This window comes from Falco biarmicus, chromosome 1, assembly GCF_023638135.1.
Source record: "Falco biarmicus isolate bFalBia1 chromosome 1, bFalBia1.pri, whole genome shotgun sequence".
Lineage (NCBI taxonomy): Eukaryota > Metazoa > Chordata > Aves > Falconiformes > Falconidae > Falco > Falco biarmicus.
This window is the reverse complement of record NC_079288.1, coordinates 20244593-20509025: the sequence shown is the minus strand read 5'-3', so window position 1 is coordinate 20509025 and position 264433 is coordinate 20244593. Positions and strand designations below refer to the sequence as shown.

Sequence of the window (264433 nt, the reverse complement as noted above, 5' to 3'; positions counted from 1 at the left end):
CGAGCAGGAGGGATTCATTTGATAACACTGTAATCAGGCTGTTTGCTCATAACGATGATGTTTGTTAACAAACTGAAATAAGGGCAATGAAAAATTATGTAAAGCTTGCTCATCTGGAAAAAATGCACGTGCTGTGTTTGCAATCAGATTACATCTAACATTAGCAGGCTGCTACAGATTGGGATGAGAAGTACCATCTGCTGTCAGCGATGGCATTTCTTTAATCAGGTGCTTTGTGCCAAATATTTTGGTTTTACGTGAAAGTATTGCTGAAAATTAGGAACAGCATCTGTCTTCTCACAGCAGCGCCTTCTTTCTGCAAGCAAATTGCTTTAGCTTTTTTGAAACAGCATTTCAAAGAAATGTTGTTCTCAAAAGTTCATATGAATGAGTATGCTGGCAGCTGCTGAAATTTGGATTGTAAATTCTCCTTTTCGCTTCCCTCCAGCACTAATCAGAACTTTGGTAGTGATGAATTGCCTGCTAGAGTGAGAAAATAAATCTGTAGCTGAAGGTAGAAACCCATGTTTCTATTAAACTCTTGCCACTTGTTTATCTGCTGTTAACCAGCTAACTCACTGACTTCCACACTCCTGATTCTGAGCCCCACAGCTGTCCTGGAGGATCCCTGAGGACTTGCACACACAAAGGTTCCTTTGTGGTATCTCCATTAACTGGGTATCCTTTCTGTTGGCCTTTGCCAACTTTTCAGATGTAGTCTGTTAACCCCACGTTGAAAACAACTTGGCTAAATAAATAGCAAGGCTGAGAAGCAAGGTGTGAGCTTGCTGGAGTTGGATCTTCCTTCAGCACCGATGCTGAGCGGCGTCCCTGTCCCTCGGTGCTCTGCACCGGCTCTTGGGAGATCAAGATTCCTTGCTGGGTGACTTGGGCAGCTTGTTTTGTGTTTGCAGATCTCAGTTTCATTTTGTAAAGGGCTTTTACAGCTCTGCTATGACCTTTACTGATAGAAGTAACTTATCCTTGGCAAGAAAATGCATCCGACTGACTATGCTGCTGCAGGGATGAGAAGGCTGTGTCATAGCCTGCAAGGCTTCCTAGCAGAACCGGTACTCTCTACTTACCTTTTGAAGGTGTTTCTTTACAGGATGTTAAAGAAACAGTTGAGACCCAAGCATAGATTTTTTTCCTTCTGCTTTTTCTGTTGTTAGCTCCTTGCAACATGATTCTTGCACCTTGAGGAAATAAAGCATAAGATTTAATCTGTAGCTACAAGAAAAAAAAAAGTTGGGCAATCCATAGACCAGCTTTTACATAGACCTTGTTAATGTTTGTGAATAAAATATTTCACAACATATTATCATTTATCCTTTGAAAAGATCCCTTCTGGTGATGATCTCTTATCTTCTTGGAGGAGAGGGCTTTACAGCAAGGAGGACGCCAATATCCTCTCTATGGTCTTGGTGTAAATCACACCATGGAGTAGTTTTTGAGCTCAGGTAAAGCAGGTGACTGAAAAACGTGGGTAAATCCATTATGTCTTGTACCTGTTTCACCCCAGGGCCCTGTAGGAACAATATTGTCATCTTCTAGCAGGCACAACTGGGTAAGAAATGTGATTTTGTAGCCCATAGATGGGACCACGGCTGCATGCATCTCCCAGCAGTGCTCACCGTGGCTCAACACCCCAGGCAGGATTTTGACCCTGGAGTTGTAATTCTGTTTCTGGACTCTTACCCTCTTCTTCCCTCGCAGAAGCAGCATTTGCTGGGCAGCTGGGGCCGGGCTGGTGCTGCTTTGTTGCGGGGGGTCCCAGGTGGGTGGACGCACTATTTTGCAGAGTAACGAGGACCAGCAGGCTCACACATGCCACCGAGGTGGCCAGGTTTTGCTCTGGCACTTAGCTGGAGCCAGGTGGGCTGTGAGCACAGCTGGGGGGAGGTGTGGGGTGGCTCCTGGCTGTTACTCACAGGTGGTGCCCATCACCCTGATTGCCCCTCAGCCGGGGTGGGAGGCTGAGGGGGCAGCTGCCCCTGACCAGAGGGTAACGGGGCACCCTGGGGAGGTGTTCCAAGCAGTAAGTGGGTGTTTTGGGTGCTGTGGCTCAGCGTGGTACCAGGCACCGCTTGGAAGCGAACAGGCTGCACTGGAGCTACTGGATTCCTCTGGCCTTGGTGAGTCCCTGCCAGTGGGGAGAGTCGGGGGGACTGCGGGAGTGTCTCCAGCGGGGCCTTCGCCGCTGTGGGGCAAAACTGGGCTTCAGGCTGGTCCCAGAGGGCTTCGGGGGATGGTGGTCGGTGGGTTAGGGGCGGCTGGACGTGCCCCCAGCCTTGGGGTTAACCCTGCTGAGAACCCGGTTGCGCTCGTGAAGGCTCGGGAGGGAGCAAACGGCTGGAAAATGAACTTTTCCACGGAAATCCTTCGTGAGCTGATGCGGGTGACCTGAAAGAGACCAGGAGACCCGGAGCGCTGGCCCGGGACGGGGAGAGGTCTGGAACTCCTGCGAGGAAACCACTTGTAGCGCTGAGGCAAACTGGAAACTGTCCGCTGGGGAGGGGGGCTGCGCCCTGAGGGGGGGCTGCAGCGCGGCCCGGAGGCTGGGAGCGGGGGGCAGCTCCGCCGGGAGCGGGGGCCCGGAGGCTGGGAGCGGGGGAGACGCTGTATTCGGACGGGGCTCGGGCTCGGCTCGGGCTGGACTCGCGTTGTGCTCGGCTGCGCTCGGCTCTCCCCGTGGGGCACCGCTAGGTGGTGGCAGGAGCTCAGCCTTCGGGCCGCCGGGCCGGGAGCCGAGCTGGGCCGGGCCGAGCCGTCTCCCGTGCGGGGCTGGGGGTGTTTGCCCTGCCCGGGCGCGGGGTGTCGGCTCCCTCCGCCTGTGAGGGGACGGTGTGAGGTGGCCGAGCGCCGCTCTGGGCCCCGTCTCCCTCCGTGGTGCCGCCCAGCCGGGCCCGCGGGGCAGCAGCCGGTGCCCCGGCCCTGCCCGGGCTCCAGGGGCCCTCTCCCCAGTGACACGCTCCAGGGGTGCCCCCGGGGTGTCGGGGGAGCCGGGGGCTGCGTGTGTCGCGGCTGCACCCCTGAAGGGGCGTGAGGGCCAGGGCGAGCAGCTTCCTCCCTTCCCCTGGTACATCCTTGTCGCACGTCGTGGACCCCCTAAAATTCATTTAGGGGTTCATTTAGGAAGGGAGGACAAACGGTTTGAGCAGCAGCAGTTTTCCAGCCCTTTCCCCGGTGTTCCCGGGTGGTCTCCCAGTTCAGGTGCTCGCTTGGCCTGGGCCGGTGCCCGGGTGCTGTGCTGCGAGCTCGGCCGTGGGACCCAAGACAGGGATTTTCAGGGGGGTTGACTTTATCTATAGCTTCCATGGAGCCCGTGCCCCTTGGCATCTCCTGTGGCGCCAACGGGGAAAGGGAGAGCAGCGGGATCTCCCCGTGAGGCTTTCCCGGTGTTGGGGGCCCAGGGTGCCAGCCCCCCCGCGTCCCTGGCTCCCACCGGAGCAGGAGGTCACGCTGGGCCAGAACACCTTCCCCCCGACAAAATGCCTTGTGTCCATCTGTATTTCCGATAAGCAACACACCCACCCTCAGCATTCGCTTCTCAGTAGGCACGTAGTATCCCCTGAGTAACACCCAAGGCCGCAGATGCGCTCTTTTAATTAGAAACAAATCTTTCATGGGACAGAGGCCCTGTAGCATTCCCAAGGCTGCTTTGTAGGGTTTCTAGGCTGACTCGGAGCTGGTCCTGCAAACTGGTGCCCGTTCCAGGTGGCTGCTGGAGAGAAGTAGCTCCTTGATGCATTTGGCGTAGCAGGGATAGCCTGATGCCTCAGCTCGGTTCTGTTCCCACAGGTCCTTCCACATCTGTGGTTGCCTGGTGAAAGTCTAGAGAATTAGTTCATTTTTCCTGGGTCTTGCTCCCAGGCAGGAAAGGGAACAGCAGGAAATTTGTAAGGGATAAACTGGGCTGGTGGATCTCCCCCACGGAAGCCCAGCCTGGTGAGCAGAAGGCTTACCAAGCAAAGGTCAAAGCAATTAGACAAGCCTGTTCCTGCTATTGATTATTGCCAAGGATTTGCCTTTCTCCTTATGTGAGAGTCATACACCTCAGTCTGATCTTGGTGCTGGCTAACAAGCACAGGGGTCTGTCTTAATTCAGAATTAATATCAACAGCAATACTGGGAGGAGAGAGGTGTTGTTTCTAGGAAGACAGCTCAAATCCCTGCTGGCAGCAAGACTTAAGTATCTCTTGGCCAGGACCCAGCTCCTGTGCCTAACTGCCCTGAAGGCAATGGAAATTAGGAACCAAGTTGTTTTTTGGAAGATTTGAGCTTTCCCCGGTCTCCTATTTTAAATAAAGCCCCAGTCCCTGTGTTTGCTGGCTGTTACGGGTGAGGGACCTCTTCTTTCTCCCCTTGCTTTGGACCTTGCTGTGTGCAAGGTTCGTGCTGGCTGTTAGTGAGGCAGACTCCTGGCAAACTGTGCTGCACCAGTGCCCCAAGAGCACAGCCCCCTTATAATTATTTATGACACTCCATTGTGCGTGAATAAAATGGTTTGTAGGAATACAGGAAGCCTTCATCTGCGGGAGATGTCCCAGCAGTGTCTGCCCTGGGCACGCCGCTCGCATGAGGATGCTCTGCCATTGCCAGAGATCTGCCTGGTGTCAACGCAGCCCTTTGGCAGGGGTTACTGCCTCCCCAGTGTTTTGTGTGCAGAGGGATATAGACCAATACAAAGCAGTTTTTCAGCAGAAAAACTCTCTCCACCAAGCCATTGCCTGGGCATGACTGCAGATGCATAAAACAACCGAGTGACTGTAGCACAGGGGGAAGCCTGTAACCTGGCACATAAGGTGGCCGTCATCTTCTCAAAGCCCAGGCACAGCTGGAGGCCGGCATGGACCCTGGTGTCAATTAGAGCAGCTTGAAAGCTGCTGTGTTTGAGCTGACTGGCTGGAGGAAGGAGTCCCCCAGCATCCAGGGCTTGTTGGAGCCCAGCACTGCCGGGTCTTGCCTGCTTTTGCTTGGCTGGGGTAGCTGAATACGCTGGCAGATAATGGCCCCCTGGAACGGTCGCCCTGATGAAGTCAAAAATACTTAGAGAAGCACTTCCCTGTAGTTGAGAACTGGGATCTGAGCAGATCTGCTGAAAATTGGAGGGCGAAGCGTGAGCATGCACCGAATAACACAACCTCGGGTCGACGTGCCAGCTACTGCAGCATGGTACCTCCCCTGGAGTCACTCATGGCATCACAGCAGCAGATGGAGCTAAGTTTGAGCTGCAGTTCATAGCTGCCCAATGATGGAGTGCAGGCTATTCCTGGATGGGGTGGAGAAGACATGGTGCCTAGCCCTGGGAGAAGGAGCATGCCGTGCAGGGGGAGTGCTTGCAGCCCTGCTGCCGAGGGCGAGGGGCTTCTCCCGTTACCTGCCATCTGGTGCTGGCATCTCCGCTAAACTCTCACAAGCCCTAAGTCCCTCGAGGCCACCTGGTGCTGTGCTGATCTGATTGTGGCACGAATATCTTAACCATCAGATTAGAGCTGAGTGGTCACCCAGGCGTGGGGAGCGTGAGCCTTGGGGGCTGGCTGGGCTGGGAACAGGTCTGGTGAAGGTTTGCTCACTGCCATGAGCTGCCGCGTAAGAACAGGGTTGGTGTTTTAAGATCATGGCCAACACAAGCTGGCTGAAACCAACGTTTCTGGTAGTGTTGAATCCTTCCCTGTGTGGCTTCAAACTTACTTTGAGCAGCAGGTGTGCGATGTGCACTGACCTGCAGGTCAGAAACCTCAGTGACTCGGGAGCTGCTGTGTGCTGGTGAGACTCAGATGCACTTGTGCCTCCAGGTTTTTGTCTGCTGCCAAGCTTCGGGCAAGGCAGTAGCACGTTTTCTGCTGAGAGCATCTCTTGGAGGGTTTTCAAAAGTGAAGAGCATCTCTCTTTGTCTGCAGGCATGCGTAGGAGCTTTTAGACCGAGACAGCTCTGCTGTGGAGTGCAGGAGAGGCTGGTAAATGGAGCAGAAGCTGCTACGGGTGCTCCATGAGTCCCATGGTGTGACCTCAGGAGGGCTGTTGTGACTCTTGAGGGTAACACAACATGTCTGCTATTTTTGGCCAAATTTCCCAAGAGCAGCTTGTAGATGTTCATGTCGTTGGAAGCAGGATGTCTCCAGGAGCTGCCATATCTGCATGGGACAGCCCAGGAGGGCCACTGGCTGCCTGCTGGAGAGGTCTCATCTGTCTCTTCCGGGGTTTCTTAGCAATGCTGGTAACGCTGCTGCCTCTTCCAGCCTTATTTCATGCGAGACACAGCTTTGCCCATAAGTGTGCCATTGATTGCAAGACCAGATGGTACCTTGCTGCCAAGAGATTTTGGGAAACATCCCTCCCTGCTGCCTTCTCCGCAGGGAGAGGGTGCTCTGGGCATTGTTCTGCTCCTTCCCTCAAAATCGGTCACTTCCAGCCGCTAGCCTCTGGGGTTTCTGCTGTTGCAGAAAGCTGCCAGTAAGACTGCAACCTTTGGCATGCCTGTGAGCGAGCCTGTTCCTGGAAATGGGAAACCCTCCACTGAATGTCCATCCATCTCACCACCCAGGCTTCTCCATGCCAAGTGTTAGTACGGGGCTGTTGCTATTCCTTCTGGCAGCTGAAAGTGTTTGGGTTGGTTTGTTTGTTTGTTTGAACTTTCTGGGAGAAGATGCCAAAGATGTGTTAGAGGACTTTAATTTCTTGGGCTTGCAGGGGTGCTGAAACCAGAGGGTGAATCACTAATCCATCCCATGTGGGAAGGCAGGGATCTGCGTCATGCCAGCGCAGATGTCTGTAAACGGCTGGGGGGGCATTTTTGAGGCTGACGTAGAGTGAAAGCAAAGCGATGGATTTATTTGCTACCAAAGCCACAGTGGAGAGCCCCCCACCCCGCCCCGCCTCAGCAGAGCCAGAAAGATCATTTAAGCCAGAAATCTCTTTGACATCTCTGGATTGGTTTGGGGTCTGTGTTTGAGGCCTTTGCCTCGCTTATCCAGGGCGGGTGTTACCAGCAGGGAGGGCTGCTGGCGTGGGGTCACCTCCTGTGCGTGGGGGGATGAACAGATGGGGTGGGAAGTGCTGCGTGTCGCATGGGAGCGGGCAGGTTCACTGGTTTCTTTGGGGTGGTTTTTGGGGTGGTTTGGGGGGCTGTCATAGCTTTGACAAATGCTGATACAGAGCACTCAAGTCAGGATACCCTGCAGTGATGTAGGACCTGACTGAGGTGGTTTCTAAGTTGCAGGCAGCTCCACGCTCTTCACGGGTGGATGTAGCTCCCCTGGTCTCTCCCTCACCTGCCACAACCGTTCACTGTGACTATGTTAAAAAACGAGTAACGCCTCTCACCTTGTGCAAACCTTGCCTGTCTCGATGCTGAGGGATTGGCGTTTGCCTAAATTTCTATTAAAATTCATGATGCATAATAAAAATTGTGGCAAGGCTAACCGCTGTTCATGAAGAATGGAAGACTGCTGGTTTTGATTGGGAAATGCTTTACAGACCTAGGAGTGTGTCAAGAGAAAGCAGGCTCAAATACAAAGCATAGCTGTACCTCTCAAGTTTAGGGTTTTAAATAAAAAATAATCAACTCTCCTGTTCTGCCAGAGATATGAGCTCAGGTCAGTCTGAGGGAGAGCCCAGCCTTGGTTTCTGGAGACCACCTCATGCTCCTGCTCCAGTTTGCCTCTTGCTTCAGGTCCTCACCTGCAGAACAGGAATAAAACCTCTCTGTCCTGACGGCTGAGAAAATAGAAGGAGCCCCAGACTGGGACAGGATCGATACTCTTAGCAGGGAAGAGCATCAACCTGAAGCTGCTGTAGTCATAGGTGGCAGTCTTGCATCTCTGTATCGACGTTTGTTCCGTGAGAGGTTGTGTTTCGGAAGGGTTTTGGGGGGGGTGGCAAGGTCTGTAAGCATCCCTGGGATGATGGGGAAGGCAGGCAGGGCTCCATGCTTTCTGCCGGGCTCTGGTTAACGCTGCTGGTTCTCGCCGCTCTGCGCCTTGAATCCCAAATCAGCCGTTCAGAGCCTTCTCTGCAGGAATTCAAAGCACTCCTGGATTATTTCAACGCTGAAGGCTGTAGCGAGAGGGAGAGCAGCAGCATTTAACTTTGATTTGATTTCTCTTTCTTCTTGTGCCTTTTAAGACTTTCAGACCCACAACTTTCCTTCGTACTCCCCCAGGATCCAACCTGCCTGGTCCATCTGCTCATCACTTCTCTGCAGCTGGCAGCCAGCTTCGCTCCCGTCCTCAGCAGCATAAACGGGGCTGGTTATGTTGACAGCCACCTTGACTGAGGTCTAGAAGGTGCCTGGGAGTGGAGGTCTCCCTGTGCTTTCATGAGTTTTTCCTCCTACTTATGGCCAGGGCATTCCCACACAACAGCAGGGGGAAACTTGGAACCTGGGTGGTGGTGGTGGTGCCCATCCGTGGGTTGATGTTCCAATGCAGATGTGCTGCTGGGGTGACGTGTCCGAGCACAGGTTTCCTTGTGAAGGCGTCACAGGGAAATCCAGGCTCCATCCCCTGCAGAGAGCCTCCGGAGTGATCCAGAGACACGGGCTTGGCTGTTCCCCAGGGACGTGCTTACGGGTGGGCTCTCTCCAGCATTTGGGAACCTTTATATACACACACACACACATACATATATATATATATGTGTATAGCCTTACAAACGTGGCTCTAAAATGTCTGAAAATGTGAACACACATTGGCAAAATTGTTGGTTTGGGGGTCTGAGCTATGGTCACAACCAAGCGAAGTCACTTTGAAGAGCTTTGACTTTTTTTCCTGGTGGGGTGTAGGCTACCCCAGGTCACTCAGTGATGTGCCCCCACTTACAAAGAAGGGTGAAATTGGGAATATTTAGCGCAAGATCCGAAACAATTGGGTCTTGGGATGTCTCATCTCCTCCTGTAAATAGCAATACACCCCTGGCTTTCCAAGACTTAACACCCTCATCTTCTTACTGTGGAAAATAAGCTCTTTGCTCAAGAAGTGAGGGCTTTTATCTAGATTAGGGCTGAGAAGACTAAGCAGGGAAGAGGCCTTTGAATTTAGTCAGCACTGCTACCATCTGGTACTTGGATGAGCTTTGTCTATTCTTTGCTGAATCTTTTTGTGGCTTCGGGTTAATTTGTGCTTGTTATGCTGAAAAAAAAAAAAGTCAAAATCACTGTGTGTCTGAACTAGTTGTCCCAGGGCAAGAGCTTCTCAGCATCCCTGCTCTGCCCCTCTGATGGCAGCTGGTAATAGCAGAGGCTCTGGGTGGTTGAAGAGCTGTGAAGTGATTGCTGTTAGGGTTGTGCTGATGATGGAGAGCGCTAAAAATGTTGCTCTGGGCATGGCAGGCAGTGTGTTGGCTCTGCAGAGGAGCTGCACCACATAGGGGGTTGGAGGATGGCCTCTGCAGAGGCGTGATGCAGGTCTGGTCCATTGGTGGTTCATCTCCGTGATGGCTTTTAATGTTAATTTTGCTAAGTGATGGTGGCTATTGCTTTTAATTGCTCTGAGATTAAGCGCAGTGACTGCATTTTAAAATGTTGCTCTTTTAATCCTACAATACTTTCATGCCTGCTTGCCTCTTGCATGCAGTACCACTGAGATGCTGAGCGATGCCATGAAGGGAGACTACTGCAAGGGGAAAGTAGATCCACACTTCTCAACACTGTTCCAAATTTCCCCCAGATTTTAGGTCTAAATTTTGGTGTGTGGCTCATCGGCACAGCTCGTCTTTTCTTTCTGAAGTGCCCTAAACTTTTGGTGCTCCATTTGTGTCTGCATCCTACTCCTTTAACCTATTTTTCTTTTTCCTTAAGAAAGCTGCGGTTTCTTTCCTTCTATTTACCTTCATCAAATGGTTTGTGCTGTTATTTGCTTGTTGTACCTCCGCTTGTTGCGATGAGAAAAATAATCCTGTTTGTGCTGCTGGGGGGAAAAAAAATAAAAATTGAGAGGAGCAGATTCTGGCTTCCAAGAGAGTGGGTATCACCTGCAGCAAGAAGGCTGGGAGTTGTGCTGCCCCGGCTGTTTCCCTTCCATTCCTGCCCTTCTCCATTCCCCCACAGTTGTTTTGTGTTTAACATCTTCCTTTTATGAACACATTTTCCATCTGGGCTGGATTATTTAGGCATCCCAAGGAATGTTTTAAGCCACATCTCCCCTCCCCCCTCTTCCTGGGAAACAAATATTTTATGCAAAAGACTTCACTGGCCCCTGGTATAGTGCTGGGTAATTAATTGCCTGGCAGTAATGGGGCTGTTGGGTGCAGACAAGCCCCGGAGCTGGAGCTGAGTGAGCTCTGGTGGCTGAGCACCCAGGTCTGGGCTTCTCTGCCAGCTTGGAAGAGGGAAAATCCTCGGTTCTGTCAACTCTTGTAACTCCTTGGGGGTGACCAGAGGGAGAGGAGTGTTTGCCAGTGAGGTTAAAATCTGAGCTGTGCCCGCTGCTGTGCTGATGGGGAGGTCTGGGGTGATTTGGCTGCAAATTGGGGCTGCTTACCTGGGGATATGCTCGGAGACCAGAGCGAGGAAGTGTTGGGATTTTAATGCCTGAACAAATCCTTTTGATATAATCTAAAATCAGCCTTGGTTTTGCAAAGCCCTTGGCCGCTTTGCTCCCCCGCTGCGGTGGGAGGGGATGGGGGGCTGTGACCCTGTGAGCTCTTGGGATTGCTCAGCAAATTCCCCGTTAAACACAGCTGTGTGTTCTGCCAGGGGAGTGCTGGGTGAGTATATCACGCTGGATCAGGTCAGCCTGACTCTCATCACTGTGTTTTGCTGAAATAACCCCAAAACATTTAATTATTTCAATGAAATGAAATTGAATCTTGCTGCTGGTGAGTTGCATGACGTAAGCTACTTTTTACTGCCTTTTTTATCCCATGGGCAAAGCTTCCCAGCAAGGTGTACCCCTGCATCCCCAGGCAGGTACCTTGTTAGGTCATTCTGGAAGAAGGCATCATCCCAGGTTTGTCCCTGGAGCCCAGCTGGGCCAGTGACCCTTCCCGAGGGAGAGGGCGAATCGCTTAACTGGAGCTACACGGTGTAACGCTGATGCCAGCTGCCTTGCTTCTAGTCACTTCGTCACAGTAAACTGATAAGAAAATTAGTGTTTCCAAAATCAGAGAGTTTTCCTTGCACAAGTGAATGGAAACTTTAATTCATAATTGTTATTTCTGAAATACCAACTTTTTGTTCCAGGTCGGAAAGAAACCTGTGGTTTAAGCCTCTCTGTGGCCAGGAAGTCTTGGATTTAGGTCAGTTTTACTCCACGCTTGAGAGATTTGAACTGCAAACACAAAAGACTTGACTTATTCCCTCTCAAAAGAAGTGTCTTTTCTGTTTTATGAATAGAGAATGTGCCTGAGCTGGATTGCAGCATCACTTTGGACCTTGAGAAGGTCCAGATCTTGGTGCAGTCCATGCTGGGGGTCTTACTCCTGCTTGGAAAGACACGCCATGCCACTCTTTCCTCTAAATAGAATATAGCTCTTTTCGGCTTTAACAAAGTTAAAATGAGGTGGGTAAAACTTAATTTTGCAATTAAACTAAGCCTAGGCTGTTGTGCTGTGCATGGTGGAGTCTGCCTCTCATAACGGAGAGTTTAAACCTAAATTTTGTGCTCTTTTGAGTGCCATTTTATTCATCCCAGATAAAGCCCATGATGACAGCACAGCTTGCCGAGGACACATCCAGTCAATGAACGTAAGCATTCCAAAAGGGAGATGAAATTATGAGGATTTATTTGTTGCCCGCCCCCTCCCATCTGTATTTATTTTCCTTTCAGGCTCTGTTGAGCAGCAGGTAACAGAGTTTAGAAATGATAATTTATTTATTATTTCAATCCTGGAGAGCTGCAAATTTCTAGCCTGCCTGCAACTCAGCCCCCAGGTGCTGAGGCTGACAGCAAACCCAGGCTCTAAACTTGCTTTTCCCTGATTCTGACCAGCAAACATGCCCAACCCCTGCACCAGGCGAAACGAAAAGACTCTGAACAAGAGGGTTTAAGCAGCTTTGCACAAATAGGATTTGCACCGGTTTTGTTTCTGATAAACAAGCCCTGAGCTGAGCTCCTCCTACTCAGCCCCAACAGCTCGAGTGGATAGAGGTTATTTTGTTCCTCCTGTAGACGAAAGGCACGGTGGGCTCGGCTGGCTGTTCACTGTGCACACTTGTAAGGGTAACCGGGCTGGCATTGCTCTTCCTCTGTGCTTGGCGCTGAGATTTGGTGGGGCTGAGGCTGCCAGGTAGCAGCAACTTGATGTCAGGTGCTGAACTTGGGGGGGTCCTGGGGCAGCAGGTGATGCAGGAGGGGTGGGGGGGTGTGTGTGTGTGGAGGAGCCTGGGGGCACACATGGCTGGGGATGTTGGTGCTCACCATATGTGAAATCTTTCCCCTTTGGAAGCCACCGATTCAAATTGGGAATGGGAGTAATGGCTGGAAAGGCAGCGTCTGCAGTGTGAAATGGACCGGTGAGCTTGGCTGATGTCCTTGTGCCCCATGTTGTCCCCAAAGCCCCAGCCTGGTGCTCACACAGCAGCACATCCAGCACCCCAGGCCAGCTCCACCAAACAGGCGTTAATCCCCAGCAGAAATTAGAGAGCAAATAACCAAATGCTTAATCCGGTGACAGTGGCACGTGCAGAACGGACTGGATAAACTCCCGTAGTAACTAGTGACCCCTGGTCCCGAGGCCAAACGCACTCGGAGTTGGGCTGTGGCAGGGATGGATGGGGTCAGCCCCTCCAAAACATTCATCTTCGCATCACGGCTGGATGCTGGGAAACATTTGGAAACCATCAGGAGCGTGAGTCAAACAGACTCGTGGCTCTTGGCTCCGTTGGGGCACTGGGCTCGCCTCTCCCTCACCGCAGCGGTGGTGTGGAGCGGCCGGCTCCCCCGGGAGGGCTGGGTGCCATCCCAGCAAAGCGCTCCCCAAGTGCCGGGCTGGTCCCGGTGAGGGTCCCCCCTTCTCGGTGCACCAGCCCTTTGGTTTAGGCTGTTTGCAACAGCCCTTTGCTCCCTCCATCGCGCTGGGCTGGGGATGGATTAACCCCTCTGGCGCTGCTGGGTGTTTGCACTCCGTTACGGACAGGGTACCACAACCCAGGAGGGGATGCAGCTCTGCGGCACGCAGCTATCTTCAGGAAAAATTCACGAACACGCTCCCAGAGCTTTGAATGCCCGATCCACATTTGAATTGGCTGTTTTTCTTACAGCACAAAGAGATCATTTTCCATAAAAATGCTCACTGATCTTTTTTACTGCTAAAGCATCTCAAGGCAATAATTTTCCCTGCAGACCGAAGTGCAGAAAATTGTCCGAGCCTTTTTAATCCTGCTGGAGGCAAAGCAAAGGGTAGTTTTCAAGACAACTCCAGGAAAACATTTGGCAGCTCTAACCTCTTGCTAAACAACTTTTGGACAATGTGTAAACAGTCTTTTTCATTTTATAAACACAGCATCCAGATTGTTGAGTGGAGGAAAAAAAAGCTGAAGCCATCACGTGAAGGAAAGATGTATTGCTTCCGGCAGCTTAAGTATTTTTATATTTGCTCATGGTTAAGGGTTTGAGTCTGGACTTATTTTGCATGGGAAATCTGGGAGAGGGGAGAGGTGCCACTGGAGGGGGTAAGCACCTGAATCTGGAAAAATAGGAGGTTATAGAAGCGTCTCTTGACAGCAATCCCCGTGCATATTTGATACCTAAGCGTGGGGTGGAGGAGGGTCATCCCTGCTCCAGAGGGATCAGTTTGCGTGCAGGGGGGGCCATCCCCCCAGCACCCATGGTCATAATGCAGGCAAGCCTCTCTACAGGCTATCCCTTTTTATTGAGGACATGCTTCTGGTATTTAACAAATATTTTTTTTCTTTTATAATTAGGCTAAATTATTAAACACTTGCCAGTGGCAAAAAACACCCACCCCAAAACCTCCCTCAAACTCTAAACCAAGAAAAATCCCAACATCCCCCCTACCCCCTGCATTCTCTGGGAGATTAATATAGCCTTTCTGGATTTTTTTTTTTTTTTTAAATATTAAAACCCCCAAGGGTGAGCACCAGAGGGACCTTCCCTCATGCTCCCCCCGGGCGATGGAGGAAAGGCAGCGGCTGTGAGTGGGATGGCAGGATGATGGCAAGTTTTGGTAGCTCCTCAGGGAGCCCGGCTTTGCGAGGTGGATGGGGCATCTGGAGGTGAAATGGCTTGGCCAAGGGTGTTGCATGAAAAATCCCAATTTCTTTTTGCCACGGCAGAAGTGCCTGGGAGAGCGCCGGTGTTCGATGTGAATGCCAGCGCTTTTCTTCTAAAAATGATTGTGCATGTACAGGGATTGCAGTGTCATAAAAGTGAAGGTGCAGCAAATTAATAATTAAGGAAAAAGCTTTCCACATCGTGGTTTGGGGATTTTGGCAGGTGTGTGCTTTTGCCTGTAGGAAGTTTTTTCACCGCCGGTGCCCAGGTTTGTTGAACACATCCCTCCCACATCCCTCCTTTCCTCACCTCCAGCCCTGCTCTGAGCATCTCCCGCAGGCTGTGCTGGAAATGGGCGCCAGAGCTCAGGGCAGGTTTTGAGCAGGAGGGAGATGCTTCCCTCTGTGCTGCACCCCTATTTCTCTGGCTGCCTGGGCTGTGTTCTCCCTTACTTTTGGGGGATAAAGACAGGGAATTTTTATTTATTTATCTATTTTTTAAAATAATTTTCACTTGCCTTTTCTAATTCAGGACAAATGTGGAGAGTTAATTCAAAGGTGAATATGGGAAGACTTCATTCATTGCCTGGACGAAACATAAGTGCTTCTACATGAGATTCTTTCATTTCTCCTTAAAAACATCTCTCAGTACATGTAATGTTTCTCATCATTATATTGCCCCTTTTATCCTTGAGTTTAGTTCATCTGCAATTACATCTCGCAGCGTTTCACAAGGCCCTTCAACCCTGTCTTGCTGCTGTGCCTTGTCAAAGCCGAATTGAATCAAGCTTAGGATACGGATAGCCTTTTGCTCTTTTAAAATCACATTTTTCAATTTGGCCGCCTTCCCCAGAGATTGTCTGTCGAGACTGACTGCTCTCCTCTTGCTGGATTTGGTGGTGTCTTACAGTAAGGCTGTTTTTTTGGATTTTTTTGGTGGTGTTTTTTTTTTTAAGAGACAAAAATCACATTAACTCTTGGATTCCTTTAAATGCCATCTCAAAAGCAGTATTTCTTATGGTCAGCTTAGTCCTTTCCACATAGTGAGTACCACCATCCTGAAGCTGATGCTGACATTTAACGTTAATCCTAATCATTCCAGTCCTATCCAGAAAAATCAGCAAGTCCTGCGCTGCCCTCCAAAGCAAGGGAGTTTGATGAGAAGCAGAGCTTGGTCCCAGCTCAGGTTTTGGTTTGAACCCCTTGAACATCTGGGGAAGGGCCAGGAGTAGGTGAGATGGTGCGTGCTCCAAGGGTCCTGCCAAGATCTGGATTGTGGGAAGGGTTTTTGGGGTGATAAAAGGGTTAAATGCTGGTGTGGTGCCCTGGCAAACAAAATTAACAACTCTCCTTGAATTTGGAGGTGTTTCTTCTCTTGCTTAGAGAAATGTTAACCGTGGGGTTTAGAGCAAGAGCTGAGCTGCCAAGAAGCTCCCCCTAGACCTGGCAGGTGAGGAAGGACTCGTAAACTCCGAGGTTCCAGGTGGGTGGGTGCCTCAGGTGGAGCGTGAGAGCTCTCAAATACAGAAGTGATGGTGGGGACGCCTTGCAAAACACCCGTTCATGGAGGTCTACAAGTGTTTTGAGCAATAACCCTTTTATGAATATCCAACGTTGGACCATACTCATCCAGAGTGGATTTTCCAGATAAGGATGGGCATCCTGGGCGACAGCTGGGATCAGAAAGGGGTTGCCTACCTTGGGCAAGCTGTGGAATTAATCTCCCCCATCTAAGCCTGCGAGTACGTGGGTAGAGGGGTTAGCTGCAGCACTTTGAAAAGCACGTTGCAAAGGACAACACGAGTGGGCAGGCAAGAGAGAAGTGTAACTAGATTGTGATCTTCCAGTAAAACCAGTCAGTCCTTCCTGGAAACAGGAAGTTCGTTTTATCTGCGACTAACCTGAAACCACAAGTGTGTCCGTATACACGTGGGAAGTGGTTTGGTGGTGGGTACCCACACGTGGGACGTCAGGGAGCTGAAGGCAAGTGTCTGTGTTTTCAGGTATTTGATGCTGGATCTCCTGCATGGCACTTACTCCATCGGTTACTGACTTATGTGGTGTGGCTGTTCCCAAGCTTCTGCATAATGCATTGAAAAGCTTTCGTTTCTTTTTGATGTAAAAATAAGAATATTCTTAAATCTGAGTTTTGTGGGAGAGGAGAAATCACCTTCTTTCGCAGTCTCATGATCTGAAGTTATTTCCCTTTGAAGCAGTGGACTTTTCTAACACACCCTTAATATTCGATATCTTTATAAAGAGTATGAACAGAGTGGTTTTTTTTTTTTAAAAAAAGCAAAGTCCCTCAGACAAACATCTAACTAATTTGCAGTTTGCACACATCTGCACTAAGGAAAAAATGCATATTGGCTGCGGCTCCACTAATGAGTTTAGCAGAATATTTCATCGGTCAGAGAGCGGCAGAGTGAGCTCCAGCCCGCGGAGAGCTGCAGGGCAGAGCTGGTTCGTGCTGGGGTCAGGTTTTTCAGTGCTGGGGGGGCTTGGTTTGTGGGTGGGTGTTTGTAGCGTGTACAGAGAATTGTGTGTGTGCGTGACAGCTGAGCGTCACCACGAGGTTGGGTCTGTAGCTGGATGAGACCCTTTTGAGGGGGTAGAAGTGAATAATGCTCTGGATGGAGCATTGCTGAGGGATCTGCATGTCTTGTGCCATCAAGCCACCGGTGCTGAGCCTGGAGGTTGCTCTCGTGCTGCCCTGAGCGGTCATGGTGCCTTTGCATCTGCTCATGGGGAGCGTAAATCTGACCCCTCCAACCTGGCAGCACTTGGTGCTTGCTCTGCGCTGCCGTAAACAAGGGTATGCACCACACTCTTGTCTTTTTCTTCTTTTATTTTTTTTTTTCTGGTTTTGTCCTGTGCTATAAATAAGCCTGATCAGGGGAAGTCGATGCACTCACTGCCCTGCTGACAGCAGTGTCAGAAGTGCAAAGGTTGGGGTTTATTTATTTACTCGGGGCCGTGGTTGCTGTGCAAAACCACCTCCTCAGCCCTGCTGGGCTCCCTGCAGGCAGAGCTCCCCCCTCATCCGGGGCAGCGGGTGCTGAAGAGAAGGGGTTCGTAGCTTTAGTCCAGATGGGAACGTGTGGCCCATTACATTGGGATCCCCAGGGAACAGGTATGGTGTTCTTCCATGGAAGTGAAGTGGCCCACTGGATGGACGTGAAGAGGTGGAGGGACGTCAGCGTCTTCCTCGCGGTCAGCCCTGCAGCCTGTGCTGACAAAGCTGCCCCACCTCATGGGGCTTGGCACAAAGCGCCTTTTTTAGAGGGAAAAAATCCGTGATGGGTTGGATTTGGTCCTCCATGTGCCTGTAGAAACAAAATGCTTAGCCTGATACCATCTTAAAAGATCAATCCTGGACTACTGAAAGTAGTATGTTTTATCCAGTGGCTTCTCTCTTCAGACCAGGCTGTACACCCCAGTTTTGCAGGGGTAAGCAGTTCCCATCGGTGTTTCTCAGTATGAGCAAGGATGCTGCAAACTGTCCCTGCGGTGCTGCTGCAGCCCCTGGGTCTCCAGTGAGCACAGGAGCATGCTCCTGGGTGGGATCACTCAGCCGACCCGGAATGAGCATCCTCCTCCCAGCCCAGCTGGGACGGTCATGTCCAAATCCTTTTTCCTGCAGGATGAGCATCTGCGCTGCAATGCTGCTAGAGCTGGTATGGACTAGCATGGAGATTGTAATGGGCACAGGACCCGCACTGCCCGCTCCCAGCAGACACAAGGGTTCATGTGATTTTTGGGGTTGGCTGGATGGGTCAAGGTAACTGGACAGGCTGCAGGTAACTGGTTCTCAGGGCTAGTGGCATAAGAACTTGGCTCCTGGCATAAGGGAGGTGCGTGCTTTTCCCTTCATCCTGGGTGAGATGCTCCGTTCGTATGGCGATGTCTCTTTGAAGAAGGCCCCGTGGCTTCAAATTCTGCAGGAGCGAGGGATCCCAGCTCTGGCAGGGGTTTCTCTTTCTGCTTCTTTTCCATTATTTAATATTTTTATTGGAGAGGTGAACCAACCCAGTCTTGCTGGCTTCTTGCTGTACAACAGACTTACAGGTGTACGTCAAGAACAGCCTCAGAGGTGAAACTTGGGGATGGGCAGAGGGTTTTAGGGCTGGAAGCACCTTGCCTGCCAGCTCCTGTTAGGCAGCGAGGTCGTGCATGTCGGCAGGACTGAGGGCGCAGCCACTGCCCAGGAACGCACTGACGATGCTCAGTCAATTCAGGTGGGGAAACCACCTTAAGCAGAATGAATGCGCGAGGTGACCGGTCCCATTCCCATGGACTTTGGGGCACAGCATCAGGCTCCGGCTCTGAAATGGTGCTCCTTCAAGTGAGTTTTCAGCCACGGGCCTCTTGCAGGGTCATGACAGTTTAATGTTGTTATGCGTTATTACCCTGCTAATAGCATGAAGAGGACTGATCCTTCTAAAGGGAGGAGGCTGTACCCAGAATGGAGTCTGCAGGGGGAAATGCTGCTGGGGGGGTCAGGCATCGCTTCCCACTGCCTCCTGTTGACATTGGCAAATTGGTTGCCTTTCCCTGAATTTTCTGGGGAGGTTTACCGCCAGGTGAAGCTTCTGGTTAACACAAACTGGTGGTTTCTGCAAACAATGTGACTGCGTGTTTCCTCATGTGACTGTACTCGATATGGCTGAACCAGTGAAATGTGGTTTTTAGCTCATGACAGCAGTCATGAGCTGTCTTCCTGGGGGAAGACACTGGTGCCTGGTCCTGTTATGGATCTTGTGCAGCCTGGCTCTGTAAACCAGAGCCAAACCCTACTGAGGTCACTGGGGGTCTGTGCTGTTCTCGTGGTCCGTGCACAAAAATGCATAACATCAGCTGGCCTTTGGAGTTGTAGAAACCGTTATGTGGGCCTCCAGCCGTTTGGCTGTTGAGGAGAGCTGCCTTTTATTCAGCAACATAACATGGCATTTGTGTGTTTGTGGATGTGCAGTTGTGCAGGATGCAGAGGAGGCAAACATTTCCTATGTGTTGGTTTGGGATTATTTCTAACATAGTTGCAAAATGCAGGAGGTGATGCTTTCCCAGCCTGGGCACTGCGCAGCAGTGGGACATCTCCTGCCCTGGCCAAGCAGAGGCATGGGGGCGGATGGAGAGTTTGGTGCACATTGGTGTGGGAAAACAGCCCCTTGCAGCAGGAGAGGGTCTGAGGCTGCTGCTGGGGCCTCGTCAGTCCAAAGCTGATTCCTTCCAGGCATTTCTTGAGCAATCAGTCTCCTGCAGCAGGTGAGCAGTCCCTGTCTGGAAGAGTTGTTCGTGATGATCTTTATCCAAGAGCTGTAATCTGTGCCCTGAGCCCTGCCAGCCGGGTGCCTGGAAGATAAGGAATGATTGAATATTGGATGGGGAGCTGCTGGAAGGAGCAGTGCTCCAGGGGCAGCTGCCAGCACTGGATGAGGGGGCCAGGTGGGGAGGCTTTGGCGGGGGGGGGGGGGGGGGCGGGTCAGGGCACAAGAGGTGACTTGCAGATGGGCACCCGAGCGGCTGCTGCCAGGGCTGGGGGGGGGGGCAGGAGGTGCGGTGGCAGCCCCGGGGAGGTGCGGGAGGGCGCAGCCGGGCTGTGCCCCCCAGGGGGGCTCGGGTGGGGGGACACCCGAGGGGACAGCCCGGGCTGCGTGCGCGGCACGGCCACGGCCAAGCGCCCGCAGGTCCCCTGGGGTGAGGCTGCAGCGGGAAAGCCCTCCGTGCTCCTCCTGGGAACCACCAGCGGGGATGCCCCACGCCGCCTCCCGGGGGCTGCCCGCAGCCCAGCCCCGCTGCCCGCCCCCCCCCCGGGGCGAACACAAGCCCAGTGCCGCTCCCCTCCATGCAACTCCGCCGTTCCGCCCCCCCCCCCGGTGCACCCCCCCGGTGCAATCCCCAGCCCGGCGGGGCTGCAGGAGGCGGTGGAGGAAGGAAGAGCCCCGTCCGGCTCCAGCTTCCTCCGCAAGCCCAGCCTCGGTGCACCGTGCCCGCCCCCGGCCCTCCCCCGGCGCTCCCCGCTGCACACCCCGCCGCCGGCCGGGCCGAGCCGCGCCGCCTCCCGGGGCAGCCCCGCCGCCCCCCGCCGCGCAACAGTTGCCCCCAAGTCGTGGCCGCCCCCACCGCCCACCCCGGGAGCCCCCTCGGCGCCGGGAGGAGGAGGCGAGGGTTGCGGGGGGGCTCGGGGGCTGCGCGGAGCCGCTGCCGCTCTCCGCCGCCGCCCGGCGCCGGGGAAGGAGCCGCCGGGATCCCCGCAGCCATGGAGTGGGGCGGCGGGGCCGCCGCAAGGCTCCGCTCCGCCGGGCGCAGCCATCCTCTCCTCCGCCTGCCGGAGCGGAGCGGCCCCGCCGCCAGCCACCCGCCCCCCTGCTAGGCTCCCGGGGCCGCCGAGCCCCCGCCCGCACCCCCTGAACCCCTTCGTGCATCCCCCCTCGTGCATCCCCCTGTGCATCCCTAAATCCCTCGTGCGTCCTCTCGTGCACCCCCCTGTGCACCCCCAAACCCCTCGTGCATCCCTCTGTGCCCCCCCCCCCCCCCCCCGCCTTGTCCCTCCCCCGTGGCTTCCAGCCCCGAGCCCCCACCCCCCACCCCCTTTGCATGCAGCCCCAGGGCTGCAGAAGCCGGGGCCGCACGCGATGGGCACCAAGCAGACCAAGGGCTGCCAGCCGGGCACCGGGGAGAGCCCCCCGGCCCACCACCGCAAAAAAGTGCCCCCCAGGGAAAGGGGGGACTTCCTCGCATCCCTCGTGGTGAAGTCCGGCGAGAAGTTTGGGAAGGGTGGTGGCAGCAGCTTGCCCCCTTACCACCGGCGGATCTGCATGATCCAGGACATGCTGGTGCTGGTGAAGCAGGGGAAGCAGGAGGAGGCCACCGAGCTGCTGAGGCACCTGCGGCAGGTGAGGATGGGCAGGTTTCTCCTGGGGGGGGTGGGGGGTGGGGGTGCGCTGCCTGCTTGCGGTGGGGAAGAGGCAGTCTAGGTGCAAAACACATCCCGGTTTCCAACGCCTGCTAGCGAGAAGGGGGGTACGCTCCGTTTTTGCGGGTCTACGTTTCGTGGCGTAATTTTGGGGAAGCTGCTGAGGAGCTGCAGGGTGGGCACGGTGTTGGAGATGGGAAAAGAACCCCGGGGAGGTGGCTCTGCATTGTCTGCAGCGAGGAACCCTGCCGGGTACATTTTTCTCTTCACTGCTTGTGCTGATAGCTCTGGGGTTTGCAGTATGCGCAGCCCACTCAAGGAGGTTCCCACTCAACTTTCAAAAAGTTCGGTGTTTTAAAGCAAGATCTGTGGAAACGCTGAGGCAATTTGAGCTGGCAGCTTTTGAGAAGCAGCTCTTTTTCTTCTCGGCTCTGAAATACCAAGAGTTGGCAGCTTTGCTTTTTATCTTGTTCTCTTTGACGCGCAGTCGCTTGGTGGAGTTTTGCTGGTGGTGACTGGGGCTGGCAGCAACGAGCGTGCGAGATGCCGCGCGGGGAATTAATTGTGCAGAGCCCAAGACCTTTCCCCTTGAAAGTCTTGTTTGAGCTGGGCATGAGCTGGGAAGCAACACGACTGAAAGTTGCTGTGAGCAAACAGGCAGCCGAGGAGCACTGCTCTGTCTCCAGCAAATTAGCATTTAACCTTTTCTGCTGATAGATGGTGATAAAAAAGCTGAAGCGCTGGGTATTCTCAAGGCTCTGGGGTACACAGGGCTTGGAAAACCAGCAAGTTTTCCATGCAAACTGAAAACAGACCCGTCTTCAAGCTCGGTTTTCTTCCCGAGGAGCCTGCAAGGCACCTAGCTGTTCAGCGTAACCAGTTCTACAACCTGGGGAAAAGTTGCTCAGATCTTTGCTGGGCATCGGGAGCAGCTCCCTGGCCCGGTGGATCTGCTCGGTGTCAGTCTGCCTGTGTGAAAACGCAGCTCCTCCAGGCTCTGCTGGTTTTCTTCTTGGTTTTTGTGGTGGGTTTTGCTTTTTGCGTTTTTCCTCCTCCATTTTCTGGTCCTGGTAACTTTTTAGCAAGTGGAAGTGTTGTCTGGGCATGTCCCCGAGCCCTGCAGCCCACCCAGAGGCACGCTTCCATCTACCCCCGTCAGCCAGGGTCCCTTTACGGGGTTTAGGACTGTCTTTGGGGCAGTCCGGCTGAGAAATCTGAGCAATTCCACGCGTGTTTGCGTTCCTTTATAGAAAGCTCTCGAGGCTTGAGATACGGTGCTTTGAGATGAACGTGCCCCCCTCCCTGGGAGCTGGGGGTATGATTCTTTGGGACAACCCCCTCTCCATGCGGGATCTGTGTGGCGGTGTGGGTCAAGAGGTTGCCGTGAGTTGGGTGGCGGATCTGTGCCCAAATGTCGCACCCTCTCAGCCACGCCAAAGCTTTATCGGTGCACAGCAGCCCATTCATTGGAGCTGGCAGGAAGGCAGGGGCTAATTTTAGAAGGTGTTTATGTCAAACACCCCCACCAAAAAAAAAAATAATCTCGGTGCCTGTGAAGTACCATGAGTTGCTCCCAAGTTCTCTCTGGCTTCAGATACTATTTTTTCTCAGTGATGCTCTGGACCATCCTCTCCCTCCCTGCAGGTTGGCTGTGAGGGAGCTGGGATGTGTCGCAGCAGCTGCCCTAATGACAAATCTGACCGTGGGGGCATCCCATCATCTGACTGGGGGGTGGTGGTGGTGTAGAAATTAATTTTAAAATGCTGGGGGAAGCAAGGAACCTGTTACAGTCAGATAGGTCTTCATGAGCGTGTTTCTGAAGAGCTTGCTCTGATAAAATTTGTCTTAAGAGTGTCAAAATAGGGAACACTTTGTCCTAGATACTATAATAGACTCAAAGCACATTTTTAATGACATGGTATTATTCCTTGCCTTCGAGTAGCGAATGTGGGATGCCCCACTGAACAAATCCTGATTGTCGTGGTTTTCCCCAGGCTGGCTTTCCGGAGGTGGCAGTTGAGGGGTGCATTGGTGGTTACAAGGGATGCTCAGTTTGCTCCCAGGGAGCTGGGGCTGCCAGGCAGCGGGAGTCTTTGAGAGCTGAGCTCCTGCCACATTCCCAGCCTGAAAGGGAGGATCTAGGGGAGGAAGGACGAGCTTTTTCTCCTGCAGAGGCGGGTGGATGGGTGAACCTGGTGGAGCAGAGACCTTTCCCCATGAGCCATTTATACGGTGGCCACTACAGAGGGGCCGTGGTGTGGGTTGGTCATGTGCGATGCTGCTGCAAAACTGGGTTTTCGAGCAAACCAAGTGACCTGGTGCCCAGCTCTCAGTTGCATGTAGGCTTTTTTTATTAAATCCCAGCCGTTTAGGTCACTGGGAGCCTTTCCACTGACTCCATCAAGCTCTGAAGCCAGCCCAGCATGCTAGCAAGGGGGTAGGTGACAGCATCCCTGTGTTTGAACATGCTCCATGCTTTTTTTGAGCAGGATGAGCATGTAGCCAGACCTGAGGCAGACCAGCTTTTCAGCTTTCCTTGACATAATGTCCTGCCCTACCTGCCAGCTGCAAGGTGAGGGTTGGGGGGCTTCTCTTCCTGCCTGCTAGGGCTCCCACAAAAGCTGTGTTTGATAATCAGCCAAAGGGCAGGGCAGCAAAATCATATTTTAAACATGCAGGTCCTGCCCTTCCAGCCTCACCACTGGCACCAATGTCCAGCGTGGCCCTCTGCATTTCACCAAATTTATCCACCCTGCTCCCTCCCCTAATGGGGAGCAACGCTGTTTTCTTTACAGGCTCTTGTAAGGATTAATTAATATTTTCAAGAATGCTTGAAGGTTGCAAACAACTATAAAAGCGCTAAGATACAAAGCGGACTTAATTTTGTTTAAAAAGATGAAAAATGTGAACAGCAGACAGATTTCTTTGCTTCGAGACTGCTCCTTGGAGAGGTCAGAAGCGGTCTCCGGTGTGGAGGAATTTGATCCCACTGCCTGCCCTCGGAATAACACTTATGTTATTTATCACTGCGTGCAGGAGCTGGCAGCGGCTGTTCGCAAGGGTACGTGCTCCTTTGGCACAGCCAGGCTCATTTTCACGACAGGCTCTTTAGCTGGAGATACCGGTTGCTCTTTCCGTCTGCTCCAGGAACACCGTCAACTGCCTGGAGCCCAAACCCCATGCTACAAAATTAAAATCCCCCCTCCAAAAAGTGCCGTCCGCTGCTCTCTTTAGATGAGGTGTGTTTTCCCATAGGGCATCCCTGCCATGCTGCACGTGGGATGCTTTTAGCAGTTAAATGCATCGGAGAATAGGTGGAAATACTGTTTATTATTTATTATATTTTATATATAATATATATAGTGTGTGTATATATATATATTATACTTTACCATTTTATTGAGGCTGGAGTTTGGGGTTGCAAGAAGCTTGCTAGTGACCTGGATGGAGCTGGTTGCCTTTCGTGGAAATAATTCTTGCACTGATTAAACTCTGAATCCAGTTTCTCTGCTATAAAGCGACTTCTTAGATTTACCTGTCAGCATCCTCCCTGTTTTCCCACAAGGAGCTGCTGCAGGGCCTCACCCTGAGAGTGAAAAGTGAATTAATTAATTGTGTCCAGCACTTGGAGAAAGCTGGGAACCCCCACTCAGACCCTGCTGGCTGCTGTCATGAGTGGCAGAATTGCAGCTCTTCTGCGCCGATGAACTGCTGTGCCCAATACCACCAGTTGCAGAACAGGATAGGCTTTAATATTATATAGACTATCACTTATTTCTTTTTTTTAAATTTTTTTTTTTTTTTTTTAATGCACTCTTGAGTTTCAGTGGTTAAAGCAGCCAAGCGCTGTCAGTATATTAAATTCTGGGAGTGTCTCTCCTGCTGGGGAGAGAATTTGTAAAACAAAGCATGTTTCCTCCTCTCTGCTGCCAAACGGATCGTTTTCCCAAGTGAAATGGTGAAGCGCTTCCCAGCACATTACGTTTCACTCGAAGAATTTGCCATTGGTTATGGCTCGACGTGGAGCTTTTGCTGGGCTGTCGCTGCTGCTTGGGCAGAGCTGGGCTGGTGGGAGAAGGGAGGAGGAGGCATCCGCCGGCTCTGGGCATCACCTGCGTGGGGCAGGAGGTGTACAGCAGTTCCAGGAATTAAAAGCAAAAAATAAAAGGGGGAGGGGAAAGAAGGTGAAGTATTGTAATAAGCACCAAGCACTGAAGATGGCCAGAAGCTAAATGGCAAGGTCAAGGTGTGGCAAAGCTGCAGGACTTGCAAAGTGGCTTCTCGGCTCGTGCCAGCCTCGCTGGGTGGTGGTGGGACCCCAGGTGGGCAAAGACACCATGATAACCCCAATTTGCAAGAAGGGGCTAGGGGCAAACATGCTTTGATGCCCAGCGAGCCATGCAGACCCCGTGCCCACGGCGCAGGCAGCTGCCTCCGCTGTGGGCAGCCTGCGGTCCCCGTGGTCTGTCCCTGAAATGCATCCCCGCTGCGGGTGCGGGCACCTCCGGCCCTGTCCCACCCTGATCCTGGGTTTGCAGGAACAAGGTGCCACGTATCCCGGTGTCTGCCCCACCGTGTCCCGATGTCTGCCCCATCAGGTTGGGGATTAAATGCCTGCTACTTCTGAGCAGCTGCCTGGTGCCACGGGGACTGTGTGGTGCAGGGATGCTTTATTAATTAAATGATTAATATCTTCATTGTAAGAGGGGGCTTGGCCAGGGGAATAGTAAAACAAAAAATGTCTAATGTAGAGAGAGTTCGTTTTGGGCTCCTGTGTCCTTCTCCCTGCTACACCAGGGCAAAGGGCTGTGTGGTAAAATTAAAAAGCAATTCTTAGGGGCGGTCCTTCTGCTTAATTAACATTGGTAAGTGCATTAAATGGCAGCTGATGTAGATGGAGAGCTATTTATCCCCATTGCCCCTGTGATGTGTATCTTACCTGTCCCTCTTTTCTGCCGCCAGTGCTCAGGTTTCTGCGCTTGCCAGGGAGGCAGGAGCTGCGGGGGGTCTGGGGGCTGTGAAGGCAGCGAGCCCCGGCCACGTGGCAGCAGGGAAGGGAGAGCACTGCTCCTGGAGCAGTCAAAGGGAGAGATGTGGGTGTTCCTGGACCTTCCTGGGAAGTCAGCTCTAGCATCTCGTGGGTGCATGGAGATGCTGAGGTGGGGAGGGGAAGGCTTGCGGGGCGGTGTTATCCCCGGGCAGGCTCGAAAAGCAGTCACCCATAAAGACGCAATTTGGCCCCTTGTTGTAAATTTGTGTGCTCGGTAACAGCTCCTGAAGCACTTCATGGCCCGGTATCAGCCTGGTCTCTGTTACACAGTGTGCCCCTGCCATGGTACAGGCTGTGGGTCAGGAGTGCTTCCAGGGTTATTTATTTCCCCTAACTACGACGAAGAGAGAGAGATGCTGTTGCACAGCAGATCCCCATGCAGGTAGATGTGTTGTCAGGTGAGTTTGCAAGGTTTGCAGTGTCTCTGGCAGCTCGTCAGGATGAAAGGGATGTTTTTCAGTGCTGCCTTGCCTCAGATTCCAGCCTTCTCCCCGAAGGATGCTGGCCCCTGGCGTTGCACCAGCCTTGAAGCACGTTCTCCAGCCCTGCCGATGCCAAAACTGCTTAAACATTCCTCCTCAGCCTTGGACGTGCTTATGGATGTCTAGAGCAGACCTTGGGGAGTGCTGTGGTCTGGCTGATATGATGCATCTTAGCGGCAGCCTGTGAGTGCCTCGTAGCTGGACCGTGCCGCTCTGTGCTTGCTCTTGGCCCCGTGCGCACCAGCTGCGGGGCATCATCCTGATGGAGACCGTCCTGTGGTCCCCGGGATGCTGGAGGAGCTCGGCAGCATTGTTTCTGCCCCGTGAAGTATCAGAGGTGACTGAGGCTGGGTTTCCCAGCTCCTCACCAGCCGTGGGGTATCATCCCTGTGGAGATCATTCTGTGGTCCCCGGGGATGCTGGAGGACCTCGGCTGCTGGAGGACCTCAGCAGCATTGTTTCTGCCACATGAAGCATCAGAGGTGACGGAGGCTGGGATTTCCCAGCTCCTCGCAGCCTGCGAGCTGCCGGGAGGAGGGCAGGGATGAAGAGGGTTGTGGCATGGGATTGTTTTTGCGAGGGGGGGTCGACAGGAGCCAAGGCCGGGTGCCGTGTAGGGCACCGCAGGTGGAAGTTGGGTAACCCATCTTGCCAGCCTCAGTGGGGCGGCTTTGGGATTAGCCTCATTTCCTCTGGTTTGGGTTGCTGACGAAACCCGCAGCACTCCCCACAGTTATTTTTAACCCTTAGGCTGCTGGAGGCATTGACAACAAATGACTGTGCATGGCAGTGGGGGGGTGTTTCTGCCCCAAACGGGGTCTCTGGTCTCGCTGTGCTCCCTAATCCTGCCTTGCTGCAAGCTGCTCTCTTGCAGCGTACTTTCCCTGCTTGCTCCCCATCCTGGCTCCTTCTGCTCTTTTTCCTTCCCTATGGGATTCACAGGTGGATGCATCCTGCATCTGCTTGGCATCTGAGCAGCCTGGTTTTAATTAACCCCCTGGAAGATGGCTGCCGCTGCTTCTCCTGAGGAAGATGTGTCCCTGGGAGATGCTGAGATGCAGGGAGGGAGGGGAAGGCCAGGCGGTGCTGGGGAGGGCAGAGGTGGTAGCGCTCAGCAATGCGGGCTCCATCCCTGGAGGCCCCCCCTCCCCGGTGCGGCAGCGATGCTCACCCTACTGCTTGCACGGAGCAGGGAAGGTTTTCTCTTCTAGCAGGGATGTCCCCGCTGGGATTGGGGAATCACACGCATAAGAAATCAGCGTTGCTAGTGGATGCGTTAAAACAACACATGCAACACAGCCAGGCAGGCTGTGCTTGCTGTAAGGACAGCAGTGAGAGCTCCCGAGCAGGAGCAAGATCCGTGTCCCTGTATCCACTTGCATCTGAGGAGCATGTCCTGGATGCGCTCCCTGCATGGCCAGCTCTCCAGGGGTCCCCAGCTCAGCCTTTCTGGGAGCGCTGCTGGCTCAGGGGGCTGCATGCCTGGGGAGGTGGTGGCTCCCACATGTGCCAGAGCTGGGGATCCAGGAGGTGATGCAGCACGGGGACTTAATCTGAAAGGGGTCAGAGATGAAACTGCTGAGTCACATCTTGGTTTCCTTCTGCTGGACCTGCTGGGCTGGGTGAGGAGGTCCTGCCTGCACCCTCACTGGAGCCAGAAATCTCCAAACTGGGAGAGGTTAATGGTCGCAGTTGGCAAGCTAACGCCTATTCAGCACTTCATCTGTTTATATAATAGCAGGAATGAGGAATGTGTCCTTTTTTTTTTTCTCCTCCCCCCCCCCCCCCCCCCCCCCCCCCCCCCCAGGCTGCTGCTGCTTTCACATCTGATGCGAAATGCAGGCAGCTCGGGGCTCCAGCCCTCAGACAGGCTGGCATGCAGGTTTTTTTGTTTTTTCTTTCTTCCTTTTCCTTTTTATCTTGCTTCAGACTGCAAAACCACTGTGTCTGAGGATGTCTCCCCTCTCCTGCCAGTGCGTGGGTGTGACGGCTGTGTGGGAAGGGAACTCCCTGCAGGTCCCCACGCTGGGACCTGTGCTGGGATGGGGTGCCTGGCTGTGCAGGGGGTCTCGGGGCACTGTGGTATGGGACCATGCGCTTGAAATCCAGTGTATTATAGCTTCTTGATAGCTTGAGATCAATAATAGCATGCCATGTGTTGGGGGGGGAGGGGTCGGTGACTGTGACCTCCTCTTAGGTAAATGCGATAGTTATGTATTAATACTAATTTGATTCTCGTACAGAGAGATGGGATTTTTTTTAGCATTTAACTACCGCAGGTCCTAGCCAAATGCCCAGTGTGATTTCATGCCTGATTCCCTTTCTGTCTTCTGTGTATCCCAGCCTCTTTGTCCTCCATATTTTGGAGAGAAGACCACTGGATGGTAAATTTAATCTTGCCTCTGAAAGCAGAAAGCCAATTGTGCCTAGCCTCCCTCCCTGGGCAGAAGGTTTTAACTGCAATTACTCCTGGCTCTCTGAGCGGGAGCTGCTTCCAGCTTTCCAGCTTTCTCAGACCTTTTCAAGCCTCTCCACCTTTCAGACTTTTTGTCTTTCAAAGGCAGCAACATGTTCTTTGTGTGAGGGTTTGAGCTTGTGGCATGACCAGCTCGAGGGACAGCCTCGGACACGCACCGGAGCCGACGGGAGCGAGCTGCCTCCTTCCTTGTGCCTTTGGGTATCTTCATGGACATCTCATTCCTTAGGGCCTCTTGCTGTTATAATACAACCTTCCCAGAGGCCTGGCTGTCCTGCCGTTGCAGAGCAGGACTCGGGTTTGGTGTTGGGGGAGGAATTTCTTTACAAGACTTTTTTTGGGGGGTTTTGCCTAGGTTCCAACAGCCTGCACATCCTTGAGCTCAGCTGACCCCAGGCAGTGGATCAGGCTGCTGCCTGCTGCTTTCAGCCCTCTAACGTCCCTTTGCCTTTTGAGGTTGGTTTCTGGAAATAGCAGCAGCGTTTCCAGGGCTGCTTTGCTGCAGACCTGCTCCCGCTTCCCACCGGTGCTGCTCCGCCTGCCCATCCCTGCGGGGTTTTGTAACGTCTGTGGGTGCGCTCGCGGGGGGCAGGAGGTTGCGTTCTTGTGTTGCACAAGAGATTGTGAGGCGATGTCCCTAAACTTCTTAATAGTAACTTGAGTTGAAATGAACGTTAATTAATTAAAGGAGAGCCCAACCAACCAGCCTGCACTTTGAGCACGACCCTCAAGTGCAGGGGGTGGGGGTTTCTTTGGAGGGTGGGGAAGGTCTGCTGGATTTCTTAGCTCCTTGCTTTATGTTTAGCTTCAGAAGATGAAAAAATGAATGCTAGCTGGGAAAGCAAAAGTGAGCCAGGTTAGAAAAGGTGAGCCACCAGCATGGCCCGTAGGGTGCGGAGCAGCTTGGCCAAGCCGGGGGGCATGGGGCAGATGCTGGCCCCTGCCTTCACCCAGCTGGGGGGATGCTGTGGTACCCACCAGGGGCAGGACATCCAGCTACGTGGCATGTGAAGCACCATTTTCTAAACCTCAGCATGTAAAACACACCAAGGGTGAGTGCGCTCTGTCTCTTCCTCCCCCTCCAAAGCGTGATGAGCTGAGACAACACAATTCTAAAACCCAGCAGTAATGCCGTTAGTGGTTCCATATCTCCGTCTCTCATGGGCAGCAATCTTCTTCGTGCACAGGCTGAGATTCCCCATATTTGCACGACCGAAGGGCACTGGGCTTGAAGCAAATCTGTGCCTGGGAGCCCCTGGTCCCATGGCTGGGTACCACGCTGGGAAACACTCCCAGAGCTGACTGTCTCTGGGGATGCTTAAACTGAGCCCACTGAGGGGGTGGCTGGGATCTGGCAAGCAATTAATTACTGTCTTGCTCTGCAGAGCTGTTCCTTTGCCCCCACCTTCCCCAAGGCCAGGCAGATCTTGGCACGACAATTAAATCCCAGTAGGGGAAAGCAGAATCTGCTAAGGAAGGAGAGCAGACGTGCCCTCAGCCTTTTGCAGTCTATGGTGGGAAATGGTTATTTTAGCTGGAGATATGCTCAGGGGTTTTGCAGGGACACCCCTGCCCCATTCCCACCCTGCCAGTCCCATGGAGCACAGTGCTTGGGGTGGGGACCAGTGTGGGGTCCCCCAAATGATTTGGGGCACCCCCACCTCCAGTGGGAAGCGGGAGGTTGGGGACATCTCATGAGATGGCAAGTGTGGGGGTGAGGGCCTCAGTTGGACCTGAGGGTTCAAACCCCAAAAAGTGAAAGGGCACGCTGGGGCAGAGCCCCAGCTCCCGTGCATGAGGGATGCATCGCGCCCGCTGCAGCGTCTACTGCGGGTTTTGCTTGTGTTGAATAAGCCCCAGGCCCTGGTCCAGCCTGAGCTCACCAAAATTAGGGTAGTGTAGCACAAATCTCTGCAGAAACGGGATGCGAACCTGTCCAAACAGCCCATCCTTGATGGCCCCTTCTCTGAAGGTCGCTGTTGACCCGTGGTGGCATGCAGGCAGAGCCAGCAGAGCTTCGGTTCGTTCTGGCAGTCCTTCATCCATTTCCATATGCACCATCTATCTGGATACAACTCTTCCCACTCCGGAGTGGGAAGAAGAAGGATTTGGGGGAAACCTTGCTCCTGATGGCTGCTGTGGGCTTCCTGCGTGAAGGCGGAAAGCGTGAAGCAATTGGGATGCAAGTGTGAATGATCTACGTCCATGGCAGTGACGGCAGCCAAAGTCAGCAAGGAGGGAATCTTGATTTAAGCAGCCTATTATTTTTTTTTATTATTTTTTTTTTGTGGGTAGGATTTTTTTTCCTCTGGTCATTCCATAAGAAAGAGGATGTTTTCCTGTTTGGTTGTAAAAAGCTGCTTCTGCTGGTGTAATCAGATACTTCCTTTTCCAAGCAAGGAGCCTGGTGTATCTGGGGCGTTTATTTAGGCAGCTGTTTGGCTGGGTGATTAATTTTGTATGTGTTCATTCTGGTGGGAAATGGTGAATTTTGGGTTTACATGATTGATTATTTTTTTTTTATTATTATTTCTGACTCAAGTTACACGGAGATGAAAACAAAGTTTAAATGCAGAAAACTAAAATTTTAATGTTATTTGGTCAGTTGATGAACTCATAATATGCTGGATATGTAGGGCAGACAAAGTAAACCTCTCCAAACACAGTTTACGTTTAAAATTAGATGGTGCATTAACCAGAGTATTAATTGTACATAATGAATTACACTTCTGGTCACCATAATTAGCGATCTTGGCCTCTCAGGTTGTGGTTTTACTTGCAGATTGCAGAAAACGTGTTTCTCCTTTGTACTCCTAGTTTGTTCATTGACTTGTTGAAGTTAGGTGTTTAGCTGGACTAGGTGAATTAACTGAAATGGAGAATTTTGCTTTGTCCTGGTGAGAGAGCCAGACTCCCCAAAAGCTGTGTTTGTCCCTCTGTCGCTTCTGGTTGGGTTTTCATCAGTGACTTTCCTTAAAACTTTGGCAGGCGGCACATCCTGCTTACCTAGGCTAACATAAGCTGTTTAATATTAAAGCATGACCGTAGGTTAGCGTCATTTTAAATGGCTTGTTGGAAATGAATGTTTTAAAGTAAACATACTTAATGTTTAAAGCTATTTTAAATAGCAGTATTAATTGAATTTTGATGTTGTTGAATTGAATCCTCCTGCAACCCATTCCATAATTCTTCCTTAGCAAGGCTGAGCATTCACTAATCTCTTTGCTGAGCCAAATGCCTTTACCTTTGGGTTTCACGGAGGAGACTGAGGATCTGGGAGGATCCCACCCCTGCAGCTGCAGTACCTTGCTTACCCCCAGTTTGGAGGCATCTGCCAAGGTGGATCCTCAGTGGAGCATCCAAATTCCCTTTCCGAGCTTCTTCCCTCTGAGCCAAGTACCAAACACCCAACCCAGAACAGCCTCCGTTCCACCTAATGATTAAAACCCTTATGCTGGAAATAAAACCACAGAAGCATGGGGTGAAACATGGGAAAGACTTAATTTCTTCCCGTAACCCCCAAAACCTCCTGACTCTCCTTCAGTGGTGTATTCCTATAAGATAGGGGCAAGTTGCCCAGTTCCCCGTGGCATAAATTGCAGTGCTCACTGAGTCTTGGGCTGGGAAGGTGGGAGACTTTTGAAACACCCTGCAAAAACTGGACTTAATTTGCCCCAGCTGATGGTCCCCTCTGTTACCTTCCCAATCAGCATCCCGTTTTGGTGCAGGTGTTTGGAGGGGAAGCCCTCATCTCAGCAATTCCCTCCCTCGGGCTGCCTGGCAGCCTCTCGTACACCAGAAAAAAATCAAGATATTATTTTGTGTGCCGTTACCCACCTGCCGGGCTGTATAATGGGAATTACAGGCTGCGCTTGAGAGGTTTTGGGAATTAAGAGCATTGTGCTTGAGAGCTTTTGGGAATTAAGAGCATTCAGCGTGGCCCTGTTGGTGGCGGGTATGGAGCTGAGCATCAGGCTCTGCTTTCCATCCTCTCCTCACATTGGAAGTGTAGATTTAACTGTAACTTAAGTGCCCTTAAAAACACTGAGCATCACCAGCATGGGTGATGCTGACAGGCTCCTTTCACGTCTGTGTGGCGTCGTTGTGGCAGGGATGCGATGTCCGTGTTACAAGGGGCTTGGGAAAGACCCCGACCCAGACGAGCGCTCGATGGCCGTAGCTGAAAGCCCAGCATGGGCCGGCGGCGTGGTGGAGCACCGTGGCTGGTGCTGTTGGTGGCAGGGTGGTGTGGCCCCAGGCGATGCTGCTGGGGACTCTGTGTTGGGCAAGTTCCTTTGCGTCTCAGTCTCCCCCGTGTGTCAAGGAGCGTGCTGTGGAGCGGCATCATCTGCGTGCGCGGGGACTCACCTGAGGGAAAGCTTTTCCTCCCTGGGACTGGCTGGTGTTAACCAAGTTCTATCACCGAATTGGCTTAAGCAAGGGAGAAAGGTGTCTTGGAACCATTTGTGCACAACATCTGCTTTCTGACATCTCCTTTTTGAGTATAAAAATCCAGTCCTTTCCGTGGGTGAATGCCAGAAGAAGCATTTCTTCTCTCTTGCCTTGTTGCTGTAGGATGAGGGTGGCAGCAGCTCCGAGAGCTGCGAGGGCTTTGGGCTGTCCTGGCTTTTTGGATGCATGCATCCCTATTAACCTCCTGGGCGCATTGTAAGCAACGTGGGACTGTGTGTGCGCAGCACCTGCCCAGCAGGTCCCTGCTCCCAGCTGGGGACCAGCTGCTGTCACTGCACCATGAGCTGATTTTCCAGTATGTGGCACTGGTCATTAAGCAGGCTGAACTGCAGAAAGGAAACAGCATCGGTGCTCAGCCTGAGCTCCTGCGTACTCTCCATGCGTGGCTTGGGGCTGGGCGATCTTCCTCCCCCCACGTTTTCTTTCCCACCCTGCTGCTGCCCAGGGCAGGAGGGTGGGGGATTTGGCACCGTGCAGGTGACAGGGTCAGCCTGTCTGCACCAGCACAAGATTTGGCTCCAGCCAACCTCTCCCTCCATCTCTGTTCAAACAGATGTAAAGCAGTTCTCTGATGGGATTAGCTCCCTGAAATGTGGTAAGAAATCTCTGCTTGGGACGCTTTCATCTCTTGCCCGTCGGCTGCTATCCTCCACCAACACAAAGAAAATAAATAAGCTAAACTCCTCTCTTGCAAGTCATTTTTAAAAAAAATTCTTTTTAGTGGTGCCGCATCGTGTAAATCAACTGTATTTTCTAGAAGGACTTGTGTTTGCTTATGTGCCCTCCCTTCAGAGGATAATGTGCCGGAGCGAAAATATGGAAGCCTGAAATTAATCCCAAAGGCAGGAATAAAGTGCTGTTCCTGCAGGTTGAGGTCATTTTACAGTGCTGCTGCTGTTGATTGCAGAGGGATGAGCACAACGTCTCACTGCTGAGCACCACCTGCAAAGCCCTGGTGGGACCCAGCACTGACCAAGCTCCATCTCTGGACACTTCATCTCCTGCCTGACCCCTCCACGAGCCGGCAGGATGCCGCAGGGCAGATTTGCAGCTCGGGCACTCCAGGCTGTGTTGCTAATTAAACAGAACGAATTGCACAAAGCAGCTCCCCTTCTCAGGAGAAGGAGAAGCTGGTTTTGTGGTTGGGTTCTGCAACAGGACGTGGGGGTTATGAGCTTCTGCTGTGTGTGTGTGCATGCAATACACACGTGGAGACATGGTTTTTTTGTCTGACCCAGCCCTTACTGTTAGGGCAGCTGCATGTGGAACAGGTGGCCAGGTGGAGGGAGCAGGCGGCAGCAGCAGGTTGCACCAGGACAGTGGGGACGGTGGGGAGGGACGTGGCCTCGCTGCCTGCCGCTGGCGGGCTGCAGGAGAGGTCAGGAGAAAGGCCCTGGCAAACCGAAAGGGGCTGGTCTGTGGGTGAGGTCAGCTTGGCCAAAAGGTTTTGCAAGGGCTGAGCTCTGACAGAGGAAGAGCGGAGGTGTGCCACCCTTGGGAAGCGGGCAGAGGGGTCTCGCAGCCCCCCTCCTGCAGCCCCCTGCTGCCTTGCAGGCTTTGCCATCATCACCCCTCCAACCCCCCCCCCCCCCCATGCAACGGGGGAAAGGATCGGTCCTGCTCACTTTGCAGAGGGAATGGAGGGGCAGAAGGGCTGAGCATCCACCTGGTAAAAGGGAAGGGGAGCGTATGCTGGAGCGGGGAGCTCCCAGGAACAGGGACGGCAGTGTCCAGAGGTGGCAGAGCCAGGACGGGTGCTCGGAGCAGCTGCACCTTATCTCTCTCTGAGCAGGCACGTCAGGAAAGATGAAGTAAAAAAGGGAAACAGTAACACGTCGAGTCTGCTTGTCAGCCTGCCGGCTCTCAGAAGTAGGTTTTTCCAGCCTATTTACTTGTCAGTGGTGATTTTGGATCAGCCTGTGGCACCTTCAGAGAGAAACAAGTTTTTTCCTTCTCGTTTCATGTCTTGCAAAAGGAGTCTTTCCTTCAAGCATGAACTCCTGGTATTTCTTGGGGGGAGAAGAAGGTCCCAAGACTCGTGTGGTGTTACCCTGTGTTAAGTGCCCCCCCCAGCCCATTGCAAACGCCGCGGTTTACCCCCATCTCTTGTGTGTGAGGCTGTAGGTGTCCGATTCACCATGGGCCACTTGCTTCTCCACTTGGAAACCAGCCCAATGACTGTGTTAGTCATGTCTGAGCGCTGCCTTGATACTGACATCGGCTGTTTCATGGCCAGTTGAAGAATTTCAGCCCAAGGTTGTGGATATCTTGGTGGGACCATAGCAGGGAAGGGAAAGCTCGACGTGCCGGCAGACGGGGCTGCGCAGTGAGCTCATCCTGGCTTTGCCCTTGCTCAGCTCATCGTCCTGCATCAGGTTTCAGCAGTTATTGAGCCCCGCAGTTGGATCTGGAAAACAATATTAAGAAGTTGGTCCCGTGTCCTGAAGGCTTCTAGGGTTCTTCTTTCTCTGCTGTTAACTTCAGGAGAAACCAGTGGTCAAAAATATTAGTGTTGGCTAGTTTGAAGTTGGAAAATAAATGTTCCGGGCTTGTAATGCCAGAGCTGTGGTGGGAGTTTCAAGCCAAAGACTTTGTTCTAGCACCTGTGGAAATACTCTTTGGCCATAGCATTTCATGGGGTCTGGTTTAGTTTTCCCAGGAAGGCTCAACCACCCGCGGAGAAGGACGAGGGATTAACAGGGTACTCTGTTACTGCCGGCATTTCAGACCTCTGCTCCTGGCTGGGGATGCTTCCTGAGGTGGTGTCACTTTGTAAGGAAACAGGGAAATAGCCCAGGGCATGGAGACAGAGGCTTTTCTTGCTGGGTGCTTTGCTGATGTTCCTCCAAAGTTTGTGTAAGGGGAATTTTTGGCTGTCCCTGCAGGCTGCATGAGGAGAACTCACAGGCAAGTTTCCCAGGCACAAAAACCGCTCCAGGAATTGGCTGCTTGTAGCGAACGAGCCAAACCCAGCGTGAGCCATGGGGACACCTGCCCCAGAGGCTGGGGTGTGTCGGACCCCCCTGGAGTCAGAGGCAATGGTGGGGCTCAACGGTTTGGGGGATGAAATTCAAAAGGACTCCATGAATTGCTGGAGGAGGAAGGATCTGCAGGAGGGTAAATGAAGGAAAAGCTATGAGCGTGTACGGATAACAACCTAGAGCCGATAGTGCTGGGATGGAGGGGCTGATCTGACTTGCCAGCTGGTGCTGAAGAGAGAGATCAGCCCATGCTTGTGCTGCATCACATTGGTGGAGGATGTGGTTTCTTCGACACAGTGCCTGGAGATGCCAGTGTGCAGCTGACAGCCCGGACCTTGACAGGGCTGGAGGTGACGTGTGCCTTCGTGTAGATGTGCAGGCTGCAGGTCCTGGGCCACTAGTCAGCCTTTTGGAGCTGGGGTGGCTGCTCTAGTTCAGGAGATGCAGCTGGAGGGTTTGTCTAGGGCACAGCTGAAGAGAAACCTGGAAAGATGCGCTTGAAATAACGCTTCTGCTTAGTGCCCATTGGCTTCAGGGAGACCTCAGCACCTGAGTCCGGTTCAGTGTGGTTCTGGGGGCTTTGCTGGGTTGGGACAAGGTAGGGGAGAAGGCTGGGTGGGCAATGTGTTAACTGAGAAACTGCTTGGCTTCTCTGTGGGTGAAGGCTGCAGAGTGTTAAGATGAAGGACCTGAGGGGTGCCCTGGCCAGCTGATGTGTTGGATGCTCCGAGCCTTCATACCAGAGCCATCTCTGTGGAGGTTTGTCAGTGTTTCCACTGGAAGCACAAGTTCTTCTATCTGAAAGAAAACCAGTGCCAAAAATCACAGAGTGAAGCACAGCCATCCTTTCATCTTTTCACCCCTCGCTGTCATTCTCCAAGAAGGAAACCCCTGGAGCCTGTTGGGCACCTCCATCCCTCAGTGGAAACTCCTGCCTTGGCTGGTTCCAGGCTGGGTACCTGACGGTTGAGCCAGCAGTGCCTGTTCTGTGCAAACAGGGACTCTTTGCTGACGCAGAGGCTCTGCCTTCCTAACGAGGGAACCCGCCTGTGTGGAGCTGGGTGTCTGGGAGATGCGGATGGGCCCGAGGAGGAGGAGGCATGGTGCTGTGGACCTCACTCAATGGAGTGCTGGGAGCCACAGCTCACTGCCAGCACCACGTTCTTCTTGCAGCTTGGCCTCTTACCATGCTAAACCTGTGAGAACCGATCGTGCAGGTCCAGGCTTTCATCCTTGGTGCCAGGGCGTGGACCTCAGCCGTGCTCCCGTGGGTGTGAAAACATGGAATAGGAGCTGACACGATCTTCAGTGTAAACAGCTTGTAGACAAGCCTCCTGCCTCGTCACTGGGACTGGTGATCCTTCTGGTCCTCATCTCGCACCCAACAGTGGAGGGTTGGGTGGAAGGAAACTCCTAATCAGGTTGGGAGCTATAAGAAGCAAAAGTGTGTACCGAAATCTGCATTGCATCACTCGGAGCACGGAGCTCTGGCATGACTCAGCAGTGGAAGCAGCAGGTTTTGGATGAAGCAGTCTCCTGCAAAGTGGCCTGAAGGTGTGGTTCTTATCACACACGAGTGTCAGCTCACAGCCTGCTATCATCTGCTGGGCATTGCACCACCACGAACCCATCACGTGCTGGATTTCCTTCGCAGAAGCTTCCTGGGCAAAGGTAGGTTTCTGTCTAGGTCATCCTGAGTTCACTTGGTGCATGCTGCCAGCATCTTCGCTGGGAAATGAAATATCAACAAGAGCAGCTTAATGGCCCTGACTGTCAAACAAAGCAGAAACATTCTCATTTTTAATCAGGGTCAGGCGGACTTTGACACCTTTTATTGCTGAACAAGATGTACTGCTGCCTGTCCAAGCAGGAGGCAGCTTGGGGGGGGGGGGGGGGGGGATGTGCTTGCTTCTCCCTCCTGCCCTCCAGCCTTGCCTGGCTTGGGGGTGCTGCTTTGGGTTTGGGGGTGCAAAGAGCAGCTCTTTTCCCTTGTAGAGGACGCAGAGCCTACAGACGGGGCAAGAGGCATGGGGCACAGCAGAAAGGCTGTTTATTTTCCATGTCCGTTGAGCACCCCCAGCAAAACCTGGGATGAATTTCTCTTCTCTGTGCAGTGCAGGGGCTCTCTGGCCACGTGTGGGTTAATCTGTCACATCCCAGACAGCCCCCGGGGCTTGGAGGGACAGAGGCCAGCAGCCACCACCCTCAAGCCTTGCTGCAGTGATGTGTGGTGAAGCGAAGAGGAGGATCTTAATAGCACTTACTGGAAACGTTTTGCTGGCGAGTTCGGTGCACTGGCTCTCGCAGGGCAGACCGCTTCTCAGCCCAGCCCAGCCTGCAAATTGCCTGTGTCTCCTGGGATCTCCTTGGCTGATTTTGTGTGAAATGCTCTTCCAGTGATCACTTGAGCTGCGTTTCGCTCTGGCGAGTTGATGTCCGTGGTGTGTCCTGGCTATTGCTTACCAAGTGGTACCCCGTGCTGCCCTGAAGGGGCTGGGGTGGAGAGGGCAGTGGAGGAAAGTTTTGCTTAGCGAAAACCTTTGTTAAGTGCTCTGCTAATCAAACCCCTTTGGCTTCAGTGGGACTTAAACATGTGCTTATAGTTAATCAGGTATTTAAGTGGGTTTCTGACTTGGCAAGCGTGAGGGAAGATATCCCACAGGAGGAGGAGGAGGAGAGCACAACCGTGGCCTCCCAACTAAAGGTGTTTGCAAAGGTGGTCGTTAAAGGCAGAAGGTGGCACGGTCCGAGCCTGGGGATGTGGGTTTGACTTGCTCTGGCTCAGTTTCTCCGGTTTGTTGGGGGAAGATTCTCTGCAATCCCCACATGGGCTTTCACACATCGAAGGTGACAAGAAAGACAGTGGTTAAGGGAAAGAGGGGATGGGCTGGGATCGGTGTGGATCAGTAAATGCATCCGAGCCCACAGTGGGGGATGGAGGAAGGGTCCTACCAGCAGCTGATGAGCTGCAGGGACAGGCACCTCCCGGGGAGGAGGGCTCTGCCAGGCACCCAGGGCAAGACCAAAGGGGCTCAAGGAGGGGTTTGGGGGAAATCATCTCCCCTTGCACCTGGAAAAGCTGCTGAGCATGAGGTTCAGTGGGGTGGTGCAGGAGAGGCTGACGCAGCGCCTAGCTTGTGGCTGCTCGGGGGTGTAAGAAATCCTTTCCCTTCCCTCACCGATTGTGCCCTGGAGGGACTGAGCAGTGTGGTTATCGAGATTAAATTGATAAGCTCACACTTGAAGGATGGGGGACCAGGCTTTTAAAAACACGGGGGGAGCTGCCCATACCTTCAGGCACCACTGAGCTGGGAAGTGATGTGGGGAGCCCTGACTCTTGCTGCTGATGGTGAACGGGGCTGTGAGGACCTCCCCAAACCCAGAATAACTCCGTCCTTTGTGGGACTTAGGGAGTCTTTAAATTGGGAAAGTCACTTAATAACCTGCCTGCAAGCAGAAGGAAGAGATGGGGGCAGCACGAGCAGCAGCTCTCCATGGCTCCTGCTCTACCTCTCCATTTGGAGGCAGCTCTGACACCTTTGCAGTATCTTTTTTACGCAGATGTGGAGCTCGGCGGTGACCAGAGCCTTGCAGGCAAAGCAGCGCCGGTGGGAAACCCTCGCTGTGTGTGGATGCTGGTCCCAGGCATCCTTTGGGGCTTCAGCTAGAAGCAAGTGCTGCACAGCCATGCCATGCCTCGCTGGATGCTGCCTTAGCTCTTGTGCTACGGAGCAGCTTGGCATCACGGACTTTTAGGCACAGCTTCTGCAAAAAAGGCATCTCACGGGCTTGATTAGGAGTTAATTGGAGAAGTGGGTGATACCCATACTTTTCTTTAAGCTGGAGCTGTGTGGATACGGCTGGTTTCAGAGCGTGCCTGCTATCATCCCATAATTAGGGGGATCGGTTGCCAGCTTGGCGTGGTGGGTATCTTTGTGCAAAAGTGTGTGTGGTCGGTGTTTAATGAAACTGCTTCTGAACTGCCTGCTGTTGGTGTCTGGAGAGAAACGAGCCGCAAGCTCCAAAGCTAATCCATGAAATGGGATTGCTGAGGAGTTTGTCCCTTCCCTGCACTGCTCGGGCACCCCCTGCCCCTTGCGTAACTTTTGGGAACATGTTGGATGGTACCCAACCATGGGCGTGCATCTCTGTTCATCCACGGAAGCCTTTTTATCACTTTCACAGGGACACAATGGCTCATAGCGTACCTTTTTTTCTTCTTCTAGGCTGAGGTCAGGAGAGCGCCAACCCTCTGTGTTAAATAGCATCCTCCTGGATTTCTTTTCCCTGCTGCAACTCTTCATGCCCATGTTTATCTGATTTTCTTGCGGGGTATTTCTGCTGCGGCTGTCCAACCCTGGTGCTGGTTGCATCCCATCGTGGGAGAACAAGCTCCATCGAGCTCATTAGGAGGACTGGGCTGCTCTTGAATATGTCTCCGTATAAACACACAGCATTACAGTTACCGTGATTATTGTGCGAAGCATAGATTATTCTAGCATACAAGTGTGTTATGTATTGATTTGCCATTGCTTTGAATCCCATTACATGAATTGCTTTATTAATGGACTTTGTCCATGCTCGAGATTAACTGTGATGCTGGATTTGCAAATGAGAGAATTGAAATTCATGTTGTCCATATTAATTACTTGTGCGATGCTGGCCTTCTTGGCAAGCCGTTAGAAGCTGTGGAAACCTTTATTTTTATTCCATTCCCATTGCTTGTCCTAAGTAAGAAAATGAGTTTGGTGCCTTGGGATTTGTTTGGTTTGCTGCTTTGCTGGAAGCCTCTTTTAACTGGTGAGAAGGTACCAAGCAGAGAAAGAAGCTTTACACTTGTGGAATAGGCTGTTGTCAACTCAGAATAAATCTTAAGGCAGAAAAGGCGCAGGGAGGTTTTATTTCAACGTCAAGTTCAACCTCGTTTTCTCACTTCTTGCTTTGACCTAAAATTTACCTGTCTCATGTTCCCTCTAAGGTTTTACAGTGCAAAATCTCTGCTGCGTGTCTTCTTGCAGCGATACACAGCCAGGTTCTTGCGTTAGGTGCAGCGAGGTAGCTGTGAAGTGAAGCTCCACTCCACTTGCTGGTGGAAAACCGGTGATATACCTGGATTTTGGATGTCCATGTGCCTGCAAACCAGGACCGAGATGAAACCTGTTGTGGATCAGGGGATCAAGATTGCTCCTTCAGCGGCTTTCAGGTGGTTGATGCTTAGGTCTGGCCAACGTGGAGACACCAGTGCAGTTCATTTGGGGCACGTTTGGGTGCGGGGAAGAGGTGGCCAAGCTCTGGTTTTGGGAGGAACAGGGTAGGGAGCAACGTCTTGGAGCAGTGGCAGGACCAACACGGGGTGTGTGGGGAAGGGCAGCAGCGCGGTGTGTGTTGCAGGACACACGTGTGCTACTGTTTCTCCTCCTGTGGGATGCACCCATGGGTGCCTGTGTAGAAGACGGGGTACTCGGGCTAAGATGGAGAGGAGCATACCCATTGCCTTGCCTGTCAGCGCATGATTTCAGCTATGGCAAAACATTTTGCCTTCTGGTTTGGATGAGTTTGCTTTCCAGAGGGACCGATGGCAGCCCGAGAGCGTGGCAGCGTGTTGGGGATGTATTCGGTATGCTTTGGGTAGTGCCCGCGGTGCGCATGGCAGCGTCTGGCTCTTCCCTTGCAGCTATCTATCCAAACCCATTGCTGTCCCCGCGCTCCTCCCAGCCAGGCTCCTGCAATGATATAAATGGCAGAAAAAAATTCTTGACATGTCTTTACTGGAGTCAGCTGTGAGTTGTTCATTTAGATGATCTTTTTGTATCGTTCACATCATTCCGTGGCAGCTGGTTTAAAGAGTTAATTGAATATTTCTCTCTCTCAAAGATGTCTTCAATTATGTCCCGTGAATAACCTACTGTGCAAAAGAGCCGTGTTGAGGAATCATTGGTGCTTATTTTTACTAAGGCTTGTATCGATAAGATCTTAGGTTTTATTGTAGCACCTATCTGCTCTGAAGGACCCCAAAGCAATTGTCAAAGCATTTGTATAGTCTTCCACCGCTGAAATGCAGTCCCTTTGAAGCAGAGCTAAGCATTCTCTGAGCGGCAACACTATGTCCCTCCATAGCTAATGCAATAATAATCAACCCAGGGCTTGGAAGTGAAACCAGGTTTTAGATGGCAGTTATTGGATTGCAAGCTCTTATTGTATGTGCGGTAACGGATTGATTTCTTTTGGTCACCTGGGGGGGTCCAGGAGGCTCCCTGGTGATACAGTAACATCATTATTGATGCTGCAGGTTCAGTGTGATGTGCCTGGGAATTTCAGTGCTTGGGGATGCTGTGGGAGGGGTTCCCTGTGGCTCGCGTGGCTGGCTGTGTGCTTGCTGCTTGGCAGAGCTGTGCATCAAAACAAAAGCCCCGTATCAGATCGGTGTGGGCAATCCCCATCGCGACATTTCTGGCAGTGCTGCTAACGCGGATCTGATTGATCCCCCTAAATAATCGAGTTTTTTTCCATCATTGGATTGCAACAGCTCTCCTGGCTGAGGAGAGGGGGTGACATCTGAAAGCGGAATTTTGGATTGGTAGGGAAGCAATTGTGACTTTTCAACTGTGATTTGTAGTTCCTTCTGTACTTGGCTGTACTGGGATCACCTGCCTCCGGGCACAGCTGATCAGGCTGTGCTCAGAGAGGGCTTTTCAAGCAGTGGGAAGGATTGCACCGTTGTACATCGGGAGGAGACCCGCGCTGACCTCCTCCTGAAATCCCTCACGGTGGCAGCTGCTGGAAACAGGAGATGGGGCTCAAGCAGGCCAAGCCAATAAATCCTGCTTTCCTGCTAACCGGGGGCTGGTTCAACAGAATTAACGCCAGAGGCAGGTGGCTCACGCCGTGTTGTGCTAATCTGTGAAGGTGAGGGCATCTCTGAAGAGGTGGCTGGATCAGAGCAGGGAAGGGTTAGAGGCGAGGACTCCCATTCTCTCATTTTTTCTGTTGGAAAAGAGGGTGGTCCCCAGTACAGGGCCAGGTAAGGCTGGCTTTCCTGCAGGCTTATCTTGATTGTCTATCGGATCAGCCCAACCTCAGCTCTAGGAAAAGCCAGCTGCTCCTAGTGTCCTCCTGGAGGTCCCAGCTAGGCCAGCCTGATGGCAGCTGTGGACCATCTGTCCTCCTGTCCATTCATCTGCTGCCATGCGGGGCGTACCACGTCCTGGTCCTTCCCTTGCTGAGGTCCCTTCCTTCCCTGATTCCCCAAAGCTTACAGGATCTTAATTACCTTTGAGACTTTTGCCACTTTCCCACTGTTTAATGAGACTGGTTGGCACGGAGTAACCTGGGGAAGGACAGAGAGGCGCAAGGTTCAAGGTGCTCAAGCCTCGTTGCCTGTCTGATCCATCATTCAGGTTGGGCCATCTGAGTCAAGATTCTTTGGACTCAGTTCTCAGCATATCCCTTAGCAGAGATATTTGCGAGGGTGTTTGGCTCGTTACTGTTAATGAAGGCGGTACGTGCAGGTGGGGGATAAGGAGCAGATTGCATGAAGTGCTTGTAGACTCTGTGTTGCTCCAAGAACTCCCATCCGTCGCAGTGTGTGCGAGGAGACTCGTCTGTAATTTCAAACGGGGAAAGGTGTGTGATTGCAAATGCTGCTCTTGTACTGGGAATCGTTCACTTACTGTATGCCCAGACACCGGGGCGGTCTCTAACAGGCAGTGGAAATTATGAAGACGAGTGATTCCTCCCCATCTGACAGTGTCATCTACTTGGAAATCTCTTCCCCTTTCCTGCAAGGCTCTCAGTTCTGCCTTTTTTTTTAATTTTTTTTTTTCCCTGTTGTTCCTGTAAATACTTATTATAAAGACGTGTGTGTGTATTTATTGCGTGTGAACACAGCGTGGTACAATACCCGCATGCGTGAATAAAGTCTTCAGTGCCTGTAAGGCACCTTACCGTCACCTTTCAAGGACAAGAGTTGTTTGAGCTCCCGGTTACCTTGAACAAAACAATGGGGGCCTAAAGCAAAACTTAAAAATGTTACTAGTATTGATGGGTGGTCAGCTGCCAAGCAGCTGGGGCTGTTCTCTGGCTGGAAGCGTGGGGACAAAAGCCGTGCGGAGCTTTGCGCTTGCTGCGCTGGAAAAGCAAGGTGCGAACAGCGTGAGTGGGGTTTTCCTGCTCCAGTTGCCTAAACATTAAATATCTAGGATAAGCTAATTAGAGGGGCTTTTCTTGGCGGATAACTGATAGATAACGCATCCAGAGGCTGACTCAGCCCAGCTGCCTTAGAGTAGGATGAATCACCACCTTCATGTGAACTGACAGCCGACTGAGCTAGGCGACAAGTCTGCATCCTCACCTGACGGGAGGGGAGATGCATCTTGTCCTGTAAGTCTGTTTTTCGACAGAGATCTTGGCGACTTTTGCAAGGGAAAATAAATATTTTTTGTGCATGTGGGGTGGCAGGAAGGAGCTGGCAGCACAGCGCCGTCAGGGCTGGGGCTGGTGTGTACCCTCCATCCTGGGATCAGGCCCTGGCCCGTGCTGGGGCAGGGGTGCCTGTGTAACCCCCACTGCCTGTAATATTGCAGGGTACTCATCACAGAGCAAAAGGAAGGATAAATTGAAGTTCTGCTTCTGACGTGTGGTTTGGATGCTCCGGTCAGCATCTGGATTGCTCCAGCAAGCTCTCTTAGCAGACACACGAGGGTGGAAATGGCAGATGCTTGATTAAATTTGTCATTTCTCCTTTTAATGCTTCGCTGCAGAGTTGTTAATGGGAGTTCCAGCAGCCAGAGCAGAGTTAATGGGCTGGGTGTCTTGCAGAGCTGATGCATTAACCTTTTCCTTTGGGTTTCAGCCAGGTGGTGTGGTGGGCTCTGGGTGGACCTGGCTAGCAGGGGGCGAGAAGGCCGTGAGGGTGGCCCCGCGGTGTTTGCACCCAGCTGTCGGCACGATGGAGGGACCGGTGGGATTGCTCACAGCCTCCTCCGCATCTTGCCCTTTGACCTGCGGCTCTTTCTGCCCGCGTCTTTCCTTTGCCAGGGGAAGACCTTGGGGGATCACTCTTCTTGGGAGTGTTGCGGTGCAGAGCAGAAGAGGCTCTTGCACCTTCGGGACGAGACTACTGGGAGGCTGCTGCTGCCACCCATCCATCTGGGGAGCAGGAGGAAGAAGTGACAAGTCCCACCAGGAGCCAGCCGGTGCAGGCTCTGCATGGCCAGCAGGATCCTGGCTTGGTGCTGGAGCCCCAGCTGGAGTGATGGCCGCAAAGCGACGCACTGGGTTGGATGGGAAACTGGGATGCAGGCAGCTCCCGCTGGTTTAGAAGGGATGGGTGTATAATATTTTGTAAGCTTAAGGCAAATGCTTGTGTTAAAGGCGGTGATGGATCTAAATTGTTTGAATGGTTCAAAGCAAATCCTGCAGTCACCTTCCCCAGTGTTTCCAAACTTCTTCTATACTGGGATCCCACTGGCTCTGTAAGTGAGGATGGGGTGGGTAGCTGAGGCTATCTATCCTCATTAAATATCCACAGGCACTTTCCTGAAGAAGTCTGTTAGCTGTGGTCTGGCCAAACTCCAATTGGGGTAATTGCATTTGCCTCGCAGTTTAAAATAAACGCAGTGCATTCTTCTGCAAATCTCTTCTTTGCAGTTATTATCTGGATGGCACCATCATATCTCTGCCCATTAATCCGTCTCTCTGAGTTCCTATAATTCCAGTCTCCTGGAGGGGGTTCAAGCTGCCACCATTTATTATTTGAGTCACTCTGCCAGGGAAATATTTACTTCTTCTCTGAAACATCGAGTCTCTTCTCTAGCTGCACCCTCACTGGAGGCTCGAATGAGCAATCTGTTCCAGACCAATATTAACGCTGTTAAACAGAAAGTATCCCACATATTTAAACTCAATTTTTGCATTATTCTGGTGGATTAGACATAGAAAATTGCCGTAGCAATTGCTGGTTGCTTTGGAGGTTGCTGGGGTGACTTCTGCAATGCCCCAGCTGGACGGACTGGTCCCACCACAACTGCCCGGTCCCAGCCACTCCACACGTGGCTGCTAAATGCTGCCTGCCCTCTTCGAAGGTGTGAACTTGGGCATCCTTGCGTTGCTGAGGTCTGTTTTTTTCCCAGAACCTGTCGGAACATCGTTACCTTTCAGATGCTTTAGTCCCCTCTCAATGGGTGAAATTGGTTCCTGTGTTAAAAAGCTGTTTGGAGAAGAGGAGGAGGAGAAGATGGATGGACAGTGTGACTGTTCCAGCCTTGCTTCCTTAGGATAACCAGTGAAGAATTAAGTCATTTATAGCACGTATAAAACACCTTATTGCAATGTATAAACACAGGGTTTATAGGGGGTGTACGCAGGTGACCAGGGCTGTTGTGCTGCAATAAATGCCCCAGGCAGATAATCTTTCCACCTACACACTTCCACGCTGCTGGGCCTTATCTCATAGGAGAGTAAAGCAGCGCCAAACTTATCGGCTGGGAAGCGAATGCTGGAGGGCTTCATCACGTGCAAAATGAGTGGAGGCTGATTCTAGAAGCCGTGGCCAGCCACGGCCGCTTGCAGCTGGCAAATCTATAAATACTGAGGTTTGTGGTGGCTTCCTAACCTCCTAAGTCAACCAGACATCTGAGAATTCATGATGGAGTCGAACATCCTAAAGATCAAAGGCAAGAAATATTTTGTTTGCTTGTTTTTAAGCAGGGGGGGGACACTTCACAAGGCAGGGGGATTGAGCAGCTAAATATGTCCTCCGTCAAGAAAAACAACGCCGTAGCCTTTGAGCAACCCACACTGTGCTGGCCATTGAGTCACATCTCACATGCCTGTCCCTCCGAGCTGACCTTACTCACCACATTGCTAATGCTCACCTCGTGAAATCATTTCTCCCAGATAAGTTGCTGCAGATGATTGATTGCACACAGTATTAATCCTTCTCTTCCTTCGTGCCCAACCTTTGTTTATAATACCAAACTCTCTGCTTGGAAATTCATTATGCTGTCCTGGCTATTAGTGGAGATAAGGAACAGTTTTGGAAGAGGTGCTGGCCAAAATAGCAGCTATCGGGATATTTATGAGCAGCTGTGATTGCTGGAGCTCGGGGTGGATTTTACACGATAAAATATTTGGGCAGCTGGTAACTGTGCTCACTCCGCGTTAATGCAAGCAGCAACAGCATAACCTGCTTTCTCATATGACTTCTCATGTGGACTTGCCGCATTTTCCTCTAACTGCAATTCGGTTTGCAGCGATAAATAGTTTAATAAGGAAAAACAGGCTTGACTTCCATCGTTTAATGCTGCTTGTGGCTTAGGGGAGCACAATGCTGCGTCTCATGGAAACGCAACTTGGAGCTGCGAAAGCCGGTTGCTCAAGCTGTCATCGTGCTGCGCTTTTTGACAGGCAGCAGAAAGGGAATAACAAGTTGTTTTACCTGGCGCTAAGGAAAGATAAGCTGGGGGTACAGCTCCCAAATGCCTTGCATTTATTTTCCTCTTTTCACTGGGAAAATGGTATTGCTTGGGTGTGTTGAGCTCAGTTTGGGCTGGTTTTTGGGTGGAAGGGCTATTTCTGGGGTTGTTGCTTGCAGAAGAGACCCAGGTTGAAGAGAGCATCTAGCACAGCACCAGCTCTGCGGGGTGGCAGGGCTGACTGTGCCTGGGCTCTCACCTGGCTCGGTGTTTTTCCAAAATAATTGGGTTCTCTTTACGCTTTTCATGGCTGTGGCTGGGAAGTTTCCATTGCTGGCTGTCGTGGAGGAAAGCATTACGTTTTTTCTGCTGGACTTCTTTGATTCAAATTTCTAATTCCTTCATAGTTGTTGGGGTTTTTTTTGTGTGTGTTTGGTTTTGGTTTCAATCTAATAGCTTTGCATTGCTATGTTTGCAGAAGTCTCCCCAACTCCTGTGCAGGCTGAGCACAACTTGTTGGTGGCAGGAAGCTTGTCTTCCAGTGGGTAAGCCATCCCCAGGGGCTGATAAGTGGTTTGGCTTTTTCTCAGCCTCCTAAAGCTGGAAACAAATCAGATAAATGGCAGGAAGGTCACGGGTGATGGCAGGGAGGATGTGCAGCAAAATGAATTGAGCAAGACTCTTGCTTTTCTGTTTGGCCCCAAAATGATCTCCTCCCCCTGCTCCTCGGTCCTGCCTGGCAAAGCAAGGCTGGAGCCGACGTGCTCGGCAAGGGTCATGGCTTGGTGAGATGGACTCGGGGGCAGCTGCTCAAGTTGAGTTGGCAGCTTGGTTTTTTATCCACTCGCAGCCTCTGGGTTGCTTTCAGTCACTTCTGTTTTCCTGACTGTCTCTGCTCGGTTTGTGTCGTTAATTCCAAATCCTGCTCGAGCTCGTTCGGGTGCTGTCGAATATGCCGCTCAGAAGCATCCTCTCGGCGTCCTCTGGCCGGTGCCCACGGGGGAGTCGGGACTCCAGGCGGCTCAGGGATGTTCCCTTTCTCCTGCCACACGTGCACAAACCTTCCCAGACCATCTCAGCCCAGTGCGGGGGTTTGGGTGGGCACCAGAAAAACACCCCCTCCTGCCTACACCAAGAAAACCATGGTCCCGCCTGGCTCATAAACACCATCGTTGAAAAACCTTATATCCTTCCCATGGGAAAGTTGCACCGGCTATTCAGGTAAAGATCCCCTAAGAAAAGGGAACGTGTTGAAAAAAACCCAAGTGACTCAAGCCAGATGCTGGGCGTTTTCTCCAAAGCTAGCGATCCATGATATGCCGCTGACAGCATGAACTGGTGTGAAGTTATTAAATTGCAGATGAGCTCATCACTTGGCCTCCAACAAGTTTCAGCCTTGAGTGGCTTTAAAATATTACATGTGGTGGAAAAGAGACAATGCTGGTGTGGCAGAGAGATTTAGGGAGCAGCTGAGAAAGACATCTGTGCATAAAAAATGCGTACCAGGAGGGAGGAGGGAATACTTCATGTGAAAAATGGGAGTTCTCCCAGGAGAGAAGAGGAGAAATTCTCTGATTTATTTGGTCTACGTTTTAATTTTAGCTTCAGAGAAAATTGTCAGAGTTTTGAGGTGCTTAAAGAGAAGTGGCAGGATGCTAAGCCTTGGTATGATCCTCAGGGATCCCGGTGTGTTGAGAGCTGGATCTGTGGGATTACTTCTGCCAAGCCCCCAAAACAGCTCCCTTGGTGGGGCGTGGGGTTTGCCAGCGATGCCGTACGACCGTCAGCCAAATCCAGCCCTTACTTGATGTTTACTTAATCCTAATGTTGAGCTCTACTGGACTGGGAAGGTAACATCCACACTGTTGTTAGGAGAGGTGTGTCTCTCCCTGAAAGAGTGTGTTTCCCTTGGGAATCTCCCTGCCCTACATTAGCTGCACAATTTCTATTTCCTTTTTTTCCTCTTGCAAAGGAGCCCGAGCTCCTGAACCCACCTGGTTCTGTGCAGTCACCTGCAGATCTGCGCAGTGCTGGACTACACGAGGATGAAGATGGTCTCAAATGAAGGAGTTCGTTTTTTCCAGCCTAATTAACCCCAACTGCACTGGAGCAGCCTTGGTGGGCTGGCCCGGCTGTCGCAGTGGTGCTCCTGGAGAGCACAACACATGCCATCCTCTTAACTTGACATCTTGATGCTGAGATTAATTCTTTTTTTTTTTTTTTTTTAAGTGCCAGCTTGGGAGAAGCCATGAGATAGTTCATAAATCTATTTGGCCGCTTAATTTTTCAAACTAGGTATGTTTGCAGTCAGTGGGCACGGCTGGTTGGGTTTTGTGGCCAGTTGGATTTGTTGTTTTGAAGCTCTTTTCGGTGCTCCTGGAAAGGGAGAACAGCCCCACATGTGGTGGTTTTTTTTTTAACTGATTCAGCTCTTTTTTACTAACTGGCATGTTTGCAGTCAAACAGTCAGCAAAGCCAACACTAACTCAGCCAGTGCTGTAGTGATGCCCCTAAAAAAACCAAGGAAACCAGTACGGGAAAGACTTGCTACCTTGCCTGTGGTGTGAGCTGCAATTGCAGGCAATGTGGGATCCCTCTGGCTGCTATGGCCAGTGGCTGAAGATAGAAAAGATATTATTAAATGAAGATGATAATTTTCAGCCTGTCTCAAGTCACAGAGCATCAGCACCTACAACCAACGTGCCTTCCCGTAGCGGTCCATTGAGGCTGGGGCACCTCTGAGCTCAAGGCAAGCTCCAAATTGTTGCAGGGTGCCAAGGTGCTATTGACTCATTTTTGCTGTCAGTGGGGGTGGGAGAAAGGGGAGTTTTTAATGTAAATTATTAACAGATTGTGTGTGTGGCTGGCAATAACAAGCTTTAAACTGTCTCAGGGTGCTTTGAACATATACCAAAGCTGGACAAATTGCAGTGTTGCCAGGACTTGGGGCCAGTCCCCACCCTGAGCCATGCGTTTCTGCCCTCCTTGGTGTCCTGGGTCTGATAGGGATCGTGGATTTCTGATAGCTGAAGCTCTTGAATTGTATTTCTATTTTTCTGCCTGGTCTTCATCCATCTGCACATACACAAAGAGAGGTTATCCAGGTCTGTGATTGTCTTCTTTCTTATTTTTTCCTTTAAAAAAAAAAATTTAAAAAGTTTTCCAAGCTTTTAGACCACGTAAAGCTACTTTCTTACTGGTATCTTGATTTTTTTGATTTCCTGCAACAGCAGCTATATCCAGCCCTAGCGTGCTTCTACTTGTTTGGCCCAAATCTGCGTTTATAATATGCGGGCTGGGAGCTGCGGTGCTTTGGCTGTAGCACCTATTTGAGGTGGACTCCTTTCTCCCATTTCTTAACATCTCACTGACGTTCTGCTCAGCTCTGCGTGCTGCCTCCCTTTAAAACACATTGTTTCCAAACTTCAGGACTTGTGGCTGGGGGGGGATAAGTGCAATTTGTGGTTGTGAGGTGCTCTAACGTCCTCACCTGGCAAGTTCTGCTGAAGTGCTAAATGTTCAATCAATAACAAGTTATTAATTGAAACTATTAAATAAAAAGGGACTCAGGAAGGTGGCTTTTTGCAGGATGATGGTGAATAAGATTGTCCCAGCCCTGTGCTGTGTGTCTTGACACTTTTCAGGTGTTTTTTACTGAGTCACTTAGGAAGGTGCTATTTGGACATGCAGGAGTCTCAGGCTGTTACTGGCATCTTAAAGATAATTTTTGTTTTCACTTTCCCCAGCTCCACACTCAGCCCTCAGGGCCTTCTCCTGTATTTCATCCCTGTAACCAGCTGGTTTTCCCTAAGAGGACCAGAGCACCAAATACTTTCCCCTTTGTGCATGTTTCTTGCGTTGCTCATTCCTTCCTCACTTGAAACTTCCGTCTCATTTTTGCGGCTCAGCTCTTTTCAGCCTCAGATTCTTCGTAGAACTGGACCAGTTTGGTTTGATGGCACCGGGGTTAATCCCTGGGAGCGCTGCCCTTGCCGGGCAGCATGCCTTTTCACCCCCAGAAACACGTGTGTTTTTAAAACATCATGCAACTTCATGCCAGATGCCACCAGTTACATGGGAGGAGGACTTGGCACTTGAGGGCAAGTCTCCATCTCCAGCGTGGACACCCTGTTCCTGAGGGTCAGAAGTCAGTTTCCCCGATGCTAGTGGAGATAAAGATACAAGGATTTTATCATCACCTGATTTTTTGTGGTCAGTTGAAGTGGTTCCTCCTTTGTGCTGTGTTTTGGTTCAAGAATCGGGAGTAGACGCTCGGAGCTGGACCAGCCCACCAGCTTACAAACCCAGCTCCCATTGTCTGTGAGGGCTTGAAGGACCAAAGGTTGTGGCTTCCTCCACAAGGGTTTGCACTGGGAGGATGCTGGTGGTCAGTTCTTCCTTACCGAGTCACATCTCTGGATCTTCAGTGGTGACTGTCAAACCACCACTGCCACGCTGGTTTTGGCACCTTGTGCCATGTGCGTGGGGTATGTCCCTGCCCACTGAGTCTTGTAGAGGCCATCTGGAAAGTAAATGCCTTGTGGTAGGTGTGGTGGTGTCTCTGCTATGGGTGCGTGGATGTGGTACCCAACGGAGAGATAAATCTCCTGAAATGCTGTAGGACCCACGGCTCTTCGTTTTGCTAAATCCCATCCATGCCAAGCAGAGGAGGCTGCTTCTGGGCTTTGTTCTTTAAAAGTGGAAGTATGCCTTTAAAGAGAAACATAAAACATTTTATTCCCATCAAAAATAAAAGGCAAAAGGGAAATGGCTTGCTCAAGCTCACCCAGTAAGGTAGAGCTGGAAAATGAGCCAGCTCTCCTGCAGCTCTGGTGTCATGTGGGACCTGTGAGGAACATCTCCTCGAGGGACTGGCTCTGGCCATCCTCTGGGGTGGCTGGTGGGACCCCACTGCAACGTGTGTTCGTGTGAGAGGATTGCTGACCTGTCCCCTCATCGACTGCTGCCGAAGAACAAAACATAGTGGAGATTAAATATTTGAAGTAAAAGGAGTACACTATATATAACCCTTCCCCTCCTCGCCCCTGTGCGCTGACATATTTCATATAATGATGAGTTCTTTGCCAAAATTCCTCAAATTATTATGTCTAAGGATTGCAAATCATAGAAAATAGTCTTGGAGGGGACTTTGGGAGGTCTGATCCATCCCCAGGGCAGGATCAGCTCGATCTGAACCGTTGCTGACATATCCTTGTCCACTCTCCAACGGCAGAGCTTCCACCCCTTCTCCAGGCAATCTAGTCCAGCACTTTGCTCTTCCCAACCCCTCCTTATCCTCCTCTTTCCGTTGCTGCAATCTTAGGCTCATTCTTTCCTCCCCAGTGCACAGCAGACCCCAGAGCACATCTATGCTATATTTATTCTCCAATTCCAGTTTCATGCTGATCGAGCTGTCATGTACTCCGGAGTCATCTTTAATTTTAGTTTGTTGCAAGCATACTGATCGCTCAGTGGATTTATGGCTTCTGGAGGGCACGAGGGTGTTCGTCCTGCAGCACTAACACCTCTGTGCAGAGCAGATAAAGCACAGGAGTGCAGCTTTCCCCAGGGTGATGTGCTCATCTGTCCCCTCCTTGTGATGGGTGGTGGTGGGGATCACTTGCTTCTTCATGGGGGACCGCCAACGTGAGCCAATTTGAAGATCCACGCTAACAGTGCTTTTTGTAGCACATCTAACATTTCTCCTTTACCCTATTTTCTGCAGGATTTAGGAATGGAATCGACCTCTCTGGATGATGTCCTCTATCGATATGCCAGCTTTCGAAACCTGGTGGATCCAATCACTCATGACTTAATCATCAGCCTTGCTAGATACATCCACTGCCCCAAACCGGTAGGTACCATGGTCTCATCACGCCTCCATAACTCTGCTGGCTTGGGAAACCACTGTGCTGGGAGCGTGGAGCTTCTCCCTGAGTACCAGGGAAAAAGCCTCCTGGTTACTGCTGTGCTTGCGCGTCTTTGGACCAAGAGGACCTGCTCGGAGACCGTGGTTTGATTGCACAGTATCGGGCTTTCCAGCTGACCGAGTGACATTTGCTTAATGCCAGTACTTTGGGTGTTCGCACTTTGTTTTGCAAATTATTTCTGTTTTCTCCCACTTTGTGGGTCTGAGTTAAAGACCTCACCCCATCAGGAACACTTTCTGCCTCGCAAGGATAACAGACTGTTCCTCGCCCTTGTGTGATATTTATCATGACCCCAAATGACAAGAGTCCTTGGCTGTGCCTTCAAGGCCAGGTTTCCAAAAATGTGCAGCCTCTGTGGGCTGCTGTTCTGGCTCTGGCATGAGCAGGTTTCCCCGTGAGCACAGCCCCAGGCAGATGTGGGCTTTGAAAACTCCCGATCCCGTTTGCTCCCTGGCAGCTATAGCAGCATAAGGGCTTTGGAAAGTCCCAGGCTGGCTCGCTCCCTTCCACAGAAAATGGGACTTTGCATGGTGGCCACTGGCTGTTTGGATGATTCAGGTATCTTTCCCCAGGTTTTCTCTTAAATAAGTGGTTTTGTCGGTATCTGATCCACAGAACAACATAGGTTTAGCAGGGTGTGAAATGTCCAAGTTCTGGAAGCATCTTGGATAAGGAGGAAGAGGGGTAAGAGAAAAGGTACGAGGCGGTGATTGCAGGAGGTGTATGTGGCATCAGATCCCTGGGGATTTTTGATCTCTTAGTCCTCCCGTGCTGCAGTTCCCTACCTGTAATTCTGGGAGGGTGGCAGGGCTCCGCTAAGTCGGCGTGGCGTGTCCTGGCACTACAGTTGTGGTGACGTGTCATGCACCAAAGACAAATTGGTTGCAAACATCTAAAGGTATGCATCTTTCAGAGGAAACAGCTTTCTTCCGCCAAGCCTTGTGCAGGCTGTAGGGTGAGGGGGAGCTGAGGGTGGTGATGCTCCCTCTTGAAATTCCTTCCTCCCTTGAAACTCCCAGGAACAGGCTTCTTCCTGAAGAGACATTTCTGTCTGCGTTTCATCTTGTCTGGGACAGGGCAGAGTGTGGTGGGGGAGCTGAAGGCTCATCTGTCATGGTTGTGTTTTTCTTCTCCCCTGCACACGGCTTGTCAGGAATTAAAGTTACATTTAAAACAAATGGTGTGAATTGTAGGAAGAGGCTGAGTGATGTTTTCCAGTCAGCCCAAAGGAGGGTTTGCAGAGCTTCCTGGTGGCATGTCTTCATCGTAACAGCTTTCCTGGGAATGTGGGAGCTGCGTGGCTTCCCTGAACTCACAAAAAGTTCACTTTGATCAAAAAGGAAGCCCTTCTACCCCATAACCTGCATTTGGCTCTGGTCACGCTTGCAGATGGGATGGAGCTCTGTTTGAGGGCCACCAGGAACCAACTCCCAGCACTCCCCTTCCTTGTCTTCCAAACCCTTCCCATGCCTTTTTGTCCTTGGGAAAGAGCTGCCTGGAGCAGTGCCATGGCATCAGTCATCCAGGTTCATTGCTGCGTGTAAGACTTTGTATGCTGACGTAACGTGGAGCGGGGAGAGGAGGTGCAGATGCCCCAGCTGGAGTGTGTGCCTGATGTTTGTGGCTCCATCCCCTGTGACGCAGGGGGTGCAGCCCTCCTGGAAGGCAGCACCACCAACGTCCCAGCAACATCTCTGGGGGGAGCAGACATCTGAGCAAGACCCAGCCCCCGCTGGGCATCACACAGTGACCCCCAGATATTTTTTGGATGCTCCTGGAGCAGGTGTGTATGTCTCCCAGCAGGTCCCAGCGAGCTCATCAAACCTCTGAATTTCTAACCAAAAGCACGCTTGTTGCACTCTATAACCTTAGATTTTGTTGGAAGGGGAGGTGCTGTTTGTTTGTTTTTCCCTCCTGGAGACAGCAAACTTAGAGCTGGCTCATCTGTTCCCATCTCTGCTGCTGAACTGCAAGGCATTTACCCATCCCATGCCTCCTTTTGGTCAGCACGTCGTGGTTTTAAGCTCTTCTTGGAAAGGCACCATCCATAGGTGTGACGTGCCTGGTGTGATGGGGCAGGGGTCCAAGCTGGGGCATGCAGGCATCTCTGTCCTGCTAATAATGGGTCTTTAATTAAGAGTGTATGAAGGGATAGAGTCATTCACTGCTGCTTCTTGTGGAGGTTTTACTTAATAATAGCCTCCACCGGTGTTTAAAAATGAGGGAAATTGCTTTCTTTGAGATGTTTAGAGTTTCTTTAGTTTTGCTGAGGGAAAGCCACAATGATGCTCGGGGTATGTCTGCCTGGGCTACAGTGTGAAACTGGCTCTGGAAGTGCTTCATAAAACTCTCTACACTCGATAAACCGTGTTGGGAAGGGTGGAGCGGCTACAGCAGCGTGCAGGCATGGCTCGGGGACGTCAGGGACCCAAATCTCCATCTCCAGACCAAGGATGAACGTCCCGTGTCCTACAGCGTGAGCTCAAGATACAGATGCATCCCTGTGCTGCATAGCTAAACCCATGCAAGGGTACAGATACATCCCTTTCCCTTTTCTTGCGGAGAATAAGTTCCTTTCCCTTCTCCTCCCCCATGGGGCAATGAGATGGGAAACTGGAGAAACCTATTTTGACGGGCATGTTTCCAGGCAGAGAGGCCCCGTTCCCCCGCTGAGGTTACCCTTTTCCAAAGCATCGTGACTAAGCTGGTTTCTTCTCCACGTTTTGCCCTGGGAGACTAACAGTGAGCCGCGGCCAAGTGCGCTCGGCACCACTCATAAAAATAACCCCAGGCCACTCATGCAGCGGTGAACTGCTCTGCTGCCGACTACCTGCTTTCGCCTGTCTCCCTGCCTGTTGCTTTTGGCACTAAATACTGTAAAAAAATTAGTGCCAGTGGGAGCATAGAGATGCAAACTCCTCATACTGAATCGTGGGCTTCTAGCACACGGTGGTGGTAAAACATGCAGTAGCAAACGTGGATCAATCCAGCCCATGCAGCACGGGGACTCTTCTTCGTGAGATGCTGTTCTTTGGATGCACTTGGTCCTTTCCCCCTCCTTGGCACAGCTTGTTTGCACCTCGCTGTGCTGTGGCTTTGCCGCTGGAGCAAGGGACGGCTTCTCCAGGCCAGCGGTCCCATACACGTGGCTGCTGCAAGTGCTGGCAGGTGGCAAGTGTTTGCACGAGAGCAGCGACCGCTGTATTAATGCAGCAAAGAAAATACCACCCTGTTCTGCCGTGCAGCGAGGCGCTCCACGAGGATCCGCAGGGGCTCACAGGCAGGTGCTAAGCCTTGGAGCATCCCTGGGAGATTGATGGGTGTTGCCTTGGAGAGGAAAGCAGGGATTGTGCAGGCAACAGGCAGCAGATCCAGCAGTAGCGAGACTGTGCTGCAGCTGCTGGTCCATGACGTAGCCTTGCTTGGGCTTTGGGTGCCACTGGCTGTGCTTTAAACCCTCTTAGCTGGCAGCTCAGGATGCTGGGTGAAAATTAATTTCATCCCAGTGTTTGGTGGTGGTTTTCTGAGACACCGATTTTCTTTACGTCCCCAAAAACCTGCGTGCCTTAGTCACCTGGGTTATTTTCCAGCATCCACTCCTCTTTCCCCACAGAACTCTCCCTCCCCGCGATTTCTTTGACAGAGACTTGGCAGCGGCGTACGAGAGCAAGAGAAAGCTCAGGACCAGGAGTGTTGCAGAAGTTTTGGCTGTTGCTCTGCCAGCTGAAGGTGTGCTGTTGCATCCCGTGGCATGAACATACATGAATATGTAGGTTGAGGCAGCTGTGAACTTGTCCACATCCATACAGAGGTGGGACAGATGGGGCTGACCTGGACCCTGGTCCCTGTTAACCTGCTCCATCAGTCTGCTCATGGTTGTAGCATCTTGCTTTTCTCCTCCCTGACTTTCCGTACGTTGCTTTTTTTCACTCAGCCTCTATTTATACCGCCCTTAGCTTACAGGTGACCCCTTGGTCTCTCCTCTGAGCTAAAATAAAAGTTGAATCATTTTTCCAAGCTCTGGGTAAACATGTCCTGGTCTGTATAGCCAGGAAAAAGTTGGCCTGGGCTCTCCAGCGTGGCTGTGGCTCAGCACAGTTCGGTGGATGCTTATTCCAGTGAGTAAATTCAAACCAGCAGCAAGGCAAAAAATGTAACTGGTGCTGGAGGAGCCTTCAGTGCTTTGTATGAGCCTGAGTGCAGGAATCGGTTGGGTGAGCTGTCGTGTGGACATCAGGGTATGTTGTGCAAAGGCTGGATCGTGTCTCTCTGGATCCCGCTGAGATCCCAGCCTTCCCTGAGGCGCTTGTGTTCGGGTGACTTTTGCCAAAGGAACCAAGTGAAAACTCTTTTCCAGATCACTTGGACGTCAGGGGTTGGATTTGGTCCCATCCCTACTTACAAATGTATAATGCGGTTCAGCTGAACCTGGGTGTCGCGAGCACCCCTTCCTCGAGGGGCTGGGACGTGGGTGTCTCCAGAAACGCCGGTGGAGCCGTGCGAGAACAACCAGCTTGGGCTGTGGCTCGCCGTATTGCTGCCTGGTGGGGAGGCTTCCAGGGTGGATAAATGCCGCCATTTCACGTGAATGTTGTGCTGGGTGGTGGCCTTAGGTGTTGCACTCGGTATTTACCCCCTTGCCCAGCTAGGGTAAACCTTTGGGCTTTATTATGCCTTAGAAGAGGCAGGTTTGCTCTTCAGGAAACTCGTCTTGTGCGACAAGTGTTCTAACGTCAGTTCAAGCGGGTGTTTGCATAGGAACGGACATTTGCACAAGTGGTTCTGTCCCCATGACCATGACCTTGGGGCGGTTTTATCATCCAGCCTCTCGCCAACCCCAGCCCCGTGGAAAGGTGCCAGGCTGGTTCCTCGGGTAGTGGCTGGGCTCCCGGCACAGCCCGCAGCCACCCCTTTCCAAAGGGGGGTGCCAGGGGAAGGGGGCAGTTGGTGCTGGTGGTCCCCAGTGCCACGTCTGGCTGTCCAGGGTTGCCCCGTGAATGGGGAAAGGGGAAAAAAAACCAAAACTTTAGTGAAGCTGCGTGGCATGGGACGGGGCTGCCCCAATGCCCTGTGCCTTTCCTGCAGCTGCTCAGGTTTCCAGCGGGAGCCGTTCCAGGCAAAGGAGCTGAAAACACAAACACGTAAGGAGCAAAGGGCCCCCATAAAAAATTCACAGCTCTTTTTTGCCAGCAGGAATATCTGGCCATAAACTATTGGAAAATTAAACCGGTTCCTTTTTCCATAGACCCAAGCCACACGTATGGCTGACTGATGACTGATAGGGGGTGAGTCAGGCTTTCCTCTGCTCTGAGGGCTTGTTGCACGGGGGATAAATGCTGAGTGGAGCTCAGGGAGAGGAGAAAACGAAGCCTTGGGCCAAGGCTGCTTTTTTCCCTTGTGACCTTGGCGTGTTCGATTACACCAGCTCTTGCTGTCCTGGGGATGTACCGTGGAGGCTCCTCCAGCTCCTGAAGGCTGCCCAGAGTGAGCTACAAAGTGAGATTTTGGTTTTACTGATCCCCATCCTGCTGCCTTTTGTGGAGGGAGGCTTTTCTGCCGGTCGATGGCCAGGCAAGAACATCTGAGCCAAACCCCATCCCAAAGTCCAGCTTTGTCTGTCTGTTCTGCTGGCGGTGCCTGCAACTCCATCAAGTTGAGATGCAAGGTGCAATCCTGTTTGCACGTAGGGTGCTAGGTATGGGCAAGCATCTCGGCGTGGAAGCTGTGTACGCCAGGTAACGTGACCCTCTGCTTGCCCACCAACATCCATAGTGTTTCAAGCCGTGTGTTAGGGAGGGCATTTAAAAACTGCACTAAACAACTGGCATAGCTGAAGAGGTGACGTGCTGGGACTGGAAGCAAAATGGATTTTGCCTTTGTAGCCCTGGGTAGAGTGAAGATCTATTTTCTCGTTCTCTTCTGTGTCATTTGAGAAATATACGCCTAGCTGCATCCTGGGCTCAGATGTCTTTTACCACATGAGCTCTAAATTGATCAGGTTTGCGGTATGGGTTTGATTACGTGAATTGTCACCCACGAAAAGAAGAAAGTATAGAAAGAAAAAGTGGTTACTGTGACCTGGATGAAATCTGTTTCTAACCCTTCTTCAGCCCCATGGTATATGAATTTAACTTACAGATGATGTCGGATTTTTTTTTTTTGTCCCCTGCATTTTTAAAATGTGTTATTTCTGATGGAGCTGTGTTGAAGCTAAAATGGGTATTTTTTCCCCTCTCATTTACTGTCCTGTGTGCTGTGGACATGTGGCTAAAACTGTATTAATAAACTCAGTTTATACAGGATTAATATAACCAGGGTACCGTGACCACCAGCTCGGTGCCTTTATCCCCAAACCAAGCACATAATCCAGCTCCTCCACCATGCGTGTTATTATTTGATCTTGAATTCAAATTATCATTCCAAGTTTGTGACATCACAGTCGTTTTTACAGCAGTACGAGCTGAAATTATAGGTATGAAGTGATGACACATTGAGGGACACTCAGGCATGGTCTGTCGGGCAAGCTTGTCAGCCTCGATGAGTTTCTTACCTTTCCTTTTGCTATTAGACGTGCAAGGAGAACGCATCTCGCACATCTTGCAAAGCTCTCGGATGCCAGATGCAAAGGTCTGTGAGAGCACCGAGTCTTTTTTTGTTCTTTGCTATAAGAAACATCATAAAAGGAAGCTGATTTATGAATGGAAACCTTCTAAAACCCCAAACACCTGATAGAAAAGCAAAGGGAGTGATGGGGGATCAACTAAGTCAATTCCATGTTCTGTGTTCTGTATTAATGGCTCTTTCTTTTGGGGTTGGTTTTTTGTGGGGGTTTTTGTTTTTGGTTTTGTTTTGTTTTGTTTTTTTTTCTGGTCTTGCTCCAAGTGTGAAGATCACTCTTTATGGGTATTTAAGACATCTGCAAAACATTAAAATATCCTGCGGTATGAAGCAGGCTGTGAAGCTCAGACCCCGCTAATGACAACGCTGGTTCTTTCCTAACTTAATGTGTCGTGCCCTCTGCTCATCTTTTCGTTGCAAAAAGAGAGATGTTCTCCAAAGCCCCTCTGTGAGCTAAAGCTGAGTGCCTTGGAAATGGGGAAATTACTCTTTGCAGGATTTTTTTTCAGATATTAAGGCTAAAAAAAGAATAACAGCAAGGTCTAGATGGGCTGTGATGGTACCACTACTGGCAAATTATTGGTTTTGTGTGTGAAATGGGACTGCGGAGACGGGATGAGCCCTGCCTCTGCTTCCTCGTCCAAACACTGTGTGATGCAAGGAAGATCCTGCTGTCCTTGTCCCTCCCTGCCTGATGAATTTGCTCCCCGGCACTCAGCCCGTTTGCACATGGGGAGATGGAGCAATTAATCACGCTTGGATCTGCGAGGCTGTTGTGCCAGTGTTGGTTGTTCTTCTCAGAAAAATCCCACTCGCCAGCACCAGCGGGGAAGTGGCAGGATGCAACCCTTTATTTAAGCACGCTTCATGGTGTGGGAACCCAGGGAAGAGTGCTCCTGTCCTTTAAAAAAAAAAAAACAACATTAAAGTGTTAGGTGAATTAACTATATGTCAAACATAGCACCTTATGGAAGATGCTACGTCTGCGTTCCCCTGCAGCACCGGTGCCATGACTGTAGGATGAACTGGCCTCTGTTTGTGCAAAACATCTTAATTTTTTGTGTGGGGGGTGTTTATCAGCCCTTAACCCCTCAGCTGCTTTGTTTTCCCTTCTCTGAGGCAGTGTGTGGTGGGGTAACCACCCTTTCTGGCTAGCCAGTATCTTCCTTGGACGTGTGGGCTAATTTATGAAAAATATGGCCTATTATGGCCAGTTTTATAGCGCTTGTATCTCTGAGGGACGTTCTGCTTGTGATGGGAGCTGAGCCTGTTCAGTGCGGCAGAGGCAGGCACGGGGGAGCAGCCGGGGGAAGCCCACCCAGCGTACCCTGTTATCAGTGACATAAAAAAATTCCCTTGGATTAAAAAGTATGGAGGTTTTGTGGGTTGGGCGAAGGCATGGCAGCATGTGCAGCTCTGGCTGCAGTGAGGAGTGGACACAAAAAAGTCTTTTTCACCTTCCCAGCTACCTAACTGGTACCATGGGGAGGTCAGTGAACAGAGTTTGTGAAATGCTGCAGCACGATTTGGGATGAAAGAGGCTGTATAAACACAAATGGTTATTGGAAAAGCTGACTGAGGCTTTTCAAAAAAGAAAAGGAAAAAGAAAGTCTTGTGTGGCCAGGGTGACTTTTATCAAAGTTTTATCTTTTTATCTCTTTTGGGTTGCTGAAACCCAAAATCTTGTTGCCGGCTGGCAGAATTGCCAGGTCCCTTGCTCAGTTCCCATAATAATCAGATAACCTTTCCCCACTGCCGTGTAACCATCTGCAAACCCTCCATAATGCTGCAGGGTGGATTTTGTTGGCTTGGCTTTTGCAATGCCTCCAAACTGTCAGGTGCCACACGAACCGGCGAGCGATGCGCGAAGCTTCCCCTCTTCTGCCCAGCATTTGAGAGCATCTTGGGTGACACCGCTTGTCAGCGATGGGCATCATCACGCAGGTCGGAGCTGAAGCAGAAGATTTAAAAAAGAACCAGTAACAGGAAAAAATATTTCATGGTAGCCCTGTCTTTTCTCAAAAGGCGGCAGTTGCCAAGTAGCCAAAGTAAGCTTCAGAGCTGGATCCCAGGCAGAAGGGAAGGGAGAAGGGGGCAGGTCAGCTCAAGTATTTTAATGCCAGAAGGAGAAGGTAAAGGTCTGTGGCTGTGTTATGGAAGAATCTACCCATTCCTAGCAGTGGGTCAGTTGTTTCTTGCCCAGCTCCTTGTTTCTCTTCCCAGTTTATTCTCCTCTAGAGAAAAAAACACACAGGAGATGACCTAGACCCCCACCACCTCTGCTCTTGACTCTCCCGTTGATTCTCCATGGCTGGAGAGAGAAGAGGCTCCTCTCACCTGCCTTCCTGGTGGCCTCCCCTTCCTGGTGGGCAAGCAAAAGAGCCGTAAAAGACACTCTGCTGTTGGTCATGACGAGCAAGGCTCCCTCCTGGTGTCAGTGAAGCCTCTTGGAGAACGGTTTAGTATTTTTCTTGTGGCAGCACCTGGGGCTCAGCAGCTCTGCCTTGCCATAACAAGAGAAAATACATTTTTACATCAGGTGCTTGGGGGTTTCAGGTTGTCTTTTGGAAAATATGCTTTCCTCACCTCATACTTCACCAGCTCCCATGGTGAAGCTCAATCTGACCTGCTTCTGCAGTAGACCCTCAAGTCAGTGTAAGAAATAGCTGCCAGCTGTGTGCTCTGCGCCTCTGCCTGCAGACTGGTACCAGTTTTCCCAGAGGGTTGTCAGAGGCAGCAGGATCTGGTCTCTGGATGGAAGTGCTCTGAAATCTCAAAAAGTCTGTTGGTACACAGGAAGGGTTTGCGGCTCAGCCCGGTCGATGTGATGGAGACTGAGAGCATGTGAATGTGGAGAGCATCAGAACGGAGTCTCTGGTCTCTCAGTGCATCGCTCCCCTCTGAAAAATGTCACCAGAGCAGCAAAAAGGATGAATAACAGAAGAAAGCATTTGCTGAGCTTCTTTCACTAGGGCTGGCAAGCTTGTGGAGAGTTTTGTGAACAATAGAATATACTGCTTAATAATTCAAGCAAGTGCTTGCAGTCCTCATGAGCCCTGCTAGTGTGCGTGGCTTTTTACCGCTGTCCACGCTTGGTGTCGTGTCCATCTCGCTCCTGGCCAAAGCGGTTGCCTGTGCCAGGATGCTGCTGGTGCCACATGGATGCAGGCAACCTGGCTGAGCATCCGTGGGGGTAAAGCAGAGCCTGTAGGTGAGGCTGTAGTTGGCCTGGTTAACTTTGAATCTTTTCCAAGGACCCTTCTGGCACAGCTCTGGCAGCCAAGAGTTGTGTGTCACTGCACAGAAACACTGGTGTGAGGGCAGGTTCCCGAGCTGAGCATCCAGCGCTGCCCACACGCTTCACCTGCAGCCTCCCCAGGAACGCCAAAGAAGTGTCCCCGAGGGAAATGGAGGATGAAGAAACAGGTACCTCATTAAACAGTAACAACGTACTTTATTGATGTTTTCTGATGGCAATTGACATTTGAGTTCAGATCATTAGCTTTTAATCAGAACATAATTTACCACAAAGGAAGGAAGTGTATCGATTCCCTGCCTCCTGGTGGGAACGGTATTTATTTACCTCAAGCAGTGATGGTGGGGACCTCTCCTGCGGTAGGGCTGGGGGGGAAACCTGGGTGACTTGGGCAGTTGGATGGGTATTTTAATATCTGTTTCCAGCCTAACTCACAGGTGTGTGGATACTAAGCGAGCAGATGGTCTGCTGGCAATGTGGATTTGCAGAAATTAATGGTTTTATAGGGAGAGTTCAAGGGTTTTAATAAGGAAGGGAGTTCTCTCTGTTGATAGACCACTGCTGATGGTTGAGGAATTGCCCAGCCACAGATTGTGGTCACATCTGACTTGGTTCAGGCAGAAAAGTCCCGCTCACCGTTGGTCAGGATGGGTGAAAGAAGCTCTAGCAGATCTTACGACCCAATCTGAGCTGTTGTGGGGCTGCGAGCTGTGGGTACACCTGGTGTTCATCCCTGGCCACTGAGGGCTGCCAGTGCCCAGGGCACATTTTGGCTAGCCCTGTTGCATCCCGGTGAGGCTGCTGCTCTCCTGCAAAGCAGGAGCTGTTCCCCAGCATCTGGGGGAGGGGGTGGAGATGGTGACACCTCCAGAGCCTTTGGAAGGGCGTAGAAGTGAGCCCCACCGAGGAGCATGTGGAGCTTAACCTAGCAAGGGCTCAGTGGCACTGCACGACGCAGGTACGTGCAATCACCTGCCCCAAATCCTGCCTTTGCCCCGTGCTGTGTTTTTGAAGAAAAATCCACTGTTTTACATGTACCCCAAAGTTCAGCTCCCTTGCTGGGTACTGCAGTCAGCCTTTGCAGGGGGGGCAGAGGTGCTGAGTACCTGTGATGCTTCAGGGTGAGCTGAAAGCACTTGAGGATAAAACACTTAGTGCAGAGCAGCTCTCTGTGCTCTTCCCTTGCTGGTTCCTCAAGCTCTGTATGAGGAAGGGAAAGAGCATTATCCGCATTTCACCGTAGGGGAAAGCGATGCCTGGCCTTGGGGAGGGCTGTGCACAGCACTGCACTCATCAGGGCTGAACCGCAACACCTCTGGGCTCGGAAGCACTCACATTCCAGCGCTCATCCTGGAATTTTGAAGAGTTACTTGCATTTAGCCCATCTGCAGCATCACAGCTGTCTTGACGTATGCTTCAGGCTATTTCTTGGAGTGAGGAGAAGTTTTGCCCTTTGCGACTGATCTCCAAGCTGTTGCCTTTGCAGCCCCCAGCTGCAGCCCCCCCAGCTCAGCGGCCCCTCGGTTTGGCTGTGCCGGCTCTAGGAAAAGCTTTCACCCAGCCAGATAGAGGAGATGTATCAGTGAGCAGCACTGCAGGTTTGGGGTGGGTCAGGTGGGGATGCTGCTGAGACGAGAGGAGCCCTTCTCTCTGGTTCACCCCACATGTACATTGTATCCTTCCCCTGAGCATCACCAGGTGATTGCTCCTTCCAGGGGGGATGCAGCTGCGCTCTCTCTGTTCAGCAAAAAGTAATAAGGAAATGCAAAGAGCTGAGGTCTCTCAGATAGGGAAGTTGCCAGCGGGATTTTCAGTAATTACTCTTCAGAGATGGCAGGGACTATGATTTCTGGTCAAAGTCCAGCCAGCGATTATCTCACGGTTTGGGGTATTTGGGGATTTGGGTAAGAGCTTTATCCCACCCTTCCCATCTTCAAAAGAATTTTTGCAATCGTTAGGTGATTTGCTAATCCTCCCAATTTCTCTGTCACCTTCCCTTTTCTCCTTTCCACCCGTTTTCCAGGAAATCCCCAGTACAGCTCCGGTGTCTGTGTTTGTAGTTTCGCATCTGCTTGGAGCGCTTGATGAAGTGACCCCCCTCCCTCCAGCCTTGCTGCATCCCGGAGCTGTTGCTAGGAGAGCTTGGCTGGAGCGCAGCCACTGCTGTTAGCTGCTGCTTCCTTACGGTGATGTTATCTTCTATTCTTAAAAAAAACCAAACCCAAACCAGAATATTCCCAGTTCTCTCGTGCCTACGAGGGCCCCGCAGTGGTTAATGAGCTGAAGGTGAGCGTTGCTCCGAGGGTTATGCCCTTGCCCTGGGATTCCCGTTTCTGTGCCCACCTGCAGCAGGGAGCAGTGGGGTCTGATCTGAGGGGGGTCACTGCCACCCCTTCCCAGGCTCCCCTGTACGTCACGAGACTCCCAGGGGTTGTAGCGAGGGGCTGAGAGCCCCCGCAGAATAACATAAATATTTGCAGTGGCAGCCCGGGGATGCTCCCGCTCTCCTCCGACAGCAATAACAGCCAGACTGGGGGTTGTTTCCCGTGGGATCTGGTGCGGTGCAGCTGAGAGGCTCCATAGGAGGCTTGATGGGCTGGGAAAGTCTCTCCATGATGTCCTACAGCTGGGACATAAATAACCAAATAATCTACTTCTGGTTTAACCCTGAGGGGAAAGGGGTACAGGGAACAGCTGGTGGTTCCTGCGTTTAGCAGCAAAGGCAGATGCCAGGTTCCGACCTGTGGTTCCAAATGGGATGCTTCTGAGAAACGCTGGCTCATGTAGAGGGGGTGGCTAGGGCAGGGTCTGGCTGAAGAGCCACATTTGCTCAGGGCAGGATGGTGGGAGGTATCACGGGCACCGTGCAGACTCTGTGCACCCACCTGTCGCTCTGCAGCGTGCACCCCCATCCTGCGTGCATTGCCCACGAGCAGGGTCTGAGAGCCTGAAAAGAGTTGAGGAGCCCCCGGAGACACAGCGCTTGCAGCCTGGAGCCCCACAGGTAAGCAGAGACATCAGGTCTGCAGTAGAGACATCAACACTCGTTGCCAAAACATGGGGCAGCTTTGCCTGCAAACTGCTGGTGGACAGTGGCAGTGAGTGATGGGGAGCAGCTGAACCCCCCTGGGGAGGAGCTGCCCAGGGGCTCTGCGCCCCCCAGGGCTCAGAAATCAATCCTCTGTGCCTGCGTGTGTAGGAGGAAGGCGAGTGCCATCATCCACAGAATACACCGACTCGAGCAGATGTTAGAGGTCGGCACCTCCGACCCTTCTTCCCATTTGCAGTCCAGTCAGTGCGGCACCTTGGGTGTTTTTCTGTCTTTGCTGTTCTACATCAGCTATAATGATTAATTTGTCAGTCGGTTGTTTGCTGAGATATTTCCAGGGTAATGAATGGCTCTTTCTGGATTTCTAGCTGCTTGCTTTGTTGTATGATAACTCACTGTGTCTGTCAGGATACAGATGCATTTGTCATTAAAAGCACGGTCCGGTGACCCTTCCAGGGATGAATCTGGCATCTAAATGGCCTTCCCATTAGTGACTTTGTTTATAGCACTGAAGTGGGTCCAATTTATTTGGCTGAGGATCTCACTGCATCTGTCAGGAGCACATGTTGGAGTGGCAATGCTCAAAAGCCTCCTCCACAGTCACAGGGTTGCTGTGCGCATCTCGACAGGGTGCAGTCGGTGACATCAGGCATCGCAGCTAATGGGTGCCGAGCAGCATGCAGATCCCCTGCCATTTCCCATGTTGTTTTGACTGCTGCTCATTTATCCTCTCCTGCAGAAGCTAAGCTGGGTACCCTCCAGTAGCTCTCACAAAAGATTTTTATATTCTTTTTTGCAATTTCCCTTTATCTTACATGTTCCCCTCAGGGCCATCTATCACCTGGAATTTTATTGCCTTCTTTAATTGCTTCTCCGAAGTCCAAGAGTAATATTAGTCCAGGATCCTTTTGAATAACTTCCTGAGTCGCTGCGATCCCATTCATCTTGTACCTCTGGCTCTCATGATAAGCCCTATTGTACATTGCTTTTCATTTTGGTGTGTCAACACTGAGTCTAATGCATCGCACTTTGGCCTTTCGTCAAAGCGGATGATGAGCGCTGCTTACAGCAGGACCTGAGCTACAAAATTGGGTTCCGTTTTTTTTTTTTCCTTTGTTTCTGCAGAATTCCTCTTTCAAGGTTCTGCTATTGCTGCAGCTTCACCAGCTCCTAATTTGGGCTAGCTCAAGGCAGGTTTAATTGCTGGGGTCCTTGGTACCCTGTGATTGCCCTAGGTGAGGGCTCAGTACTGTGTCAGGATGCCCAGTGCAGATGTCCTCAGCCACAGGTTTCCCAGTTTTGGCAGTGGCTTTGTGTCAGGTTTTTGTAAGAGTTGAACAGGAGCAAGTCCTTTACTGAGAGCAAAAGAATTGACCTTGCTGGTGCTCAGTCCCTTGCTGGCCATCTCAGGGAGGTCAGCATCCACTCCCATCCCTGCAGCCAGCATGTGAGGGCAAGATGTGACGACCACGTGCCTTTCTGGTTTGGGCCGTGGTGGGGAGAGGGTTTGCACCATCAATAGGTCTGCCTGGAAGCAGAGGAGCTGGGGTTCTTCAAACCATGAAGTTACTGCATGCACCACACTCAGTCGCTGAGTATTTGGTTAATTTGGCCAAAGCCAGTTGCTCCTTTTGGACCAGGGTGTTAATGGGACCTTCTGGAGACCGGCTGCAATCAGCACGCTGAGGAGCACTGGGTCAGGCAGTCACCCCCAGCTTGCGAGCCTGGTTATCCCTGCAGGCATCTCCTGCCCAGAAGTCCCCAGGTTGAGGCCACTTCTGCTTTGCACCACTTGCCGACTTTCTCCCTCATTGAGCTTTACGCTGCTGTCACCCAGGACTCCACAGACCATTAATTTTGCTGTGCTTGCTGCCAGAGCTGATGCTGTCTGCCCTGGCACGGAGAACCTGCCATCTGCTAAGGGACACCTTCAGCCATTGCTCCTGCCAGCGTGTCAAGCTTCTCCAAGAAGGTGGTGAAGATCAGAAGTGCTGCTTAAGCTACATGCTCTCAGCCCGGGGCTCGCAGCTAATCGTGGCCACAACCTTCAGTTAGTCTTATGCAAAAGTATTTTCCGTTTGGGGGCATGTTGTGTAGCAGCTGGGGCTATCATTCCTGTTTCTGCATAGCTGGCCTGATGGCTGCAGGCCTGGGCATGGGGGTTTGGAATTCTACTGGGTGGTTTGATCGCTGGGTTTAGGGTTTTGCCAGGTAATGGGATGAGTTTTCTGATCGGGAATGCTGATGAGAAGTGGTTCCTTTTCTCAGTTCTTGCAAGTGCTCCAAAATACTCCTTTTTGTCCAAAAGGGTTGCTGCTGGATGGAAAGTTTTACTTTCTGATAAGCTTTTATCAAACTATAGTTTATTGTTTGCTAGAAGACTGCTCCTCCTCAAAAAAAAAAAGCACCATCTTTTTGTTTGCCTTTTATTTATGCTCCTTCAGACAGCTGCTTTCACCTCTGCCCTTCTTTAAAAGGGAATTTTTGATGGTAAAGCCTATATCCTAGCAAACCAGAAGGAAGGGGGTAGGGTTTCCAGTATGAACAACATTCCTTATCCAAACAGCATCTGGAGCCGCTGGGTTGGTCTGCATTGTTTCTGTGCAACTTCTATGCCCGTGCGGTTCTGTTTCTCTGTATCTTTTAATATACTCGCAGTAGAATTTCCCACAAACCACTTCCTAATATTTGAGATAGTTTTATACGAAACTACCCCTGCATTAGGTGAAGTAAGATATAGTACCTTATTTGACGCTAGGCTTCGACCGTCTGTAACTGCTGAGTTACTGTGGACCCACAGTGGTCATTGTCAAATCTGCCATCACAGAACAGAATGAGAGATTTATCCAAGGTGGAAACACTCCTCTCCTGGCAAGGAGTCTCCAAGAAAGGGAGCCGGCTGGACATGGTTATTTGACAGCTCCACAAGGGTCTTGCTGGCTTCCCGGGTCCGTGACCGCAGTCCTGCACCCGGAGGACCCAGCCTGCAAACTGCTGGTGGACAGTGGCAGTGAGGGATGAAATCGGGAGCTCGTTTGGTTTTGTTGTCTTTTCAAACCTCCTGCTTCTGTGCGGATGGCTGGAGAGGGGATGTAAGCAGAGCTTGGGAAGGGCTCGGCAGTGAGCTTACTGCTGGAGCCGTGCTGGGAGAGGGGTCACCAAGCCCAGATCTGCATTTCCCATGCCAAACCCGTGCATTTTTCCTGGAAGAAGCCAAACGCCTCTTCTCATATAAGAGGCCTTCATTCTCTTCCAGGACCAGCTGGTCTTTTCTTGGCCATTTCCTAACGTGAGTTGATTCTGGACCACATCCTTCCCTTACAAAAGCCATCGGAGTGTCTCGGGTGCCAGTGGGTGCTTGGCCCGAACCTTGGGCAGGGGGGCACGGGCGGTGTTCGGCCCCATGGCTGTGTGCCTGGGGAAGCACAGGAAAGAGCAAGTGGATTAGCTCAGTCACAGTAAACCCTGCTGGGAACAACCTCGTTCTTCTTAAAATGGCCTTGAATTATATTTGTTCCACTTCTCTTCTAATTTGAATTCAAATATCCTTGATTTATTGTCAAAATAGTTTCTGCGCAGGGTATTGGGTGGTCAAATGGACCCGTTTAAAGCCATATTGTCACATTACTTGGATTTTATTTTCCTCTGTGTGGACAAGGTCTATCACTTACATCCACCATGCCCATATCTGCTTGCCTTTGGGCACCATCCACCTCACCACTCGTTCCCCAGCAGGCTGGGTCTCTTCCCAGAAGAGTCTGAAATGATAAGAGATGGAATTGCAATATCCTTACAACGATGTTTTTAGGAGAACCTTTCCCCGCAGCACAACAGGGATTTTTCCATGTGCATTTTCGTGCCTTGCCCAAGGAACTTGGTGACCCACCACCCGGAGGGGTTTGTGGCTGGCGTGGATCCTGCACACCTGGATGGGGCTGTAGGTCGCAGCAACCCCCCAGCCTCCTGTGGTGGGATGAGCGCTGGGTCTTGGCATGGTTTGGCCTTCGATGAGAAGGGGAACGGTGGGTTTAAAGCCTTTTCTACCTCCTCGGCTCCTGGTCTTGCAGAAGGGGGACAGTTTGCTGGAGAAAACTCCATTAGGGCTTCAAAAGGAAAGCCTGGCGGTGGCTTGCTGGGGCCGGGGCTGGCTGCAGCGCAGATGTCTGCTGTCTGCCTGCAACAATAGGCTGCAATTTAGCCCCCATGCTTTGAAAGCAAGGAAGGGGGAGGGAAAAAAAAAAAAAAGAAGAAGAAAGGAAAGGGAAAAAAGAAAACCAGAAAGCCATTAGATGACTTCAGCTCCGCGTGACTACATCAAAAGGGAAGGCATCGTAAATTCGGTTTCTATTAAACCCCGGGGCCCCGGTGCTGGGGAGCAGGATGCCGTTCCGGTGCCAGCGGCCAGGGAAAGCTGTTTCAGAGCCACAGGAGCGGCTGCAGGTTTTGGGTGGGCAGAGCTTTTTGCTGGCGGCTGTGTTGACCTGGTTGTGGGGGGGGAGTTCGGCAGCTCCACGCTGGTGGATGGCAGGCACGGCTTTGACTTAGTCATGTCCTGAGATGTGTCCCTGTGCCTTCTCCTGCTGCTTTCCGAGTAGGTGTTTGGAGGTCCCTGTGCCCCATCAGCTTTGGCACGTTAGGCATCTCCTGGTGTGTGAAGGCTTTGCACGTGGGGCCATTTCACTGTGCTGAAAGAATGTTTCCTCTTCATTTTGGTGTCGTCCTTTCCAAACCCCAGTGTCTGTCCCCACATCAGTGTGGGTTTACTAGGGGTTTGCTCTCCTTTGCGTCTTGCTAATTCATAATACTGATCTCATGCATGCCAAAGCCATGGAGGATGATCTGTCCTAGGGCTTCCTAGAGCATCTCTCACTATTTCATGTCTTTAACTGTGTAATAACTCTGTTTGCCCTTGTGAAGTTTTTTTTTTTCTCCTCTCAGCTGTTTGGTTTTTTTACTTTTGCTTAATAGTCCAAACTATTATCCTATTGTCCTAGCCAATCACCCAAGAAAAATAAAACAAGGCAGAGGATTTGGAAGGAAATCTATCATTCTCTGTCTTTTCTGGCTATGAAATAGGTCATGCTTTAAGGGTCGCCATTCACTGAACTGTATGGGAAGCAAACACCTCGGCTGAGGGGTCTCCCCACCAAATATTTCATACGCGGGAAACGGTGCTCCCAGGAGGAATGCAGTTTCCCTGGCCTGTGGCTGTAATGATTTGTGCATGGACAGACCTTTTTGTGCATCAGAGCGGCAACAGCAAACCCTGCAGCATCCACAAAGAGATGTTACAAGTTTGAAAAGTTTTTTGAAAGAAACAGGAAAGGGAAGAAAGGAATTAATTTTTAATTAAGTCAAAATCATTATTTGGGAGGGCCAATACGGGACTTTTGCATGCTAAGATTTGCAGGACAGCACTTTTTTTTTTTCCTAGAGATTGATTGCAAGTGACAGAAATGTGGGACTGTGTAAATAACATGAGAAAAAACCTGTCGCTTCCTGCGACCCGAGACAATGGCTAATTGTTCTAATTTGGGTCAATCCCCTGCCGTGCTGCAGCAGGAATTCTTTACCAGGGCTCTTTAATCATTAACGTTGGCCTATTTTACACGATGTTTGGCCCTGATGCAACCCCCCCACCATCACCTTCCCTCGGGCTCTGTGCACCACCAGGGATTCGGCTGCTGGAGGAGGAGCGGTTGATTCATTTGTTAATGAAAACAAATTAATTTGCAGTAACATCTTTATCATGAGGCTTTCATATGCTTTGCTCCTCCTCTGAGCTCTCTGGCTGAGAGAGCAGCCCCAAAACTCGGTTTGTGAGTGCAAATTTCACCTCCTTGCATTGCCCAGGAGTTGCTGTGGTGCGGTGATGCAAGGAGGGCAGGCAGTGATGCTGTGGGTATTTAATCCCGGTGAAAACACGGTCCTGCCCATCCCATGTTTGCTTTCCCATGGTGTCACCTCTCTGCTGGCGGAGCGGCGAGGAACACGTCCAGAGGAACACGTCCAAGGATGGCTCGTTTGGGGTTAACAGTGCTGTGCAGATGCTGGGTGGTACCTCACCGGCGGGAGCTGTGGCTGGGGGCTGGTACAGCCTGAAAGGCATCTCTCCAGCACCACAGGTGGGACCATCAGTGAGGATCAACCAGGTCCCCCTGCAGAAACCGGGGCAGGTTTAGCAGGGCGCATTGGGGTGAGCTTGGCCTTTACCTGCTCTCCTTTATCCCTGGGGTTTAACTGATTTCCACTTCAAGCACTGTTGTTCCATCCCTTCATCCAGAACTCTCCTTTTGGGGCTGGAGCCAGGGTCAGGAGCTTGGTGGTCCTCAACATGTGCTTGGGGCACCCCCTCCACCGTGGGGCTTGGCTCGTGCCGCTCCCCATCATTTTCCAGCTGAATGAGATCCTGTTGGTATGGGGCTGGTTGCAGATTGCGGATGGGGCATGTGCCACAAATCCCTCTCCCAGCTGAAATCTGTTAAGGGATTAAAATCTCATGAATCTCTGGGCTCCTCCTGGCAGCAAGCAGCCCTCTCTCCTTCTCCAGAGGGCTGGAGGCAGGCGAAGACAGAGGAAGAATTATGGGGAAAGGGGCCCTTTGCAGGGAAGAGCCTCTGCTCTCAGCTTTCCCCTCATCCCTCTTCCATCCTGCGCTCAGCGTCGTGTCTGATGGCTGGGAACTGTGCTGGGTCTGTGCCAGCTCGGAGAGGACATGGGCAAACAGAAGCCAAGACGTTGCCCAAAACCTGCTTCTCTGAGCTGATGCTGGTCCCACCTGGGCTGGCTCTGTGGCTCGTCAGTCTTGCTGAGGAGCAGGGTGCTGCATGAACATGCCCTGCGAGGCATGTCTTCTCCTGAAAGCTTGCCAGCGGAGCAGCCAAGGGGAATGAAGAGGAACAAGGGTGCCGTACAGCTCGCTCGCTCCTTGTGGAGAGGCTTTGCCCCCTGTTTAGGTACTGCTCAAAGCCGTTTTGCTGCATGCATGATGCAGGTTTCTCTCCCTGTTGATGTAGGAGCTGTACGGGTGTGGGCAGGATCGCGGCATTGAGAGCTTTTGCAAACTTACAGATGTTCCCAGATGCGTAGCCAATGGATCCGTGGGGAGCTCAGCTGAGGGCTCGGCAGCAGCATCGTACCAGCATTTATCAGCTGGTCTGTGAGTGTAGTGCTAAGAGAAAGGGCATATCCCAGCTCTGCAAAACAGCCTTTTTCCTGGCAGCATCGTCAGCTGGGAAAGCCGAACTCCGTGTGGTCCATCCCATCTCCCCAACCCTGAGAAGCTCGGCACTTTTCCTCCCAGAGCTTGGAAACCAGAGTAACAAATATGCATTCCCATGCACCTGCACCTTGAATGCGTGGTTCTGGAAGGGGCCAGGTCTTCCATGGTAGCACTGGCGATGCCTTTACGATGCATTCATCCCTGTGTGTTATTTCGGGAATGACTGCTGCTGCAACTCGGTTCTGGTGGTAAGACAACACGCTCAGCGCAAACGGCTGCTCTCATTGTACGTGTCTTGTGCTTGATTGTTGTCCCTTCTATGGAAATGGCATATAGTGTTTGCCAGCCCGGTGCTGTGGGTTGCAATTTCTCCAGGTTGGGGTAAGTCTGCCTTGCCACTCATGTGCCCTCTGACCACCAAAATACCCCGCCCTTATATTGACCTTATATAAGTGATGTGATATAGGTTGGTGTAGGTGGGGCAGAAAGACCTTTAGGCATTGCTTTTGATGCTGCGGGAAGTGGTTAATCACGGGAAGCAGCCAGGGAGGATGGCAGCAGCATCTGCCCACCTGATGCCATTTTTGTCTTCTCTTGTGTCGTGCCCAAGGACGCTGATGACAGAGCAGCAAGGAGCGTGCTGGATGGAGAGCAGGGTGACCCTGCATCAGAGGGAGGGCTGGCATCGCAGTGTAACGCTGGCACGCTGGCAGGAAGCCTACAGCTGCCCACAGGGATGGTGCTCAGCATCATTGCTCCTGCTGGTGTAAGGCACTAACCTCCGGTTCTCCTGGAAGCCCTGCATGCCCTTCTCTCCCCGTTTGCCGGGCAGCGAGGTTAAAACTTTGTCAACCCAAACGAGCTGGGCTGATTCGTGAGCTGACTCAGTTTTCAAACAAGCTCTTGGGCTCAGTCCCACCAGGGTGTGCGTCAGCTTCAATTCTTTCCTGGTAGGCTTGGATCATAAAAACAGCAAAAGAGCCGCTGTGTAGTCCATCAGACGAGCCTTTGGCACCATGCATCAGCTAAATCCCTTCTTCTGTGCATGTTTTATGCAAGGCAGGGCAGGTCTGGTGTGCCGGAGGTCAGGCCTGGGGCTGCTCTGGAGCTCCTGCAAAGCTCTGGGGAGGAATTGCAGAGGTTTAGGAAGGTCCCTAAAAGAAGTGGGTTCTTGAAGCAGAGAGGTTTGTGTCTTGCTCATGGGCAGGGTGAAGCGCAGTGATGGGAATGAGATGTGTAGAGCAAGGAGCCTGACCCCAGAATAGCATCCTATGAAGTCTTATGGAGGTTCTGAATTGGGCTGTTTGTTTATCCCAGTGCTAAACTGGGGCATTTAACTACAGAGCAGTGTGGAAAAGACCATACTTTTTGGTTTATACCCTCACATGGTACTGAGACCAGAAGGAGACACATGAGTTGCTGTGTGCAGAAGTCATATGTTCTCTAAATAGTGTTTAAAAGCCCGAAACAGAAGTAGCCCAGTACGTGCAGGGCTTATGAGTCAAGCTTGCTTGTGAGGAAAAAAGGGTGGTGGGGAGGACCGCGTGAAGGATGAGCTGCCTGTGGCCACTGATGCAGAGAGATACGGGTTAAATACGTTTTGCGCTGCTCTAGCATCTTTCCTTGGAGGCCTCGGTGTGCTGTATTGGTGTTGATGGATGATCTGCTGGGGTTCTGCTGAGGGGCTTTTTTGGGGGCTGAATTTCTTGGAAATTGGCATGATGTGAAGTTCAGGACTGAGCTTCTACCAGCCACCTGGACCCAGCGCGCAGGTCTGGCAGCCACGCACCGAGGGCCAGCAGGAGCACCCTGCTTGGCCAACAGATCTCTTACCGGAGAGAGAAGATGGTCCTGCCACATTTGTACCAGCCAAAACTTGTTTCTTTTACTTTCTCAGCCTTTTTTTGGCCACATTCCTCTTGTGAATCAGTTCACTTCCCCAGTAGTTTAGCGGTCAGGATAATACTGGAGACCATTTTAATTGTCTCTTTCAAGATTATATTGGGGGCAGTTTGCAGCGTGGAATTGCGGCACGGTGGCTGCTTACTCCACAGCATTTTAGCACTGTTTCCTTTTCAACAAACATTTTTCCACGTGATGCAATAAGGGCTTGGAGAGGGGAACCCCCATGCAGCGCTGAGAGCGGACACTTATTTCAGGGGCTGTTGCAATGCTTTGCAAGGGTAACCACTGGAAAAAAAATAGATTGATTGAAAGCTGATGGGACTGGGCAGCTTGCTGTTGGATGTTATGCAAAGGTAAAAAAAATAGGGTAGGTGTCAAAATTTGTGGCGTTTTCTTCTCACGTTAGGGATGCTGGTTACATGGCGAGGAAGGTGTTGCTGGCAGAGAATAAGTTGAGAGCGGTTAGGGGGAGCAGCGCGTGCTGTTGCCTTCCCAAAATGTTTTGAGGCTTTAATTAAAGAATGTCTGCAGTTCCAGACCTTCCAGTGGAAAACATGAAATAAAAACCTCCTCTTTCATTACTTTTTCTGTGTTAATTTGACAGGCTGAGCCTCCTAGGGTTCATCCATCCCCAAGCCTGGAACATGAGGTATTTCTTGCTGCGGGGTTGCCAGCAGGAGGGGAGATTGTGGCGTGCCTGAGGTTTAGGATAGGCTGACATCCCATTGAAATTTGTGGGATTAAAACCCTTATTTCAAGTTAAGCGTGGTGATAAATGAGGTGTTGAAAAGTATGGGTTTAAATATGCTCTTAAACCCCTATTTCCTGGGAATCAGGAGGTATAGCCGTCACACGCTTGCGGAGCTTAGATGTGAAATGGCTCCTGACTCACGCTGTTCCCAGCTCGTGCTGACACGGTGTTTTCTGTGCTCTGTGCCCTGCTGGTATCTGTGGATCTGGAGTTTCTACCTGAGCTGCCAAAATCGCCCGTCACTGCGTGCCTGGCAGAGGCGGTGAGCACTGGTGCCGTTGCTTCACTGCTGGTTAGCGCAGATGGAGCTGGGCAGGCATCGCCCAGGAATGAAATCAGCTGTTGATTAATGGTAGTTGCTGCGTAGGCATCTGGATGTGTCTGGGAATAAACTACCCCCATTTGTGTCAAGGCTTCGTATCTTACAGAGCGGGTTGAACAGAGAAGCTAAAGACTGCAAGTCCTACACTGACATTCCTGTTCCAGCCATCTGCAGATATGTTCTTTCTGTCCTGGTTTTGTGGTTTGTTCTTTTTACCCCGAGAAAACCTGATGTAATTGTTTCCCTGCACACCCAGAGGTGATTTGTCAACATCCCCATCGCTCCTTGCTTAATTCAATATTTATAATGTCTTTATAGGGCTGGTCCCGCTCTGCTGACTTGGGGGCAAGGTAGGAGAATACATTGCGTAAATTGGGCTGCCAGGGCGCTCGGCCTCAAGTGGAGGATGTGGAGGCAGCAGTAACTGGGTGCTCAGGTAGAGAAGGTGCAGCATCTTCCTCAGCATCCCTGCCCAGCTTGTCCCAGCACACGGCAAAGCCCTGCGCAGTCAGCATGAATGAAGAGCAGCAGCGAGCTGAGCCCAGGCTGGTTGCTTGTTTTAATGCTTCCTATTAAGTTTCGGTATCTTCTCTAAGATGTTTCATAATGTAACAGCTTCATAAAACCAGGCGGACGCTGCAAATGGTCGCATCTTGATTTTTTTAAATCATTATTGTTCTTTAGGTCAAGTTAATCTCTGCTTGTGACCATTCGGAGAGCAAGCAGGCAGAGCAGGGTGGGCGGTATACATTACTGGATGTCATAAGATGCATTACTATGTAAAGATCTTGTAACGAAACACGATTGAATGGTCCAGATCCTGGTATTTGTATTTTGTTTTATTTTTAGGAACCAAAATTTCTAGAACCAAATTCTTAGAAACTTTCAGAGTTAAAGTTTTCCAACCCACTTTTTTTGTGGGTGGAAGTTGTAACCAGAATTGAGGAGACTCCACCAAAATCCCTGTGTTCCTTGAAGGTGGTTTTTTTTCCCTAACAAATACACGTTTTGAGATTTTCTGACAAGCACTGTTCCCGAGATCTCCATCAGCTCACCAAGCCTCTTACTGGTTGCTCTTCTGTAAAGCAGTTTTGACATTAACGGATGGGTAGTTTGGTTTGTTTAATTAATCTCTGTAGAACTTTAATGCTGAAAGCCATTACGTAGTGTCAAAACGATAGCGGTGCCGCTGCTGCATGAATTGCAAAGAGACAACCCTGCAGCACCGGTCCCCTGAACCCCAGCACAGCGGCCAAGGAGGGACCTCCTCGTCCTTAACCGGGACTTGTGCACCCCTGTGGTCATTCTCCAGCGACAATGTCCATAGGTGGGCAGAACTGGGTGGCCCTTGGTGGAACGCCCCGTCCTTGGAGCATCTTCGCAGTCAGCAGGATTTCTTTTCCCCTTTGCTATACAATTTTTAGCGTGATCCCTTACGGCTTGCCAGCTCCTGGCAGGGAGCTGCTCTGGGCTGGAGCATCATGTGGATGTGATGGCAATGCTACAGACACCTTACCTGGTGTCCCTGCCTTGTCTTTGCAGGAGGGGGACTCTCTTGGGGCCATGGAGAAGCTTTGCCGGCAGCTCACCTACCACCTCAGCCCCCACTCGCAGTGGAGACGCCAGGGCATCATGAAGAGGAAGCCACAGTCCTGGTGAGTCGGCTTTTGAAAGCCACCGTCACCCCAGGGGGTGACCGTCCCCTCCCTGCTCCTTGCATCCTCAGGGCTCCCTGCGGGCTCAGGAGAGCGGGGAGGGTTTTTTCCACCATGCTGTTGGCCACGGTGTGCAAATGCGGGTGCTGGTGGGAGCTGCCTGTTGCACGCTTGCAGCGACAGGAAGAACAAAAATCCACCGCAGTGAAGGAAGGTGCTTAAATCCATTAGGCAGGGCTGTGAGCCAGCTGGGACATCACAACCTTCCTGGCTCGCCACAACCTCCAAATTCCTCAGTTGTCTCCAGTCTTACCACTGTTTCCCCACGCATGCGTATCAGGTTGCTTCATGCTTACCCAGAGGTGTGCTCCTCCTTTTCCATTTTCCTTTCCCCGTTGCATCCCAGTTGCAGAGGAGAGCAGTGTGGTAGTGCCCAGGGAGTGGAAACAGGCTGGCAAACCTGAACCATCCGTCCTGCAAACATCCCATGCTGGGCATTGGAGAACAGGAGACAAACTGCTCCAACGCAGCCTAATTAGCTGATAATTAATGTCTAAGCGCATGTCATCATGCACTTGTGGCTTGTAGTGTGTTTGCATGAAGGGAACTGATTAAAAATAAGGAGGAAATTACCCCGGCCCCATCCTTGCCTGGGTCCTTAGCAAAGCATCCCAGCTGCTGGTGTCCCAGATCCATGGAGCTGAAAAACCTGTGGATGAGGCTGATGGGATGGAAAAGGCTCCTTGTTTTCTGTGATGTTATGCATTATATATTTATTATTTTTGTTTAAGGAAGTGAGAAATACAAAAGAAGCCACAATCTGGCAGGGTCAGGATTTGTATCCAGGTGCTGGCTCATGATCCCAAGAGAGTTTTTGGTCCTGTTGTAATAGATGCTATTTGTAGCCATAGTGGAGGCTAATCCGGTGAAAAAACTGAAAAGAAGAGGGGAGTAAAATAGACACAGGTGGAAAATAGAAACAAGGGGATAAAGGATTGCATGGCCAAACCAGATCAGGACCGCATCTCCCAGGGATCTGGCTCAGCATCTTTGCACCCTGTTTGAGCGCAGAGACCCAAAGGTGGAGAAACACCTCCATGTCATTAGCGGTGGATAACTGTGCTTTTGTGCCTTCGGCTTTCCTAGGGTGTATGGATGGCTAAAATTTGCTCTTCCCTGTAAAGTGGCAGAAACAGAGGGAGCATTCTGGGGCTGCGTGCTGCAAGGCTGCACCCTGCGGGCAGGGCTCGGCACCCCGGGAGCTCGCTCGGTTATCCTCTGGGTTTTCTGTCTTAATTAGAATAGGAAATGCACACCCCTTGTCATCCCATCAGGGCATCGTTAAAGTTAACACTGTTTGGCAGCGGGGAGCACTTTATAGCCCAAAAGACGAGAAATTCTTGAAAATGAAAAAAATTAAAGCAGCGTTTTGTGCCACTCTGTCTTTAATTATCAATCCCTGTCCTTAATTATCAGCTTGGAGTGGTTGTGCAAGTGTGTCCACGTGCCAGAGATTTGCGAGGCTTTATCTTACAAGCCTGCTGTAACGCTCGCCTTTCCTTGGAAGGGCTGGGAAATAGCTGAGGTTTTTCACGGGTTTAATAGCAGGGGTGAGGTTTCAGCCTTAAAACAAGCTCTGACCGCATGGCAGTGACGCTGGGGCTGCGAGCACACGGTGCTGGCTGCTGCCTCTGCCCCGGCGAGGGTTTGTAGGATGGGGTTTGCCTGAGTTGATGGTTTAGGTGCTCAGAAGTTGAAGTCAACCTTTTGCTGAGATCTAAATGCCGTAATGTAGAGAAGAGAGAGAGAACAGAGAGAGCATCTGCCTTGTGCTTGAGCCCCCACGGCTTTATTTGTGTTCTGGCAGTGACCCTGTTAGGGATGCTCCCCGTCTCATGTGTGAGTTGATGGGTGGTTCCCAGCGGGGGTTTCCCTGGAGCCCCCTGCTCTGGGTTGGGGTTTGCAAATGCCCTGCCATGCATCCAAGGGAGTAACAGGGGCTTGTTCCCACCTGTTGGCGTTGGCTTGACCCAGCCCTGCTGTCAGATATTGCAGGAACTTACAAATAATAAGTTTCCACAATTTGTTGTGTGTCTGTTGGCCATCCACAGCCCATCAGTGCTCTGCTCTGGGGGTATAATTAGTAGCTGGCTGTAATGGCCAGGGAGCCACAGAGCCCCTCTTTGCATCCGTCTCTTGGCAAGGTGCGGTGGTAGCAGAGGGACAGTGGTCCCCGCTGATGGAGTAGGAGAGGACAGTCTCATTTCATCAGAAATAAAACTGAAGCCTGCGGGAATACTTTCCCAGCTCTTTCTGTAGCGGGTTTTATCACGCCACGTCCTGTCCTGTTCCTTTGCTTCGCTGGTTGATTTTTGTTCAGAAACTAAACAGAGCCAATAAATGGGGAGAATCCTGGACTTTCTTCAGAGTTCCCATTCCTCCCCTTCCTCTCCCTCCTTGAGTGCTGGTGGTCGGCGGGGGCTGGCTGTGCCCCTGTGGAGAAGGTGTTTGCGAAGTAGCTACGAACGACCCTTGTTAATTAGGATATGTTTTATTTTGATTTATCGGAGGCTGCCCTCGTAAAATCCCCATTGGCACAGGGAAGTCTGGAAGCTGGGGTGGGAATCCCGTTGGTCTGTGGAGTCACGACTCCTGTTATGAGCCCGGGGCTCGCTTGCCATCTCTCCGGGCTGCTCGGGGAGACTCCTCGGTGGCCACCAGCATCCCACAGCCAGCAGCCGGTCTGGGGCAGAGGTCTGGGGTTAAAAGCTGCCTTTCTAAAAGGAAAGGCTCCTCCGTTCTTTTTGGGGGAAACTGACTTAAATTCTCCACTGTGACAACATGCCTTTGGTTATAGCAGGGACAGAGCACTGGGGGCTCTGGCAATATTTTCGGTTGTGGGTTATTAATGGAAAAGCGTTGGGAAACTCACCACGATGCGCCTGCTGTCGTGATAGCGATTTAGCAGAGTATGAATTATTCACAAAAAAATGCAGCAATGGGCACCAGTGCAGTGATGAACGTTGGGGCTGGGGGTACCACACAGCCCCATGGGCTGCCCTGTGGTCCCTGGGTGGCCCCGGCACCAAGCTCGTGGGTGTCTCACAAGCCTTCGCCCCCTCCACCAAGGCTTTTTTTTGGGTGGGGATGAAAATCAAAGTTTTCTTTCTTTCTTGTTGGAGAGGCAGCCTTCTGACTCTCCTGCAAGACAACTTTGGGTCAAAACCGGACAATTTGGAGTCATCTCCTGTCCTGTGTTGCAACCTGCCGGGAGGATCCATCCATAGGGAGCGTGTAACCCTGGGCTTTGGATGTGGCAACCTGGTCTCTCCTCTCCTGCACGGTGATTCTTGACCTTGTAATCAGTATTTTGGCTTGGTAGCTGGTTCTCTGCTGGTAATTAGGGATCGCAGCACAATGGCAGGGGCGGCAGAACCTGTCGTGGAGAACTCCCAGAGTTACTTGAAAATACTTTGTTAATTAGAAATCTGTATCTTTGTGATGCATTGTGCTCCTGGGTCCTGTCTGCCAGAGACACGCTCGTTAGTGCACTGACTCGTAACAAGCACAAACACACACATCATAATCTGTGCCATGGCTTCGTTAAGAGGCATCGTTTCTCTGGGATCATGGCTGTGCCCATCTCCCAGTGCTCTGCAGTCTCCCATCCCCTGCAGCTGGGTTAGACATGTTGGAAGGGCTTGGGAAGAAATTGGAGTTTAATTATCCCTGCGATTGGGAGCGGTAGGGAGTGCATTTGTAAGAGACGGATTCATTAATGCAGTGCTGATCCCTCTCACTGTTTAAAACATTTTCCCAGCTGTGGGATCAAGGCGGTCTCAGGCACTAGCGGGATGTTTCTTTCTTCTTGCTCAGGGCTAGTGAAGGCATGGATGTTGTATTGCCACCTCCTGGGATGCCCATGGTCAAGTTTTTAGTGGGATAGCATCCTTTCTTCACTAAACGCCGGTTGGCATTTCCATTGGGCAATGGGGGATGTAGCCACGAGCGGTGGGGTGGGTCGGTCCCTCCAGGACCCCCTGGTACCTCTGCCGAGGTCTTGCTGGCACAATGAGCGAGAGCCCTGCACATGGGTGCAGCTTGACCGAGCGCTGAGCAAAGCCAAATAGCTGTAATTAGTCCCACCAGAAACATGGCAAAATAATTACAGGGGAAAATTGCTTTTCTTTATTCTGCAGCCACCGTATTTGTTACAGGTGATAATCAGAAGCAGAGCAGCCGGAGGAGGATGGGGACAAATGATGGATAGAGAGGACTGGAGCTGATTTTTCAGCCGGTGGCGCTGCGGCCAGGCACGGGCGGTGCGGGCAGAGCGGGGGCACTGGCACTTTCCATCTCCATCTCACCCCAGGCATCGCATTCAGCCTGGGTGTGCACAGAAAGAGCTAAATCGAGGGAGAATCTCTCAGCGTTGGCTGTGCTGCCTGGCACCAGAGCACCCCAACTTGTGCCAAATGACCTTTTTTTTTTTTTTGCCTGTTATAAATCTGTTTGTCTCTCACTTTGCTTTCTCCCTCTCCGTGCCTCCCTCTGAATCACGTATATTTATATTAAACATCCAGGATGAAAATCAGTGTTTTGTCTGGTAGGGTAGCCAATAGCAGGAGGATAGAACCAGCCGGCTAAAATAATTTGTATGTCTCTGGCTCTGCCTAGGGACATGATTACAGTCCTGCATTTAACTAGCAAGTGTTGAATTAGATCCTGGAATCTCCCTGCTCCTCCTGCTGCCAGGTGCTTGCCTTCAGCATCACAAAAGCAAAACTGGTAATCACAGCTCCTCGCATCCGTAATGGCCTTGGAGCACAGACTTGCACGCTTCTTGGGCACGGGGGAAGTGTTTCCTGGGGGAAAAATAAGTCTCCCTGGCTTTGCTGTGTCTTTCCCACCCTGAGGAGTTGTGGCCGGTGCGCTACCTTTGCTTGCTGCCCTCGCTGCCGCTGTGCGCAGGAGCCATAGCAATGAGCCAGGGATGCACCAGGGAGGGGATGGAGCCGTGGTGCCTGCCCCACCAGGCAGAGCAGTGGGCAGGGTGTGAAGGAATATCCATTATTCATATTTTAACTCCAAATCTAGCCCCATTTTACGTAAGGTAGTACCCTTCCTCGCACACAGTTTCTGCTGATGCCACTGGAGTACGAAGCATGGAAGAATTTAGGGTGAAGCAGCTCATTTTGAGCACTGGAATTAAATGGGGTCAGTGTGGACCTAAATCCATGGATTTTTTAACCCAGTTGTCACTCTGCCATAAGCAGAGAACCCCCCCGAAAATAAGTCCATGCCTGCCCTGAGCCTAATACAAAATTTACAGGGGGCTCACACCAGATTGAGCTGATGTGGTGCTGTTCTTCACTCTCTCAAACCATTTTATTTTCAGAGCTCTGAGCACTCACTCCTGCAAACCCTCCCCCCAGTGCTGGGACCTGCGAAGAGCAAGGATCTGATGGGTTTTCTCAGTTCACAGGGTTTTTTCAGGTGGCTTCACTTAGCTCCAGCCAGCTCTCTTTTCTTTGCCACTTGTCCTTCTTGGTGGTGAGGCCAGCCTGGATGCCCAGTTCGGGCACGATGCAGATGTGGGCAGCAGCTGGGTGCACTTCTACAGCACAGGGCTGAGGGGAAGGTCAGCCCTGGTGTGGGATCTGCTCCACGGCTGCACCAGGAATGTACCCGAGGAGGATTTGGAGGATTTGCAGAAGGGGCCGTTTGCTGTTCCTCTTTGCAGGGGGCACTGCCTGGCTGGCTCTCCCACAGCTGTCCTGAGCTCATCCCTAAGGCTGACAGCGAGTCGTAGTTATTTCCCAAGGATTTATGTATATAAAGGATGAGTCGTGCCCATAGTTGCTCTAAACAAGTTCTTAAACAAGGGCAACATTCTTTGCTGGCTCTGGTGACACCAGGAATCTAATTTATTTGGGTTTGTTTTGGTTTTTTTTTTCTTAAATCCAAGAGTTGCCTTTCTTTGCAATGTATATGCTGGTGTGGAAACCAGCTCTGCCCACACGTTGCCTGCTGCATGTGGGCACTGGGCATGCAGGACATGGCTTTGCAGGGGTTTTCATATGTAGCTTGGGAACACAGACCACTTGAACCCAAATCCTGCAGTGATAACGCGAGCAGAGCTGCTGTAGGTACCCAGCTGGGGGAGGCAGCTTTTGGTTATAGGCTGTGGAGTAAACACTTACCTTTCTTCAGCTGAATTTCGTGGTGAAATGGAGATGTCATTACCACCCTGTTAACACCATCCATCCTCCTGATGCAAGAAGTGGGCATGGGCACTGCGCTGCCTGACGTGGGGCTCCAGGGCGGGTGGGAGGTGGACCCGGCTCTGCCTTGTTGCAATGGGATGCCACATCGTTCAGTTTTCTTCTTGCAGTTTCTTTCTGCTGCTGTGATTTTCCCCACTGCATTTCCTGCATCCCTTAGCAACAGCCACCTGGCTTGCAGGCTTTCTGAGCTGTATCTCTCCATCAGTCCGGTCCAAAAGCCCCTTTATTGCTTTGTTGCACTAGATCCTGTTCAGGTAAATTCGAGTTTAAACAGACTATTTTGTCCTCTCTGCTTGACAAGCAGCGCTAGTCAGTGCTAAACCACATTCCTGCTTCCTAACGTGTTACTCTGACGTGTCAGTCTGCAGAAAAATGACATCGCTCCTAAGGCGCTCCAGGAGCATTCTTGTTTATCCTAATTTATTATGTTTAACTGCAATGGCCAGTGGATTCTTGAGATAACGGTGGTAGCAAGGGACAAGGTCAGGGAAGAGAAAGTGGAGCTGCAGCACTTGAAGAAGGTGGCAGGAGCGTGCTGGCCGCCACCAAGGTCTTTGCATTTGGAGAAGTCGGGTCTCTTCTCAGCAGCCTGCATACAGATTTAAGACCTGAATATTAGGTACTTCTTTTCTTCACTCTGTGAAATTTAAGCCTAATTTTCTCTTTTGTGGTTTTCTTAATGCACCTAAGGGACTGAACCAAGCACCCACGGGGATGCTCTGCTCGCGGATAACCTTGATGCGTCATTGCCAGCGTGAAGGGTGATCCCCCAGTTCCTCTGTCAAGGGGGTCTGGCAGCCTCCCACATTTTGGCTTGTGGCTCACGGCTTGGGCAGCATTGATTTTTCTCCAGCTCGGACAGTTTTGTGGCTTGAAAGCCATCGTTTTTCTCTTGGGACAGGTTAGGAAAGTTGTAGGGTTGTAATTCTCTGAGATGGAGGATATATTTAGTCATAAAAGTGTCCAACAGTAGCTGTCATTTTCTGTTGCTTTGTGAGTGTTGGTATGAATAAGAGGAATGCAGCAAATGAGCATTTTTTTCTCTGTTGCCCTATATTTCTGCAGGGAAATTACTGCCTGTGGCCCTGCCTCGGTGGTGGGAACCACACCGAGGGTGTAAAACCCCTTGCATAATAGGTACTTCTCCATGTAATATGTGCATATTCCAGGGCTATGCATGATAAAGTAAGACAGAATATTGTGTTTGTTTTATTTTCCCAGCCTAGGCAGGGCTGAAAAAGCAGCAACCCTTGGCTCTCGCTTGCTGCATCCCTCTGGCAGCACTGGGTTGGAACCCAGACCGGTTTAGCCTGGTGAGATGTTGTTTTGCAGCAGCTGCTGTGGAAGCAACAAGTCAGGGGGGATATTTGGTAGCCGAGGGTGGAAGGTAAGCCCTGCTGATACCTCCAGCCCCCGGTACCTGCAGGATCTGGCCCAGCAGCCACAGTGTGCCATACCCATCATATGCCAGCTCCATCAGAGTGACATAAAATACTCCTGCCGAGGGCAAAAATCCTTCTTGATCTGTCCTCCTCCAGCTCCTGCCTTGTCCCCGGCATTCAGGGCCATGGTGCATTCAGGACTAGGGACACTGGGGTCGTAGCTTGGGTTTGCACATCCACAGGCCGGATCTGTTGGGCTGGGAAAACAGGTACTGCCAGAGCAGCCGTGCCGGAGGAGAAGGGGGCTGTGTCTGCTGCTTTACGGAGGCAGGAATCAGCTTCACCAGGGGAAAGCAGAGGAGAGGTTTTCTCCCAGTGTGTCTTCCCTGCAGAAGGGTGCTGTGTGCCTGGCACAAGGCTGCCTTGCTCCCTGTCTGCACGCAAACCTAAACCCCCTGCTTTTTGCAGGGTGGAAGAGCATGGCACGTTGCTGTTTGCTGAGCAAGACCCTAGTCAGTTATAAAAGCAACGTGTTGCTTTTTAACCCTGAGCGGGGAAGTGCAGACACCTCTCCTGGACCCCTCATTCCTCATGTGCAAGCATCTCCTGTTCCCTTTGCATCTTGCTGTGGTGGGATGCTGGAGTCTGCCTCCCCCTGTGCCACCCTGGGCTTTGCAAAAGGTATTACCCCAGCATCAGGCATGGCACCATGGGAACCTGGGGAAATACCCAACAGGAGCAGGGACAGGGAAAGTTTGGCAGGCGTGCCTGAGATGGCACACTGATGGGGTTTGAGTGGAGCCCTGCAAGGCTCTGGCACTGTCCCTTGCTGCTGGAGGCAGCCAAAAATGCTTTTCTTCTTCCTTTTCAGGATCAGCACAGCAATACTGTGCAGGTATTTCACCTCTGTGGGAGGCAGAGCTCCCAGCTCCCATTTGTAGCACCCAGACACCGAGGGCTGTCCATCCTTGCTCTTCCCAAACCTGTGTGGCTTCACCTCCTCCAGCTGCAGCACCACTGCTTGCTCGGTTTTCCGTGGCATTGCTTTGTTTTCCACAGTATTAAAGGAGGCGTGGAAACATGCCAGTGAAATAAATGTGTTTCCTCCTTTACACCTGGGAGTCAGTTTGAACTCCCTTTTGATCTCTTAAGATCCTCTGGTGTGAAATCATTAGAAATCACCTTGCAAATACCTGGCTGGAAGTGCAAACAAATAGTTTGGGACAGCTTTTGGAAGTCAGGAGGCTGTGGCAGTTTTTAATCTACAGTTACCTGTGGGTCCGATGTTCCCCATTGCGCTTGGCAGCCAGGTACGGAGACCTGTTAAAACAGAAGAGAAGGGTGTTTTGATTTGGTGGTGAACTTAGGGCGGTTGAGCAGCTTTGTTTTGGTGGTAGGAACGATCTTTCAACATCCTACTCCTAATTTCATCAGGGGCACAAGACATTTCTGTCCTGGAGGAATGCTGGGCACTCATTTGTAATACTAATTTGCAGTGCCTGCTTGCATTTTTTACAAAGCCCTTGTGATGCAAAAAATAAGGGAGTGTTCACGGGGGGGGGGGGGGGGGGGGGGGGGGGGGGGGGGGGGGGGAGGGGGGAAGGGGGGAAGCCTGGTGCATGAGTAATGTGCCCTTCATTTTGAAAACAGAAAGAGAATGTTTGTGGATGAAAATCCTCCGCTGCTGCTGGCAGCTTGTGGGCGAGCGACAGGAGAAACTGTAGCTCCTGCAACAAGCAGTCTGTTCAGAGCATCCAGCACAACCCCGCTGTCGGTGGGAGGCTGGAGCAGGAACGATGTGGTCTCTCCTCTTCATTAAAATCCCATCTATGTGCACGCGTGTGCAGGCACGGCAGGCGTGGAGCTGCTGCAGGAGGGAATTTGTGAGCTGGAGACCTCTGGGACCCGTGGGTGGGCGACTCCTGACTGTGTCAATGGGACTTTCTTTTGCCCTACATTACATGACTGTCCCAGAGATCCAAAGGGACACAGCAGCCAAGTGCCTTCTGCCACATGGAGCAAATGCTACAAAACCCAGCCAGGGGTATTGCCCGGCACTGTGATTGTGGGGGGTGTTGCAGATTGCTCCACCTTTGCAGTGGGAAGCAGGCAATTCCCAAACCTCTGGCCTGAGACTTTGTCCATGTGTTTTGGGGTGGAGAAAAGCAAAGCTGTACTTCTTGGTGGTTCTTCAAGCTGCCTGGTGGTGGGAACTGAGGCCATCAGGCTTCATGGGGGAGGATGCTTGGCGCTGGCTTACAGGTAGGGTCCTGCATCTCGCAGGAGGAAGTGGCTGAGGGATAGAGGTGCTCCTGGCCAGGGTGGATCTTCTGACATTTGCTGGGTCATATCACAGTGACCGAGGTCCGCAGCCTTGTGGCACCTGCGTGGTCACTGAGTCGATGTATCCTTGTGCTGACATCCCCCTCGGGAGTTAAATACCAGCTGCAGTGGCTGCAATTCGGTGAATGGCTCAAAAAGATGCATCACCCCCCAGGGTGGGACCAGCTGTGACCCTCAGCAGCAGGAGATGCTGATGTTTGCCCCCATCCTCGCCCAGACATGTTGCTGCAAAGCTGCCAGCCGCCGGCAGCGGGCTGTGCGTTGGCTGTGGCTGTAACGCAGAGCTCTGCGTGTCTCTGAGATGATTGCAGCCTGGATGCAGGCGGAACACGATCCATTTCCCAGGGCAGGGACCAAATACCAACCACTGCCCGCCTGTGCGTGGCGGTTGTTAATAAGGGCGCAACTGGGCTGGAGCAAAGCTTTTCCCTGCGTATATCCAGCAGCGTTGGAAATATTGTGGTTATTTACTATGTTGTTTCTGTTAATTGGCCTAAGAGCAAAAGAGAGGCCACCTCCAAGCTTATCGTACCCTTGTGATTGCCTCTGTGACAAGGGTTGGAAATTAGACTTGAATCTCTGCATATTCCCGTGGTTCAGCATTCAAATCCCAGTCTGGCCGAGGCAGACCAGATTTTCCTCTGGAAAATATTAAACGACCACTGAGGTGTCTCACAAGGTGCCTGGTGTCTGGTTGTCCCTTGTCACCAGGCTGCTTGCTGGCTGTGCTGGAGGGACTCCCAGGGCAGCAGGTCCCACAGAGCTATTTGATGCAAAGGGCTATCCCTGCTAACTGGGAACGGTGAGGGTTAACAGCGGGGACTGAGTAATCCTCCCATGACAGAAGGATGACTTCATGCGATGGGAAGACCTCGGGAGTGACACAGAAGGAATCAGAAGGGAGCTAAGATTTTGGGAGGGAGAGTGGAAAACAAGGGGAGGATGAGCAAGATGAAAAGACATCTCCCTTGGCTGCTGTCAGGGATGTGCTGAGTGGTTTTGAAGCTCAAGGTCATGTCCGGGCTGCCCCGCGGCTGCGGTCAGTGATGCCACCCACCGTGAGCACCAGCTGGCTCGTGGTGTGTTCAGCATCCCGCTTATCTCATTTTGGGTTTTTACTTGGCCTGTCTTCTAAGGCATTGCTCCCAGACCAAAGCACTTTGCTGAGCCTTATTCGTGGATTACCCCAGTGATGAGAGCAGTAGCGGGATGAGGAGCGGTTGTTAACGCCTGTGTCGGGTGGATGGGGCTGGCTCAGCCCCCGTGGAGCAAACCCCAGTATGCCCACAGGCAGTGCCAGCACCGAGGATGCCTGCTGCACAGGCATCACCTGCAGCAGCTCCCCTGGGAGATAGTCACCTTCAGGTTTTTTCTTTCCTTTTTTTTTTTTTTTTTTTTCCCCAACTCTTTATGAAGCTGTTCAAGGGATCCCTCTCCAGCCCAGCTGACTACAGATTCACCTGTAGTGTAGGACGGACTCCCTGCCTTGTTTGTGGTCGGTACATCAATTCCAATCCCATTGCCCATGTATTCTTTTCTTTTAAAGAATGTCTTCTTTCCTAATAACCTTCACTTTGGTGGAAGCCTGCGTAGCAAACTTCTCTCTCCACTGTGCCTATGCGCCCTCTGTTATGAGAGGGTTGAATGCTTTCTTCAAATTAAAAACAAAAAAGGGGAAAAAAATGTAGATACACCACAACAATCAAAGGCTGGTGCCCCCCATGAAGCATGGCTTCATTCAGCAACTCAGGGACCTGCTCAGAAGCCTTTAGGGAGAACCTGAAAAGCAACTGATGAAGAGGAACAGCTCAAATATTGCCCCATATTGGACACACATAGGTAAAACTGTAAAGTCTTGCTTGACTATTTTTAACTCACTGTGTGTATTACCTGTTTTTTTACTGGTCTGGTGCCTGCAGCCCTCAGCCAACACACATAAAGTATTTTCTATGCTTTGGCAGAGATGTTTGGAAGCGGTTGCAGCGCTGAAGAGTATGGGAGGGGGCTGTCCTCCCGCAGCGCTGCCACCGGCGCTTTGGTACGGCTCTTATCCGCACTCAGCACGGTAACCGAGCAGGTTTGCTGTGGTTCGAGGCGTACACCTTGGTGAAACAAAAAGGAAAAAGAAGAAACCTTCAGAGGTACCAGGAGACAATAAGGAGTTGGGAGAAATACTTGGATGTGAGTGATTTTACAGGGGGCACTTTTCTTCTCCTTTAGTCTTCTCACCTCTGTCTCCTCCATGGCCCTGGGGTATTTCCTAGATCTGCCAATCTGGGACTCTTTGGACTTCTGAAACTTGCTCAAAATATGACTTTATGTGTCTTGTATAGCTGGGATTGAAGCAATCGTGATTTGACCTGTCAGCTGTTCTGCTCTCTGTGCTCCTCCACATGATGCTTCTTCTGGGCTCCTGCCTCTTGAATTTATTCCCTTTGGCACACGCATGACTGGAAGCACAGTGCCTTCTGTATTTTTGTTCCCTGATGGTCTGCGTTGTTTCAAAACTGCCAGGTCAGGGACTCCTGTGCGAGAAGTCTGTTTTCCAACTGAACCGGAGCAACCTTCTGGGGCTGGTTCTCTGCAGGCACCGAGGTCGCTGGCCAGAATTTTTTTGCTCCACGCTGGCACCCCAAAAGATGGCTTGGAGCAAGTGGGGTGGGCAGGTTAAAGCTGAGGTTAAAGACGGATAAGCTGCTTCCCAAAAAAGAGGGAGATGCTGGCAAGCGGCAGTGGCTGCGCCCTGGCCCCACATGGCACTGGGCAGCTACCCTGTCCCACTGTGCCAGTCTGGCTGCTGGGAGCCGGCTTATCCCTGGGGAATCACAACCCTTCAAAGACACCCCACCGAGATGTAGCTGTCCACAGCCAGGCAGGCATCGCCGCACTCAATCCCCCTCGCTATGTAGAAAAGGTGATAAATCTCTTCTCAAAAAATGCTGTTTAATGCGAAGACATCCCGTCTGGTGCGTCTGGTGTTTTGTGACCACGCAAAATCCTTGGTGAAATGTTTTGTCCTGGTGGGAGCAGCGGGTGATGTTGGAGGGGAGAGGACGGACAGGCCAGCAGTCATGCACCGCAGGCTGAGCTGGGTGGGAAAAGGGGAGGTATTTCATCCAGCTGAGGAAAGATAGATGTCTGCGGAATGAGAGAGGAATAGGAAAAAAAACCTAAGTAATTTTAAAGTCAATAACGTACAGCACTAAGCAGCTTTTGCTTTAAATAATGCTCTTTTAAGGCTAGTAGGGTTATAAATACCAGGGCGTTAGGTTGTCCCTGGTGTGCACTTTATCCCTGACTCAGCATGTGTGTGTCAGACAGGCAGGGATGAACCTGACAGTGCAGAGAGGATGCTCTGAGCTGGCTCCCGGCTCCCCCAGCTCGGCAGCCGAACGAGCGTGCCGTCGTTACAGCAAAGCTTCCACATCAGCAACTTGCAGGCTGGAACTGAACAGAAGGAATAACTTTTTCACCCAGTTCTCCCTGTTGAACGATGTCGAAGGGCCTGAAAGCTGAGAGCTGGGACAGGAATGAAGGACAGCTTCATCACTGGCCATGAAACACCACGGTTTAGACTCAACCCCTGGCTCAAGAAGTCTCTAAAGCACGGGAAGCTCAAGGATTTGCCAGGGAGGAGTAAACGAATAAAGCTCTAGCTCCTTTACCTAAACATTAACATCCAGACACAGGATCTGGACTTGGCAGACCTGGATGTGACCCAGAACGGTGGTTCTTCTGCACTGATGCTTATCGCTGCTGTGCCGTCGTTAGTGTAGCGCGGCGGTGAGATTTTTCCAGGGTCTGCAGCATCCTGCCATTCGCTTGGAGTGGCAGAGGCTCTCTCCAGGCTGTGAATCACCTAATGCCTCCCTGCCCTCCTGCCTGGAGTTTTTTCACCCTCTTCTTCTGTCTCCAGTGAGGCAGACCTACTTCTGCTTGCTCGAGTGCTTTGGAGAGCCCTCAACAGTTAAAAGTGCAGGACTTGGAAGAAATCTGTGCCGAGACTGACCAGAGACAGCATCCAGCCTGGGAGAAAAAGCTGTATAAATGTCTTACAAAGGGAAGAAGCACTGGGATGCTGCTGGAGCCTGGGGTGTCCCCCTGCCAGGGTCCTTGGCATGTCAGCGCCCATCAATCTGCCCTAGCTGCTGGGGTGGCCTGTCTTTCCCGAGAGGCTCGAAAAGCAAGCGCTGCAATGCTTGTTGTTGAATTTAAAAGAGTCAGAGACACTGGAGTGACCTTTGGCATGATGAAAACAGGACTGAACGGTGAGCAAATGCAATGCCTGTCGCGGGTGGAAAGGTGAAGCGCTGCAAATGAGGGGGAGCAAATATTTATGAGGGCTGTGATTAAGGAATAATTCTGCAATGTGCTGTGCATGGCGGGTAAAAAAGCTGCCGTCCTGTTTGCTTGTTGATGATATTCAGGGGAAATTTGATTTTTCCTGTGCCTGTGGAGCATGAGCTGTCTGCTCCCCCGTTTGCTGGGAAGCGGGGGCATTTCGTGCACCCCAAAGATGCCAGCCAGGGATGGTCAGTGGGTGGGGAAATCACCCATTTTGTTCTTCATTTTCACTAGGAGTTATCTGGCCACCAGATTGGCAGGTTTGGGCTGGAAATTAGTTATTTTTGCTGAATATTGCAGCCACATCTGGAGGGTGGGACAGTTGCTGAGCACTGCCCAAAGCCTTCCCAGCCAGGATGGCTGGCTGCGGGGCGCTGCTTGTGCAATGCAGTTGAAATTCTAGCTTACATTTCCCAGATGCTCAGCCGGCTGAAATCATCTGGCTGAAATCAGATGATACCTCGAGGTGTTTGCTGCAGGCCAGCGGGTTACTCATGGGCTAGCAGGGCTCCAGAGGGCACGGTGTCACGACCTTACTGCCCAGGAGGGGTTTGCTGGGACCAGGCGCGGCTCACGGCATGGTTGCCTGTACCTGTGTGTGCGAGGAGGGATGCTGTGCCACGTCGCACACAGCCCAGCACCTCCCAACCCTGGCACAGGCTTCTAGAGAGGCGGTCAATGCCCCAAGCCTCTTGGTGTTTAAGAGGCATTTGGACAGTGCCCATAATATGAAGCTTTAATTTTTGATCAGCCCTGAAGTGGTCCAGCAGTCAGACTAGGTGATTGTTGTAGGTCCCTTCCAACTGAAATATCCTTCCCTTTTCCCATTCCGTTCTACTCTTTGTTCTGTTCTGTTCTGTTCTGTTCTATTCTGTTCTATTCTATTCTGTTCTGTTCTATTCTTTTCTTTTCCTATTCTATTCTATTCTTTCTTTTCCTATTCTATTCTATTCTTTCTTTTCCTATTCTATTCTATTCTTTCTTTTCCTATTCTATTCTATTCTATTCCATTCCATTGGCATATAATGGACTTGTCTGAACAAAGGAGCATCCCAGCCCCTGCACCAAGAGCATTTATAGCATGTTCGTGCTTCGCAGCCTCAAGCCTTGAGCTCCAGGCATTGCCACCAGTGCTGATAAATCCCAGCAGGCAGGAGGGCAGCCCCAAGGTTTGCTACGTGGGGTTGGTTTAACACTGACCCAGCACAGCTTCCTAAGCAGCGTAGGGCATGGTGGCCATGGGTGACCACAGCCGTGTTTCCTCTAAAATCTGCTTGGTGTTAGCAGCAAGCATCACTCTGCTGAAGCAGGGGCGTGGCGGAAAGCTGGGTGTTCGCTTGCTGCTTTGGCTGTGGTGATAGCTGGACAGATGAGGTGTAGGGCAGATGACTCGGTGATCGAAGAGGCCAAATCCTGACACTGCACATAGAGAAAAGCCTTTTTTGGCAGCTGATGAGGAGGCACTGAGAGTGCTGCTGCTTGCCGAGAGTTCACAACCACGGGAAGGGAGCACAGTGTCCTTTATCAGAAAGTACCATGGCTGCCTTGGGACTCTTCCAAGCCTTCACGACACAGGTATGCAAACAGATCATTAGCAGCTGAGCCTGGGCCTGAATTTGCAAGCTTTCAGCAAATCTGGGGAAAACAAAACATAGGCAAAGTGTGGTGATGCAGCACTCAGAGCGCGAGAGCCACACACCGGCTGCAAAGAGATTTTGTGCCACATGAGGTGAGACGAGCATCCGTCTGACCTGAAAGCGTCAGCTGGGGGGCTGGGGCTGCCAGTCGCTAGCAGGGGTGAGCAGTCAGCTTTGGCCATTTGGGAGAAAGGGGCTCAGCAGCCGAGTCTGATTCTGGCATCTCGGATGCGTGAGGTTGGAATCGAGGTGATTTGACTTGGAAATAGGGAATTTGTCTCGGCCACCGAGAGCTGGCTGCTGGAGGCAGTGCCCCTTTGCACAGCAAGTGTCTCTTCTTTCTCCTGCCTGAAATAACTCCTGGAAGGGATGTTTTGTGAGAGTGCAACAGCCAGAATTGATTTTGACTGGAATGCGAGTTTGTGTGTCGTGTCCTGTGTCCCCCCCCCAGCTGTAAAGCATTGCTCGAGGTGGTCAGAGTCGTGCCATGCAGTGGGGCATGATGCCCTTGGGTTGGTATCTCCTGGGTTTGGATGCTTTGCTGGGCAGCATTGAGGATCTCTCATTTACGGCATTACAGAGCGCAGGAAATGCAAATGTGTGGTCATTATCCTGGCGACTGGTTAGCAGATTCAAATGAGATGCATCGCAAATGTTACGATCCAGGTTTCTGCCCCGTGTTGGTTCTGATCTCTGTTCCTGTGATACATCCAACCTACTAAAGCTGTTGGTGCGTAACCGGCTGCCTCCCCAGCTTCACCCACATCACCCAGCATCAGCGCATCCTGGCTTGGGCAGTCTGTCCCGCTCCTCTGTGCGGCTGAAGGGTGACTGCTGGTGAGCTGGGATGGGTGGCACCTCACGGCTGTTGTTTTGCTGATGGAAAAATTATCCCTTACAGCTACCTGAATCGTGGCGGGGCTGCAGCTCCTGCCTGTGTGCCAGCCCTGCCACACCTGGCTTAGTCAGGAGGAGTCGGCGTTAGCGAAGACCTGCTTTGTAAGCTGTGGGAGCTAAACTGTAAATAATGCATGCGTATTGAAATACCACCCGGGTAGGTGCTACGGGGCAAGCTGTCGCATTGGAAGGGGCTTAAGGTTTTCTGTTGACTCGGTAAAATGAGCCTTTACCCTGCTCGTTGCCCTCTGCAAGTTGTCTGGGTTGCTCCAGAATTTAAAGCAATTGACTCAAACTGCGGAGTACAATTTTTTACCCCCCTCCGCTGATGAATATTGACCCTGACAAATGCTTGAATTGCCTTTGCCCTTCCCTTGTTGAGCAGATGAACTGACAGCCAGGTGAACCAGAGAATATCCTACAGTAGAAAAAAATGGGAGGCTGGGAGGAGGTGATTTAGAGCAGCAGGACACCCCGTCCTACCCACTGCCTTCTCCCAGCTGGCTCACGCTCTTGCTGCAGCCTTGAAAGCTTCAGGTGGTCGCAGGCACTACCTGTGACTTAAACCCTCGGTTTCAAGCCACCCTCCTCCTTGTCCTCCCTCTCTCTTTCTCCAGCTGGACTAAGGAGTAACCCAGTAGTTTTTCTCCCCTTGGAGGGACCATCCATCCTGCTGGCACCGCTCCCCTCCCACCTCCTTGCACTTTTGCTGTGGTCCCCTAAGTACGTTTTCTAGTCCCATGTCTGATTAGAAAAGGCCTTTGACTATGAAAAGTGTGGGGGGTTTGGGGGTTTTTTTATTATTATTATTACTACTCCACTTCCTCTGCTTCTGGAGGGAGTGGAAATTAGATTTGCTTTTGACACACGGCGGCGATTATTTAAATCTATCCTCCCAACCTGGGCTGCTGTGTGGGGAATCAACTAGCAGAAATGGTTATTAAATGAGGGCATCAGCTGGTGAAGTAATGAACCCACACACACATGCGCTTCCTCCCCGCCTTGGAAGTCCTCCAGACACCCCATGATTGTTTGCCTTGTGTAAAACAGCCGCTGCCTTACTCCTTGTTTAGCTGGTGAGGTCTGCACAGGGCTGCTCTCCTGCCACCGTGCGGGAAAGGCATCGCTCCCCCAGGCAGCGGTGCCCATCTAATTACCAGCCAGCCCTGGCACGGCTGTCACCCCTGGCTATATTTCCCAATTAGAAGAATCAAGCTTTATGATAAAGCTTTGATAGAAGCTTTCTAAATTTCTTTCCAAGCCCTTTCACATCGTGCATCGTTAGCGGTGGTAAATGAAGGCGTTTAGTGAGCTCATCCATCACTTCGACTTGGGGTTTTGGCTTGCTGTCGGGGTGAGTTTCCACCTCCCACACCCGCTGCTGCTCTCTTTGAATGAAAATAATGTTTTAAAATAGCAGTGCAAAGGAGGACAGTGGTGGGAGCACTGGCAGCATTGCTGCTCCTTGCTGCCATGGGGAGAAGGGCTGGACCGAAGTTTCCAGCACAAAGGTTTTGGATGGTGGCAGCTGGGCATCAGGCATTTCAAAGGGGCACCGAGGCATATTTGGGCTGGATCTGGGTGGTTTCTTTGTTCTTGTGCATTGCTGTGGGGCTGGCAGGAGCAGGAGAGCCTGTGGGGGGGGTGGGACCGGAGAAGGCAGCAGGCTCTGCACGAGGAGATGCGAGCAGCAGGGTGCAGGTCACAGCAGGGCTGCGATGGAGCACAGCTGGAGCTTTCCTGGCACAGGCTCCTGCATCCCAGGCCCAGCCTAGCTGCATCCCTGGTTGTTCTGGTTGCTCCTAGGCAGGTGTTTCCATCTGTCCCCCAGTAGCCTGGCCCCGAGGTCCTGGCTCACCCCATGGGTGACCCAGACAGGCTTGACTCATCCCCTTCCAGTTTGACATTTCATCATCAGATGGGGTAAAGTCCTTTGGCTCACAGGTGACAGGGTGGAGAAAAAAAGCCCCTTTTGGCCATGGGCCAAGTGTCCTGCCAGCGCTCAGGGAAGCGCAGAAGGATCTTTTGCATCTCAAAAGGGGCTGGTTGGCACCTCCAAGGAAAGGGAGCCCAAAGCGCAGCGTGCAGACCCTGCCCACGCTCACGGCTCCGCGCTGCCTTTTGCCTGTCTTGCCAGCATGGGCAGCCTGTGTTCTGACACATCCCAGTCCCGGAGAAACGGGGCGTCCATCCCCAAGGCTGGTTTCTTTCATCTGGCAACATGTTGCCCAGGGTGGCAATATGCTCCTCCAGGAGTTTCACCCTCCCCTTGCCCAGGGTTAGCACCAAACTGGTGAGATGAGGGGTTTTTTTGTGGGGGAGCCATCGTCATGGGCTGGCCTCCCTGCGTGCCCAGTCTCTCATGAAGGTCACTTCTCACCTTGCTGTTGGGAATGGGGATTATTCCTTGGCAGTGTCTTGGCTGAGAGAAATGCCCATCTGGACTGTCCCCTCCCGTGTTCCCCAGTTTAACCAGCTGTTGGGTCATGCCGGCCACTGAGTGCTAAAACGCAGCTCATTATTCTGAAGATGATGAGTTAGAGACGGGGTGGGGGTGGGGGGTGGAAATACATATATATATATACGTGCATGTGTCCACATAATACAGACAAATTGCTTACCTTGGGAAATTTGTTGTTGGGCTGATCTCTCCAGCATCGCTCATTCCCCTCTAACAGCCAGCTGGGAGCACAGCAACAAGAAACCGCGTCACTGATGGGTACAGAAAGTGGAGAAAAGGGCAAAATGTGTGCATTGGGGCAGCCGAAGGGAGAGGGCGATGGGTTTGTAGGTTTATTGATAGAGCTGATAATGGGACCTGGCTCTTAACAGAAAAGCAAGTAGGTTACCCAGCCAGTCAGGGAAAATTCGGGGCAGGTTTTTGTGGTTTTCCTGCTTGTCCGCAGAATTTGCAGTGCCGTAGGGGTTCGGGGAACCGGGCGGCAGGGATGTTTTGCTGCTAAAAGCGGCGTATAAAATTCCCTTTTTGTTATGCCCAGCTGAAAAGGCAGTCTTGGCAGCGAGCTTCACCTCCGATATCAGCTCTGTTTCCATCTTTCCAGGGAAGAAGAATGCCAAGATGCCCAGTGTTAGCAGGGAAATAACCTGCCAAAAGCCATGAAGTGCTGGGCAAAGAGGGATTTTCTTTGGGCAGTTAAAGACGCTCGTTGCCTGCTTTCTTTTGTTTGGTTTTGCAGCCCCAGAAATGGTAGCGGCTGTTTCTGCTGACCCTGTAGAAGGGGGGCGGTCTATTAAAATGAAATGGCTTTGTGAGCAGGTAGCAAAGCTGCAGGAAAAACCATGCCCAGCAGAAAAAGGAACCTATAGGATGTAAATAAAGCAGGTTCAACCCCCTGCTCCGAGCAACTTTTTGCCGTACTTATAAAGAAAGGAGGATCCCTATTAAATCTTCTCGTTGGGACACAATATGAAAAAGCTACAAACCCCATCGCTTTTTCTTTTGGAGGCATGAGCAGAGAGCTAGTAGTGGATCAGGTTGTATCCTGTTACTCCTCGTTTGATGAAAGCTGAGGTTACAATGCTCGCTCTGTTCTGCCGCGCCGAGTGGGACCCACTATTTTTTGTGCACGTTAATGTAAAGCAGATTGGGTCTGCCAGCACGGGGAAGGCTTGTGGAAGCAGTCTCACACCGGTCAAGCCTCATTAGCTTAACACTGCCTAATTGCTGGGGGTCTCGTCCCTCCTTGGGGTTGTATGCCCCTGCAGGGAAGCAGGACGGTGACGGTGCAAGGAATTTCTTGGCCAGTGTAATGTCCGTTTATTAAAAATCACGTGGAACAGAACTTTTGTGGCTCGATAGCTGTGCAAGTTGCAATTAAAAACGGATAGCCAGGCCAACCACCAGGTGAAAGGCATTCACCTCGGCTGTCTCATCTCTTCTTCCGTCGGGCAGCCGGTTCCTCTTGCAGCCAAGACCTTCTCGCTGCTTGGCTGGGGGGGTTCCTGCCACCCTAGGCATGGTCAGACACCAGCCCCGTAGCTATGGGATGGCTGCAGGTTCGTCCATCCTCTGCCCTGCGGGGGGGAAGTGGTAAGTGTTCCCCCAAAAACCAGCTGTGGGAAACGTGTCCGCAGTCGGGCTGAAGCAGAAGTAGGTTTCTTTGATCCACCTGGGACCCATGTCAGGATTCCGACCCTCTCTTGGCCATTGGAATGCCGGGATGGCAGCGGAAAGGGCAGGGCTTTGGCTTGAAGTGGTCAGTGTGTCAAGGATCGGGGGAAACTGGGGGTGATACCAGCCCCCAGCCCTGGAGAAGGCATCTTCCCAAAGAGCGTGAGGGACAGGCAGGGATCCTGGGAGCCGGGCTGGCAGCTGCGTCTCGTGCTCTGGCTCTCATCAGAGCAGCACAGGCAATGGGGGACCTCTGCCTGCCTAAACTCTTCCAAATGTGATCTGTACTCCAATAAAATAAACAGTTTAGGGAAAGCAAAGCCCCAGGCACAGATTTTGGCAGCTGATCACTCCCTAATTGCAGGAAAAGCAGTTGGGAGAGGGGTGGGTTTTTTTCTTCTTTGGGCTGGTTTCTGATGAGAAAACTGGGCTGGAGGATCAGAGTTGAAGTTCCCCCTCCCTGTCAAAAATCTTATTTTCTTCTCCTTTGCATTAATGGGATTCAGCTTATTTCAAGGAACAGGAAACACAAACAGCCTCTGCAAAGAGTGACCCTCCAGCCTTCAGCGAAAGCCTGGTCGGTGTGACACATGCGCTTCTCTGCAGATACTCCTGGTTTATTTTTTTGCTCGGCAGAAGCAACCCGGAGCCAATGCCTCCCAAGCTGTCCTGCCTGACCGGGTGCGTTTCCCCCACCCCAAAGCCCCCCCGGCCCTGGAAAGGGATGGAGATAATTAACAATAGCCCTTTTCATCTGCAAATAGACAAGATGTGTCAAAACTCATTTATTTTTCTCTAAAATTTGCAATGAGGGGGACGGAGAGGGAGCAGCCACGCTGTCCCACCCTACATTGGGGGCCACAGCCAGCCTGCTGGTGGGGTCGTTCCTTGCAATGATTAAGACACACCAGTAATGAAACTAAATGAAGAATTCCAAGCAGCCAGCCATCCCGGTTATGCAGAAGGGGCTGGAGCCCCGGCCAGCGCTGCCTTGCTGTGCTCCATCCATCCCCACGGGTCTCCTATCCCTCACCATCACAGCCCGTTCCTCCTGCCCCTTCCCGTTTTCCTCCCCTTCCTTTCAGCTCACCAGGATGGAACTGTTTTAAACGCATTGGCAGCAAATTGTATGGGTTTGTGAGCAATTTACTAGTTATTGCTCTTCCTGTGGCCTCTTTCCTTTGGACACTGAGCGCTGCAACTCAGTTCAAAGGTTCTTTTCCCAGTCAAACACATCAGCTGCCTTTCTCTCTGGCGGGGAGCTGCTCATGTAAATCCAATAGCTACTCTCAGGTGTTTTTTATATATTCAATCATAAAAGTCCCTTTCCAAGAGTCTTTTCAGCCTTTTTCCCCTCCCCCTCCGTGTCAGAATTTAAAGAAAATGTTGTTTATTTATTGCAAACCATTGTTTGTTATAATGCAAACTTGAACAATTTCTCATTCTGGTCCAATTCTCTTCCAGGAGGGCATTTACAGAAGCAACAATCCCAACATGTTGTTTTCTTTTAAATTCTTGTTTTTCTGTTGGCACTTGTGCAGATTGCCTTTTCTACAAATGCATGTTATTAATGGGGCGTCAGCTGCAGTTTCTTATTACATTGGAGTAGAGTTTGTTGGGAATGTTCCAGCATGGTTTCCCTATAGGAAAACACAGATTTCTTGAGAACAAAATATGTCGTAGGAAGGAGTATATAAATACATTTCATTTTCGGGAGGATGGGGGAAGAAAAATGGAGTACTGCAACAGCAGGATATTTACATTTTTTTGCAATGCGTTAAATAGAGTTAAATAGCAAAGCATTTTGATGGATCCCAAATGCTTATTTTTAGAATTTTGTTTAGCAGAAAATAAAAACAAGTTGGGAAAAATCCCTGTTCTTGTAACACATAAATGGTTCTCGTGCAGAGCAAAAGACCATCGCTTCACTGAATGTTTGAATCTAGCCTCCTCGGCTCTGGACGATGATGAGGAGCTGGCTGTGCAGCATGCAAATGAGAGCAGTTCTTCTGCTTGATTATCCCTATTGGGGATATTTGTCAAGTTGCTTCTTCGGATAACACTACATTTTCTTGTGTGTGTGGAAGCTTGTTGCTTTGAAAGGTTTAATTGGGTCTTTTTACTCCATACCACTGGGATGCTGTGAAATTCTGATGACGCAGCAACCTCACAGCTGTAGAAGCAAGAGCAGGGAAGAGCGGTTTGGTGATGGAGCTTGACCATGGGAAGGTGTGGGTGCTCTTTCGGTCTATCTCAGATGTTTGGTTTGGTTTAACCTTCTCTAGGACCTTCTCTAGGGGTTGTTATCATCATAGGGCCCCATCGGTGGCTCTAAGTCCCCAAACATCCACCAAGCACAGCTGCTTCTCCAGCAGCCTGGGCATGAGCCCCAGCAGCTGGACCCAGATGGACTTTCCTTGAGCTCCCAGGTGGTGGATCTCTGACTTCCACTTGGCCAGTGTTAGTGGGTCAGATTTATGTGGTTTGGACTGAAAACCAAAAACATTATACTTTTTTTTTTCCCCTTCCCTTTTTAAATTCATTTCAGCCACTTGTTCACCGTGTCTGGTTCCTTTCTGTATACTGCTATTTTTCTCCTCAGCTTCCAGAATCCGTGCAGCCTTTGCACGTCCCACAGCCCACGTGCCCGTGGAAGGCAGTGCAGAAGCCAGTCCCTGCCTGCAGTTTTTGCCCGAGCTGCCTGCCCTTCGTTCCCCGTGGTTTCCCCCTTTCCTCTGTGCTAGCACAGGACTGAGGCACGTCAGCCTTAGAAAGGGACCAAGTATTGCTTTGCCAAAGTGCTTAATGCAAAGAAAATTGCGGTCCTTTATTTCCCTTCCTCGGAAAGATGCTCTAGGGTGGAATTAGAGTCATTCTGGGAGGTGTTAAGAGTAAATTAATCCACCCAGCCCCAAACACAGACTCTTCTCTGTTTTATGTTCTTTCTCTTTTCTCTTATTCTTTCTCCAGTCTCTTCTTATGCACTCTGTTTCCCCCAAAGAGGTGCTGCACCCAAAATACCAGATTCCTTCCTCCACCCGCACATGATTTGCAATATTAGTGTGCTTAGGTGTGTTTAGAGCCGGATCTGGGTCTTCAAAGCCTGAGTGCAGCTGCCCAAAGCCACCGCCAGCTCTCAGCCCGTGTGCCGTACCCAGCAGAGGAGCTGAGGGCTGTGCCACGAGCAGGACATCTGATGGCACCGGTGACATCTCATCCCTTCACCACACCAGGGATGAGGCAGTGACTGGTCCCCTGCAAGGTGGGAACCCATGTGCAAGGTGCGGCGTGTGAGCTGTGTCCCTGGCTTTGGGGTGACGTGGGGGCTGGTAGGCACCAAGGGCTGGGTGATGGTGCTCTCTGGTGGGTGGCTCTTCATTGGACGGGTTGAGATGATGGAGTTGAGGCTAGTGGAGAGGGTCAGCAGTCACCCAGGGGAAATTTTTCTTATTACTTGTATCACGAGCTTTTAGAATTTAATAGGTGTCTGTGGAGACGTTGCACAGGTGTGGATTAATATAGTAAACAAATATAAATCCAAGGTGCTTGACTTCATCTCACCATGATAGGAAGGATTTAGTGGTCAAGATCTTGATGATGCCAACGGTCCTTCTACCACCACGCTGTGGCCAAAGCCATGAGACCCTTAGTTCTCGTGGTGCAGGGGCTGGATGCTCTTGGGTGCACAGAAATGACTCTTCCCATCAACTACCCCATGCACTTCCCAAACTGTATGCCTGGAATAGAGAAGGAACAGGCCTGTGGAGCTTGGTGTGGAGCCAAAGACAATTCAGTGGGGTTTGGAAAGGAAAGATGTGTAAACAAAGAGCTGTTCGTGGAGCAGCCGGGGCACTCGGGCACACGGAGGAGGTATGCTGCAAGCATCACACACGCAGGGACCGGCAGCATGCAACGCTGAGGATTCTGCTGCAAGGGGAAAATTCTAGCATTCCCTCCAGGTATGCACTTAAAATGCTTTCAAAAATGTTTTTAAAAGTGCTGTGCCGAGTTCCAGAAATAGCCCAGTGTTTGGTCTTGCAACGGCAATAGGAGATCCTAGTTGGGGATGTGATTCCCACAGAACATTCCCAGCAGCCACAATTATTTTATAAACGGCCATAAGAAAGTTAATTTTGATGTCACACCTCAGGGCCAAAATTAGGAGCAAACCCCCCAGATGACGAGCTCCTGCCTGAGCTATCTGCCCTTCCCACCCCCCGAGATCCCATGGTGCTCGCTGGAGGAGCCGCCTGGGAAGAATTTCGGATGGCAGGGGAGGGAAGTTAACAACGGGGATGTCCAGACTTTACTTTGAAAACTGCAAACCTTAGCAAAACTAGGAAAGCTCTTGGAACAAGGAGAGGCCAAAATAACTAATCCCCACTGGTGCTTCCCTTCTTAACAGTAAAGACTTAGGATTTTTTTTTTATGTGTTTATTGGTAAGCCTTAAAGGGGCTTTGAAGTGCTGTATTTTTATATTTATATATTTGAAAATCCTCTTTGCTCTGAATCTAAGGCGAGGAGTGAAAACCTATTCATTTGTAAAGGTGGAGAAAAACAGACTTAACTATGCTGTTACTAAACCCCTAAATCTTTCTGTGGCAGCAAACGAGGAGCTAGACCAGCTAATGACTAATCATGGCAGCACACACACTGCAGCGCTGACAAGTTAAACTTTAGAATAAAGTAAAAAGCAATCCTGAGCTGTGGTGGCCCCATGTAGGAATCGTGTGTCTCTGAATTTTGGGGAATTTGGCAACCCCAGCTCTGATCTGGGCTCTGGCTACATTGGGTTTGGATTTCAGCTTTCATGTTTTGATGAGTGTTGGGTTTTTTCTAAAACAAAAGAGGGGAGGGGGAAATAAAAAAAGGAAAGTATTCAGCTAGGCAGCATCACAGACCTGTTGAACGGAGTTTTTTGGAACTTAACTGGGGAAATACGGTCCTTTCCCTGCCACTGGCCTAAGGAGAAGCGTTTTTGCTCCTGGCCTGTAATGCCTCTCCCTAGTTTTTATATATATATATATATATATATATAAGGAACAGCTGCAAAACACACATACACAGGCACATGCGTGTATATTTTTATATGCCCCCCCCACCTCCTGACACAGCCTTTGGACCCTTCAGGGTCCCAGGGCCGTTGATGTTCACCAGGCTGCTCACATAGGAGCAACCCCCCAGCCCTTGTCCAGGCTTTGGCGATGAAGCAAAAGGGCCCCGTTTTGGCAAATTCTACAATTTCTACAATTCCGCCCCAGGACGTAGACCCAGTTAATTTATTTACCTAAATCCTAACATGACTTTTGATGTTATCAGCCGCAGCAGTGCTATGTCCGCCGTGGACCTCCCACCAAGCCCTTGATGTTAGAGCTATCCCGCGGCTGGAGCTGGGAGGTTAATTTGAACTCGGTGTAACACTCCTTCCCTTCTATCCGCTGGGAGTTTAGTCTTTCAGCATCAGTGGGTGTCCCTTGGCTCATGAATTGAGAGATGAAGAAAGAGCAATCTATTCTCATTTTCCCTGTTTTAGCCATCCTTATTATTACATATACATCATATATCATATATGTCATATATAATACATATAAAATATAGCTATAATGTAAAATGTAGCCGTTATTATATACACCTTAGTTGCGTTCCTCATTTAAGCTAGGTAATTATATTTTCTTGTTTGTGTTCCTCCTCTGAGCCCGGGGCAGCTTAACCCTTTTGGTGACATTATTACAGGGTCTCTGCATTCGCTGCATTTGTTTGTATTCCTTCCCTCCGTTTCCAAAATACCTATTCCAGTGTTTGGCTGTCATCATTTGAAGCAGGAGTAGGGACCTGGAATTTAACACTTATCTTTGATACCATCAGTATTTCAGGACAAGTCTTTTTTCTCAAGACTTGACTTCTTTTCTGATGACTCAATACTTTCAATAATTTTTTGCTGACATTTTCATAAATAGTTTTCTCACCAGCGACAGCATGTGAATTTCTTACTGTAATTCTTCACTCTGTGGGGTTGCCTCGTCTTCATTTTTCTTGAGCTATTCCTTTGCCCTCCAAGAAAGTGGCTCAATAGTCCAATTATACTTTATTACAGGACACATCAGCATCTCCTGTGCTGATTTGTGCCGTGCTTTAGAAAAATGTCATGAGCTTATACGAAGAGGAAAGCCCTTTGTTTTAATTCTCTTTGATCTAAACCTCAATATTCTTGTTCATGGGAACGTTTTCTGATCTCATTCAATGCTGCATGCAAAATAGCTTTCGGTTCAGCACAAGTGTATATAAATCCGCATCCTGCCAAAGTGTTACCAGGAGTTTTGTGCGTGGTTGTATACCCAGTCCTATCATTAAATGGGTCAAAACCCCATATACTGTTTCCAGCTGGGGAGAAAAATCTGTGTATTCCCCTATGGAATATCCTTATAAAGTGTGAGGATGAAACCAAGTGGGTGTAACTGATCCTCCACTAAGGCTCGTAGCGATTTCTTTAATGGCAAGATCCTCCTCCGGAGATTTGGGGCCATTCTGTGGCAAACTTTATGGCAGGGATAAAAAATTTTTACAGCTGTTTGTTAACATAATATCTTCCTTACTTCCATGAGATGGTTCAGAATATCCACAGAACTATTTTTATTAAATCATTGGGGGGGGGGGGAGGGGGTTGGTTGGTTTGTTTCCTGAGGGACAGACTGAGCGTAGGCTGCTGCAGAGCAGCAAACCATCCTTCAGCGTGAGCAACGGGGATGCTCTGCCCCAGTGATTTAGATTTCCTCTGCCTTTGATACAGACTGCAGATCGTCAGGGTGAAAAGGCTGTTTGTACAGGGTAGTTGATCTGTTTCAGTAGGTATCAGCTAAATCCCTCTCAAGGGGAGGATAGAGCCCTAGTGAGAAATCCTCTTTTACTTGCTGGCAGAAATTGTATGCATGCTCCAAAGTTAAAAAAAAAAAAACCCACCAAACCCAAACGTGAAGCAATATTGAAAGCAGCTCAAAACAAAAAAAAAGAGCTGCCCTGAAGTTATCCCCATTCTCCCTTTGTTATCATCTCAGTTTTGCTAAAGTAAAGCCACACTAGAAGTCCCACAAGACGTTACATGAAGGCAGGCAGGCAGCATCACTCTGTGCAGGGGCTATCCGTGCTGGATAAAACAAGGATCAACCCCTGGATGCTTATTTTAGCCATGCTATTAAATGGTTATCACTTATTCACAGGGATACTATGTGCTTTATTTGACAGCAAGATCCTGCTATAAGCAGCTTTGGTGCTCAAAGACTGCAAGACGGCAGTAATTTGGGATTTTTTAGGTGGGAAGAGCTTGTTACTGCGGAATCACCCTGGCCCCAGCCTTGCTACACCTTGCTGGCTGGGGCTGCTTCCAAAAAGTGATGCAGCAGTACATATGGGAGAGAAGTAGCTGCCAACATATGAATATAAATTCTTTTTAAAAAAAAAAATATATATATATATATATTTCATTAGTTTCTTTCCCAGCATTGCCAAAAAATTACCAGCAGAGAGAACGATGTCACATTAACAGCTGTCTTCCTGCCCACATCCAGGTTAAATGAGACCTTGTAAAGGGATAAGTATAGATCTTGTTAAATGGCTGTGGAGGTGTGTGTTTGAGGTTTCAGCTAATCCAGCAAGCCACGAACCGCCACTAACAGATGCTGCTGCCGCAGTGCAACAGTCCCCCCAGGCACAGGAGAGTTCAGCGAGACTCCAGATGTGCCGTGCACCAAGACATCACCGACCTACCCACCGGAGCTTGGCACCCCATCAGTTTATAATAGTTTTTGCACTGTAGGATCTGTCTTGCCAGAAGAAAAAAAACAAACCAAACCTCTTACATTAAACAAGGAAAACCAGCAGTAGCTTTGTAACTTTTCTTTTTCAAGCCCTCTTGTTCTCCTGCTACCGAGGGGTGCTCAAGGGCTGATCCCCCACCTAGGTAAGTTGTTTCTGCCAGAGATTCCAGAGCTTTTTGCACCTAGAAATTCTGAGCTATTTTCTTAGGCTGAACAAGCTTTAAAGACTAACCTAAAACCGTTAAAATGAGGGCCCAACTCTCTGGATGAACGACGCTTAGATTCACTTTGGCAATTTTGATGTAAAGGACATCCCAGCGGAAGAGCAGCTCAGGGTCTCACCGAAGGCAGAGGGAATTTGCGTCAAAAACTTTTCTCTGGCAGATGGGGAGTCTGGGTAACTATTTGCCTGCACCTGCATGAAAAACAAAGACTAAGTTAGTAATTGTCCTGGCTTAGACTGAGCAGCCTGGGCTACCGGAGCAAGGTTTTGCCCCCTTGCAAAGCCAGGCTTAGTGCCAGTGGCAGGGGAAGGGGACGAGGGGGCAAGCCCAAGCTCTGACCCTTCCTCCGGCCCCTTTCCACGCTCGCAGTGTGGAATAAATCCAAGAACGGGTAGGCATTATCCACCATGCCCTTCTCTGCTTGGTAGTGCAGTTTGGTAACACGTTTCGTTTAAAGGTGATGTAGAGGGGTGCAGCAGATGCATCCCAGCTTTGCCACGTCTTGTGGGGGAGAGCAGCCCAGATGGGAAAGTGCTAATTGCACCATTGCACCAAAATCTAAAAAAAAAAGATCAAAATGATAGAAACTGCCTGGCCAGCCTTTTGCTAAGCAGCCTGTGTTAATAATCTTACCCAGGGCAAACCAGCAACTGAAATGTGCAGATAATAATGAAGGGCAGCAGTGACTCTCATTCATTAGCCTTTCCTCCCACCCGACCTGCCTGCTGGCTGATGTGTGTAGTAAGTCACAGGCACACACTCAGTAAACCACGATTTGCTTACAAAAAAAAAAGGTTTCCAGTGAGATTTGTGTGCCTTTGAATGGGCCTAAATCACAAGTTCAGAGCCTGCCATGGGTGATCGTAGCCTGGGGCTTCTGTTTATCAGTACGGTAAGAACCCTTAGCGAAAGGCGGCTCATCCATCAGGCTGGTTTGGTTTCTTCTCTTCAGGCCACAGCTCTTGCCAGGATGCCCAAAGCACGTACAGAGCCTCAGCACACCCAGCTGTGCTCACGGTTCCTACTGGACTGCCTGCGCCCACGTAGGGATGCTCGGTTGTAACCCAAAAAAATCCCACTGGGCTGCTTAGGATCTTGCAGGGGCAGAGCTCTGCACCAGGGCTTCGGTTTGTATTGGCTAAAGGTGTTCCTGCAAAGCCAGAGGGCTGATCCTCTTGGATCCAAGCTGGGGAGATGAAAGCACAGCCATACAAACAGCCGTACAGCCCCAGGGTGCTGCTGCTCCCTGCTTTCTCTGCCTCTGGTGCTGTATGCAGAAGGAAACTGCTTTCCCTCTGCTGCCAGCTGATTTGGGCTTGCTCTTGTAGGTCTTGCTCCTCCTGCAATCCCCCATCTCCTCAGTCCTACCTAACCATGCTGGATACATCCCTTTTCTCCTGTTTTCTGTTCTCAAGACTCCATTATTGATTTTTTTCCTTCCCCCACCAACAGACAAGACATTTTTCATACCTGGCACAGCCTCAGAGGTAGGGCTGTCTGTCAAATCGGGTGCTATTTCTTGCAAGACATCCCAGATGTTCATCGGTCTCCTCTCCCGTGGCCTTCTGCTGAGCACCGCTGGGTTTACTGTGCAGGGATGAGCACCCACAGCCCGGGGACCCTGCCCCAGCCTTGCGGCACAAGCATGGTCGTGGCAGACGGCACGGGCTGGGCTGCCCTGGCTCACTCGCCTGGTGCCGGAGCCCAGCGCCTTCTTTATGCCAGGGCTGCAGTCAGGATGATGGATTGAAATTGCCCTCAGGTCTCCCAAGTACTTAGAGCTAGAAGGTTAATAAGAAGTCAATCACTCTCCTTAATGGTGATAACGAAATTGGCCAACTGCTGCACAAACTCACATCTTTTTTTTAAGGATGAGAAATTAATTCATGCAGCTGGCATCTGGGCATTCTAGCATTTTTTGGGGAGACTCGTTGTCTTCCTAGAGCCCGCAATGCCCTGGTGTCTCCTCTTCCACCTGGCTTGAGTCTCCTCCAGCCCACAGCAATGTCCCCCCAGCAGCAGCAACCACAGCCAGGATAAGCTCCTCTTTTCAAACAGAACATCCCTGAATAACAAACACAGAGCAGCTGAGCAGCTTCTGAGGCACGAAGGGCAGGGGGCAACTGATTTCCTTACGGAGACCTTACCACTGCATCACCTAGTTAGGTGAAACTGTGATTTTTCCTTGCAGCACAGCAGGCAGGTGCCTTTCTGTTAGAGCAGGAGGGTTGCACCAGGTCATGTGAGACCATAAAGGGCTTCGGGAACCACAAAAAAATCCTAAATTTAGTTCTTTCCTATGGGGTGTTCCCTGAAAACAAACAGTTCATGTGAAACGACTGTGAGCATCACCTGGCTTTTGGATCAATGCCTTTTGCACAGTTGTTGCATCCAGCTCTGGTTTTGGTACCCGCCCTAGCCAAGCAGGTTCTGTGAAATTACCTCCCTTTCTGCCACACTGCAATACCAGAAAGCTACAGCTCAAGTGCAAACTGAAACTGGGCTGGCACTGGTGAGTGGTGAGGCTTGGTGGAGAGCTTGTTTTCCTAGTGTTTAGCCAAGCCTCTAGATGGCAGCTGATTTTAATCCCAGTGCTTATCTGCATCCATTTCTTCCTTTAATAAGATCTTCAAAAGAGAAGTAAAACCGAAGTACTGCTAAACGGACTGTGGAGCATAACCCAGCATCACCAAGGAAATGTCAAAAGACATCTTTCACCCCTGCCAGCCTCCCCATCACAACCTGGTCAAGATTTGAGAGATGTTTCCAGTCTAACAGCACCCAGGACTTTGCCTGCTCTCACCCCAGCCTGGCTGGGTCATAGCCACGTCTCCAGAGCCAACCTGTGGCCATGGGCACCCGCCACATGGCTTTTGTGCCATTCCAGAGCGGGATTTGGAGACTCTTAACTGGCACACAACCCCTGGGCACGGATCTTTGGAGTAAAGCTCTCATTTTCCCCCTTGTTTGAAATAACAGCCTCTGGGCAGTCATTGCTCGTGGGCAGCATGGGAAAACATGCCCAGAGGAGACAGCAGAGCAGCATCTTGGCCCTGAGTCACACAATCATAGAATCATTTAGGTTGGAAAAAGACCTTTGGGATCATCAGGTGCAATCATTACTCCCAGACTGCCAAAGCCCACCACTAAACCATGCATTGCATCTACACGTTTGTTAAAGCCTTCCAGGGATGGCGATTCCACCACCTCTCTGGGCAGCTTGACCACCCTTTCAGTGAAGAAATTTTTCCTAATATCCCATTTAAACCTCCCCTGGCACAATGGAGGCTGTTTCCACTTGTCTGGCCGACAGCTTAACCCCAAGCACAAACGCAGCTGCGTTCTCAACCGGTGCACACGCGTCCATCCACCGGGACACCCCGGCAGCCCTGCCATGGCTTGTCCTGTATTTGCTGCTAAAACCACCCTCAGCCCTGTTAAACTGGCCTCGCTGACTGCACCAGTGCCAGCCCAGATGGCCTGCCGTGCTATTCGGCAACCGGCTCAAAGGCAGGCAGCTAATAATCCACAGGGATACGACAGGCAGACACATGAGGCACTGCACATAGCACCGGCCCCTCGGCGGAGCAGACGCACGTGGCAGATCGTCCTCCCTACGTTCACAATACCGTGTGCAACACCCAGATCTTTTTGCTCTCTGGATGACGACAGAGCAGTAAGACTAGGCAGAGCGCTCAGCTAGCGCCCGTGCACGCACGCATGGCAAGGGCCACCCTGCGCGGCAGCTCCTTGCTGCTCTCCCTGGCTCTTTGCCAGCACCTTGAGACACGCTGGCTTGGAGCAAACTCTTCAACAATATGTTGGAGCCATTTCAGTCTTCCTGTGATGATTTAGGAAAGTTATTCTGATGATGATTTCGGAAAATACACACGCACTACACACACACACATATATATATATACACACACACTTACCTGCAGCCCCCCCTGCATTTTTTTTGAGGCTTATTTCCATAGGAACTGCAGGAATTTCACTCCTCCTCAGCTTGCAAATCTCCAGCACATCAAGTGGCCGTGGCAAATGTCACGTTCCTCAGTGGTTAATCGGGTATTGATCAGTCAACAATAAAATGCTTTGGTACTTATAAATAACCTTCAATTCCCTCCACCTTGCCTTTATTCTAAGTTACCCCCCCTCCCCTCCCCAGTCTAGTGGGGAGCTCACATATTCTAAGTTACTCCCCCCAAGTCCAGTGGGGAGCTCACACCACTTGCAAGGTGGTCTGTGTCTGTGCATTAATTACAAATCAAAGCTCAGCACAATTTACAGCTCTCTAGCTGTGATCCTTCTGTATTCCCCAGGTAAAACCCTGACACTTACCAGCTGCCTGCACCCAGCCCCAGCTCACGACATGGGGCACACGGTGGGACCAGCTGTGAAGCATCCTACCATGCCATGGGCAGCGGAGGTGGGGGGTTTGCTCGGCGGCAGGCGGTGCTCAGTAGCTAAAAAAAGCAGTGTTAGGTGCTGGTTTGCATTTCCAGCTGGAAAACCCAACAGGTGCTGGGCAGAACCGTCGTTCCTCAGATTGGGCTGTAATGAAAGGCAAAAGCATTTTTTGCTGAGACGTGTGTCACTGCAGCAGATGAGATCTTTGAGGCTCACCAAGTTGATGTGAGCAATTAGCATGCGTGAGGCTCCTTCAACCTCCTAATTCACTCGGAATAATTCATTTAGCAAAAAGTCCTCAGCAACACTAGTCTGCCAACAGGTCCTCCTTGTAGATGTGTTCTTTGATTCACTTTAGAAGATAAATTGACCTGTGAAACTCCAGTCTAGCTAATGCTAATGACTCTCTATAGGGCCATTGTGAGAATTAATTTATTTATCTAAGGATTTCTCCATCATGCTCGTCTCCTCGGCAGCTACACTGAAGAGACATAATAGATCTAACACACTGGAAATACTAGATCAAATCAGCCGGCCCTGGAGGTGTCTATCCTACATTTGCTGTCTTGGGATGAAGTCGTTCTGGCTTGGGTCTCAGTTTCCCACCTGTTCAGGCGAGAGGACGAGCACGTGCCTCCCTGCTCAAAGAGCTTCACAATCAGCAGTGTGAGAAGTGTTACACCAGCACCAGCAGTTCCTGCCCACCTAAGCAAGGGCTCCCTCGCCCTTCTTTGCTCCTTTAAAAAGCAGCAGGATAGCCTCTTTATTCCGGGGTTTTGCAGTGGCTGTAGAAAAGAACTCTGCACTGTTTCTGAATTAGGGGTTTTAAATATGGTCTCCTCGTTTCTGGCCATCTTCTATCAATAAACAACAGCCTTGAAATGTCTCTCTGCCTCCAAACTTGACAGCCACACTCCTGGACTCTACAGAAGAGATGGTTAGCCCCAACCGAACATCCTACCTAAATAACCCATGTTCTTGAGCAGCCAGAGAGCCCAAAGCGATGGCACCAAGCAGAGACATTCCCCAACATTAACGTCCTTCTCCTTTTCTCCCCCTGCAGTTTGAAAGCTGTCCTGATGGGCAAGCCTCAGGACAACACAGTGGACTTGTCAGGCATCCCGCTGACACTGAAAGACTTGGATCGCGTCACGTCCTACCTCCAGCACAGCTCAGAGCACATTGACACGGTGGAGCTGTGCTTCACGGAGCTGACAGACGACATGCTGCTGCAGCTGCTGCCGGCGCTCTGCGTGCTGCCCCACCTCACCACCCTCTCCCTCAACGGCAACCGGCTCACCAAGGCCATCCTACGGGACCTCACCGAAACCCTGAAGGATCCCAAGAAGTTCCCCAGCGTTACCTGGATCGACCTTGGCAACAACGTGGACATCTTCTCCTTGCCGCAGCCCTTCTTGGTCAGCCTAAAGAGACGATGTCCAAAGCAAGGCAACTTGCCAACCATTCTGGAGTTCGGTGAGGGTCAGGTAAGCGATTTGGAGAGCCAGGATGGCCTGGCCGAGAGCCAGGAGGACCTGCGAGCTGGGCCAGGCAAGACTGACAACACAGGCTTGCAGCAGACAGATAGAACGGTCGAAGCTGGGGAGCTCCCCAACTCGGACCAAGGTGCTGCAACCCCGCAGACATGATGTCCAGCTCCGTGGCTCTTGGGTGGGCACGGTGAGCAAGGGTGACTTCAAACCGAGACCTCAGCGCTGAAGGTACTGGCGGAGGGTCGATTCACATGGTGGGATGCTTCGGGAGCCCGGACTGCTGCCTTCCTCCTGTACAATGAATGTCAACTTCTCTCTTTTCAAAGAACACAAAAAGGTTATCGTGTCGAATACTTATATTTTACAAAAGCTGGCCAGGTATTTTTAAACATTAGTGATGTGCTATGCCTTTTAACCTCTCAAAAACGCATCTCCAAGGTGGTGTCATACAAGACCCTTAGAAGAGCACAAAAGGGGAGAAGAAAGGTGCCCAGACTTTGTAAAGAAGGGCTCCCTTTCCCTCGCGCTGGATCTAGCCAGATCGCAGCTGCTCTCCTAGGCATGATGGACAGACAGCAGTCACCCCAAAGAGGACTGCCACTGAGATAAACCTTAAATCCTTTCCAATCCTGACTTCAGGAGTTGCTGATGAATAGCATATCTGCTGAGATACAACAAAAGTCCGATCACGCACTAACCAGGGGTGTTTCCCTTCATATTGTGAGCCAGCCTGCAGGGACAGCTTTGCTTTCCTGGTGCGAAGCTAAATCCCAGCCCGCAGCATGCCTGGATGCTGCTCTCGCTCTCCAGCCTTACTGAAATCAGGCTGGCACTTGTGCCTGCCCAGTATTTATTCAGATGTAAAATCCAGTTTCCCACTAGCCGTGCTGCTGGAATAACTCCAGAGCGTTTAACGTGGTACCTGGAGCTTGCACCAGCGATGCTGACAGTATTTGATCCATTTTGAGACGCGAGCCACAAAATCTGGAGCTGGGGCTCAGCTCAGGTTCATCGCTGTTGATGACAAAAGAGACTACAATACTGAAGGTTTATAAAAGAAAAAATAATCCTGGGGTTCATCCCTGTATCACTGCCGCTGAGGGCAGACACAGCCAGCTGGAGATGTAAAGCCTCCGAAAGGCTGTTGGGACACTTGGCTGTGTCCGTTGCCCCCTGGACCAGAAGTCCTTTGTTTTTAAAATGTTGTTTTGTTTTTTTCTAAGAGACAGGGGTTTGATTTTATTTTCTTTTTGATGGAAAATGGATCACCCCAGAGCAGCAGTGCTGGACCATGCACTTTGGCTTTTGAACCAGAATTTCGTCTGATCCTCAACCTGGGGGAGGGCAGGAAAGCGTGAAAACTTCCTCTCCCTTACCTTCAAAGGGCCAGACCTGACTCCCTTTGCGAAGAGGGAGCCCCTTTCTGGCTGTTCAAAGCCCATTCCCCCGACCAGCTTTACAGCATCGTTTTTCTGGCTCGCAGCGGTGACTCTCTGGCTTTGCTTTTTCTGGGTGCAAACGCAGTCAGACTTTTGGTCATCTCTTTGGCTCTGTTTGGTTAACACCACTGCACCGGGAAGCTTTTTCCAGCAGCGCTTCACACTGTTGGTGGTTGTTTCTCCTCCGTACGCAAGTAGGTAATTTAGAAGAAACTCTGCTACTCGTTTTAATACATTTGGCAACATTCAGTATGATTTGCATGTATCCAAGCCTTTTTCCTTTGTTTGTTTGTTTGTTTTTTAATGCTAACTCTTTCCAACAGGCATGAAAAAACTTTGCAGTGAATAAACTGATCTGTTTGAAATAAAGGAGCTATCCGTAATCAAAATAAATGAAAATGTTTAATAAAGACCCAGCGTTGAATTTTTTCCTCTCTACAGGTTAAATGCCCAGCTGGCATCCCAGAGCACCCCAGCAAAACCGACGACCGAAGGAGCTGCATTCTCCACGGTGCTTAAAAAAAGGGTCGCTAGAGAAATAAATAGCCCCGTTTATGGGCTGGGTTCTGCAGGGTGGGCAGAAGGTGGACACAGAAGCATTATAAAAGCATCTGTTAAATTTTAAACGTCGCCAGTGTGCAAAACTAATGGGGGAGAAAGGAATGCTGAGGACAGTACACCGCCCCACGGGTTTTCACCTCTTCTCAGTGCACCGAAGGGAATGGCTGTTCTTTGCAGCAAGGATTCCGTGGTCCTGGATCTTTGTTCCAGCACCCAAACCATGGCATGGGACAGGACACGGGTGGGAAGAGGTTCATTGTAACTCCCAGCAGACCTCTCCTGCAGCACTTGGGGACTATTTCCACCATTACTACAACTTTAAAAAGGTACCTTTAGTAAAGGCAGAAATTAAGCAAGACATGATACACCAGGCTGGCCGGGTCTCGGCTGCATCCCTCACCATCAGCCCATCCCTGGGGGAGGCTGCACTTCTCCCCCCTCCCCCTGCAGCCACATGCAGGGATCTGCTTGCCTGGGGCAGGCTGCAGGACTGAGTTAATATAGCACATATGCTTTGTCCATATGGAAAGGTTGCCAGGCAGCATACAGAGCCTGTGCCTACACCCAGGGCAGGCAATGTAGCACAGGCAGTAAATCCACCATCACTACTGCCACACAGACACACCGCCCTGCTGCACCAGGAGATTTGGTAACTCCATGTATGGGGATTTCATCAAAAACAAGATTCCTCCTTACAAACAAGAAAACTTCAGCAATTTCTTCTGTAAGAGGTCAGGCACTGGTTTGCTCAGTACCTCAGTACTCAACAGTGGGCTCCTCTCCTTGTGCACAGGTCAGACCCCTCCATCTGTTTAAACTATTTAAATCACAAGCTCCTCGCTGCAACCTTTTTATTTTCTGCAAAGTATTTGCACAGGAACCGGCCATCCCGGGCCTTAGCATTCGTCTGGACCCCCCGGTTTAGCTGTGCAAATTCATAAACCAGAGGCACTTTGCTTTTAGAGTGCTGCATCACTTAGTGATGCTTTGCACGCTCAGTTCCCTCACCAACACAAACCACCCAGGAGGTTGCTCCTGCCACATTTCCCTTCCAGCTGAGCTGAGCTGTTTCACCTGCTGTGAAACACATCAATCAACTGGGAAATATTTTGCATTTATCAAGCTCTTTCTGCACAGGGCTACCAGCAGCTCACCAGCTCAACTTTTGGCTACAGAGGGCTAAACATAAGGCTCTGTCCCTAAGGCTGACGCAGATGTGCTGCAGATTGGGACCTCATCCCAGCCATCCCCCTCTACTGTGAAATGCCGTGGTTGGATCCCTTGTGTGATCATCCAGGACCATGCTGCAAAGGATGAGCCTCCAGAGAAAGACCCCACAGCCCTGTGCAGATGTTGCACGACTTGAGCTAGCTCCGCTGGTACAGAGAGGCTGTGCCGGTATCTCTGTGCCCAGTGAGGATGCAGCCCTCGTGAGAAAGGGAAATAACTAGAAAGGGCTTTTTATTGTACATTTGTGCATGCTGAAGCATGCAACCCAAATTACTGACTTTCACAGGCAAAGAAAAAAACCCCACAGCTCTAGTGGAGACAGTTACTCAGTTATAAAAACAAAGAGGACTTTAGCTAATCAGTCTCTTCTTCACAGTGTGGATTAGGTCAATTAGCCATTTATTGCACTTCAGGATGATGATCCTGTGGTCTCAGTGAAGAGCGGGGTTTTTTTTAAGAAAGCAGCATGAGGTTGCCTCCCTTTCCAGCTCATCAGCATCAGAACAAGCCTGGAGCTCACTCCATGTATAATCAATGATGTTCCCTGTGCTATATGGGGCTGCTGCTTCTGGCCAGAAGCTTTTAAATGGCCCTAGAAGAAGGATTCAAGTACTGAAAATCACTGCTGTTAGAATATTAAAGTTGGCTGAGGTCATTTCTTGTCAAAGGGGGGAGAAAACGGCCACCAGAAAATAAAAAAGTGCCTAAAACGCCCAAGCCCGCTTTGATTTGTTATCTCCACCAGCACCACACAGCTCTGCCTGGGCATGAAAGAAGCCAGTCTGTGGGAGATTTACACCTTCAGTGACAGAGATGTAATTGAAAATGATTCTGTGCAGATGGAAGGGGAATCGAAGGGAGAATCGAGGGGAATTGAAACAGTAGGTGAGGCATGAGAGCCAGGGAAGGACCACTGCTATGCGCTCCGGAGGGCTCGCTCCAGCTGGGTTCTCTCAGAAGAGTTTGCACAAGTCCTGTTTGGGTTTTGAAGGGAATTATTAATTTAAAATGAGGGTTATGTTCCAGAAGAGGGGGGTCAGGAGCAAGCAAGAGGGCTGGTGATGGTCACCCCCAAGCATTAGTTGCTGCTCACCCCTCTTTCGGAGAGGAGCAGACGACTGCAAATGCCTACCCAAGCCCCTACCCAAACCTGCCGCAGAGGAAAGGTCAAAAAGTGGCCTAAAGGACTAAGGGGACAGCAGGAGGGCTGAGCCGGGGAGGGGGCTGCCCCAGGCAATAAACCACCCTGGTTATTGCCCTGCAGCTGACGCTGCATTCAGGCCCAAACGTTCCAGCGCTTTCCTGTGGTTCAGCACATCTCATTTCAGCAGTGGGCAAGGAGGTGGCTCCCAAGCTCGTGCAGGGACCACTCGTGTCCTGAGAAACACAAAGACTCCCGTGTTCCATTAACTGGTAGCGCATCGCCGGTAGGTGCTATTGCCAAGGAAACCAACTGACCTTATTAACAGCATTCATACATTAATGCTTATGAGGAAGGGAAAAAACAACTAACCTAACCTCTCCAGTGTGGTGTTCCTAGGTGAGCAACAGATTTAATCTCTTCCTGACCTCTTTGGTACGCAGATGTTGTCCTGGAAACACGGTGCAGTGCTCCCGCTCTTCCGTCACTCCAGGGGCAGTTGAGTTTTTATCTGCCCGGGGGCTGTATTCCACCAGCAGCCTATACACAGCAAAAGGAGCTGATCCTTCCAGCTCTATTAAATGCCTTTAGCATTAAATTCTGAAGGACAGACTGGAAACCAGGATCCATCATTGACAGTCCTCTGACAGCCTCCAGCGATGCGAGCCTCACCACTTCATATGAGCGGGCTCCAGCTTCACGCAAGATTCTCAAATGCTCAACAGCTGTAAGCTAAAGAGCTGCTGACCCTGCAATACCACAACCTGCTGAGCTGCGGAGCTTCAGCCTCTCCTTTCCATGCCTTGGGGGAACAGAGTCTTCCAAGACGATAAAGTGGAGTTAAAGGCTCGATGGGGATCGCTCCCTACCCTTACAGCCCCCCACAAGTGACTGCACGCTTTCAACACATGGGTTTGCACACAGCCAGGCAGCACATCATGACCACTACTCCCACACAAAGCTAGCCAAAAAATAAGAAATACAACAGGTTTGGGCCTAACTGTGTATTTACATGTGCATGGTCAAGGACAGCTTGTCAAGAGGAAAGCTAAGCGAGGAGCAAACATCTCCCTGCGTGGATTACAGCTGGGCTGCCCGCTTTGAGCCCAGTGCAATAGCCTGGGCAATGCCACGCCGAGCTGCAAACCCCACCAGCTTTATCATAAATGCACGTACCTGCAGTAGCAACTGCTTGCAGGCAGGCAGGTTCCAGCCGCCAGACTTAAGACAAGCAGAAGAGACAAGGCGAAAAAAAAACCTGCAGGGCTGGCTGTGACTTATTTCACCTTGTTGCAACCCACACTCTGCTTGTGCCAGTAAAGCTCCAAATCCACAGGGCTGCAATCCCTTCCTCACCAGGACCAAGCCCCAGGGGGGACTGAGACCCCTCTCCCTGATGCACACAGCCCAACACACCCTTTGCTCTCACATTTTCACCCATTTTACTCACAACCATCACACCCACCTTTAGGATAAATCCCCCCTCTCCTCAATCTTTTCTCTCCTTTCTTTATTCAGAGGAAAAATTGAACCCCAGGTACCCAGAAGGGTGTCCTGGCACTTGCTAAAGGACTGGGGTGTCCCTGACACAGCCTCCTCTCTGCCTCAGCAAGAAAATAAAAACCTTTATTTTCATTCCCTTCTAAGCTTTATGAAAGAAATATACATTTGCAGGGCTGCAGTGCATAGAGGATTTCCCACGTGCTCCTCCAGAACGCACAGCACTGCAGGGGAGAAAAGTAATAATTAAACTGGAGGGGGTGGCGGGTGCAGGCTAGGTTTTTTTCCTACATCTGTATTTTGCCGCTTCTGGGTTGTACAGAAGCAGGTTCTTAGGAAATGGCTGTTTATGGGGAATGGGTGAATGAAAAATAATCACAACTGCTGCAAAGGAAGGTGGGGGTTTAATGCAAAAACCGTGTTTTTCAAACAAGAAAAAGCCAGCCTAGTTGAAAACCCAGAGAGCAGCAGGTCAGCTGATCCTGTTGTCATAAGGAAAAATGCAATGCTTGGGGAGTGGGAAGAGGGCTTCACAGGGACGAGAGGGATTTCTACACTTGTCAGGGTAGATGATGCCTAGTGAGCGCCCTGCTGAGCACACGCTGCTGTTCCTAGGCATGGATGCAACCAAATCCTTGAAGGCACCAATATGCCAAGCTGCCCGGAGCAGAGCTACATCAAAATCTCAACAAAGATCCCAATATCCCAAATTTAGGAAAGCTGTGCTGCCATTTTCCTGAGTACACAGGTCCAGAGGAGAGCCACCAGCCCTATATGTGCCCCGAGGTCTGTCTTTCCTTCCAAACCCACAAGTCAGGCCACACACAAAATCAGCCCTTTTCCACCTAAAACATGAACTCAGCAGCTGGGGAGTGCTTTTGAAGGCTGTGAGCCAGGCCATAACAAAACCTGTGTGAATACTCTGGTTATTGTGAGGAAAACCGGCTCTTGGGAGAGTGCTTCAGCTGCAGCTGCTTAAATAGCTCCTGCTGGTTTCTTCTCCAACCAAGACGTTTGCAGGATGCGGTTTTCCCAGGGAGAAGGTGACTCAGGGTAGAGGTTGCAATAAAGGGCACAGAAAGGGAGAAAGCTGAGACCTTGGCAAATCTCACCCACATCACCTGAGATTAAAAAAAAAAAAAAAAACCAACATCCGTGGAAAAACCCAGGAGGAGGTTAAGCTAAAACTTTTAGCTGCTCCCATGCTACCTGAAGCCTAGTGTTTTTTTCCCTTACTAATAGAAGAAAAAGTCCTAGCTAGGGGAATCTTGCATTATTTATTGGCGGCTCATGCTGGTGTGTTAAATGCTTGCCCTGGAGACAGCAAATAGTCTACTCAAGCTGAGCTGATAGGGGAAAATGTACACAGCGGCATCTGGAAAAGTAACTTAGGTATTATCCCTCAAGGACTACCTGTTTTACATACAAAACACTGAGCAAGCATGGTTAGAAACCAGAGGGGCTTTAGCTCTTGCTGATCAAGGAGCTCTGAAGCAAAATTACACTGCAGTTCCGATGTGTGCAATTCTTTGTTGGAATCATTTTCCTTGGTGGAGTGATAAGGCAGATGTCAAAACAGTTCAGGGCCCATGAAAAAAGCGCCAGATTCCAAGTACTGAGCACTGGGGACCAGCCTCCCACAAGCAGGGATGGATGACTGATCAGGCCACCTTCCCTTTCCAGCCTAACAGTTCTCTCCCACGTTTCAGTGAGCAAATATTCCACCCAATTGTGAAATTTCCCTTTGTATCCTATCATTATAATGCTTACAGCAATGCTACAGGTCTCGGTCAGGATGAGGGCTCTCTGTACAAACACAACAGCCCCTGCCTGCCACCTGCCCCAACCACGGGGACCGCAGCATCCTTTCACCATGCACCCAAAGTTAACGAACCCCAAAAGCTAACTCTCAAGTGACTTCTTTAAAGATGGATCTGAAGACCAGTTTTCCTTAACAGGATTAATCCCAGCTTTGGAAACATCTCACAGATTTTGCTACGCAATCCACGTGCCCCACACTAGTAAGGGCATCGAGGGAAAGCCTGTAAGGCTCATGTCGTGGCTCTCAGCCTCTGAGCATTAAGTTGGCAGATCAGCCTTCAGAGGTCACAGCTAAATTGAGTCGATTTCATTGATTGTGCCATTAATTGCCTGCCCAGCGAAAAGCTGCTGCATGATGGATGACCAGTTAATTTACAACAGATCGCTCGTAGGAAGCTTTATTACAGAGAAAGGCAGTAGCAATTGGCCTGGTGGTAGCAACTACTGCTCTGCTGCTACCTGGTGAGATGGTCGAGCTTAGAACTAAACTTACTGACCTCCTTTTTCAGACACTGCAATAACCAATGTCGCCAAGCAACATTGTAAAAGAATTAGGGGCGGGGGGGGAACCCACAAAACCACCCCAAAAAACCAGCTCTTCATCTAAAATATGTGATTTATATCGAGCCAAGCGCTTGCTGGGAATAAAACGTGGATGCGAGTTTATTTCTTTGAGCAGCCATAATTACTAAGCTGGCAGGGAAAGACAGTATTCAATCTGCTTTGCTTGTGCATTACCATTAACAAATGTTAGTGCAGAATTTGTCCACAAGGACAAACTCCAAGAGCTTTGCTAACTGGAAAGAACGAGAGGAAGCCTAGATCCCAAACTGGCACTACAGGACAGGTATTTAGGAATATGGTGCCAGCTTTTTTACACGAGAACTGCATAAGCCCATTGCTCAATTACTCCTGATGAATGGGGAATTGGAGCTGTTCCTAGTTTACCATCCCTTGTTTACCATCCCTTCTGGCAGTTTTGGGCTTGCATTTTCTACCTTCTCTTCTGTTCATATGCAGAGAAGGCAGGCATCTGACTTTGGCTTAATTTATGGTTTTACATAAATCTGAAGGCCTGATTTAATAGATCAGAAAAGATGAAGCCTCTTCACCACCACCTTTAATTATTTGTGCAGATTTCCAAATTCATTCCCCAAGTTTCTGGCCTTGTAATAGCTTATTGATTCTGTGGCTTCTGTGCCATCTTTCATTTTTCTTTGCTATTTTATTAATTCAATCTGAGGAGAAAATAAATCCGTGGAGCCTATAGAGCATCCTTCAAGAAGGGTTCATTTAACTGCAACTGGCAGGTGGGGTGGAGTAACTGGTTGCCAGCACAGCTCTTCCGCGAGCCTGTTACACACTGCATCTCTCTCGGCGAGTTGTTAGGGGAAGCAGAAATAGCATTTGAGGTTTACAAGAGAGATGCACAGGGCCACTGCTTTGTGCTGTGCCAAGAAAAGATCAGTACATAACTCACTGAAGATTTGGCCTGTGCATTTATCACTGGTTTTTTCTAGGCATGTGCTGCGAGGCTGCTCCATTTCTGTCTCTCCCCATGGCTCACTGTGTTACCTGTCATCCGTGTCCTTCCCCAGGGGAAGCCAGAGCTCCCCTCGCTTTGCACAAGCCGCCTTTGCAGAGGTGCTCTGTGATTAGGATTTTGCATTGCAAGCAGGAGCTGAAGGCCTCCACCAGCAGCAGGACCACAAGCAACAGACATGCTAAACAGTGTGAAAATCACAGCTCCATTAGACCTCAAAGCTCCTTACTACAGATGTGCCTTTCCTTCAGGCAGAAGCTCATGGAATAGATACAAAAAGACTCAGCCATATACAGCAAACAACAAAATAAAGAAAGGGACGTTAACAACTACAGAAAATCCAGCTGCATCACCACAGGAATAAGCCTCCCTTCCCCTCGCCTTGCCACTGCCTCCAGGTAAAAACTGAAATCCCAACTTCTCTTGAACGGATTAACTGCAAGGCGGCAAAGAATCAGTCTCCGAGCACTGTACACATCGCACTCTGGCACCTGCTAATCCGGCTCTTACCAAACCCCTGTTGAATCCTGCACATAGAAATGCAAGTAGAAAAATCTCAGAGCAGACAGATTTCCAAACACACAAAAGGCATCTGCTTCACTGCGTGCCTTTACACATTGCTTTCCAACAGAACTTCCCTGTTACTTTATTTCATCTCCTTCATTGTACACACCTGCTTGTTAAATTATGAATTTAAAGGCTAAGTAGTTTTCCAACCACACTGGAGGAAGCTGTGCTTTCTTGCAAGCTCAGAGCTTCCCTCCACCGCATGCATTGGAAACAGCACAGAGCTGCAGGCTAAAATGCAAAACTTAGCACTTCTTTGTGCCCCTCCCTTGCCTCCCTTTGCCACAAAATCCTGCCAACTATGTTCAGGTTCTCTGCAAGATACTGAAAGGAAACAACAGTCAAGCAAATTATAAGGGGGAGATTTTCAAAAGAACAAAGCACCTACTTCTCCCTTCCAAGCTGCTGAAGAAGAGAGGCTTTGCAAGTATGCTTAAAGCCAACTGGGTGATACACATTTTCCCAACAACTGGCAAAAGTTACTGTAAAAGAAAAATCATTCCATTGTTCCAGGAAAAAAAACCCTAAAGCAGCAAAACAGCTTAAAGCATTGCAACACCCAGGAGAGAGGGGCTGTATTTCACTACTGCCCATCTCTATAGAGTGTAGGTCCAAAGCTCACATCAGCCCTGTGCGCTAAATTGGTGGCACGGGAAGATGTCTGCAATGTGCTAAACAAACTAAGTCCCCAGTGTCATTTGGAACAAACCCAGCTTCCCATCTCAGAGGTAGTTAAAATCAGTCTTCCGCAAGTCTCTCGCTGCCAAAACCGTCCTCGTTCTAGCTCAATAACCTGAGTGGATATTGCTTCTTTAACTGATTATACCGATTAGGAAACGGTAGAAGGCAAGAGCTCTTTTCCCCACACCTCCACAACACTCAGTACGCACACACAACAGAACAGCAGTTGGAATTTAGGTGCTGCTTTTCACAGAAATGTCATCTTGCAGACTGATCTTAGCAGCTCAGGTTTGCATGTCAGCAAAATTACCCATCTGACAGGCCAAGCAAGCTCCATTTAAAAGTTAGTTCCACATCAATTCAGCACAGCTCACGTGAAATGGATTAAACCAGCATTCTCCAATGATAACTACCAAGCAAAAGACAAGCAACTGATCATACCTCATAGGAAATGAGCTCCGGACCAGGGTGTTTCTAAAGCCACACACTCACAACAAAATATCACCGGTGCACAACTCTTACATATTTGTCTAGGGGTCTCCATTATCTTGCCCTTATTTTAATCTGAGCGTTCCTCCAAATCATCCATTTCTTCTCCCTTTTCCTCCTCGCCCAGCAAAACTCCTTCGGAAGTCACAGACACCAACAGCCACCTCTTGAAATCCCTCCGTGCCGCCAGCATCAGTATTTTCCCATGACCACCAATTATCTCCTTCTCCCTCCTTGATTTCTAGGAAAATATGCAGGCTGTGGTTAGACACCAGCTCCTCCAGAAAAAACCATAATTTTTCTGACCTACTTTTAATTTCCTCTTCTAATGGATGTAGGTACCAGCTGCTCTTCCTCTGGCAACTGATCTTCTGCTTGCTAGGTCTACAACTTCAAAGGCTTCTTGCTTAATCACCCATGAGAATTGAAGCTTTTCCTCCTCACCTACCTCCACAATCAGCCAGCACTGTCCAGGAGTTTGCCATTTCATCCTCAAACTTGCCACTTGACACCCTGCGAGCAGCAGGAGAACTTGGCTAAGTGTAGTATTATTTTCATAAAGTACTGCGTTCTGCTAAGAGAAGAAAGAAAAGAAAAAGACAACCCAAAATCTTCACCCTGCATCTATCGGGGCAGCATTAAATGGGAGGTGGATAATTAAAACAAAATGGAGGTAAACAGCTTCACCTGGGGCCCCAACGAGCACCAGCCATTTAATCAGTAACAGCCAGCAAAGGTCCTGACCTCAGCCCAGCCCTGCATTTTAGTAAGATTACTGAAGCTCTAACATTGTTCAACACAGGTTGGGCCACCTCTTCTTGCAACCACCCGCGGACCTTGTTTTTTAACAAGTGATGATTATCAGGGGCTGTAGGGGAAATTACCAGAGTGACTGGATGCCATTTTAATCCCTCAGATCAGAAGCGAGACCTGACTGTGAAGGATGAACCTACAGGCTTTGGGGAAAAAGTCTCCACTGCATCTAACAGCTTGTATCTTACTTTGTAGTTACAGTTCTGCACAAATAACCTCTCTGAACTGACCAAAAATCCACATGTCCAGTGACTGGGCTCCTGAACATGCTCTCCAGAGGTGCTAAGGAGGAAAAAAGTTTCCCCAGGCACAGTATAACCTTACTGCCACTTTCTACTTTCTTTTTATCCAATTCCTCCAACTTCCGCAGTCTCCAGTTTCCTCCACCCATGTTTTGCAGCATCCCACCTACAAACCCAGTGGCCTTAACCTGCTGCTCTTGTGTGGGAGGCCCCTGCAAGCAGAGCCACCTTCACCTCCCTCTGTGTAAGAAACTCTCCAAAGACACAAACTAATAGATTTTCACACAACCACCAGAGAATCCAAACCCCAAAATGGGCTGAATTTCACCAACACCCACCAGGCCTGTCTCTTCATCTATCTAACCAGCTCCAGGTACCACATCAGATCTTCAAACAATTTTGGTGTCATCACTGACACCTCAGTCCTGCTCTCCTCCCTGAAACCCTTCCTCTTCCTCAGCTTTAGCCTCTGAGCTGCTGATATGCTGCCAAGTGACACAGCATTGCTGTCATCTCCAAAGACCTTTTTGAAGCAAAAGCAGTAGCTTTGAAATAACTTCTCCTTGATGTGGTCTGCCCTTTTGGACACCAAACAGCCTGGTACTGACAAAAAAAAAAAAAAAAAAATCTTTATTTTGCCTCCTGCAAACACAGAGCACCTTCCTCCATAGTACAGAAGCACAGAGGCTGGTTAAAGATGACTGGATACATATTAAATCAAATTCAAAGTGCACATACCTTGGTACAGCATCTTCCCATTAACTTCTGAAACCACCGTGCATTTCAAAGCTCCCAGTTGCCACCTTGCTTTGAAACAATTCTCATCATCCTCACAGGAGGTATCCTGTGTGTTTCACATCCTGAGCAGGACTCGGCACAAAGATTTTATTATTTACTGCTACGGTTGAATGTAATAAATACCTGATCTGAGACAGTTAAGTAAAATTGCTTTACCCAACGACCACCCACGCTGGCTTTCCCTTTTCTCACCCGCCCCAGCAAGGCTCTGGTCTCCAGCTTCTTCATCTGTAACGAGGAGGTAACGTGGCTTTGAAGGAATGCTGGCAGACCATTGCAAGATCATTGGATGTGGAGGCACAAGAGATGTAAAGCATTATATCAGGCATTTCACCTGCTGCTGCTACGTGCCACATTAAACAACTGTACATATTCGCAGATCACCTAAACGCCAGTGCTGCATCTGCTGTTGGATAAGGGTTCTGATAACTGAAGACCTATAGGAAGTTATTCCATACCACTAGTATTCTTGACCCAGGTATTCATTAGTAAATTTTAAGCCATTCAGGAAAATCTATTATCTGTTGGCAAGCTTAAGACTTAGCTAGGAAGTTTGCCTCTGAATATGCTATCAAATATCAAACCTATTTCACCATTCAGTTAACTGCACCCAATACAAACTCAGAGCCAGTGCAGACAAATCATCAAATGCAGCTGGCACGTGGACAAAATACAAGAAAAAGACAACGAAACCCGATCTCCTACAGGATCTGGAAAAGCAAAAGCAAGTCATTCAAATACCCAGAAAATAAATCAATTTATTAAAAAACCCTACAAAGGACAGCCCACTAGAAAGCCATAGTCAGCTTTAGAAATATAGATCTTTATTTCATTTGATTAACAGTTCACACTGCAGCTGTGCTACGCAATTATTTTACCACAAACCATTACAAATAAAAAACCTGTTACAAAAAAAATATCTAATTATTGACTTGCAAAACCTAAAGGTGTCTAGCCAAAAAAAAAAAAAAAAGGAAAAGCACACACAGGAAAGGTCTTAATTATCAGAGATAAAACTTCTTACATTTCAAGTTGATTAAAACAGCAGGGATTTCAAATTCAGTCTCCATTGTGTAAGTGATTTTCTGCTTTGTCCTAGGTTTTACAGTTCCACACACAGCTGCTGGGCTGCAAGGGGTTTATTGACTTCAGCTGAGCTGAGGCTCAACACCCACCACCAAGGAGACACAGAGGGCTTTGCTGTGTCAGTCCCAGGCTTTAGCAAGCAGCCAGGCTTGCAAGTCCTGAGGCTGCATGCAATCTGAGCAAAAGGTAATCAAGGGCAAATAATTTTTCACACAGTATTTTTATTTTTACTAAAGGAAAGTAAGTTTCAACTCTTTTTGCTGCTCATCACACTGCTGATTCTTGCACTCCTGTGTTGCTGCTGCCTGCCTAGACTAGAAACGCTTTGGGGCTGCGACCATTACTGCAATGGGTTTGCACAGTGTCAAAAGAGAACAGGCTCAGCCTTTGCTGGTCCTACACTGAGAAACATTAACAGCCAAGCAACGAGTGGTATTTTCACTGTACAGGGGCTTCTCTGCATGTTAACAAAAGTTGCAAATCTTACTAGACAACCGGGAAGGAATAGGCAGTAAACCCATGTTTCCCCAAACCAGCCGCTTCCAAAGTTGCAAAATCTTCCTCTACAATTAACGCTCTGAACTTGATCACTGCACCACCTTGTGGGCTCGAGTGTCAGGAGGCAAAACAGGGCAAATATTCTCCCTCTTCCCGAATTAAAGAGTACAGGAGCATGAAATCCCTACTGTTTTTTTTTAAATATGCCCTCCTTGCATGCTCTAAACCAAATTCCATGTGTTAAAGTCTTACAATTTTAAGCAGTGTTAGGAACTGTTCATAACATTTGGGCTGAAATTGATTTTTAAGCATAAAATTGAGACACTAAATTACATGAATTGACAAAATAAGGTGCATATTTGCCTACCAGACCACTAAATGATGTGTCAGCCTTGTCCTTTTTTACAGGAACATACGAAATGCAATAAAGCTTTGGCAGCACAAGGTCAGTGAAGTGCTAGGAACATTGCTGAGCCAGAGCCCTGGGCAAGCGTGGGAAAGGCCAAACACACACACACACACCCAGCTATTTGGAGCCTTCACTCCTTGCTCAGAGCAACTCTGAGAGCTGCTGCCTTGTAGCATCTGAGAAATTATAACAAAGCATTTGCTAATGTGGCAGCTGGAAGGAAACTAACCCATAGATTTTCCTTGCACAACACTAATACCATCCTAAGTCATTCCTTGCTAGAAAACAGCAACTCCTTTGACAGTCCTTGCTTCCCTTTCACTAATTTAAAATGAGGGACAGTTGAAAAATGAACTGCTCTTCCCTCTGCCTTCAAGAGAGAGGGAGTGAAGTTTCAAAATTTAGGACCTGCTTCATTCTGTAAAGGTAAAACTATGCAGTACATCCCTTCCTCCCTTCTCATTAAGCAAGTACAGCCAGCTAAAACTGAATTCAGCTGCTGAAAGCACAGCTACTGAGCCAAGAAAGAACACATCTTTAGGTTTTAGTTAATAACTGATACATTAATTATAGTAATTCATGGGTTTGTGTGATAATTTTAATGCTAATATAGATACAATTGCTTTATCGTAAATACTAAGACATAGTGGTAAGCAGCATTTAAATGAAATGTGAAGTTTGTGATTTACAAAATAGAAACAAGAGTACTCGCAAGGACGCCAGCTCCCCAGCCTCCCCTCCCAGTGACGTGAGACACATCACGTTGGCTTTCCTGTCCACCATTTTCAGGCAACACTGGAAAGAAGGGATGAAACCAATATCCCTCCCCTGGCACATGCAAGGAAACCTTTTGCATGATGTCCACTCCAATTCATTCTAGCAAAAACGTGAGGTGCAATGAGCTGCCTGCAGTTCATGCCTCTTACCAGTCACATGACAAATTCCCTGAACGGAGGTTACAAGTCAGTCCCATCCCACCTTTACTGCCCTATACAAAAAGGAGCCCGAGGATTTGAGTCTAGTTACTACTAAACGCATATTCACACCACAGAAGCGATTTTTGCAGTTGGCATCCTCTACACCATCTCGATACACATGGAAAGACACAAACGGAAAGACTATCACCCAGAGCAGCCATTCTCAAGCATGTCAGCAGTCACAGCACATATTTTATGGATAATACATAATCACTGTGTTATCTCTTATAATGAATTACTACATGATATTGCCATCTCTCTTATTGCTAATAGCTGGCACTCAGCCATTCTTAGCTTCCTTGCATTTTTTTTTTTTTTTTTTTGCTTTAATCCTTTCATCTGCGTTAGACTTATCCATGGTTGTTGGCTGCTGTCAAGTGCCAGGGACTCCTGCCAAATGTTCTCTTAAGCCTTCAGAAAATCCAAAATAATAGTATTCTAAAAATCAGGCTTTTTTTTCTGTTGCTTATTCCCAAACACTGTAAAGTTCTCGTGCTCCAAATGTAATCAAAACAGAATTTTATTTCCCCTCCCCTCAAGCACTGCAAGATAAAATAGTAAGATTATATATGCTCCCATGTAAGATCACAGTACTAACTTCAGGACACCCACATTGTTCAAAAGGCACCATATTCTAATACGAGTAATGTTTTTCCATTCATTCATCTTTGCAAAAACCAGCCTGTTAAGAGGATCCCCCGCTGAGGAACTTCGTTTTTGATGAAAACAATAAACAAGTAATACTACAATAAAGCTCATGAATAGTTAACTATAATAGATACCACCAACTCATAGCCTCAATAAACCCAGATAAACCGTTTCCTGTTTATGCAAGTATTCCCAAGTCAACTCTTCTCTATTTTAATGAGGTAATTCTGATACATAGTACTAGAAAGAACAATTACAAAAGCAAGTTGCAGCAAACCTATCTTGTGCAAATTAAACAGCACATTAAGCAGTCAAGCGAAAATCCCCAGAGTTCTTTCTGTTTACTGAGGCCATGTGGCCATACTCCCCTCCATTATCATTAATGGAGTACAAATTCTCATTTGGAAAAAAGAATAGATTCCTCCTTCTAAAATCTTTAAAACCATTTTCATTTCCAATGCATATCGTATCAGCTAAGAAACAAGCAGCTCTTAAAATCAGGCAGTAATAATTTTGTTTCATGGAACACTGGGAACAGTATGCTACTCTTACTTCAAAATTAATTTAAAATTTAAAATTACAATAAATATCAGAGTAACCTGTTCACATCGTTCAAATACCTTCAGATCAAAAATTCGTTCCAAACAAGTTTTGCATACTCCTTTATTACCCAGGTTGAATGTTTTTATTAAACCCTGTATGTATCACAGTAATGTTCCTAGGAAAAATCCAGATTAATCTACCTGCACTTTATAGTATCAGGGTTTTTGACATTAATCTGAATAACATTAAACCTGTTCTGCTGTGATTAAAGTACATAAATCTGACTTCTCATAAGAGAAACCTCTGTGAAATCCCCCATTTCATACAATTTATGCCCTAAGCACTGACGCGTGTCCTAGTTCCACTGGCTTCACAGCCATCAGCCAGCATGGCTCACCTGCACTACCAGAGCGACAGGGTCACTGTCCCGTGATGCCAGACAGGCAACACCAAGTCATAGCACCTTCCTTCTTTCAGGTCAGGAGGTAAAACGGTCAAAACACTGGTTCAAGTCTTTACCCAACTACACAGGAAAGCGTAGGCACAGCTGGGGCAGTCCCTGAAGCCTCATCTGTGACACAGGACTGGAACGTTTAGCTTCCGCTGTCACCACTGCTCTTGTCCCATCATGAAAATAAGCAAGCTCACACTGTGACAGTGGTTTTAGGTACTATGAAATCCTGGGTAAAGGATACCCCTGCTCTTTATTTTATGACAACCAAGAACTGTTCACCTAAATTACTGCAGTAAAAGTATCACTTACCACGAAGTACCATTTTGACTGTTTGGCTGGCTGCACCCCGTCCGGCAAAATTTCATTGCTTCCAGAAGCAATACCAAGCTGTACAGTTACTGCTACTTTTGACGCTTGTCAGCACAGAAGTAGCATGTGCTCACAAAGGATTAGTTCATCAATAACCATCAATTTACCTTTTTCAAAAAGCACACTCTAAAGGCACTACTGAAATCTGCCGCTTGGTGACACCAAGTGGGCAAAGCAACCAGCAACACCTGCACCACGTCCTCACTCCAGGTTTGATGAGACTGATTCCACACCCCCTGCAAGCGCACTGAAGCGTTACAGCCTGTCAGCTATAGTGACACAATGAATATATCAGGTTTGGCCTCAGATGCAGTTTTTCTCATTTAAGCACCTCTGGTTTAAGTCTCAAAGATTCCCCCAAAACCTTTCAACTTCCTTTTATAAACCTCCATCGTAAACCACTCTTAGAGCGAGTCATTTTTCACTCTTACTAGCCACGCTGAAGAATGCTGACAAATTCCAGTGTAAGTTTCTCTTCCCTTTCTGCACATCTGGCAATTAATTTTAAGTCGTACAGACCATTACTTAGAAGAGATGCAGCACATTGGCTAGAATGCTACTGCTGCAGTTACAGATTCTGCTACCTCTATAGTGGACTTTAAAAAAAAAAAGGTTGAGGCCAAAATACTACAATAGCAAGCCTTGAAAACAAGCTACAGAAATAGTTGCATTTGCTCTTCTTGCTGTAGAGGTGTTAAAGGCCTAATCTCTCCAGTAATTGCAGCAGCAGTATTGGCATCAATTGTCTAAACTGTTTAAAGTAAATTACCAGCTAGAATGCTTATGCAACTAAACCCCATTTACATTACCTGCATTAATTATACTGTGGTGTGCGTACATCTATTTTATCATATTATAGCAAATTATAGGAGTGCTCTCTATGTTTATCAAAAATGTGTTGTGTAATGAATGGAAAGTCATTCCTCAATGCAGTGCAGTGACAAAAACAGACCCAGTTGGCAAGGGGGTAGGGATTGAGAGAGAATTTTAATGTATGTGTCATCAAAACAGTGTAACTGTTACCATTTCTTAACATCTTAGGGCAGAGAAATTTGCAGACTTTACAAACACTAGTCCCCAAGCTCACGCACATGTTTCATGGGACTCCTCCTTCCTCAGACCTTTTCAGCATCAACACCTGCAATAAGCAGCATAGGTAAGTTAACCATTCAACACTAAGTATTAACCTATTTGTTAATCTAAGAGATACCATCAGAAAAACCATTGCTCACCACCAGTCAATCTGCCGGTAATTCCAGCAATTTTTGGTTAGTTTCATCATATGATATCTTTGGGTAAATTGATACATTTCTAGCAGAACCAAGGTCTTTATCCCTTTGGTCTACAGTGCTGTCAGCACAACCTGCAGCACAGGAAACAGATGCTCATATATTTACTGCCCATATTTTAGTTTAATCAAGTATTTTTAGGCCTAGTACTTCATTCATTGGACTTTTAGAGCTAAGAACATACAGAAATGGAAACAGTCCATAAGAATATTCTCAGCTAGGTAATTTTTCTTAGACTGTAGCCAAAAGACAGTTGCATTAACCGCACACCAACTATTAAACTCACCCAGAAGAACGCCATGCTCTTGCTGTCTTCACTACCTTCCACAGGACTTGTGAAGAGCTGTAAATCAAGTGGTAGACAGTAGTAACAATTAGATATTAGCAGAGACCTGCAAGCTATACCTACATAGAGAGATACAAGTACCAGGCATTAAATTTTGAGGAAAAGAGGAGAGAAAGCAGATTGAATCAAGCTATGAAGTATAAACTAACAAAATAAGCTTCTTGAGCTTCTGGTAGCCTATAAACCTGATTAATTCTCAGCTTGGATGCTACCTGGTATAAAGCTCTACAAGGTCCAGTGAAATTCATCACTCACCTTCACATCAGGGCCACCTCCAAAGAGCAACCTGCTTCCAGTCCTAACTGTGTCATGTTTATCTGGAAAGATCAGGCACTGCAGATGAAGTGAAAGAGATGGACATGAAGCAATGTTAGATATTACAAGAGCTCTTTTCACAGAAAGCAAGCATAAATAAAAGTTGCCTGTTTAGTTCTAGAAGACAATTTCTAGAACCCAAACTCTGCATGCACATAGCTGTATTTCAGACAAATAAGAAGGTTATCGTCAGTTCTCGCATCTGACGGCACTTCCTATTCAGGGTTATCATCATCAACAGCTAACTATTTTTGTGTTTCATTACTTAAAATACAGTAATTGTTCCATCTTGAACAACAGTTGTACATTTTCCTTTGTTTTATAAAAGGCATTAGCTCAGTTAATGGCAGGTAAAATTAGTTTTGATGAGTTTTTATTTAACTTTTCATAAGATGTAATTGTTACAGGTTATTTTTGACTAACGACCCTGCATTTAACTGCTTTACATCTTTAGCATGTACACAAAGGCCCGGAAAGTAATTGCACACCTTAGTACAAAATGAAACTTTAACTTACTCTCTACTTCAAGACATCATTCCGCTGTGGGAGTAAAAGCAAAAGAATGTTACTAGGATACTCTTCAGCAGTAATTTTAGAAAACCTTGGAAAGTTTAGAAGTAGGTTTATCCAAGGGAAAAAAAAAACAAAAACCCAAACCCCCATGAAAACCAGAACCTCACATCCAACAGTCTGCTTGTAATTCCACCCATATTTGTGATGATACCATGAATCACCAAAATATTTATATCAGACAGCTTTTAGCAGCCAACAATCCTCTCTGCTAAATTTCCTGACTAAAAACAGGTCAATCTCCCATATGCACCTTGCTAGCCTGCGTTTACAAGGGCCATTTTTAAACTGAAATTCCACAGGCCACCAATGGCTGTCACGTCCACTGCACAGGAAGGGGCTGGCACATGGAACCACCATAAGTGACCTGTCTGCTATAAAGATAGCGCCATAAAAATAAAAGTCCATAGGAAGGCCAGGCAGGAACGGCAGATGCGCAGCCGTAAAGGAACCCTGAGCCTGGCAGGACTCTGCCCCAGCAGCATGCGATGCTGTGGGCAACAAGCAACCGGCCTGGAAGCAGCCGGGCGGCCCGTGAGGAGAAAACAACCGACTGCAAACAGGCCTCACCCTCCCGACCCCGCTGCAGGCGGCGGGAGCCCGCCCGGGGCAGCACGGCGTTACCTCAGCCGCACAGCGCGCTCCCAGGCCTCCCAACCCAGCCGCTTCAACTTACCGGGGAGCCGTTCCGGCGGCCGGCAGCGCCTGGCGCCCGTCCCGCCTCCATGGCCGGCCCTGAGGGGACAAAGGGGGGTCAGGCGCCATGTGTTCCGAGGCCACACCCGTCCCTTGCGTCACCAATGGCGGCCCGCTCTCCTCACACAACACCCCCCTCCTTCCCTCTAATGGTCGGTCCCAGGCCGAGCGGCCCTAGGGACGGGGAGGCCCGGCGGACGCCACCACTGCCGGCGTGGTGGGGGCCCTCTCACCTCAGCCTAAATGACACGGGCGCCTCGCTCCGCCTCGCCCCTAACCCGCCTCCCGCAACACCCAGCAACCCCTGCCGCCAACCCACCTGCAGCAGGCACGCAGGGCGAAAGGGCGCCAAAGACCGCGGCGGCCCTTTATAAAGGCTTGGGACGTACCACCCCTCAGCGGGGAGGGGGGGGTAGCGGGCAGTGCCACTGCTCCAGCGCGGCGGGGGCGGGCCGAGGCATCCGTTTCCTGCGTTGTCCTCCTTCCGGGCGGGAGCGGCGGGGAGCTGGGCCTTTGGGCTTCCTCAGCCTCGCTCGACCCTGGTCCGAGGCATCCCCCCGCTCGGCTGAGCGCTGGGCAGCGGGTTCAGGACGGTTGGGCCGGGGCAGACCGTCTCGGCAGGCAGGCGGGCTCAGCCCGGCCCTGGGAAGGCGCCAGGCCCGCACCGGGCCCAGCGCAGCGCTGCTCCGTTAGGGATGTTCCAGCATAGCTCAGTGCCATTTCAGACCGGTTTTCTTGAGAATGGAATAGCTGTTTAAATAAAAGTTTCGTTATTTTCACATTATCAAGTCATCTTGGAGCTGGAAAGGGTTAGGTTTTTTCCACTTTCCTCTCCCCTGTTAAAACATGTGGGCCATCATCTTCAAAATAAATAAAACACAACAAAATCAAAAGCCTTCACTTTCAAGTCTCACCATGGGCACCAAACATCCAGAGCCTGCCTGAGGACAGCTGCAGGCACAGAGCCCATAGCTCCTACGCCGATTTTTTTGCACCGCGAAACAGTCACCTGAACCATTTCCTAAAAAATACACCTGAAAACCACAAAAGCTTGCTGGAAGGAGGACTACTCTGGTCCTACAATCTCTAACGGGAACTAAAAATGTTCACCCAAATCCAGAACCATTTTTCCCTCCAAGGCATGGATGCTCCAGCAAAAGCCAAAGTCACACTCCTGCTTGCAATTTTCAACATAAGTTCATTTGAGTAAAATACATAGGTTACATGCCTCTGCATCAGAACATTAAATTCAGCATCCAACTCCCTTGAAGGCAGTAATATCTGGGAGTTCAGGTAAAGGTCAAGAACACATTAGCTAAGAACAAAACAGCTGACCACGAGGAGAAGGGGACTTAAAGAACATTCTCTATGCAATCTCCCTCTAGGTCAGACAGGCTTCAGTTAACCATGCTGAGAAAAAAAGCGTTCACCAAAGATGCAGTGCTCATTTTTCATTAACAAAACCCAGCAGTTCATGTTCAGGTAATTAAGGAAGACCAAAGCTAGAATTCCTGACACCAGCAAACACTTTTCAAGGCTTCTCTGTACATCATCAAAAAGCAAAACCAGACAAATACTCAATTACATTAGAAAACCACCCTTCTCTATAGGTCCCTTCAACAGTAAACTATTTTTCTTGCTGCTAAGCTACCATGGTCTCGTTAATACACACAGCCCTCCCCCCAAACCATAAGCAGACCTGACTTAACGTGCAGTCATTTGCAAGGCATGCTAATGACTACCTTGAAGACAGACCCGGTGTTAATGGCTCCCCTTCCTCAAACACAAGCCTTTGCCTACATCGCTTTTCCCGACTTCACACATCCATCAGTTCAGATCTTTTCTATCAGTGGAAGCGATTCTCTACTGTCATTCTGCCCTTCAGACCAGTCAGTCTGTCCTTCACCGGGCTCAAATTATGAGTAGTTACATGGAAACACAGCGGTTACCAGCAACATTAACCGTGAAGCACAACCGGTTCCTGAGCCTAAAAATGAGTTCACAACAATGCAGAAGCCTGTCTTCATAGACCAGGTGATGATTCATATCTACCACCTCTTTTCAGGAAAAGAAAAGGTTATAACTGATTCAAAGCAGTAATACAACACAAAGGTTTGCTGGCAAAAAGACACCAGTTAAACAAATTTTATCAGGAGCTTGAGAAACAGGTATGGTATGGGTATGATTCTATTTGAAGGCTTTGAAAGATATATTAATGAAAGCACACGTTAAAATGAATTATTACAGTGATCAGACATTGCAGTCATTTACTCTCAACAGTACTTTATGAGACATATTTATATATTCAATAATTAAATATAAAATCAAGGATGAGTGTCACAAAACACGGGAATAATAAATCTTGAAGCCCAGTCAGTCCCCAGATTACCCTTCTAGTCACTGTACCTTTCATTTTACATGCTCCTATTCTTACACATAATAAAGCAGTAAGAAAAGTTAATTGCAGATTCCTTGCTTTTGTGAAGCTTCAAACCTACTTCAACTTAGTACAAAATTAGGTGGGGGGGGGAAGAGAAAACATTTGTTTGTTAAAAAGCAGAAAGGGGAAGAGATATTCATAGACATTTTGGACTGACAGAACCTAGGAAACAGGGTGCATAGAAATGCAAACAAATTTTCAGACTATCAAAATGTAGCAGACAATGTTTTTGCTACCTGTTCTGTTTACCAGGATGTGATGCGCTAGCATTATTCCTTACTCAGAATTACTGGCAAACAAAATAAATGCCACAGCCAGCAAGAAAAAAATTGCAGTTGCACACTGATCAAACCTTTTTCCTACTTAAAGAGGGTATGCAGGTAAAAAAGCTGAATGTAACAAGGTAACGGTGTCCACATCCACATGTACTATACAGTAAGAACATTCAAAAAATATATTGACATGAGACAGTGATTCTATAGTTTTCCTTTTCTCTTTCAGTTATACATATATAATTAAACAGCACATAGGAAAACACCACTATAGCTTTCACCATGGCCAACGGGAAAATTCTCACAAATATAAAAATGTATGCTTTTAAATTGTTACATTTCTTCAAATAAGAGATGAAAGAAAATGTCTCATCATGTAACAAAAAAAAAAAAAAAATCAAACCATTGGGAATTTGCAGTTCTCAAACATACAGCTTTGCAGTCTTGAACATCTCAATCCCTACTACAGCAGAACATAGTATCACCGAAATAAATGAGAATTCCTTGAGAGCAGTGATGCTACTTGGATACTATGTGACATTTCACTGTACTAAAACGTTTAACTTAGATTTACATTCAGTATTTTGGAAGAAGGGAACATGACAGTCCCTTCATGCTTTATCCTTGCTGGCTGCCTACCCAGGAAGCATTATTGTTATTACCTCAAGAGGAAAGGAAAGGTGCTGGTAAGAGCCAGAAGGGCAAGGCAATGTTGTTGATTATGAAATGCCCTGTTCTTTGGATGAACTGTGTAAAATATTTTGTTAAAAGGCTCCATGTTACAAATATTAACAACAAAAAGGTCTTCTTAAAAATACAGAGCATTTCTGCCTCTTCTTTTAAGTTCAAAGCTTGGGGGAAAGTGTTTTGCTATAATTAACTACAGGTTTGCTGTCATAAACATAGAAGACAATGCCCTACGTAACACGGGGCCAATCACAGACTCCAGACAAACGTGATTGCTTTAGGTTTCAAGTGGTATACGTATCTCTGTTTTTGTATAAAAGGAACAGAGACACTTCTGGAACCTTCGCTGCAGAGTCTTTGCCAGTGTCCAGCTTTTTGGGCAAAGGAAAACTTGCCACACTGCGGAGTCATAAGCTTGAGGACCAGAATGTAAAAACAATCATGATTCAGAGTCTGATCCAGAACTGCTTTCTCGGCTGATTTCAATTTGTAGAGATGGTAAATTATCCAATCGACTCTTTTTTTGCCGAGACTGTTCTTTTTCCTTAATAAGAGCACCCCAAACCCGCTGGAGCTCTGAATCATCTTCCTCTGGAGATGCCACAGAGTTTTCAGGTTTATCTGAAGTCTTTTCTTGTGTCTTCGGAGCAGATCCTAATCGGGTCCATAAATTACCTAATCAGATGAAAAACAAAGATTTTACAAAAAAAAAGACAGGACCATGAGGAATTCTGGAGGAAGTCTGAGGAACCTAGTCGTAAATACACTGCATCTCTTTGAACTCCTCGTACGCCTCCCACCTTGATGTTTGGCACAGAACTTAACTTTGAAGCAGCAGCTGAAGTTAAATATGGGAGGCTCAGTGCAGCCTTGTTCACTGTTTTTCCCCCATTTGCAGAGTTTGCTACAAACAGGTCTGAAGTGCCAATTGCATTCATTACGCTTATTTTAGTGCCCTGTTTTGACCAGTTTTAAAGTAGTCCTCTACTTTTAAGCATATGTACATAAAAATATTACTCATAAAAACACTGAGCTCAACCTACCTATATGTACTCAGATTTCAAAGCTCTGAACAAACATCTGCTAATTAATCATTAATTTTACATGATCTTCTGCTGAAATTTCTCTTATACTCCAAAATTAAACGAATTGCAGTATTACATTTTCTCCATAAAACTAACCTGATTTCTTCTCTCTGGTATCAGAATAGAGGCCTTTTACATCTTGTTTGGGGATTCCTAACCGGCTGTGTACATCTGATATTGGTTCTCGACGAGGAGCAGAGGTACTACTTGGAGGTTTAATTTCTGGAGAATGTGGTCTTTTTCCCAGTCGTTGCCGCACATCTAGGGATATTTTCAGTGATTAAAATGACAAAAAAGCATGTTGCATTTACTCTAGTTCTGCCAGCTAGTTTTATGCTTGTTGACAATTTGTACAACTTGAAACTAGACTGTTTTTATTTTTTTCTGTAGTCTTCTCATTTAAGTCTTTCATACTTAGATTTCAGTCCTGGCAATGTCTGCAATACAATTTATGCAGATATTTATTTTTTTTTTGGCAATAAATTTGACATTTAATGTTTTCATGTTGCACTCTGTCCAAAAGATCAGCAAAGTCAGTTATCCTATTGCTTGCTGCATTTCTGTTTTAGCAGCACAGCATGTTATGCATCCAGCATGAGTTAAGACTATATGAAAACTGGTTTATCTTCAATGAATCTTTTCAGATAATAGATACCTGGCTTTAGAATTCTAATGTTTCCTTTTATTTTGCAGCATAAAACGAAAACTACAATATAAGAATCCTAAATATATTGATACTTTACCCATGATGTCAATCTTACATTCTGAAGTTTGTCTGGTTTAGTAGAAGCCCCTAGTCTTAAAGAGGGTTCAAACAAAAATGCGAAGGGCGTTAGGTGTCAACTTGTCAGAGCCCCAAAATACACTAACGTGAGTTCTACATTACATTGATACAAGAGAGTATCTTTCGCTTATTAGTCAGATAATCCTCTGGATACTACATATGGCAGAAGTAGCTGAAATTACACATACCCAAGTCAAAAAAGCAATAGTCAATTAAGTCCAGAAATAAACCTGCCAATTGAAAAAACCATCCATATTCATGTAACACATGCTCTTTCATAGAACTAGCTAGTGTTTCACATTTGATTTTGTACATGAGCCTCCCCATGTGCCATGTTTCTCAGAGTTGCACAGAATCTCTGCCTCAAGGAGTAAACAAATCAAAAAGGACAAAGTGGAGGGAAACAGACACAGGCAAAGAAAATGGATGAATATAAACATCACTCTTTCACTCAAAAGTACTTCATTTTTCCCCAAAGCAATCCCCAACTCAGTCTCTCAATGAGGAAAAATTAAATGCATGAATGCAGAAACTGCTGCTGAAGAGAATTCTCTCAGGTTTGTTAGTTGCAGTGGAGCACAGATGTGAAATGAACACAACCATTTTAATGAGTCAGTCACAATTCTGCACAATGTAAGTTTAAAATTACCTGATTTTACAGTGCTGTTTGGCTGACGTGGCGCACTGTTATTCTGACGTTTTTCTTCTAACAGTAGTCTTACATCTGCAACTTTCTCTGATGATCCTTTACTGCCAATCCGATTTTTGATGTTACTGGTTGCTATGCTATCTGCTCGCATAGAATTTCTAAAAATAATTAAAATAGATTTAATGTCCCTTAAATAAAATAAAAACTAGTACAGTTCTTAAATCTTCTTGTATGCAAAATTACACCATACAAAACAGTAGTATCAGGATTTCTCTACTGAGAAACAGAGGTAAGAACATTCCTTAGGAGAGCACGTGTTCCAGTCAGAATCCTAAGTTTAGCAATAATCGCATGAACACCTTGGTATCCATTTCAAGGCAGGTATCGAGTTTGTCTCCTTAAGGCTGTGCCTCCAGGTCAAAATTCAGTTTTGAGGTTGCTTATCTGCTCTGTTAAAGGACTTGACATTATAATGAAGTATAATTATACTACTGAAGGGATTCATGTTAAAAGTTATTTTAATAATCTACAATACATGTGATTTTGGTTAATACGCCCATAATGAACATCAGTTCCTTTTTATCATCAACACTTCAGAGTTAATCTTCTTTCTGAGAAAAGAGGAAGGGGTGAAGGGAAAAGAGAAAAAGGAGTTATTTCTCCCTGGCCTAGCAATGAAATGCAAAAAGTTAATTGCACTGGCTTGCACAAATTTCTATTGATTCCACTTTAAGCTTCATTATTATCAATAAGCACGGTTACAGAAATCTGCAAAGAAAGGTATTATTTTTTAAAAGTTAATTATAATTAAAAGCCTGTATCACTATTTTCTGTATTTCTTTTTAAAATATCTACTACAAAATTATGTTAAGGTTTGAAAAAGTAGCTTCAGTAGTTTGTCTTTAAGCTCCGACAGCTTTGTCACTAATTAAAATTTAGAATGCTTTTTCACTGATACTTCTAAAGAATAAGAAAATTTTACCTAATATTTTTCAGTTGTGATTCTACCTCATCTGCATACATGGTCATTTTCATGCTCTTTTTGGGAGAGGGTGTTGATATCATTTTCAGTTCGAGATCATAGTCCATTTCATCGGAATCAGATGCACTAGCACTCGATCGTCTTGCTGCACTGCGGTCTCGGGACTGTTTGAAAGCTTGCAGTTCATCACGGTACTCTACCACAACTCTGTCATCTTCATCCATATCCTGATCCTCCTCCTCCTCTTCTTCCTCCTCAATAGGCTCTTCAGGAACATTTACTAAGCCTGTGGCAAAACAAATTGATTCTAATAAACTGAATTTTATCACTCATGTAAGGTACTTTAAAACCAAAACCAAGGAAAAAACAAAACCTGCTCTAATTAATGATCCACTACAAATGAGTCTTTGTAGTTCTCCACGGCTAAAGAGAGAGAACATTTTGCAAAGTATTCCAAGGGGAATCCACACTACAGAATAGCCTAAGAGGAAGAAAATCACCACAGAACAAAAAAAAGGCCACAGTGTTCACATCTCAAAAGCCTGCTCAAGCATAAAGCTGGACTGAGTATTTAAATAAAACTGCCTTTTGCAGTAGTGCAGTTCATACTTCCTGAACAGTTCCTACGATCTTGCAGAGTTTAATGTGACAACTGCAGGCTCTGTGATAATCCTTTTAAATCCTGTAAGAAGAAATGCCATAAAGAACACATGTATCATTTGGATGAATTTATCACATATACTGATTTAAATATAAATCAACAACTTAAAAATTTAAGTTGTTTGTAATGTTTTAAATTAAATCCGCAGTGTGCAAGCATCTTTTCAGAAAACACATTATCAACATGCAAAATCTTCCATGAGGTTTGATACATTGATGGCTGTATTTTCAACAGGCCATTCATATGAAACTTTGACATATTTGTCTCACATCAAGGATCTTTACACCAATTATTCTTTTAATGCACGCCCCCTACCTTAGGGAGTAGATGAAGATATTCAAGTCTAATTAATACAATTTCGTAATCTTTATTGTTCTACATCTAGCACTTGCTTTTTCATAGACTGGAAGAATTGACATAGCAAGTAAGACAAATGGCCAAGAAGTTTGAAGAAGTTATCTCTTCTTTTTGCCCTTGATGCTGTAAGTCCCCATGTCCTACATTTGTAAAAGAAAAATTGAAAATAGCAGCTATTTTGGTAAGCTAATGACCAGCATGAAGTTTCTCCCTCAGTTGTTCCTGCAAACTCTTAAAACGTGATTAAGATCTATTTTTAGAAGTACACTTCACTTTCACACAGGGGATTAGATGGGCCATTGTTTAAGGCCCTTTCCAGCCCTTCGTTCCCCAGCTGTGTTCTTACAGGGTCAACGACATATTGGCATCAATTACCTGAATGACGATGTTTATAAGGAGGAGTCAAGCCAACATCATCCCCAATAAGTGTCCTTTTCTTTATCACATCCCGATGGATTCGACGTGAATGGTATCTGCGTTTCCTGAAACATCACAAAAAGAACGACATTCCTGTCACAGAAAATGCATAATGAATGAGCCATATTCAGTCCCAGATTAAGCATATGCAATTATCACTTACTCTCATGGCAGAAGACATAAATCTCCGTCAAGAGATCTGTTCTGAATGTTTTGAATACAAACATTATTTTCATGAGACAATACTTCCCTTGCAAATCCATAGTCACATTGCAAAAACATTATTTACACATAAGAAGCATCTACATAAACTGAATAGAAAGAAAATTCACAAATTTTAGACTACCTTGTCCAATCAACTGCAATGTTCCAATTCCTCTATCCAGTACTCACCAAGAATTGCTAAGAATCCCTTTCATGCCTCCATAATTTGGATTGCCATATTTCATGTAATACTGGCTTCGCCTCGCTGCTCCCAGCTCTTTTTTGTCATCTGAAAAAACATAAAGCATTCCCCTCTTAGAATGTATCTTACAACACTAGCATAAAAACAAATAATCATCCAGTCAAAGACACAGAGTGAAAGTAAGACCGAGTATGTCTTACGGATCAGCAGTACTTCAGCCTTCTTCATGAAGGATACAATTTTGCTGACACCTCTGAAATTCCTCCTACCACCACAGTTTTATTTGTGTCTAGAAACTTCATTCTAGGGAGACTGAGTTCCTACATATCAGCTGAACAGAGCATTATACCCCACTGCAACTGCTAGAGGCTACTTACCTTATTCATGACCTTTTTTTCTTTATGGGTATGTCAGCTCCCACATGGTCTAGACATTACACAGATCTTCATTTTACTCATAAATATCATGTAATATCTCAACTGTATTTAGCGGTAATTTCCACGATTACCTCACCTGCATCTCAAATTATTTTCTTATTTATAAAATGTGAAATTTACCTCTGTGAAGAAGGGCATCATAAAACCTATTCTATGGTATTGTGAAGAATGCCCTGAGACCAAGATAAAATTTTTAATATACAACAATTTTCATACAACTTGAATTTAATTCACACATTAAATGTGGATATATTGCATAACCTTAATACCTAACTATTAGCAAAAAAACTAACAATTTTGCAAATGAAAATCAGGTACTTCAAGTCATGAATTAGTCAACAAATAAAACTACAACAAGCAGCAAATTCATTATTAACAACAGCTTGTTAAGCTGTTCATTTACCTTTAGTAGCAAATCTCATGAATAGCTTGTTTCCTTTAGCCAGCTTATTGGCAGGGCGAAGATCATTACGCAGGAGAGAATCCTCTTCTACCTGGGAGAGGGCATCCAACTTTGGGGGGCAAAAAAGGTATTCTGGACTCAAAAATAAATTACTGTTGAACAAAAATTGATTGCTTACAGAGAAGCAATCAACTGATTATTAAAGAAAGTTACTTTTCAAATTATGTTCAAATGAACTCTGTTTTTTTTGTTGACAAACTAACATGAATTTTTAAAGTATCTTGCCCTGAAGATTTGAAGTATTTCCTTCTCTTCCTTCATAACATTGTATCAGATTATTAAATCCAGGCATTTTCAGATGACACTGTACTATTAACTGAAATGCAGAAAATAAATAGCACAATTTGGACACCAAAAATTTTGATTTGTTTGCTTGTTTTGTATCTAAATGGTTTTACTAACAAGTTCTTATGCCCTCAACACAATGACTAAAATGCTTTTTCATTTATATCTGCTTTATAGAAACTCAATTCAGACTTCCATGATGTACGAGTGTTCACTGAGCCACTCAAAGAAAATGCTAATCACACCTATTATATATTCAGCCAGTGAAGATTAAATTACTTACAAAACATCAATGTGTATGCTGATTCCCACACATATTTATGGAAAGCCTAAATCCTATTTGTCTCTTTAAGCACTGCCTTCACTGCTGAAAGGCAGTTGCCTTCCATTATTGTTCTTTCATTGCCTCCTCTCAGCAGAAAGGAGCAGCCAGCCTAGCATTTATGTGCTGGATGCCCTATCTATTCTTCAAAATCTACTTTTACAAAACACTCTTCCATAGCTCTTCTACACCAACAGCATACCTGCAGTTCCTGTCATTTCCCCATCTAATTTACTTTGATAATTACATTGTGAATTGCAAATATACATGGTTAAAACTATAATGTTATGAAGACTTTACACAAGTCAGAACAAAAATTCCATAATAGTGTTTTCCCTTTCCTTCTGTACTGACCTCAACATCACTTGGATTGTCATCCTCAACCTCGCCTTCTTCTGTCTCATCATCAGAACTTTCTTCCTGTTTTTCTAAAAAGGAAAATAATTGGGGAAAAAAAAAAAAAACCAAAACTCCATTTTAGTGTGTCAGACACATTTGATTATTATCGCCTACATTCTCTGAAATCAAGCTGAAGGTGTTATCCTTTCTTCTGTGCAGCCTAGAGAATAATCAAAACAGTAAATGTCTACAGGGATTTGAAGCACACATAAGCACAGCATAATATTAACTAGGCAGTCCCTGTGCAGATAACCGCCTGCAGCAGCACACATTGATTATTAATGTCTTTGAAAGCAAATGAAATTGCACTGCATTTCAGGGTATGACAGATATCAGCAAGACCAAGACTGTAAAAGGCATATAAAAGCCTATTTCCTCCAGTCTCCCTTTAAAAAGCTGCAAGTACCTACAAGTTTCCAATACTAACAGTGTAAACCAGGTTATTATTCAAAAGTTTATAAGTTCCTGAGAGACAGCAGGAGGAAAAATAAAAACCTCAGTTACTTAATTTTGAGTGAAATAATAGCAGAAGAGTGCATGCTTCCAGAACTACTAAAATTGTGAGATGCTTGCATAGATTTTTTGGGGTTCTTTTTAGCTCAGAGTAAGCAAATAGATATTGGAAATTTTTTTTCCCCAAACAGTCCTCAGGAAAAAAAAAAAAAAGGAAATTAAAAAGAGGTAGGGAATATGGACAGCCATCAACATATACCAATATCATGCAAAGATCTCAAAATACTTCATCAACCTAAGACTAAAAAAAGACCTCTTTATATTTCAGAGTACCTTATCTTAATCTCATTCAACAACAGACTTGAAAACTTAAAATACAGAACAGCAGCTGTTCAAAAGATCCTGAAAACATACTCAAGTTCAAAGAGAAAAACACAATTAACCAAACTGAAACCAAAGAGAGAATTTAGGTAAACAAATTCGACAAATTCAAACCTGAATAATGAAGTTCCATTAGGGACAGAATTAAGCACTTTTTCCCCCCAAATAATAAACTTATAGTAAAATGTTAAATTTAGCATATTTATATAGAGAAGTCTCTTGCTTCTCTAAATGTCTGAATAGCCCTCAAATTCCTATCTAAAAAAGGAATGCAACTAAGCCAGATTACTCCAGTGTATCTGCAGGCATCTCACACCTTAAGATGTAATTGAACAGTTTGTACTTGTATCCAATATCCCACTTTTCCAGACGAACAGGAGTAATTTACATGACAGTTTTTATTTTGAGATGCGGTGTAATGATAATGTAGTATGTAATTTGTAGCCAACAAGATTAAATACATATATTTATGTTCCATTTAAAGAAGACAGTCACTGATCTCCAAAAACTTAACAAGTCTTACTTGAAGCATTATCAACATTTGCCCAAAAATTAAAGTCACACGGATGGTTGAGGAGCCACTGCATTGTGGAGAAAAGCAACAAGAAAAGGGGATCAGTTAGAAGGATCCACAAGTTTAACAAAGTCCTAAACCCCAAACTTTCTAGAAAGCCTTTTGGTAGCACTGTAAATATCGAATAAAGAGACTGGCTATTAGCATTTTGTTCATATAGCATGTTTACACAAAATCTATGGAAGAGTTAATTAACATACAGTAACTCTTTGCTTTGTACTGTATGGTACAGTACTTGGACCCACGGCAATTTATCACACCAGCCTAACAGGAAAACAGTACTAAGGTAGCAAAAGCCCGACTTTTAACTTACACCCATAAAAGTAAAATAAATTTATGATTAAGGCATTTAGGTACCAGATTTATCTCAAAATGAAGATGTACTTTTGCTGCTTGGCTCTTTCATAACTGACCTTTCAGTCTGCTTCCTTCTTGCAAGTATAATGGCCAGATTTAGAGATGATATACAGTGGTGTGGTGAAGTGATACATTGTCACATCAGTGTGAACCACATACTTAAAGGATGGTGGTGTATCAGGAAAGGAATCAACCATGTTATTTCAAAAATAGGACATTTTCTTACACCTGCTTTTCCCACACTTAGAATCCATCCTTTTACTGCCTTTGTACACACAGAGACTTACTTCTGTGCAACACATACCACTATAAATATCATATCTAAATATGACCCTGCATCTAACATGTTCAGTATCGACTGAATTACTGCTTTTGGTCTAGCTCCAACCCACCTTTTAAGAAGCAGCTTCTTCAAAAGGTTTCCAAGATGAAAGCCTTTTTTAAAGTGGCAGAATACATTTACCTGAAACTATATGATAGAAGCTCCTTCAGTAATTTAGATTATGCAGTACCCAAGCACAAGTTTAAAGTTTCATTGATTTAACTAGATGATGTCTATATATGCATATCTCAATCTACCTTTCTTGGTTTTTTCAGCTGTCTTCTCCTCATTGTTTTCTCTGCTTTTTGTCTTCTCCTGATCAGGCAACGAACTCATATTTATTAGAGCCCGTGTTGCTGTTACTTCATCAAGCCAGACCACGTTACCTATGACATACATAAACACACACAAAAACAAGATGCAGCTTGTGTAATCAAGCAGCCACACACGCTGCCTTACTGGAGGGAAATCACTAACAAAAGTTCAGAAACGCTTTTATATGGTGACATGACAAAAAAAAGGAATCGGATATATCTCTTGCAGGGAGAGTCATATTCTTTAATGCACTTGAAATTCTGAAGGACACAAAACTTTCATCACATTACAAAAAACACACACAACAACTGATTAAAACCAAAATCATTGAAATGCCCAATCATATATATTAGAGAGTGCTTCCCGAGCACAGCAAATTAGGATACTGAATCCAGGTCAGTGTATTTCATGAATGTGTTGGCACACAAATGTGATTAAGGGGGCAGGGTGGGAGAGAGAGGGAAGAAGCCTTGATTTTTTTCCCTTTGGCAATTGAACAGAACCTTGGACTTTACTGCAGAATACTGTTAATCTTTTCCAAAAAGCAGGAAAATAGGGGAAAACAGGAGAGACTGCTCAAGCACTTTGCACTGATTATCATGTACACAGGTTAACAATATGATTCAGTATATATGCCTCGCACATGCCTCAAGTATCAACAGGTGGTACTAAAATAAAACTTATTAGGCCAATAAAACGTGTTTCATAGATGTTGAAATTGAAAGAGATAAAACTGCTTAGAAACAGGTTTTGAACAAAAGCTTTCTGCATGGATGCATTCAGTTCAAATAAAACAACAAATCTCATTTACTGCTCTGCTGTTAAGCAGACTGTATTCAGATATCAAGAAAACTAGTGTAAGAGATCCTCTCTTAAATTACTTGAATAGATAACTTTTACAAGGGTGAAGAAGAGCCAGACACTAACTTCAATGACTGGCTAATGTTTTTTCATCTACATATGCCTACCTGCTCTTCACATCTCCAAATTTTCAAAGCCTTTATCATTTTATGTTCATGAGTTTGAAAGACAGAACACTGGCTAAGTTCACCTTTGCACTAAGACACCTTGAGATGGAATTCAGTTGGGAATGTTAAAATTTTTGCCATGCTGTGATGCAAATCTATACTGAGAAGACAGTACTTTTTCTCAGTATTTTCACCAAGTGTAGCTGGCACGCTAACTCAGATACAGCATGAAAATCAATCACTAAAAGAGTTGTGCTTTAACTATAACTGGCTAAAGTATTGTTACGACTCTGTTTTTGCACTCTAAGTGCACTCTGGTTCCATGCTAAATTTACTATGTAACTTTAGGTAAAAGGATAATCAGACAATCTTAGAAATGCACCCTCATAGAGTTAAGCTGTGCACTTCCTAGCTTATGCATCACCACAGGTTCACCTAGCAGCTCTTCACTGCATTTGTCTACCCAGGGTTCAATTTTTTTTGTCAGCTTGTGGCAGCCTATCGAGCCATCATACACAGTGACTTCAGGGTTACCAACATTCTGTAGCATACTGTTTCTTTTGTCTTGCATGGAACATAATTCCTTCAGGGTCATTCCAGGGAACCACCCTACTAATTCTCAGGTTGTAGCCATGCTCATCAATAAACCAGTTTCCAGCAATCCCAATCTAATCCAAAAACCTGCGCTGGCTCCTGCTTCTTTTCATATTATTTCAGTTACAGGGTTTCTAGCCGCATGACAATCTCAGAGCCTTCCAGGTCCATGATCCAACACCCAGCTGTGGCAAATAGCGCTCACAGAGTCTTCACTGCCACTGAAGAAAGCATGGCTGGCAACAACGTTGTATCATTCTGGCAATCTCACTGCATGCTTACTCCCTGAAACAGCCCTTGCAATGTGAATTTACATTACTTTTCTAATCTATGTAAATCACATTCAGCTGCTACCTTCTTCCACCCACTAATTTCTCCTTGAGAATGCACTAAACAAATACAGCAACAAGTCTGCTCCTTCACAGCACAAAACCATACCAACCTGCCTAACCGCACACAGCTCAATAACCTTCTCTCCGAGTAGATCACCTTTTTTGACACTCACAAACAACGATACTACTTATATAAAGATGTAAGCAGCACAAACAGACTTTTTTTTCTTTTTCACTTAAGTCACCTCTAAGTTATTCTATGCTACCTCCTTCCAATAACAAATACTCAACCAGACAGTGGGTTTGATTCTTATGACATTATTAATTCTTTCCTTTTAAATCTCTTTTGACTAAGGGAAACTGAGACAGACAAAGATCACTGACTTTGAAAGCCACTAAGACATCTGAAGTACAGCTATGACTGATAGCTAAAAAAAAATAAAATAAAAAGAGAGAGTAAAAATTACGGACAAAAGACTATTTACTTACACGATGTATCATCTAACCACTCAATATGAGCAGGAGGATACTCTTTGAAGTACGCAAAGATGTCCTGTGTACTCATCTCATCCACTCCACAAATGTAAATTGTGTCCAGTCTCACTTTAGGAATTGCTACGAAGAAGAAGAGATACAAAACTGGTACTTATTTCTATTGAACAAGCTTTTACATTGGTAACATACAGGTTTATAAACCAAACATTTAAAATAAACTAAAGGGAAGCTAATTAAAGCAAAGCATGATGTACACCATTCTAAACACCGTAACTTGAATTATTCTTCCACAATGCAAAACTTCAATAAATCGAGAAGAGAGGTAACATTACAAGCATTGGTAGATGCAGGTACAGCATAGCTATCAAACTCCCTTAAAAACACTTGTTTTTTAACTGCTGCCAAAGTGTTACCCTTGAGTACTGAAGAGCCAGAATACTAATGACCCAGGCATGTGTACAAAACACTTTCACTTTTATCATCTGATGGAGAGCTGTTATAGGCCATGGCTTATCCAAGCTGCCAGTTGGAAAAAGTGCCTTGAGAACTAAATGGATGCCAAAGGAGCCAAGCTGTTGTGCACATGTCTCCCGGCTGATCTGCTTATACTCTAACACACCCAGCTTGCTGTCTAAGAGCATGTATGCAATCAGTCCAGTTTCATTGTGCATACAGCGCAGAATCTGACCTCGCTGTGCATGGGACACAGAGTCCTCCGCCTATACACAGTGCTCAAGGTCTGTTTTTTTTCAAAGAATTTAAAGGGTCTTAAAGCAGCACTGATCCAGAAAAGGAGGCCTGGTAAATAAGGGGAAAAAAAAAAAAAAAAAGTAAAATAAGGAGTGAACTGGTAACTGTCAAGTAATTTAAAAAATAATTACATTGAATCAAAAAGGTGAAAAAAACCCAAAGTGATTTCTTTTGACAACGATATGGCAAAAATCTCTGGGGATGCAGGAAACACTATAGGATAAATCAAATAAAGGAACTGTGAGGAACTAAACAAAAGTAACTTTTCTTCTTGACTGTTGGACACATTTGTACCTTTCTTCATCATGTCCCGATCCAGCGCCACATTCCTTTGGGCAAGATTCACTTCAGCTCGAAAATGAAAGCGTTTTGCTCTTTGTTCCTTTTTCTCAATTGCTTCCTGCAAAACGCGAAACAATGCACTCAAAACAGGAATCACAGCAGCATTCCCAGTAAGTTGCACTGAAGGACCAGATATTTAAAATAAAATCTACCAGACAGCAACAATCTGTATTAATAACTCTATTAATTCTAAAGAGACCCGTAAGTTTCAGAATGTAGAAATAATGCACCAAAACATTTCTGTGCCACATAATAGTTCTAATGTAGGTTCAGCAACATAATGGGAATCAAGATGTGTGGAAAACAAGGTGTCTCAGACAATGCTCAGACTCCATGATGGAACAGTAACATTTTTCTTTTCCTTCCTAATAAGCGTACAGAGGCTGTGCTCAAAACAAAGCTCTCTTAAAGCAAGCATTTCCACCACATGGATAATTCATCTCTGAAGACTACAGAGTTTTTTCCCTGTCTGTTTTTTAAATATATAAAAAAATTTAAACTTGTCTCTCTGAACATTAATTTAACAACGCTAGCTAGAGTGCTGACTGTGGAGATCTTATTTAGACTGGCCAATTCAGGCTGCTTTTGAACAGCTCATGAGCAACAGCTTACGTGGATCTTGTGCAATTTTTGAAACTGACTAAGCAGCTCCTTATTCCAGAGAATTTATTAGGAAGTATTATAGATTTTTGGACCTTAATAACCAAAGCCAAATTTGGACCAGAAACTGCGATTAAGCAAAACCTGCCACCAACGACTTCCAAATAAACATGGGCTTTTTACTAGTTTTTAAAGATTGCCAAAACATCTTTGGCCACGTCTTAAAAGTTTTTCAGAGTTGCATCATTAAAGAACGTAACAAAAGATAACAGCTTTCCCCTAACCAGGGGAACTTTGAATTCTTTACTGAATTACAAAACACACAAGCTAGATGTTCAAGCCAAAAAGCTGATTTTCACTCTTCATCTGGAACCCTTTTTGTACTTTTTGATAAGCACAATCTTCTGAGCTTCACTAATACAAAACAGGAACACATGATTTATCAGCACATTGTTGCGTGGGGATTCATCTGTTAGAACATGTAAAATTGTGTCAGTCCTATGAAGTACATGATTAAATGCTGTTTCCCCAGCACCAAATGCTAAATATAGCGGTCAACTGTACAATATGAAACAACAGCAAATTCAGTATTAGATGTACAGAGATGAGCTGTAGGATTAAGTTCCTGAAGTTCCACAGAATTATGTAACTTTAAGTTATTTAAATGCAACAGCTGTTCACATTCTTCAAACTATGTCTTAAACAATAAGATGCCTTTGGAAGATACAAGGCAATGAAACCAGATTTTCCTGCCAAGCACTTGTTCTTCCTTCTGTCACTCACCTAAGAGGAAAACCCACAGCTGGCTTGTCTCAGAGGGCTTTGTTTTTGCAACGTCAAGTGGCACAAAGGCAATTTCTATAGAAACATTTCCAGGTTTTGGCACGCAAATTTTTGTAACTTAAAAATGCTAATTCTCACAGTTTACGAGAGAGATCATGTCCTGATGCAGGCCACAACCAACAAAAGGAAAATTCCCTAGCGGTTGAAAAATGCCAACTATATGAATATGACACTAAGCTTTTGTGTACGTTGGGGAAAACATAAATGAAATGGTTCCTCCTTTCTGGTAGCAATAATTAGAATATGCTGAAGAATCATAGCACAAAAATTACCTTGGAGGTTACGTCTATTCCAGTAATGAAACTTCCAGCTTTGTTTTCGTATCTCCTACTAGTGTCCTGAAACAAAGCAAAATGATGATGAAAACTCAATGAACAGCAGAAGCAACGCAACTGCTATGCTGGAAAAAAACCTGGCCATTTCTCTAAGAAACACATCCTCTTTCCCTTGATCCTTACTCCAAGCTACATCCCTAGACAGACAGGTAAACAAGCAATAACTCTCACTGGTATCAGCTAAGGTAAAAGCATATGAACTGAACCAAATTTCCTTATAAGGATTCTTTCCTTTGGAAAAATGTAGTTTCTGTGCCTGCCACTGCTAAGGTTTTTACTTACTCTCTCAGCCATACAGGGGAAGTCACCAAACACCTTTCCTAACCAAAACTTCCACAATTTTGGTTTCAGGTATAATTTCCTTGTAAAACACGCACAGATTTAACAGTGATACCTGACTCCTGAAGTGCCAATATGAAGCTTCACATCTGTAAAGTCTGAACACTGAGCCACACCCACAATTACACAAGTAACTTTTCCTTCCTATCATTATTTCAAACCTAACTTCCAAATACCAGAAAGATGAAACTACTGTTTTGGTATGACCCTACTGATAAAGGGTAAAAGTAGAGAACAAAGTGAGAAAAAAATGATGAGACTCATTTCCATCAATCAGGACACCCGACTTCACATGACAGCATTAAACCACACAGACCCTGGACAAATGACCCAATTCTGTCCCCTCCATTGTTTGCATATGTAAAAATGGCACCTCTTCACTCTGGCACCCTCAGGACCATCAGCTGGCAGAAGTTTGGAGCTGGAAGAACACATCTTGCTTTCTTTAGGAGTAAACGTGTTCTTTACACTTCTGCTGCTATAATTATTTTGGCTAAAGGACTTTTTTTCAGAAAGTAGGCCAGTCAGTTCAGAAATACCAAAGTACACGCAATCTTAACTACTTTTCTTAGTAACAGCATACAAGTTTGTCTAAAGCTGCCAAATGTTTACAGTTACTAAAAAGAAAAGCAAAATAAACATTAAAGTTAAAAACTCCCACTAAGGCTGACTTACGGAGCACAAAGAAGTACAGTAGGGTGCTGTCTCATAGGCCATGCACTTGGTAGAAGCTCAAGCATACTGGTGGATCAGCTAATTAGAGATTAGTTTCTGAAGTAATTTCCACACAAGTTTTGTGAGCAAAAGACTACTTAGGAGTTTAAAAGAACTCTGACCCACTTTTAGGTATTAAATCCTAATCTTACTAGAATTTGTACAAGAACAGGAACAATTAGCAAACATGAAAAAGGGGAAGGGGGGTTACGATGAGAAGGGAATCCCTCAAAACCCACTCATCAGCACCCACATTCCCAGTGCCTCCCACTCAGTCCTCCCAGGGCCACCCCCCCCGCTCCCCACCCTAAGTGCTCCCCATGTTCTTGCATCAAGCACTCCTTTCACACTCTCCCACCCACAGCTTTTCTCTACAGTCTGCCACTACACCCCAAATCCTGCTCTCCACTACAGCCCAAATCCTGCTCTCCACCATCCCCTTCATTCCCTTCCTTCCCAAGCACATCCCGGCCGCTTCCCTTTACTTGCCCCCACACCCTCCTTATCCCCCAAGTCCCCTCATGCCCCCAATCTTCAGCCCATCACCTTCCCGCACGCACCCCCCACCCCACGTCACCCCTTTTCCCACGAATGTAACCCCACATGACCTTACCGAGCCCCGCAGACCCCCACCCCGCCACACTCGTCGCCCTCACGGACGCTGCGCCCGCTTAGGGGCCAGTCCCTCCCCGTGTCCCCTGCCCGTGACCACACCTCACGCCCCTCACCGGAATGAGCTCCCGGAGCGAGCGCCTCACAGGGATGGTCTCCAGCTCGCCCTCTTCCACTTCCATAGGCTCAGGCTCCGGGCCGCGAGGCTCAGCCGTTGTCGCCGTTGCCTCCGCCTTCACCGAGATCCGCAGGCCCCGCACGGCCGCCATGGCTCCGCCAGGCCCGCCCTCCGCCCGACCAGCGAGACGGCACCGCCGCGGCACAGAGCGCCGCCGCCCAGAGCCACCACCGAGACGCCAGGGTGGCTAGAGCGCCACCCGAGGCGAGAGCCGGCTGGGGGCCAGCACGCTAAGGCGCCGACCACGGTCATAGAGACACGGGGAGAGAGCGGCGCAACCGCCGGTCCTCCAGTGCTACGGCGAGCGGGGAGGCAGCCCCGCCATCTTCCCCACGCACGGTCGGCCGCGCCGCTCGGCGCCGTGCCACCGGGGTGAGCCCGGACACACGGAACCACCCGCGGGCGGCGGTTGGAAGGCGCAGGCCTTGCCACGGCAGCTCTGCCTCCTGCAGCGATTTTTTTAAAAGCGATCTGAATTCTTAAAATGGTCATTTTTTTCCCCCTTCCCTCCGCGCTGTAGGAAGATCCCGCCGGAATTTTACACCTCTGATAAAATAAGCAGTGTCTGTATCCTATCGGGCTCGGGCTCAGATCTCCTTGTCAGGTGCTGTTTTCCCACCCGAGGGGTTCAGGCTGTCAGGGAGAGAAGCCCTGGCTCCTCCCGCCTAAATAAAGCTGGTTTTATCTGTCCCCATGAGACAAGTTCTTCATTCCTCTAATTATGCTAATCATAATTATCCCACACACACAAGGGACCAGAGCCAGGCACCAGCTGAGGGCCTGCTTCTGCCCTGGCATCATTATTTCCCTGTCTGTGGTGTAATTCCACAACGGACGGGCTCCACAGCTGCACCTCACCAGCAGCGTGAGCTGCCACCCCCGTTCCGTCACACCAGCCAGCTTCGTTAAGAATTCCTAATATTTTTCCAGTTGTAGGACCCTTCCACCCTGCTCGGGCTGCTCCATTCCTCAGTTCTGCCTGTTTTTCAAACCAAAACCCTGCAGCCCATCCCCTGCAATATCTCACTTTCCTTCTGAACTGACGTACTTCCTAGCAAAATTCAGTAGCACATTTTGACTTTTTCATGAAGAAATTCTGCAGCTGGCAACATCAGGGCTCCTCCCCTTACACAGAACCCAGCGGGATTAATAGATCTTCTCACTAACCATCACACCCCCCAAGTTTGTTTATTTTTAACGGTCTCTGTGCAGTGCTCCTTATACAACAGCTAACATCACCTGCATTCGCCAGAAGTGCTATATTTGGTGCTGACACCATGTATCCAGCATCTGGCAGGAACCTCTGATACAGGTGACACTTCCCAGCCAGGTGTGAGGGGTTATGGCACAGGCCACGCACACATCGCATGAACATCAGCAGTAAACAGGACACAGACACCTCCTGCGAGCAGCCGATTATGAAATAATTGCAAGAGGAAACACGTTTCTGTGGCAGAAACGCTGTTTCTTCAGGTCACGGGGAAAAGAAACCAACTGATGCACCTTTTCCTCCATTAGTTTTAATTTTATAAAGTAGGATACAGTACCAACATATGCAATCTAGACCAGATTTACAAAGCCCAACCGTTCGAGTAATGATTAGGGCAGGATTAAGTGACACCAGGTTGCCTTGCTGTCATTAGGGAGCAGTCAAAGCCTTCAGTTAACCCAGATGTTTCCTGACTTTGTTTTCACATCCTTGAATGTCGCCTAGGACAGAACGTTGCTACACTACAGCGTTCTCCACTTGGCATAATTTCAAGACTCACTCATTGAATTCAATGAGAAACTTTCTACTGATGGACTGCAGCTTTAGATCAGTTGCCAAAGTTTTAGAGCTCCTTAGGAAAAAAATCATCTCTAGGCCGGCTGGTAAGGACAATAAAATCATGAGAGGAAAAGCAGGCTGTGAGAGAGGGAAACCAGGCCTGGGTGCCAGCGGGGCTTTTACTGCCAGGTAGGTAAACGGAGTATTCTCTTGATATTTTACAACTTCTTTCAGAAGCCCGATTTTTTCAGAATTTTTCAGAATTACAAGCCAATTTAGTTTTATGCTTCTGAGACTGTGGCTGAGAGCTTTGTTTTTCTTTCAATTTATCTCAGGCTGCAATCGCTCTGCCTGTGAAAGACCCGTAGTAGGAAGCAGGTTTGGGCAGAAGGACTCCACCTTTATTGTAGCCTTTGTGCAGAAAGGGTGGGTCAAGGGTAGTAAACTACTACAGGGTAACGGGTTTACATACGGGAGGAAAAAGGAATTTGGAAAAGGCTACCAGTTACTATCAGGAGAAGCCTTAAGTGAGGAAAGGTTGTTACAAATAACGAAGGCCTGAGAGCGATTAAACAAGAAATCATTCCAGCATAAAAGTATCAATAGGAGCATCTTAGGACAGGAGTTACTCACTTCCTCATCGCTAACCACCAGAGGGAACTCTTACAACAAGATTCCCAACTACAGGAGAGAAAACCCAACCCGGCGAAAAACTCCACAAACTCCTGTAGTTTTGTGGTTCAGCTGAAAACAGGGGGAGATGGGGTACAAAGGCAGGGACTGGGAAGGGAGAGATAAAAAAAGAACTCTGTGAGCCTTCAGTTAAAAGGAGACTTTTTTTACAGTGGGCTGGCAGGAGCCAGAAAAATGGTGAGTTTTGCCATGGTAAGAGTCCTGCTTTGCTTGTTTGAAGCCTAAGAATGACTGAACAGAATGGACATTTTTTTTGCTGCTGTGATTTAACTGTCCTAGTGTCCTGGGCTCTCAACAAGGATCAGCAGCTTTTCAAATCTGTGAAAAACCTAGGCTGTTTCTGTAACTGGCTAGCAAACTCCACACATCACCAGGGAAACTGTGACTCTAGCTTCCAAATAGATTATGACTGGCTCCTACCTACAGTCCATCTGGAGAGACAACAGGATCAGCAGAGAAAGGATGTTCATTTGTTAAACTATTGGATAAGTTGAAATCAAGCACCTGGTGTTTTCTTCTATATTTGGCAAACCACTGTAAGTATTTTCTCACTGGGATATTGTAAAGGTTAATACAACCCTAATTACCTGACACAATGACCAAGTCCCACTCATGAGGTAGGGAAAGAGCTCCAAAGCGCCCTACAAGAAAGCAAAGATGCTGTCAGCAGGCAGGAACCCTGAACCCTCACAGTTAAGGGCAGCTGGGCTCCAACATTATGTTTATGCAAGTGTTGCCACATGGAGATCACACAGTTAAAAAAGAACATTCCTTTCTGGAAAAAGCTCACAGAATTGAGCAGAGCTGGAACAGAATTCAATATGCATTTATAGATATTGCTATTTCAATATATATTTATAAATATTTTTTTAAATTATAAATATTATATAATTTAAGAGATCTTGGAGAACAATCAGAAAGTGGTAAATATTGCTCCATTCAAGTTACAGACATAATTCTTAACCTGTGTGTGCCCCCCGCCCCCCACATTCCTCTGTGGCACCAGCTCTCAGCTCTTCCCTGCTTGCAGGCCCCTGCAGTAGCAGTCGGTGAACCACCCTGCATAAAAAGAAGGATTTTTTTTTTCTTTTGCCAAGCTATTTTTAACCCAGAACACCTCATTGGCCCAATTCTGCGTGTAGTCCCATGAAAACAGCTGTGCTGGCAACAACTGTAGGGTAGAAGCGTACATCTGGCAGGGGAGATGAGGGCAGGAACCGCTAGTACAGCTCTCAAAGTAAAAACAGAGTAAACGTGCTATTAGCACGCAGAGAAGCCTGGCTTCACACAGGTTACCACAGCGAGCTGCACTGGGAAGCCATCGCGAATTGTGGCACTCAGGGGACTGCCCTGCTGTCCTCCTTTAGCGGGATGTACTGACTGCAGAGACCAGACCTCCAGGACAAGGGCCGGGCTACACCGGCGCCCCCGGGCCCTCCTCCCGCCAGCGCCTGACAGGGAACCCGATGCGCTAACACCGGCAAGGCCTGAGGAGAGACCAGCCCCGGTGGCGGCCGCTGCTGCTCCAAGTTACGCGGAGCAGAGCACCCCGGCCGCAGACAACCCTCACCGGTACCCACAGAGTAAAGAACAGCCCCTCACAGCCCCTGACAGCCCCAGCTCCCCTCAGCGCCGCCTTCCCGCCACCCCCTCGAGCCCGCCCTAGCGCGCGCACGCGCCCGCCCCTCACAGCGCCTGCGCGGCGCATCACCCGCCCTCCCCCCGCCCCCCCGGCCCGCGCGGGTTGATGACGCCACGCCCTCCCCGCGTCTCCTGCGTGCGGTCACATCCGGTAGGTGAGGTCAGGGCACGGGCCGCCATTTTGGGTGGCAGGGCTGGGCGCGGAGCGGGGCACCGCGGGCGGCGGAGGCCCGCGGTGGGGGGGGGGGCAGCGAGTGCGGCCTGCGGGCGGGCGGCCCCCATGGCCGGGCAGTTCGACTCCGACGACCGGGCGAGCTGGTACTGGGGGCGGCTGAGCCGGGCCGAGGCGGTGTCGCTGCTGCAGGGGCAGCGCCACGGGACCTTCCTGGTGCGCGATTCGGGCACCATCCCCGGCGACTTCGTGCTCTCGGTGTCCGAGAGTTCCCGCGTCTCGCACTACATCGTCAACAGCCTGGGGCCGGCGGGAGGCCGGCGGGCCGGCGGCGAGGGCCCTGGGGCCCCGGGTGAGTGACCCCCCAGGGCTGGCAGTGCCCCCTCAGCCCCCCGCCGCCCCGGGGAGGGCAGTTGGGGCAGCCGAGCCCCGGCCTGCGCCTTCCCCCGGGCGGCTCCGCTCTCCTCCCGGGCGGAGTTTCAAGTCGTGAAGCTCTTTGTAGCGGAATTAAGTCGTGTTTTGCAGCTGGGGCTACTGGCTGAGCCGAGCCGTCTGTCTGCACCTGCCTTCCAGCGAGCTAATAGCGTAGTCACCCATACACTGGAGCTGAGCGCTTACTGCGGCCCTCCTGGAAGCTCCTACAGCTGTAGCACTCACCCGTTCCTTTGTTTTCATAAAGCAGTTAACTGCAATTAATAGATATTGCATGTCATCTCAGCAGGGGGACGGTTCTGTGGAAGTGTCATCGAAAAGTCTGAATTCTGACAAGATAGTTTTGCATTCGAAGACAGGCTGCAAGGCTAATTTTAAAGTCACGAGTCAAAGTATTACATGAGCACTTCTGAGTAGCGGGCAGTCTTCACGAATGCAAAGGCAGTTGTTTCCTCAAATCAGATGTGAAGTTCAGTATTTTTCCCCCCCGTGAGCTGAAGGGGAAGGTTTGGTTGTATTCCTTGTCAACCTAACATCTAGCATGAAAACGACCTAATTAAGTGTAACGCTTATGGAGCAGAAGACACCGATTGTGTATCATGAGAAGCAGCATTTCTGCAAGTACAAGTGTAACTAAATGAACATGAGCCCCCAGCAACGCAGTGTCCTTAGACTTGTAAAAAACATGATACAAAGGCAGCGATATCTCTGCTGGGGGCATTGCTGAAGTTGGTAGCGGAACTGCTCGAGTTTGAATATTAATGTTTGCAGAATGATGTGGGTGTATTGCTAGCATCTCAGATAGGAACAACCGCATGATGTTGAAGTGTAGTAGTAAACCGATGTAATAAGAGATGTGGTGAGCTTATTTGGCAGGAAGTAGATAGTATGGGAATTGCTACAGAGACAGTCACTTTCTGATGTAGATATATGGCTGGGAAAGAGCCCTATATTGGGAAGATGCAACAATACTTGTTATGGAAAGGATTTTTCAGTCTCTGCACAGACTGCAGTTGACTAAGAAGGAGATAATCTAAGAAAAAGCTAAACCGTTGCCAGTATGTTTGCACCATTATACAGTAATTTCCCCTGCTCAGGGGAACATTGTGAATTGGCAAATTTGGGAAAGCTTGAAGTCATCATGTTTATCCCAAGAACCTACTATAGCTGTTGAGCACTCTCACAGCACAGAAAGTTTGCAAGGCAGAAGTTTAAGGTGGCTGAATTGAGCTGGAAGTAGAAGTCATTACTGCTGTGGGTAGTAAAATGGTTTGCCACAAGATGTGGTGGATTCCCTATTGTTTCATGTCTGTGACGACAGAGGTTTATTGCTGTAGGTTTGCGAGGCTTGGTATGTGAATTGTTGAAATGCATGACTGGTGGTACGTAGAGCAGAATAAGTTACCAGGATGGTTTGTTGTGGAATCCAGCCTCGTAGGATTTTAAAGACAATAGTGATGAAAAAACCTGAAGTATGTGTGGCTGTTACTTCTGGGCAGTTGTTTTCTGGAGAGCGACTCATCTCGGGAAAAGCAGTGTTTTTCATGTTAGTGTGGTGTCACTTTAATACATAGCCATCCTGACTTTTTTTATTGTGTTACATTCTTAAGCTCAGTAATGTTTTGTGGCATTCTATGGGCTGGCTTTTGGGTGTTAAAATGTTCTAGAGTTTTGGTGTTCTTTTAAAAAAATCGCTAAATACTACTTATGTAATTCTCTTCTGTTTTAAATGTCTGTTTTAGATAAGTAGCTGTGTAGGCTGTTGGCACAGTAGGCTTAATATATATAAAAAGTATAATTTTGTTTTGGTTGGTCTCTTTTTTTTTTTAAATCCCTGGATATTATGAGTACAGGTGATGCATCACTCCTACACCACAGATACATCTGTGCTGAGATATTAGTAGTTTTAAATAAGTCATGCCTCCACACTGATACTGTGCTCTTTTCACACTCAATTCAAAGAAGGTGCTGGGAGTGTTTGTATATTAAATTATATTTGCAGTGTAATTAAGTTCTTCTTTCAGAAAAAAAGTGGGGGCATGTTCTGCAGTGGGAGGGAGATGGAAACATTGGTAGAAGATTGAAGATGTTTTCACGTTTGAATAGGGAAACTAATGCAATAAAATAAGGTAAATGTAAATTGTCATGCTTATTTATTGTGGTCAAGCTAAAACATTAGGAAGAACAACTTAGCTATGCTAATTTTTTGGTATAGGGTGGGGTTTTTAGCAATTGATTGTTTGGTAGATGCCCATTTCTCAATGGGATATCTGAATAAGCCAAATCAGGGTCTTAAGTTATTTTTGTTAGTCTCAGTGTGTGTGCAATTCATGACTGTTTTAACACTGCTGTGTGCAGGGGATACTAGGAACCTAGCTTCAATACAGAATGAATGAAATGAGGAACTTTGGCTTGCCTAATATAAAAAGCCAGTGTCACAAAAACGTGGTACTTTTCTTCCATTTCTAAAGCATAAAATAAACTTGCTTATTGCTAAGTTCACCTTTTACCTGATATGCTGCAATTTCTAACTACTTGTGGGTGATTTTTCAGCATAAGGAAAAAATAATTTAACAAAACGTCTCAAAATAGCTATGTCTGCCTGAAATGTTTCAAGGCTGTTAAAAGAAAATAGGATAAATCACTGAATTATGGGAAGGAAAAACTGTTTGCACTGGAGATGGAGATTAACTACTGAATTGGAATTAGGGTATCATTTGTGATGAAATATCACAGTCACGAGCTAAAGAAATCCCAAACAAAACAAAGTATGCATGCAAGCATTAGCATGGTAATGAACAATAGAGGAAATACTTAAATTCATCGTATGTTTGTGATTTGACATACGAGTCTGGGGTAAAAATGCATATGCACTAAACCAAAATGCCTAAAATATCTAAATAAATATATGCCTTCTATTGAAAGTACAATGTAATAAAGCGAGAAACCTAATATTGTTATAAAATTTATCTCTCTGAAGTAGGAAAGTATGGCAGATACAGTGTAGAAAGTGATGTTTGCACTAAGTATGCATTTCAAGAACATGCTGGTTAACCTATGTGTCTAAATCATTTCCATTGTGACTGTACTTCCTGGAGTCGTATAATCTTTACATAATGATATCCATACTCGGCTCTATATGAAATGGCTTTAGATATGTATGACTGGTATTGTTTAATCTGACACTTGGGACTTTTTTTTTGTGGTTTGGTTTGTTGTTGGCATGTTTTGGTGGGTTTTTTTTTTCATATTAAGGTCTTAAAATGCAAACTGTTGGAAGCTTGGTAAGTGTATGCATTAGACATCTACTTTTCTGTCATCCTCTGGTTATCTGCAGAAATGACAATGTGTAACTTCTGTAAGAATATTCTCCTGGTGTGCTCAGAGCTCTTGGGAGCCAGTGGATGGGGGTTTACCGTTTTTATAGGGCATTCATGGGTACTGATTTGTTTTGCTCAGGCATGAGTAGGGAGGTACTGAAGAACAAGGAAAAAAGGTGTCCCTATGGGATGGGGGAAACACAGACTGGAATGTGATGCCTTCATAGCGGAGCTTCCATACGCTCCAGGAGGAAACTGGTTTACATCACTGTGATGTCTTTGAAATGAGAGCCTTGTGTCTTAGTGCCCTGCATGATAAGAACAGCTTTTCCTGCCCAAAACATGCTTTATAAGTTGGGGGGGGGAAGGGTAGACTGGTTCTAGAAACAAAAATGAAAACCTTTATTTCTGTGAGGGCTTCCCTGCACTGAAAATGAAAGCTGAGTTGTCTGAAAAAGTGATAAGTTGCTTTGTGGTTAAACCACCTGCCCACACTGTCACCAAGTGAAATATTAGGTGTTTTATACCTCTAATTCCCCAGTATCTGTACAATATTTGAAATATATATAAGCAGTCTTTTTGAGATTAACATGAAGCCAACAGAGTGTGAAAGTGTTTTATCAGGAGGGAATGTGCATCATAAACAGATAATTGACAGGGTCCAGATTTGAAACTTTAATTCTGGGACACTTTGGATTTTAACTCTTCCCTCACCTGCCTGAGAGCAGAGGTTTTGCTCTGATAATGCTGAAATGGATGGAATCAGGTTAACTCCTAGCACAGGTGGAGCTAGGGTGGAATAAGAAAGATAGATGATACTCAGCCCTTTGTGCTTCTCATTCAAAGGAGTCATCTTACACAGCTGAGTAGTGCTGCTGGTACAGGTGCAAGCTGAACAGCTATTCTTCCTTGGGCTGTGGAGAGCAGGGGAGAAGGGGAGATAATTTTGTAGTACTCTGGTTGTCCAACTTTAATAGGAAGTGACTTTAAAGTTCCTCCAGTAGCTAGACTTACCTTTACATGCCCTCTCCTCTTCCTGAGAGCCCTCAGAAGATGTGGACAGGGTGCTGCTCAAACCTGTGCCTTCAAGAAATCTGTCCCAGAATCATAAAGGAAAACAGCTCTACTTCTCCAAGAAAACACTTGTCTTGCTGCTGTAACTTTTTCTTGTGGAAGACCTTGCCTTAATTTTTCTGTTGGCCTACAGGTATGAGAAGTGTTGCAGTTCAAACGAGAAGCTGAAGAATTCCTCTGAGCCTGAAATCTGTTAAGTCTTGCCATTTCATTATACTAGGGAGTGATAAAACTTCAAAACCCATAGTGAATAGAATTATTTCCCCACTACATAAGTTAGCGTTGTTCAGCTCATTGCCTTGTAGCTGAACAAGAGTATACACAAAAGCCTTAAACTGATGGAAACTTGCTTGATTTATCACTTGCTTGGTAAGGTGTAGTTGTATTTTTTTCCAACTGTGGCTTTCAGCTATTTCATCCTTTTTATGCCTATTTTAGCTGTATTTAGAAGTCTTTATTTAAATTCTCCAGACTGACCAGGTTGCTGCATTTATATTCTTTGGTAATTAATTTGGATTAAGCTTGTAGATTTCTTGTTGCAAAGAGGTTTTCCAGACCTCAGATTTTTGTAGCTGCCTTATGTTTGGGTTTTTTTTTTTAAAAAAAAAACAATGCAAAAAGCTCAGAAGTGTGTGTGGTATTCTGGGAGTGTTCTCTTTGTGAAGATAATGCCTCTCCTTTCTGCTGCTTACCTGTTTGTCCCTTCAAGGATTGCATTGATCTTTCTGATCCTGGAATGTGTTCAGAGGCTCTATGTTCTTTCACTTCAATTGTGCAAAATGGGTTTTAGCATATGATTTTCTGGGCTCCAGTACACTGATTGCAGTCAGTCCTTCCCCATAGGTAAGGTTCCAGTGGACTTTCCTCTTAGAGTCCAACTTCAGTTTTATTCAGGTACATTTGGCAGCTATTTCAGACTGTTATGCGTTAATCAAGAGGGTGAACCTGTTCAAAAGAAAAAGTAAAGACACCCAAACACCCTTGTTCATCCCAGTGATGATTTTGGTGCTGAGATGAATGTTACTGATGAACTGCTCATTTCCTCTGAGTTTTAAGATTTTTCTGTGTATACTTACTTACTTTGCGGGAGATGGAGATCTCAGCCTCCCTACGGAGTCAGTTTATAGCGGGTTTTACAGAGGTAAGTTAGTTTTTTAGGTTCTATATTTACATCATGTGAAATAAGTTCCATGTCAGTGAACTTACTTGAGGTTCAGTCTTCTCTGTATGTCTTCAGAGATCTTGGCTACTCTGGTCCTCTTAAAAGTTTTTATGACGTCCTTCTGATGTGTCTACATAAGCCTTGATCCTTAAAGGTTTACATCTAAAATAGTAGCAGACAGATATTGTGCTCACATTTCTGTCACGAGGTTTGTCTGAAACTTGATGTCTATACTGCTTGTTCCAAAGCACGGTTTCCCACTTCCAATGCTAGTAGAAGTGCAGCATTCCCAGATAGTATTATATGCTTATGTAATGAAGTTAGACTGGTTTAAAGTGGTGTAGGGATGCTGCCTGTCTAGCCAGAAGTCATCTGTTGAGAGACCACAGAGCTAAGAGCTGCCACAGAGGTAAAATTCCAGGGTTCTTGCTAAGTCTAGAGCTGTAAGTTACATCTCAACAAAAGTTGAGGGGGTTTTGCATCTTTTCATCATTATGCTTTAGGAGAATAAAGTGGAATCTTCTCTTTCCATGCTGAGTTCACATTTCTTACTGATATTTACGATAGCTTCCTTATCTCTTAGTGATGCTCCTTTGTGTTTTGTTTTTTTTGTAATTTTTTGGGGGTATTGCTTTTGTTTTTTGGCTCACTGCATTTGTACTCATTTCTTTTGAGAGTCTTTCAGGGCTGTTAATGCATGCAAATGTGCATTTTTCCAATGACTTAGTTCTGTTTCTTTGAATTTCCTGTAAGCAGCTTCACTGATGTTTATATTCCTTCAGGATATTTCAAAACTCATTTATCGGGTGTTTGTCTATGTTGATCTTACTGAATCCGCCCTTTTCTTTATTGGAACCCCTTTTTGCTCTCTTGAAAGAACTTCTTGTAATGTTAGCTTCCCATGCTGACAGTGCTACTTTGAAGGGGGTTTTGGATCAGTGACAGCTTGAAGAATTCTGCTAGCTTTGTACTCAAGAGCTAAGTCTCGGAACTGTTAGATATTCCCTGCAGAGAAACAGACTTGCAAAGTAAGCATCTCTTTCTTGCTAAAAGAGTTACTCATTAAAGCGTAAATCTTTCCCTCTCCACTGCCCTCCCCCAGCCTTCCACAATTCTTCCCATAACTGATTACACAGTGTATAGTGCATGGTGGAAATAGAACATGCGTATGTTTTTCCCCAGCTGAGCCTGAAGAACATAAAAAGGAAAAAAGTGCAGCACACAGATTGAAAACTGAAATGCATATCTGAGCTTTGATACTTCTAATGACTTGAATATGAACATCATCTGTATTTTAATGTATTTGAGGTTTAGATTTATAGTTTAGGCTCCATCTGACAAATATGGCAAAGAAGCTACAAGACTTGAGATTAAAAGACTGAATTATACTGATTATGAAAACATGTTGTTGCTTTGCATAGCATAAAATATACATAGTTTTCTCTAATGGTACCTTTTATCAAAATGAAAAATAACTTTGTTTGCTCACTCATATAAATTGTTTGCTGCTGTGCTAAGCAGTTTTCTGTAGTGTCCATGCCTTTAATCCAAGATACATTACAACAGCTAAATAACCACTATTGCAGTGTTGTCCTTTTGAAATAACTTTGAATTGCAAAAGAGAGTTAAAAAAATCACTTGAAATTGTAGCAAAATTTCATTTGCTTCCTAGATTTAGAGTATAAAACAGCAAACAGGGAATTGTCTCTTACTGAAAATTGTATAGCCTCCTGAGAAACTCGGATGTACTGAGCAATTTTATCTGTTGGGTCCGTATAATGTTCAAGGAAACAAGATATTTGCTGAAATTACTAAATTAGGATAAAGTGCCACACTTTATGTTTTCCTTCTTTGACAAAAATCTTTTAAAATAAAACTCTGTCCTCACAATTGTGATAGTGCTGTCTTTGATGAGAAATACACCGAGGAGCTGAATATGATGAATGTTGATCTAAAGATGACCAAATTCAGTATCAGATTCCTTATCTGTAAACGTATTCATCTTCTCAAATGTTTTATTTACAGTTTTAACTGTTGTATGCTCTCTTTGACGTAGTGTCTTCTTCTTTCAGGGTTGAATCCCACAAGATTTCGAATAGGTGACCAAGAGTTTGATTCTTTGCCATCTTTACTGGAATTCTACAAAATACACTATTTGGACACTACAACGTTGATAGAACCAGTTTCCCGATCCAGGCAGAATAGTGGTGTTATCCTCAGGCAGGAGGAAGCTGAGTATGTGCGAGCTCTCTTTGACTTTAATGGAAATGATGAAGAAGATCTTCCATTTAAGAAAGGAGACATACTGAGAATCCGGGATAAACCTGAAGAGCAATGGTGGAACGCAGAAGACAGCGAAGGAAAGAGGGGAATGATACCTGTTCCTTACGTCGAGAAGTATAGACCTTCCTCTGCTTCCGTATCTACTCTGATTGGAGGTAACCAGGATAGTTCCCACCCACAACCACTGGGTGGGCCGGAGCCAGGGCCCTATGCCCAGCCCAGCATCAACACTCCGCTCCCTAACCTTCAGAATGGCCCTATTTTTGCCCGGGTTATCCAGAAGCGAGTCCCTAATGCCTACGACAAGACAGCCTTGGCTTTGGAGGTACATAATGGGCAAACCTTAGAAAGAAGAGATCTGTTCAAGGGATTTCCCTTTCAATCACATTATAGTTTTGCAGGAATAAGAAAGGGAAAAGCAATGTAATACTAATTTACGTCATGATTAATAAGTTATGGATAAAGGCGCGCTTTTTTTGACGACTAAGTGACTAGAGTCACTTATAGACTAGAGTTTGATTATTATAGCATGTTTAGGTTACTGAACAAATATCATGTCTTTTGTCAAACATCACTAACATAAGTATGTCCCCATCCATGTTTTCACTTCTGAAGTCTTTATTTTAGAGGGGAGGGAGAGGGAGCAGTTTGTAAGTTGTGTGTCTGAACTGGTGTTCATTGTTGCTTGCCTCACCCCAATTTTAAAAGGTGTGCTGGGTTGTTTGTGGTTTGGGTTTGTGGTGTTGTTTCCCCTCCCTGCCCCCCCAGTCTGTCAGCAGTTTACAAGCAATCAGTGGAAACAATGATAGTCACTTTGAAATGACACAGACTGAGATGATGATGATGGTCACAGTCAGGGTTTTATTGTAACATCTTGACCTCAAGCAGCTTGCTTTCTTCCTGCTTCACAAACTAAAACCTGTACAATTCATTGGGGAGGTCTCATGTAAAGCAGTGATTGACAGGGTATGATTTGTAATAAAGTAGTGAGTTTCCCTAAGGTTGCTTCGCTTCCTGATACAATCAAGTCCGTGCTCTTTTTGATATTTTTGTTTTTCCCTTCTTAAAGGAGACTGGAGCACTCTACTTCTACACATCAGATAGTTATCCCCCAAATTACACTTGAGGAAATTGAGACTAAGGTATTCTCAGTGGCAGACCTTTGCCTTAGGATGATATGTAAATTGTATCCTTTAATCTAGGCTTTCTTTGAGCTAAAGGCTCTGGAATTTCCTGATACCTAATTGACTTCCTGTTTATATAACATCTTAAGTACTTGGGAAAAAACAGTTTCTGTGCTGAGTCAGAGCATCTCCTCTTCACTCTCAAATACTTTGTTTAATTGTGCATAGCACAGAAAGCACTTCAGTACTTCAGTGATGCGGCAAATACAGGTATGTGTCTTTAGGACAGAATTTGCAAGTGCAGCACATTCTACAGATCTAGTAATTGACTTACGACCTGGGAGATGTGAAATTTTTTTCCCACTGTAGGTAAAAATTTGTCTAGAGAAGCAATGTAAATGTGCTCTGAGTTACTGTGTGTTCTGTTATATTTTTGAAGTAAAGGAGAGCCAGGATCCAGAATGTAAATTTTTGGGTTGAGAAGCATGTATGGAAATTTTATGCCATCTCAGCAGATTTGGGGGAAACTTGAAGACTTTTAACCTTCAGACTTTCATACCACCTAGAATACTGTCTTTCCCTCTTTTTCTCGCTCTCTCTACCCAGTCACCTCCTGGAGCTTGGAAATATTCCTGAATGCTGTTATGGACTGTTGCAATTACCAGATACTAGATTTTCTTTGAGCCACTGGATGTTATCTTGTGGCACATTTATCAAAACCTTTTGGTTTTCTTTCTGGATTATTTTTTTTAAGCTTTTATTCTCTTAAGCTTATCTTTACATTTTACTTAAAGCAGAATCCCACAACACCGTCCAACTCACAGTTTGGTAGCATGGAGTGAAATAGCATGAGAAAATACTGATAATCCAGGCCATCATAAGCAACTTTTGAGTGAAAGCAAAAGCCTTTAAATGCTAAGGAACAGCTTGTGAGTGCCGTGGCTGATGTTATGTTAGTTCAGTCCTCTTCATTAAAAGTCACATGAGCTGTCAAGTATGCTGCGCTTTAGAAAGCGTAGTTTCATGGAGAATATCTCTTCTGAGCTGGCTTGCACGACTAGTGTCTGTTACTAATACGGTAATAGGCTAGATAGCTGAAGTGTTTGGGAGGGGGGAACTGAGGAATGTGTACGCTCAGCTCGTCAGTGTTGGGATGTAAGATTTATAGTGCCTTTCTACCTTTATATTAGAACAGTGGCCTTTGTAGGCCTTGTAAAATTATTTAAATACTTCCTAGCAGACACGTTGAACCTCTTGGTTAGGATGATATATTCTTGTATTGCCACAGCTCTACATTTTAAGAAGTGCAATGACAGTGGTAGCTCTTCATTCTGTAGCTAGTTCTGGGAAATCTTAGTTTTAAAATGCGAGCTGTTTGTCACTGCTTCTAATAGGTCTTCCTAGCTTCTTTGCAGCTTTTATCATTTCAAATCACAATGTTACTGAGTTGCTTTCAATGTCTGTACAGGAAAAAGTTGCAATATGCACTTCACTTTCTCTGAGTTTTTCTTCATCCTGTCTATCAAAGTACTGTTTCTTGTTGTCTCTTTTTTTTTCACATTCCCTTTCACTTCATGGTGTTCCTTCTCTGTTTATTTAGAGATCTCTTTCTTAGATAACTGAGTAGAAAGCATTATGCAAATCTTAACAGTCCGTTTTTGCCCAGACCTCTTAATAACCGTAAATGTAGAAAGCGGGATTCTTTCCAAATGAAAACTCTTATCCTTAAATCTGGCAGTATTCATAGGTGGGGGTGGATCCCACTGTTTCTCTTAGGAAAGTAGATTCTTAACACCAAATATTTTTGGCCCAAAGTGCAAACAGACTATCTGTACAGGTCTGTTATTTTAAAACTGACGTGGTTTTGAAGAGCTAAAGGAAGGAGGATCAGAACAAATTATGATCTAATAAAGGCTGCGCTGTATTATTGGAAAAAAAGATTCAGCAAAAGATAACTTATTTTGCTCGTAACTGGACTTGTTCAAGTTGTCAGTCTATATTAAGAGAGGAGGAAAAGGGAAGATCTTTGTGGTGAATGACTCTGAGATCGATCGATTTTTTTTTTTTTCTTCTTTGTAACAGTAGCAGAACTCTGCCATCTTGACCTTACCAAAGAGGAGTACATGGAATAAAACCACAGCATACAGAAGTCTTCACATGAACCTTCAGTTTTGCTTTGAAGCGTATGGGATATATTTAGTTTTAAAACTTCTGATGAAGACTGAGACAAATCTGGCTTTGTAGCAGGGTACAGTGTTGTTCTTGAGGTGCTGTGCTTGGTGGGATGATGCACAACAGACTAATGATTCCGCAAGTCAGTGTTAAAAGTGAGGAGAATCAGAGAGGACATCCACATCTGGTCTAAATATCTTAAAATCCCAGCACTTGTAATAATGAGTAATATTTTTTAAAAGGTTCTTTGTTTTGTCTTCAGGAGGGTGGTTGAACTATAGATTAATATGCAGAGTTTCAAACCAGATCTAGAGATATCTAAGTTATTAAGGAACTAATGGAGCCATTTTATTAAGCATTTGTGAAATCACCCATGCTTTCTTAAGTCAGTCCCGCTTTGATAGGTATAAAGATACATATATATGAAATATATATAGAAGATATGTATGAATTAAATGTGAATGAAAGATTGTGTCAGTGTGTACTAAATTACATTACTGTAATGGTTAAAAAGGACCATTTAAACTTAGAAGTCTTTCCTCTCTTAACAATTCTTGAAATGCAAGTTTTGAATGTAGCTTCTTATATTAAGGAGAATTCATATAATGGGTGTCCCTTTGCTGCAATGACCCTGAAACACTCCCAAAAACCAAACAGCTACAGGATGTTTCTAGAGTGAGGGAGTGTCACAAGCACCCCATAGTCTAACTCACTATAATGGCACTGTTGAACCCACCTTTTGCAGGTGAGTTTGTTGTAAGGCATCCAAAATAAACTCTGTATGAACATAAAGTAGCATGTGATATTCAGTAACAGCAGAGGCCAGCAGTCTTAAGAAAAATGTCTTACAGACAGCAAACTCAAGTGCAACTTGTGCTTTTTCTTTCCTAGCGGGTTGGAGGTTGTATACTTTTCTGTTGAAGGTTGATTAGGATGATATCCAGGTCTGAAGCAATTTAAAGTTATCTAGGATAGTGTTCTTGTAACGGTTGTGAATAGGAAATAAGATTTTCTGCTTCTTGTATTGTCATATTTAATCTTATCCTTGTTAAATTATAGCTGATACATTGTTTTGATCAACAGAGTAATTGTATTCATACAACTCCCCAGTGATTATTAGCAGTAGCAAAATTATACATACTGGATGATTAAATTTCTAAAGATGTGAAACTAGCATTCAGTAGTCAAGGAAGGCTTCTTTTTTGCCTGTAGCAAATACATAAGAGGATTTTCTTCAAAATATGCTTCATTAAAATGTCTATACTAATGACTACAAAAGGAAAAAAAAAAAGCGACAGCAAAAGTCCCAGGTGTGCCTCTCATTACCAGATCAGTAATCATCAGAGGTATGGGAAGTTTAATTAAATGTCCATGTAGTAGTTTGAATTTATGAACTGTTAAAAGCTGTTCTGGCAAAAGATTGCAAGTGAGTAAAACCTGTAAAGTTAATGGAGATTGGTAACATCTTAAATTGTTTTCCTTGTTCTTCATTCACTGCTTGGAAAGTGAGAATAATGAGATTCTGTTTTGGATGAATTTGGAACACAGTGATGAGCATCAGTGTAAACTAGTAACTGCATATTCAGTGATTCTTTGGATGAAATGCAGTAAGGCTTGTGGCCACGCCTTGAGAGTTTATTTACAGTATTAGTGAAAGAAAATAAGAGTATATCTGTCCCAAAGCATTTTCCATCTGTGACCCAGGAAGAATTCTGAAAACTGTTTTATGTTACTTGAAAGTGAGATTATTGGTAAAATTCTACAGAGAGGTAGGAATGGGTAGACAGCTTTTCAATGTTGCATTTATTAACTCCCCAGTGACTGTCTTTACAATGTAAATTGTGCTTTTCTAGGTTGAATAAGTGCTACTTAATTAAAGTACCCTTCAAGATTAAACAGAATTGGGGACTGATTAGACCTAGACCTGTGGCCCTGACTTGAACTATGTGATTGCACAGCCTTGGGAAAGTGACTGCTGTACAGTTTTTGGTACTGCTGTACCTTTATCAAAGGGAGATGATGCCTTTAGAATTGGTTATGTGAATATTAGGTTGGAGATAAGAATGGGATGTATTAATGTGTTTTCATTTAGTGTAGCACATTAGAACTGGATAATTTTAAACTACAGCATGTTGTTTCATGAGTCCATTTTTCTAGCCAAATTATTTGAGTATAGGAGGGAGAGGACATCAATTATTTTTACTGTACCCATGGAATTTATTTATCAGAAATCCATGGTGGGCAAGACTGAAATATCTGGCCTAGTAGTGGCTAGTTGTGGATGCTGAGAGTAAGAACAGAGCAGCCTTAGGTACCGCTACTTCTTCCCTCACATACTCTTCCAGATTTTATAATCTGTGGCGCTATATATATATATGTAGCCCCCACTTACCCAGAACTTTTTCAATACTACCTGAAAAGCACTTAGTGGAATTTCAAAATCAGGGAGCGATTTAGCTTGCAGATTAGCATTCGCTTTGTCCACCTGCAGGCCTTTCCATTCATCACCTCTTTCAGGGAGGCGATGAATGGAGTACCAGCAGAACTTTTTGTTCTTTTGTTAGTTCAGTGAGAGGCATTTCTTATGATGGCAGCTGATGTGAAGTCCCAAATGTGCTCTGAAAGATTAGTATATAGATACTGGATTGCAGGCTCCTCAATTTCGGTAGTTCTCACCTAGTCTGGGTACACTTCTTTCTGTACTTTCTTCAGGAGTGATTAACATTGGGTGGTAGGCTGGTGTATCAAAACCAGGACTAAAACTACTTTTTATAGAAGTGTATCTGGTACACGTGGGTGATGTGACACCAAAGGGGAGGGGTAGTAGCTCCTTATGAATTTTCCTTTTTTTTCTTCCCCTGCAGGTCGGTGAGACGGTAAAGGTCACAAAGATTAACGTGAGTGGTCAGTGGGAAGGAGAATGTAACGGCAGACGTGGGCACTTTCCATTCACACATGTCCGCCTGCTCGATCAACAGAATCCTGACGAGGACTTCAGCTGAGTGTGGCTCAACAGTTGCGCTTACAGATGGGAACAATCTCAACTTGTTTTTATTGCAGATGCCATCAAGACTTACGTTCTGACAGATGTTGAAAGCGGTATTGCTTGTATAAGCATTCTGATAACCTGCAAACCCCTGGGACTGAACACCACCATTCCTTAATCAAGGGTCATGTAATTCAGGGTACGACAGTAGATAACTTGTGTGTCAAGTGGCAGAACTAGTACATGATTATAGGTTGTAATGCCTGCTTATGTCCATGTGCATAGCAGACTGGACCTTGCCAGCAGCAGCAGTTGGAGAAAGCAGTAACGTAGATGTTAAGATAACATTTATAGCTCTCTCCGGTTCTATTGCTTATGTTGCTTCTTCCTCAGGCAATGAACATCAACCTTAGACAATTCAATATATAGTTAGAAATTTCACAAATTTATCCTGGAGCTTTCTCCATACATTGTTTTTTTTCCCATCCGGAATTCTCTGTCCTGGAAAGGCTATGTAGTACTTTGCATGGTCAGTTAACTCTGCACAGTACAGATTTATGTAGAGCCCGTTGGGGACAGCCTTATGATTTACAGATGCTTACCATTTTAGTGGTAAATGACAGATCAAATCAACCTCAGAATTCTAGAAGTTTGTGGACACTAGATTGATTTTTTTTTTTGTTTGTTTGTTTCAGTACTGTTTATTTCTTCAGTACTGTTGATGCTTCAAATGTAGCAGCTGATTTTAAATTAAAATGTCTATTAACACACCAATATCTCTTTTTATTCACAAATATAAGGCTTATGGAAGTGTAAACATCCATATTGGTGCTGAAAAATACGTGCGTAGCACTTTAATGCATAGCTTTAAAGCAGTGTTTGATTCACTAAATATACTAAAATATTGACACTGCTTTCCAATAAAATTATATAGGGCCAGTTAATTTTTCTAGAATTCTTCAATGCTCCTATTGTACAATACTCTTAAAGTACAAATCAGTGTCAAACATGGTGAACTGACAAACCAAATATTACTTCTATTTTAAAGTTACTCTGGGGACTCTTCTGGTTTAATTCCCATCTGTAAAATAATTGATAGTGATTTCATGAGGATTTTATTTTTAATAAACTAATGGAAAATATTTGTGTGCTTCTGGAATGATTCTCAAAAGGCATACTAGAGTAAATATGGCTTCCTAGGGCATAATGAAAGCCAGTGCATTGAATAGGTGGTATTATGCACTGCTTGGTTTTTTTTGTGTGGTTTTTTTTTTTTTTAGTCTGCTCTTCTAATTATCTGGTTTTCGCTAACATAAATCAGAATGGATTCAGTAAGTTTTGTAAACTGAAATTAAACACTGAAGTAACTATCCCTTGCCTGTACCCCGGATTGTTTTCCAAGCACAGCGCTCTAGTGACCAAACTTAAGCAAACAATTTTGTAACTTTGACTACAGTGTAATCCATACAGAACAGTTTTTCTGAAGGGTATCAAACTGAAAGTGTTAATTTTGGTTGATACAAACCATGTGACTAGAATGGCTCATTGGTTGTAAATGCTGCGAGGGCTAGTTCCCACTGCAAAGGCTATTGCTGCAAGGCACCGACCCGTACAACAGAATACTGGTAACACTTTACCTCAGAACTGTGTAACATGCTGGAAATTATATTTCTGTTATATTTAAGTACTAGTTGTTTTACTTCAAAACTAACCCATCAGCAAGTCTGACTAATTTTCAGGTAATGGGCACTCATTAATTCTGTAGACTAACGCCAATGTACATTAATCATACTTTTCCATCGCCAGTCTCATAAGCACTACTGAAGATTATTAGAAAACTGACAGTTGTGACAGTGGTGTAAGAAGAATGGTAACAAAAGAATCGCAGTACTATTCTAGCTTGGGTTGCTACTCTGGTTAGGGTAATATGCCAGTGATTGTGGGATTTCTTCTAGCTTAGTACGAAACTGAGGAAAAAAAATTGAGAAACTAACCCTAGGTTCTGTAACATTGGTTTCTTTAAGGGTAATTTGTATTTTTCCTCTGACCTTGATATGTACTATGACTTTTTTTTGAATAGCTGCACTCTAAATAAAAGACTTAATACTGAGTCTGTCAGTTGCCCATCCCATATATGCTTGTATTTTTCTTCAGGTGTCGCAAAAGAAAAGCAATGAACTGTGTGTTCTTAAGAGTAGCACAGTTTGTTCTGAAGTATTTTTTCCAATTGCAGTTAAAGAAAGCCCATATGTTTGTACCTCTCCAGTGATTATTTTAAGATACCAAAAGAACATTTTTCTGAAAGTTTTGTTATGCAAATCTTGCCTTTTTAATATGAAAAACATAAATTGAATTAACTAGCAAATACCCTGCAAACTTTGTAGATGTGTTTTCGTTAAGACTGTATAAATTGTGATATTTGTACACTTTGAAAGAGCAAAAAAAAGAAACTAGGAGTCTTAATAGCTGCTGTTGCACTAGAATCCTAAGTTCTTGTCAAGCAGTTTTTTGTAGTCAACTGATACATTAATGCAACTGTTTTCCACTATTCAGTTCTAAGCCGAAATGTGATTTTGTTTCATAGGTGATAGAAATGAGTATGTTTGCATTTGGGTGAAATAGACATTTCAACTTATCAAGCTCTTAAAGGAAAATAGGTAGAACATAATATGTTCATAGATTAAATCCTTTTGTGGCCTTTTGTTTATCCTCTTCTATTTGTTCCCTCCCTTCTCCCTGATGCGTGCAAAAAAAATCATTGCGAAGAATGTTGGTCACAATCTTTTGTCTCTACTTGGCTGTGTTTTTGGTCTTGTGCATAGGCAGGTGTTAGAACTAGAATAATCATTTCTAGAAATACACCGTGAAAGCAGAATGCTTAATTACACTGTGTTCTTCTGGTGCATTTACACATTATATCACACTAAAAAGTACAACTGGCTGCTATGTTTTTTTAATATATATTTCATTTTGGTAAACCCCAGCCTTTTTACTAATATTTGACCTGGTTAAATCTTGTTAATCTGTTTGAATTGTATTTGTTAATAATGCAAATATTTCTAATCATCTTAAGAGTAAAACACTTTGGTTTTGTTAATGGTTTTGGGGAAGGATTCTAACCAAACCAGTTTCAAGAGAAATATGAACATGTGCCATTGTATTATAACACTATCCACTTTCTTGACAGTTAAAGTCTTTTTTTTTTATTTTTTTTGTAGCATGTAATGTATATGTTCATAGTACGTGAAGTAAATAAAAGTATAGCCAAAACTTTGACCTGGTGTCATTTTCAATCGGATGTCATTGGGATACTTGCATTTAGTAATCTAACAATAAAGCTGTGGGTATGGCCATTTTTAATTGCCCATACTTACATGAAACCAATTAAACATAACACCTGTAGAAGTAAGATTAACCAAGGTAACTAAAATAACTTACCAACCAGTAAAATACGCCTTTTTTGAAACAAGGTGGCTTTCTGTAAGCAAATTAGTTGCTTGAGTCAAGGGTATGTGGAGGGGAAAAAAGTGTACTCACGCTGCAAAAAAGAACTTGTGAGGAATGTTAAGATGAGATTTTGTATCTGTTATCATACTTCAGGTGTACCTGAAAACAATCTGGGGATTCTTTGGATGGTGTGCGTCTGTTTGGAAAGATAAAAAGCTGTTTGTTCATTTTTAGAGTTGCTGGTAAAAACATAAATTAGGCATGTAAATTAATACCAGCAACTATCTCATACAGGAGTCTACTAATGGCTCAGAAGGACTTCTTCGTAAGTGTAATAGCGGGAGAACACTTACAATGAAAGGATGATATGTGCAGTGTCTATTGTCAAGGGATGAAGCACAGGAAATGCCTATATCCCATGTTTGCACCATGAATCTGCATTAGACCTACTTTGCCATTATTATCCTTAAAAACTGCAAGGAGACAGTGGCCCCTAGGCCCCTAAGGGTAAGAATCTTGGCAGCAGTACTGTATCTAAAGCTAGACTGTTTAATTTGGGGTGTACACCAAAGAACAGTGCTAGCTCCGCACCAGTGGGTTTCTTAGCTCAGCGGGGTGTGCTATAGGTAACTATGGATCAAAACCTTAAGGCATCCAAAATCCCTCAAAACATTTGGCTGCCTGGAGATGCTCCCTAGTTCCACAGGCTCTTGCTGGATGGAAAAGGCCATGTTGTACATTCCCAGTTAAAACACTACTTGACTGTCCGTTGTTTCTAGAAGTATACAAGGACCAGTAGATGTTAGTACTGGCATAACAGTTTTCCTTGTTGGTAAGGGCAAGGATGGCATTTGTTTTCCTAGTCACTCCATTACAGTGATGGCTCATATTTTAGTTGATACGTATTCAGTTGGCTGGATGCTGTAGATTAACTTTCTTGGTCAATACTGTTTTCGTGGAGTCTTCAAGTGGGATGTTCCTTGTTAAATGAGTGACTGCATTTAAGCTCCCTAAGATGCCAGCTAAGTTTTCCTGTTATGTCTCCACAAAAAGATTATTCTATCATCTTCAGATGGAAAAGATTAAATTTTCATAGGTAAAAGTACTGCCCCGGCTTTGCTCCAGCAGAGCTGCAATCCAAGAGTGCCTTTTAATGAGATTACCTGAGAGAGTTTTTAAGAGCTCACTACAGCCAAAAGGAAGAGGTTCTACACATCTTTCCATGCTGCCCTGATAGCCATGCCCTCTTGCTCCTTAACCTCAGACTGGTATTTACAGAACTTCTCTGTGAGCTGCTGGAGCACAGGGCTCATGCACAAACCCACTGCCCCTCCTTTTCTTTCCCCCTCCTTCCAACAATGGTTTTCAGCAGCAGCAGTGGTTGAATCAATGCATGTAAAAGTTGAGGGTGCAAGGGGCAAGCAAGGATTGCATCAGCAAATTACGCTGTGGGTTACTTCTGTGCATTAGACTGTTTATTCCTCATGCTTTGCCAAATCCCCGACCAATTTCCAAATATTTGCATGCCATCTGTAACAAGTGCATTCAAAAATATTTGAAGTATTTAGACAAGACGTTATAATTCAGCAAGCATATCAAGCATGCATCTCACTTTTGGCAAATAAGTATGCTTAAAGTGGCCTGGCTTATTTATATTATTGAGCTCTCTACAACTCGAGTACCTGCTGAACATAAGGATCACAGAAAAGTTCATAAATCAATGCAAATCTAATTTACTGTGCACAGCTTCCATACAAAACTAAGCCTCAGTTGCTGAAAAGTAGGCTTTTAAGGTCAAGATTTATGAAATGCAGAGGTAATTTGCATATCTCACAACACTTTTAGTGTATTTACGCAAATAATGGCGATGCTGTACACCACTGGGATCTTTTGGGTGCTTACCAGAACTGCTTTGGTAATGGCACCATGTATTTACAAACAATTCAGAAGTAAAGGTATATAATGATTCCCAATTTCAACAAAATTGGCATTTTCTGATCATGTTTCAACTACATTGAAAATAGTATTTTTTTTCTGGACGTGACACCTAATATTCACATTAGTCCAGACACGCCAATGTCTTTGGGTTTGGTTTTTTTTATGGAATTCTGGTTAGATAATCATGAGATGTGAAAAAGAGTTGCGGCCCAAAATGTCCCGTGGAAACAGACCGTTGACTTTCTGGGTAGGCAAAGAGTGATATAAAAATAATTCTGTTATATTTTTAGATTTATTTGTAAGAAAACCATAAGGTTATGTTAGGTTTATGTACCCTAAAGGTTTAGTTCACCAACTGAAAAAATACATTAAAATGAATCGGGGAACAATAGAAAGTGCTTTAAATGGTGCTTTGGGTGCACGCCCTCAGTCACACATCACGAGCCCGTTTCAGTGGGCACAATACAATAGATTAAATAGAACGATACCTGACACTGCGGCCAAGGGGTGCCAGGGCCTGTGCAGCCTCTGCTGTGTATGGAAAACCGCAAAGCTCTTTGTGCGCTGCTACACCTCAGGGAGGCTGATTTAGCCTGCTCACCATAGGAGACGCTGGAGGAAGATACAAGACTTCATTCACAGCTATCCTGAGCAAATCCGTCAAGATTAAATTTAAGCCAGCCAAGCATAATCCCTTTTAGTTTCCTCAAACCGTTCAGATTTCGGAAATTGAGGCGTTCTCTCACTTACTTAAGTGTATGCTCCATTTTTTCAGAAGCACTCTCTAAGAAACTTGTGAAGCATTACATTTTAAGTTGAAGCCTCTTGCAACTGTGAAATTATCGTACCGTCCCTCAGACAGCATTGGAAGTGATACTCTGCTCCAGCAAGCACCCTGGAGGAACCGCAGAAACCTGCTAAATAGGACCTTCTGCCTTCCGCTCATTTCTAGATTCACCAGAATGTCCGAAGCATACCCGGGGGTTCGCCCAGAAACACACCGAGGGATTCAAACAGCACTGCCAGCGCCTAAGGGCAGCAGGGACGCGTTCCCCGAGAGAAAGAGCTGGCCTGAGGGAGGTGCCGCCCCCCGAGGCCCAGCCCGCGGCGTGGGGCCTGGCTGGCGGCCCGCCCTCAGGCGAGGCAGGGCCCCCACACAGCGGCCCGCCGGGGACCCGCCGCCCGGCCCCACCCCGCCAGCGGCGGCCCCGCACTTCGTCCCTCCGCCCCACCCCGGGACGGCGGCGCCCTCTCGGTTACGGCCCCGCCACAACCGGGCGGGGGAGCGGGCAGCTCCGGCCCCGCCACCCCCGGGCTGCCGGCGCCTCACGCCGCGACGGCTCCGGCCCCCGCCTCCCGCCCGTTGCCAAGGAGCCGCCGTTGCTATGGGAGGCCGCAGGGCGCATGCGCTCACTTGCGGAAGTGCCCGGATGCAGCGGGAGGAGGTGCTGCCGCCATATTTGCCCGGAGAGCAGCGAGCTGGTAGCTGCTGAGCCCCCCAGACCCATCGGCTTCCATCCGCCCCGTGCAGTCCCCGACGCCGCCCCGCCTGCAGGACATGGACGATCGGGAGGATCTCGTCTATCAGGCCAAGTTGGCTGAGCAGGCTGAGCGCTACGATGGTGAGCGCTGGCTAGGAAGGCCGTGCAAGGCCAAGGGGAGAGGGAGGGAGGGAGCGGCCACAAAATGGCGGCTGGGCGGGGGAGGGGGGGCAGGAGTGGAGGAGGGGGGCACGGACAAAATGGCGACAGGGAGCGCCCCAAGGGGCTGGTGGAGCTGGGGATGGGGGCCCTGAACGAGTGGGTGGCTTGGGCCTGGGCGGGGCCCTGTTCGGGGGGCGGTGGCGGCAGAAGCCGGGAATAAAATGGCGGCCGCGAAGGGCGAGTCCCGGGGGGGAAGGGGAGCCGCCCCCGCCTCGGGGGGGCCCCACAAAGAGACCCCGCTGCCCCTCACCGCACGGCTGGCCGGCGCGGCTGGGGCCGGTGCCGTTCGGGCCGGGCCTGGCTTGCCTTCGGGCCGGGCCTGGCGGGGCTCGGCGGCGTGGGGCTGAGGGCGGCTCGCCGCAGACAACGCCCAGTGCCGTGCTCTCCGGAAGGGGGGTGCCCGGCTCTCCTGCCCCTCCGAGGGCCACGCTGGGGGGGGGGGCTTGGTCGCCGTCTTGGCTCCCGAGGGAGGGGGCTAGCGCTTTTCTTTCTCTTCCTTTGCCTTCGGTTGGAGATACTGCTGCCCCTGGCAAACCTAGAGAGAGTGAGCCCTCACCCTCGAGGGATCGAGTTCTGATGCTTCATCGCTTAAAGAAAAAGCATATGCTTTCATTATGTGGTAGAAATTACTACAGATCACTTTACTTTTCCAGCATCGTCTTTTCATCCTTTCCCCCCTGTAAGTTTGCACGCTATGGCTGATCATTTAATATCTGCGGAAAAAGTGGTAGAGTGGAGGAACTGGCAACCCTGGATGGTGTCTCTTGCCCCCAAAATGTCTGTCTTGCGACTGTTCATTTAAACATGTTTCATTTGCATATAATAGAAAGGGCCTTCAATTTTCTCAATGATGTTACACTTCTGGGACTGTTACTTTTGCCCTAAGACTTTTCTGTTTGTTCATTCAAAGTGCAATAAATACCCTTGTATATAAAAAGTGTGAATGCAGTTACACTTCATTTAGAGGTAGGAGGGCACTCCAGATACTTTCTGTGTGTAATCATAGACAACATGACCAAGTTCTTGCCAAATGACATATTTTTTTACTTGGAAAGCTTCTTATAACATTGTTGCAAAACACCTGAAAAATGCATGTTTTGGGGAGGAAGTAGAAACTACCAACAGAAAAGGAAGGTCTAAATAAGGTTCCCTTCCGTGACAGTTTTGGTAAGGAAATAAGGTAGAACTTTGAATCCCACTAAATGAGGGGAGTCAGACAGTCTCCATACTAATGGTAAGGACTTACAGAAAAAATTGACCCTCAAAAAACAAGATACTGGGGTACAGCTTAATTGATTTGGGTGGAGGGGCGCCTGCAATTCCATCTTCCCCAGTAAGTCTGCAACTTCTGCAGAGGGTTTTGGTTTTTTCAGTGTCTTAACTGCCTGCCCCAAAGGGTATCAGATGGGCAGGTGCACTTCCCCCTGACCCTCAGTCCCAGTTCCAGCAGCATTCTTGGAGTTGGTTTGGCGAGTAGGGAGGAACGGATTCTCCACCTGGTATGGATGAGTCGGTGCAACTGAAAAGTGTTGGCTTTGGTTTGAGTGGAACCCCAGGTTGGATTCTTAGCCAACGTCCTGGAGGATTCATCATCTTCGGGAGCTTTTGAGGCATGACTTTCTCTAGTGTTCTCTTGAGTCGGTGGTAAATCAGTAATTGGACTCTAGCCCATTGTAGAGATCTGAAGTGCAAAACAATCAGACTTCCTGTCAGCTAATAAAAATTGATTAGCAGGGATTGCCTTGGTGCAGCATTTCCCTTGATGGACTTCTAAATTCTGCCAGTATCATGGATGTTTGCGAACAAGCTGGCTAGACGAAGATGGAAAAGACTTCTCATCTGTATTGCTTCTGAATGGTAATGAGACTTAGCATTTAGGAGGGAGCACTAAACTTAAAAGTTGTCATGTTTAAATCAATGCTGTGAGGTTTAGACTTCCAAAGTTTGTTTAGAATAAAGTTGGGTAAACATTTAAGGTGCACCCTCTAATTCTGCTAGTTGTTCTAAATTCATCTTCATATCTGTCATGTCCATGGCCTGGAATAATAGGTGCTGCAGATCCTGTTTAAGCAGCTAACTCTGTATTGTTCAGCTAAAACAATTAAAAATTGCTGCCATAATTTGTTCTTGCTTACATGAAATACTGCGGCTCTACCAAGATAGTTCAGACTTCTTAATAATTCTATGAACAGAATTGCTTGGGAAACAGTATGGTGAAAGTGTAAGGTATTATTAATTTTGCTCTTCCGTTTGATCTTTGAGATAGGTGGTCATAAGGTCACAGTTATTAATTGGCATGTAAAAAATGGTGCGATGGTAAGTACTGTCTGCAAATACATTGGAATGCAAATCTTGTGTAACGATTATGTGTGGCATGACAGTTTTTCTGTTTGATGTTAGGATACCATTAAGTTCTGGTCCCATCTTCTTGAGACTCTTAAAGTGGTGTGGTAGTGGGTTTTTATGTATGGTTCATAGCTTTTATAGGAGCACTTGTGGTGGGCATCTAACTAGCTTCTTTGGTGTTGCTTACCTGACAGACTTAACAGAATTTATGAAGTTCTGGAAGCTGTATTTGTGAATTGTTGGAAGTCTAGTCCTGTATCTGTATTCTTTTCAGTCTGTTGGCTCAGATTAAGGGACAACTTTCTAGGTACTTCTGCAGTGTAAGTAGCACTTAAGCCCTGATCTCTAGAGATATTAAGAGATTTGAGTGTCTGACTATCTTCACAGATCTACTTAGGCATGTCATGACAAATCACAAAAGGCCAGGAAGCTTACTTATAATACAGGAAGCTTTGTAAGAAGTCTCACTTACTGCTGTTCCTTCAGAGACTATTATTAATAGAATCATGTGTAACTATAAATGTGTGTGGTTTTTTTTTTAATAAGCAGTTGGAGTAGGTAACATTGGTTTCTGAAATTACGTTGAATTCTTTATATCAAGAGAATGTACATATCTGGATTCCTGTAGACTGGTGCTGAATGTTGAAAACGGTTCTTCATTGTGGAAGCTAGGTAACAGCTTTCTTTTAATCAGGTGAGAAACATGCTATGACACAAGATAGGCTGTGAGCAGATAACTTAAACTCTAAACAGCAGTTTTGTACTACAGGTCTTGAAGTATATGACTTCAAATTTACATACAGTATAACTTCAGTAAGGTGAAATAGGTGGATTTCCACCCCACCCAGCCCCAATAAAAAGTCAAGTTACAGGATAGAAAACAAAAAAAAACCCAGATTTGACAGCTCTCTTGACTCCAGTACAGGAAGCTAACAGCCGACTCTTATGTTCTTATGAATTGTCTATCAGGGAAATGAGTGTTTAAGGCAGTAAGGTGCGCAGCAGTGGACTCAATTCAAGATTTGAACCAGTTTTAGAAAAAAACTTTGTCATAGTAACAGGTCTTGAATTTACAGCTTAATGAGGAATCAGTAAATTAAGTCACAAATTAGAATTTAAGTTGCATATTCATTTCAGTTTGCAGAGGACCTCTCCTTTTCAGGCAAATGTCAGGCATACTTAGGTTTTTTTGTTTTGTTCCCCCCCAGGTGGTTAGTACTTACATCTGTCTGTCAAAGATCTTACTGTTCTGGTGACATGGGATACGACTGTTCTCTTTGTCTGTGGATTGGGTAGGTGTGAAAATGCTAAAAGTCAGAAAAAAAAAATCTCAGCATATGCCTAAGAAATGTACGAATCCAAGAGGTAGACAGAGTATGGCCCAGACAGTGTTGGAGGAATTAGATTGTTAATTTTTTTAAGTGATAATTTTTCGTGTACTGGTCCATAAAAATAGACTTCTGATCATGAAGAGTTGTGTGAGAGAGGACTTCTTTCTATAATGGCCTTTTTGAATCTCCTGAGGTACCAAGAGCAACCAAAGGAGACAAACATCTACAAGTAGATCATCTGGTTCTCTGTAAGGAGTCCAGAAGCTGAGTTGATGTCCATTACAGTTGAGTATGCCTGAGTACTTGTATTAGAAGATTACTTAGTAGCAGATGTCAGTCAAGCAGAGAAATGTATGATAAGGCTCAGTCTTTAGTTTTGCCTGTGTGTGCTTTCAAACTAAATGTTTTGGTACAAATACTGGAGAAACACTCTTCCTCAGAAAAGCGTATGTTGACAGCTTGAAGAGATGATAGTGATGACTTAGAAATCATGTTCTTGTTGCAAGAAAGACTTGTGATGGTCCACAGGATTGATTTTGGAGAAAATACCACTGTTGATTCGGTAACTTGGCCTTAATCCATCTATTTCTCCAAGTGCATAAAGGTACAAGTATGCTTTGTAGAACTGTATGTTGCAGAGTCATGCAATCAAACGTTGGAAGTGTCGTGGCTGCACCAGCCATTATAAACTTTCTATGAGGAATAGCAGTATAACCTGGTGCTTTCTCCACAAAATCATAGTGTAAGCCACTGTGCAGGATGGATGTTCTTTGGTATTTTTGTTTCTCCACTACCTGTTGGATGTCTTTAACTTCTGGGATTATAGTTGTTAGGTTCTTTTATCTCATTTGTTTAAAAGTTGTACATTGTGGTAAGTGTGGCATGCCCTAGACAGGAAGCTTAAGATGGGATTATCAATTTTTGTTACCTCAGTAGCTGCACCCTGCTTCTGATTGCCTGTAATAATCTACTCGGGGTGCTTCAGGCATGTGAAGACCTCAAAGAAAAATTGCAGGAACTTTGTGTAAGGTTGTGTTCATTTTATGCTTTTAGAAGCTAAAGATGCAGTGCTGCAAAGTGGGGTGAGCTAATCTGACAGCTCACTTTTGAAAGAGGGATGTCTTCTCTTCCCTGACTTTGTCATGCTTACTTGGGTTCTAGTCTGACCCTTAGAGCCAGTTCAGTTCTCTAAGTGAGATTACTTTCTGAGTATTTGTGTTCTGAGCTGGTGACCTGATTCAGCCAGTTGAGAGGTCAAAGAAGTGTTGAGCTGGCATGACAGAATAGATAGGCAGGTGGCTTTCCCTTCTATCAGTATCTCCCTGCAAGGTGCTGCACTGGTTTAGCCATCTCGTAAGTCTTCCTTGCCAAATGCAGCATTTCTTAAGAGAACAGGAAAACTTAATGTGGGCAACGTAATAGTGTGCTCAGAAGACGAGTTCCTAATGGATGAAAAGATGAGCCCTACCTTCTCTTGGCTTGAATCTGGAGCTAATTACTGTAACGTCCAGAGTGGTGGCTGCTGATGCCAGGTGGAGGCCTTCAGTTCTAGGGAAAATGCAGTCTATGGGCATGAATCTTCACAGTTAACGCTCTTGACTTAATGAGGGAAATACGCTTGTCCCTATTTCTTCAGGTCTTTTTTTTTTTTTTATCTCTGTGTTTGTTCTTACAGGTTTGCTACTGCTACTAAGTTAGGAGTTACTATTTGCTTCCATTTTTCTGGATCACTTGGAAACATTAGCGTGCTTCCCAGCACAGATCACTGTGTGATTCCACTGGTGATGCTTCTCCATTCTGAACACCTGAGTCTTATATTCATACCCTGTTTCCTGTCTTTCAGCCATATGTTTATCCATGTGAGGACTTTCCTTCCTATCCCATGGCAGTTGAGTTCCTTAAAGAACCTTGGGTGAGGGACCTTGTCAAATGCCTTTGGGAAATCCAGGTAGATTATATCATCATGTCTTCCTTGTCCATATGCTTGACTCACTCAAAGCATCACAGTAGATTTGTGAGGTGTTATTTGCATTTATAGAGGGCCATGCTCTACAATATGGTATTATTGCATATAGCCACTCATTTGGGTTTTTTGTGTAATTCATGTTAACGTGACCCCTTGTGAGTGTTAGGTTAATGGCTCTGTAGTTCCTCGTGTCTGCTGGAATCCTTATTGAAAATTGACGTAATGTTAGCAGGTTTGTGTTTGCTGCTGCTTCTAAAGTCTTAACTGAGAGACTGTACACGGTTTAGGATCAGATGCTTTATTTTGAGTTCTTGTGACTTGCTACTAATCTTTCATTCATTGCAAGAATGAACAAGTACAAGACTAGCACTTGTACCGAGTCATCTGAATGCTGGTTATGGTGCATGATCTTCTGTGGTGAACACATGTGGGAAGATTGTGTTTTCTGCTATATTCTCCATGTCCTCACATCACACTGGATGCTCATTTGCAGCTTTTAGCTCCTGAAATAGATATGAGCAGCAGCTTAGAAGCTTGAAGATCTTGGTCTGCTTTATTCCCCTTAGATAAGGGGAATGAAAGGGATTAAACTTAAAACACAACTTCAGTTTTCTGAAGTGTTGTGCTTCTGTTACTGTTAACTTCGTAGCATTTAAGAATGGCACCGTCTGGGTTTTCCTGAGGTTCATTTTGAGGTGAGCCTTCAGTATGATGACCATCAAGTCACCTCCATCCCACCTTTATTCAACAAGCTCTTTTTCTGTTCTTATTTTAACAAACTTTTTCACTCAAGTAGTTCCTCTTTTGGAAGTTAAGCACACCACTAACAGATGTTCTAGCTTTTTGTTTTTCCTATGGTAATGTTGAACCACTGTGCTGTGGTGAGGGACAGTTAGTTACTTAAGCAATAAGGTTGAAGTATATTCTGTGTATTGTTTAAAATCAGGGGTGCCCTGCTGTAAGCTATATACCTAGATGCTTCATAAAACAAATCAGATTCTGTAGCATCACAGTTCGTGAGAGGCTTAAGCACTACATGATACCTGAATTAGAGGTTGCAAATACTGTAGTCTTGCCCCAACACGTTCTCTTCCGTGCATCAGCTTTGTTTAGGCCAAGTAATTTTTGTTAGAAGCACAAACTTTAATGGAACTGTTGAGATACTGGCTACTTGGTATGGTCTGCTGTTTCTTAAGCTTTGAATCCTATATTGGGAGGGATTTTAGTCTTTCCACTAAATTTGCTGTACATCACCTGTTTCCATAGTTCCTTACATAGGGACATCTGGGTTCCCCTGAGTTGCTTGGTTTTCTAGAGTTTGAGGAGCAACAAGTACTTAGTTTCTTTTATTTGTCTGATAGAGGGGCATTTGTTACTCTGTGACCAGGTAAGTTTCCTTATCAACTGTGCCCTTGGTACAGATTCAGTGGGTTGGTCCCTAGTAGATGGTTATCAAATACGTGCTTCTCAACAGTTGTAAACTTCCCCATTTACTGCTTAGTTTTAGAGTAAGGCATAATCTTTCTTTCCTGTTAAAAGAAAACCCCCTAATTCCAAGTCATGTACCAGGCTGTTTTAAAGATCTTTTTAGGTAGCACTTGGTGTAGTGGCAACAACTGTCCAGATCCTTTGTGCTTTATAAGCTAGGTGTGCACGTTCCTACTATTAGTCTGCAGTGGCTGGAGGTGAGTCAGCAATGTTTGCAGTAAGGAGCCAAGCATCTTACCGTAGTAGAATACAGGAACTTAAAAAATGGCACAGGCGTTATTAAAGTTTTGTAGTGTGTTAGGTGGTTGTTCTGAGTCTCAGTTAAATGCCTTTTTTCCGTAAGAATATACAAACCTGGTCAGACCAAATATGTATTTATTGTATTTCTTATAACAACCAACAGCGAACGCCTGGGGAAGGACATAAATCTAGGGCACGTGTGTCACTCTCCAGAATATTCCCCTGTCCTTCCACACTTTGCGCTTTCAGGATTTCCTGCTCTGGTGATGGCATGATCTGACAGTAGCATAATAAGGTGACAGCCACAATCAACTTAACTTCTTAAATTACAATTTCTGTCTTTTTGAATCTTCATAACACTACTATTTCCATAATGCAGTGTAAGCATCTCTGGGTAGTGTATGCAATGAGTTGTCATTACTGAATAATCCTCCTTACTGAAATGTAATCTCAGACTTGTATTTTGTCTTAAGTGGTCTCTGAGCTTTTCACCTCCTTGTGGAATCTTCTAGATATGTAAAGCTGCACTTAGGATATAAAATATTCTGTTGGCAGTCGTAGATGGCTTTATTTTTGTATGGAATTCGTTTTCTATTGGAGAAGATGCAGATACGCTGTCCTCTTGGTTTTGTATTGCCTGGGTTCTTATTCATCAGGCTTAAATTTTCAGGTCTGGATTATGACTTTAGTATTATGCACATACCTTGGTCTTCCACAGTATTTTGTCTAGTTGAAATACCAGCCCAGATTTCTGTATTGTAGGTAAAATTGGGCTCTTTACTAAACCAGGACCTTTCTCCTACAGCTTTGTGAGTAGGCTGATAAGTCCCTTCTTTTTGGGGTAAGATAGTTGCTGATGGGTGCGATTCTAATTGCTGGTTGTGTATTTAACTAGTAACAGGAATAAGATTTTGAAGGGAAGGCCTTCCAGTTCCTTTCATCGGTGTATTGACAGAGTCCCTAGTCTGAAGAGTTGGTGGACTTGAGGGTTTTGGGTTTCAGCGCAAATGAAGAAAACCTCAGGTGGTCCCCCCACCCCCCAGCATCTTACTCTTGGTGGCTCTCACCTGGCAAAAAGTATTGTTAACAACTCATGGTCATAAAAAGTGTTGAGGTTACAAGGCCTCTTTTCTGGTGGTAGTTCTGAGCAGTTGACTGCTTTCTTTTGGCACCATTATTTCCATGATTATGGTGGCTCTACAAGAGGGTGGTTATTGACCTTCTTTGCAGAAGACTAAAGGGATGCTTGGGGGCTAATATGTATTGACAGGTTCTGCTTCTTGAAGGACTGCGTCTGAGGTATGCCTTTGTAAAAGCTGTTACTCGGCTTAAATTTGATTTGTCCTCCAGTGCACAGATGCGTTGGACCTCTGTTTCAAGGGCTTGTAGATGTTTAGGCTAGCAGTGGATAAAATCCTGCAGAAGCCAAGCAGTTGATTACATTTGTAGTGAGGTGTTTGAATGTACTCTTTGAATCGGTTACTTGTTTACAGGGAACAGCAAGTCTTCTGTATAGTGTTTTCATTTCAATGTAAACAGTAGACAAATCTGTTTCTAGGGTAGAGATTATGAAGGAAACCTGTAGCACAGTTGGGCAAGCTAGCCCCTTTTTCCTTGGTTTTCCTGATACATGCCAGATGATCTTGGAAACTGTTACTGTATGTGTGTGTTAACCTCCAGGCTGTAATTATTACATGCGTTTCGCTGTTTATTGTGTAAGAGATAGGTATGAATAGTTTTTTTACTTCATGAGAAAGCAGGTTTTCTACAGAAGTATTGTAGTGCGTACATAGTATGCCTGAAGTGCTCTGTAGCTAATCCCAATGGATAAGGCACAGAAGACTATAAATGTTTTAAAGTAAAGCCAGATCTTCTGTAATCTGTGCATTGCTGTATGATGGTTAGAGACTGTCAGTAGGTTGTACAAGGCTACCTCAGAAACCTGCCCGTTCCAGAGAAGGTATTAATGTTTCTCAGTTTCCTCTGGCTTTCATCACTTCAAAGAAAATCTAATGGGACAAAGTTAGTGCGATCTTTGTTAGTTAAGCTTGCCACATACTGAAACACGTGTGTTTGATTAATAATGGTCATACTGGGTCAGACCAAAGATCTTCAGAGTGGTGGGGATGCCTGGGAGTGAGCGTCATAGATGAATAGTATGGCATGACTACCCTGCCTTTTTCTACACTTTAAATTATTTGTGTTTACATAGAGGATATCTCTGCAGCTCATGAACTTACACAACTGACGGTTGAAGGAAGGGCTGTACGTTCACAAATACAGTTTATTTCTTAAACTACAGATGTAGTGCAGTTTCAGTTACTCTTAGCTGAGGGCAGTTAAACATTAAGCTTGAAGATGAGCCCTCTGTTCCTTGCTGGAGCTTCGCAAAGGTTGGCAAGTCACAGAGACTTGCAGTCTTAATTCACATTTGTCGTCTTTGTTCACAAAAATTAACAGTGTCAGGCATGTTATCTTGGGTGTAGCTCTGATGTTTTAAGAAACCTCAAAATATGAGATGGCTTAACTTGTATAACTTAAAAAATTTACAGCTGTGCAGTAAGTTTTTTGTTTAGAGGTAGGGGCATCCTTCTGGAAACAAGACACGGTGCTTGCAGTAGTTACAATAGTTACAATATTCTATTTATTGCCTTTAACCTAGCTAGTTTAAATTACAAGACTGCATGCTTATGTTAATACTAACTATGTACGTAGTGTGGCAACTCCTGGAGTCTTCAGTAAAAACAATTCACAGTTTTGCAGTAGTACAGTGGTGTTTTGTAAAACTTACAAAAAAAATCCACTAAGGATTTGTTTACTTTCTGTGATTTGGAGAAGCAAAATCTAGTGGGAGAGGAAGAAGGTTTTTTCCACTTCTGCTAAGAATGGAGCTGCTATAAAATTTTGTCCTACACATGTGGAGACCTGTTGGAGACTGATAACATTGTTCCTGCCAGGGAAAAAGATTGTTTCCATTGCTGAAATAGCTTATGCCTGTTAAGATTGTGAGTTTTGGCGCCCAAGGAAAAAATTGACAGTTAAGCTTCATTAGATTCCCATTGCTTGTGCTGCCATGACACAGCAGGACATAAGGAAGTAAAATGATGGGGGAGGGATGATGAGTGGGCAAGGTAAATAGGCCGCAGCACAGTAAGGCATATTAGGGGAGGCGTGGCCTAATAGCATCATTGTGCTTTTGGCAGAAGCTGAATGTGTGGTTCTGGTGTCCCTCTATCTGGCAGATAGCTATGAAACGGTTGTGTTGAGTAGACTGGGTAGCTGGGGTTTAGTCCCATTCATTAATGGTTGTGTTTTCTGTCTGTTGGAATCCCGCCGGTTCTAGTTTCTGATGAAGCTGAAAGATAAATGGTGAATGAAGTGAAGCACTGTGTAGCAGGACAAACCCTACGATTCCTGGGTGTTTTGTACGGGGCTCTCAGTTAGTGTGTACTTCACGCTTTTCAGCTTCTGTTTTTCTAATATGTAATTGTAATGTGGTTAGGTAATGAAAGGATTGTGCCTTCCTTAAGTGGTTCAGGCTTTTGCTTCCACTTGAGTGAGTGTAGGAAAGCTGTGTTTCATAATAATAGTTTTAACCTCAGGTTTAGAAGTCCTTATCAAAAGGCTGAAACTGTAAATATAAATTAATTTATAGTTTGTTAATTTTCAGTCTACATAACTGCTTGGCATGTGTAGATACAGTTGCTCTGGGTGTCCTCAGGATGACTTGTTTACTTCTCCAAGTTATCTAATCTTTCTTGGTGGTTCCTCCTGGAACTTTGTCTTGCTTCCCTAATAACAGTGCTCGTACTTACCTACTCTATTCAGATCTGAATTTTTTTTGGTTAATTACCATGTTACACTATTCCAGTTGACAAATCAGTGGAGCATTCTGTAAATCTTTGGTTTATCCTTACTGTGCTGAAAGCCAGGTTACATTTGGTCATGCTTTTCTTGCTAATGTCTGCCTTTTCTGAACCATTTTGAAGAACACGCATTCATGTAGGATTGTACTGATAATAGTTACTCACTGTGAAAAACGTGCTTGCTGCTAAATCCTTTTTGTCTGTCTCCTATATAAACAAACAAGAACCTCCCCTGAACTATCATTAAATAATTTTTTCAGGACCCTTGTCAAATGCATTTAAAAGAACATCAGATACTTCTTTTGTGCACGTACCCGTTGATTTGTTTGGAACACTCCAGTATGAAAGTGAGGAATAACTGTGCATGAAAGGAGGAGGGAGCCTGTTTTCATAAGCTATGGTGAATGTACAACTTCTGTTGAATGGTTTGAAAGATGCTGTAGATGTGAGAATAATTGTCTGACCTTTTTCTCCTAGAAATGGTTGAATCAATGAAGAAAGTGGCTGGAATGGATGTGGAGTTGACAGTGGAAGAAAGAAACCTGCTTTCTGTTGCATATAAAAATGTGATTGGAGCCAGAAGAGCTTCCTGGAGAATAATCAGCAGCATTGAACAGAAAGAAGAAAACAAAGGTGGAGAAGACAAATTAAAAATGATTCGGGAATATCGGCAAATGGTAAGATGTAGTTGGTGTTATGGAACATTAGTTATGGTTCGTTTTTGTTACCCTTGCCATAAACTGCCCTGGTATTCTAGACTGCCTGCGGCGTGGTGACCTGTAATAAGATGACAGTCTTGGAAGGATGAAATCTGTTCCTTGTTTGGAGAACAAATGTACTTGGTGATGGGGAGAGGTTGGGTGTTTTTGTGTAAACACTCAGAAGGGCCATAGACTCAAAGGAGAAGGGGAGGGTTTTTCCTTCAGTGTGTCTGTATATCTGCTAAGCTAACTACTGAAGTGTGAGGCTGCACCTGCTCAGGAGGCCTTTTTACCCTCCAACTTGACTTACTCAGGCAACTTTTGGAAAATTAACCATGTCAAAGGAGGTGTTTGGCTGTTTAGCTTCTACTTCTGATAAAAGTTGATTTGGATCATATAAACTCTTAACACTTGGTGCTATTGCAGTACTCTGTCCTACAGAGTTCAAAATATTAACATAGTTGAAATGCCAGTGGGCAAGGATCTTCAGTGTTCCTTTTGGTGTAGACAGGCAGTGTAAAGCCAAATGGCCACTTCCTTTGACTCCTTTACCTCGTCTTTTATCACTGTGATAGTTGCATTTCATGTATGTTGGCCTTGTTTTGTTACTTTTTTTCCCTAGATGAAAGCTTGGCAGGAGTTGCTGTAAAGTAAGAGCTTAGCAGTTGGGTGATAATGAAGAATAGTTGCCTAGTTCATCTTGTACAATTGGCAGACCTATTGTTAGCTCAGACAGCTATGTCTGTGTTGAAATAATTGCTGATATATTATGGCTTCTCTGACAGCATCTAGTTCTTAAAATGTAGATTTTAATTTTTTTAAATTTTTTTTTAAATTTTTTTTGTCCCTAAGCTGGTCAGTGACATTGATAGCAGTTAAATACATTTGAGATAAAGTACTCCCATGTTCCTGGGGATGGGGGATGCGGATATGTCATGGTCATTTCAATTTTGAAATTTGGATGTGTAATAACCTCTGGGGCCTTGCTATTTTCTCTCTCTTGAGAGCGAGAAAAATTGATCCACATAACTTCATGCTGAGTCTAGTCAGTCTGTGCAACTTTACCTAAAATGGAGAACTTGGAGCAAGCTTTGACCTTCATCGGTAAGGGCTAATGAAACCTTCAGCTATTAGAGCAGTGAGCTGTGTGTTCCCTGCTCCCCCTCCTTAAATGAGGTTTAGTCAGAGCAAGCATGCTGCCATACTATTTAAATCCCACACATTTCTGTAGAGACTTAATCTCCATTATTTGATGACAAGTGCCTCCACATGGTTCAGATCTTCACTTCCACAGAAACAGTGGAGTGTATTATATCACCTGGCACTGATTCATATACCACCAATGGAAATTATGTTGGCTTGGAAATCTTTTCTCAGGAATGGCTCTGGACTACTTTCTGTTGACTCAGAGTTTCTGTTGCTCCGTGGAATTGTTAAATGTTGTGAGTTTCTAATTTTGTGCTGGCGTGCTGATGGGATGGGGCTCTGCCAGTTACATACAGTCCCAAATACCATTTCTTGACGGGTGTCTAAAACCTTTGTAACAGAACATATGAAATGAGACAATAGCTATCTGTTGATTGTTTAAATTTGTATTGTACTGTATGCTTCCAGGTTTTTTGTACAATGTTTTGTGGATGGTTACAGTCTTCTGCCAAAGATCCTTCAATAGTGAAAAGACTTATCCCTTGTTTTTGAAAGGACTGCAAAAAAGGCACTGTGTTCTGCATCTTTCTTTACCAAGAGAGCAAGTACCATGCAGAACAGACTGCTTGGTGTAAGAAATAAGTGTATGGAGTCCTTGAAGTATCTTACCAACAGAGAGGCCACACGAAGTGCGGTGCCACACCAACAGTATCTTCAGCGGTTAAATCCTTAAAGGGAACAGCTGGCACTGTGGCCTTAGGTGGAGGAGTGCTGTGGCAAACTAATGTCGTTCTGTACTGGAGAAAGACGAGCTGTGTCTACTCAGCTCTAGCTTGAGGTTTCCACGTATGGTTTGTAGATGGAAGACCAGATCCTGTTTGTAGCTGTTGGGAGACTTCCTGTGAGTTAGCATCTGCTATAAGGAGAGTGTTAATGGGTTTGGCAAGATGGCATGGGAGCAGCAAGGGCCTGAAGAACTTACTGCAAAAGCTTGGATGATGCTTCTTGCTGTCTCCTGTCGCTGCTGGAACAGTAGCGCAGCTGCCCTGTTGCCATGCTCAGTACTTCTCTGAAGAGGTAAGGTGCAGTTCAGGCTCAGCAGAGTTATTATTATTATTGTGTCAACAAATACTGTTGTAGCATTTTTCAGGGTAAGTTCAGTGCTGTTGGGAGACCCTTCCCAGGCTTGAAAGGCTCTGAAGAAGGGGAAAAAACCCCAAACCCAAAATACGTGTTTAGGGACTGACAGGCCAAGTTTAAAGCACTGGGGAGTTGGAGAGAACCAGCATCTCTAGAAAAAACATCTCTCTCCTGCTACCAGAACCAGCTGTGACCTTGCTCAGCTCTAGGGTGCTGCTCGAGTTGACAGGGAAGCTGTAGTTTGTATGAAAGTAATTATTAGACAGTTTTGGTCTACATCAGTGTTTTTTAAGAGCTAAGTGCTAAATTATAATAACGTTTGGAGTGAGTTTGAGCTACTAGCCGGTGTGGCTTGGGGCAGAGCTCAAGGGATGACGGTGTTGTCAGCATAGGTTTGTTTTGGGGCTACACCAGGCAATACTGAGAGGTGATGGAAGAGGCCAGCTGTGTCTTTACTTGAACCACTTAGGACAAATGTAACAAAACACACATAGCCAAGGGGGAAAATGCCACTTACTTGCTTCCTTTGTATAGGCAGGCTGCTTTTCTGGGTCCTGTGGCCATTTGGGTATACAAAAGTGGAGCCCCTGGCTTTCTCATCTGACTGCATCTGTGTAGATGAGAACACACTGAGGCTCACGTTCCTCATCCTTGAGAGGATGAAGTGGTGTGTGTCTGCACATAATGCAGTTCACTCACTGGCAGGGCAACTGAATCCCTTCCCTAATAGCACAGGACGAGTATTCACCTTCCCTGTACTGGTCTCTATCTGTGGCATATGAGAAGTAAGTGTTTCTAGTGCTCAGACTTACAACCTGGGTTGTATTCTGGGGCAGCTGCAAGGTTCTCCTTCCTTTCTTAGAAAGGTTAGGCTATGAATTGGCATAAAGATGGGTGGTCTGCCTGTTAGTTTTGGCAGAGGTGGGAAGGAGGGAGGTTACAGGCTTTAGCAACTGTTTCCTGCTGTTCTAGTTTCATGTTGCATCTCAGTTGTGAGGTGCAGCTATTTTGGGGGCTACATATTAAAACAGGTCAAAGAACTAGTACAGGCTACCCTTCTGGTTGCTTCTAATAAGTTTCCTTATTTAGATCACCAGGTGGTTTACAAGCTTTTGTATCTGCAGAGCTAAGAACGTAGCCTGGAATCTGATTAAACGAGCACTGCCACTAAAATGAGGAGGTGGATCGGGGGGGCTTCCGTGCACCTATCGGAGGGAGCAGTCTTTCCTTGCTGGTCAGAGCCTGTCTGTCGTATGTGGAGCTGGAATGGTGTTAGACCTTAAACATACCTTTTCTCAATGTTCTGAACAAGCTTAGTGTGGGCTCTGTGCTGGCTTGCTGCTTTGCAGGGTTCAGGGAGCCTTGCTGTCTAGAACAGATCCTCTTCATAGAAGAACTTTTAAGGTTTTGTTGTGGGTGTGTTTTTGTTACGTTCTTAATCAACTTGAGATGCATTAAATCTTTAAACTAAGCTTGGTCAGGACATTTTACGTTGCCCTGGACAGTGGCTGATCTCTGGTAACTTGTGTGACTGATCCTTTAAGCAAAGCTGAAAAAGGTCTGTCTGAGATGAAATAGAAGTTTGTACATGTATGGTTATTTAACAAAAGAGGATTAGAAACTGATTTAATTCTTTGCAGTTTTGCTGAAGATCTCTCTGCAAAAGAAGTCATTGAAAAAGAGGATCAAGAGGAAAGAAGTTTGCAGGAACTGACTGCTGGCCAAAGGTTTTATAGCTTTTGTAGCCCAAGAATATATGAAGTAGATTCTTCTCAAGTGACCATATTTCAGCAACTTCCTTAAGCATTTGTCACATTAAGTATAGCATCTAACTTTTCCTCTGAATTTTAGGGTATTCTGACATTGTACATGAAATTTGCTGTAGACTTAATTTCTCTAAAGAAACTTTTGCACATCTGTTAAGTCACTTTGTACAAATCAGTATGTGTATGTATGTGCCAGTTGAACATTCATTTTTGGATCTATAATTTTAACAGCTTTGAGGATAGATGTGGTTACAAACCTTCATAGTTTGGGAGCTGTAGAGTGGTAAGAATATTACATGGCAAGAAAAATGCTTAAAGAAAGAAGGAAAAACAACTGTGTGGGTGGGAAGACAGTTAGGGGTAGTGGACCAAGCGGGGCTTCTCTTGCAATCCAAGACATGCAGTTTCTGGTAGAGTCTTGTAACTGATGTTGATGCCTTGCTTGAAAACCTCTACTTTGCAGTACACGAAAGTAGCTTGAGCCAGAGTTGTCTTCAGCTGTAGCTATGAAAGTTACTGCAAAATGACATGGGATGCTCAGACCAAGTTTGGCTTTGGCAATGTTGATGTCAAAAGACAGTTTTTAGCTTTTTTTGGGGTATGCTTAATTTCTTTGCTATCGGGTGTGAAACTTTGTGGTAAACCCTAACCTCATAGACCTTGCTTTGAAGGTGATGTGACCATGTTTTCAACTTTGGGTATTAAAATCCAATACCTGTTTTTAAATAAGGCTTTATATATTGGTTTTCTTCGGCCACAGATCTCACTGTTAGTGTTGATGACTTTTGCTTTTTCTCTGAGTTGCTGCTCTTTGCCTTTTTTGCTGCTTCTGAAGTGTGTATCTTCTGGAGTTTGTTTTCCTTTTGTATCCGACCTTTTTGTGTGCGCAGCATATCTTCATTCTGTTCTGATTCTCCATTATTTTTGTCCCAAGGCTCTTCCGTTAGAGCTTTGCCTCCCAAGTAATCACTAGAAACTTGTTCTGAAGGTGCCATTTAACTGGGGTGTGATGGGGTTTAGCAAATTTGTATTAATTACTTTCAAATTGTCCCCTTTGCTGTTGACACTTGTAGGGCAGCCTTCCAGGGTCAAAAACGTAAGGAATTGGGAGTTATGCAAGCCTTGCAGTAAGGAATTATATCCCAAGACAAACTTAATGCAACTGTCTAGCAAGCTGTCTTCCAGGGAATTTATAATTCCATTATTCAGTCACGTGTTTCATCATAATTAGTCTTTGCTTCTTTGTGTGCCAGCTAATTGTGCAGAACTGTTTTACTTAATGCACCTGTGGAGCAGCTGATATTTTTTTTTTTCCTTCTGTCTTCCCCCCCCCTTTGGATTTTTGTGATGTTGACTGTTTTGATACTTAGATATTTTTGAAATAGTTCTTAGTCTTGTGTGCTAACCTTGCCTCCTTTTTTCATTTTGTGTGTTTTTTTGTTTGCTAGGTTGAGACTGAACTGAAGTTAATCTGTTGTGACATTCTGGATGTACTGGACAAACACCTCATTCCAGCAGCTAACACTGGCGAGTCCAAGGTTTTCTATTACAAAATGTACGTATCTTCTTGTGAGGCAAGGACCTCTTCCTCTATCTGTACTAGAGACAGAAGGTAGCTATACGCGTGGCTTCTGCCCGCTCAACCACAGTAACTTCTAGAAAGAGGACAGTTCAGTCATGGCTAACAAATATCCCTTTTGGGCTACCTTTGAGGTGTTAGTGTCTGGATAGATTTTGTTTGGAGTGAGGTCATGAGAATTTAACACAAGCTGTTCTAACTTTCTGAATTACAACATAAAATCTAAATACTCTTAGATGTAAGAAACAACTGTTTAATTGAGCTAATAATGTAGAAATCCCATCCCTGCTTCAGTGTTTTGCATGAGCTGTACACTCTTCATAAAGAGAAGATTAGGTAGGCTGATAACTGTCATGTAGTCTCAACTTCAAACCTGCATTATCAAATGAAACTTGGTCATGAAGTATGTTGTTGTAGTCACTAGTTCGATGCATATTTTATACTTTCTGAAGCGTAGCTGAAATCTTGAACAGCAGAGTGTGCTTTCCCCTGTAGTTGAATCCTCTGTCCTTCAGATCAAAAACCTGTCTAGTTCAGCTACAGTTGTACAGAGACACAGTTTGATAATGGAGAAAGTAGTACTCTGATTTCCTGTACTCATGCAAGAAAATAAGCGAACCCAAACTGTTTGTTTTCTTGCCTCATGGCATAAAATCGACTCAAGTACTAATGCATTGTTGTCTAGGCAGTAGTTCAGCAGCAGTGTCCTTTGTGTGTGAATATATAAACATCAGTTTCAGAATTGAGCTGTTAATTTAGCAGCTGGTGGGGAAATGATGACTACCGACTTGTCACTGTTTCTGTTTCCAGGAAGGGGGACTACCATAGGTATCTGGCTGAGTTTGCCACAGGAAATGACAGGAAGGAGGCTGCAGAGAATAGCTTGGTGGCTTATAAAGCTGCTAGTGATATTGCAATGACAGAACTCCCACCAACACATCCTATCCGCTTAGGACTTGCGCTCAACTTCTCTGTATTCTACTATGAAATTCTTAATTCTCCTGATCGTGCCTGCAGGTAGGTAGTGACTGGGAAGGGGGGGGAAACTTAACGTGAATACCAAACAAGCCAGAAGTGGTTGCTACTTGAGTAACTGCTTTTCCTCAGTAGGATCGCTGGGCTGCCTGGCTTTCTTCCTGCTCTGGTAACTGATGACTTGCTGTGTTTGAGGTCAATTCGCTGGAAAGGTTTTCAACTTTGCCATTTGCTTTTGAGTCCAGACCCATTTGTTTTATCTGGAAGTAGATCACGTATGAGCAGCAGAATAGCGATAGCCTTGGATTGATCAGCTAATGGCAGTTTTAACAGCTTGCCATGTTAACTCTGTGCATGCCCTTGTCCTGCAAAAAGTGTGAGGTGATAGAACTTGCCTCTCTGGCTGTTCCACAAGGTAAGAGGGATCATGTTCCCAATTTCTGTGAACACATATAGAATGACAATAGCTCATCTGTCTGTAGGGGCTCAGCTCATATGAGTGCAGAAGTGGTGACTGAAGCAAGAGCCGTTCGTCTTATATTTCTGTCATTGCAGGTTATGTAATATTCTTTTTCAAGCTTTTAGCAGATCTTAATCTGTTCTACTACAAGACGTAGAAATACTCAATAAAACCAATATGCTTGAGTGAAAAGATTCTGAAGTATGCAAAGTGACTGCATTTGAAAATGAGAGATGTTTGGATGAACATCTAATCACTGTTGAATAATATAAAAAAATGTTACAGATGTCATGTAGCCAAACTAGAAGATAGGTGTCCTGAGGCACAGGTTCAACTTGCGTGCTTCCGGAGTCTGTTTAGCAATATACGTTAAATCTGACTTATTCTGTTCTTACAGGTTGGCAAAAGCAGCTTTCGATGATGCTATTGCAGAACTGGATACACTGAGTGAAGAAAGCTATAAGGACTCTACACTTATCATGCAGTTGTTACGTGATAATCTGACACTATGGACTTCAGACATGCAGGGTGATGGTAAGTATGTTCAGCTCGAAAATGCTGCTGTCTGCTCACCTCTGCCCAGGAACCAGAGCGTGGAAATGTAGATGGATTCGGTGTTTTACTTCTATCTTTCCTAGTAATTGACTCTCCTGAATTTCTGTCCTTTCTTAACACTGCCTAAGTTGTTAGGGGTGACACTAGCTGCTTTTGAGAAGCTTTTCAGCTCTCACTTGAAGGAGGTGTGGAGTAAGTAACATTAACCTTTTTCTTCTCCCCACCTGGCTGTTGAGGCATCTGTGATTAAATTAAATCACTGGTTTTAAAAGAACAGCTTGCTTGCTTTTATGGCGTGGTGTGTTCATCTGTGGTTGTCATTCCAACCAGATGTGAATTTCTAATGCAGGAGGAAGTATTGGAAATAACCTAGTTCCCCCCTTTTTTTTTTTCAGGACACTGTTGATATGTCTGTTGGTATTTTAGTGGAAGACTTGCTGCCCTCATACTAATCACTTCACCTTACAGCATTTTCTGTATCTTTTCCTCTCCTTATGAAGGATTAGGTACAAGGAGAAGAGGAAGAAAGGGAAAAGGATTTTGTAAAATACTTTGTTACAAAAAAAACCCCACAAAGCTTGGGGAAATATAATTTGCTGCTTGAGATGTTAAGTACTTTTATTTAATACACTCCCCAAACCGCTAGCTTGTGACGCCTGAAGTGGGCTACTGCCAGAGCAAATACTACGTATATTCCCTGGCAGTACCAGAGGGTGGGATGTTGATTGCTTTTGTTACTAATACATGGTAGTTAGTTAAATTTTTTATTTAAATTTTAAAAGGGTTTTTTTGGCTTACTGAGTGGACTTTTTCCTTTTATACTTTCCCATACAATGCTAAGCATAAATTTACTCGTTTGGGTTTTTGAAGTACACCTTTGCTATTTAAAAAGAAACTTGAGTTGTCTTCTGCAAAAATTACGTCCTGGAGAGACAGGTGGAAAGGGCTGACCTCCAAGTTTAAAGTCAGTCCTGTTTAAATTATGTTAGGTACTTAGACATGCACAGAAGCTTAAACAACATGGCTTTTTAACTTCTGATAGATACTGAGGGTCTTAAAAGTTTTTTGTAAGATGTTAGTTGAAGCGTGGCGATAGCCGTTATAGCGTGACTTCAGAGTACCTTATTGGTGTGTAGTGTCTGTTTGAAAGCAACTGTAGAATCTCTTTAACTCTACCAACTACCTGGTTTTGTGTAGGATCGATGGGTTTGTTTTAAAGTATTATTACTTGATAGCTTCCTGCTCTTTGCGTAGATCATGAGTATTGGATGTTGTATATCCTGTTTCAGCCCTATTTCTTTGGGCTTTTGACAGAACGGGGAAAGCTGTAAATGTGCAGGGCCTTGGCTTCTAGGTTACCCTGCTGCTTCCTGGTGCTGAAGTCTCTCGCCAGGGCCCACACCTTGCTTCTGAAGGTGTGAGGTTATCTGATAGCGCAGAAGCATGTGTGTGTGTCCTGGGTAGGTATGTACCGACCCTGCTCTAAATGCTGCAGGTATAATTGGATGCCTGCCTTGCCATGGTTAGGTGTTGGAAAAAGAAATTGCTTCCCAATTCCCACAATTGAAATAGGACCTTTTATTTTTCTTCTGTAACAGAGACAAATATTCTGGTGCTCTGTGGTAACACTGAGGAAGCCATTTCAGTGAAGTTAACGAGGCCAAACTGGTGTTACGAGACAGTAACATCTTCCAAAAGCTGCTTTATTTGCACGTGAGCTGACTAATATGCCTCATGTATTACAGAAGTTCAGGATTATTTACAGAGGCTCTTTATATTTCTTCTTGCATAATCTAGGTTGTAATTTCTCATTTCGTAATTAGCTCCATAGCATAGACAATAGATATTTTTGTTTTTCCTGAGGTATTTCAGATTTCCTGGTTACTGTTCATGATGCATGCCAGGATGATGATGATGATTACAGAATTCAAAACACTGTAGAACTCCTTAAAATAGTGGTGCAGTTCTCCAGGTCCACAGAAAGTATGGTGTCGATGCATATCGTTCAGACGTAGGTGCAAAATTAAGTTTTCTCATTTCCTCATCCCATGCTGATACGCTGGCTGGGTGCATTTAAAACTGTTGCTTCTAGAATTCTGTATTTCCAAAATGGGTAGAGCCTTTGTAGATTGGTAAAAGTTAATTGGCACTGAGCAAATCATCACTACTAGTAGTTTCCTAAGGGGTGGGGGAGACTTGAAAAAAGCTTGTTGTGTTTATTAAGCTTTTGCCTGTTTTTATTCCAGTTGTGTAGGTTGTAGAGTATGACTTTCTAAAATCAGGTGTTGGTCAGCTGCTGCACTTTTCCATCTCATTTACTCTATCTTTAACCATGTCATAGACGAGGTGTCGAGTTTATTTTCACGCTTGTAATGTCGTCTTCATATGATTCCTCTTTTCCCCTTCTTTCCTGCTGTATAGATTCCTAAAGGAAAGTCCAACTGTTCATTTCCTAAAAACTCTACTTTGTAAGTCTTCGTCATGGCTTAATGAACTTTTCAGCGTCAGTTTTCTTCTGATCACTAATTGTGCTTGCCTCTGTCACTCTCCTGCTGCTGATAAATTGCTTGTATCTTTGACTCCATTCCAGGGCTATGCAATGTTCTACCAGTTTGGGACCTGCTGGCCCTACCCAGGTCCAATACGCTTGACTAAGAGCCAAAGTAACTTACAAGTTTGGGAATTGAGCTGCGTACCTGGATGGATATTAAGAATATTTGGGCATGAAAAGTACTTTCACAATGGCCTGATAAAGGAGTATTTGCTTAAGTGCGTTGGCTAGAGCATGCTCAGATCTTCTTTTAATCATCTTCCTGGGTTAGGGCCTCGGCTTTCCTCTCTGAAATGAAATTTCCTATCTGTTAATGTAATTTTAAATGTAAGTTTTATTGTTGTTGGATGTCACATGTCTTGTGTTCCTAGGCCACCTCTTCCAAATCTACCTTGTGTTGCACCTGGTGATAATTCTGAATCTGAACATGCTCTGAGCAGGCATTCTGATGATACGCTGAAAGTCATTAGTCTCATTTGATAGGGTTTTATTGCAAATTAATTTTTTGAATGGGCAGTTTTTGTTTATCGCCCTTAAGAGAGTATCATCTCACATCATTAAAGATCATTGTAAAGAAAACATTTTTCCGTTTCTCCTACCAATTAAGTTAACTGTGCATGTGTTAATGGCACTAGCTGAAGTACGTTAAACTTTTTCCCGTTGCATTAGACGTCGGGCAAAGACATGCAGGAGGCATTGCATGCACCTCACCCAGGGGCAGCTGAAGTATAACCAAACACTTGCTACCGGAGGCTTTGTGGAGAGATTTCCATTTCACTGCATGTTGCAGCCTCGTTGAATAGGCCCAAACTGGCTGTTTTTCAAGAGAAATTAATTTCCACACTGTTTTCCTTTTAATAAACTCAAGTTGGGGTTTCTGGTCATGTTGGACTTGAAGTAGGGATGGTTTTTCATACTACTTTCGGTACCCTTAATAATATGTGCCATCAGTGTTAGTTTGTAAAACTGACTGCAGTACTTTGCTGTTGTTGAGACTTGAGTGGACGTGGGCAGAAAAAATTTTAATTTCTAAAAACTGTTTTGGTCTCACTTCTGTAGCTAGTGAATAGATGTCCTTCGGGCACTCGGGAGTAGAGATGAGGTTTTGGGGAAGCTGTTTTCCGATTTAATGGATGTTGATCTACAGCCATTCTGATGAATCGGCTCTTGATCAACAGGACCGGTCACATGCGCAGTGTCAGTTTTTTCGGGACCGTGGTTTGTTGTTTGTCCTTACAACAGAGTTCGTCTTCTAATGGCCTGTGCTGCAGTTCTGTATGAAATGTGATGGGGTGATTATGAGGCTTAATTTCCATGGAAACGCTTCACTCCCAAACTGGCTGTTATGTGAGTGTGTGTGTCATCTCTGCAAGTGTGTGAGCGAGCGTGTGTACTTGCATGAAACTATTAATCTCTAGATGATTGTTAAGCTGTTCTGCAGGTCTCGTCTTTTAGAAGTTGACGTCTTACTTTTAAACGCTTTTGTAGGTGAAGAACAGAATAAAGAAGCGCTGCAGGATGTGGAAGATGAAAACCAGTGAGACACAAAGGCCAACAAGAGAACCCATCTCTGACCACCCTTCCCCTTCCCCACAAAAACCCTCAGTGTCACTCTGAGAACCACCAAATCTGACTTTTACATTGGGTCTCAGAATTTAGGTTCCTGCCCTGTTGGGTTTCTTTATTTTTATTTTTTTTACACAGTTTAAAAGTTCTTAAAAGGCAAGAGTGAATTTCTGTGGATTTTACTGGTGCCAGCTTGTAGGTTCTTTAAGACACTAACAGGACTGCGTACAGGCTCTTTCAGCATTACTGTATTGTCTCCCGCCAGAAGTGGCGAGGTGGCCGTTAGAAGTGGATGTTACACCTGAAGGCCGTGAGACTTGTAGGCGAGAGATTTGTTACGGCAAGGTAGTGCGCATGTGGTGGCATTTTTCTTTTTTTTTTTTATAACTGTTTAAACTGAATTTTATACCAATGTTTAAACTTAATTGGGTGTTTAGCTTGAAGTTACAGGTTGCATTGGGACATCTATTGTAGTGGTTTTACTGTATAAAAACAAAAAGTTTCCAAACTGCTGAAATGTTGCTGAAAATCATGGTGCTGGTAACAGTTCAACAATCCGTGGCTGCTCATTCTTGCCTATTCTTTACTTTTCCTCAAAGCAGGTTAGCATTGAAGGTGGCATTGATAAGCCTGCATGCGTGTTCAATATTTTTTCTTTCTCCCTCCCCTTTCCCCATCTCCCTTCGCTCGCTCAACCTCTTTTGTTCAGTATGTGTAACTTGAAGCTAATTTGTACTACTGGATATCTGACTGGAGCCACAGATACAGAATCTGTATTGTTCTTACTGAAACACAGCATGGAATTAACATTAAACTTAAATAAAACAAACCTAAATTAAAAATGCCAAATATTACTATGACTTTCTTTTATATTTTAGTTAATTCAGCAAGGGTAACTTTCCTCTGTTGCTTGTCATTGGATCATTTGGAGGGGGAGAGAGAGGAGTAACAGCATTGTTCTGCAGACAGGAGATAAAAGTAAGATCCCAGCCCTGTGTGTAAGTAAGTAGAAGGGCCGTGAGCCCAGCCCTCTGAGGACAGCCCGCTGGGGTGGGGGGGGAGCCAGCAGCGCTTCGTGCCACATGCTCATCCTGCCCTGTCTGAATGCACGAGCACTTGTGATTTCCTTGGTGCGTTCTTCTCGCTTGCCCTTACAGTGCTCCTCAGCCAGTCCGGTTACATGGATGGAGAGAAGGGAAACACGTTATCTTTAATGTCCACCCTGCTTAGCCGATCTCCCAGAAATCTCTTTTCTAGGAATAACCTGTTCCTCGTAGCAGGGCTACCCTCTGTGCAGACAGATGGGCCCGGGAACCCAAGAGATTCAGCAGAGCTGGGTGACAGAAGGGGGCGGGGGGATCCCCACCCTCCCTCTCATAAAAAAAAAAAAGTGAATAAACGGTTTCTAAACAAAGACAAGGTGTAGGGGTGGGGGTTTTTTTGTAAAAATTTATTTAGCATAGTCTTGAAGAGGTTGTATGGTAGCGGATACAGCATTGTATAGTGTATATACACTCTAGCATATACAGCAGTGTGGTGTATATGTACTACAGTGTATACAGCATTCCAGGCCTGGGGCAGTTTGGTAACTGCGTCTTGTCAGAAACCAGAACGTCGGAGACCGAGCCGATTGTACGGGAGTGGCACCGTGGTTGGCGACGCTTTATTCGGGGCTTACTGTAACTTGCTGCTGCTGCTGCATCGGGATAGAGGTGGAACAGGCAGGACCGGTAAGGCGAGTGCGGAATGCACGGGGTGAGGCGGAGGAATGTGGTGTGCGGCCAGCAGGTGCCTGACAGCCGTCTGCCCTGTAGCTGCTGGGGTTCTGTGTTACATGAAGGTACCCGGTATTAACCTCTGCGATGCAGTCTGAGGCCGGTTAGTGTAAAAACCTGTATTAAAACCTGTATTCCTTCTAGCTGTGGGTTACGCTGGCAGCGACGCAGCTCGCTCGGCAAGGTGCTTCCATGCCAAGGAGCTGCCAGCCAGCTGGGCAGCGACAGCAGCGGTGCTGAGCCGGCCAGCCGGTCCTCTTTAAGGCAGTACTGAGAGGCGTGTGTCTAAACATCGGGGAGCTTTGTTGTGGGAACTCAAACTTCCAGTTATGCTAAAACCAAGAGGATAAAGCAGTGCTGAAGATGCTGCTCTGAGCCTGCTGAGCTGGGGGGAGGGGCAGCAGGGACTCCCAGGCAGGTGACAGGGTGGGAGGGAGGGCGTGCATGCACACCCTGTGGCCAAGGACCACAGCTTTCCTTACCAGCCTAGAGCAGCACAGAGAAGTGGTAACCTCTGCAGTTCGTATTACTTCTTGTTTGGATGTGTGGATACAAAAAAAATTCCTACAGTATAAAAATATCACTATAGAGCAAGAAATGGGACAGGTGACTTCAAAATAAAGGTAAGAGTCTCTGCATCCAGATCAGCGAAGAAGTTACATGATGGGTTTCTCAGGTTAACACCTTATCATCATAAACTAAAAGCAACAAAAATTCCAAATCTAAAACATAAAAGTTTCCACATCAACTCCATTTCTTGTAGTGCATCTCTCATACTCTGCTATAAAGTATTTACAGGGTTTTACTCTTTTACACAATATGGCTTTAATATATCGTAACACAAAGCATCAAAACGTCTTGGAGCAAAATTCTTCATAAAACATTCTTTCTGAATATAAAGTTTGGCATTTCATTAATTTGGCTGACAAAGCCGCAGGATTATTTGTTGTCTGGTTGTGCTTTTTGATGGTGACAAGCACAAGTTCTGGCCGTTTTCATCAGGGCTTAAACTCGTCAGTCAGAGCTACCTCTCCCTCAAAGCCCGGCCGAATGCGTTTCATGAGCCACGGTTTCACAGATGTCGCGTTGGACCCATGCGTTTGCCACTAAGGTAAGGAAGAGAAGGCCTTTCTTTTGCAACTCTCGTATTAAGACAAGAAAGCAAGATGTATTTTGTGGTTTTTCGGAAAGTGCAGGTCTTTGGTAACAATAAACAACATGAGCAAAGCGAGGAAGGAGCGGGGATGCTGCTGGGAACAACGTCCAGCCGATTCTATAGGGCACAGTCAGACGGATGGAGGAAAAGGTCCTGTCGTGGTACGTTTTATCATCGAGAATTCAGGCGAGGAGCGACCTGCAGGAGGAGAAGGACATGCTAGAAGGCGTGTTGCAAACAAAGACACCGCCAGCAGTTCTAGCACCTAAACACCTGTGAAGCACCGCAGGCTGGCTCCCGGAATGAACTGTTCCGCCACGGCGCGCCAGGTTTGCTCTGCTGGGAAGTGCTGAAGTTGCAGCCCCAGCAGGAAACGAGCAGACTGTGGCAGCTCAAAGGTGGAGAGGCCCACGGTGCTCTGACACCCCTGCTCCTGGGGTTGCATTGGAACCTCTTCCCCAGGCTGGCAGTACAGCAGCACCGGGCTGGGCTGGGCAGGGAGGGATGAAGCGGGACAGCGTCCCTAGGGATGGTGTGAAAAGGCTAGGGGGAAAAAATCAGGTGTGTTTCTTCATAGTCCAAGAAGTTACCTTGGTTTGCTGTTGGTGACAGCGAATAAAGCGGCAATGCTCCTCATTTGAGCGTTGCTTATGCAAATTTAACCCCTTCTGTGTACGGTCTATAGGCGTTCCGTAGAGCAGGGAAACGCTTCGGCAGTGCTACAGTCGTGGCTTCTGCAGGAGGGTGTTTTGGGGGAGAGCAGAGTGGAAACGCTGGCTGTTGTGAGGCTACTCAGCCTGCAGTGGGACTGGGGAGCTCGTTCTTGTAGGCCGAGTACGTTTGGGATTTATTTCTGAGTAACTTCTAATCTGACCGTGCATAAATCACTAGGCCTGACTAGCGGGAAGACTACAAACAATCTGAGAAGGGAAAAGGATTTTTTTTCGTTTCGCTTCCTGTGTTTTTAAATGTCTTTCTACAACTTGATTTGCAGCAGAGTTTAGCATTAAAGCCTGAATCTTGGGGAGGAAAACAGAAGTGATTGATAGGACAATCACTGGATGAGTTTGAGTAAGCCCGGCAGTCTCCGGGGAGCGCAGGAGGAGTGCAGTGCACAGCTCCAGCTGGGGGAAAGGCTGGCAGACCAAGGGCCGTGCGTTCAGCGAGAACGTTGCGTGGCACGTGTCCGTCTCGGCAAGGAGGGCTTCGTGCCAGCCTCTGGGTTGGAGCCCGCAGGACGCAAAGTGCCCCTTCTCCCCCCCAGCCTGTACTCACCACTGTTAGATGGCCATTCTTGGCTTTGGCTATAAGCAGTTCTGATCCCGATATAAAGTCAATGATGCCTTCTTTGCCTTGCCCGACTGTAAATTTTATGCTGTGAAGAAGAGGTAAGAACAGATTTGATGAGTGTTTGTGACTTCTCCGCTAGCTTAGTTTTACCCTTTTCCCATCTTAAGTGGCTGCTTTATATTGCTCCTGAGCTGCAATAGGTCTGCTCCTTCAAGGACACGGAGCCTCAGTTAAGGTGTATTAGGTGCGCTGATGACGTGTAGGCGTGTTTCTGTAGCCCTTTAACGCTGGAGCAGAGCTCCCTTCGGAACCAGCACAGGAGAACCAAGGCAGCTGCTGGGAGGGGCTTCGGCTTCGCTCACCTGCCCTGGTTGATGTTGATGTTGTTGACCTTGTCCGCCTGCATGGCCGTTTTCGTTAGCGTCTCGATCACGTGGTCACTTTGAAGTACAACATCTCCCTGGGAGGAAAGAGACAATGGGTTACGATCCTGGTTTTGTGGTATCGGTATACCAAAATGATTATGTTGTAATTAACGGAGGCAGAACTATCCCTGTAGGTTAGCGTGGAAAAACACGCCAGGCTCGGTGGCTATCTGTGGGGCTTCTGTTGTGGGTAACACTGCACCTAGGGCAGTTAATTTTTTTTTACAAGTAATTAGTAACAGGGGCAAGGGATGGCACCAGTCCTGTTGGTGAACGTGTCACTGGTGAACCACAGCTGTGAGCACGAGGAAAGAGAAGTGAAATGCTACTTGGAGCTGGTACGAAGTTACAGTTACATGCACGTCACCGTGTGCGCCCCTCCCCGCCCCCCAGCTGGATCTTCTGCTCTTTGTGGCTTTAGAACTTTTTCTAGAGGTGGTTGGAGAAATGACGGCAGAGTCCCGCTACCTTCTGTTTGTTATCCTCGCAGTGCACGTGCAGCACAAACAAGTTATCGCTCAGGCTGCTGACGGAGATGCCTGCAACAGAGAAGGGCCATTTGACACCCAGCACAGCACCTCTGGCGTTCTCCCATGTGGTTCAGAACCTCTCCCAGGAACGCAGCAGCTGTTGTTCCCACACTGAGACACCCAACAGCTGAGAAGCTGCACCGAAGCTCTGCGCTAACATCTTGGCAGAGAGGCTGAAGAAGCTGCAAGGTGACAGTTGGCTTAAACTGTGCTCTTTAAGATGGGAAAGAAACTTCCAGATGCACTGGTCCATCAGGAGTAGGGAGAATGCCTGGGTTTGACTCTGTGACCGTTGGTACAAGAGCTACTTTGGCCAGTTAAGGGACCTATGACTGAAACTTTTTCAGCCCCCACTGGACAGACCCTTTGTCCTGGCCCAGCAGGTGTGTGAGCGGTGCAGTTACTGGGGTGCTAAGGAGGAGAGGGACAACGGGAACAACGTGGTCACTTGTCTTTCCTCAGCCACTGCCACCGTTGGGTAAGAAAGGCCAGAGCTGCTGTAGGAACTTGGCTCCAGAAAACTGGTTTTGGTGGGAGTACCTTGTGTGCCCTGCAGGCTTGGGGCAGCCTGACCCGCTCCCCACTTGCTGGTGTTACTGGTCCTTGCGGATCCTGCCCTCAGCTGCCCTCAGGTTCTCATTATGCTGCACTGTGACTGACTCGGGCTCCGAATACAGCGTTGCCGTACAGTAAGCAGGAGGCTGAGCCTCCGCCATGAGTTGCTTATGTTTGCTAAACGGAAAAAAAAAAAAAAATCCTCTCCCTTGGGTAGGTGGGCAGGGACTAGTTAAGGAACACTGTGCTGTCTCAGGAGCGGCTGTTTCTTCATAGTTTATTTTTGGACTTTGTTTAATATCTTGGCGCACGGTACAAACTGGATGAGCTCTTTAAATTGAGCCAGCCCAGCCCTAGCGGAGATGAACGTACATCTCTGCCCTAACAGCGTCTTAGGGGAGTCACAGAACCTCAAATTAGTGTTGCCCTTGGAAACCACTTCAAATGGTGACAGTTACGAATGCAGTAGATGGTTGCATCAGGCTAATATTGAAATGACGAGCATCAAAATTAGCTGTAACGAGGAACTGTAGCTGAGCTGGGGGCTGGAACAGAGGGGTTTCAGACAAAGCCGGGTAATGACTACAATGCACCAGACGGGCTCAGCGGTTCTCTCTCAACCTCTCTCTCTTTCACCAAGTTCCCCCCCTAAAAGGATCAAGTCCTGGTCAAGTAAGTAGAGGCCTGAAAGCCATAGCAGCGTCCCAGGCAGCTGCTGCGTAATAGTGGTGCAACTCCCCTGCGGAGCTGAGATGTGCACCTGGGAGATGACTTGGGAAGGGGCTTAGGGGAGATGAATTGAGTAATTCTTGTGACATTTTATTTTAGAGTTTAATTTTAGAAAAACTCCGTTTCAAGATACTACTGACTTAAAATGCTTGTCAGGGTCCGACAATTCCATTCTTGTCCAGGACAAATTGGTTATCGTGTTATTACTTATTTTAACTGTCGCCAAGGTGACAGCTGGCCTCAGTCGCTTGAGCCAAGCCCCATTTATGGAACCGTTCCTACCTGTCAGATTGCCATAGTCGATCCGTTGTTTGATTTTGGATTCTTCAACTATGACGACTGCGTTTTGGGTGAGGAGCAGCTGCCGTGCTCTCGCTTTGTATCCTTTCCGGTCGTACTTGATCACAGGAACTGCATACTGAAATAAGTGTTAACAGTGCTAAAAATGCAACTTGTTCAATTGTCAGCTACCTTCCCTCTAGCCCAGAGAGCTTGCAGGAGGCGCTGACCAGTGCCTGGTAGACTGGGAATACAGACAGTCCCTTAGAGTCCTGTTCTTAGTTCTGCCACAGACTTCCTTGTTGACCTAGAGGAGTTTGGAACGGTAACTTAATGACTACAGCTGTCTGACTGTGGGTTTGAAAAATCCGGATTTGGTTTCAGTCTGTCAGATTTTTCCTTTCCAGCCGTGCCAGCTGCAACCCTTTCAGTTCTTAACTGACGTAGTTAAACTTGCCCAAATCTCCAAACCATATTACTGAGCCATCAGCTCTCTTTCCCATAGACTATTTTCTAAGGTGTTACAAGATTTTAATACAATGTAAAATTCTTGCTGTATTTTCTTCAGAAATCTAATCTGATACTCTGCTGAATAACTGCAGAAGCTTAACAAAAGTATTAGGACACATATCTCACCTTAATGGCTTCATTTTCTAAAGCCTGAAGGACTTTAGCATTTATCTCTTCATTGCCTATATTAAAATCAAAGAGGTGGGGGTCAGAAAGAAATTTCTAGCAAGAAAAGTAGATTGATCTCCCCCATCCTTCTTGTTGTTGAACTTTGCAACGCCTACTCACCGAGTCGAGTGTTGATGAAGAGCCTGGGAACACTCTGAGGGTAATTGTCTTTTTTACCCTTAAAAATCTCACTGGCAATTACTTTTTGTTCCAACTGCAAGGACAAAAGATGTATTCTTGCTTAGTATAAAATTCCTCCTTGATAAAGATAAATTTGTCTTAAAGAGATGTTCCCTTTTTGGTTTTTTAGCAGCATGTAGTTCTGACCTCCTGAATCATACTAGTCACAAAATCACACCAAATGTTCCATACCTCCCCGACCTTTTCAACAGCTACCCTCTCCTTAGGGGCAGGAAACTTTTCTTACTTTCTCTTTCCCTCAAAAGTACGTATTGTATTTCCTGTTTGAAGTTAGCTGGACGTGACATCTATTCTCCGGATTTTGGTAATGCTGGTGTTTAAAAAGTCTCAGAATTCTCCCACTGCAGAGTTTCTCTTAAGGAGGAAGAGGTTAAGCTAAACCTGTTCTACCCCGTATGGCTTTTTTCATGTTTCAGGTTATTTCCCCCCACCCCTGAAGCCTTTCAGCGAGTCAGCATCTTTGCTTGAAGTACTGACAGCAGAGCAGCGTCCTTAGTAGCACCACGTAACACGTTCATTACGGTGCTCTGATCTAGTCAGTACTCTCTACCTTATCCTCTGAGAAAGAGCAGTACAACTGAGTTAGCCCGGGGATTCCCTGGTGAGTTGACCGGTCACCGTAAACCTTCGGTCCCTTTCCCAGCGGCGGGACTCCAGGATCGAGGCACCCCGCACTGTGAGCATGACCCTTGCTCAGCTCCCAGCCCGAGCTCCCGGGGAGTCGGAACAAACCAGCGAACAAGGAACCAGGGCAAATGCATGTTACGGGTGCTGTTGCACGGCGTGGAGTGCCTGGGATCATTTACAGGTAAAAATGTGGGTGAAAGTTACTAGTTTTGAGTGAGCGTCCACCTCCCGCTCCGTGCTGGCTGGCATTAATCCTCTGTCCTTAATCACAGGCTCAGCCACTAACTAATCTACAGCATTTCGTTCCGTGTGCTTAATACTTTGCAGGTCTTCATAAGCGATATGATTTACTACGCAAAAAAAAAAAAAAGCTTAATGGCAACTATTACTATCATGTCCTAACAGTTACATCTAAATTGTTTAATGTATGTTTCTGATTATGTCTCTTTACTGAGCCTTTTTTTTTTTAGTAGAAACCAAATACCCTCTCCCTACCTTTCCATGACTAAGTTGAGCCAAATATTAGTATAATTTTTATTCTTTTTAGCTAGGAACAGCAACTATTAATGTATCTCCTCTGAAAAATGGCTGGGCTTGTGTCTGCTGCATTCTCACTCTCTTTCTGTGGCACAACCAGAACGACGCAGCGGCTTACGTTTCTATCTTCCATGGGAAGAATAATGGGGCCTTTTAGTATAGAAATTACACAGGGGTGTGGATATGCAGTGCTGTTTACGTAGTACATACTGAAATATGTATAAAATTGTTTTTCTTTTATGCACGTTGTAGCCTTCTAGCTTTTTGTCTCTGACCTACATCACCACCATGTTCTTGTGGGGCTTTTTAATCACCCACTGAAGAATTCAGTGATTCAAAAGTTCTTCCACTGCTGCTGCAACTCCCTCTGTAGTAGCACCCTTTTCCCTCCCCTCCCTCATTCCTTACACTAAATAATGCTGCAAACCCCCTCCTGTTCGTGGGAACCTCAGCGCAGTTTGTGACCATGGAGGTGGCTCGTACCTGCTGCTTCCACTCCGGGCTGATTCTCTTGCAGTAGGTCCAGACCATGTTCTGCATACACAGCTGGCGCAGGAGCTGGGACGCCTGAGGAAGAAATCACACAGTAAATAAAAGTAGCTCAAACTGGCTGACAAACCAATGCAAACAGCAAAGACAGGTAAGAAGCGACTGCAGAAAATGCATGGCTGAACTAAAGTACTGTTTCATTACTGAGAGTTGCTTTTAAAGTTAAACTTCCTATTCCTTATTTTCCACCTCTCCAAGAGAGTTTGCACTGCAACATTCTCCAGCTGCTTTAGAAGGGAGAATGAATACCAGGAGCACTCTGCTTGCTGCTGCCATGCCCTTTCTTGCTTCCAGCTGTACCTGCAATCCAAACACACCTGGATCTTTGGAGAATGTAACCGGCACTTTCTGCAGGATTTTGCTTTGATCAGATAAACCCCCCCACTTCTGCCATATGCAGAACAATAATGGCAATAGAGGAAGCTTAATATGTCCTTCACAGGCAACCACATTGCGCTGCAGCCAATTTAACTGGCCAGAGGGAACTTAATTTGTTTAGAGAAAAAGGGAAGAAAGTTTCAGAAATGGATGAAAAAAAAACAGGAGAAAACGGTGTTGCAACAGCACCATGCTTGCAAGAACGTTCAATGCTATAGCACTAATAACTTTGCAGATCATAATTACACCCACGTGATGATGTTTGGATTAATTCTGCTACTAGAGATGCTAACACAGCGTGGAACCTGAGCGAGAACCTGGTCCGTTCTTGCTCTGAAAGCCTTTGGTGGCCTGTGGCCTCCATCCTGCAGGCCCCTTGCCAGCCCTGGCACAGGTGTGCCTACCTCGCAGAGCGACGGAGGAGGAGTTGGCCAGGATTTGTCCAAAACATTTTTTGGTAGATTACGCTTGAGGTTCATCAGGAAGGAGAAACGGATGTAATCAAGGAAATACTCATTCTCTGGGCAGCGAGGGTGGTTCCGGTAAATAAAACCTTTAATGAATCTGAAGAAGAAGAAAATTTTATTAGAAAAGTGATCAGAACTAGTGATTGTTAGAGGTCTCTTCCAATCCAACCCTTTTCTGGGCTTTATTTAATAGCTGTAATTTATCTTAAAAAGCCCAGTGCTGAAGTGACAAGAACGTTTAATCTCATTGTTAAAAAATAAGCACCCATTTGATGACTTGGGTTATGCTTTACGCACCTTCTGATAGTCTCCACTGCCCACTTCTTCTTGGCAGCTTTTCGGCGTCCCAAAGTTCCCCGCCACCAGGACTGGATGGCTATTGCTAAAAATAATACAAAAGATTTTGCACTAGGTGAGCTCATTCGTACCTACAGCGACTCCACACAGCACTGGCACCGGCAAGTGCTCTGGAAATAAACAGCCTCCAAGGTGGCACAGGGGAAGAATATAATAATATAAATATGATACAAAGTGTAAACGTTAATAAAAAGCAGCAGCAGCTGGGGGCTGCTGGGTGAACATGATTTAAGTCTGCTCCTGCTTGGGAGTCTTGTAGAGTAAAGGGGGAAGGGCTGGGTACCACACCATCGCCTTCCCTTCCCCTTCCAGCAAGGCTCTGGCAATCTTCCTTCTTGCACATCAAACTCAAGTCACCTCTGACAACAACAGCCACTTCCATGCACGCAGCTGCCCAGCTTCCTCTCTCTCATACCTGAGTGTTTCATGTGCAGGAATTTCTTTCGACGGTAGAAACCTCTCCACGTGGCCTGCATTTTTGTTGCTGAAAGGGCAAGAAAAACAGCAGTTTGAAATTGTGACCAAGCAGATTTTGGTATAAAAAGGCTTAGTGTTTTAAAAAATCTCTCCCCAAACAAACAGGAAAAAAAAAAAAAAAAATCAGAAATCAGACAGCTAACTGCCCATGGAGTACTGCAGTGTGTGTGACTCACCCAGACTCTGCTTCCTCACTTCCAGAGCATCCTCTGTTGCAAACAAGGTCTTGGGAAAGCGGATAAAAATCTTTGTTCTAGAAATAGAAATGTAGAATTATGTTTAACATGCCAGAGAAATTTGTTTCCTGCCCTTAGCATCCCCTGTGGGATCTCTAATCTTTTCCTCACCCATTAGATAGAGAAGCCTTATTTAAAAGCAGTGGCATGGACGTCCAATGATTCATAATCTCAAATTAAGAAAAGAGCAGAACTAACCGTCCCATTTTGTATTCTTCCTGTTTGTAGCCAAGATGCTTCACCAGCACAGCCACCCCATCGTGGGGCCGCCCATCCCACGTAGGCCATGTTTCTGGACAAAGTGATTTGTATCTGAAAATTGACAGCAGAAGAAAGCATAGGGAGAGAAGCACCATCCATACAGGGTGATGGGAAGGGAGAGAGGCCATGCTTCTCGCTCAGGCAAGAAAATAAAGTCTTCCAGGTGTCAGGGCTGTCACTTGGCTGTTCAGAACAGCTCAACAGCTGTGAGATAGGGAGCAGCAGGGAGAGAGAAGCCCAAGGTAATCCTACCTTTGCAGGAAAACTTCATATTTTCTTCGATATGCAAAGCCAGCTCTGCGCACTCTGAGGTTCTCCATCAATCCCAGGTATTTCACTTGATGTCGGATTAGAACTTCATCGAACCGATCTTGAGAGAGCATGAAAATAGAGAAACATAATCAACGTATAGCTGTCCCTTCATCTGGAGTAGGGGAACGTTCCATTCTTGGTTGTGTCTTACACAATTATCTTTAACCTCTAACCTCTCCTTGCGGTGCAAGTCCCACAAAACTTTGTCTCCTGTCGTCCCATGTCCCCCCGCTCCCCCCCCCCCCCCTTTTAATATACATTTATATTTATTTCCAAAACAAAGTTCTCCTTTAGGATGTTCTATGCATACAGGAGGAAGAAATGAGGGAGAATAAAGGTCATTAAGATAAAGTTATGTAGGGTAGTAATTCTTCACTTTAAACATGACCCTGCTCCACCCAAGACCAGTGCTCCCATTTTGATTCCTGGCTGCTGGTACTGCCACCCCCTCCCTACAAGCAGCTCTGACACAGACCCAACATGAAAAAATCTTGCAGGGCTTCCTCATTTGAGCTCCTTTCTGTGCCTCATGACTGGCAGAGAGGCCTATATAGAGCTGTCATAGGAAAAAGGAAGAGTCACCAGGGTCATACCAGCCTGTTTAGCATCGTTAGGTTTAATGCAGCGAATGTAGGATGGTTCTTTGGACATCAGGATTTCCATGAGTTTGGAGAGGCTGTTTTTAAACTGAGTTGCTGCCTAGGAGAAAAGAAAGAAAACTATGTAAAAAGCAATGACTTACAGCTAGTACTTGTGGCTGCAGAGCAAACCTCAGCCTCCCGGCTTTAAATGTAAGAGGTTTGCACTCAGATTACCCTGTTAGACAGGACATGTCTTTTTAAAAGAGGGAATAGCCACATTTCAGCTCATGTTCTTACCGTTTCAGGTCTCTTTTTGTCTGTCAGCTCTGTCCTGTCAAAACACTGATTTATGATGGGATTCTCAGAGTTGCACATGGTCTGCAGAGAGAGACGTTTTCAGAGATAAAGTACAGAGTAGCCTTCAGAGAACTATCAAAGAAACATGGGACAAAACTGTTTGCATTTTTTGTTTCGGTTTGCTTTTTAGTAATAAAATGAACTTTGGGCACCTCAGTTTGTCTTTTCATAGTGCAGCCCTACGGCCACACAGTTTCCAAGCGGAGTCTAGAAGAATCTTTCCCCTTAGGTGCCCCTCATGTTAAACCAAACTCCTCATTCTGCTGAGTATTGGAAATGTCCTCTATCCACACTCACCTCCTTCAAGTTCCGAAAGAGAAGGTCATTGTTTTTATCTAGAAAACCTAGAAGAAGAAAAAGAAACCACTCAGGCTGCCACTGCTGTTCCACAGGAACTGCACAACAAGGCAGAAATTTGAGATGGGAAATTAATCTGGTTAATCAAGTGAGGTGTGGATATATTCCATGCCCAGATTTTTCTTTACTGTATGGTGAAACTGGTTTAATTGAAAGGGCAGAGTACGGGAGGAGGAGAAAAGAGTGAGAGAGAGCAGAGATGATGCACACACTTACCTGCAACGCTGTAGGTGACCTCTCCAGCATAGTGCAAAAGCCGAAACTCCTCCCGCCCTAGTGACTTGCGAGTCTTTTGGTCAGCAAGTTTGTGCCTGGTAAGAAAGCAAAGAAGCTTCATGGGAAACACGTCTGTTTCACTGGGGGGATCCACTTCAAAAAGCACAACGGCATTTGATCCCAGAGTGGGACTATGTGAACAGAGAATGGGGAGGGAATACATCCGACTTGCTGATTTTCAAGACCAGAAGTAAATAGGAGAGCTCTCAACCAGCAAATCATAACAATGTCATAAAATGTATTCATCTTCATTTCAAATGGGAAAACTTTCAGCTTCCCGGCGAGGTTGCGGGGTGGTTCTGCGTACACATGAAATTATAGAGTAGAGGCAGCAGGCTGGCATACACATGAGGTGCTGTACAGATCCTCATCTGAGCACAAGCAGAACATTCAGTAAGAATAAAAAGACACGTGGAGCTCTGAAACTGAAGTAAACAATCCGAAAGGTGAAATGTGGAATTGACACCGACTGAACTGGCATGGTGGCCATGTGGATAGGCTGCTAAAGTCAGAGGAGGACACCGATATCCTTGGGGAAGCAAATAGGTGAGTTAGTGCAATATAAACCTCTCCATTTCAAAAGCACTAACACTGCTTGAATCATTGTAATGCATATACACCTCTGAATGCTGGTTTTACCAGTAAAATTCTGCTCCATGTTCGTTATTCCTAGACCTGACTTGAGTTTTCAGTGCTGGGGAACGATCTGGCCTAATACTCCAAACCAGAGAGTCTGTCACACCTGAAGTATTGGGCCAGATCTTGGAAGAGGCAAGAAGCTGCAAGCCTGCAAATTCCTTGGACATAGCAGCAGTAGGATGCCAGGAAGAGCTCGGTGAAGAGGCAAGTCAGTAACAAGAGTTTTGTTGCTCCGGTTGTATCTAATTAATCTCTTTGCAAAAGAAAAACCAATCTTCTTATGTGGGACCCAGGATACCTTGGACACTACTGTTACACAGACCATGAGTTCTCATGTCACCTGGGGGTAATTCCAGCTCTGGGCTCTACCCCACACTTGGATCCTACCAGTATAACTGCTCTCAGCCTTGGGAGCACTCACGTGAGAAAATGAGGGTGGTTCTTCACAGTTTCCTCAAGTTTCTCCAAGAACGTTGTATCTGTGGCATCCCCAGGTCTCAGACATTCTTCATCCTACAAACACACACACTGTGGTATTGATTTCCTTAGGTGCTTGCCAGCGCGCCGGCCAGCTCCAACTCTGTCTGCCTGAAATGCTGCCCCACTCTGACCCTTTGGCCTTCGACAGGTAGGCCAGCTCCTTCTTCAACAAATGAAGAACTGTTGAGCTGGAAAGGAAAACATTTTCCTCCTTCCAGACTGCCTGGATTGGGAGCATCTTTCCCCGAGAGCAAACAGTGGTGATACAGTACGACTTCTAATGGTGTCACTGTTCAGTGTATCACTGCTCTTCCCGCCTGCTCAAACACCCCTTAACGTAAGCTTAAACATTTTTTTTATATGTTCTTCCCCTAGCTTTCCCCTACGCTGCCCCAAATTTTTCATTTAAAAAGGTATTGTCAACTCACCAAAATAGAAATGATGCCTTTGAATTTCTCTTCCACCAAATCACAAATTATTTTGTTATTGAAATACTGAACTGGTTCCCACTACAAAGACAAGAAATCACACTTGGGTGAAACCAATTCAAGACTGGAAAAACACATGAAAATTTCAGAACATTTCAGACAGCACCACACTTGAATAATCTTTCTGTCAAATTTGAAACAAAGCTTTTTCACTCATCAAACTTTTTTTCCTAATGTGCCTTTTAAAAAGCATTTTTTTGTTGTTTTTATCAGAGTAAAAGATTAAAATGGCATTACTCACTTCTAGCTATATCACACAGAGTTACCAAAGTGTTTCAAAAAGAAAGGAAAAAGGGAAGTACTTTAATTCATTTACTTTGGAGGCCATTATTAGCAGCCTCTTTTCTAATCTCTCCTCTGGCTGCAGGAGGTGCTACAAAGGAAAGAGTAGAAAAGATATTGGCTCTTACCGCTATGCCTTCTGACTCGTATTCCTCTTGTTCCGACTTTAATGTGAGCTCTATGAAGAGCTGCTGCAATTTTTCATTACAATAATTAATACAAAATTGCTCAAAGCTGCAAACAAAAATCAGAAGAATAATCACTAACACTGTACCACAGTAAAAGAAGCTATCATCAGTGGGCAGCAGCATGAGTATAGCTCTGTGTAAATCAAGAGAAATAGAAGAGATTTTGTGAAACATTTATTTACTGACTGTTTAAATTTAGTAAGTTAATTATTTAGAGAATACCATTAAAGAATTCCAGAAGGATGGGGGAAAAAGGACATGAAGGATGGAACACACACAGAGGAACACAAAAAATTCTAAGAAGTGGCAAATGATACTGCACATTTGAGTCTCAGTTCACTGCTGTCTGCCAGAGCGCGGTTCCAGGCTCTGCCATAGTCCCATATGCTCTTTTCTAGCTGCGTTTCCCTGTTCACACCACCATGGAAGGATGCCACAACAGCCAGCACTGTGCCGGAGAGCTGGGCAAAGGCAGAGCTGAAGGTATCCATGAACATGCCCCAAAAATGCAACGGTCTCTTTAAAATACCAGGAACACTGACAGCTGGAAATGCTAAGTATTAGCTGGATGCTCCAAGCATTAAAAGCCCCGTGATTATCAGTTATTCAACTGATTTCCTGAAGTTTAAATGTCATCTCTTTCTCTCTTGACTAAGAGAACCAGAGATGGAATGGTGTCTTATTTCACAACAGAGAAAATGCTATAATGAGTGAAGTCACGCAGAGTTTACTCAAAACTCAAGACACATTGATTGAAACAAACCTGTTGTGCTGGAAAACCTCAAATCCATAGATATCGAGCAATCCTAAAACCGTTGTACTTCTCCAGCCTGGAAACTCTCCTTCCTGCAATAGGGAAAAAAAAATATAATGTTGGTATGTGCTCACAGCTATGATCCATCACTGGATTATACCCATTTAGTTACAGCATGTACTCCTTACCCTCTTCTTAATGGGAAACGAATTCAATTAGAAATCACCGTACAGCACACAACTTACCATTTCTCTGCTTCACAGCTAAAAGACTTCAAATTTCCTTTCACGCTTGGTTGGATATTGACAAGCAGAAGGTTCATTTACCTTGTAAGCAAGAGACTTGTTAACCTTGTTCACCAGCCAGGAGAAAGTGCGTCCGTATATTGCCTTAGCAAGCGCATCCCTTGCGTAGGCCGCCTGCTCCAGGTTCAGAGGGCTGATGAGCTGCATGCAGAAGGAGAAAAGAAGCCATTCAGCAGCCACTCCACCAAGTGATTAACTTTCCCTAGCTCACTGTTAATAAGCAGCCACTCAGTGGCACCCCGTCTGGGCTCAGCTCGCACCACTTTCCCAGCCCTGCAGGCTGCAAATCAGCATTAGGCTGTGGGGGTCCTGCACCAACAGCTTCCTCTGACAAGTGAGAAGTATTTAGTTCTGGTAAGAGAGCCGATGGCGTGTCGTTAGCTTGATTTAATTCCACATACCTCCCAGATCCCCAGTTCATGTTCTTACCTCTTCCCCCTTTGCTATGATCTTCTTGTGGATCAATGCATCTCGAAGAACAGAGCCTTCGACTGCTAGAAGCTGCAAAGCAGTAGAATATTAGATTAATTTATGAAGCAGTAGGTTCGATTTATTACTAATGCTTCCTAAAAATCACAGTCCAGTGAAACAACCCTTCATTTCCCCATTCCCACTGCAAGACTTTTGCAGCATCTGTCCTTGCCTTTCCTGCTGCACACCACCTCCTTTCTGGCATGGATATGGCCTTGCTTGTTCTGGCACAAAGAACTGACTAAGCAAAGCCACAAGTGTGATTCTTTCTTTAAAACTCATATCTGGAATAGGTCTATTCCTATCCCACTGCCTGCAGGCGAAAACCCCAAGTCAGTGGTGGAGCAAGTGGTAAATACAGGAGTTGTCAATTAAAGGGGTTTGATGTTAATATTTGCATTTTATTTAGGTCAAATAAAATTAAATGTATGAGAACTCCTAAATCATATTCTAAAATTATACGACGGTATCAAGTTCAAAATAAGGAATCCCCTACAATTCATCTCTCCTGTAATGTCTCTCTAACCGGTGATACTCACCCTAGCCAGATATTTAATCTGATTCTCTGTAGTGACCTGAGCATTTCCTTGCTCATCAGCAGCAAACTGCACATTCCCCAGATGCAGAACACTAGCCACAATGCTCAGCAAATCCTAGGATGGAAGCAAGAGTCACAAATCAGGATGATGAAACGAATGCACAGTTAGAAGAGGCAGCAAGATTTTGGTGTTAATTAACATCTTAGAGAACATTTTGTTGTTGTTGTTGGGGGGGGGGGGGGGGGCTCAGGATTTTTGCAGAGAACACATTCACTCTGAACGCTGCTTTTGGTCCAAAATAACATTAATGGAAGCAGAAAAATTCCTGAGGAGTAGGAAAATCAGCTGTGCTGTTAATAAACACATCGCACCTCCACCTCGTTGTCATTGAAGCTTATAATGGACAGGGCTCTTCGCACAATCTTCCAATCATTTTTGTCATTTATGGAACTGACCCTTGCGCAGTGACCCTACAAAGACACAGTTTGATATAAGTAAGTAAATAATTGTCAAATATCTATTACTCATGCTCAGTGCACTTCTGCATGTGTTTTTTATTGTAAGCAGTCATCTCAGCGTTATTTTTGAAGTGAGGGAAAGAAACTACAAAAGTCAACCAATCTATTGGTCCTATAATATAACAATATTCTAAGAGTTACTAGTTAACGCACACCTTTACTAAATAGTGATACTGTTGGGGGCTCTTCTCAAGGCCCAGCCTTCGCAGCAAGTCCTCTTCCCCTCCTTCTAGCAGCTGGTAGAAAATGTGGAAGTTCCTCTCTCCATGATTCTGGTGTACAACTCGGGATTTCTCCAGGAGGTAGTTCAAGATATGGCCCCCGACAGGAGCCCCCTAAATCAAACCAGATACAATGAAATAGTTCATCAACACAGAAAATATTTCTGCTTCTTGGTGGCCTATTCAAAGACAAACAGGATACAACATGATAGCCTACAAAAGACAGAAAATTATCTGCCATTTTGTATCACAATCTCTGTTTGAGCTAAAACATAGTGGCAATTGGAGTTTCGAAGCACATGCAAAAGGAGCTGTCAAGTGACAGTAAGATACCATTATACAGATCATGGCTGCAGCACGTACTGAATAGGATCCTGATGTGTGTAAAATTCCTCCTAGGAAGGCATCCAAAACAAAGGAAAAGCAACACAACACTGAGCGTGGAGGGATTACAGACTGAGACGTTTGAATGACTGCAGTACGCCAAGCTACTCAGTTCTTGCACTATGTTCATCTTCAGAGCGTGGGGCAGTTTGGATCAGAATTGAAACAAACACTGTGCAAAGTTACACAGGACAGATACTATCTTCAGATCACAGCTGATTTATGTGGATTTAGTTTGGGAGTATCTGTTTGCATCCCCTAGAAATAGGATTTAATCTAGCTGTCTCCTTGTACAGAGAAATGAGGGAAGAAAAAAGAGAATGTACTATAAAATCCACCGGAACTAAACTTTGTTGCCACAGACTCTGTTTACAACAATGTCAGGAGAATGCAAAACAATTGCTCGATGCACACATCAGTACAAGAAAGCACAGGCAACAGAGGCCTGCTATGACTGGGACCAGTTTCAAGTTACCCTGTAATCAAACTGCACATCCATGTATTTCCCAAATCGGCTGGAGTTGTCATTACGAAGGGTTTTTGCATTTCCAAAGGCCTGAAACGGAAACGAACAGAGAGAAAGAAATATCAAATAAGATTATTTATAAACATTTTGGTGAAGCTGCCAGTTGTTCATTTACAGCCAGCAAAGCCTAGGTTTTTGCTTTTTGCAAAGGAAACGGATCGCTACCCAAATTCTAACGCTGATCTTTCTACCCTGCGTGAGCACTGCAGATGGAGCACGCCTCTGAAAACATTTCCACCCCCCCCAGCAAGCTTATTTTAATGCCAGTTCACTGCTGACAACGTATGTCACGTCTGCCAGTCTTTTCAAAGCTTACTCTTTCATCACAGCTATTTGCTTACAGTCACCTGCTGCTCTGCTCACAGCGGGCGCCATCCTAACAGGTCTTGGCCTGCCAGGCTTTCCCCTCTCGCGGGGAGCACACCTCTCCTGGGCACGCAGCGTTTTTGGAGTCCAGAGCAGAAATATCGCAGGGAACCGCAAAGACAGCTCAGGGCTGGACACTAGAGGACACCACAGCACTAGAGAAGGCACCCAACAAATGCATTTATCAGAGGGCAACGCTGCCCACGGTGGATGCGCCCACTTCTGGCTTTGCAAACTTAACGCAGCGCACCAGAACTCTTCCCACGCCAAACGCGTGCTTCCCGCTGCAGCCCGGCCACGCCAGAATTGCTGCTGGTGGACTGGAAAGGGCCCCGTGAGTTCAGCAGCAGGGGGCCGTTTCTTTGGCTTGGAAGCAGCCTGGGATTCCCCTGCGTGCAGCGCAATCCATCAGCCCACGTGTGGTGAACCAGTGTTCCCAGGACACGCTATCCGCCCTGCACAGACAGCTCAGGCGTGCCCAGCGGGGCCTGGCGGCCCCCGCCCTCTCAGGTGGAAAAAGCGAGCGCTGCCGGTATGACTCAACGTCAAGTTTCCGTGCTGCGGGCTCTAGAGTTACCTCCAGGACGGGATTGGATTGTAACAGGCGGTCCTTCACGGTTTCGACCTGCTGACTAGCTGGGCAGGTCACGGCGTAGTACTGCAGGATCTTCTTGGTAGCCTCCGTTTTGCCAGCCCCGCTCTCCCCAGAGATCAGAATACACTGATCCTTCCTCTCCGTGCGCAGGGAGCGATACGAATTGTCTGCAATCGCGTAGCTAAGGGACAACCATAACCAGGCATTAGTTTGTTTCCACAAGTGAAGGGCAGAGTCCTCAGCTAAGACTATCCCACTGTGTGACCTCCCAGCAGGGACAGCTCAAGAAGAGGTATGTGTCCATGGGCTGAGCAAGAGCGTATTGCTTCTGCACGCCGGCAACACAAGAGATTGCTGACATCTCTATACACATCTTAACCACTGAGCCAAGTTTCTGCAGGGTAATAACACAAATCTCTTAAATGCCTTTAAAAACCCCCTCTGACGAGAAGATCTTCTGTAGAAGACTAAATAGTGCAGATAAGCTTTTCTAAATATACATGATCTCTTGACATCGGTCCCACAGGACAACAAAGCTTTACGTTCAGGAAACATCTTGTTTTCCATCGATCTTTATTCTAGCTTGTCTTTTAAGTGATGACACACTCAGAAGGTCACAACTGCACTTTGCTATCTGGGTGGCTCCTATAATATGGCTCCAGAATAGCCCAACCTCTCACAGCTTCTCTTGGATGGTAGGAAGAACTGGATAAGCCAACACAACCTAAAAAGCATCCTGCAGGGTATGTAAGCGACTGACCACCTTAGGCCAAACACTACCAGAACCCCAGACGGTTCCTCCTGCCTGCATACAGCCGGGGTTTGTTGCTGCTGGGCCTGGAACCCTGTTTCTTCCCTTGCTGCTTTTTCTTTCTCTTCAATTTTCCTCCCCACCACAGACCAGGCAGGATGCTACACGAAGGATCACATGCACTTTTACAACACCAGAGAGCAGGAGGATGAGCCTGACTACGGTGGCAACCGCTTACAGAGGGAGAGGAAAAGGACCGGGTAGGTGCAGTGGAAGAGGCAAGAGAGGAGCGTTAGCCCTACACAACGCACTCATGTAAGACAACCTCCATAACAATATTTTCAGCTGTCTTACATGTGGTGATCAAGCAGATACCCTGTCTTTATACATTTGACAACCTTTTAGTAGCTTTGCTTTTTTTTCCCCTCCCTTTTTTTTTTAAAAAAAAAAAACACTCTCATGCTGTGAAATTAATTAGAAATAAGCACACCAAATTACCAGCCATGGCTTTCTCAAGTCTATTAATACTTGGTGCTAAGGCAACACCGATGAGCTACCTAGCAACACAACTGCACACTTACCCCACTACATTCATCAAGTCCTTCTCTTCCCATCCAAATTCTGTCTCTGGCGTATTTTGAAAACAGTTGAATAAATGCAAATTTAATTTCAACGTTAAGAACTGCCTCTAGACAGCGTGCCTTTATTGGGTGATTTTATAGTACTGCAAGTTCAAGCAGAAAGCTAGCAGTCGTGCATACCACGTACAGAATCACTTTACTTAAAAGATGTTTATGGTCCCAATTGTAGTCGCCATCTCTGAACCCCCTGGCAGGCTATAAATAGGACAGGATGTGACAGATCACTCTGGGAAGTATACTCATTTCAAGCCCATAGGGATAACTCTTCTCCTTTGAACGTGACGCACTTCCCAGAGAACCCAGTGCCCAGGCCTAGCCCGAAACTATTTTGACACTGGAATAGCAATCTTGAAGTGTTTTGGCTTTCTAGAATCAGTTTAGAATAAGAGAAAGAAGAAGAAAAAGACACCTGAAACTGTAAAAGGAGAAGCACCGAGTACCACACTACACCTCAGAATATTTTTAAATGCATAATCAAATAACATTATGTAAATAATCAAATAACGTGGTGGTTTTTAACAGAATGATAAAAACAGTTAACAAAAAATACTGTTTTCCTAGCTGGAGCGGCAGTGGTATTCAGTACCGCAGTTCTCAAGGGTTTACTTATGAGCTGCACATTTCACAATTTCTTACAGGACTAGTTAAGACACGAAAAGAGAACAACAGCCTCAGAAACAACCAGCTACTTTGTGATTTAAGTCACTTTGTGTAGCACACGCGGGAATTAGAGCATAACTGCTTAGTGTTTCATGTTATATGCGAGCACTGCCATCACGCTCAGCCCTCGCCCTACTGCGCACAAATGAAAAGGTAGCCACAGTCCCAGGGGTTTTCCAGAGAGTCACAAAATTCTCATCTGAGGACACAGAAACCCTGAGGAATGCCCTGATGGCAGGCAAACGGGGCGGCATGCCGGCCGGGTCCCTGCCTGGGAGGCAGGAGTGACAGTAACCCCCTGCTCGCTCCGGCCACTGCCCTGCGGGGGCAGATCTCTCAGCGGGGGCACCTGGACACAGACCCATCGAGAGCAAGGGGAGAACTTAGCAGGTGTAAATGTAGGTTTCTACAGGTTTAATCATCCCCCACATAGGTCTATGCAGAAAGCCCCAAACACTATAAAAATCATGTTTTTATCGTAACAAATAGAACTTCGAGTGTTCAGACTTTCCCCAAGTAATGGTGTTTCTCTCCCTCTCTGTGCTTGCAGTGCATTCTGTTTTGCTTACTCTCCTGGGCTATGTGCCAATAATAAGAAACAATCCAAATAGCTCAAAAATAATATCATTTACTCTTCCAAGACCTCTTTAAAAAAAAAAAAAAAGAAAAAAAACCCCACCATCAAAAAACCTCCAAGAGGTGCTCAGAATTTGGCCCTTGGTCCTGTAAGAAAACATTCTGGAGCCAAATGTCCTCAGCTCTCAGTCATCTTTCTCTTTCAGTCTGACAAAAAAATTCAAATGCTTTCAAAAATAACTTTAAACCTCAAACTTTTTTTTTTTTTTTAAATGGGAAATTGGGAATGCTCACCAGGCCAGACCATGTAAATAAATACATTCCTTCTTCCAACAGGCTGACGGTATCTTAGCAACAAGGGAAATACCAGATAAATATTGGTCAGGCAGTAACAGCAGAGGTAGGAAAGAAACCACCACACATATAGACACACTCTTTCCCCTAGTTTGCCCTATGCTGAATGAGCGATGCAGCAGCAGAGGAAAACTCACAGCCCGGACACGCAGACCCCAAGTAACCCTGGAACAATGAACTCCTGTCCTGCCAGGGCTGGGTAAGCAGCTCTGTTCCTCCAGCCAGGAAGGAACCAACTCCCTTTCCAAATACTGCTCTTGCAAAGGCAACTCATCCTCTTTGGAGAGAGGAACAGGAATAGAAAGAGCCGTACACCACACCCTCCGAAGGATCCTTTCTATCCCTATGACTATTAGGGTTGCATCTGGGACAAGGAAGAGTCCCATTTGCTTGTTTTCACATGTCATTACTGCACACGCCTGCGTGGGAACGGGGAACGGCACAAACTGCACTGTTTACCCACAGGCCACTCACAGGTGAGGAGAAACTTCATAGAAGCTGACACCACGGTATCGCTCCATGTTCTGTTTACTGTAGATTTCCAGTTCCTTGTATGGATTAACAGACACCAGAACGGAGCCAATGTATGTCTGAAAAAGAAAACACGAAGCAGAGAGGTTACAGAAGGTCTGGCAGCAGATTCTCTGAGAGCCCAGACTGCTCTGAAGACTGTATGTGATGTTGTTGACAAGGGCCGCCTGCCCCACTGTACTGGGGATGCTGCTGAGGGCTTCCAAAGAGGCCAAGGGTGCTGAAGAAGTGACCTCTTAGCACAGCAAGAAATGACATTGTGGGTGTCACGCGAGACATGTTATCCTTGCTGGATAAACAGCACCTGCCAACGGTTTTAGTGCTTGTAACAGGCAAGAATACTGGATTATTTCTGATACACCATTCAGGATCAAGTTCAAGCCTGGGATTGCCCACCACAGAGTGAATTCATGAAATAGAAGAATGTGGTGTGAGGTGGATTTTTCCATGCTGGCAAGATCTGTAAATGCCAGCAGACCTCCACTGGAGCATTGCAGTGAGTCCCTACGCCCGTTATCAGGACAGAATTTCAGACTAGTTCTGACACAAGCAACCACGGCCTATTGAAGTTGACACCACCGTCTCCAAATCCAAAAGCAAAGCTATGGCACGTCTTCTGCTGCAAACACCCAAATTCCCGTCAGGAATGAACACTTCAGCGTCTGCCACTCTGCTACTCACATAGATTAGGTTCTCCTTGAAGCGCTTACGCAGATTTTCAATGAAGGCTGCTTCGCTGGTGAAGTTCTCAAGCAGGACGAAATCCTGCACCCCGACACGGTCGCGGGCTGTCAGAGCGCTCTCCATGGTCAGCCGAATGCCGTTAGTCCCCGCTCCCTGCAACCAGAAGCAGAGGAAGGTTGGGATATCTGTGGTTTTTCTATGCAGCTCACCGAGTCCACAAGAACCATTAACCACAATTACCCACGGACAACCTACAAACAGGAGAGGATGTTAGAATAACCCCGCTACTACTGTTGAAAACGCTAGTCAGTGCATACTAACACTTCATCAACTGGTTTATACTAATTGCTTCGGCGGAAGACAAGCCAGCATTAGGGAAAAGCTATTGCTAAATTTCCAATGACTTTAAATCAAGCAAGCAAGCAAGCATTTCATAAGGAGAATAAAACTTGGCTTTCCTTTCCCAGACATCCTTTAGCAGGAGTGAGACTGAAATGTGCGCTCTCTACTTTTCTCTCTCACTTCGTAATGGGAAGTTGTTTCGAGGTAAGGAATCTTTTATGACTGATGATGAGTCATCTCTTGAGCAAACAGCTTTACATCGCTGACCAATTTAAAAGCTTTAGCAAGATACCCAATAGGAAAATTCTGAGAAAATTCAGAGAAATGGACATTTCTGCATCCCATGCCACTGAATTTAGACCATGACACCAACATTTATCTCGTGCATCAGACAATTTCTATTCCATGACCCTCTTTTAAAGGCTTCATTTTCTAAGTGATGTGGTTCAGACACAACCGTCTCTGGAAAACAACAGGTCTGCTGACTTCTTGCTTCACTCGGCCTCACGTACTAAAACAGGGTGAGGAAATGTGCACCAAGTGACTCAGTCGCTACTTGCAGAGAAGATTTCTACACAATGGAGAGACGATATACAAGGCATAGAAGACGGGAGACAGTACAGAAATCAGAGATGGGAGATATAACATATTAAACCATTTGCCTCACATCTGCCTGCATTTCCTTATCATATTCTTAAATCCTTCTTAATTTGGCAAACTCCTCACAGCAAGCATACTTCTAAATCATTTCCCTAAAGCACTAATGCATTTCAGAGAACCTGTTGTTACATTCTGGGATGTCGCGATCACTGGCACAAACACTGCCGACTCTTGTTCCTAAACAGGCGCACGCGCTAATAGTGATACCCAGGGCACCCTCTCCTGTAGCAGTGTTACAAACCAGGAATGCCGGACCCCTGCTGCCACGCTGCCAACCAGCCCCAAAACCCTGTGCAATGATGTAGATGATTTTTGCTGACTCACGTTGTCAGGTAGTTCCTTTCTGCTCCTTCTCAAGATATAATAGTGGTGAGAGCACAGGGACTGATGGCATGCAGGGGAAAAAAAAATAAAAACCACCTTGGTCAGAAGAAAGATTTACCTTGAGTTTTGTTAAGTAGTAATAAAGGCAAGACCCACTGAAGTATAAATCTGGGCCCAAATGGGTGCAAATTCCCTCAGTCTGCAGTTGTTCAGACTTACCAATATTTACAAATGCAGTTTTGCCTATTTCTGCAAGTTGTAATTGGCTTCCTTCCCAAAAGCCCAGTGCTTGGGGATAAGTGATTGCATGAAACTAGGAGCTTTCAGAAAGAAAAATCAGTTCCTCCTGGAAATCCCAAATCCAGATCCACTCTAACGGCTCAAACACCACAAAGAAACATCATTTTGATTTCCCTTTTTATTTTTTCCAATTAGTCTCATGGTCTGGAAGGCTTGATTTCTAAGCTTTGAAAGATCCAGCTTGGGAGGAATTCTGCAGATACTGTCACTAAGTAAGCCCAAAACTTCCCAAACCAATTCCTCCACACCTTCAGCCAAGCGCTTTGTTGTCTTCTTCTACCCTCTTTGCCAAGGTGAAGAGGAAAGGGATAAGCCCTGGAGAAGGAAGGTGACGAGATAAAGGGCAACACTAGCAAAAGAAATAGAGATAAATCACATCCAAAGAAACTCTGTCTAGAAATTAGAATTCTTCTATCAGAGCAGTGAAATCCTGGAGCAGGTTTTGGGCAAGGTATGGGAACAAAGGCAGACCCAACAGAAAATAACTAGTTTTCAGGTGGGTAAGTATATGAATACAGTTTTAAAACACAGCTGCCTCAAAAATGACCGAGGAGAAACTTCCACCCTAGCACAGTTAATCCAAGTTTATATAATCCTAAAGACTTTCACAGAAAACGTCACTTAGCAGTTTCAGCAGCTCTTTCATCAGCCACTCCCAGCTCAGGACAAACTGCTCCCAGCTGTACACATCCAGCCTAAGGAAGCAGCAATCTATCCTACTTACAGAGAAATGCACTTCTGCCGCCTCCTCTGGGACAGGCATTTAAGGCTAAAGAGCTTTCGGTTTCCCCCACGCTTTTTTCTTCTCATTCAACTCCAACCTCTCTCCGTGAGAACAAATTAACTACCTGAAATTTTCAGTCAGCATAAAAAAAACCCAAACAACTAAACGCAACTTTTCAACAATAATTAAATGTGTCCAGGTTACCTAGCTGACATGATGCAGTCACATTCTCCAGAATATACATTTTCATCACAGCACTGTACCCTCCCCAAGCCCAAGTTCAATGCAAATACAAACGTCAGTCGTAAACCACAGCTGAGCAATAAGCGCTTCTCTGTGCCAGCGTTTGCTCATTTGCTTTATTGCTTATGTCCAAGCCTACCACCAACTTAAAAGGTCAACATTAACTATTTGACTGCCAGTAACTTCAACAGATGCAACGTAAAAGGAGGTGAAAATAAATCCTTTTCCAAAATGGAAACAGAACAGTAATGCAGAAGGAAGAAAATGGGGAAAGAAGACACTATTTAGAAAAAAATAATCACAATAATGACCATATGTTCCTACTGAATGACTGTGACAGTGAGGCATTGAATAAATTAAAATAACTGAAATGTTAGTTATTTTGTATTAGCAGGCAGACAGCAAATTTGGTGGCTGTAAATTAACGCTAGCAAAACCCAGTCTGGGGGTTAATTAAGTTACAGTGAAGCTAATTAACCATTAAACAGTTTGCGTATGGACAGAACTGGCTCCCTTAGCATCTTTTTCAGAGGATAGATTTATCTCTGCCAAAACGCCTCCGGCTGACGTTCAGTTCATTTAGAACGTCCTTTGCTCTCTGCTATGCAAGAGACCCACTCAGACAACTATGAAAGCCATGTGGCAGGGAGCATGTATTCCAGATAATTAGGAGAATATAGGCTGTGAGGGTCTGATCAGACCCCTTCCTTGTGAAAATCAGTTTTTCTGGAAGCTGCTAAGAGAGTACAGGGGTAGACGAGCTGTCCCGACAGTGAGAACGCAGGCGAAAGGACTGTCCCATCTGCCCTCTGCGCAGCTGCACCCTTGGCTTGCACTGACTCTCACACTTGTGCAATAAGCTAGACTGGAAATCCAACATGCATTAAAACTACCTCAGATGGTTTTTATTACTTTAATCCAGGCCGTTTTCCCACACTGGTTCCACACATGATCACTTGCAATGGCCGACAGCTATGGTGGCACAAGACTGGGAACCCACAGTGGAGCTGGGGATGAGCAAGTGTTTCAGCAGCAGGGCCAGTTCCTGCTGCTTTTAAGGGCTGTGAAACCACCACCTAGGAGGTAAGTTAGGTGCAGCCTTAATGGCTCACCACTGCCAAACCCAACACATCTCCTCCTTCGGACTTTGCCTCCCTGACATGTGTTAATGCAAGCAATTACCTGTCTGTTATCTGAACCACCTCAACTCACTATATCAGCAAAACAAAGACCAGGAAAAAAGAAGCCAGTCTTTTTCCATCAAGGTAGTGAGGTGAATCACCCTACCATGGAATGGGGTGAGTGTCAGATCCAGGGCAAGGAGGAAAGGGAGCATGGGTGCCCTTTTGACACCAACAGTTCGTTAGGTTAGCTCCGCCATGTGCTTCACCCTACCTACAGAAATCAAAAGGAGGACCAGGCTAAGGATCCCAACCTCTGCAGGATATACTTACTGCGCTAGCACCACACCCAGCCCAGGCTGCAAACAGGGAATTGCAAAAATCTGAGCAATCTCCATCTGATCTTGGTGCCTGTGGGCTTAGGAGTGCCTGTGCCTTCTCTCTCAAACTCACCTTTCATCCCTTACTAAAATCACTGTCCCTATGGTCACTCCTACTTGAGAGAGTCCAAGCTGACTTTTGCCACCGCATTTCTCAAACCCACCCCAAGGTACAGTTCCAAGGGACCCATTCCCACACTATTTTAACCCACTCTTTGCTTTTAATCTCTTCTCCAGAGCTGTTAGCACAACAGTGGCTCACTGCCAGGAAAGGAAAAGCCTTCACTCCTGAATGGTGGGGACCAAGCCAGTGCAATTACCAAAGCGGTACTACTTCCACACGCCTTTTTTTCTTCCGTGTGATTAAATTTTGGGAAAGACTTTCCGCTGGTGTAAATTGGTGCTGCTGAATGCAGCCTGCAGAGCCAGGTTTACATTGGCTGAGGTTCCAACCTTTCTTTGTATTCACACAAGAATCAACAAAACCAGAAAAATCCCTTCAAAAACAGCTCCTGGGAGCACAAAAGCACTCAAGGCTATACCAAAGAGTCTCCTAAACTGAACTAGTAAATCTCTGACGTGGTATTGTGAAGGTGTAAACAAGTATTTTTCTTTTAAAGTATGCTAAATGCCAAAGTATGATAAAGACTTTCCTCTGCTAAGGAATTGGCGACCTCAAAAATGAAAAACAGGACCTTTTGCTCCGCACAACAAAATCCAAAGTATTTGAGTCACACAGGCTAAGCACGTCGGGGAAATTTTCTTTTGTGATGGAAGACAGGTGCTCTGCCGCGAGCACAGGAGTTCAGGGCTGACCTAAGCAAGAAACTCCTGCCACTGCTTTGTCCATCAGCTGGTCTACGGCCACACAACACCCAACAGCCTAACACGTGGGTAGGAAGGAGTCTTTTACATCCAGATCTCCCAGCCTTGATTTTCCCAGAGGGTGGGTACCTGAATGGTCAGCATGGGCACAGCAACCCCAGGTCCACAAATGCTGCCCATCACTGAGAGAACAGATAGCACCTGGCTGCTCAGGCAACTCTTAACTCCTTCCTGGAGCATCCAGGAGTGGCGCATGTGAAAACACCTGGAGCTCTCAAAGTCAGTGGTCTTATACGGCACAGGGAAGCCTTACAATCACCTGATTTAGAAAGAAAAGTCACACAATGTGAACAAGATTTCTCCTTCAAGATCTAAAAAGATAGGTTTTAATATTTCCCTCTGACCACGCATTTTTACAAATTAGCCGCTCTCCATTGAGTAGAGCGGGAGACTTGCACCAAAACAACTGCAGGAAGTGGGTGCCATATAGAAAGAGGCAGGCACCTTTATCTTGGTATCAAGTGAAAGATGATTGATCTGCAGGTTCCACAAATAGCTACAAAGCCGGGAACGGAAGAACAGGCAAGAAGCAAATGTGAGTGGGAAGGGAAATTCAGATTAGATTCTGGAAGACAATAAGAAGTCTGAACCAAGAACAAATTTCTTGTAGGGAGGTGGCAGCTAAACCACATTTGTCTCCTGGATAGTATGACATTCTTCACTGTCATGCCAAAGCTGCAGGAAGGAAAAAAAATCCCTCCGATTTCTGCTTCACTCTACAGCCTGAGAAGGGCTTTGGACACAGCATGGGCTAGACAGCAGAGCAGACAAAAATCAACTGTTTTATCCAGGACCTCAATTCCTGAGGTGCAGAATGGGATAGCTCCTCTTTCCTTTTACATGCAGAAAGCAATAAGGTAAACAACTGAAGTGGGCCTGAATCAAGGGATCTTAGTCAAGCACTTGCTGCCTGCCAGTGACTCCAGGAGTGAAGTGCAGCCGCTTAGGATCCTCCTCCCTCTTGCCACACTGAAAATTAGCCGCACTTTTTGGACACAGATCTCTGTTAGTCAACAGCTGAGCTGGAAAGAGGGTTTCCTAACAGGCAGCTCTGGACCTCACGTATACATCCTCTGTAACCAACCACATGGCTTTATCTGCCCCTTCTGAAACCACTTGAGCTCAGACAATAATTTCTATGACACAAATCCCATACATCAGGCTCGTTTAGTAAAAAAGATAATGAAATAACAAAAGGAAATTATTTATTTTGCTTTTAATTATGTAAGCCCAATGAAGTTATTTCCCACAAAGTGGTAAGCTGCTCTGACCAGACAACTTGAAAAAAATCAGAACTGTCAGATCGAATGGGATCAAAACCAGGTAACAACCCTGACGAGTTAGACAGATCAGTAGAGTTAAAGGGAACAACGTTAACCTGCAAAAAAAGTTACCATGTCAGCAGCTGCCACTCAAGGACCATTTATAGCAGAAGCATTTTTTTATTCTTGCTTCTTTTAGAGCAATACATCGCTAACAAAGGAATGTCTGGAGTCAAGGAGCACTTGCCCATGCTCAGAACCTGGTTCTCCCTCTCCAATACTTCCCTCCCGATCCTAAACCACATGTTGGAAGGATTTAACTAAAGAATACCCTAGCCAAAAAATTGTATTAGAGAGAGAGAGAAATGCTATTTCCTTGACTAATTCTTGTAAACTATTTATTTTGAAATCTTCCATATTTTAAGTAGGGACAAACTGGAATACATTAAAACATAACTGGAAATACAGGGGAAGCCAGCTTATTCTGCTCTCACAGATTTGTTACATTCCCACTAGCAAACTGCCTAGAAGTTAAAGTTCTGCCTCCCTCACGTTCCAAGCTACAGAATCATTTAATCTCCCACCCTAAAATGCAAAGCCAAGTGAGAAATGTGAGCAATGTATCACACCGTGTGCATTATTTTAAGTATCAAATGCATGTAGGTCATAGGGAGTTAGAACTGTGAAAACAAAAATTTAATCTTTTGAAAAACAATAATGCAGGGTGCGGATGTTGTTGCAATTAATTATGACTCTCAATATATTAAACAATGACATTTAACATTGCAACATTTCGAATAGTAAGAATTCACCTAAGGAGCTCAAATGTAAATGAAAAATGCAAATTTTGATGGACAGAAACTAAAGCAAGCCATGGAGATTTCCAGGGCAAGCAGGTAATATAATTTGTTCAGTGCTTATAACGTAATTACATTTTCTAGACTTTACTTTTTTTGGCGGGGAGAGTAAGTTAGGAAAAAAGAGAAATAATTAGTAGTGAAAACAAAAAGGTATTTATAAGAACTGATTTGAAGGAGAGCAAAAATGTTCCCCCCTAAGAGGGGATGCTGATATTTCAATCAACAAGCTAAATATAAAATAGCAGTAAGAAAAAGGAACTAGGCAAACCAGAAAGATCACCAAGCCTGGAAAAGTAAATACACTAAATTTCTATATTTAGGGAGCTGACATTTTTGCTCCTGAACAGATGCCACAAGCTGTTGCTAGTTAAAAGGTGCTGCTGATCACAGTACGCAGAGGACTACCTGTGACCTCGGGTCACAGGCCTGTGCAGCACACAGTAGCTTCAGAAGACAGATGGCTTAAAAAGCAAAAACTCAGATCACTGCCCTTCTGACTAAGTTTTGCCACTGACTCCCCAATCATACTGAGCAGGTGAGAGGGGAGCAGAAACAAACACTGGCCTACAGAGAAGGATCAGGGCATGACTTGCTCCCCCTGCCTCCCTGCTCGCAGCTATGGGGTGCTGAGCCTGCACCCCCAGCCACTGAACTGCTGTTCTATTCCCCTCCCAAGGCACACATCCTTTTACCTCTCTTACTATTACTACTATTACTACTACTCTCATACTTTCACCTCTCTACTACAACACTGCAGGTCTCACACGGTTACTACTGCAGCACTCTGCCCTTCCCCACACCAGATGTTGCCACCTTTTCCACTAGATTCCACACACCCCACACAACCATTTCGGGCCATTATGTCTTTCAAAGATAGCAAAACTTTCCAACCAGAACAAGCACTCCAGTGCATTCCCAGGGCATGGGAAGGACACTTCCACACCCACATGTTCTCTCCGAGAATATTAAGCACCACCCTCCACAACATCACTGCTTATCACTCTCACGTTATCACATCTAAAAACCTTCCTCTATATCCACTGCTGTACAGAGGTCTGCTGGCTCCATCGTCCTCCATACCAACAGAAATCCAAGCGCTATCATCTCCACCTTCAAATGTGCTGCTGCAGGGAGGGACCAGGCAGGTCCTCCACAAGCTCTGCGCTTCCCTTCATCCCTCAGGCCCTTTCTCAGGCAGCGGTCAATGCTAAACTATTTAGGAAAACATGCAGGGATCCCTAGACTGAGCAGGTTTGAGATGCTCCAGCCCCATGCTAACTCTTCTTCAACAGCCAGAGAACTGCTTAAATCTACAGACATGACGTTTTCAGTTCCTCTCTTCCTAAATTTGGTAACTATACCAATTAAAGCCTTGAACATTCTTATCCAGTCAAAAGCCCACACACTTTTTTTATAATGCTCCCTCATTCTTGACCTTAACATCTTCCAGTGTCAGTGAATTCCATGACCCAATTATGCATTGCACGAAAATCATCTTTGCATCTCTTTGGCAACTTTTAACTTAACCGAATGTCCCTCTTCCTGCGTTACAACACAGAAAAAAAGGAGCTCATGATCTGCCTTCTCTGTGGCACTACCGCATATATGTGTTTGGATTTCCTCCTCTCTTACTCATCTCATTTTCCAAGTAACAATCCTAGTCTTCTCAACCTTTTGCCACATACTCGTTTTTCTAATCTCCCGGTGGTTGTCCTGCAAAGCAGTACACAGACCCGGGCTTTCTGGTTGCCACTAAAATGTGGACAAAGATTTGCTGAAGTAAATACACCCTGGAGGAACTGCATGGCAAGGAGTCCTTAAGCAGGTATTTCCTGCCCTTCCCTCGGGTGGCAGTCAGGGAGAAAGAAGCCCATGTCCCCGGGAAGGACACAAGCAGAGCCCAGCACCAGTACCGTATGTACACAACCTCATGCCCCTTCCACCCAAGCAAAAGCTCCACCCTTTCTTCTCCCCCAAGGCAGCTTTCCCCCTCTCTTCCCACTTTCCCGAGTCCCACCTTGGCTTCCTCCCCAAAACATGTGTTTCCTGGGGTTTTTATCCCCTTTCACATAACCTTCCAATGCAGGGGTCTTTCACAAAGCAGGCTGAAGCATTTCACGTCCCTGCTGAAAAATTGAAAACTTATCTCCCTTCTTCTTGGACTAGCTACACATCTGAAAGCTGCAAACCCACCAGAACAGCTGAATAAATCTTACCGCGCCTCTGAACTTCATTTCTGCCTCCTGCCAGCTCCCGCAGCACTTGCGGAGACTTAGTTTACGCTGCTGCAAAAGCAGGAATCTGAGGACAAGTTCTCACTCTTCTGTCAGTTGCCTTTTTTTTTTTTTTTCATGACAATTTCGGTGCAGTCAGAATTCCCTCCCTCCCACCAGCTCCTACTGGAGCATCCTGGAGGGGGCGTTTTCCAAGGAGAGGGAGAGGAACTCTCCTCCCCTCCCAAAGAGGGGAGACCGACGCGCAGAGATCGAGAGCGGCATCCAAGCGAAGTCAGCTGTCCTCTGCCTGCAGCCTGCCTGCGGAGTCCCCGCTGCCCAATGACAGGGAAAAACGGAAAGAAAAGTCATCACAGGCGCTGAAAAACCTGGTGCCGAGCCCAGCACGCAAACCACAGCAAACAGGGCAGGAAGCGATATGCTCCATTACGGTGATTTTTGCGCTGAAACAGCAGCAGCAGCGAGAGGACTCCCCAACCCACTCCCAAGTCACCCCAACCACAACAAAATCTCCCGGGTTTATAGTGACACCTGTAATCCCTCAGCAAACCAAAGGGCTACAGAGTCTCCAAAGTCAAGGCGTAGTTTGCCTTCTCTGCCCTTGCGAGGACTTAGCAGAGCAGCTCAGCAGTCTTTTATTCCAGAAACATTTTGAGACATCCACCCTCGGAACACCCTCTCTATATGGTGGTCCCCGAGACCCCTCTAACAAAATATAACAAAATAACCTGCACTGCCAAGTAAGACCCTTCCTAGCAGGACACAGTCAAGCCGCTGTTACCCTGTCTCCAGCCCTTGCAAACAGAAGAAGCACGTTTAGCTGTCTCTGAGGCCACCAGTGTTTGGTCTCATGCAAAAAAAAATAATGTCCACAGCTACACCTCGAGTGTGAAAACCCACCAGCAGCCAGAGATCAACTTTTTGACATAAGTCAAAATGTATATGCAGCCTTTGCTAGCTAGGGCAAAAGGCAATGGAAGGAAGCTGGAAGAAGGGAAATTCCAATGAGATACTGGGAAATTTTTTTCACAATGAGTGCTGTCAAATACTGGAACAGGGGCCCCAAGAAGTTGTGAAACTCCGTCCTTAGAGATATTTAAGACTCAACCAGACAATGTCTGAGCAACCTGATCTAAATTGGCCCTGCTTGGAAGTGGGGTTGGACCCAGAGCTCTCCACAGGCCCCTTCCAACCTAAAATTATTCTATGATTCAATTAATTATTTTCTTCCTCAAGGGTCTAAGCTATGCGTTCATCCTAAAACGAATTACAGGTATAGCAAATAAAGATACAGATCTCTGAGATGTGCCGATAGCACACTGCCCAGCAAAGAGCCCAGCCAAATATACCACCCTTCAGGTGCTCCAGGTCACAAGCAGCTCACGTTATGAGCATACAGAGCTGCTGTCTGGCAGCTGCATGGGAGGCCAGGCAGACCCCTTGAAGATAAGCTCTGCCCTAAGCCAGGTGACTCTCCATTTCCAAGCATCAGTGATTAAAAAAAAATATAATAATAATAAAAAAAATCACTCAGTCATTTGATCTGACACATAGCAGCTAACAAAGAAGATAGGGTCTGTCAGCAAGTCTCCCAACAGAGATAATCACAACCTACACAAAGCATACTGCCACCCATTTCTCTTCATACCACCCTCCTAACAGACCCCCTCTTCAAATGATCTGGCCAAGAGCACCACAAACGACTACCAACTAGATGCAGGTTTAGCCACAGCGTACAAGGCACCACACACACAAGGCAAAACACCTAACTTGCACCTGCAGCTTGGAAGGTCTCAAACTTCAGTCTAATACTACACTCATCAGCTGAATTTTCAGAGGTCGTTTGCCCTAAATGCAAGTGGCCACACCTGCAGCGAGTAAACAAGCCCAATCCAAACAATGCCTAATTTTCCACCGGAACCTTATCAAAATTAGTGGGAATATAATCTTTCCTGCTGCACATGGTCTTCTGAAAAAAGACTACTGCAGACTCTCTCTTGCATCTGCTCAAATACTTCTGAAACTGAGGTATGACACTGAATGTCAGCTATCGTCACCAGTTCACTACCATAAGCAGATGAACAGAGGTGACAACTGAGTAACATCCTTTCATCATAAGATTCTTCTGAAGGATATTATTTATTTTACCTTGTTTTCTTTTTCCTTTTTGTTTTCCACTTCTAAGTGGGGAAGACTATTCTCACAATCATAGGATGAAGAAGAAAGTAGAAATAAAACAATTCCCTTTCTCCAAAAAGGCTCTCTGGCCCTTAGGTATATTAGTACCTGGTATCAGATACGATTGCAGGGCCCCAGGCAGCGTGCAGCACTACTGAGTGAGTCCTACTCTACATACCTGCCCAGAACCAACATTACAAGTACCTCAGCTGTTGGAATCCATTAAAAGCGGTCCCTCGTGGCAGTCATCACCCAGATTTTGCAGCACCATCAGGCAGATTCTCTAACCATTGAACATGCAGGGCCGTGAAATCTTTCCCAAGCTCAAGTGCTGATACTGGCACTATCTGGAGTCAGCTCTGCTCAAAGTTTTTTTGAGTTGGTTTTGTTGTTTTCTTTTTTCAAAATGCCTGCTTTTCAAATTCTATTACAGAAAAGGTAAAGCCCTGCTTTAAAGTAAAAAGATGCAAAGCAAAAAGCTTTAAAGTAAAGCAAGTAAAGTAAAACAAGACTGTGCATGGCCACTGCTCAGACAGGAGGCTATTTAAAACTAAAGTAATGTGCTGCTGTCCGTGGTTCGGTGCAGCACTCCCCTCTAATTAACTCTGACCCAAGGCATTGATCCCAGAGATCCTGTGCTGTGGTGGATGTCATTCGTCACAGGAAGAATGTGCCAACTGTGACAAGGATTTGTGAGGAAGCTAGGGTAAAATTTCTGAAGAGTGCTGCAGTGCCACCAGCTTTTCTGCCCTCATCAGGTTCCATTTTGAAAAAATATTCTTAGTACTTCTCAATTCTTGCACAACTCGATTTGGCATGATTTTTATTCCCTTCTTATCATCAACGAACTGAGGAGTTAGGTGAATTATTAATGGAGGCAGCCTCAGGGCACATTTCAAAGGTAGGTTTAGCACTGGTCTGTGTTGGAACATTGAAAGAAACAGACAACGGTCCAAAGCCCTGCTCAGTGCAGAAGCACAGGGAAGATCAAAGGTAACAGAAGCTACGTTTCCCAAGCTGAGCCACGTTAGCCATTACTGAATCACGACAGCAAGCCCTGAGCCAGGAGTTTTCCAAGTATAATTAGAGCCGTAGCCTGGCGGCTTTAACTCTTCAGGAAGAGAATATCACTTCTCTACCATCATTCTTTAAATCAGTCTGGTTGTGGCCAAACAACAGAGTCAACAAAACTGACATTACAATTTTAAGTATCAGCACAGTTATCTTCACATTAATGACTTCACCTTTCTCCTAGTTTACACCTCCTAACACTTCTCAGAACACATCTCATCACTGAAAATACCACCTAAGAGAAGAACATACGGGAGCCCACTATTCAGAAGTACATTTTTTGCACATTTCCCTTGATTTTTTTTGTGCAGGTGAACCCTTTTATTTATTTATTCACTGGGAAGACCTTTACTCAAAATGCTTTTTTTCTGCAGCCAAACTACTGCCCAACTCTTGGTGAGGAAAGGATGCCTGTGTGTGGGTTAGCCTAAATTGGGAGGGAAAAAGAAATCATTGGAAAGCAGAGATAACTTAGATAATGCTGATTTAAAAGATCTTGATCCTGGACTATTAAGGTGATAAAACCAGGTTCTTCCTTTCCAGTAATAGAGCCCAGCCCTTGTCTGTGATTTCTGCTGAGAATGGCTGGCTAGGTCTGTATCACTACTACAGGCAACTACAGGCAGAGGTATGAATCAAGTTTTCCAGGCCTCACCAGTTAGAAGTGACTCATACAAATCCTGGATTAGAGCACTGGGATTGCTCTGCTCATTGCTGATAAGCAGCTGATTCCCTGCATAAAATTTCACATTCAAAGCAAGGGGACTGGAAACCTTTCCTGTCAGCCCTGCTCCGACAGGCTCGCAGTGTGTGACTTGCCAAGCTACAGCTTAAAAGCAGGGGCTCTACTGAAAGAAAGAGTTTGGCCCCATGAAACCAGCATCAGCAAACCAGTCTTCCCTTTTGCTGTGCAGATTTCACTGCACAATATCAATCCGGAGGCAAGAGATGCCGGCTTGGGTTTATGCTATTGAAAACCCAATGTGGATAGATAGCATCTACGTTCATCCAAAAGCAAAAAGATGGCAAGTGCATCTATCACTGTGTATCTTTTTTTTCTGGATTGTTAGAATATTCCTTATTTCTGCCTTGCAGAAGAACTACAGAGTAACACACACTCCATAATTAGAAAGCACTTGGCAAAGATACCATGGGAAACAAACCACCCTAAACAGGCCAGGAATTTGAAAGCCCTTCCTCTTGCAGGTCAGAGGAACGTCTTAAACAAAAAATAGAAATTTCTTGAACCTATCACATGCGTCTGCTGTCCAGACTATACTGATCTAAAACCGATTAAAATGCCTCACATTCCTAGGACCCCCTATAGCAGAAACTGGACATTCTGAAGGACATTTGGCCCACTGCTTAGGAAAAAAGCCCTGCTCCAGCAGAGGCTGAACATTTGACCGCACGATAACTGAATAAATCAATTTCCTGCTAAAGAACCAATACTAAGACTTGATAAGGAGGCAGAACCTCTTCCCCACACCAGTAGCTCTGCTAAGAACTGTTCTCCACCTTCTTTTTGTTTGTGTGATTGCATCTCCTCTTTCCCCATGCAGAGTAGTCAGCTGTCCCCCAAACAAGCAGATAGGAACAGAAGCCTGGACACAGGACATTGGCTCCTGGAGACAAAACATTCCTGGTCAGTTATGAAACCAGAGACCTATAAAGGTTGAATCAAAATCCCATTATACTCACTCAAAAGGTGTCTCAAGATAGTAAAGCTCCTTAATTTCACTGCAAACTTCATGACATCACAAGTTCTCCAAATTCTCCGATTCTGTGTGAATGTGTTTGCACAAATACAGACAAAAGCTTAAAAATGTGTTAGGTGTGGCCAAAAGGGTTCAAAAAACCAGAAGACAAAGAATATTTAAATTATTATTTTGGATTCTAATTTATGCTTTGTAATGCCTAAAACTGTCAATACTGGTTTTGTTTGTTTCAAGAAAGCTTCAACAGTGAGAACACTAAACTTCTTTTCTTCCCAAGCCCAGTCTTTCACAAATAAACGAGAATATTAAAAAAAACCACAATGGAATATGACAAAAAAGAAGATAGAGATGCAGGCCTCTCCTTGGACTCCTCACTTTCTCTGTAAGCGCTGTTCACTATTTTGATACCTCTGATGACAGATGCATTTGAGAAACAGCCGATTAAAAAGCACATATGCCGTGCTCACATTTAGTTATGGCTCCCGCACACACACAATAATTCTGGGTCTATGACGTGAGTGAAAACCGAAACTGGGCTAATCTAACAAATTAAGATAAATTTTCCTTGTTGCTGCTCTCTCCTGAACCACTGAAACAGAAATGGATGACGGGCTTTGACAGTGACCACCAGAACAAAGTCCCACTTTATAATTACCAGATGCCCTTAATACGATGCCAGTTTGCCTCATGCATGTGGCTGCTCTCGCTCTGTCCCGCTCACACGCTGCCCTGTGGGTTGTTTTACAGGACTGCAAGACAGTCACCTCTTCAGCTGATTTTACAAATATACTCTACCCATTCTGAATCCGACAGTAATTGCTGAACTCGCTTCAATAGCAAAGAGTGTAAAAACAACAGGCAGTTTGATTGCTTTGCCCGTACTTTGATACAATCAATTTAAGCAGCTCCCCTGCAGAGTCTGTGGCAAGCACAAGAAGAGCTGTTCTGAGGGAGCTGTTAATACAAACAGCCTGACTCAGTTCAGCTGATGTGCATTCCTCCCAGCTGACTTTCTAAACAGTCACTCCCAGTGGCAGGACCTACATCTTCCTTTTAAGGGGAAAAAATGTTTTCACAGGAAAAATTAAGTGTTCAAAGCCTGTGCATATCTCTGTGCTTGCAGTGACCAATCTCTCCTTCAAAAACACGTTCTCGTGGCACACAAAACAGAAACCTCTCCCTCCTTAATACAAAGTTGTTCCTCTGTTTTAACACAGCCATTAGCTTTCTATCAATACCCTGGCAGGTTGAGACGAAACATCCTATTGTACTACTTTTCACACAACCCAACATGAAAAAGAGAATTGGTTTTGCAAAGCATTAGGATGACTACATCTGGGAGAGAAAAACATGGCTGAGAAAGAGCAGGCAGAACTTACAGGCTGTAGACAACACTTTACAGCTCACATTGGTGGCTGACAGTTCCTATTCCTTCAAATTTCTTTTCCTGCATTTCTGAAAAGAGGCTTAGTGTTAGAAAGGGATTAAGACTGGAAAGCATATCATAACAAAAACTTCTTGTTCTATCGACACTAGATAAGGGAAGAGTGAACACTGGTGGTTTGCCTGCATGTTAGATGAAGGAAACAGGATTTCCCTCTGCTACTCCCTGAGCAAGATCCCAAGGAAGTGTTTCTAATAATAGGAAATTACTATATAAGGCCAGATCACCACTAAACTGTTTGCAGTCTGGAAAAGAAGAACATGCAAGAGTACCGAGGAAGGACATAACTGGCAGAGCAGGGCTCTTCACTCATCAGTATTCTCCAGGAAGGCAGCATGCAGTATCCTAAGGTTCCCCTCCATAGAGATGGACAGCACTTAATCTGTGACTTCTCCTGAGCAGAGCGGGGCCTCTCCCAACAGCCCAAACCCAGAAAACTAAAGGTAAAAATTAGAGCTGCTATGTCCTTTTTCTGTCATGCCCCTGCTTTTCTTCATGGGAGGAAAAAGACAGACTGAACAGGCTTTCAAACCTACAAAACAGCGCCTGCAAAGCAAGGCTGGGAACACCTCTGATACGGAAAGGGCACGAAAAGACCCAGCCATGTCCTAAAGCATGACGTGGCCAGTGCTCGTGCAGAAGGCAGGCTGACAGCTCCCCTACCTGCCCTTCCTGGGCAGTAGATCCATGGAGCACAACGGTTTGCTGCTGCGTTCAATCAACTCGACAGTTCTCTTATTTTATTTTAAACTGTAAGGATGTTGGGCACCTGTGGAAGGAGCCATTTAACTTAATTTTCAAAATGTTCCCACGTAACAGTATCCATTAATGTCTCATGGGCTAGCAGGTTCAGCAGCAAACAGCTGCAGAAAGCTACACAAGCCGTGTACATCTCAGCAAAACTGTCAGACCGACTTCTGGCTGGAGCTGCAACTGTGGCTCCAACGCACACTTTTTACCATCACTTCAGCAGGCACAAAACCTGTAAGCCCAGTTAAAGACAGATTTTCCTTCTTCTTACACAAATGAAAGGGAGTTCCTACAACAATGCTCACAAAGACCTCCTTTGGATGAAGTGATATAACTGGAACGTTTCCCTGTGATCCACAGTGAGGGGTATCTTTCCATCTCTGCTTTGTCTTTGGATAAGGCCAGAAGCTCGCAGCTCCCAGTGGAGAAAAGCTTGCTGAGCAAACACAGTCTGACACAGTCCCATAGCTGCCACAGAAATGAGTACAATATAAATTCCTAGACAAGTTTATCACCCAGACTTTTTTTTCTGACAGCAATAGATGTTTGTGACAAAATGTACAAATAATTTTGTATCTGTAGCCCTGCAACACCCTATCTCTCTTCTGCCGACAAACACAGTCCCTGCTGAGTTGCACAGCTCCTAGTGGAACCTGAGGCCAAATCCCAACCAAGATTTCAACTTGTTAGCTGGTAAGATCTCCCCGAGCTGAAATGGTCGGTTTGCCACAGCGAAGTTAAGCCAAAAGCCTTAAAAAAAGCAAGCTAGGCTACCCTTATGAAAGACTCATTGATGAGACAGTAAGACAGTTTTGTCAGCAGAAACACTCTTCTACACCACAGCCATCAGCAGCTTCATATTCCCAGTAACGTGGCTGAGATTTACCATTTCCTATACTGTTCCAGAGGATTGCTCCAGTGTAACCAGGCTCTCAGGTGCGTCCTTCACTGGTTGCTCTTACCTTGCCCTTGTCCCCATACTATCTGGCCAGAAAAGGGTGTGCGCTCCAGGGTGTGTCAAGCTTTCCAGGGCATATAGCAATTCTGTCCCAAGAGGATGTTTCACGTTTGACTTATCTTTAGGGACATCTTGATTTCTGAACATTTTTAAACTGACCTTTAATTTTTGTCCAATTAAATACTTCCCATTTTTGCCTGCACAACGAGGGAGAAAACAAGTGCAGGCAGCAGGCAGTTTTTTTTTTTTCTGAACCAGTAAACATCAGTAGTTATGACTCAAGAGAAAACTAACTACAAGAAAAAAGAAAGCATTCATATTAAATACCCTTGTGCCTCTTTTCTCATGTAATAACTGCTCCAAAACAACCGTAATGCAATTCAGAAATATAGCCTGTGCTGGTATTTTTTGTGGTCAGTGGTATCTGAAAGTTAATTAATTTTGCAAAAAACGATGTCTGGGGAAGTAGCTCCCTGTGCATTCGAGTCAGTTCAAAGTCTCAGCTTTAAGCCTGGGCCCTAATGCTGTTGTCGTCTCCACTTACTTTTCATGACAAGTCAAAGGATGCAGTCACTAAATTGTTTGTTCAGTTTCAAAAAGTCTGCCCCAGGAGAAATAAGGTATTTGACTTGGCTCTAAAAAGTGAGAAGAATCACAGGTATGAGACTAGGAGTCTGAAAGCAGAGATCAACCATCCCTACTAATGTTATATTAACAGGATCCCAAGTTTCCCCCGTGCCACCAACGATGATTGTAAAATTCTTCTCTAAATATAGGAATTGTCTGTTTACAACTGCTGACACCAAAACAGTAAGCTTAAGTTGCTTTATTTTCTTTAGTGGGCTAAATCTGAAATCTAGAGAAGGCTACCTAAATTACATTATTTTTAATTGTGTCAACACGACTCATTTTACAGAAGTCCAAATAACAGATTTATCTACTATATCATACTGCTTTATAGGAAACAACTAAAACTTGACTGACTTGTCCTATGCTGTTCTTTTTTCTTTTAATTGACAACTTTCATCAATGCAGTTTTGCATTCGAACAAACCACACCCAAACCCAGACCATTTGGTATTGTGAAAAATAGTCTAAAAAGGAAATACCTCCCTCCAAAAGAGCCAAATGAAATTGTTTCTTTTAGTCAACATCAAGTTTTTCCTTTTCATAAAGTCTGAATGAAGCTATTGTTGAACTCCTAGTTTGCTGTCAAAACCATGAACTTTTCTGCTGTGTGGAGACTGGAGCACAGGTTACTATCTAGATTTTATTAGTATATTCAAGCTTCCTATGTCAGAAATAAAGGCCAAATGGCTAAACTTTCCTGAAAGGCACAGGACAGAGGATTCCATATGGAATATATTTCCTGAAATTCTGAGTCTTTTTATTAAAGAGCTTGTAAATGACCGATGCCCCAACAATTACTCCCACCCCCCACTCCTATTAGTGTAATAACAAATTCTCTATTATAGAAAGTTCACAGTAGCATAAAGATATACGTATCGGTATAAATCGTATCCCAAATTTAGGGAAATGTTGCCATAGCAACATTTCATATTGGTACAATGGCATCTGTCACAGGTTTGTTCCATGTAATTATACATTCCTTAAGGAAAAAAAAACCACATGCCAATCTGCAAGTATTTTTGCAACATTTCATTCTGAATCCAGAAGCAGGTGATACCTGGGAGAAACAAGTTCTTATTTTCCTTCTGGGTGTGACTCTTTTTTAATGCAAACTTAGCAATACTGTAAGCAAACTACCACGCGGAGCCAAGTTCTGTGAGCCCAGAAAAAGGCCACATTCAATGCTTCAAACATTCAAACAAGTGGAGTACTTTTTAATTTGATGATTTCTAAGTGTAGAGTTTACAGGCACAATTTGTACTTCCACCACTTCTTTCTCTGTCCCAAACTGACTTTGTTGGCCTAAGGCAAGCAGTTATTTTGGGACAATGAAAAGATATAAATAAGTTCTAATAAAACTATTAGGAACACATATGGTACTGAAGTTCTTTCAAACCCTTCTTTGTTAAGGGAACAAAGAGCATTTTAACATTTATTGTGATGGCATAAGTCCCCTATGAAAAGTTTAAGAGTTTCAACAGCAGTCTGGAGTAAAGCTAGATCATGAACCCAAAATAAGAACATCCAATGATCTGTAGAAATTCCAGATTATGCTGAAAGAAATGGCCCAAGCAGTTTCCAAAAGCAGACGAAAGAAAAGTAGACACACAGTGCAGACTGGCGATTTGGCAGCGTGTCAGACTTGAGGCCTGGCAACCAACAGGAGCACGTGGGCAGATGATATTGCAGCTGGCTTATGTCTGAGCTGCTTCCCTTTACCCTGCCTATTCTGTTGCTTCTGAAAAGGAGGGTAAAAGACACCAGATGAAGGGTATTGTCTGAGGTAATCTTCTGACCAGCCTGACAGTACCCCAAAGATCCCACAGTGAACAAAGTCTTTAATGTTTTTGTGAACTGCAAGCATTTTTATCCAAAAATAGATATATCCTCAGTTAACAGTAAACCAGCAATGATGTGAGTTGCCATCACATTGGCAAAAGTATTCCAGAATGCCTGGAAAATACAGACATCATTTCAGGACATCACACATCCACCGGCACCAGCTTGCACTCATCAAGCAAACCAGAATGTTGTTTTCCAACATTTTAAAACCTGATACTCCTATTCAATCAAAACTACATTAAATCAAGATTTTTTTTTAAGTAAAAGAAGAAGTAATCATATTTATGTTAAATAAAAATCATTGGCTTGCAACTTAGTAAGCATCCTTTGAAGTGTAAGGATTATCTCATCTCTGAGACATGATTTCAACTCCCTGCTCACTCAGAGGAACTACACTGTCCTGCTCACTGCATTCTCAAGATTTTCTGCATTATCAGAAACACAGATTTAATCAAAAACAAAGACAAAATACACACTAAAGATTAATCAAGGAGCCCATTCCTTTGTGGCTCTCAGGAACGCACGTTCCACATCTGGATAAACATGGACCTATGCAGTGAATGGAAACATTCATTCCCCAGCTGTGTCTAGGTCCAAATCCTTCCTTTCTCTCTTATTATTTACTTACAGTCCTACACTGGGTGGTAGAAAAACTGCATAAATCCTGCTGAGGCAGACAAAACAGGTAGCTGCAGGCAGGCCCAGCAATCTTCCTATTGACCCTTTACATCTACCATACAAACAAAAACTTCTGGGCTGTGATCTCCAACCCAAATGAGAGATCCTGAAGGAATTCCCACAGCTCCTGTTACTTGGCTATAATCAGCTGGTTGTGGCATTAACAGAAATACCAACTGTCCCACAGCATTCTGCTCTCGGTCAGAAGATGAGGACTGGCACCCCTAAGAATAAGACATAGGAAAAGGGAAGCATCCGCTTGTGCTGACGCAGATAACGAGCACGTCATCAAAAAAGTGAAAGGTAATCCTTCTGCCTTGTAGTACGTAGGTGGGAGCTCTCTCCACATACAGCCACATCATGCTTGAAGTGCATGGATTCGGAGATCTCAGGGAAGTTGGCGATCTTCTGATCTTTTGTTCTGATGCTATCTGAGGAAACCCTACCGAAACCCAGCTGTCCATGGCAGCTAGGACAACAGGAACTGTCAGAAGTGTCATCTCACTGGGAAGGAAACACTTTCTTTCCTCTGCTTTGACAGGCATAGATCCTCTAGGTCCCCCTGGGGAAAGTGAGTGATGCAGGGCCATGAGGGAATCTGAGCTCTAACCTGAAAGAAGGCTCCAAGAGTCTCAAGAATAGCTATCTCCCATAGAAAAATCAATACGTGTTATCAAAGCCTATAACGTAAGAAATACATACAAAACACAGGCAGCAGCTTTCATTCCTTTGCTTAAATTTTTCCGTTTAACAGCTCTCAAATACTGTCAGCATCATTTGCTATCGTAGCAACAACATGAGCTCAGCCCTAGCCGCTCCACAATAACGGGAGGAGACTGCAAAGAGCTGATAGAGTGTGCGTGGCAAGCCCCAGATTAACCCTGCTTCACTGAGGTCAGTGGGAGCTCTGCCATCAGCTTCAGTTGTGTTGGAGTACAGCTGTGGTGGGAAAAAAGGTGAAGCTCTTTCATATCACCTAAAGAAAAGCATCAAAACGTAAGGGTTTGTTTCAGGAGCTATTGTTTGTATGGCTGAATTAGAAAACAGAGGGACACAGGGAAGTTCATCACTGTAAATTATTGATCCACTGCTTTCTAGACATTGAAACTGGTAATTAAACAAATGGTAAAAAGATACTTCATCAATTATGGAGGTGTCACTTTAAATTACACTTGCTCCAGGATGAATAAAACGGAGATTAAATGCTATGGGTACTTCTTCATGCCAGCTTGTTGTTCAAAATCCTTGCTACAACATTGATTTTAATTCTCTTACATTGCTGCTTCAGAGCTGCATGCTCTTTGCACTTACTAAGCTAGATAAGGGAAAATGAGAGCTTTTGTTTCACCTTTTTTTTTTTTTTTTCTCCCCACACAATGTCCAGAAAGAACAGTCCCATGGTCAAGAGAGAGAATGTGGAGCTCAGACTAGTGTGACCCCTTTTCTGCTCAACATGTTTAGGTTATACTGCCGTAAGTCAAGGCCACAGCCTCTATGACAACAGCCCTCCCTCAAAAATCAGACAAAAAACAACAAAAAAAAGTTTTGTCTACGAACAGCCAGTTGTGAAATCTGTGAAGTGCTGCATAGGTCTTACGGTTTTTAGAAAATATATACATGTGCGCACCCTCCACAACCTAAAATAGCACTGGCAAGCTGCTTCTGAAGCAACATGATGATGACACCAAAGATGACACCCTTTTAAGCAGAAATCACGTCACAATCATAACGGCTACTTAAATTTCATTTATGATAAATTTTTCTATCAGGGTGCACTTCTTACTGCATCAAGCTTAAAGTTATCTCTATTTCACATGTTTAATATTATATGAATGTTAAAATATACTTGACCTAATACTCCTTTTGAAGCAAAAACAACATCCAAAGAAGAGCTTGGCCATCTTGCAACTACTGGCACAGATGCTCTCTAAAGCCATTATTACATCTCTCAAATAGGTTTCACTCCAGGAAAGCATTTATTGAAGGCTGAGTTCATCAATTGATTGAGATAGGTCAGGGTGTATAAATATTCTACGTGAAAGACTGCATATGCAGCATAAGCAGCCAACGTAAAGGCGCATGCAAAAAACCCCTAACAGGTGGACACAGTTGGCATCCTTCACTGAGCAGAAGCAGCAGTGAAGCAATAATGCTAAGAGGCAAGATCAGGGAAACGGAAGTTACTGGTGGAGCCATAATCCTAGAAGTCAAAGATCTTGCGCTTGCCGTGGTGAAGTGGGGAAGGAGTGAAGGTGGGAGTTCAGAGAGGAAAGAGAGGGGACAAGGCGATGAACTGTAGGAATATGCTGGGGAAGCTGGAGATGAATGCATCAGCAGCTGATGGAAATCATCAAAAGCAGGAGATGAAGGCTGGACGGTAGCATTTTTGTGAAGGAAAGAACACCAGCTCTCGGTAGGGGGACAAGAGAATTAAAAGGCTGAGCTGACTCTCCCTACCGCTCCCCAAGTAATGAGGCTGAAGTGCAGGGAGAGCAAGCTCTGCTGTGGGCCTGATGCCAATTGCTCTATGCAGTTTTCCTTGCCTGTTCTAAGGAGAGTTACACAACGTGAGTCTTTATTCATAAGTGCCTGATGGCGTCCTGTGTATACAACAGCTCCTACCAGCAGAACAGTATTTGTGGGAAATGTTAGGAAGAGTGTCTAAGAGAGATAAAGCCTTTGAGTTGCAGACGAAGCTGCCAGCCCTCATTTCCAGCTTGTCAGAGCAAGTCCTTCTTGAAGTCAGCAGCCTGGAATGAAGAGAATCTGGCATTTGTGCATGTATGTATGGTTCAGACAGTCAGGGCGGAGCGGCTGACTTTAATCATACTTTCCACAATCGGGGGGGGGGGGGGGGAGGTGGAGTGGGAGTGGCAAAGTACAGTGAGTGATGGGCATTATCTGCTATATATTCACAAATTCCTCTTCTTTGACTTTGTATTTCAAGCCTGACCTCCTTTCCTGCTTCCACTAGCCCCTAGAGGAGGAGGGGAAGGGCAAGCACACAGAACTGGAATTTGAGAGTCCTTCACATTCTCAGGATTCCCGGTGTCTGTGATAGGCAGCACAAAGGCAGCACACACTTGTCTGGTAACCTGACAAATTCCACATTCTGGAGAATTACTGGAACAGCTGATGGGTGACAGGAGTAGCTACATGCAGGTACTACCCTTCCCTGCAAAGCTGAACCTCTCTATTCCAAAAATCACTAAATCCAAGTGCTAACTCATTACTACCTCTGCTGCTCCAGCTTACCTGCTGGGTGATCATCTGTGTGTTTAGTATGCACATTTTAATGTTGTTTCTTTAATTGTCTTTTGCCAGAATATCTCTTTTTCTGGGCGAAAAAGAGTATCAATAAGGCATCTAAAAATATGGGCTTGCACTAGCAGCTGCCAAACTTTTTTAGTTTGTTATGAAGCCTCTTTAACAAGAGTGCTATGAAAAAGGAGCAAAGCTCCAAAACAGTTTCATCCAGCTGCCCACTGCAACGTTAGCAACAATAAAGAATTCCAGTTCAAACCACTTTTGGTTGCCTTCTACCATCACAATGAGGCTACAGTCCACTAAATCACATGGAGCTTCAATTCCATCTAGAAATAGCCTCCTGAAGTTTCTATTGCAGGATGGCATTCCTAAATTTTGTTTACTTGGGTGCCACTACTGGTGGTGACAGCAACAGCAGCTACAAATTGCAGGAACCTGCATGTACGCCCAGAAAGGGCACACATCCAGATCCAACCTCTCGCACGAAAGGTTTTGGCAGCAAAATGAATTCTTTCTCCCTTACCCTTTCTGTGTCGATCACAACGTCATGCTCAGATACCACAACACCGTAACCCTGTCCTACTACCCCACACGTGTAGTGTGGGACTTGCTGGAGTCCCACAGGGCCCAAAAGTCCTTTGAACCTCTACATCTGTTGAAGAGCAGCGCAAAATTGGGCATCCCTGCATCCTCAGCTGGGCAGGGCGTCCCTCATCGCACTGGCTCCCCCAACCCCTTCCACAAGCAGCAATGCTCTGGGAAGTGGCAGAGGTGTATCTGCTCCAGAAGGAGCAAAACACACCAGACATCAGTGCCCAACCGGGCCGCTCTGACTTGGGCTACGCTCCCTGCTTTGAACCCCGGCCACGTTGCACTTAGGCAGCCACTCGCCACTTAGGCAAGAAGCGGAACAGACACCAGCTTCTCCTGGCTCAGCATCCAAGTGTGTTTACGCTGGTTGTCTGTACCAGGATTTATCAGTGCCTCTCTATTCCTGACCTGATACCATGATAACAGGCAACAGCAATGCAGGCACTCCACACGCAGATGGTTACTGTACTGCTTAGGAGCTATAATAAGTATTATAGCTTGGGAATCCCCACTACAAGAAGTGGAGTGGAGATAGTGTATTCTATTTATAAATCTTAATAAAGCCAACATTTAGAAGATAACTAATTAGCATTTATGTTCCAAACAGCTGGCTTAGCTCCACATGCACAGGCTGTAAGGTTTTAGTGCCAATCAGCCCACACACCATGGCACAAAAGTCCCCCAGTATGACTGCAGAACATTCTAGCAAACTCAAACTTCTCCTCACTACCACTGACTTCAAGGACCAAAAAACAGTAGCATAAGAAGGGAACGGCTACACAAGCCATCATTCCCACAGCATTACATTATAGACACTTCTCCAAAGTGAAAAGAGCACAGAAAACGTTCCCCAAGGTGCCAGAGCAGTTCCAGGCTGCTGAAAGTTCACCTAGACAGCTGACATTACAGTGATGCAGCCCATCCTCTGTCCCCAGCTGTGCTTGTCCTGGCGCTCTCCCTCCTCTGTATTGGGACCGAGATCTGTTCAGCTCTGAGGAGACAGGTCAGGGAACTAAACAAACAAAAAACTTTATTCTCTTTTTCTTCATCATTGTTCTCCAAATTTTGTTTCAATCGATTCACCAAAGGGTCAAATGGATGCTAGTACAGGTACAAGGCAGGGAGCGGAGAACTACAGCAAAACCAATTTAAATTGAACTTCATGTCAGTAAAAGCTTATCTGAGATACTGGGGGAATACATCCTCCTGGCAGACAAGTAAAGAAAGGGCATTTCATTGAGAGTGATACAGATGAAACTTTAAGACTCTCTGGCCGCTTGCTTCATCCCCTACCCTTTACCACATATACATGCCTCCAAATGTTTAAAGCGTTGAGCAGTGATGTGCATATATTATCACCACCAGCAGCCTCCAGGACAAGCCCAGGAATGACGCTAGAGGCTACAGACTGTCAGCTGTAGTGTTCCGTGGTCAGGAAATCAGCAATATAAACTACCCAACACATGTGGGTATATATGTCACACCAGATTTGCCGGCAGAAGCAAGCCCAGCTAATACACTGGTCTGCTCTTCAACAAATTGCAAACAACCGACAGTTTTTGGCAGGTGCCTTAAAAATGAGGGCTGATGATGCTGCGCTCTGATTGCAAGTACGCAGGAGGGCAGGAAGGGGGGAGCTCACTCCACACACTCATCACTGTGCCAGTTACTGACCCAAATGAACTTTCCCATTCCCTATCAATCTGCAAATCTCAATCCAGCCCACACTAAACACGGATTGATTTTCTACTCTAACAAGCACTGTGTCACAATTGTGTTAACTAACCATCAGTTCAGATAAGTGGTTTGCAATTAAGATGATTTGGTTTGGGGCCAGTGAAAGTATGACCTGAAAAGCACTTTCAGGAGTTCAGTAGAGTGCTAGAGAAATTAACCAGAGAAATTTGCTGGCCAAAAGAGAGGCCAGGTACCAAGCTGACAGCTACTTTTAGACCTTTATACCAGAATTTACCTTTCCAGCCTATCCAAAATGAAAAGCAAGATTTGTCACAACAACACTTTTCCTTGGAAAGTAACAGCTTGCTTGTACAATGCTTGCAAAAGACTTCTTTGTGAACACTGCAGCACAACGCTGATTTTCTTCCACTCCCCATTTTCACTCAGGTGGCAATGCGATGCTTTCACAGGTGCTACCCATTTCTGATGGGAGACAATTAGCATTTCAGCAAAAACACATTCACTGGCAAACAGCCAACTTAACTGAAGCCTCTAGAAAAGTTTCATGAGCACAGCTTTTGAGTTCCATGGACTTCAGCCTGGACATAGTTCACATTCTCATCCTACACAGAGCCACTTTGTGGAATTTTCCTCCCATTGCAAACTGAACTAAGAAAGTGGTTTGGACAGCAGCAGTTGCCAGGTAAATATATTCGAGGCTTAAGGTTGGAAGGAGCTCCCCTATGTCCCTGCCTAGACATGGAATCATCAGAGCAGAAACAGACACTTGGCAGCCAGTCAGGTTTCAGTTTAAAGAGAGATCAAACACCCTCTTTCGCTCTGCAAGTTTTTTGCATACAGAACTCCACAACTCTTGCAACATTTCCTCTTCACATGGTGCCCTCATGACCAAGCTACCAGAGCAGCACGCAACACCTCACTCCCAACACTCACTACCTGCCAGGCTCTCAGCCCCAGACATCCCCTGCTCTGCTAGCTCTCGCTCACACGGTAGAGAAACGTTTCAAGGTGGTCACTGTCTACAACAATCTCCGGGAAGAGCAGCTCATCTTGAACACTCTTTTTTAAAATTTTTTCTTTTGCTCTCCTTTCCTTTATACTTCTTCCTTGTATCAGGACAGGACACAATTAATCTCAAATCAGATTAGTTTATACTTGGGATAAATGATGCCTGAAAGCTTTACATAAATATATAAATGGCCCAAACCATCAACCTTATTCCTTAATTATATCAGGCAAAAAGAAAAAATACTGTGTTTGTATCATTATGTCATCCCATGTTTTTCTTAAATGTTCTAGGGGTTCTAACACACCTCACAAAGGTACATAAACTCTCTCTTCTATTATTCCAAATCACTCCTAGCTTTCTTTAATCCCTGCATAAACAGTCATGAGAGCACTGTTTCTTCTGTGAAGTGAGGAGACATCTTTTTGGTGATCTTAAAGAACAGTATTTTAAGGTAGACAACATCTAACTGACAGGCAGTGCTACTGCTCATCTGTACTTCTGTAACAACCAAGATTTCAAACAATTTAAAGAAACGCTTTCTGCTGGAAACCAAAATTATAAATGCTGAAACCAAGAGAGAGCACCAAGACAACAGGCATTTGTCCCCAAGTTATTTCATAAGGCTGAGCTTTAAATTTCTTCAGCTAAATAAGCCTGTGGATCCACTACTTCAGGAGGATGCACAGACAAAAAGGAGAGCAAAATAAGATTGGCTGGATTTATGACAGTCTTATTTTGATCTCCTAACCTGTTCTGCCTCCCACACCTTTTTATCCCCCTCAGACTCTTCCAGCCTCCCCTTCTTCTTGGCCTGTACTTTTCTTGCTGAGCTTCCGCACCGTTTTGGCCTCCCACTCCTTTTTGGTCTCTGCTTTTATTGGTCTCCCACCCCTTTTCAGCCTCCACTATTCTTTCTGGCTTCCCACTCCAGTTTTCTTTCAGACTCCCACCCCTTCAGCCAACACATGATATTCAAATTCCCTTAAGCTTAAGAGTAGGTAACTTCCCTGTCCCATCAACAGTATCTCGCCTCGCTATGTGCATCCATACTTTGACTTCTACACCCTATCTGACAGAAACAAGACATCTCGGAGTAAAAATGGCATGGTTTTACGCCCAAGGAAATGTGCTGGCTCTCAGCAACTCCAAATCCTGCTAGGACTCTCATAGCACTGTAGTTAATTGTGTTAATGGAGGTAACGAAAGTAAAACATGAGTAATTCTGCAGTGGTAAAAATCAAGAGTTTCAGAGCAATGCTTTCATAAGGTTTAGGGGTGATGCAAATCCCCACCATGCCTGTTTAAACAAATATAAATTTGTTCTAGCTTTGATAATGGCTCCATAAGCTGCTGTTCCCAGTTCCTATCCACCAGCTCTCCCGACAGAAGATCAACAAGATTAAAGTTTAAAAATCATCTGCATTCCCACAGAGTGCTACAATCAGGCACACAAAAAACCACTCTGTACTTCTCTGCAGAACTTGCTTTTGATCCCCTCCCCCAACTTTAAGAGCAACAAATCCATGCACAAAGAAAATGGGGATTTTGGAAATTACATATTTTGTATTTGCCCTCATTTTTGCACAAAAGCTTAAGTTTTCCTTTCTATTTTCAAATAAAATTATGGCCAAAAAAGTTTGTGACTTTGGGATCAATCAAACAAAAAATACACTATTCAAAATGCAATGTTTGAGAAATGTGATAGGTACTTTTTTTGTGTGTGTGGTGTTTTTGGAAAGATGCAACAGATATAAAAGCAGTCCCTTGTTATACATTAGTAATCCTTTTCCAGTAATCATGTTGCTCTGAATCTTCTCTTCCAAGTTGCAATATTTTTTAACTATGTGGTACTTGGTATCTCTGAATGAAAATGAAAGAGAACTGACCACAAAATTCAGAAATGCGTAAATTCAAAAGGAAGATTTCAAGTATCTTCAAAAGTTACAGTTTAACAGTGCGAACACTTCCCACAGTTCCCTCACACTCGAGTCAGCCACGCTTAGTTGCCCCCACTTCATTCCCGCATGAACAAACCCACGGAGAAACCCTACTACATTGCATCGTGTGCACTTGGCATTGTTTGTTCAGCACACCAAAAGGCAAGCAGGTATACAAACCCCAGCTGTTATCAGAATCTTAACAGATGTAATATAGTTGGGTAGGAAAGCTACCTGTGACATCCATGAGAAAATAATGTGCTAACACAAAACAGCTGATACACGGTCCAGAAAAGGCAGAAAACTGCTCACAACTGAACTTCAGTGCTCGCTTCAAAGAAGGCAAAAGAAACATCTGTTTTGCTGTCTAAGTTCCAGTTCTGTCAGAGGGAGAATTCCTGGTGCAAAGGTGTGGCTTTCCCTCCCAAGATGAAGAAAAGGCAATTCCGAACAGACTCCAGAAATCCTAAGAGTATAAGACAACCTGTTATTTAAAACAACAAGATGTGTGAACAGAGAACAAGGCTTTCTGGTCTCTAATTTGGAAGGTTCAATAAAATTAGAGAAAAAAAAATAATTTTGCAATAATCCTTCTTCCCAAAACTGCACCATTGGACAAATCAGCCTTTGCTGCAGATCAAAACCTGAACTGCAGAAATACTACTTATAATGCAACATTGTGTAGCATTGCAAATACGTATCCGTTTTTGTTTCTTTTTAAAATGTTGATTATAGTGTGCTGCCTTGTAATGCATGGAACTGCATATTTTAGTTACTAAAGTCAGCAAACAAGTCTGGCTGTTGGAAGTAATTTCCCTGAGTAAACAATGACTCAGTGTGGAGTGTATAAGGTAGAAGTTATTAGTTACTGTTAGCAAGTTTAACCCAACTCACAACACTATACAAAGACACGCTTCAGAACGGAAAATAGTTTTCCTCCTACTTCTGTAATTCCAGTTATACTGTTTCAGAGGAATTTAATTTTCTAAAAAGCTAAACAAATCACTACCTCCTTATTATATAACTGGGCATCGACTGAACTGGACCCTTCAGCCATGAACAATAAGCACAGTGAGAGAGGCGAGTTTACCCTCTTTTCTGTTCTCAGTTTGTCATTACAACTCCGCAGTAAAGATGATCGCTTCTTGGACAGGAACATCCCATCTAGACCAGGCAGCAGGTGATAATGAAAACAGACATAAAACCAACCATAAAACACTGGGTATATGGTAATGAAGAAAAGAATGCTGTACGCTCACCAAAATAAAATCCTCTGACAAACACTGTTCTCTAGTTGAATTACAGCTCCTTCAATAATCCCTCTCTTCATTAGTAAAATGGCCAAATACACCTGGTGATTGTCAGCTGGCATAAGGCACCACAGATCACTCTAACTAATGAAATGCAACCTCAGCTGCTAAGACACAAAGGTTTCCCTGAAGTCTTAAAACCACTACAAAGGCTGTTCTCCAGCTACGAGTATGCGCTGTCTCAAAAATTAGGACCACAACTCTGTATTACAGTTTGTAAGGGTGAAATCTCTGGTCAGATACAAGAGCATTACACGGAAATAGAGAGTCAGATATCCATAGTAAAGTTTTACTAGAAAAGTCCCTCCAAAAGAAATTACTGAAATAAATTTCAAGGCACAGCCTTTTAAAGCAGCTATAGCTTACATGGTCCAGTCAGCATCCAAACAGCAGGCTGAATGCCATCGTAACTGTAGTTTTGTCCACATGCATCTTTTTGTTTAGCAGCAATTTTAGAAAGGTCTTTTATGGGGAAAGAAAAAAAAAAGCAAAAAACCCGAAACATTATTCAGAATAGCATGGATGAAGGATTTTTTTGACCTTCATAGACTATCCATTTCTCAGCAAAAATCAGAATACATTTTGACATAACATTCTTTGCCACTAACAGTGACACTGCTCGTTTGGTAAATGAAACTTTCCAGTAACTGCAGGCTGCCCTATCTTCCAGCTCCAGGATCCTACTGCCTAGAAGGCAAACACTGTAGCATTCCAAAGGTACTGCCACAAGATCTGTTAAAAATCTATGTTCATTTATTATCAGCTGCTGAACTGAATTACAGGAAGGGTGGTGGCCAAGCCGGACCAAGGCCAACGTACCGGTTAAAGGGCTGCAAGTGTCCCGGTGAAGAAAAGCTGGCTGGTCATTCACATGTGACCAAGCGCTTTCCTAAAGAACAAAACTGCCAGGAAGAGCTATCCATGCATGCATGCAAGTCACAGGAGTTCTAAATACTAACTTTTATTGCCTTCCACTACAGGAATTTAATATAGGACAGACTACACTGAAGAAAAGGTAATTAACATTAACAGAAAAGGTACTGGCCCTGCTACTCCTTATTGTATTGAAGAGTATTTAAATAATGCAGGGCAGGGCTTTAAAGATTACTAGCCCTTCCACCCCCACGCAACATGACTCAGGTGCAGTAAGTTACTTGAGATTTCTCCACTCAGAACCTTCTGTCATAACAAACTTTGTTAGCCTTTCACATTTACTTATACTGCTTGCTTACATCTTTATTAATGCCTTCTGGGAAGAGCTGGCCACCTAACCCACTAACGCAATGACAAGGAGTAAAGTATGCAGAGGAGGGCACAAAATAACATCACAATGTTTTCCAGCACAGAGATCATTTAATCCAGACAGAGGCACAATAGAAGTGGCTCCCTCTGGGCAGAAAAATAACTGTGTTACAATCTCACAGAAAGACAACCCATGCAAACCTCATCCCCTAGAAAAGCCGATAGAAGGTTAGATGTACGGTTACTGTTGAAGTCAGGGATAGTAATCCTAGTCAAAACCAACCACATCACTCACGAGCTGGTTATGAAGCAGCGAAGCAGGATATAACACAGTAAAACCCCTGATGGAGGACAAACCCATGCTCTAACTGCAAGTGCTTTACACCAGTACAAAGCATTGCTGCCACCAACGGAGCAGTCCCCACCCGATCCCAGCCATTTCTTCCTGTGCCATCGTATTCTTTGTGCAGGCCGAGACGTTCACATGCTCACACAATGAGCTGAGCTGGGAAACTGCTCCAGACAAACGACCTATTTGTTTTGCCTACTCAGTTTTAATTTGGATCAGCTCTGAAAAGTTAACCACATTTGACTGCCATCAATACAGGTAAGCCAACGCACAATACAAATGGTTTTCCCCACAGCAAGATTTTAGAATTGTGCAAATATGCCTGTATAAATGGTTCTTCAGTTTGTATGAAAGGACAAGTACTTTAGTTGCATTTGGATCACTTACAAAGGGCAGTAGGACACACCATCCTTAGGAGTGTACTTGAAGTTCTCTCCACCTCCTTTTCTACAGCACCAGTAACACATTGCATTTTCCCAAACATACATTTGTCCTACAGAAGGCATTAGCTATTTGAAAGCACCCTGTGAACAGTTCTCACCCGTTACTCCTTCAGACTGGGAGACAAAGTGCTCTAGCCCAGTGATCCTCAACATTCTGCATGCTGGAACTATTCAAAACTGTCAGGTAAGAGCACTGGGGTGAGGGAGGGGGGCAATGGACTGAAATACACAGTGGCTGTGGTTTACACATCGCTCTGTGACTGCAGCCAGCTGCTGCAGTTTGTTTCTCCTGCGTTTGGTGCAGGTGTCCATTTTGACAGGGGTAGAGGAATTTGTACAGTTCCTAGAAAGCATGCCGTTCTCAACACACTAAGGCTGGGTCCTGTAAGCAAGATGACACTACAAGCAATAAAACAATCCCAAATGTCTGAATACTACTGGAACCATCTTATTTTTGCATAAAGGCATCCACAGAGTTTGAACTTATTCCTAGAAAGACAGAGTGTATTGCATCTGTTGCTAAGCATTCTTGGCCCACGTTTTTTTACTGTCCTTCCTCCAGTGGGCTTAGATTAAAAAAAAAAAAAACCGAAAGAAAGAAAGAAAAAAGGCTTCTACCTGATTTGAAGACTTTTGTCAGGATCTATACAGTTTGTCATAAACAATTATAAATTCTGAAGATGTATCATAATTCACAAGTTTCTTTGCTATTAGTTATGCAAAAGTGAACAGAAATTACATGCTGGATCCTGAGTCACATGGGATCTCTCACTCGCTTGGCATGTTATGAATCAGACTTGTTTTCCCTTTAAAAAAAGTAATCTATCCTTTATGTCATGATAAATTAGGATAACGTGCGTACAGTCTAGCACTCCACTGGTCCCTGCCAGGCACAACAGAAGACAAGATTTATATTTACACAGCCACTCCCTAGAACACAGGGTTATACTGAGTATCAAAACTTAAAATCTTTAAGTGCAATGACAGTGGTTGCCATACCAGGGCCTACTGTAAAAATTAAGAACTCGTCAGCTCCGTAAGCCTTAGGCAGTTACTGAAAGTTTTGAAAAGGTGCTGACAACTGGTAACTGTCTATTGCTCCAAAAGTAGACAAAAAAAACCACCTTTCTTCCCCATTACTCTAAGATGTGGTTCTGCTTTCGCGGCTTGTCCCACCAACCAAACAAATTTTCTCATTTGTCACTTTCTAAACCAAGGCAGCTACCATCTACAAGTAGGTCTGGAGAAACCTTCCACCTCAAGCAACTGTCATAGAAAGAATAAATACCAGAATAGTCTCTGTATAGTATCTCAGAACCATTTTTCTTCTGTAACCTTCCCAAACATGAGGATGCAGATCAAGCCAGGTTACTTCAGAAGTTACATGTTACTAGAAGGAGTTGTTCATTCAGCACAGAGTCAGATTCCTTCCATAAATCACTGTCACTTCAAGCAATTAACTCCAGGTGTATTAGAAAAGGGAAAGACTGGCACAAAAAGTAGTGCAACAGATGGGGACCCTCGAGTCCCAGCGGGGATGCAGACCTATGGTCAAAGCTGGAGAAGTTAGGGTGTCTGACATCTCCACCTGTACAAGAGGACTGAAGATACCGAGCTATCTTTGTGAAGTGCTTTTAGGCACCTGTGCAAAAGCTGACGGACGAGGAAGAACGATTCCAGTATAAGCGTAAGCGCTGCCCACAGCAGGGCGTATCGCCAGTCAGCACACGGCAGCGCGAGGACATTTATGACAAGTTCGGTATGTACAGAAAGCCATGCTTGAGAGGAAGGCGGCGGGACCTCCCTGACACACCGGTCGACGGCCACGTCTCAGCTCGGGAGCGGTCCCCGTGCTGCCCCTACGGCAGCTCTCCGGGGGAGCCTGGGCAGGAGGGGAGCCCGTTGCAGCGGGGGACGGCCAGGCGAGCGGCACCGGGCGGTGTCGGTAACGCTGCGGAAGGGGAGGGGAGGGCTCCCCCGGAGCCACGCCGGGCAGCCGCCAGGAAGCCGGCTGCTCTGAAAGGGTCATTTGTTTCTACCGTGGAAATCTCAGAGTTTCCGGGGGAAGGTGGCCGACTCCGGGGGAACGGCCAAGCCGCGGCCGCCCGCCCACCCTCCCCCGGGGCGCCGGCCGGTGCCGCCCCCCGCGCCCCTCCGCAGCCCCCGAGCCGGCGGCGTGCTCCCCGGGGCAGCCCGCGGCCATGTGGCCGAGCCCCGGCGCCTTTCGGCCAGCGCGGGGGGCGGCGGCCGGCGGCCGCGGTCACCCCTCCCTCGGGTCGGGGCCGGCCCTGCCCCGCCGCCCCTGCCCCGCTGCCCCGCTCACCTGCGCTCGGCGCCCCGCGACGCGCGGCTCGGGGCCCTGTGGCGGCTCCGCCAGCGCCTCGGCGCCGACTGCCCAGGGGAGCCCGCGCCGCGCCGCTAGTGAGCATGTCCGAGCGCCGGGCATGCGGAGTGCGGGCGGCGAGGCCGCGGCCCTGCCTCCGCCCTCACCTGCCGTCAGCTCCGCGGGGCGGGCCGCCCGCACGGTAGCTCCCCCCGCGGCCCGCCGGCACCGGCCGGGCCACCCGCAGCCTGCCCGTACGCTTCGGCTCGCGTCCCCGTGGCTGCCATCCGGGCGCCCCGCAGATAAACCTCGGCCCCCGATAATGGTTTTGCCATCCCCTCCTCGCGGGCACCTGTTTGGGGGAACCGTCAGGAGCGCATCTCCCCGGGAAGGACGCAGGGTGAAGTTCACTCCGGAGCCATTCCCCAAAGCCAGAGTGAACTGCCAACAAGCTCAGGTAACCACCCGCTCCGTGCGGCAACACGCATCCCGGTTCACCTCTCCTAACACAAGGCAGGCGAGGCATGGGATTTAATCCTGACCGACTGAAGCATACCGAGCTGAAACAGTCAAGCCCTGCACTTGCCGCTCCTGCAGCAAAGCATCTTTAACCGTAAGCTTCTGTTTGTATTAAAGCACAGCACATCAGAAACAGCTTTTTTCTGGCCATTCCTGCAGCACCAACAGAACTTGATAAATAGAGACCGATGTTCTCAAAGTAGCAAATTAAGCAAACTACAGTTTTACAGACTTAGGAGTTTCAAATGAGTATTTGAAACTATTTAGAAAGCTGAACCAACACCTTTTCCCTCTGTCTCCCCCAGGATCCTGGCCTGTGCTGTTCAGGATAAAGTTTAAAGGAATGGTTCCCTCTGGGAAAGACAATTCAGTCCCGCCGGTGTCCTCTACTGTCACTAC

The 264433-nt window shown here is 46.5% G+C and overlaps 5 protein-coding genes and 2 non-coding genes across 17 annotated transcripts; 3 read left to right on the top strand and 4 right to left on the bottom strand.

The window, feature by feature from the left end:
• The first annotated feature begins 20194 nt into the window (after positions 1–20194).
• Positions 20195–117957, top strand: LRRC75A (leucine rich repeat containing 75A). Its single transcript, XM_056353573.1, has 4 exons — positions 20195–21069; positions 53691–53819; positions 78561–78673; positions 113205–117957. The coding sequence occupies exons 1-4, from the start codon at positions 20809–20811 to the stop codon at positions 113788–113790; spliced, it is 1089 nt and encodes a 362-aa protein (XP_056209548.1). The 5' UTR covers positions 20195–20808; the 3' UTR covers positions 113791–117957.
• A 14454-nt stretch (positions 117958–132411) lies between these two features.
• Positions 132412–154944, bottom strand: NCBP3 (nuclear cap binding subunit 3). Of its 2 annotated transcripts, XM_056353451.1 has the most exons (18): positions 154748–154944; positions 152904–152969; positions 151141–151246; positions 150091–150216; positions 147650–147778; positions 145261–145334; positions 144240–144348; positions 143387–143486; positions 142952–143058; positions 141559–141844; positions 140577–140734; positions 139240–139404; positions 134979–138733; positions 134640–134698; positions 133910–133933; positions 133334–133411; positions 133019–133075; positions 132412–132581 (listed from the first exon to the last, which is right to left on the bottom strand). In XM_056353451.1, exons 1-13 carry the CDS (start codon positions 154898–154900, stop codon positions 138498–138500), a joined length of 1815 nt encoding a protein of 604 aa, XP_056209426.1. In that variant the 5' UTR covers positions 154901–154944; the 3' UTR covers positions 132412–132581; positions 133019–133075; positions 133334–133411; positions 133910–133933; positions 134640–134698; positions 134979–138497. The 2 variants fall into 2 exon arrangements, with proteins under 2 accessions (XP_056209426.1, XP_056209436.1); XM_056353461.1 differs by lacking the exon at positions 133910–133933.
• Positions 132654–132727, bottom strand: LOC130143984 (small nucleolar RNA SNORD65). The gene has a single exon (XR_008819970.1). It is a non-coding gene; the product is annotated as a small nucleolar RNA SNORD65 (small nucleolar RNA).
• LOC130143972 (small nucleolar RNA SNORD49) lies at positions 133558–133632 on the bottom strand. The gene has a single exon (XR_008819958.1). It is a non-coding gene; the product is annotated as a small nucleolar RNA SNORD49 (small nucleolar RNA).
• A 4117-nt stretch (positions 154945–159061) lies between the features above and the next one.
• CRK (CRK proto-oncogene, adaptor protein) lies at positions 159062–176912 on the top strand. 8 transcript variants are annotated; one of them, XM_056353668.1, is made up of 4 exons: positions 159062–159435; positions 167144–167679; positions 170564–170677; positions 173515–176912. In XM_056353668.1, the coding sequence occupies exons 1-4, from the start codon at positions 159192–159194 to the stop codon at positions 173650–173652; spliced, it is 1032 nt and encodes a 343-aa protein (XP_056209643.1). In that variant the 5' UTR covers positions 159062–159191; the 3' UTR covers positions 173653–176912. The 8 variants fall into 8 exon arrangements, 7 of the variants coding, with proteins under 7 accessions (XP_056209643.1, XP_056209591.1, XP_056209611.1 ...); XM_056353616.1 differs by having other exon boundaries at positions 170564–170726; positions 173515–173653; XR_008824238.1 differs by having other exon boundaries at positions 159080–159435; positions 167144–167509; positions 170561–170661; positions 173515–173654.
• A 3531-nt stretch (positions 176913–180443) lies between these two features.
• Positions 180444–205249, top strand: YWHAE (tyrosine 3-monooxygenase/tryptophan 5-monooxygenase activation protein epsilon). Its single transcript, XM_056353683.1, has 6 exons — positions 180444–180643; positions 192439–192638; positions 198163–198269; positions 199104–199310; positions 200126–200262; positions 204323–205249. Exons 1-6 carry the CDS (start codon positions 180580–180582, stop codon positions 204373–204375), a joined length of 768 nt encoding a protein of 255 aa, XP_056209658.1. The 5' UTR covers positions 180444–180579; the 3' UTR covers positions 204376–205249.
• Positions 204766–263659, bottom strand: MYO1C (myosin IC). Of its 3 annotated transcripts, XM_056353429.1 has the most exons (33): positions 238061–238356; positions 230070–230129; positions 228741–228896; positions 228003–228118; positions 224529–224727; positions 223535–223615; positions 222610–222789; positions 222308–222406; positions 221937–222050; positions 221356–221427; positions 220948–221067; positions 220631–220713; positions 219808–219913; positions 219338–219418; positions 218851–218942; positions 217731–217825; positions 217455–217501; positions 217098–217178; positions 216813–216918; positions 216160–216277; positions 215845–215958; positions 215587–215663; positions 215349–215417; positions 214874–214958; positions 214514–214673; positions 213666–213749; positions 211938–212031; positions 211776–211831; positions 211143–211278; positions 209515–209585; positions 208984–209081; positions 208607–208706; positions 204766–207529 (listed from the first exon to the last, which is right to left on the bottom strand). In XM_056353429.1, exons 1-33 carry the CDS (start codon positions 238076–238078, stop codon positions 207503–207505), a joined length of 3195 nt encoding a protein of 1064 aa, XP_056209404.1. In that variant the 5' UTR covers positions 238079–238356; the 3' UTR covers positions 204766–207502. The 3 variants fall into 3 exon arrangements, with proteins under 3 accessions (XP_056209404.1, XP_056209394.1, XP_056209412.1); XM_056353419.1 differs by lacking the exons at positions 230070–230129; positions 238061–238356 and adding an exon at positions 263516–263659; XM_056353437.1 differs by lacking the exon at positions 230070–230129.
• Between the last annotated feature and the right edge of the window lie 774 nt (positions 263660–264433).

What these genes read in the sequence shown, in the direction of transcription:
- LRRC75A (XM_056353573.1), top strand. Translation starts at nt 20,809, where the DNA reads ATGGGCACCAAGCAGACCAAGGGCTGCCAGCCGGGCACCGGGGAGAGC. An exon ending in TGCTGAGGCACCTGCGGCAG is followed by an intron (nt 21,070 to 53,690) that starts GTGAGGATGGGC and finishes TATTTTCTGCAG; the next exon opens with GATTTAGGAATGGAATCGAC. An exon ending in AAGAGGAAGCCACAGTCCTG is followed by an intron (nt 78,674 to 113,204) that starts GTGAGTCGGCTT and finishes CTCCCCCTGCAG; the next exon opens with TTTGAAAGCTGTCCTGATGG.
- NCBP3 (XM_056353451.1), bottom strand. Translation starts at nt 154,900, where the DNA reads ATGGCGGCCGTGCGGGGCCTGCGGATCTCGGTGAAGGCGGAGGCAACG. An exon ending in GTGGTTAGATGATACATCGT is followed by an intron (nt 147,779 to 150,090) that starts GTAAGTAAATAG and finishes TGTATGTCATAG; the next exon opens with GTAACGTGGTCTGGCTTGAT. An exon ending in ACAATCCAAGTGATGTTGAG is followed by an intron (nt 144,349 to 145,260) that starts GTCAGTACAGAA and finishes TGCCCCCCAAAG; the next exon opens with TTGGATGCCCTCTCCCAGGT.
- CRK (XM_056353668.1), top strand. Translation starts at nt 159,192, where the DNA reads ATGGCCGGGCAGTTCGACTCCGACGACCGGGCGAGCTGGTACTGGGGG. An exon ending in CGAGGGCCCTGGGGCCCCGG is followed by an intron (nt 159,436 to 167,143) that starts GTGAGTGACCCC and finishes TTCTTCTTTCAG; the next exon opens with GGTTGAATCCCACAAGATTT. An exon ending in AAGCGTATGGGATATATTTA is followed by an intron (nt 170,678 to 173,514) that starts GTTTTAAAACTT and finishes CTTCCCCTGCAG; the next exon opens with GTCGGTGAGACGGTAAAGGT.
- YWHAE (XM_056353683.1), top strand. Translation starts at nt 180,580, where the DNA reads ATGGACGATCGGGAGGATCTCGTCTATCAGGCCAAGTTGGCTGAGCAG. An exon ending in TTCGGGAATATCGGCAAATG is followed by an intron (nt 192,639 to 198,162) that starts GTAAGATGTAGT and finishes TTTGTTTGCTAG; the next exon opens with GTTGAGACTGAACTGAAGTT. An exon ending in TCTCCTGATCGTGCCTGCAG is followed by an intron (nt 199,311 to 200,125) that starts GTAGGTAGTGAC and finishes CTGTTCTTACAG; the next exon opens with GTTGGCAAAAGCAGCTTTCG.
- MYO1C (XM_056353419.1), bottom strand. Translation starts at nt 263,638, where the DNA reads ATGCCCGGCGCTCGGACATGCTCACTAGCGGCGCGGCGCGGGCTCCCC. An exon ending in AGTATCACTATTTAGTAAAG is followed by an intron (nt 222,407 to 222,609) that starts GTGTGCGTTAAC and finishes GTGTCTTTGTAG; the next exon opens with GGTCACTGCGCAAGGGTCAG. An exon ending in TAGAAAATGAAGCCATTAAG is followed by an intron (nt 211,279 to 211,775) that starts GTGAGATATGTG and finishes CACTTATTTCAG; the next exon opens with TATGCAGTTCCTGTGATCAA.